The sequence below is a fragment of the Sus scrofa genome, chromosome 12, assembly GCF_000003025.6.
Source record: "Sus scrofa isolate TJ Tabasco breed Duroc chromosome 12, Sscrofa11.1, whole genome shotgun sequence".
NCBI classification, from domain to species: domain Eukaryota; kingdom Metazoa; phylum Chordata; class Mammalia; order Artiodactyla; family Suidae; genus Sus; species Sus scrofa.
In genome coordinates, this window is record NC_010454.4 from 50,580,507 (window position 1) to 50,803,389 (window position 222,883).

General features: G+C 48.8%; 8 protein-coding genes, 1 long non-coding RNA gene and 1 pseudogene across 22 annotated transcripts; 4 read left to right on the forward strand and 6 right to left on the reverse strand.

Annotated features, from left to right (window-relative positions):
- On the reverse strand, positions 2,122 to 22,224 carry SMTNL2 (smoothelin like 2). Of its 3 annotated transcripts, none has more exons than XM_003131889.5 (8): positions 21,715 to 22,224; positions 14,608 to 14,698; positions 13,893 to 14,123; positions 12,859 to 12,919; positions 11,971 to 12,150; positions 10,799 to 10,916; positions 10,257 to 10,408; positions 2,122 to 3,063 (listed from the first exon to the last, which is right to left on the reverse strand). In XM_003131889.5, exons 1-8 carry the CDS (start codon positions 22,102 to 22,104, stop codon positions 2,937 to 2,939), a joined length of 1,350 nt encoding a protein of 449 aa, XP_003131937.2. In that variant the 5' UTR covers positions 22,105 to 22,224; the 3' UTR covers positions 2,122 to 2,936. The 3 variants fall into 3 exon arrangements, with proteins under 3 accessions (XP_003131937.2, XP_013836688.1, XP_005669192.1); XM_013981234.2 differs by having other exon boundaries at positions 11,971 to 12,165; XM_005669135.3 differs by having other exon boundaries at positions 11,971 to 12,153; positions 21,715 to 22,223.
- On the reverse strand, positions 33,307 to 38,373 carry LOC110256096. Its single transcript, XR_002337329.1, has 4 exons — positions 38,331 to 38,373; positions 36,133 to 36,341; positions 34,211 to 34,322; positions 33,307 to 33,945 (listed from the first exon to the last, which is right to left on the reverse strand). It is a non-coding gene; the product is annotated as an uncharacterized LOC110256096 (long non-coding RNA).
- Positions 38,402 to 45,953, forward strand: LOC100523921 (annotated as a pseudogene).
- Positions 55,409 to 143,335, reverse strand: FBXO39 (F-box protein 39). Of its 4 annotated transcripts, XM_013981237.2 has the most exons (5): positions 143,307 to 143,335; positions 130,000 to 130,087; positions 58,602 to 59,669; positions 57,279 to 57,455; positions 55,409 to 56,915 (listed from the first exon to the last, which is right to left on the reverse strand). In XM_013981237.2, exons 3-5 carry the CDS (start codon positions 59,625 to 59,627, stop codon positions 56,787 to 56,789), a joined length of 1,332 nt encoding a protein of 443 aa, XP_013836691.1. In that variant the 5' UTR covers positions 59,628 to 59,669; positions 130,000 to 130,087; positions 143,307 to 143,335; the 3' UTR covers positions 55,409 to 56,786. The 4 variants fall into 4 exon arrangements, with proteins under 4 accessions (XP_013836691.1, XP_020923372.1, XP_005669196.1 ...); XM_021067713.1 differs by lacking the exon at positions 143,307 to 143,335 and having other exon boundaries at positions 58,602 to 59,707; positions 130,000 to 130,086; XM_005669139.3 differs by lacking the exons at positions 130,000 to 130,087; positions 143,307 to 143,335 and adding an exon at positions 63,311 to 64,133.
- Positions 64,277 to 79,301, reverse strand: XAF1 (XIAP associated factor 1). 2 transcript variants are annotated; one of them, XM_013981239.2, is made up of 8 exons: positions 79,045 to 79,144; positions 75,688 to 75,823; positions 75,077 to 75,133; positions 74,587 to 74,782; positions 73,154 to 73,239; positions 66,622 to 66,963; positions 64,588 to 64,660; positions 64,277 to 64,431 (listed from the first exon to the last, which is right to left on the reverse strand). In XM_013981239.2, the coding sequence occupies exons 1-7, from the start codon at positions 79,074 to 79,076 to the stop codon at positions 64,604 to 64,606; spliced, it is 906 nt and encodes a 301-aa protein (XP_013836693.2). In that variant the 5' UTR covers positions 79,077 to 79,144; the 3' UTR covers positions 64,277 to 64,431; positions 64,588 to 64,603. The 2 variants fall into 2 exon arrangements, with proteins under 2 accessions (XP_013836693.2, XP_013836694.1); XM_013981240.2 differs by lacking the exon at positions 75,688 to 75,823 and having other exon boundaries at positions 79,045 to 79,301.
- Positions 64,277 to 148,262, reverse strand: C12H17orf100 (chromosome 12 C17orf100 homolog). 2 transcript variants are annotated; one of them, XM_021067715.1, is made up of 10 exons: positions 147,283 to 148,262; positions 143,307 to 143,471; positions 130,000 to 130,087; positions 79,045 to 88,301; positions 75,688 to 75,823; positions 75,077 to 75,133; positions 73,154 to 74,782; positions 66,622 to 66,963; positions 64,588 to 64,660; positions 64,277 to 64,431 (listed from the first exon to the last, which is right to left on the reverse strand). In XM_021067715.1, the coding sequence occupies exon 1, from the start codon at positions 147,977 to 147,979 to the stop codon at positions 147,608 to 147,610; it is 372 nt and encodes a 123-aa protein (XP_020923374.1). In that variant the 5' UTR covers positions 147,980 to 148,262; the 3' UTR covers positions 64,277 to 64,431; positions 64,588 to 64,660; positions 66,622 to 66,963; positions 73,154 to 74,782; positions 75,077 to 75,133; positions 75,688 to 75,823; positions 79,045 to 88,301; positions 130,000 to 130,087; positions 143,307 to 143,471; positions 147,283 to 147,607. The 2 variants fall into 2 exon arrangements, with proteins under 2 accessions (XP_020923374.1, XP_013836695.2); XM_013981241.2 differs by lacking the exons at positions 64,277 to 64,431; positions 64,588 to 64,660; positions 66,622 to 66,963; ... (2 more) ...; positions 75,688 to 75,823; positions 79,045 to 88,301 and adding an exon at positions 117,545 to 118,847.
- Positions 99,394 to 130,479, forward strand: SLC13A5 (solute carrier family 13 member 5). 3 transcript variants are annotated; one of them, XR_002337330.1, is made up of 13 exons: positions 99,394 to 99,499; positions 99,962 to 100,075; positions 105,342 to 105,470; positions 105,726 to 105,862; positions 108,338 to 108,525; positions 109,544 to 109,712; positions 111,224 to 111,346; positions 116,050 to 116,265; positions 117,098 to 117,198; positions 118,076 to 118,194; positions 120,134 to 120,295; positions 121,030 to 121,267; positions 123,350 to 123,485. XR_002337330.1 is itself a non-coding variant. In XM_013981236.2 (13 exons), the coding sequence occupies exons 2-13, from the start codon at positions 99,974 to 99,976 to the stop codon at positions 124,746 to 124,748; spliced, it is 1,710 nt and encodes a 569-aa protein (XP_013836690.2). In that variant the 5' UTR covers positions 99,397 to 99,499; positions 99,962 to 99,973; the 3' UTR covers positions 124,749 to 130,479. The 3 variants fall into 3 exon arrangements, 2 of the variants coding, with proteins under 2 accessions (XP_013836690.2, XP_020923371.1); XM_013981236.2 differs by lacking the exon at positions 121,030 to 121,267 and adding an exon at positions 124,623 to 130,479 and having other exon boundaries at positions 99,397 to 99,499; positions 123,350 to 123,487; XM_021067712.1 differs by lacking the exon at positions 121,030 to 121,267 and adding an exon at positions 124,623 to 130,479 and having other exon boundaries at positions 99,423 to 99,594; positions 123,350 to 123,487.
- Positions 148,175 to 153,963, forward strand: MED31 (mediator complex subunit 31). Of its 2 annotated transcripts, XR_001299978.2 has the most exons (5): positions 148,349 to 148,478; positions 148,703 to 148,766; positions 149,335 to 149,412; positions 150,167 to 150,263; positions 152,723 to 153,085. XR_001299978.2 is itself a non-coding variant. In XM_003358216.4 (4 exons), the coding sequence occupies exons 1-4, from the start codon at positions 148,451 to 148,453 to the stop codon at positions 152,913 to 152,915; spliced, it is 396 nt and encodes a 131-aa protein (XP_003358264.1). In that variant the 5' UTR covers positions 148,175 to 148,450; the 3' UTR covers positions 152,916 to 153,963. The 2 variants fall into 2 exon arrangements, 1 of the variants encoding a protein (XP_003358264.1); XM_003358216.4 differs by lacking the exon at positions 148,703 to 148,766 and having other exon boundaries at positions 148,175 to 148,478; positions 152,723 to 153,963.
- TXNDC17 (thioredoxin domain containing 17) lies at positions 154,163 to 156,803 on the reverse strand. Its single transcript, XM_003131877.4, has 4 exons — positions 156,343 to 156,803; positions 155,700 to 155,781; positions 155,226 to 155,301; positions 154,163 to 154,344 (listed from the first exon to the last, which is right to left on the reverse strand). Exons 1-4 carry the CDS (start codon positions 156,485 to 156,487, stop codon positions 154,276 to 154,278), a joined length of 372 nt encoding a protein of 123 aa, XP_003131925.1. The 5' UTR covers positions 156,488 to 156,803; the 3' UTR covers positions 154,163 to 154,275.
- KIAA0753 (KIAA0753 ortholog) lies at positions 156,652 to 212,681 on the forward strand. 4 transcript variants are annotated; one of them, XM_003131876.4, is made up of 19 exons: positions 156,652 to 156,934; positions 162,267 to 162,426; positions 166,479 to 167,073; positions 169,701 to 169,807; positions 171,209 to 171,271; positions 172,014 to 172,229; positions 174,033 to 174,243; positions 184,365 to 184,600; positions 185,911 to 186,077; positions 187,868 to 187,987; positions 189,011 to 189,100; positions 189,543 to 189,632; positions 191,464 to 191,542; positions 192,834 to 192,917; positions 195,874 to 196,059; positions 197,191 to 197,272; positions 201,415 to 201,535; positions 202,299 to 202,523; positions 211,093 to 212,681. In XM_003131876.4, the coding sequence occupies exons 2-19, from the start codon at positions 162,331 to 162,333 to the stop codon at positions 211,208 to 211,210; spliced, it is 2,886 nt and encodes a 961-aa protein (XP_003131924.3). In that variant the 5' UTR covers positions 156,652 to 156,934; positions 162,267 to 162,330; the 3' UTR covers positions 211,211 to 212,681. The 4 variants fall into 4 exon arrangements, with proteins under 4 accessions (XP_003131924.3, XP_020923370.1, XP_005669199.1 ...); XM_005669142.2 differs by lacking the exon at positions 156,652 to 156,934 and adding an exon at positions 156,941 to 157,433; XM_005669141.3 differs by lacking the exon at positions 156,652 to 156,934 and adding an exon at positions 160,398 to 161,566.

Below are 222,883 nucleotides of genomic sequence, written 5' to 3' on the forward strand. Positions count from 1 at the left end.
TGCGATGGCAGAAAATAAAATACCCCCTCATGCTTCTTCCTCCAGTCAGAGCGCGCTGACCCCTGCAACAGGGAAAGCTGAGACGGTTTCGGCTTCGAACACATTTGCGAAATCCATTGGCCTTAACAGCCTGTTCCCCAAACACCTGGCCTGAACGTTCTCCTCTAACCAACAAGCACAAGATCATATTCGGAAAGCCCTGCCCGATACGCTCTCCCTTGCCCTGAAAAATCTCCATCAGCTGTCAGAAAAGCTTAAAAACCCTCTTGGCTCTGGTGAAATGTTCACTTTGCGGAAACGCACAAGCCAATGTGGTCAGACCTCATATGTGTTAACAAAATCCAGGTGAAGGAATCTATCTGGAAAAGCAGAAGACTCTTACAAGCAGCTCTGAGAAGTTACTCTCTGAGGCGGGGGCAGGAAACATGTGAAACTATTTGTACCATGGTCAAAGGAGACTTGAAACCCAATTTCACGAATGGGAACTTTCATGTAACCCTGAGCTCAAACGATGGCTTCCAAAGGTCTTGAGATTGTGGGGCCTGCTTGCATCCTCACCCCCCCAGCCCCCACCCCGGAACCCTTAGCTTTGTCTTAAAGGTAATCAGGCTTAACACCCCCTAAATCCCCTCCCCCCAAACCGCAGACAAGAACATCACAGAACCTACTTTAAAAATACTCAGTCTGGGAGTTCCCGCTGTGGCGCAGTGGGTTAAGAATCCAACGGCAGTGGCTCGGGTTGCTGCAGAGGCTTGAGTTCGATCTCTGGCCTAGCTAGCCCAGTGGGTTAAAGGATCCCGCGGTGCTGCAGCTGCAGCATTGATCGAAGCTGTGACTCGGATTCGAGCCCTCACCCTGGGAACGTCAATGTGCTGCAGGTGCAGCCATAAAACTTAGAAATTATTTTGAATGTGAGACCTGAAGGACATGACGTTTGAGGGGCTGTTCCTTACTCCAGCAGGATCTGCTCTGTTTTATATGCAGAGGTGCAAGGCCACGTCTGCGGTTCGGGAGAGTTCTGTTTAACATGTGCTAAGACTCAGTAACATATAGGCATGCTTTTTGTAGAGTCCCTGTGTTCCCAGACTGGCTTGAGGTTTGGAATCCTAAGCTTCAGTATGAAAACAGGCCAGGCGCTGTCTCTCTGATAATAATAAGGCTCACCTTCCCCAGCCTCAAGGAGACGAAAGAGCTGGAAAGCGGGTGGTTCTCCCTGTGGGAGAATCCCTAAGATTGAACAAGACTGCAGACAGGTCTGCTGAGACAACCGCTCACCCCCAAAGGGCCCTGTCGCGTTGCTCCTCCCGTCACCCCCACAGAGCTCTGTCCCCCAACACAAGGCACACCGAGGCGAGTGCTTAGAACCCACTGCCTGAGCGGAGAACACACATTCCTCCTTAAAAGGAAGTTTTCTAAGTTCCAGGCTGAAATCCATACCAATTAGAAAATGCTGCTTGAATAAGAACAAGGCAGTGTGGGAGTTCCCGTCGTGGCTCAGCGGAAATGAATCCAACTAGTATCCATGAGGACGAGGGTTCCATCCCTGGCTTTGCTCAGTGGATTAAGGATCCGGCATTGCCGTCAGCTGTGGTGCAGGTCACAGATGTGGCTCGGGTGCCATGTTGCTGTGGCCGTGGGTTAGGTCGGCAGCTGCACCTTCTCTCTGACCCCTAGCCTCCTTATGCTGCAGGTGCGGCCCTTAAAAAGTTAAAAAAAAAAAAAAAGCTAATGACTGTGGGTTTTATAGAATCCAAACTCATGCAAAGAAAAGAATACCATCCAACGGCTGTGGAGACAAACCAGTGCCCCTTGATGGGCTCCCCCACCTGCCCCGTGTGGGACCACCCACTGCTGATCCCTGATCTGTCAGTCAGCCTCTGAGGGACAGAACTGTGTGGGGAACTTTGCGTCCCTCACGCCTTCGATGACACGGAGATGGGGGACTGCCTGGCAAATGCAGAAACAGCAAATGGGCTTTTCAACTTTCTGGGTGGCGATTTTTGGCACAGAAACAGTTAAGGTGGGGATTTAAGTGGATTTTCATTTGGCAGGTGTGTGCAATCTTATTCCCAGCCGCCCCCCTCCCCTCCATCTCCCCAACAGAAAGAACAAATCCCAAGCGAGGTGCGACACACAGCTTTTTATGTACAAACGGTCAATGGTACATACAGATGGAATTACTTCTTATAAATATCTGTAGCAAATCCCCTAAAAAAGAGAGCTGTGAATAAAAACGACCTCGCAGCACCAAGGGCCAGTCCTTCCCTAAAAGGGTTAACTCCCGAGCGCCTATTCTTAGCCAAACCCTTGTGGGGCCCCCTGGGAAGGACAGGAACACTCTGGGACCAGGCGAGAGCCTTCCCATCTCCCCAGAGAGCCGAGGTGACTTGAAGGTCATCTGCTGCCCAGGACCTGGGAGTGATTAAAAGGTTTCTTCCCAAGACTTCGGTGTTCTTTGTCAAGCTGCTGATTAAGCGTCTCTGTTTCCTGGCAGTGGCCCAGAGGGAGGGAGGAAAGGAACCTACGATAGTGGGAGGAAGTAGAAAACGCTGGGTATTTTGATTACAAAAACCAAACCAAACCAAAACACCACTTGGTAATCAACGCAACCCTGTAAAGCCACTGGATCCAGTTCAGCAGAGGGAACCGTGTGATTCAGCCTTCTGGAATCTATCGACGAGCTTTTTTTTTTTTTTTTTTTAAAGGAATTTCTTAGCACCAATGTCTCTCTCTGGTAACATTTCCTTGCGTGGGAGCGCAGCTCAGCAGCTCAGCAGTCCTATCCATGGGTAACGGGGAGCGCAGCCACAGGGCACAGGCCAAACGCGCTCTCACACCCGAATGCAACTCTTGGGGGCAGGGGGATCATGACTCGGTTACACAGGCAGCCCCGTGGTCTCCTGGTGCGGGGGTTGGCTCTCCAGCCCCAAGGGGCTTCACTCAAAGCGACGCAGGTGGTTGTACAGAGACTGGACGTAAGTGAAGACACACATGGGGTCCGGCTTTCGGCCCATCAGCATCATGTCCTCCACCTCAATGAGGCGCTCGCAGTTGGCCAGGTTCCTGAAACACAGAAGCCCCATCAGAAGCCTGCCCTGCCCAAGGATGGCACTCCGGCCAGAGCTGGGGGCTCCCAGGGTCCCCAGCAGAGAATTCACAAAACCCCCGAAGAGCCTCTCGGGTGGCTTAGCCTCACACCGTGGTTCCCGAGATCCCACATCCAAGAACCACCCTCACGACTCGTGTTTCTCCTTAACCAGACCGACTTTAAATCTTCAGTGAAATTCAATTGCACTTTCAGGTTTCCCTAAATTAAGGGCTCCTAAAAATGTCATTTTATTCATCAGATCTGTATGCATCAAAAGACTGGTTTTATTAATAGAAACTGAGTTCCAAAATTAAATTTCACTGAAAAAAATCCAATGTATATCAGCAGGATACAGAAAATCGGCCGAGACTAAAAACAAGTATAAAATGAAGTGAAAAATAAATTCACCTGTAGGCCTAGATCACTGGATTTAATTTTTTTTTTTAAACCATGACCCACAGCGTTTTCATCCTGAGTCAGCACACAAATACATATACGTGGAAATAAAGTTTCACAAAAATGCCAACCCTTTCTACAGCTCATATTTTCTCTATATTTCATCTGTTTATCTCCCCGCTTTTTTTTTTTTTTTTCCCCAAATGCTGGTCATGAGCACTAGACTGATTTTATTATCTACTCGAGGGTCACAACTCAAATTTTAAAACTGCTTAAAAACCCATCTTGTGAGGCATGCAACCCCCCACCCCTTCCCCGCCCCCAAAGGGCCCTGGGCCTCATGCTCTGGGAAATGCTGGTTTAACTTGTGGCCTGCCAGTGGAGATGCTGTGCAAACTGGGGCCTTTCACTGGGGCTGGGAAAAAACAAAACTGTTCCCTCCTCTGTTCCCAGATGGGAGGGGGCATTGAAGGTCCGGGATTCAAGGTCTCGTGGAGGCGGGGAGATGAGCATTTGTCTTTATGGGACACAGCACTGGGCATCTTAGCGCTGCCCTGGGAAGTAAAAGCAGGGGTTCTCTGCAAAGCCCAGCAATGCTGCTCCCCCTGGGCTCAAGATGTGGCCTGTCTGACCTTATCAGGCCAAAGCAAAAGGCCCCAAATGACAGCACTTGGTCCAATCATCAGTGTCCTTCCTTCCACGGCTGTGTGGTCTCTTGTAGTTCTGGGGTCCCCCATCTCTTTGCCCCCATCTCTGTAAGTGCACGAGGGTCACGTCCACCAGCTCCATCCTTCCTAGCAGGACACTTAACTTCGGGGGGGGCCCCTCGGGTTCCCCCCCCCCCCGCCGCCCCCAGAATAACAGCCACTTCACAGGGCAGGGGTGTGGGAGGGAGGATTCATGAGCTACGCAAACCCGCTGGAAGGGTGTGTGGGACGCAGAAGGAGCTCAGTTAACATTGGCAATGACTACTGTTGCTGGTTGTTGTTTTTCCTGACCTGAGATTTTTTTAAATTAATGTATAGTTGATGTACATTGTGTCAATTGCTGCTGTACAGCAAAGTGACCCAACCATACGTATATATACATTCTTCTTCTCATATTCCATCCTGTTCTATCCCAAGAGATTGGATACAGTTCCCTGTGCTATACAGGGTGTTTTGATTTGTTTTTGCCACACTCATGGAATGCAGAATTTCCAGGGCCAGGGATTGAATCCATGCCATAGCAGTGGCAAAGCTGGATCTCTAACCCACCGAGCCACCAGGGAGCTCCGTACTATTGCTGATTTTATCATCATGCTTCGATCGAAACAGCAGAGTAGATCATCAGGGTAAGGTGGTCCAGTGGGAACTCTAAGTATGCGGGTTTGGATCTGCCCATCACTTCATTTTTCCATGCCATTTCCTTGATAGAAAATCAGCCTCCCACCTCTGCTCCCCGTGGGCCTTGTTCTTGCTGGGAGGTGGTGTGTTGACACACGCCTTGTACCCCAAGCAACTGCTACCAGTCTCCACCGGCTCCTGGCCTGCGTGTTCCAAAGGCAAGCGCCGTAACACTAGCACGGCCCCACCTGTGCTGCTGGCTTGACCCCAAGCCTCCTATCAGAAACCACAGTGAGGGTGAGACACGATCCGCCCTGAGTCCCACGGCCTCCTCCCCCCTTGGTCTGGAGCAGGCGGCCTGCAAGGGAGTCCAACAGCTTTGTGGGGTGGCGAGTGGTTCTGGCCGGATGAACAGGCACCCTGGCTCCCAGGACGGGCTGGGCAGGGCTGTGTCAGAGAAGCCAGTGCTCCGACAAGGCTGCGCACACAAAGGTGCTTTGTTGATAGTCGAGGAGGATTCAAACTCCGAGTTCCTGGGGAGGCCAGGGCCTGAGTTCACCTCCGCCAGCTTTCAGGTAGCATCTGATATCCGCAGCGCACGGGGAGCTCCCTCCCTCCCCCTTCTCTCCCAGGGCTGCCTTCAGAAGCTCCCAGCTCTGCACAAGTGCCCAGGTTTCATTCCGATAGCAGTGGCCTTGGCAATCCCCCAGAATATGAGGGCAGCATCAGAACCCTAAACCTCCACCTTGGAAGAGAACTGCAATGTCACTTTCTAAACAGCTGCTTGGGAGTTCCCCTTGTGGCTCAACAGGTTACAAACCTGACTAGCATCCACGAGGACGAAGGTTCGATCCCTGGCCTCGCCCAGTGGGTTAAGACTCCAGCGTTGCTGTGGCTGTGGTGTAGGCCGGCAGCTGTAGCTCTGATCTGACCCCTAGCCTGGGTAGTTCCATATGCTGCGGGTGCAGGCCTAAAAAGCAGAAAATAAAAAATAAACACCCTCTCGCCAGTACCAGCCATTGGGGGAAGGCCTTGCCTCTTCCTGCTCACCTCCTGGTCCAGGGCGGGGGCCCTAATTTCCTCCAGGGACAGTTCCCATCCCTCTGCACGTGGCTCTGGCCATGAGACATTTGCCCTCACCACGTCTCTTGGGCCTTCTGGCCGCTTGGTACATTCTACCTGTTGGCCCCACAAGGCTATTTCTCAACCTAATATTTTCCCCCCACTGAAGAGCCCTTTACTTGTTAGAAAGGAACCTGCACATCCATGTCTCTCCCTGAAACTGGCTATGTCTGGTTCCTGCACCCCACAGCCCCCAAAGGATACCAGGGACCCTCTCCCCCGAGCTGGTTCTGGCTTTTCTCTAGCCCTCTTCATGGAATTGCTGGCTCATTCCACATGGTGTCTAACCTGCACAGAGAGAAGAGGCTGCCTGCCCCTTTCTTCACACTAGAGGTGGCGTCACCCTCCCAGGGCCGGGATGACAGCCCTGCCCCCGCCCAGGGTGGCTGTCAGGATGGACGCTAAGGCCTGACCTTGGCATCTCCCTCCCACCCCCAGATAGGAAGCCGTGGGCCAGGTGCTGGCTTCCCCAGCAAACCACCAGGGGACCCCACCCCACTCCACCCGGCCACGGTGATAATGACAAGATTCCTAGAAGCTGTGGACACTGCTTGTGAGATGAGAAAAGGAAAATGAGGATCAACACTGACGTTTCAAAAAACAGTCTGGTCCCAAAATACGAGAGGCCCCGACGGCCTTTTCAATGAAAACAAAACTGCTTTTGTGAAAATCATACCAGCTTGTTTGAAACGATGCCAACAGCACGGAATAACTGCCCAAAGGAGAAAGTGCAAATGATTTCAAAGGTCACCGCAGGGCAAGAACCCGAGCTGGCGTTTGCCTACTACCAGTTGGAAATGAGTTTACGTCGCCCTCCCTTGTGTGCGGCTAAAGGGGGTTGGAGGGTTTTCTCCTCCTATTCCCTATGGTGACCTGCACGGCTGGCCTGGAGGTGGTTGGAGGGGGTAGCTGCAGGGTTATTTTTATTTGGTTAAGCCTTCTCTAAATGCAGCCCGGGATGCCAGGGCCCGGGGGAGTCTCCTATCTGGTTTTGGAGACACATGAGCTCTACAAATAGCCTGAAGCTCCTTCTGCTGCGTTGTAACCTGAGAGCAGGATACATTCCCCATGGGGCAGGCGGGAGCCGCAGCTGCCCGGCCACCCCCGGCCTGCCCTCGGCCTGGGGAAGTGGGGAGAAGGGTGCAGAGGGTCAGGCTCCCCGAATGCGGGCTGGTCCTCCCGCTTTCCAAGCCCTGCACACCTGTCCAACAAGGGGAGCTCCCTCTGCTGTCAACACCGCATCGCTCACACAGATTAGGCCCCCGGGGAATCTTCAGGACCATAAATTAATGGGGGGGGGGGCAGTTGGGAGGAACAGCACAAACCACTCCGACTCCACAGTTTCCCGACTCGGGCTCTGTGCTTTGAAGGCCCTTGCTCACGAAAGGGTCTGGGAACAACTCCTTTTTGATGTGAAGTGAACCTAAGGTTTGGGGCCTCTGTCTGTGTCCTCTTTCCCTTTTCAAAGGCTGTGCCTTCATCAGAGCCCAGGCTCCGGGCACCCCACGCTGCCCACTCACACCTTCGGTCTCCTTCCGTCCTGCTGTCTGGCTCTCCACGCAACAGCCCCCCCCACCCCCCCAGGGTCTGCCTGGCTTTTGCTGGCAAACCTCAGGACTGTTAAGACACGGGCGGGTAGCCTGAAGTTTCCATCCCAGCTCAGCAGTTAACGAACCCGACTAATATCCATGAGGACGCAGGTTCATTCCTGGGCCTCGCTCAGTGAGTTAAGGATCCGGCGTTGCTGTGAACTGTGGTTTAGGTTGCAGACCTGGCTTGCAGCAGGCTCACGGCTGTGGCTGTGCTGGCAACTGCAGCTCTGATTGGACCCCTAGCCTGGAAACCTCCTTATGCCGCGGGCGCGGCAATAAAAAGCCAAAAAAAAAAAAAAAAAAAAAAAAACCAACCCAACACTGGTAGCCAGTATCTTCGTATAGGTGTCCCTGTACTTTCTTTACAGCTTTTTGAACCTGCTTATTGTCCAAGAAACCAGATGAGCCACGCTGCTGAGGCCCAGGAGGCTGAGGCAGGCAGGCCCCGAGTCCCAGGCTCTCCCCCATGTACCTGTGCGCTAACCTCCTGGAGGACTCAGGCGCAAGGCACCTTCCCAGACTCAGAGCTGAGCTCCCACACGGGCCTGCTGTGGGCGCCCCTCCCTGCCCCCTGCAGTCAGTAGAAAAGCAAGAACTCATCTCAGGGGCCTGGGGACCACCCTCCCTTTCCCAGGGCTGGGAGCAAGCTCAGGCCTTGGGGCTGCAGGGCCAAATTTTCACCCTGACGTCCACGACGTCTGCTCTGGGCAGGCAGGAGGGAGGCATAACTTGAGCAGGCAGGCGGGCGCCCCCTCCTGCCCCCAGATCGGGGATAGGAGAAACATCTGTTTGGTGTCTGGAGAAATCCGTGAGCTCAAACCTCGTGCTGGGAAAGCATGGCCACGGATTGCTCCGGCTCTGGATGCCAAGAGAAGCTGTGCTCCCGGCAAGCTCGAGTGCAGGGCCACCACCCAGGGGCTCAGGGCCCCCCTCTCCCTGCCGCAGCCAGCCTGGCCCAGGGCTGAGGGTGACCAAGGCAACCAGGGACTGAGCTGGCACCACTTGGCCCAGTGGACTTGATGGAGAAAACCTCTGTCAGCCGAGCGTGGCCTCGCCCAGCCGGCTGGGGCTCAGGGTGCCCACGTCAAGCCCTGGCCCTACACTTGGTGACAGCCTGCTTTTTTGACAGTCACCCTTTCTAGGCTTCCAGGCATCTGGGCCTCCTCCTGGGGGAGGCGCCCCCTCCCCAGCATCGGGCCGTTACACTTGGCTCGACTTCACCGGCGTCTGGAACTGGTTGTATAACACACTCCATCCTAAGCTGTTTCTGCAATTAGGATGACAGCTAATCCCAAGCAGCCAAGAAAGAGAAGGCTTTTAAAGTATACAAGGAATTCTTCTGACCCCAAGGGGGCCAAGGGTCCAGCACGTCCACGGAGACAGGGGGGGATACCAGTCCTCCCACAGCTCAGGCCAAGCTGCTCTGAGCCTCGGTCCCGGTCCCCCTTCTGCCGGCAGAGCGAGACAGATGGGCGAGGCTGGCGGTACCAAGGACGGGGCGCCAACCCCTGTGAGCGCCAACCCCTTCCCGGGCCTGGCTGCGGCGTAGGACAGAATTGGGATAGGGGGCGAGGCTGCAGGGAGGCTCCTATAACTCAACCAGCACCTGAGAGCGGCTCCGCGTCTCAGGCATCGGGGCTACAAACAAGATGCGAAGGAAGTCAGGCACGCGCCGACAGGGGTGGCTCACCCCACCAGGCACAAAGACGGGAAATGCAGCTTTGGGGAGGCCTTCCTGCCTTCCCCTTAATGCCATGAAGCTCAGCCGCAGGCAGCCCTTAACACCCCCATCTCTGCCCCGTGCCCGCCCTGTGTGTATGGGGTGGGGGCGGTGACAGGCCACAGCGAGGCTCCCCTGCCCTTCAGCTTCTGTTCAGCTCACAGGAGGCCCTGGTGAGGGCAGAGCATTTACTCCCTCAGCTCCCTCCCTGCCAGGTCACTGTGAACCGGTCACACGCCCTGTCCCCAAAGCACAGCTCCCATCAGCCCGCCTTCTCCATAGAGCTATTCTCCACCCCTGGCTCACCCCTCGCTCCTACCCACACTCCTGCAAGGAATTCCTTTGTTAACCTCACCTCCCTTACTCAGTGTGAATGCTTCCCCCAGGGCCCTGAGTGATACATCCATTTCTGCCACCCTCTTGATGCCCAGGGGTAGCCCTCAGCCTATAACCAATCCCAGGAGGCTCTGAGAGCCTCCTGACCCCAGAATAACCCACGCCACCTCCCATCTTCCCCCATGAGCGGGTCTTAAGAAGGCAGGCAATTCCATACAAATACTAGAATGATATATAGAGAAGCAACATCTACCTACTGGAGAAGTTTGCCATGTCCCCCAGGAAGCTATTATTCCGTGTCCTGCTCATCAGCAGCTGGGACTCACCCAAGCAACCACATCTCTCCACCAGCCTGGAGGACAGGCACAGGGCCCTGGGGGACCCTGTTCCACTGCCCCGCACGCCCTGTCTGTGGCTGGTCTTGCCAGCCTCTGGGCAGGTGCATGAAAAGAGGAAAGCCCGGCTATACCACTGAGTGCCAGGTGGTCCAGGCAAACCCCACTCCTGGCCAGCCTCTCCATCTGCACAGGAGGCGACAGGCGGGGTGGGGTGGGGGGGCGGGGGGCAGCCCTCAAGGCTCCCAGCTCTGCGGACGGCTGCTCCCAGCCCACCCGCCTCCGTGCTCAACACCAGGGAGAACTGGGCCGGGCCGGTGGGACCACCACACGCATACTCACTCGGCCATGGTGAAGGCCAGCTCGAAGTTCTGCCGCCGCTGCGTGGGGCTCAGGGCGTTGTAGTCGAAGGCGTCAGGGAAGAAGGAGTGCACCAGGGCGCAGAAGGCCATGCCGTCACTCCAGCTGGAGGAGAAGTTCTGCAGGTCCACGTGCTGTGAGGCCAACGCAGGGAGGTGAGGGGGTACGGTGCCCGTCTCAGCTTCCCCGCCGGATACAACCCCTCACGCAGGGCCTCCCAGCCCTTTCCCACTGTCCCCCCGCCGCCCCATTCACCCAGCTCAGCAACAAGCCCTGATCGCCAGCCTCACCCCGTTGGGTGCACCAGACAGTCTGCTCAGGCCCCAGCATGGGATTCCCGGGACTCCGAGCACCAGCTGCTGGCCGCTGGAGACAGCCTGGGAGGGCAGAGTCTCTGGGGCTCCTAGCCCTCCGCCCCAGCCTAGGGTCCCTGCCTGGCCAGGGGAATGAGAATGAATGGGGAGGAAGGGAGGGTGATGCCTGCTCCAGCCTCTGGCGGGGGTCCCGGGCCGGGCCTGGCTCACCTGGTAGCCGAGCGTCTTGCTGCGGCACCACTCGAGCAGGATCTGCTTGATGCTGCTGGCACTGGCCACCCCGAAGCTCTGCGAGCGCTTCAGCTTTGCCCGGGTCTCACTCCGCCCCCTGCAGAGAGAGGGCAGGCCTGCTGGGGGCTGGGGGCTAGGGGCTGCCCCTTGGCTGCCCTCTTCTCCGAGAACACGCCCCTGCCCTGCTCCTCCAGGTAGCACACAACCTGACCCCACACCCATATCCAGGCATGAGCCCTGCATCCCAGGGCACGGCTGCCCATGATGGAGTCTGGCAGGACTCGCCCCCCTCCAGCCTCCTGTTTATTCTCGCACTGGCGAGCCTGGGGCAGTGGACCTGAGCCCGCATGGACTATGACCTTGTCCTCTGCCTGGAATGCCCTCCGCACTTCCATCTTCCCACCCCTCCTCTGGGCCTCCCTTTGGGGCTGCCCCCATGGGTCTTTCCTAGCCTGGAGAGGGGGTTCCCTTCCCTGGGCCCCAGGGAGACGCCTTAACGGCCACGATCAGGTTTTCTGGGTCAGTGGGACACTTCCTGGGTCTGTGCCTGTCACTCAAGTCAGAGCTTTGGGAGCTGGGGCTGGGGGAGGGGTCGCTACATCATAGGCCTGGGCGGCACCCTACACGCCAGAGGCATCAATACTACCCACTGACAGGAGGGCTGGATCAATGTGCAAAGGGGGGCCCCTCTCTAGCACGAGGGGGGGTTGAGCTGTGATGGGGGCCAGCGGACCCCTGGGTCTTGCTGTGTCACCTCCCAGCTCCTGCTGGGAGTCCCGGCGACTGTCCTCTGGTCTCCCCAGTCATACCCCGAAAACGACGTCTCTAGCTGGGTGGGGAAGGTGGGTGTGAGGGCGTCCGGGGCCGCTTGGGGACGAGGGGGAGGGGGCTGGGCTCTCATCAGGCTTGGCCTGGCTCCCTGCCCCACAGCCTCTCCTCCCTACCACAGGGACCACTTGTCCCTCAGCCCGCCCCGTCGTCAGCCCGATCCTGTGTCTTGTCCTGGAGGCCACCTCTGAGGGCATGGCCCTGGGGGAGCAGGACAGGGCTGGCCTTGCTGTGCCTGCCAGACCCTAGTCTGGGTTCTGATCTACTCTGGGGGCTCAGGCTGATCTGGGTTGCGGGGGCAGATGTGGTGAGAGCATCCGTACTTGCCCGCTGTATCCTGCTCCCATTTCTCAAACAACGCCTTCCGGGCCTGTGCCCCCGACGTTCGGGGCAGAGTCTGCGACCTCACCAGCTCCCGGCGACGCTCCCCCTGCCGATGGGCCTGCGTCGTGGCTGGCGGCTGCGGGGATGGGGGCGACTGGGGCGGCGTCACCAGAGGTGGGCTGCTGTGGAGGGAACTGCCAAGTCAGGAACGTAGATGGACCGTCACTAGCTCAGAGAGGCCCCGGGTCCCCGACCCTACTCTGCCGAGTGGGGCTGCAGGCCGAGAGGAAGGACCCCTTGCTCCAGTGCCCAACTGGTTCTGCAGGTCTTCTGAACAGAGCTGTTGTCCACAGCAGGCCTGGCCGGTGGTGGGCCCCCTCTCTGGCCATAATCACCCCCTGGCAGGTGTCAATGCCTGGGACAGGCAGGGGCCCCGCTCCTTGCAGGAGGTGTACCCAGAACCAGGCCCACTAGGACCGGGCCTCCTCCCCACCATTAAAAAAGATCCCCTCTGTTCCCCCATCATACAGTTCACCAGAAAGTCACAACTCTCCAAGCCAGCTCTCACCCCCAGCCCCTGCTCCGATCACAGTTCAGTGGGCCTGGTGGAGCATGGGGACAACCACAGGCCAGGAGGCAGCTTGGGACCACAGGGTGGCCCTGGCAGACCTGCCCCAGCCCAGGGGCCTCTCCAGGGACCTTCTCAGCCACGGGCAGGAAGCACTGGGCTTGGCGGCGGGGCCCCAGCCAGGACGGATGAAGGCAAGGAGGTGATCCTTGCGCCAAGGAGAGTCAGCCTGGGAGCTTCCTGCAGGGGCCTGGGCAGCCTGGGCCCAAGGAGAAGCCCAAACGCTGCCTGGGGAGTGATGACAGGGGCCCTGACTCACCTGTCGTTGTTCCTGCTGGCTGTCAGCGTGGACAAAGACCTTGAGAGGGAAGAATTCTTCTCTGTCGGACAAAGGGAGGGAGAGAAATAGGAAACCCTGGGCTCAGGGAGGGCCGCCACTGCCCCCTCCCTACCTCCCTTCGTCTGACCCGGCCCCGTTTACCCAGCATCACTCGGGGCACAGGCAGGACCCCGGGGATAAGCTGGCCCTGCCTCGGCCAACAGCTGAGGAGAACGGCTGCCAGGAACACAGAGCAATGACATAAAAGAGGTCTTTTAGGAGTTCCCTGGTGGCCTAGCAGTTAAGGATCCAGTGTTGTCACTGCTGTAGCTCCGGTTCGATCTCTGGCCTGGGAATTTTTGTATGCCGTGGGCGCAGCCAAAAATACAGCTGCACCCATGGCATATGGAAGTTCCCAGGCTGGGGATCAAACCGGAGCTGCAGTTGCCGGCCTACGCCACAGCCACAGCAACGACAGATCTGAGCTGCATCTGTGACCTATGCCACAGCTTCCTTAACCCACTGGGTGAGGTCAGGGATCGAATCCACATCCTTGCAGACACTATGTCAGGTTCTTAATCCTCTGAGCCACAACGGGAACTCCCCCCGCCCGGCCCCAAAAAGTGGTCTTTTAAAATGTTCTCACCGCCTTTTCAGAGCACAGAGCCCAGGGCCTCCTGTGCTGCATCTCCCTCAAACTCTCTGTTTCTGGACCCTCCTTCTGGAAGCCCCCACAGCCCTACCCCGGGACACACCCCTGAGTCCCGACCACAGGCCCAGGGGACCAGGCCAAGCTGTGTGGGGTAGGAGACCGCCTTCTAACCACAGCCTCGACCTGCAGTAAAATCCAGTCATGTTCCATGGGGGATGATGCTACAGCATCTGTGTGAGAGGAGTCAGGGAAGATGGGCCCCATTTGATGGAGCAGAGCCAGGGAGGGGGTCCCGGTGACAGGTTGGGGGAGGCGGTGCTGGGCTCCTGCCAACCACCCCTGCCCTCCCTCCCACTCTGAGGCCACAGCCTCCTGCTCCTACCACTGGGACTGGGAGTCCAGGGTGTGGTGGCCTCGCTGGGGCTCCCCAGTTTGGCAGCAGACGTGGCCGAGAGAGCTGTGGCCGAGGTCTCCCCAGAGAACCTCTCGGAGACGCGCGTGACGGCCGTGACTGGCTGGTGAGGCAGGCGCAAGGACAGGCTCACGGGGCGAGGCTTGGGGGGCTCTGGTGCTGGGATGGTTTGGGGAGCCTCTGGGGGTCCATCACCAAGACCTGGAACATGTGATGGGGTGGGGTGTCAGCCATGGCATCGATAGGGGCCTCAGACCTTCCCAGGAGGACTCTGGCCTCTGTGAGCCCCCTTTCCACCTCCTCCAGGAAGGCCTCCCTGACTTCCTCCTCCTACTGGGGACGCCTGGTGGCTCCAACCAGAGCTGACACTGGCGCCAACTTTCTCTCATGGACATTTGCCAATCAGTCCACTTCCTTCTCTGCTCAGGGCTTGGCTGATTCCTCAGCCCCTGCTTGCTTCCTCCAGAAACGGGGAAGCTCACGATCTGCTGAGATCGCTCATCTCCCTCTGTGTTTAGAAGTCTACTGCACACTGAATGAGGCTGCTCTCCTGGCTGTCTCTCCACTCACTGGGGTTCGGGTTCGAGTCCCCTGTCCCAGGCAAAGGATGGCCGGGCGCAGATGCATGACCGAGGCCCTGATCCCAAATCTACCCAGCTGGGCCGGCTCTGCCCTCAGCCCCTACCTGCCCCAGGCTGGTGCCCATTCTCGAAGATGCACGAGTTTGAGGTCCTTCTGGTCTCAGACCCACTGGCCTCGTCATGTTGATCCACGCTCTGTGGAGAGACAAACACCACGGAGGTCCAGTTCGCGGGGGCCAGCTGCCTGTCCCCCAAGTCACTCCCCCAGGCCCCTCCTGGTTCTGGCAGGGCAACCAACACTCAGCTTTCAGAGATACAGCCCCTGGGAGGTACAATGATGGGCCAAGGTCACTTAGGAAGCTGAGGTGGACGCAGCCCCAGCAGCTGAGCTCCTGGGAAGCAAACACCTCCACCAGGTTCATCCCAGACCCCCCAAAATACAGGGACAAAGGTCAAGACTGGGAGTTCCAAAAGAGTGTGTGAGGTGGCCCAACCCCCTGCCCTAGGCTGGACCAGATGCCTGGGGTTGGAAGAGCCTGGGCCCTGCTTGTGCGAGGGGCTGCCTGTATGAGAGCAGCCCAAATCCAGCGATAAAAGGTCCTTCTGGGCCAACAAGGGGCCCTGGAGCCCTCACGCTGAGGCCTTTTCATTGGCTGCAGGGTCGCAAGATTTGCCTGGATGTCCAGAGTTCAGGGGCCTGCCTGGCTTCACGTGGCGCCCCCATCCCCTCTGGGCTGCAGCAGTGGAGGGGGCGGGTGCACTGCACAGTGAGAGCCAAGACCAAGGGCCAGCAGGGGCACCTGGCATCCTGGCTGTGTGTGACCTGGGCCAGGTCTTGCCCTCTCTGGGTCTCAGCTTCCCTGTTTGAGATAAGGGACCAGGCTTTGCAAAGCCTCTACCATTTGAGATCAAGGGCCAAGCGTCAGGCCCTTTTTCTGAGCGTGCCACTTAACCCTACTTGCTTCTGTCTCCCCAGGTGGCTGCTGCCACACCATTGTACAGATGGGCGCTGAGGATGCAGAGAGGGGACATGTGCTGTCCAAGGTTACACAGTGACAAACGGCTGAGGTTTGTGGCCAGAAGGGATATTCTCCTCAACCTTGGCCCTGACCTTCTCACAGGGAGGGAGGCTGGAGGGCCCAGGGCATCTGTGAGGCTGGTGGGGGCTGCCTGGCAAGAAGGGGACAGAGGCGGCCCCCTATCAGGGGTTCTACAAAGAGCCCACGATGGGTGGCTTGAGAGGTTGGCTGTACCTCTCCTGAGACACCTCCAGACCAGCCCCCTGATCGACCAGCTTCCCAGGTGACAAAGGCCCTGTCCTGGCCTCCAACAGCTTAGCTTGTCACTGCAACCATTGCAAGAGGTGTCCACCTCGCCATGGGGGATCAGTCTGTAGGGGAGCCAGGACCGCGAGCAGAAGGTGCCAACCCAGCAGGAGTGCGTGCCTAAGACCAACTTCAGCCAGCCCAGCGGGTCAGGGAGGGCCTCCCGGGGGAGGGGTGGCTGAGTCAGTCTAGGGGAAGCCAGGTGGATGGGGGGTAGAAGCCATTCCCAGAAGAGTGACCAGCGTCTGCCAAAGCGGATGGACATCAAAGTACCATTCTGATCTGGTGGCTGGAGAAGCACCACACAGCCCAAGGTGCCAGCCTCAAGAACTTGGACTTGACTCCTTGGACAAGAAGGAACGGAAGGTCATCAGCTCTGCGTTTTATGAGCATCCTCCAGAAGCCAGTGAGACAGTGGCAGAGATGGGGGTGGCCAGATGGCCAGTCACCTCACAAGGCCTCACTGGGGACCCAGGGAGGAGAGATGGGGCAGTGACAGAGTGAAGGACAAAAAGGACTCTGAGGTTTAGGGGGAGTAAGTGGACGTTGGAGGGAGGGGGACGTGTACTTCTTCCAAGCCTGGCTTTGGGCCTGGGTGACATCGGGGGGTGGGGTTGATGGGAAAAAAAGACTTCAATTGGGGACAGGATGAGTTTAAGGTGCCTCTGGGGCATCAGGCAGTTGAGGTCAGGAGATAGCTGGACATTTGAGTCTCAAATTTAAGTGGAAGGATGGTCAAACCACAGACAGACGAACAAGGGGCTCGCATCCAGAGCACAGCAGAGGCAGAGCTGGGAGGGGGCTGGCGGGGCCTGGGAAGGGCACCACATTTGCAGAGGAAATAAGCAGCAGCGGCCAGAGGGGGAGGAAGAAACCCAGACGGATGCTGAGAAAGGCAGGTGGACGCGCATGGAGGAGGCAGGCGTGTCAGTGGCTCCGAAGGCGGCCTCGGGGCCAGGAAAAGAAGGTCAAGACAAAAAGGTCCATTGGATTTAGCGAAAAAAGAGGTCCTTGGTGGGGGTGGGGGCAGGAGACAGCGCGGGGAGAAGCCCAGAGAGATGGAGACAACGCAGTAACTTCAGCCCCAAGGGGCGGGCAAGGGGTTTGAGGGGCTCTTCCAGATGGAAGATGTAGAAAACGTTTACAGGCTAAGAGAACAGCTCCAGCAGAGCGAGGGGACCCTCCGTGGGGCGGGGACCCTGGCGATGTGGGAGAGGACAGGACTGGAGCCTAGGCTTGGAGAGGAGGTGACCCCTCAACGTCCCATTCAGGAGGATGGAGCAAGAGGGGCCAGGCCCACTCACAGGAACAATTGGGGCGTGTCCTGGCACCCGAGAGTCGGGGGCACCCCTAGAGCCTAACCTGAAGCCAGTGCAGCAGCAGGAGGAGAGACAGCCAGTCCATCCTGAACCCCAGTTTCTGCTTGTCTCCAGGGCCCTCAGCTGTGGGGGCTCTGTGTCTCCCCCCACCCTACTCTGGTCCAACGGGTTCTACAGGTCTAGGTAGGGGCCTGGAGGCCTCAGGTGATGGTGAAACCTTTCCCAGGAATGTGGTCTCTCTAGGGGGCCCCCTAGATGCTGCAGCCCCACGCCCCCATGATGCCCCAGAGGACAAGATGTCACACTCAGACAGGAAGTGGGTGCTGGGCCAGCTGGATTCCTGCCAAGGGGTCTCCCAGCAAAGCAGGAGGGCAAGGGGATAGGACTAATTCACTCTAGCTGGGAACCGCTGCCCAGCCAAGGAAAGGGCTCTGCCCACGCCTCAGACCAAGGGGCTATTGGGAGGCTGGCCTCCAACCCAGTCGTCACCCAAGCTTTGGGGGTGGGGTCTCCCCTAACTTCACCCCCTGACTCAAGGCAGCAGCAGGGTTAAGGCTTGGGTCTCTTACCCCAGCCCAGGGCTCTGTCCACAAAGCACTCATGCCTTCCAAAGGCAAAGGACAACTCCAGACGAATTTGTGAAGCCAGACCCCCCGTCTTAGCCAGATGAGGGGGTGGGGCAGGGGAGGGTGGGGTAATTATTCCTGCGGGACCTGAGCCCCTCAACTGCAGAGCCAGGCCAGGATGCCCAAGCCCACCCATGGGACCCCCGGCACGCACCCCCAGTGGTCTTCCTTTGGTGGGTGCTGCCTGCTTTAGCCACAGGGAAGGGAGCCGAGGGGACCTCTGTGTGCTGGGGTCAGGGCAGAAGTCACCGAGGGCCCTGGGGATGAGACTGGTCCTGGGGAGCCAGCTCTAGCACCCCCGAGATCTGGGCTTTGTTTGAAGAAGGGGAGCCCAGGCCGGGAATGCTGGGGGAGAGGTGTGGGGGGGTCTGATTTCAGGGGCCCTCTTCCTGGGGAGGTTTTTCAACACTGTTGTGAGGGCAGGAATAATAGTCCAGCCATTCTCGGTGCTTCTGACCCGACCTGGGCTGGCGTGTGGACAGGGGAGCACGCTGGCGTGCCCTGCACAGCCCATATGTGGCTAGAACCCCATCCTGAGCCCCTAAGCCAGCTGCCCTGCCCTCCTCCTCCTTGCTCACACCAAGGTTTTAAAGACTCAATCCAAACTTCTCCCCACAGCGATTAACTTTCTTATCACACAGTGTCTGGGAAAGGAAGGCAGATAAGGCCAGTCTGGTTTCTTTCACTTTGGACCTCGATGCTGCTCCTGGCAGTCACTTCTGAGGGGCTCCACTGGCTCTGACATGGGGACCCAGTGGCTCTGAATCAACTGAGGCCATTTCCAGGGACCAGCTCTGGCACAGCCTCCTGGGCCAGGCCTGGCCTCAAGCTGCTGCCATCCCCTGCAGGGCCCCAGCCAGACCACAGCCGTGGCTCTGTGGACACTCTTAGAAACGGACTGGGCTGCTGTCGCTGTTATAACTCCCCAGACCGCTCAGCGCAGGGGCCCAATGGGGCTGCACCAACCACCCTTCGATACGAGGAAAGTCCCCAAGGCTTTATAGCAAATGCACCCAAAGCAGCTCCTGCATGCTCCAGGGTCTCAGGCCTCCTACTGGGTGTCCTTTCTGATGGCACCCGGCCTACGGCTCTGCCCTCCCCCTCCTCCCAGAGCCTCCCTGGCTACTCACTACCAAGCAAGGTCAAGGTTTGTGCACTCACAAGTGGATACCAGATCAGCTCTGCATTGAGTTAGGGCCTGTGTACACACGGAATACGACCCGCCTCCGACCCTCGCAGTCCCGTTTGAAATGGCAGGAAGCAAAAGGGTTTCAACAGAGGGTCTCTAGGTCTCATGGCCTGGAGCAGAGGGGGGCAGTGTAACACCAGCTGGCCAGCTGCCTGACCACCGCCACCGCTGGCTCTCCTGCATGGATAAGAGCCTCACGCCCAGATGCCCTAGTGACGCACACGCAGGAGTATGAGAGGCAAGACAGTCCCAGTGCCCAGCTGTGACACTGTCCGGTCTTGCCCTGGGGCCCCGGTTCCTTGTCTATGACCAAGCACCTGATCGCGAGCTGCCGGTCACAGCCCACGAGCAAAGATGTGCCTCTGCACAGCACCCCTCCCTGCCAGCAACTGGCTGGGAGCCAGGGTTGGTGCTGAGAGGTGGGCTGCAGGAGAAGTGGGGACCAGTGCCTTTGGTCAGGCAGGGGGAGCCTCTGACCCCACTGGTGACCTCGACCACCCTCCACCCCCAGTGCTCAGTTACACTTACATCTCCCCCTCCCTTCAGGCTTTTCTAAAGTCCAGATCCTACCCCCAACTCCATCCTCATCCCCCATCAGGCTGCAGCATCCCGGCTGACCCCCACCTTCTTCCAGAAGGACTCCCCTCTCTCAATGTCTAAGACTGGGCCTCCCAGGGCCTCCAAGCTCCCTGGCGGCAATTCGGCCTCTGTCCCGAGCTCTGGCCTCACCTTCTCTTTCTGCACGGCCACCCCAAAGACCCCACCCACTCTAGGGCTTCAACTGCCAGCTCTGCCCTGATGTCTCCCTAACCTCCAGCCTTGGCCACTCTCAGAACACCAATCCGTGACTGCGTCAGATCTGGGACCGCTTCCCCTGGATGTCCCACAGCCCCTTACCCTCTACACAACCCAAACGGACCCGGCATCTCCAGATCCGGGAGGTCACCAGATCTGTGACCCAGGAGTCCTCCTGCAGGGCCGTGCCCTCTGCCTACCCGCTCACATCCAAAGACGACCTCACCTGGCCTCCAAGGTGGCCCCGGCCCTCCCTCCACCCCCAGCACCCCATCTACGGCCGTCCTCTCTCCGTGGACCGTCACAGTGAAGTTACTCTGTCTCCAGCCACCCTCCAGCCCTCCATCCATCCTTGAGGGAGCTTGCTGGATACCAAGAGAGCCCTTCCCTCCCCTGCCCGGTGCCTCTCACCCACCACCCCCACAACCAAGAGGACTCGCTCACCCCACATGACTAGTGGCCAATTCCCACTGAAAAAACCTGGGCGACGGGACAGACTGCTCTCACATGTGTGTACGGATTCACGTACATGTTCATATAGGAGTCTGGGACTGTTTTTTCTAAAACATGGACAGCTGCTTCCATGAGCAAACAAGGAGCAAATGCGTGTTAAGATAAAACCTCAGAAACAGCCGATGACACAGTTTATGAGGCACGTGTGAGCTCACAGTGGTGATTTTATACCATGACCAAGCAGTGGTCCTGCTCCTGGGGCAGAATTAAGTGTATCCATATTTCTAGACAGTTCACACGGAGCCGTGGGTCATGCAGGGCGCACTCTCCCACCAGCGTGTTTAAGAACTTATCCTACCCCCTGGGCAATGCCTGGCCCCCTGGCCCAGCACTGGGGGCCTGCACAGCTCCCCCCTCCACACACAGTCCTTTCAGCCTGAGACTCCAGGCACAGTCCACACACCACTTCTTGTACGAGCAGCAGCAGGTCCTAGGCTTCCAGCATAAAACCAGCCCGGGGCACCCACTAGGATGGGACAATCGTGTTTGGGGCAGAACATCCGCTCTGGCTGCCCCGACTGTTGGTACTACTGGGTCTCGGGCCTCCAGGAGCAAATCTGATCCCTCTCTTCCAGGCTCTTGGAGGTGCAGCCCAGCCCACATAAGACATCTGAATGCCTAATGGACTGAACCAAGGAGGGAGAGCAGGTGCAGACTATTCAGACCCTGGAAACCCAACCCCGCAGCACATGCCTGGGCAGGGTGGAAGATCCCACCTAAGGGCCACTGCACACCCCATGGGAACATTCTAACCTGCCACTCCAGGAGGCCCACGCTCAAGGGAGTGACTGGTCCACACCAGCATCTGCCCCACCCCCATGCGGCCGTTCATTGACCCCAGAAATTTAGACTGCTCCGGGCTGGCTCCCCATGGTTCCCCCATCCCTTCCCCTTATGGTAAGGCTTTACCCCCTGCGAGTTCCCAAATGCCCTGGTGCACCCCAACAAACCGCATCTCCCCCCCCATCCACCCCCGCCCTCCCCCCAGGGGCTGGAGTTCTCAACCTGGGTTAATCAATAACCCCACCGCCCGTCAGGCCTCAGTGAAGCGGCAACACTCGGGGCACCGCAATGGAGCCGGGGGTTTGGGGGGGAGTTGCTGACCATTTCAACACACCAGCCAGGCCCTGGTTGGTGTTGAACAGTCAAGGGGCTGCACTTCAGCACCCAAGCCCTTACTGCCAAAGGACAGTGGCAACAGGCGGGTAGAACTCGGGGCAAACAGGACCCTGATGCAAAGAAGGGAGGGGGCCCGAGACAGGTGCAGCGGGCAGGCTAAGCTGGCGCTTCTCTGGATGGTGGCTGGACCCCCACGACTGAGTCGCAGCGGCGGGTGGCGGGTAGCCCTCAGCCCCGAAGGCGCACGCACTGGGGGACCTAGGAGTGGCAGGGGACCCGGCAGGGGAGACGCCCTCCTCCCGCGCCTGCGCTTCTCAAGGCTCACCTGGCTGCGGCCGGACAGCGAGAAGGTGGCGTGGCTGGCGAAGCGCGCAGTGCCCAGGCGGGGCGCGCGGTCCGGGACACTGGGCGCGGGCGGAGGGCTGGGCGTGCCGGGCGTGGGGGCCATCCCGGTCGCCAAGCCCAAAGCTTCCACCTGGCGCGTCAAGCGCTCGAGCTGCGCCTGTAGCCGCTGGTTGTCGCGCTGCAGTTCGGCCACCGTACGCGCCAGCGGCCCGGCCAGGCGCAGCGCCTCGGCCACGCGCTGCTCCACGCCGCGCTGCAGCCCCTGCATGTCCTCGTGTAGCGCGCGCACCGCGCCCTCCAGCGCCGCCTCGTAGCGGCCCAGCGCCTCGCGCACGGTGCGCGCCTCCTCGGCGTCGGGGGCAGGCTCCATGGCCGGGCAGGGGGCACGGGTCTCCGGGAGAGCGGGTCTGGTCCGGGAAACGCAGTCGAGCTCCACAGCTCCGTGCAGCGACTGGCAGCCCGGGGCCGGTTTGGCCCGAGGGGCGCCGAGAGGGGCGGACGGGGGGCGGGGCGGGCCCCGCGAGCCCGGGGACTGGGCGCCGCTCGTGGGCGGGGCCGCGTGGGCGGGGCCAGGCGGCTCGGGAACAGCCCCAGCCCCGTTGACCCGCCGGGTGCTGTGAAATGGAGGCGGGGGGGGGAGGGAGGGGTGTCCCCGGGGGGTCCCCTGTGGCTGGAGAGAAGAACTCTACTACCTGTGCTCTCTCGCGGGGCGGAGCCGCAGGGGGAGTGCCCAGGTCGATCCCCCCCCTTGACCTTGGAGGTCTGGGGGAGGGGCTGCGGTTGACTTCAGGGACCGCGAACTTGGGTTGTGCTTTCCCTCGGCGCTCTCCCTCCAGTAGGGTAGGGACGCCCTACTGCTCAGGGAGATCTGAGAGCAGCAGGAGTAATCTCCAGAACTGTCACCCTGACCCGCAGCCTGTGCCCGTCACTGCCCCCCTACGCCACCAGCACGGCCCCCATGAGCACATACCCACCTGTGGATCTTTGCCTGGAATTTCTTGCACCTGTTACAAGACCTTAGGGAGAAGGAGACAGGTGGTGAAGTCCCGCTGTCTCGCTGCAATTAATGCTGCACTCCCCTCCCAGCCCCACTTTGTGTAGCAAGATCTCTGCCACCTTCCTGCCAGTGGTCACAGTGTTTCTGGGCTTACCAAGAGCCCTCTCTTAGGGGACCCATGAGTTGGACACAGAGGAGAAGGCGTGCTTAGGGCCCAAATCTCCAGATCCTAGGATCAGCGACCCTGGGACTAATGCCTCCTTCCCTACATTAGAGCCTCCATTCCTGGCCACCATCCACAGACCAAGGTTCCTACTCAGTTACCTCCTAACAGTCCCTTTGTGCCTGATCCCAGATATTCCTCCTTTCCACCCCCCCCAATCATCACAAGAAAGAGGAGTGAAAACAGCTGTTGCTTCAGAAGGATAGGATGATGTCAACATCAAAGATGTTGTTGTTTGTTCCCACTATATTGTAAAATTGATTTAAAATAAAAATGGGAACATCCTACCCTTTGTGCAGAAAAAAAAAAAAAAAAAAAAAGCCTTTCTTAAATAACCTTCTCCTTCCCAGGTTTGGTTCACTGGAAGGAGGCCAGGTGGCTGGGCGGGCACAGCCAGATGAGGAATGAGAGGTCTGAAAACGCTAGTTCCTGTCGCGCTAGGCTTCCAAAGGTGTGTGCAGCCACAGACCTCTCTGACTGGCCCGCCCTGCCCCAAAGGAGTGGATCAGCCTAACAGATGCTGAGCACTGATCTCCCCTTTCCCCCTCCACTGTGGGGACAGGAAGGAACGCTGGGTTACCTAATCCAAGGAGTCTTCCAGCAATTATTTCATGAGAAAGTCAAGTGCCAAAAGGCGTGCATGGTGTGTGTGTGTGTTCCAAGCAGCCGTGTGGACAGGGTGAGCCAAGCTGCTCCCTGCATTCTTTCTCTGGGTAGAATCTTTTTTTTTTTCCTTCTTTTTCTTTTTAGGGCCGCACCCAAGGCACATGGAGGCTCCCAGGCTAGGGGTCGAATCAGAGCTACAGCTGCCGGCCTACACCACAGCTCATGGCACAGATCCAAGCCATGTCTGTGACCTATACCACAGCTCACAGCAACGCAAGACCCTTAAGCCACTGAGTGAGGCCAGGGGATTGAACCTGCATCCTCACGGGTACTAGTCAGGTTCATTACCGCTGTGCCACGACAGGAAGTCCCTCTGGGTAGAATCAGATTGAGACTAGGAGAGAGGCAGCAGCTTCTGCCCCAAGTACCACTCAGAGCTCCCCGAGGACTGAGCACGGGAGCCTGGAGTTCAGAGACCCTGGTCCCAGCCAGAAAAGCCCAGCCCCTTCCTTTGCAGGACCAGAGGAAAGATCAGGCAGGAAAGACTGGGAGGGACTGGACAGCTTAGTTCCTGGCCCCACAGCCGACGTGCACCTGGGCTTGGGCCTGGAAGGACGGCATAGGTGGGAGTGGGGATGGGCATGGGTCCAGCCTTCTCTCCCAGCCTCCAGAAGGCAGGCTGGCCAGGTCTCTAGGGTGGGAATCCTAATGGGTGATGGACTCTAGAGACTGGCTGACCAGGAGCCATCCACACTCTCCCAGTTCAGGTGGGTTATCTGGTCCCTCCTGATCCGCCATGATGGCACCTGGGAGGGGCTGCCTGGGGCAGGCAGGGCTCCATCTGGGGCTGCAGTTGTCAAGGGCAGAGATGGGGCTCATGGTGAGTTCTGGGCAGACAGAACCAGAGTCAAACCATCCCCCTTGGCTCCTCTCCCTCAGCAGTTGGACCACTGACTCAGTAGCTGGAGATGAGCCTAGGAGGGGAGAGATGAACGAGGAGTGGGAGGAAGAGGGGCAGAGGGCAGAGAGGGAAGGAGGGAGGGAGGAGCGGGCCACCCTGGGGTGGGTATCCTGGGGGGCGGGCACTGAAGACCAGCGCCTCCCAAAACCTGGCTCCATACCATTGTGGGGAGGCTGCTGCTCACCCCAGGGCCTCTTCTCACCACCCCCTCAGGGCTCCTCCTCCACCCTCCCCCTGCTCAGCTCCTGCCCAGGACCAGACTGTGGGGGAGACAAGGGTTGATGGACCCGGCTGAACTCCTTACACATTCACCAGCCCTGACGTCAGCAGGCTAGCGAGGTGGACCTCCCGCTGAGTCCCGGGGGCTCTGGCACCTGCCCTTCCAGCTCCCTCCCCAGCTCCGATGGTTCCGTGATCTGCTCCGGTGCTGGGCTCGGGGGTGAGATGTGGGACAAGCCTTCCCCTGCCAGTCACCTCATGAAATCAAATCTTGCCAAGCCAAAACCATGGAGTCAGGGACCTGACATGGGGAAACTGAGGCTTCAGGAGGGAGAGGGACAGGCCTGAGGCCACATAGCCAGGTACGTGTGCAAAGACAGCACCAGAAGCCAGGGATGGCTCTAGTCCCGGCACCCCTTGGGGGCAACATCAAATCCAGCCAAGTCTGGGCAGCACCTCCTGCCCCCAGCTTGCCCGGAGGCTTGGGCCCCTGGAACTGCTCCACCCCCATGGCTCTCTGGCGGGAGCCCCGGAGGACCAGTCTCCTCCTGTCTCTCCTGACCCCCTCCCACCTCACCTGTTCCTCCCCAGTGACTTCCTGAGTGACTGCTCTTTCACTCACCTCTTATCCGTGGTCCTCAAGGCTCTGAGCTGGGCCTGACCCCCCTTCACCCACAAACCCTTTCTGGGGGGTATCACCCACCCCCATCCATACTGATGACTCCTGCTCCTCCACCTCCAGCTCAAACCCTCTCTGTTTTCCCACCTTGGCCCTAAAGGCTCTACCCATTCCCCAGACTCCACAGGTTCTGAGAAGGCACTTGGGGCTTATGGGGTGGGGAAAGGACATAAGAAGTGGGCTGGTGTCGTCCTCTGCGATCCTGGGCATGCCTGCCTGGGGCCACCCCTCCACCTTCTGCACCCTGGTCCCCACGCATGGGCGAGGTGCATACACACACTTGCAAGCCCGGGTCGGACCTCATCCTTGGAGAGCAGGGGCTGTCTCTCTGTCTCAGGTGTTCAGCCAGCCCCACACTGGAAGAGGCACCTGCCTTCAGAAAGCGCTCCCTAAACACCGTGTGATTGAATGCCTGGGCAAGGGGAACTCATTGGAGAGTCAGTGGAACCAACAGGACTTGTGGACCCAGCGCTAAGACAGGTCACGGAGAGGGTGCCTTAGAGGTCAGGGTGAGCCTTCCAGGCTCACAGGTGCTACGCAGGGCTGGCCACCAAGGTCATGGCAGGCTTTGCACTGAGTCAAGGGCAGCTGCCGACTTCATTGGTCACCTCACCCGCGTCCAAGCCCCTCTGGCAGGAAGGGCTGAGGTTGGAAGGTCATGGGCCAGGCCAGACCAGACCCATTATCTGTCAGGCCCCGATTGGCCCTGCCACGCCCTCCACCCAGCCCTCAGCTTGCTGGGGAGGCCCACAGGCTTGGCAGATCCGCTTTGTAACCTGGAAGGTGTGTGAAGGCCGTGGTACCCGACCCCTCGGGGCCCCCAGCTGTAGGCGTCCAAAGGGAGCAGGCAAACAAGGACTCAGTGGAGACGCACAGTCCGGGCTGGATGCCTCTGGCAAATGTACCATCCCCCGCCCCTCCTCCCAAATCCTGAAATCCAGACTCTGCCCTGGAAACCACTGCCTTGTTATGAGATCCATAGGGGTGTGGACGCAGGGCTGGCGTTTATCTTTTCCTGCCAGGTTGCTGGGTTCAGGAGCCAAGAGGAGTGTGAAGTAGGGAGGCAGGAGTGGGTGGAGGCTGTGCAGGAGCCTGAGGAGGGCCGGCCTGGGCACTCCGGGGCCTCATCTCCTGCCAGAGGGGGCACACGGGGCTCTGCCTGCCTGACATGGAGCCACTGGGGCCCGCCCTGGAACCTGGGGCCTTGCGGAGGGAGGACAGAAGAGAATCCTGCCCCCTGGGTCATGCCAACTGCCCTCCACCAAACCCCCCTTTAAATTCCATGCCAGGGCCAGGCTGTCGGACACATGTAAATTTGCCGTGCTCGTCTTTCTCCTGTGTATCTGAGGACGTGTCTGTGCCTGTATCATGCTTGCCTGTACCTGGGTGGGCGTGTCGGTGTGTAGGGAAGATGTGGGAAGATGTGGGAGTTCCAGTCTACAGCACCTGCACACACACCTGCACGGATATGGGGCGTGCGGGGCGTGGGCACATTTTAAAGCATCCCCGGTGACAGGAGAGATTTTTGTGCATTTGCTCATAAATGGTGAATGTAGTTCTAGATACATGTGTATGCACGCCTGCAGTCCCTGTGTCAGCACAGGGTGTGCGCATGCCTGTGTATATTCAGTGTCTACATATGCTTAGTGTATCAGTGTTTGTGTGTGTAGCATTGTGTGTGCCTGACCACGCATGTCACGCGCCCCATTTCTGACTGCCTCTGTAACCAGACCTGGACGTCTTGTCTCTAGAAGGCACAGATCCTGGTGCTCTGCAGAGACCTGAATATAAGATTCTAAGGGTGGTGAAGTGCCATTGTGACTCAGCGGGTTAAGAACCGGACTACTATTCTTGATCCCTGGCCTCACTCAGGGGGTTAAGGATCCGGCGTTGCCAAGAGCAGTGGTGTAGGTCACAAGTGCGGCTCAGATTCTGCATTGCTGTGGCTGTGGTGTAGACTGGCAGTTGCAGCTCCGATATGACCCCTAGCCTGGGCACTTCCATGTGCTAAGGGTGTGGCCCTAAAAACACCAGATTAAAAAAAAAGGGAGTTTCCTTTGTGCCTCAGTGGTAATGAACCCAACGAGTTCCATGAGGACATGGGTTTGATTCCTGGCCCCACTCAGAGGGTTAAGGATCCAGTGTTGCTGTGGCTGTGGCGTAGGCTGGCAGCCGTAGCTCCGATTTGACCCCTAGCCTGGGAACTACCATATGCCTTGGGTTGCGGCCCTAAAAAGACAAAAAAAAAAAAAAAAAAAAAAAAGGATTATATGGGTGGCCTGATCTGGGGAGGGGGCCTTAGGCCCTCTTGATCCAGTGGAGGAGGAATTTCCCACGGGGCCCACTGAGTCCTAGGCTACCCAGAGAACAAGCAGCACACATCCCCCAGGGAGGGGCCGGCCTCCTCCTCCTCGCAAAGGCAGGGGCTGCCGAGGGTGGAGTGGAGACAGCTGCTTCCAGCCCAGATAAGGCTGTGGGGCTCACATTTTCCACTTCCAGGAGCCTCCCCCTCGGGTCCCAGCCCCTAAGTGCTGGCCCCAAGGCCTGGAAAGGTCTCCGCTGACTCAGCCCAGCTCCCTGCCCCCACCTGGGGAACTGCAGAGTCAAGAGGGGAAACCGAGGTCCTGGAAGAGCCAGCACCCTACCATAGCCTGTCCTGGGCTGTGGGGACCAGGGAAGCAGTCTCTGGGGCAGGCCAGGCACAGCCTAGGGCCCTCCCAGCTAATATCCTGACCCCTGTGACTCTGAAAGCCACCTGGGAAGGAGGAGGGGCCCCTCCTGTCCTCTTAGAGCCACCGACTCCGCATGTGTACACTCTCTGCTCTGCCAGCCTGGCTGTCCCCACCTAGAGGACCCCGAGACCCAGCAGGATGAGTGTCCGTCATCAGGGACAGAACTGGGCCTCGGACCCTGGACTTATTCTCCTTCCTCCCTGCCCTTGCTGACTTCCCACCCCACGCCTGCCCCTCCAGCCCTGCATGCCTCCCCTCCCCACCCCCCAGCTATTTATAGGGCCTGGCTCAATGGCCTCCAGGACAAGAGGAGCCAGAGCTCCAGGGCTGGAGCTCACCAGGCCTTCCCCAGGGGCCCGGCAGTGTCCACTTTCAGCCCAGCAAAAGGCTGTGTCACTCAGAGGGAGCAGGGGGGTGGGGCAGCCAGGCCCAGGCAGGGGGCTGGGTTAGGGCCTGCACTCAGGACCCTCTGGAGCCTTTTGCGGCCCACAGACAAGCTGGGCTTCCCCGGAAGTGCTGTGGAGACGCCCTGGGACGGGAGCAGGTATAGGAGGTTTCCAAGGGGCCTGACCCATCCTTAAGGCCTGGAGGGTGAGATCAGCATCCAGGCCCACCAGGCTGCCACCTCTCCTGCAAGGCCCCAGGGTCTCCTTTCTCTCACAAAACTGTCCTCCTGACCCATGGATGTGCTCCACCAACACGCGAATGCCTTAGGGTGCCATTTAAGGCCCTGCCAGCAAAATGCACAAACGCTCCCATTTCTGCCATGATGGCTGCACTGGTCCTGCTGCCCGAAGCCTCCCTTCGACTTGCCATCCTGTCTGACAAACTCCTGCTCCTTCAGATCTTCAGAGCCCAGTTTAAAGGCCACCTCCTCTGGGAAGCCATCCCTGACGAGGCCTGTCAGCACTCCCCACCTCCATCTGCCGGCCATCATGCCCACTGGGATACAGCCCTTCTCTCCTGCCCAGGGGCGGGTGTGTGTGTGTGTGTGCTTTTTGGGGGCTGTGCCCACAGCATATGGAAGTTCCTAGGCTAGGGGTTGAATTGGAGCAACAGTTGCCGGCCTACACACCACAGACACAGCAATGCAGGACCCAAGCCGCGTCTGCGACCTACACCACAGCTCCTCACAGCAACACTGGATCCCCAACCCACTGAGCAAGGCCAGGGATCAAGCCCGCATCCTCATGGATACTAGTCAGACTTGTTTCTCCTGTGCCACAAGGGGAGCTCCCCTGTCTCTCTTGAGTAGTGATCTCCGTTTGGGGCTTCTGAAAGGCAGGGCCCTGCCTGACTCATCCCTCTGCCCCATTGCCCAGCCCCCAGCCCCATCAACCAATATGCCAGTTGAATGAATGAGGTAGGGAGAGAGGCGCCAGGCCAATGAGTGTGGGAACCAGTGATGGAACAGCCAACGGAGGGGGAGAGAACAGGGTGGGGGTGGCGGGGGGAGGAAAGCAGGAAAACCCCCTTCTGTGTTTCCTGAGCCCTGGAGTGACTGCCTAGTGTCCCAGTGGGCGGGAAGGTGGCAAGGGCAGCCCAGGCCAGGTCTCAGTGACACGGCAGAGCCCTGGGCAGCAGCCAGCTCGGTCACTCTCATTCTTTCCAGATCAAAGTTCCTCCAGAGAACAGCCTGGAACCTGACACTGGCTGGGATGGGGGGTTGGGCCAGCTGATGCTGTTCAGGAGGAGGGCACGGAAAGACAGGGCACCTGTCCCCAGCTCCATGGACACCAGGACCGCAGCCCAGGGAGGGGACTGAACACACTTCCGCACACCTGCTCCAGCCCAGCCCCACCGTCAGATGCAGGCCTGCACTGACAGGTCAGGAACCCCTAGCTCCGGGCCCTTCTGTCCCAGACTCCCTGAGGACCCCCATCTCTCAGGGCCTCAGGGGCTTGGCTCTCTGCACTACCACCCCCATCAGTTCTGCCTCCCCCACCCCATTTTCCAGCAGCTTCCATCTCAGACACCCTCCAGGCACGTGTTTCTCTGTCTTCCACATCTGTGTCTGTGTCTATCTTTGCACCTTCATGTCTAGACTCTCCATAATTCTGTGTGGCCCTGTGTTGTTTGTTCTTCCCTCAGTCTTTATTCCTGGCTCTTCTTCCATTTTTCTGCTTCCCTGGACATGAAGAATAACCATGGAGTGGTGTGTTCACCCTTTCTTCTAAGGAAGGAACCGTTTTCGCATCCCTCGCCCACCTCCAGCCCCCAGTCCTTACAGATTCTTCCTGATGCTGGGGCTGGGGTAGGAGAGGATGGGAGAGGACAGAACCCACTGTCACGGCTGGAGCCAGGCCAGGCCTCCCTGGTGCCTCTGGCTGCTGTGCCTGAGCCAGACCTAGGTAGCCCCCAGGCCACGTGAGCAGGCAGGGAAGAAGCGGGAAGAGCTGCTCTGAGACAGGAGGCCCATGTCAGTGGGCCAGATCCCTGTGGTCTGCCACCCCTTCCTCCTTCCACTCCCAGTTGTGGAAAGTCACTGCACAGCCAGAGTGTGACTTCACGCCCCCTATTCCCATGTGCGAGCTAGAGCCACATGTCACACACACACACACACACACACACACACACAGGGGCATGCACGGCTCAGAGCACAGGACTCTGCAGATGCATCTTAGCCATGGCTCACTCATCTTTGTACCTCAGTTTTCTTTTCTTGTCCTGTCTTTTTAGGGCCACATCTGTGGCATATGGAGGTTCCCAGGCTAGGGGTCGAATTGGAGCTGTAGTCTCTGGCCTATGCCACAGCCATAGCAATGTGGAATCTGAGCTGCATCTGTGACCTACTCCACAGCTCATGGCAATGCCAGATCCTTAACCCACTGAGTGAGGCAAGGGATCAGACCTGTGTCCTCACAGATGCCAGTTAGATTCGTCTCCCCGAGCCATGACGGAAACTCCGAACCTCAGTTTTCTTATCTGTAAAATGGGGATTATAATAATAGCATCTGTGTCCTGGGATTGTTATAAGCATTACATTAGATCATGTTTGTAAAGCCCTTACAAAGGCTCTATGTCTGGCACATAGCAAGCACCCTCTCTAGCTCTCTAGCTCCCTATCTATCATCCATCGGTTAAATAAAATTAATAAATATGCATACTTGCTTCAAACCTGACTCTGAATAAAAATTACAGGTTGCTTTCACCTTTATCCTGCTGCCTCAGGCTGCACCAGAACCTGGTCACCAGCAGGTCCAAACAAGCCAGAGGTGAGTAGTTTTAATTCAAGGCCAGGAGTGACATACGGCTCTGGGTGTGTGCATTTCTACAGTTCTGCTTGTGGAACCACATTTCATTAACTGCAGCAGATGTGTCACATGTGGAGAAGTCACATTGCTTCTGGTTGATGACGGTTGAAACCCTCTCCTCCTGCTCCAAACACACAGACGTGAGATTGTTAAAAATTAATGAGAGGGACGTGTTTGGAGACAAGAAACAGAGACTGCTTCTCAAAAGAAAGAAGACAGGAGGCTGCAGGGAGATAAGGGGCTGAGGCTGGCTGTCCCCAGGGGCTGGGAAAAGAGCAGGGCTGGACATACAGGGTGTGGGCCTGGTGTAAACGCTAAGCCAGGTCAGGACCCGAGCTTGGCTGGTGTTGGAATCTGGATGGCCAGTTGGTGATGACAGACCAGAGCAGCTATGTCCATCCTTTAAGGCTGTGGCGAAAAGCAAAGCCACATGCCTGTGGTGGGGCCCTCAGCAGAGCCGCTAGGCTCAAAGGGACTGTCCCAGAAACGTGTCACTCACATGAGCTGGAGGCCCACAGCGGACACTTCTGAGAAAGCCGTGGTCTGGAGCTCAGCCAGCTACACACCAAGTGGCGGCCACTAGCAGATGGCCTTGGGTTTTACAGAATCTCCAGATAACCTCACAACCATAAATCACAGAGCACTGAGGAGGCCAACAAACTTCGTAAATGCAAGGTCCGATAGCTGAGAAAACAAAGTTTTAGAGCAATTGGAAAAGCCTTTCTTTTCTTTCCCACCGTCTGTGGCACGTGGAAATTCCTGGGCCATGGATAAAACCTGCGCCACAGCAGGGCTCTGAGCCACTGCAGTGAAAATATTGGATCCTTAACCTGCTGTGCCACAAGGGAATTCCTGGAAACCCTTTAAAGTAGGTATCTTTGGGGTCCTCAAAGAAACCAAAGGAATGGCAACCATGAACCCCCCCCCAAAAAAAGGAGGTTGTGAAATAAGACTAGGACAAATGATAGAGTCCATTAGATATGTGGGAAATTAAAATTACAGAAAATAAAAAACTGAAAAGGTGAGCTGACTATCTTGACTGCATAGAACTGGAGAGAAGCAAAATGAACTGGAAGATTAAGTTAAGGACATCTCCAAGAATACAGCATGAAGAGATCAAGAGATGAGACGGAAAATATGAAAGAAAAAAATCAGATACAAGGAGAATATAAATGGATGTATTAGAACATAGAGTGATGGAGAGAAATTGCTCAAGAGGTCATGGGTGAGGATTTTCCAGAAATGAAAAAGAAACCATACATTCTTGGATTAGGAAAAATCTCACCCCATGGCAAGCATGGTAAACAAAAAAAACAAAAAATTATATTAGTTTCACATTTTAGTAAAACTTCAGAACATCAAGGACCAAGAAAAAAAAAATTCTAGTACTGGAAAACAAGGAAGCAGAATGACCTCAGAGCATTCATTAGCAATCCTGGAAGCCAGAAGATGATAATCTTTCCAAAGGGATAACGAAGCTGAAACCTAGAGCTGTGAACACAGTAACATTTAAGAGCAACAGCAGACCATGTACATTTTCAGACATCACTTAAAAGAAAAAAAAAGGAACCTAGAAAGAAGCAATGGGTTGAAATAAGATATAATGAGCTACATATATTGACGAGTCTAAATAAGCATGACTGGAGTGCCTGTCGTGGCACAGTGGAAACGAATCTGACTGGCATCCGTGAGGACGGGGGTTCGATCCCTGGCCTCACACAGTGGGTTAAGGATCCGGTGTTGCCATGAGCGGACGAGGCTCAGATTCCGTGTTGCTGTGGCTTTGGTGTAGGCCAGCGGCTACAGTTCTGATTCGACCCCCTAGCCTGGGCACCTCCATGTGCCGTGGGGGCAGCCCTAAAAAGCAAAATATAAATAAATAAACAAGCAAGCACCACTAATGTGATCATGTTTAGTGCCTGGTCCTACAATTTTGGGTCACAAGAATGTGGGAAAGGGCATGGGAGAGCATGCGGGCAGGGGCGGGCCGGCAAGAGTAGCCTGTACAGATGCTGCTGTGCCCTCACTCACATCCTCTTGGCCTCTCCTCCGAGTTCAGCCACAGCTGCAGCCAGCTCTTCCCGGGGGGGCTCCAGATGCCAGGCTCTCACCTCGAAGTGGGTTTCACTTTCTGTCCCGGGGTTTCTGGAGTTAACTCCTGCAGAGGCAGCCCTCAATGGGGGGAATGGGGAGCTGATGGATGAGTGCCTCTCCCACTAGCTCTTCCCATGGACAATTTTGAGAAGCCTTCTATAGGCTCCCTAGAAGGTCCCCACTGGAACTGAGCCCAAACTGCCCCCAGCAGAGACCTCAGGATACACTCACAGTGTCTTTTTCTGTATCTGTCACTCTCCTGGCCCCTCCCTCCAGCTTCTTGCCGTGACCTCCCAGATCAACCTTCCAACACACGGGTCCGATCACAAGCTTTGCTTTCACGAAGACTCCGAGCCAAGACACAAGGTTCTTATCTTCTCCAGAAGGATCGCAGAAACGAAGACAGTTTGTTTCCTGAGGTATAGTTCCCATACATTAAGAAAATGCTGAAGGTAAAAATATTGAAAGATAATATTGAAGATGAAGTTCATATCCACAAGGAAAATATTGAAATGATAAAAGTCAGTGGTTTTTAATATATCACAAGGATGTGCAACCATCACCAACTATCTAATTCCAAAACCCTTTCATCACTCCAAGCAGAAACTCTGTACCTGTTAGCAGCCGTTCCCCTATTCTACTGTCTATCTCTATGGATCTACCCATTCTGGACATTTCACATATATGATATCACATAACATGTAGTCTCACATGGCTGGCTTCTTCCATGTGGCATGCAACATGCCTGGGATCCTTCATCCCTTTTTATGGCTGAATGATACTCCATTGTCTGGCAGAGCAAAATATGGAGGGCAGGTTGAAGCTGCAAGACAGTTTAATAATGAGGAAGGAATAACACAAACATAGCATTTAGAAATACAGGAATAGGAGTTCCCTGGTGGGTCAGAGGGTTAAGGATCCAGCATTGTCACTGCTGCAGTTTGGGCCACTGCTGCGGTGCGGGTTTGATCCCTGGCCTGGGAACTTCTGCATGCCATAGGCGCGGCCATAAAAAAGAAATACAAGAATAAATATTTGAAAAAAAACAGCCACAAAGGAAATAAGAAAATGACTACCTGTGAGGAAGAGGAAACAGAAAGAAAGGAACAATATACAGCTCTTTTCTAAACAAACCTCAAAGGAAACTATCTCATTCTTTAAATTATACATATATATATATATAAACAATGTGCATGCACATTTTATGATGGACATAAAAACTAAGAAAAAAAATAATAGAAAATACAAAATATCAAAGTAAGTCCAAATATAGACATTAGAATACACTTAAATGGTTTAAATTTACCCATTAAGAAAACTAAGGCTTTTAGAATAGATAAACTCCAGTCATAGTCTGTTAACAAGGGACACACCTTAAAAGCAACTACAGTGTTGACATGTGAAGGATGGACAAAAATGTCCTTCCCAGGCAAGAACAAAACAAACAGGAAAGCTGGTGTGGCAACAGTGATGTCATATGAAATAAAATTCAGAAAAAAATGCATTAAGATGGATATTTCATACTAATAAAATGAAAAATCCATTAATAAGATCCAGCAGTCATGAATGTCAATCATGTTCTTTTTTATTGTAACACAAAACCCATAACAAAATTTACCATCTTAACCATTTCTAAGTGTACAGTTGAGCGGCGCTAAGGAAATTCATATTGTTGTGCAATCATTGGCACCTTCCATCCCCACAATCCTTGCCTCTTGCAAAACTCAAACTCTGTACCCATGAAACAATGACAATAACCGCCTCCCTAGCCCCTGGAAACAACCTTTTTTTTTTTTTTTTTTTTGCTTTTTAGGGCCACACCCATGGCATAAGGAAGTTCCCAGGCTAGGGGTCGAGTCAGACAGCTGCCGGCCTGCACCACAGCTCACAGCAACCCCAGATCCTTAACCCACTGAGTGAGGCCAGTGATGGAACCTGTGTTCTCATAGATACAAGTCAGGTTCGTTACAGCTGAGCCACAAGGGGAACTCCTAGAAATCACCATTTTATTTTCTGTCTCTGAATTGGAATTTGACGACCCTAAGTAGTATAATTGGAATCATTTGTCTTTTTGTGATTGGCTAATTTAGCACAAGTCTTCAAGGGTCTTCATGTTATACAGCATGTCAGAATTTCCTTCTTTTTTAAGGCCGAAAAATATTCTATTGTATGCATGCACCACATTTTGCTTATCCGTTCTCCACCCGTGGACACTTGGGTTGCTTCTACTCCACAGCTGGTTTTTTTGTTTGTTTGTTTGTTTTGTCTTTTTAGGGCCTCATCTGTGGCACATGGAAGTTCCCAGGGTAGGGGTCAAATTGGAGCTCCAGCTTCCGGCCTACACCACAGCCACAGCAACGCCAGATTCTGAACCCACTGAGCAAGGCCAGGGATCAACCCGCATCCTTGTGGATACTAGTCAGGTTCATTATTGCTGAGCCACAACGGGAGCTCCTACTCCATGGCTATCCCGATACTGCCGCTATGAACAGGAATGTGAATGAATGTGTCCATCAATAGCCAATCAATGGTCATGGTCATTTATCAAACCCTCCCATTTTCTAGCCCCAGCTCCAGATACAGGAAATATAGCAATGAACAAGGCGGCAGCAGCCCGCCCTGCAGAAGCTTACATTCTAGAGGAGGCAGTCAGCACGCACACCAATGGTGCAGCCACATGATGACAGTCGCTGGTCAGTGCCGTGAGGAAGATGAACTTGGGTCCTGTGGGTCACAGCGTCTGTACTGAGGTGGGGGCTGCTGTATCTGGGGTGGGTGGGTGAAGGGATCTGAGAAGGCCTGTCTGAAGGTGAAAACTGTGTCCAGACCTGAAAAGTAAGACCTGTGTAGGAAAGAACATTCTAGGTGGAAGCACCAGCAGGAGCAAAAGAGCCTGAGCTTGGGTCCAGTTTGGAGTGCTGACAGTGAGACTGGAGGGCAGCACAGGGGTGGGCAGAGGCTTGAGGACAAAGAGGAGGGCCACGGGGTGTGTGGGGTGGGCCGCTTGGGGGCGGGGGCCTGGTAGGGGCGGGGCCTGGTAGGGGCGGGGCCTGGAGGGGCGGGGCCTTGAGAGGCTGGGCGGCTCCGGAAGGTCTCAAGCCAGAGGAGGACCTGATTTGCTGTACTGCCCTGTGGAAGGTGGATTTTAACCGGGCCAGAAAGGAGGTGGGGGTTGCAGTAAGGCGTGCACCTAACGCAGCCCTGAAGCAGGAACGCCAAAACTGGCAGAACTACCAGGAGCAGTTGAGAAATCTATTAATCACAGTGGGGAGTTTTAACCTCTGGATGAAGGAGTGTCTCTCTCAGCCCCGCCTGTGTCGCTCGGAAACTCCCACTTTTCTCCCAAGCTCTCTGCGGCCATCCCTCCCACACCTCACCCCATCCTTTATATTACCTCCCCTTTTTCTTTCCTTTTTTTTTTTTTTTTTTTGTCTTTTTGCCTTTTCTAGGGCCACTCCCACGGCATATGGAGGTTCCCAGGTTAGGGGTCGGATCAGAGCTGTAGCCACTGGCCTACACCAGAGCCACAGCAACGGGGGATCTGACCCGAGTCTGCGACCTACACCACAGCTCACGGCAACGCCAGATCCTTAACCCGCTGAGCAAGGCCAGGGATCGAACCGCAACTTCATGGTTCCTGGTCGGATTCGTTACCCACTGCGCCACGAGGGGAACTCCTTAACTCCCTTTTCTTCCCAGCGCCTCCAGCTCCTCCCAGCCCCCAAATGTCACTGCCAGTTCGTCCAGGTCTACTCCAGACCCTAACGTCCTGGTGACTCGCCCAGCCGACCAACCAGGGCTCTTACAGGCTCTCCCACTTTACCTCTTCCCTCCACTTCCCCGCACGCCCCAGCTGCCGCTCTTACTCCCTCCTGTTTGGAATCTCAGCTCCTCCCATCTCCCCAGTTCTGTCCCTTCCCAGTCTCTCTCTAGCAGCTCGAATACCCAAACTGTCCCCAGTTCTATTTCATACAGCTGCCCTAGTCCCTTCCTACCCTCCCAGACACTCGGTCTTTTTACACCCTCAGCACCCAGTATTGACTAGAATCCAGGACAACGGGTGCCCATGACTCCCACACTCCAGAGTGAGGTGAGACCACCAAAGCAGGACTTGCAAAGAGGCGGCTGAGAACCAGTTTTGTGACCCTTAGCCGGCCGACCCCTTTGGGCTCACAGAAAAGGTTGGAGAGGCTATAAGCAAGTTAGAAACTTAGAGGTAGGCCTTCTTTGGAGAGACCTGTGCATGAGTCCCACACCAACCCCCACACCCAGCAATGGTGAAGGGGTGCGGTATGCTTGTCATTCACCCCACGACTCAGAAGGTTGCATATGCGTCAGTCAGTCAGTCAGTCTGCTGTAGACTGATCCAGGAACTAGGGGTACAGCTAAGGATGAAAGAGGGATCCTCAGTATCTTAAAGAACATAGGAGACTGGGCTCTGATTCGTGCCTTGAAAATCTAATAAAGGGGCTCCCACTTCCACCTATAAAAGACGAACTGCCTCGGAGTTCCCGTCGTGGCTCAGTGGTTAATGAATCCGATAGGAACCATGAGGTTGCAGGTTCAATCCCTCGCCTTGCTCAGTGGATTAAGGATCTGGCGTTGCTGTGAGCTGTGGTGTAGGTCGCAGATGCAGCTCGGAGCCCACGTTGCTATGGCTGTGGCGTAGGCGGGTGGCTAGAGCTCCGATTGGACCTCTAGCCTGGGAAACTCCATATGCCGCGGGAGCGGCCCTAGAAAAGGCAAAAAGACCGAAAAAAGAGACAAACTGCCTTGGGAATTGCCCTCTCCCACTGTAAACAGAAATCTAGAGAGAATATTTCATACGTACTTTATATCAGACATTGAACCACAGGTAGCCCAGGACTGTGGCCCCTGTGAGAAGAGAAACGGACGATGTGAATGTCCCAGCTCAAAGCCTGGAGGCGACTTCAGACCCCAGCACAGGGAGGGGGAATCCCAGAGAGAGCCCCGCACCTCACCAAGGTGAGGAAGCAAAGCCTGGCGCTCAGAGGTCAAGGCTAAGTACCAAGGAGGAAGGAGACTCCTAGAGAAAGGGCTCCAGATGTCTACAGAGGGGGCTCCTGGAGGACCGGACTAAGAATTGATGTGCTCTTGTGTGAGAGGCAACTACCCAAGGTAAGGGGAAGAACCGCCATACAAGAGAAGGCCAGACATTTCTGGGGCTCACACGGGAGTAGGAATAGTCCCTGTTTCCACCAGTCAGAATGGAGAGACCTCATAATACACCAAGCACGGGAGAGAGTCTTCAGATGGGTCATGCATTTCAACAAAATGAAAGGTCACCCAGGGGCTGGGAGAAAATATTTGCAAACCACATATCTGATAAGAGGTTAATATATTTAAAAAAGATAAGGAATAAATACAACAGCCAAAAAATCCCCCAATAATCCAGTTATAAAATGGGCAAAGGACCTGAATAGAAATTTTCCCAAAGAAGGCACACAAATGACCCATATGAAAAGATGCTTGACATCACTAATGATCAGAGAAATGCAAGTCAAATCCACAAAGAGTATCATCTCATACCTGTTAGGATGCCTTTTTTTTTTTTTTTTTTTGGTCGTTTTGCCTTTTTGCCTTTTCTAGGGCCGCTCCTGTGGCATATGGAGGTTCCCAGAGCTGTAGCCGCCGGCCAACCCGCAACCTCACAGTTTCTAGTCAGATTCGTTAACCACTGAGCCACGAAGGGAACTCCTAGGATGTCTATTATTAAAAAGACAAAACAGGCTTAATCTCTAGAATATACAAGCAACTTATACAACTCAACAGCAAAAAAGCCAATCAATCAATGGAAAAATGGGCAAAAGACCTGAATAGACATTTCTCCAAGGAAGATATACAGATGGCCAACAAACACATGAAAAAATGCTCAACATCGCTGATTATAAGAGAAATGCAAATCAAAACTACCATGAGATACCACCTCACACCAGTCAGAATGGCCATCATTAATAAATCCACAAATAACAAGTGCTGGAGGGGCTGTGGAGAAAAGGGAACCCTCCTGCACTGCTGGTGGGAATGTAAACTGGTACAGCCACTATGGAGAACAGTTTGGAGATACCTCAGAAATCTATACATAGAACTTCCATATGACCCTGCAATCCCACTCTTGGGCATCTATCCAGACAAAGCTCTACTTAAAAGAGACACATGCACCCGCATGTTCATTGCAGCCCTATTCACAATAGCCAGGACATGGAAACAATCCAAATGTCCATTGACAGATGATTGGATTCGGAAGATGTGGTATATATACACAGTGGAATACTACTCAGCCACAAAAAAGGATGACATTTGCAGCAAAATGGATGGAACTAGAGAATCTCATACTGAGTGAAATGAGCCAGAAAGACAAAGACAAATACCATATGATATCACTTATAACTGGAATCTAATATCCAGCACAAATGAACATCTCCTCAGAAAAGAAAATCATGGACTTGGAGAAGAGACTTGTGGTTGCCTGATGGGAGGGGGAGGGAGTGGGAGGGATCGGGAGCTTGGGCTTATCAGACACAACCTAGAATAGATTTATAAGGAGATCCTGCTGAATAGCATTGAGAACTATGTCTAGATACTCATGTCGCAACAGAAGAAAGGGTGGGGGAAAAAACTGTAACTGCAATGTATACATCTAAGGATGACCTGACCCCCTTGCTGTACAGTGGGAAAATAATAAAAAAAAAAAAAAGAAAAAATTTTAAATGGTATGAGAGAAAAATAAAGAGAGGAAAATACTGTTTTTCCAAAAAAATAAAAAAATAAAAAGACAAAACAGGAGTTCCCCTAGTGGCGCAGTGGAAACGAATCCGACTAGAAATCGTGAGGTTGCAGGTTTGATCCCTGACCTCGCTAAGTGGGTTAAGGATCTGGCATTGATGTGAGCTGTGGTGTAGGTCGCAGATGCGGCTCTGATCCTGCATTGCTGTGGCTCTGGTGTAGGCCGGCAGCAACAACCCTGATTAGACCCCTAGCCTGGGAACCTCCATATGTTGTGTGTACGGCCCTAAAAGGACAAAAAGACAAAAAACAAAAAAGCAAAAAAGACAAAAGAAAACTGGAGTTCGTACTGTGGTGCAGTGGAAATGAATCTGACTAGTATCCATGAGGGTGAGTTTGATCCCTGGCCTTACTCAGTGGGTTGGGAATCGGCATTGCCGTGAGCTGTAGTGGGGGTCACAGACGTGGCTCAGATTCCGTGTTGCTGTTGCTGTGGCTGAGATGTAGGCTGGCAGCTGCAGCTCCGATTTGATTCCTAGACTGGGAACTTGAGTATGCTGAAGGTACAGGCCTATATATGATCCAGCAGTTTCATTTCTGGGTATGTATCGGAAGGAAATATAGTCACTATCTCTAAGAGATAACTGTATTCCCATGTTCACTGGACCATTATTCACGATAGCAAGATATAAGAATGAACCTGGGTGTCTGTCAACAAATGAATGGATAAAGAAAATTACACACATACACACACACACACCGGAATATTATTCAGCCTTTAGAAAGCAGGAAATCCTGCCATTTGCAGACTCATGGATGAACCTGGAGGGCATTATGCTAAGTGAAATAAGCAGACAGAGGAAGAAGTACTGCATGATATCACTTACAGGTAGAAACCCCTTCCTCTCCAAAAAAAAGTCAAACTCATAGAAACAGAGAGTAGCATGGTGGCTGCCAGGGGCTAGAGATATGGGGAGAGTTGTTAAAAGGGTACAAATATTCAGCTGTAAGATGGACAAGTTCTGAGGAGCTAACATATCCCATGGTGACTGCAGTTGATAACACAGTATTGTGTCTTTATTCTCTTAGCAAGTTGCACGCTTTCTCCCACACAAACATAAAAGGCAGCTATGTGAGGTGATGGATGTGTTCATTGACTGGGAATCCTTTCTCAATGTCTCTGTATATCAGATAGTGTGGCATCCTTTAAACGTATTACAGTTAAATCCCCAACCAGTAACTGGTGGGGATGGGAATAAGGACCATGCCTTAGTAGTTGGGCTAGTTAGTCCCAGGATAAAGGTCGCCTGCAAAGCATAAAAAGAAGCCTGAGGAGTTCCCGCCATGGCAGAGGGGGTTAAGAATTTGACTGCTTGGTGGCTTGGGTCACAGGGGGGTGCGGGTTTGATGCCCAGCCCAGCCCAGTAGGTTAAAGGATCTGGTGTTGCTGCAGCTGCAGCTTGGATTCAATCCCTGGTACAGGATCTTCCATATGCTGCAGGTGTGACCATAACATTAAAGGAAGAAAAAAAAAAAAAAAAAAAAAGCAGCAGCCTGAAAGGATAATCTAAGTCACAAGTTAGTTACTTAACTGCCTGCCAGAACAAAATCCAACATTCTTTGAAGGAACACAGTGAAATACATAAAATTCAACAGCATATAATTCACAATATTCAGCCCCCCATTAGAAAATCACAAGACATGCAATGAAACAGAAAAATCTGACCCAAACCGAAGAGAAAAACCAATCACGATTAACACATGTAGAAATGACAGAGATAAGGGAATTAGTAGATAAGGTCTTTAAAACAGCTATTTGAAATCTTAAAAATATAGTCAAGGAAAATTTGGACATGATGAGGAGAAAAATAGAAAATATACAAAAGAGACCAAAATGGAACTTCTTAAGCTAATACACAATATTCAAAATGAAATATACACTGGATGGGATTATGGAGGATAAATGCAAGGAAATAAACAGAAGAAAATAATGAATACAAGAGCAGAATTTAATTGGGTAGAAAACAGAAAGAACAGTAAAGTCAATTATGCCAAAAATTAATTCAAAAGCTGATTGTTTGAAATAATCTATAAAATGGAGCAGGGCCCAGGGATGAGGGTAGGGGACTATAGGCAGATTGATTTAAAAAAAAAAAAAAAAAAAAAAGAAATGACAGACACAAACTATCAGCAATGAAAAAGAGGACATTTCTACAGATCCTACAGACATGAAATGTATAAACTTGTATAAACTCCTTAGATGAAATGTATAAACTCCTTGAAAGATACAAGGTATCAAATTTCACTCAAAAAGAATAGCTAAACCTTCCCCACAAAACCAAACAAACAAACAACCCCCGTGACACTCCAGGCACAAATAATTTCACTTATGAATACTATCAAACATTTAAGGAAGAAATGCTAAAATTTATGCACAAACTCTTCCAGAAACTAGTAGAGAAGGAAATACTTCCTAACCCATTCTATAAGGCCAATTCCTAGCCTGGTTTTTCCTGACATCAAAACCAGCTAAGAATATTATAACAAAATTATAGAACACTATCCTTTAGGCACCTATGGTTCAAAATCTGTAACAAAAATTAAGCACATCAAATTCAGTAATATATAACAAAATAAGGCATCATGGCCAGAAGGGGTTTATCCCAGGAATGCAGGCTGGTTTTAACATTTGAAAATTAATCAATATAATCTGAATTAACAATGCAAATAAGGACTACAGGATTATATATGTGTGTGCATATATATATTTTTTTTGGGGGGGGGTCTTTTGTTTTTTTTAGGGCCGCACCTGTGGCATATGGAGTTTCCCAGGCTAGGGGTCCAGTCACAGCTACTGCTGCTGGCCTGCACCACAACCACAGCAACACCAGATCCTTAGCCCAGGACTGAGGCCAGGGATTGAACCTGCATCCTCATGGATGCTAGTCAGGTTCGTTTCCACTGAGCTACGATGGGAACTACAGGATTATCTTAATAAATGCAGAAAGAGCATTTGACAAAAAATGCAGCATCCAGTAATGATTGAAAAAAAAGAAATCCTTAGCAAAATAGGAACAGAAAGGAACGTTCTCAACCTTACAAAGGGCAGCCAAGATAAACCTACAAAGAACATCATACTTTAACATAAAAGGCTGAATATTTCCTTTCTAAGATTAGGGGAGAAAACAAATTGGTTATGTTATCTCACCTCTTCTATTCACAATTGTGCTGGAAGCCTTAGCAAGTGCAATAAGGCAAGGGGTGGGGGGAAAGGCATACAGCTTGGATAAAAAAAAAGTGAAACTCGGAGCTCCCGCTGTGGCTCAGTGGTTAACGAATCCGACTAGGAACCATGAGGTTGCAGGTTTGATCCCTGGCTTTGCTCAGTAGGTTAAGGATCTCGAGTTGCCGTGAGCTGTGGTGTAGGTCACAGATGAGTCTAGGATCCAGCACTGCTGTGGCTGTGGTGTAGGCAGGCAGCTACAGCTCCAATTCGACCCCTAGCCTGGGAACCCCTGTATACTGCGGGTGTGGCCCTAAAAAGAAAAAAAAAAAAAAAAAACAACTTTGTGATCCTGGATTAGGCAAGAATTTCTTAGATAGGAAACTAAAGCAAGATGATAAATAGAACTTTATCAAAAATAAAAATTCTGGTCTTCAAAAGATGTCACTAAGAAAGTGAAAATGCAAGCCACTGACTGGGAGAAAACATTTGCAATACACGTATATTCGGTAAAAGATCTGTATCTAGAATGTACAAAAGATTCTTAAAATTCAATGAAAGATACCTTATTTTTTTTTAGTGGGTGAAAGATTTGAACAGACTAAATGTTCACTAAAGAAGATACATGACTGGATAATAAGCAAATAAAACGTTTAATATCATTAGACCTCAGTGAAATGCAAATTAAAGCCGCATGAGACAGAAGTGAGTTTGGGGCCAGCTGACTGTAAAGGAAGGTGCTGAGAGGCCGTGTGCAGAGCAAGTGGGACTTGATCTCAGCTAAAGGACAGTATTCTAGTTACTGAAATTTCAGCAAGTGGATCTTTGAAAGCCATGATCTTCTTTCAAAAGATTCTTCTTGTGTGAAAAATGAATTTTTGCCCAGTCACCCTCTTGAATTACAAAAAAAAATTTTCAGCTCAACCAAGATAAAACGAATTTTTCCACATTGAGAAACATCTAAGGCCTATTTGTCCCACTAAAATTATAAATGGAATTCAAAGCAAGGCAGCAGGTTCAGGCATATTCTATTTCTTCTGAGTTCAAACTGGATATTTTGAGGGGTAATGATGAGGTTATTGGATTTGAAGATATTTTTAATGACATCACAAAGCGAATTCATGGGAGGACCACACCTGATGGTGGAACATGAACTGGGTTTACTGTAATGCAGTGTGTTCTTCATAAAACCAGAGAGGCGGCATCTTGTTTATAGTCATCTATTCACTGTAATTTGATGTACACAACATTAAAAGTACTGCCACACTGAAAAAAAAAAAAAAAAAGCCCCACATAGGATACCACAATACCCACACCCCAGGGTGGCTAAAATTTTTTAAACTGACAATACTAAGTGTTGCCAAGGGTGTGGAGCAACTGGAAATTTCATTCACTGCTGGTGGGAATGCAAAATGGTGCAGTTGCTTTGGAAAATAATTTGATAGTTTTTTTTTTAATCAAGTTAACTATACACTTACCATATGACCCAGAGATCCCACTCTTAGGTATTTACTTAAGAAGAATCAAAGCATATATCTACACAAAGACTTGTACACAAATATTTATAGCAGCTCTATTCATAATGATTCATTGGAAACAACCCGATTCCGGCAATGAGTGAATAAATTGTAGTATTTAGATACAGTGAACACTAATCAGCAATAAAAAGAAAAAAACAGTAACGCATGCTGCAGCACGAATGTTTCTCAAAAGCTTTACGGTAAGTGAAAGAAGTCAAATATGAGTGAATAGATGCTGTATGATTCCATTTATAAGCTATAAAGCCTCAATACAGGATTCCCTCCGTGAAAGCAAACAGAAGGACAGAGCCCACACTGGTGACTGCTAAAGGCCCAAGGTAAGAGGTGAGGCAAAGGGCACAATGACCCTTTTTAGTCGAGGGAAATGTTCTTTATATCCTGATTGTGATGTTGGTAAATGGAGATATATAGTAAAATTGCTGAATTTTTACTTCATGTAAACTATACCTCGATGAACCTGACTTTTAAAATAGATGGCACGACAGAGTTTCTGCCCAGCAGTGGTTTTGATGGCAAGGGGAAGGCAATTTGCTGCACTGGAAACTGGTTCGCCTAAGATCTGTTGGGAGAAAAGATGACTGTTTCCCTGTGGACCAGACTTGAGCCACAGGAAAGGGCAAGACCAGCACAGAGCGGTAATAAAACCTGTCCAAGAGCGCCACCTGGAGGGAGGCTGAGGCTGAGCAGCAAGAAGCTGACGCCTAGTTGGAAGGTGAGCCGAGGAAAGAGGTCGGCTGCCAGTCAGACCAAGGGGAGACTTGTGGATGAGACACCTCGATCATGGCGTGCGCTAGAGGGTGGGGGAGAACTTACAGAAGAGCCCCACTAGATGAAGCGTCAGCTTTCCACACATGCCAAGCCCAGGGGGATTGTGTGACAGCTCACACAGTACTAGTCAGAGTAAGACTTTCTTGCCCCTTTCCTCTTCTCTCTCCTGCACTGCAGCTGTGGAGGAAGCAAAAGCAGCCCTTGAGCGAGCCAGGAAGAGGTCGGAAGGTGGGCGAGCAGTGGGAGTCAGGGGGAAACAGGCATTCATCACCCACACACACTCATACATACGTTTTCCCTGCTGCATGCTGTCTACCCTAGACAGATTGGGAGGTTGCAAGGGTGACGTTTTTAACCTCGGATAAACTTTAAGGGTTTTTTTTGGCCTGCACCTTTTTTGCATTTTTTATTGTGATAAAATATATATAACATAAAACTTACCATTTTAAAATGTGTGATTCAGGAGCTCCCATCGTGGCTCAGTGGTTAACAAATCCAACTAGGAACCACGAGGTTGCGGGTTCGATCCCTGGCCTTGCTCAGTGGGTTAAGGATCCGGTGTTGCCGTGAGCTGTGGTGTAGGTCACAGACGTACCTCAAATCCCGCATTGCTGTGCCTCTGGCGTAGGCCGGAGGCTACAGCTCCTATTAGACACCTAGCCTGGGAACCTCTATATGCTGAGGGAGCAGCCCTAGAAAAGGCAAAAAGACAAAAAATAAATAAATAAAATGTGTGATTCAGTGGCACCAAGTACACTTACATGGTTGTGCATCCACCCCCAGAAGCTTTTCATCACCCCCAGCTGAAACCCCATGCCTGCTAAGCAATAACTCCCCATGACCCTTGACTCCTCACCCTTGGCAAGCGCTTTTCTAACCTCCATCTCCATGAATTTGACCACTCTGTATGGTTTTCAAAATCGCAATTACCAACATGGTACTTTTATAAACTTGAAGTGACCCAGGAATTTTTGGCCAATGGAGAGTGTTCAGAAAAGACTTGGGCCTTCCCTGTATTCAATTCAGAAGACTGGCTATAACGGAAAAAATAAATCTTAAAAAAATTTAAAAATAAAGTTGCATCCAAAAAATTAAAAAAAAAAATTTTCAGAAGGGGAAATGATGAACCATCCCCACAGAACAAGTTTGAATGGAGATTAGGAGATAAAAATCAAGTTTCCTTTCGATGGCACCCTGTGTCTTCTATTTGATCAATTTCACACTACACAGATAGGGGGGTTATTTTTCTCATATGATAAGAAATTAAAAGACATACAGTCTATGGGAGAAGATATTTGCAAACAATATATCCAATGAAGGGTTGGGTCCAAGATATATAAAGAAGTCATACAACTCAATAGCAAAAAAAATATAAACAACCTGATTAAAAAATGGGCCGAGGACCGGAACAGATATTTTTCCAAGAAGACATACTGATGGCCAACCGACGCATGAAAAGATGCTCAACATCTCAGTCATCGGGGAGACATGCAAATCAAAACCACAATGAGATACCACCTCACACCTGTTAGAAAGGCTATTATAAAGACAAAAAACAAGTGTTGGTGAGGATGTGGTGGGAAGGTAACTTCTGTGCACTGTTGGTGGGAATGTAAATTGATGCAGCCACTGTGGAAAACAGATGTTCCTCAAAAAATTAAACATAGAACTACCATGTGATCCAGCAATTCCACTTTTGGGTATTTACCAGAAGAAAATGAAACACAAAGTCAAGAAGATGTACATTGTAAATCAACTATACTTCATAAGATAAATGAAAATAAAGATATATGCACCCCTACATTCGCTGCAGCATTATTTATAATAGCCAAGATATGGAGGCAACCTAAGTGTCCATCAATAGATGAATGAATGGATAAAGATTTGGTGTATATACAATGGAGTATTAGTCATAAAAAAGAATGAAATCTTGCCTCTTGCAGATACCTAGAGGGTATTATGCTAGGTGAAATAAGTCAGAGAAGGACAAATATGTTATTCCATGTATAATTTGGAAACTAAAAAACGAAACAAACAAAACAAAGCAGACTCATCGATAGAGAACAAATGGGTGATTGCCAGAGGGGAGAAGAGTAGGGAGGTGGGTGAAATAAGTGAGGAGGATTAAGAGAAAGAAATTCCCAGCCATAAAATAAATAATAGTTCATGGAGAGGTAATATAGGGAATATAGTCAATAACACTGAAACAACTCTATGTTCACATATGGTAACTAGACTTACGCGATCCTTTCATAACATAAAAAATATATCGAATCACTACGTTGTATACCTGAATGTGATATAATATTGTGTATAAATTATAAATCATTTTTTAGAGATAAAGCTATACAGGAGTTCCCATCGTGGCCCAGTGGTTAAGGAATCCAACTAGGAACCATGAGGTTTTGGGTTCAATCCCTGGCCTTGATCAGTGGGTTAAGGACCCAGTGTTGCCGTGAGCTGTGGTGTAGGTTGCAGACGCGGCCTGGATCCCGCATTACTGTGGCTCTGGCGTAGGCCAGCGGCTAGAGCTCCGATTAGACCCCTAGCCTGGGAACCTCCATATGCCACAGGAGAAGCCCTAGAAAAGGCAAAAAGACCAAAAAAAAAAAAAAGAAATAAAGCTATCCAGTTGGGCACTAATACAGCTGGTTGAAAAGTCTGCCAAGCCAAGGCTCCTCTTAGCTTCTTACCACCTCAACCTTGTGTAGCTCTTCCATTCCCATGGTCTGAGTCTAGAGTCCGAATTCCAGGTAGGAAGGAGGAGAAAGGCAAAAGTTTTTGGAAGAACGAGGGAAACTCTCAATCATTTTCTGTATTCTGTGGTTCAGGAGAGTGTCCTGGTTCACAAAACCTGCCCTAAAAGATCAAGAAGCCAGGAGCATGGCGATGTCTCTTGATAGGGTCAAATCGGTCCATGATTCTCATCTCCAAATACTGAAGTCACTCATACAGATGAAAAGACCTGAGGCCAATTATCTAACTGGCCGCGCTTAGGCCACATGTGTGCTTTGTCAAACAATCTTATGGGAGAATTGTGATTAAAAACAGGAGGGAGGAGTTCCCGTCGTGGCGCAGTGGTTAACGAATCCGACTAGGAACCATGAGGTCGCGGGTCGGTCCCTGCCTGCTCAGTGGGTTAACGATCCGGCGTGCCGTGAGCTGTGGTGTAGGTCGCAGACGCGGCTCGGATCCGCGTTGCTGTGGCTCTGGCGTAGGCTGGTGGCTACAGCTCCGATTCAACCCTAGCCTGGGAACTCCATATCGTGGAGCGCCAAAAAGCAACAACAGCAACAACAAACAAAAAAAAAAAAAAAAAAAAAAAAAAAAAAAAAAAAAAAACAGGAGGGAGGGCTCTGGCCCAAGCAGGCTGTCTGGGAACAGAGCCTCATCCACAGTCTCTCACAGCATGTCCCCCAGGGGACCCCAGGGAGCACCGTTTGAAAACCATTTATGGTATCTACCATCCTCACTGTACAGATGGGAAAACTGAGGCCTGGGAAGCAGCAGGGGTGTGCACCAGGTGATCTGGGCCAGGGGTGGCGGGGATCACAGGCTCCAACTCTTAGAAAGAGCTCTCCCATCCAGCAAGAGAGGTTTACAATTTGGAGTTCCTGCAGACAGCATGGTGAAAAGACCTTCTCCCCTAGGGCCTTCCTGGTTCTTGGGCTGTGGGCTGGTGGATGACCTGGGGGCCAGGGCCAGGCTGCCCACTGACTAGGCTCAGGCTTCTCTCTGGCCCCCACCTCCTAGCTGGATCTCACCAATTGCCTGATCTCTTGGCCCAAAGCTGGAGGCTCAGACAAAGACCCCCACCCTGACCGCTAGCTGATGAGGCCATTAGAAGCTTGTGGGCCCAAGAAGGCTGGTCTACGTGGATGACCACTCAGCTACTCCCTGGCCTAGGAGCCATGCAGATCCCAGACCTGGGGGGAGCGCTCTCTCCCAACCGGATGAGACCTCCCTTCATCCAGACACCTTAACGGGCCCAGCAGGTGAGCAGAATCCCGGTCAACGACAGGTGTTGCTTGGACCAGGCAACATCAGACAAAGGCCTTGACTGGGTAACAGAACTCCAGCCGACTCGGGGTGGAAGGGTCGTGGGCCCTCGGGCCGTTGCTCGTCGTTTCTACCAGACCTCGGTCTCAGAAATGGTAGAGTGACCACGTTCGGCCAGCAGGAAGTGCCCACCACCCTTTGGCTAGATTTATTGGCTGTTTATAGAAGGTCTGTGTATATAATATGAAAAAGCTGCTCTCAGCTTCCCAGCTTTTCAAAAGAAAACTTGCTATATCTAGGCCTTCTAGATGTAAAGAGTTTGCTACTAAGGATACTTAGAAAATCACCCATCTTGTAAAGGCCCCTTGGCTTGCTTGTTTTTTCAGAGCCACACCCGCGGCATCAGGAGGTTCCCAGGCTAGAGTCAAATAAGCTCACGGCAATGCCAGGTCCTTAACCCACGGATCGAGGCCAGGGATCGAAGCCACATTTCATGGTTACTAGTTGGGTTCGTTATTGCTGAGCCACAACGGGAACTTTCCCATTTGTTTTGGAGAAAAAAAAAAAAATAGGAAAGACATGTCTTCTGGAAATGACTTTTTGGTTTTTTTTTTGTCTTTTTGCTATTTCTTGGGCCGCCCCTGCGGCATATGGAGGTTCCCAGGCTAGGGGTCGAATCGGAGCCATAGCCACCGGCCTACGCCAGAGCCATAGCAACGCGGGATCCGAGCCGCGTCTGCAACCTACACCACAGCCCACGGCAACGCCGGATTGTTAACCCACTGAACAAGGGCAGGGACCGAACCTGCAACCTCATGGTTCCTAGTCGGATTCGTTAACCACTGCGTCACGACGGGAACTCCTGGAAATGACTTTTTGAAATGGAATCGTTAGACCATCTCTAGAGGCGACATCAGGAGTGACCCATGTCCACGTCTGTTCAGTGCGTTAGTGGACACAGAGTAGTAGACATGGAGGTGGAAGAAGCTCCTGTGCCAGACTGGTCATGTTTAGAAGACAGGTCCCTATTATAACCCCTGCTCTGTATGGGCATTTAATTCCTCACTACTGTATATATAGTTGACAGTACTAAGTACTCTTGTGAAATATCTAGTCTTTTGAGATGTTCTGAAGTGCCTGCTCTATGTCAAAAGGAGAGGTAGTAAACAAAAAGATACTTTATAAATACCTTTTAAGATTCATACAAAATAGTTTATTTGGAGGGGAATGGCCACACCACCTCACTGAACAGCACACACTGTGTCTGAGCGCTGGTTTGAGGTGGGGGGAAAAGAGTTCTGTTTGTAGGGAGGCAAGATTGGCCATTGTCTTTATGTCTGTGTGCCTTGTTTCGCTTTACTGCGTATATGTATGTATATAGAGTGGACAAACACGTCTTATGCTCTCAAGGGGCTTACACCACCTGAGCGTTTGAGATTTTCTGGGTGGGTGTAGCTGTGTCTAGATAGTGGGGTTTTTTTTCTTCTATTTTTTAAAATTAAAGTATAGCTGATTTACAATATTGTGTTAATTTCTGCTGTACAGCACTGACCCAGACACACGCACACACACACACACACACATACATATATACATTTTTTTTCTCATATTATCTTTCATCATAGTTTTTAAAATCTGCACTTTTACAAATGTAGAGCAATAGGAATCAGATTAATTTTCTAACCACAACCCAGGAAAGGCAGGCAATTTTCTCTCCCTGTGTGATATTGGCAATGAACTAAGATTCCGTGGCTTCCAGCTGCACATCAGATTTTCCGTAGGTCTTCTCTCTGGAATAGCTGTTTGGGCCAAGTATCTCTCCCAAGAAGAAGAATATTTTGTGTTTGGAAAAGATTGTTCCCATCAAGTTACCGTTGGTGATGGGGTTTTTGTTTTTCGTTTTTTTGAAATAATGACATCTGCCATCCTACAAACATCATAAAGATGGATTCATATCCATCTATTTTACTCAAAATACCTGGTTCTTAAGAGAGTTCCGTTTTACACAGCAGCACTTCTCAGCTACACTGAGTAAAGGAAATGTTTTCATTGATCCTCTCTTCTCAACAGTCTTGTGCTAAATGGAGTCCCAGGATAATTGACTCCAAATCTTCCTGCAGGGGGAGGCATCGTGTAGTAATTAAGAGAATGGCTGTGGCAATGGATTGGATTTGAGGCTTCCTTCCAGAGCTTCCTAAGTGTGTGATCGTGGGCAGGTTCCTCTTGCTAAGCCCGTTCCCTTATCTCTAAAAGAGGGATAACAGTTTCTACCTTCCGGAGAGCTACAGTGAGGATTAAATGAAACTGTAAATTAGTACCTAGCAGGTACTAAATACTCCCGCAGCGATCAGTTTATCTGTCTGGCAGACCCTGGGTGGGGAAAGGGAGGTGACCTGGATTCCTCCCATTTTATTGTCTCGGGGGTGGGGAGGGGAAGTCCTGGGTCAGTTATCAGGAAACTATTGCATTGGTTCTGCCATTAACAGGCTGTACGACTTGGGCAAGTGACCATCCCTCTTTTTGGAGTCTGTTCCCTCATTTATTAAACAAGATGAAAACCAATAGCTCTTGAACACTGGAGGGACAGGCTTCTGTATTTTTTTACATGTGTGAAGTCATTAATTCCTCACTATTAAGTATTATTTTTCCACGTACATGGAGAGCTGCTAACTCCTGGGACAGGAAATGCTTGCCCAAGGTCACACAGCAAGTGAGCGGCAGGTCAGGCCTCAGACCGGGGCAGCCTGACTCAGAAGCCCAGGCGCTTTGGGGCCCAGGAATGTGGCCATTCACACCAGGTTCAGTGTCGCACACGCCATCCCAGCACTATTTGTGTTTCAGGGACTTAGCAATACATGGTCCAGCTTCTCTCATTTGACAAACAGCAGAAATGAAGGCCTGGCCAGGACAAAGAACTCAGGGTCATACAAATGAGCGGCCTAAATGGCGGACCAGGAACCCAGGCCCCAGGGCCCTTCCAACCAGAGGGTTGGAGGTCCATCCCTGAATCTTTCCAAAAACAGAAAACTGCCCTTTCATTGTCAGTTTGCTTGGGGTAACAGCAAATCTACAACTCAGTTTGATCACAGCCCTACTTTCCTCCTGGGCTCGGAAATTTTCAGAGCTAACTTTGTGGCCAGGGCTTCGTCAGCTCCACTGACAGCTAAGAGGAGGCATCTGGGAGTCAGAACGCGTTTCCTGCTCATAAACACGAGACAGGATGAGCCAGGACGAGCCAGGTTGTCCTGGGTGCTTTTGCAAAGACCCTCATGCTCTTCGCGGACCCTCAGCCAGGCCAGCGGTATGGCAGCAGCCGCCCCCCACCCATTCCCCCGGCCCCAGACTCTTGCCCTGAGCTGGAGAACAGGCGTGCATAAGCTGTCACCCAGAGAGGACACAGGTCTGTGCTTCCACTGGCTACGGCGCTCCAAAGGCGTAATTGAAAAAGTGAATACCTGTTAACAGTCCACAGCTTCAGAAGCCTCGCATGCTCTTTCCCACTAGGACTCTCCTGGGCTTGATTCTGCTTCCATTCCTCCGGAACAGGAAAGCCTGTATGGTCGTTCTCTGGGTGGTCAGGGGAATCTTTGAGGGTTCTTGAGACCTTTTTTCGAGAGATCCACTAATAAATAGCAAGACCTTATGTGACTTTTTTTACCCTCCTTCTCTCTGGGGTTTTTCAGAGGCTCCAGGGCACGTGATGCTACAACAGCCCACAGAGGCCCGGATGAGAACCCAGCTGTCTGCTATTAGCAGACATGCTCGAGATTCGAACACCTGTAAAATGAATACACTTTTAACGAAAAAATGTTGATAAAAATATTACCTATGGGGAGTTCCCCTTGTGGCGCAGTGGAAACGAATCCGACTAGGAACCATGAGGTTGTAGGTTCAATCCCTGGCCTTGCTCAGTGGGTTAAGGATCCAACGTTGCTGCAAGCTGTGGTGTAGGTTGCAGAGGCGGCTCGGATCCCGCGTTGCTGTGGCTGTGGTATAGGCCAGCAGCTACAGCTCCATTTGGACCCCTAGCCCGGGAACCTCCCTATGCTGCAGGTGCGGTCCTAAAAAGACAAAAAACAAAAAACAACAACAAAAATATTACCTACGTAAACACGTTTTCTGTGAAAGAGTCCCCTACACTTAAGAGTCTGTGCTGGGGGACGAAAGGAAACCAACCAGAACTGGCCCACACTATGAATAAATCATTATACCAATCAATCAGTGGATCAATCTCCACATGGTCTGGGTTCCAGCTGAGGCTCCCCTTTCCCTTCGAGCAGGCAGCCTCCTCGCTGGTCCACAGGCACTAGGGGGCTCCCAAGGGCCCTTCTGGTTTCAGCAAACAAGGCACTTTGGGGTCTTCTTCCATCAGACCTGGGGAGCTCCCCGCTGACTGCAACCCAGCAGGACCCTAGGGGGCCTTCCCAGGACAGGACCCCACCCCACTCCCACCCATGTCCTCCGCCTGCCTCCTGTCTGTAGAAAAACTTGAGCCAAAGAATGAATTTAATCAGAGAAGTGAGAAAATGCAGAAACAAAGGAAAACAGTCAAAGACAAAATCGTAAGTTTAACCATTAAATAGAGTTAAGGACCGTTAGTTCTCCCTCAAGAGCGAGAGAGAATATTCTGAGCCATGTCTTTCGAGCTGTTTCACTGATACTGAAACCCCCCTCAAGGTGGAAGAAGTCACTTGCGTGATGACCAGCTGTGACATGAGTGGCTCCATCTTACACAATTCCAAGAACTGGCCCCACAGAAATGGAAACAAATCAATTGACACTGGAATTAAAGATTAACCGTATTTAAAACAATTAGGGAGTTCCCCCTGTGGTGCAAGGGAAACAAATCTGACTAGTAATCATGAGGTTTCGGGTTTGATCCCTGGCCTTGCTCAGTGGGTTAAGGATCCAGCATTGCCATGAACTGTGGTGTGGGCTGCAGACATGGCTCGGATCCTGCGTTGCTCTGGCTGTGGGGTAGGCCGGCAGCTGTAGCTCCAATTCGACCCCTAGCCTGGGAACTTCTATATGGCACAGGTGCGGCTCTAAAAAGCCAAAAAAAAGAAAAAAAAAATCAAGATGGGGCTGATCAGACCACTTCACGACCAATTTCAAGATGACTGACTGAGCGGACCATGCCGTTGTGCACACAGGGCACCCCCCCACCCGTGCACCCCTAAAAATCCCCTTTAAAAGCTCTTGCCCCTTCTTGATCGACAAGGGAGATGGTTCTTTGGGATATGAGACTACCTTCTCCCCAAGATTGCCAGCTACCTCGATAAAGCTGACTTTTCCTTTTACCCCACACTTGTCTCTCAGTATTGGGCTCTTGAGTGACAAGCAGCCAAACCTAAGTATGGTAACAAGATGGGGGGACCCTACACCCCTTGCCAATGCCAATCTTTTCTGAATGTTCATGAAACAGGATTCATACCACCCGACAGCACTGCAGGGACGTTCAGATGAGACAGCGCATGTGGAATGGCCGTGAAAATGGAAAAGGAGTGGATAAACATGAACTTTAACAAAGACCCAAAAAGCTAAGCATAAATATGGTACAAACACACTATATGGCATAAGCACACAAAAGAGGAGATAAAATCTGAAATGAGACACTTGTCAAAAGTATTCTGAGATTTTATTTATATTTATTGAAAAAAAAAACCCTATATGCAACTATATGCACAAAAATCTCAAAAGACCAGAAGCAATACATATCGATAGCCTGGGCTCAAGAATTTATCATTACTCCCCGTTTAAAACACACGAGATTTCCCCATGACTATAAAAACAACACGTGGGCACTGTAGAAAATTTGAGAAATAGAGCAAGACATAAAAAGGAAAAGAAAATCACCCATAATTCCACCACCCAGAGATAACAATTAATATTTCTGGTGTATCTCTTCTACACTTAAAAAAGCAACTGGGAATTCCCACTGAGGCTCAGCGGGTTAAGAACCTGACATAAGCGCAGGGAGGGTTCGGGTTTGAGTCCTGGTCTTGTTCAGTGGTTAAGGATCTGGCATTGCTGAAGCTTTGGCTTAGGTTGCAGATACAGCTGGGATCTGGCGTTGCTGTGGCTGTGGTGCAGGCCGGCAGCCTCAGCTCAGAATGGACCCCTAGCCCGGGAACTTCCATATGCCGCAGGTACAGCCGTAAAAAGAAAAAAAAAAAAAAGTATCTGTGGTTTTACTAAATGTAGTTTTGTGTCCTGCGTTTTTCACTTGGCACTGCCCTAGGAGCATCTCCCCAGGATGTTACAGATTCTTTGTGAATTTGAGTGTAGTGGCCACTTCTGGTTCAGCCCCACCGGAGGACTGAACGTTGGCAGGAGGCTAGACAGTACGCCGCCTAGACGGGAACAGAGGAGACACCAGGAGAGCAGATGCAGGTGATCTGAGTCCACAACATGGATTAATTATGGGCTGGTCTCCTCCAGCTCTGAGCAGGCTCCTGCTAAACATGGGGTTTTTCCTGCTTCATTTGAGGACATACTGGTGGATTTCATTCATCTGAGGTCAGGCCTGGGCCAGCGTCTGGTGTCAGGAGGCTCTGAGGTGAAGGTCAGCCAGGATAGAAAGTGTTTCTGAACTGACGCTGTCAGTGAGTGGAAAACTCAGCTCTATCTGCTCCCTGGCTAATTACACCTTTTAGCGAGCGAGGTCAGCCAGAGTCAGGGTCCCCGCGTAAGATGCTGCTGCTCCGAGCGGCTTTGGGCTTTCAGCTCTGCGGCTGAGTGAGGGTCAAAAAACAAAACTAAATGACAAAGAGAGAAACCACCCCTGGAGAGCTGGGAAAGACAGCACTTTAAAGTCAGTCGGGATCTCCACATGACCAGTGTCCCAGTAGAAGCTGGGGTGCCATGTTGGTGTGAAACTGGCAACAAGGAGAGAGAGAAGAAAAAGGGGTGAGGGTAGGGGGTGCCCCAGGGGTCGTTCTCTGAGGACTGGATTGTCACCTTCAGAGTGCTCCTGGCTCTCTTCCTCCAGAGAGCGGGAGGGCGCTTGTCACATCATGGGGTAAGCGATGACAAAATAGTTGAGCTCTGAGTCGATCATCTTTCTGTACTTCCTGTAAATTTCCCGCAGTGTTCTGTCCTCTTCATTCGTCTCATATCTGTTTGTGTAAATTCTCACCTGTGCCGATAGAGACAGACAGACAGACAGACAGACACACACACACACACACACACAGTGACCCTATCACCCAGGCACTGAAGATAATCCAGATGATGTCCACATACAACGGTTGGCAAAATTAAGAAAAGCCCAAACCCAACTGCTAAGGGTGAAAACTCCAGATTCCTGTCCATGAAGTTGTTCATTTCCAGTGAATAAACTTGTGAGATGTCCCCCCGCCCCCCGCGCCCCCGCCGATGACCTGCCTCATCCCTGACCTTCATCTCAAGCTGAAGCATGGTGGCTGCACGCCTGCCGCCCTGGGGCCCCACCGCCCTTGCCCGATCCCCGAGGAACTGCCCCCCCGGGGGGGGCTCTTACCTTGAGTGTGCGCAGGGCACACTGGCCTTCTTCCTGACTCTTCAGGATCCTCTCCACAAACTTAACATCAAGGAAGGCCCAGATTTTGAAGTAAAACAGCTTCCTGCAGGACAAGATGAGGAGGTGCAGCTCCTCGTCCAGAGACTCATGGTTGTTGTTAAACTCGAAAGTCAGTTTCTAGGAAAGCACCAGAGGGAAGACGGGTGTGGGCAAAGATGCCAGAACTGGCCGCACCTTTTCATAACACTGTCACCACCCGGCTTCAGCCTGGGGGCCGTGGTGTTTGAAGGGCTAACCGGACCCGCAATTGTTGGAGGAAAGGACTTGGGAGTGAAGGTGAGTTCCTTGCAAACGTGGAGTCTGGAGGCAGTGTATCTAGAGTCCGGAGGCCAAGGTGCTGTGGTGGACTAGCCGGGTGACCGCCGGCAGCCCCCGGAACTCCAGGTTCTCTGCAGCACCATAGGCAGTGATGACGTCTGCCTGCCCGTGTGGGTATCAATGAGCTCTGAGCACTCTGGAACCCCTCACTGTTAGCTGTGGTATTTAGACCTCTGAGCATCAATCTCACAGGTCCTCTCGAGGGACAAAATGATCCCAATTTTGGGAGTTCCCGTTGTGGCTCAGTGGTTAATGAATCCGACTAGGAACCATGAGGTTGCGGGTTCGATTCCTGGCCTTGCTCAGTGGGTTAAGGATCTGGCATTGCCATGAGCTGTGGTGTGGGTCACAGACACGGCTCGGATCCCACGTTGCTGTGGCTCTGGTGTAGGCCAGTGGCTACAGCTCCAGTTCGACCCCTAGCCTGGGAACCTCCACATGCCGCGGGAGTGGTCCAAGAAATGGCAAAAAGACAAAAAAAGAAAAAAAAAAAATCCCAATTTTATAGGTGGGGAGCTGCCAGATTATAGAACAGCCTACAGCTCTGAGCTCATCACTAACTTGGGTCAAATGTGGCTTTCTGCCTGGTTCAGAGTCATACCGAGTCCTGTGTGGGCAGACTGCTGTGACCAGGTGGGCGGGTAGAAGAGGTGCTTACCTGTAGAGGCACCTTCATGCTGGGACCTCACGGCCCTGAACCAGGGGCACGGGAGCTTTCCTTGGCTGATAGCCAGCCAGGAATTGGTTCTACACATAGGAAGTGAGCAGCAGCTTTTGTCCTCTGCTGTGGTCTTACAGGATAGGGGAGAGGCTTAGTCTGGAGACATTTCCCAAAACCTCAACTTGAGAGTGGGTGAGACTGCATGAGCCTAGCCAAGAGCAGGCGGCGGTGACCTGAGCGGCAGCCACGCATCACAAGTCCCCAGGCCCTCAGGCCACACCTACCTGCAGAGTGTGCCGGAAGGTGGGCAGGAGCTCCGTCAGGGTGGGCCTCATGGACCAATCTGGGTCGCTGAAATAGCAGCTTCTCAGACTGATGCTCCTGACCGGAATCTCCTGCAGGAGGATTCGGGCCAAGCGCTCGTACTTCATGACTCGTTCGAAGAAGAAGTTGACCTTCAGGTTGGTGGCGTGCCTGGCCAGCTTGGCCCAGGACATGCCCCAGATGACCTGCCCGTGGGGGTCATGAACGTGGCACTTGATGTTCATGGTCCAGAGGGTGCTGGCATTGTTCTCACACAAGTTCTCCAGCAGCTCGTCGGAGATGCAGTTGTAGTTGAGGGTCAAGGACGCCAGGCTGCGGAACGTGGCCATGGTCTTGTTGAACTGGGGGCTGCTGTAGACGGCGAGGTGGTGGCTGAAGTAGTCCTCGATGTTGAGCTCCGACACCACGCTCTCGTTCCTTAAGTAGCTCAGGGAGTTGAGGACGTGGCAGCCCTGCTCCACGGTGAGCCTGGCCCCTTTCAGGTTGAGATAATCCAGGTGTTTGCCCATTTTCTTCAAGAAGAAGCTCAAGCTTTTCATGAATGAGCTCCGGATGCTGTTCCTCCAGACCAGGCGGTCCAGTTCCAGGTGCTGGATGGACAGAGATCTGAGACGGTTGTTACTCTTGCCCAGACACGAGAGAAGGCCTCGCATGGTGACCTGGAACTTCTTGGTCAGGACAGCATTGTAAGGATTCAGGAATTTGATCTCCAGGTGCTCCAGATAACGACCAAATTTCTTGACATACCAAAGAGCCGACTCGAATTCAGACGCGTGTACCCTGGAAGGTCTTCCACTGAACGTGATGGTCCTGTATCGCCAGAGGTCAGCTGAATACATTATCTGGTTCCATTTTCTGCAGACGAGGGCCGCCCTGGACCTGTCCCTGTCTCCTAGCCACCAGAAAACACGACGCAGACACACATCAGGCAGAGTGGCCCAGCAGCTCTGGTCTTGAGGCTGCAGCAGTTGGCCTTCTTCGTCCATTATGGAACCGGGATGTCCACAGCAGCTGCGTGGTAGGTGGGGCTTCCAAAAATGAGGAAAGAAAAGCAATCACTTGTTTTCTGTAGGGAGTAAAAAGGAAGAACCATTACCTGCCAAACACATATTAAACCCAATGGAATGAGCTTGCTCCATGGCCCATGTGTAGGTTCTATGCTGCTGCAGGGGGTGCAACGATAAATCCACCATATGGTGCACACCTGCAAGGATTCACAGCCCAGCAGGGGTCTGTCAGGAACACAGGTCAGGACTCAGTTACAACACGGTGGGCGAAGTGGAAAGGGTCAGGCATATTCATGGCGCAGGGCGGCACAAACGGAATAATTGGTTCTGTCTGGGTAAGGAGGAAGTAGAAAGGGCTGCCTGGAAGAGGGGGCATCTGAGTTAGGTTTTGCAGGGTGAGAGGGATTTGCAAGGGAGACAGGTTGGTGATGGTGGAACTGATATGTTCTGATCAGAGAGAACAAGATGGGCAAAACCGCGGAACTTCGAGCATACGTGATACGTCACATTCAGAGAACAAAACCTTGTTTGGAGCTTAACCTGTAAGGGGCAGGGAGTGATGGAACTGGAGCTGGAGCAGTGGAAGGTGCTGGTTCAAGGGCATCATTTAAGATGCCCTGAATGTGATAAAGGCTGTGTCCTAGGGGCCAGGGATTCCCACTGTCCTCTCTCCCCAAGACTTTGGAATTCTGACACCTCTGGAGGAGAATCACCATGTTGAACCAGACTACTGATGGCTGTGTTTATGTTCAAAAGGTACAGCAGCGGAGCAGGGGTGGAGAACTTCAGTGGAGGTCAGGGCAGGTTGAAGGATCACATGTCCAGAGGTGATGTGGTCAGCCTTGAGGTAAAGAAAAGGTCCTCTGGGGGAGTGGAGGAAGGATGGTCTGGAGCAAAGTCCAGGCTTGAAGCCTGGAACCAGGGGCGCAACAGGAGGTGTGAGTTCTTTGGTGGACATGATTCGGTCACTGGTGAACACAGAACTGGGAGGACTAGAAGGTTTCTGACTTGGCTGTTGAAATGCAGGTGGAACCCACAGCCAGGCTTGGGAGTCCCAGGGGAGGGCTGGGCTAAGACCCCACTGGATACAGAGCCCTCGGTCAGACTCTTCACAGCCATCTGCGGTAATCTTCATGGCTTTGTCTTCAGTGTTTTCCCTGCCTGAGAACTCCCCTTCTTTTCTTTACCTCTCCCCAACCCCCATTTTTTAAGGTTTGAGCCCTACCTAACTAATCAAACAATATATACACAATAATAAAATAAAATAATGAAAGCCATAAAACTTTTACTGGCTTCTTTACCAAGTAACCCAAGATTATTCATCATGACTCATAAAAACTCGGCTAGAAGAGATCTGAGAATTGATCTTTAAAAAAAAAAAACCAAACCAACCAGATGGAAGCTAGGCACAGAGAGGTGGAGAGGCTTGCCTGTGGTCACACAGCAAGTTAGTACAGGGCCCAGGCTAGACGTGGGCTTTCTTTTCTTTTCTTTTTCTTTTTTTTTTTTTTTTTTTTTGCTTTTTAGGGCCACACCCTAGGCATATGGAGATTCCCAGGCTAGGGGTCGAATGAGAGCTACAGCTGCCATCCTACACCACAGCCACAGCAACGCCAGATCCAAGTTGCATCTGCAACCTACACCACAGCTCATGGCAACGCCGGATCCTTAACTCACTGAGCAAGGGCAGGGACCAAACCCGCAACCTCATAGTTCCTAGTCAGATTCGTTTCCACTGCACCACGATGGGTACTCCTGGACCTGGGCTTTCTTACTCTTTCTCTTGTACTTTTTTCCTACCTCCACTTTCCAGGCCTTGGGTGCAGAGGGACAAGTTAATCTTATTTTTCAGTTCAGGACAGACATTTGTCTGTGCAAGACCTTTGATTTTATTTACTCATTCATTCCCTTTTGACGCTATGTCCTATTCCATTGCTCCCCACCACAGGCAACTTTCCATTGTGTTTGACATGCTTCTCATTGCTGGTGTGCGTGCACTTGCCAAATGTGCGTTCACCGTCTGCAGCATCGTGTTTCTGCATATGCCTCACACTGCATCTGTCGTCTGAGTGGACCCTGCAGTGGGTCCTCACCTTCTTCCTATCCGCTCCCCCTGGGATGGACCCCCAGGCCTCTTTCGGCTCCTCTCCCTGCCTTGACACCACAGTGGCAGTTAGTGTCCTCAAGTGAGCTCCTGTAGGGACTTACTTTTGGGTCCTCCCTATGCCTTTTCCTCACTACCCTGTCCTTACCTACTGAACAGTTTGGCTCCGGCCTCCAGCTGGCTCCCCATCTTCCAACCAGACTTCCACACGGGGCTCCCACAGGGCTCTTGTGGGTTCAGCCTGCCCCCCTCTCTGTCCCCTCTCTCAGTGTCCATCTTAGTGTATAATCGGTGTCTAAGCCTTCCTCTCTGGCGAAAGCCACACACTCCTTGAGACTAGAAGCAGCCTCATTCTTTAGAGGAGGCAATTAAACATTTAACAAACAAAGATAAATAAGGCTGTGTCTTCATTCACATATACACAGGGGACTCCACAGCGCTTAGCCCGGAGCAAGGCCCCGAAGAGGTGCCCAAGAAAGGCGAAATCTGCTTGAAAGCTGACTGAAGCCCTTTGCCCCAGCAAGGTCACAGGTCAGAAGACTTATCAGACACTTTAAGCCATTGGGTGGGGTTGGAAGAACATCTTCGGTGGGCTGAGAAAGGTGTTGCAAGTCCTCCAAAGGTCACATCATTATCCGGAACCTCCCCTCTCCCCCAGGAAGCAGTGTAGTTTAGTAGGTGAGGTCCTGGTTCCATCAGCTTCCATATGTGACCTTGGACAAATTAATTAATTTCAGTGTCTCAGTTTCCACATTTGTAAATGGGAGTAATGACAGTACCTTTCTCCTAGTGTTGGGGGAATTAAGTGGGCTGATGTATGGAAAGCTCGAGAACAGTGTCCGGCACACAGTAAATTTTTTTTTTTTTTTTTATCTTTTTGCCTTTTCTAGGGCCGCACGTGCGACATATGGAGGTTCCCAGGCTAGGGGTCGAATCAGAGCTGTAGACGCCGGCCTACACCAGAGCCACAGCAACGCAGGATCTGAGCCGCGTCTGCGACCTACACCACAGCTCACGGCAACGCCAGGTCCTTAACACACTGAGCAAGGCCAGGGATCGAACCGGCAACCTCATGGTTCCTAGTCGGATTCGTTAACCACTGAGCCACGACGGGAACTCCGGCACATAGTAAATGTTATGCGAGTGTTTGGTGCCATCAGAGAGTGGTGCCAAGGTGCTTCTGTAACATCCCTGTGTGGAAGGAACAGATGCACCCATTTCACAAATGGGGGAACAGAGGTGTTGGAGGTTAGAAAAGTGGCCTCATGGGACGGCGTGGGGAGGCAGAATTCGAACCTAGCTTAAGGAAGCTCGATCCGAGGCTGGGTTCACCACGTCACACAGCTACCAACCCTGGAAGGAAACCTGGATGTCTGATCACCCGGGGAGAGGAAGCGGCGGGGAAGATGCCTAGAGGAGGCGGGTGAGGAGGGCAGTCCACCCCTTCCCGCACGGACCTCGGACCTCGGGGAGGCCCCTCTCAGGGTGGCCAACCCACGCTGCCACCCCGGCGCCCCGCACGCCCGCCCAGCGCCTCGGAGCCCTTGCCGCCGGTTACCCGCTCTTTGCGCCCCGCTGCTCCGGCTGCAGGGACCTCGAGCGCCGGCCTGCTCCCACCGCGCCGCCGCCTCTGCAACGCCGCCAACGCCGCCTGCCCCCGTCCTCGCCCGGCCCCTCCCGAGGCCAAAGACGGAGTGACCTGCCGCTTTTGTGACGCGCCGCCAGCCACGGGGCTCTGCTCATCCTCACGGCCGCGGGGCCCAAACCTGCGGGTGCCAGCTAAGGAGATCGTGCTCACAGGGGGCAAGGCAGGTCTCCGCGTAGACTACTCCGGAAGGCGCCCTGGCCTGGACCAAGAGACAGAGGATCGGCCCCACGCCCCCTGCCCGTCCCTCCTCACGCGAGGAAGAGGTTCTGCCCTGGACGCTGGGCTCTGGCCCGCTCAGTCACTGCCTATCCTGTCCTGCCCCAGACCTGGGGTCCTGCCCCAGACCTGGGGTCCTGCCCAGTCCTGGGGACCAAACATGTAGGTTTCTCTTTGGGAAACCACTGCTGAGAGCTCTGCCACGCTTCTACCACCACGACCCCTCCTTAGAGGCCCCCCACCCCCTGCAAAGGGAAAGCCTTAAGCAAACCTGACTTAGCCTAAGGGACAAAGCCTGAGAAATGACCCACCTTTCCAGTTTCAGAAGAGTGGAGCGCACTTAACCATCCATTATTCTGGGCCCTTCCCTCCCTGGTAGAGGCTGTTGCCCACAAGCCAGACAGAAAGGTAGGGGTGTGCCCTTTTGCCAAGAGGTGGGCTGCATTTCTAAGGTGTCTCCCAGCTACTCTCCCTGCCAGCAGCTTTCACTGGCACCTATCAGGGCTTCACCTGCCACCCAGCCTCTTTTTCTCTCTTCCTCCCTTGCTTCTTTTCTGCCGCTCCCCGTTCCTTGTGTACTGCCTCATGCTGCTGTCCTAGCCGCCGCCATCCCTCCCTCTGGAAAACCCGCGAACAATCTAAAGAATGTGGAGAACAAGCTTCCCAGGAGGGCCTTTTTATTCTTCAGGGACAAAGCTGGGTTCCCCTGGGTGTCCAGGCTGTGTGGGGCCTAGATGCTTGATTGGAAATCTCAGGAAGAACTGGAGCCTGTTTTTCTCCTGGTTTATCTGTAGCTCTTGGGCAAACCAACATCTCTGTTCAAAAGGAGGAAAATAGTTAAAATCTCAAACTTTTATTCTGCAAGTAAGAAACCCAGTGAATAAAACTCATCTCTTTCCACAAGCAAAGACTAGCACAGAAAGTAAGCAGGAAAACCAGTATCAAAACAAACTCCTCTAAATCTGCAGTACCTTTTCTTTTCCAAATCTAGCTGGAACTTCTCACTTGTTTTCCTTTGGATGAAGCTAGCTGCCAGCATTTCCCCTAGAAAAATGCATATATAAAAAAAGTTCAGTGTGTTTAAAGTGGGAAGTGTTAGTTCCTGAGATATCTCTGAGTTTTGGTAGCCCGTTACTGGAGCAAGAACCCTGAGCTATAGATGGTGTAGCTGGACGTAGGGCCCAGTGAGCCAGGTGGGGTCTCTAGGAGGCTTGGGATAATGTTTCATAGAGGCCTGTCCTCATCAGGGTGGTGGATGAACAGACTAGAGGACACCTACGTAGACTCTTATGGGGCCATTAAAAAAACCCGGATCATTTGACTAGGAAGGATGTTCTTGGGTATTGATGGATTATAACATTAAGATGCAAAGAAATGTGTATAATTGGACTGTGTGTGTAGAGTTGCCAGGTAAAACCCAGGGTGCCCACTTAAATTTTAATTTCAGAGAAATTAATTTTTTTTAGTGTAAGTATGCCCCATGCAATTATTTTACAGTCTTTTTTTTTTTTTTTGTCTTTTGTCTTTTTAGGGCTGTACCTGTGGCATATGGAAGTTCCCAGGCTAGGGGTCGAATCAGAGCTGTAGCTGCCAGCTTATGCCACAGCCACAGCAATGCCAAATCCGAGCTGCATTTGTGACCTACACCTCAGCTCACCGCAATACCAGATCCTCAACCCACTGGACAGGGACAGGGATGGAACCCGCGTCATCATGGATACTAGTCAGGTTTGTTACCGCTGAGACACAGTGGGAACTCCTTTGTAGTCATTTTTGTTGCGAGTAATGAATATTTATTTGCTCAGTTGGGCAACCCTGTTGTATAAGGATGGAGGGAAATATGGAAGGAAACTACAAGGTGCAGGAGACAGGGGAATATGGCACCAATAACACCCCCAACAAGGGTGAATTTCACCCTGCTTTGTAAAATTATGTGCTTATGTTCATAGAGAGATGCCTAAGGAAGTTAGAAAAAAATAAGATTTAGGTCTGCTTTTTTTGTATGGAATGTGCACCATATATTAAGTGGAAAAGGCCAATGGCAGAATGATGAGTACAGGAAGATGATATATGAGGAGAAAGAAGCAATCTAACCTCAGTAGAGGCTTGTTCAGGTTTGTGTGAGCAGAGGGAAGCTCTGGAAGGACCAGGATGTTGACACTGGTATCTCAGGGACCGGGGAGGGGCGGGGAGGGGCGGAGAGTTGCGGGGAGTGGGGGAGGATTAGCTTTATATTTGCTTGCATGGTATCATGTCAACTGGTTACAGCAAAATCTAGTATCTAGTACTTTCCTGTTTCAAAAAACATCAAATAATGGAAGTTTTTTTTTTTTGTTTTTTTTTTTTTAAGTGAGGCATCCTGTTTGGGGCTTAAGAGCATAAGCTTTGGAACTACATACACAAGTATTCTAGGAGGCTGGATTGTGCCTTATATAATCCTGGGGAGGCTACTCGACCTTTCTGTCTAGTTTTGTTATCAGTTAGAGAGGGGTGAAATACCTGCCTGTTATTTATAATGATTAACCATTTGTAAAGAACTCTGCATTGTAACTAGCACATAATGGTTAACTACCTCTAATGCTGACTCCTATTATTGGAAAATAATCTAGGGTGTAAAAATAAGGCTACTGAGGCTACACATCCTGATCTGCTGGAGGCGAGATAACATCTGACTGAGGATCTTGACCAAGGTTCTGATCTCTGAGCCTCAGCTGCCTTATCTAGACCATGGGAGATGCCCTACACGGGACGGCCTCTTCATTCGCTGACTCCTCAGTTTGGGGGCATTTGCTGTTGTCAGTCCTTGGGCTGGGAACAGAAGATAGAGAGATGAAAGCTCTGGCTCTGCCTTCAGAGGAGGGAGATGATGCACACACAGAACCAGGTGACAGGTGCTACTGGGACACACAGAGGAAGGGCAGGTAGGGATGTCTATGGACATTCTGCAGGTCTTGGATTTCTTTACGTGGCTCACAGCTGAGTAAGGAGAGGACAGAGGCTGGTACCTGATGTTGGTTTAGGGTTGGCAGGGGAAGGAGGATGCCACACTGAGAACACCCCCTCAGGATGTCATAGGCTGCATCATCTTCTGCAGGAGAGGACGCCCTGAGCTTGCCATCAGACTTCAAAGGCAGATCTGTGGTTTTGTTTGTGCCTCTTGGTGCTTGCCTTGTTGACTTTTCCGAAGGAAGGGGAAATCCATTTATATTTTTCATCTTTGGACGAACATCTTTCTCTGCTATGTAAATTTGATCTTCAGCAGCCTCACTTGAAAGGGATGAAGGAGGAATTTCTAGTTTCCCAGTTGGAAAATATTTCACAGAATCTGAGACTGGACAGCATCTACCCTGCAATTTTGAGTCATATCTCAAGTTAAAAAATGACTTCAGCTTCAATGGGTGAACAATACAATAGGCAAGATAACCTGATAATTTCCCACTGTGAACATTTAGAAATGCTGGATAAAATATGACAACATTCATGAAGCTGACTTTGCAAGGAAACAAGCTCCATGTTCTAGGAATGAAGATCTGGCCTGTTAAGTACACGTGTTGACCTCTGGGAGGAGATGCTGGGTCAGTCTCCTTACTAAGAGCTTGGATGAGAGAAAAGTCCCACCCACACAGGGTGTGGAATGGGAATAAGAAACCTTGAAGGCTAAACTATGGTGGCTAAGAGAAAAGCACTGGCTAATTGGAAAAGGAAGGGACTAGAAATTGAGCCTGGGGACACAAAACTGACAGTCTTGAAAACTCAATTTCAGAGACTCATGCCATTCTTGTATTGGGGGTTCAGATTTACATAAGCCTCATGGTCTGGGAATACCCAGGCAGAAGGCTTAACGTAAAACTGAGATGTATGACGTTCTGGTCTTGGTGCATCGGAAACGAATCCGACTAGGAACTGAGGTTGCAGGTTTGATCCCTGGCCTTGCTCAGTGGGTTAAGGATCCGGTGTTGCCGTGAGCTGTGGTGCAGGCCGGAGGCTACAGCTCTGATTGGATCCCTAGCCTGGGAACCTCCATATGGGTGCTGCCATAATAAGACAAAAGACAAAAAAGACAAAAAAAAAAAAAAAAAATTGAGATGTGTGGCAGAAACAGTCACAAAATACCTCTGGAGGGTACATAATCCCAAACTAGATCCTATAGGATTCTCACAGAGTCTCACCAAATATGAGACTCATGATTCAAATATACACACAGGACGCAGTCTACTTTGAGTAAGAGTCAGAAAGAACACAGCAGGATTAGTCTCCAAGAAGTTCAGCTCACAGAACTATACAAGCGAAACTGTAAAATAAATTAATTAAAAATGATTTCAAAAAGAGAAAAGAATATGATCCTATGGGAAAAAAGAATAGGTAAATTTGAAAAAGAGATAAACAGAACTTCTAGAAATGAAAAATACCAACACTGAACCTCAATGGATGGGCTTGAAAACAGCAGATCAGCGAGTTCCCTTTGTGGCTCAGTGGTAATGAACCTGACTAGTATTCATAAGGATGCAGGTTCGATCCCTGGCCTTACTCAGTGCACTAAGGAATCCAGCATTGCCGTGAGCTGTGGTATGGGTTGCAGATGCAGCTTGGATCCTGTGTTGCTGTGGCTGTGGTGTAGGCCAGCAGCTGTAGCTCCGATTTGATTCCTGGCCTGGGAACTTCCGTATGCCGCAGGTGTGGCCCTAAAAAGCAAAAAATAAAATAAAACAAAATAAAAAAGAAAGAATTCTAAAAAAAGGATAGATGAAGCAAATGTTGAAAACTTTTGATTACTGATATATCTAGGTGATAAATACATAGGGGTTCATTATAATGGCACCCCACTTTTGTATTTGCTTGAGAATTTTGGTAATACCATAAAAAATTAAGATGGTGGATAGACTCTATAGTCATCCAAGCTATCATCTGATGTATACGGTCTAAAAAATTAGCCTTCTGTGCTTTATTTCTCAAGAAACTACTCAAAGATATGCTCTACCAAAGAAAGAGTAAACCAAGAAAGAGAACTTCGACCCTGGAGGGAGTAGAAGAAACTCCCAGAATGACAGTTACTCATCAGGCCTGAGGAGAAAGAGACCTCCGAATGAAATGGATGGGCTACCTGATGTGTTTGTGCTTAGGGGGAAATGCTCAGACCTGGCAGAAAGTTTTAGAGATGATAGAGTGATAGGTGTCTAGAAAGGGAAACACATGAAATTTTTTTTGTCTTTTTTTTTTTTTTTTTTTTTTTTTTTTTAGGGCTGCACCCATGGCATTTGGAGGTTCCCAGGCTCGGGGTCCAATAGGAGCTACAGCTGCTGGCCTACACCACAGCCACAGCAACACAGGATCCTTAACCCACTGATCAAGACCAGGGATCAAACCCGAGACCTCATAGTTCCTAGTGGGATTCGTTTACCACTGAGCCATGACAGGAACTCCGCAAATGAAAAACTGAAGCAACTATTAACTCCAGGAAGAACAAAAAGTTGTAGAAGAAAGTGAATATAAACAGTTTGGGTGGCATAGCCATTTATAATATTTAACATTAATAACATTATCTTATTAATAACATAACATTGAATTTAACCAAATTTAACACTGATTTGACCAGAATGGGTGATCTCAATAAAGTGGAAGGATGGAAGAAAGAAACTTGGAGAGGTGTGTATGATATAGGTGGTGTAAGGGAAATCCATATCCCTAAATTCCTTGTGAATTAATAGATAATATATAAAATTGAAAAAAAGGAAGAGCAATATAAGAAGGTGCTTTAAAACATGCAACTAAATACTAGAAGAAATGGCCCAGAGAATTAAAAAGTAGAATATTTGTGTCTGGAGAGCAGTTAGCATGAAGGGGAGCAGTGGGGTTTATATTTTAACTGGGGTGGTAGAAGGTGATTAACAAAGACTATGATAAATAAGCAAATTAGATAATATGTTAGAAGTTGATAAATGTTATGGAAAAGAATAGAGACGCTAAGGAGGATAGTGAATGTGATAAAATTGGGAGACAATTTTAAACAGGTTTTTTATGAAACATTCCAGTGAAGATGCTGAGTAGGCAGTGATATTGAGTATGGAGTTTGGGAGTAAAGTTTGGAATAAGATACAAATATGGGAGTTCCCGTTGTGGCGCAGTGGTTAACGAATCCGACTAGGAACCATGAGGTTGCGGGTTTGATCCCTGCCCTTGCTCAGTGGGTTAAAGATCCTGCGTTGCCATGAGCTGTGGTGTAGGTTGCAGACGCAGCTTGGATCCTTCGTTGCTGTGGCTCTGGCGTAGGCCAGTGGCTACAGCTCCGATTCGACCCCTAGCCCGGGAACCTCCATATGCCGCGGGAGCGGCCCAAAAAAATAGCAAAAAAGACAAAAAAAAAAAAAAAAAAGATACAAATATGGGAGTGTCTGCCTATATAAGACACTTTTAAAAATCATAAGATTGGATGAAATTATTGAGGAAGTGAGGATAGGTAAAGACGAATACACAGAGAGTTCCCTTTGTGGCTCAGCAGTTAACAAGCCCGACTAGGATCCATGAGAAGGCAGGTTTGATCCCTGGCCTCGATCAGTGGTTAAGGATCCAGTGTTGCTGTGAGCTGTGGTGCAGGTTGCAGATGCGGCCTGGATCCTGTACTGCTGTGGTTGTGGTGTAGGCTGACAGCTGCAGCTCCGATTAGACCCCTAGCCTGGGAACCTCTGTATGCCGGCAAGCGCAGCCCTAAAATGCAAAAAAAAAAAAAAAAAAAAAAAGGGGGGGTGGGGGAGAATACACAGACTGAACTCTAGGACCCCCCAAAATAAGAGACTGGGGAGCAAGAAGAGGAGGGACTAGTGAGGTAATTGAACACCGGGAAAGCATGGTATTCTGGTAGTCAAGAGAGAGTGAACTGAAGGAGTGAATCGCATCATGAGGTGGAGAAGAGGAAGTGATGAATACTGGTATTAACTGCTCCTCATAAATTGAGAACTGAGAACCGACCAGGTTTTAGCAGCTGAAGGTCATTGTTGATTTTGACAAGAGCAGTTTTGTCAGGGGGAGGGGACACAAAAGCCAGGCTGGAGTAGGTTTTAGAATGAGAGAAGAAATGGATGCAATGAGTATAGACGGCTTGTTCAAACATTTTGCTACAAAGAGGAAGAAAGAAGGTGGCAGCTGGCAGAAAATGAGATTAAGAGAAGTATTTTTTTTTGCTCTTTTTCTGTCTTGGGGGGCCATGCTAATATAAAGTGAAAGACCAAGAACCCCCCAAAAAAAAACACCTGGTGTAAAAGACTTCAGTCCCTATTTGCAAATTTAAAAAGAGGGAAAGATGGGGTTCCCCTCGTGGCTCAGCGGTTAACAGAACCCAACTAGTATCCATGAGGACGCCAGTTCCATCCCTGGCCTTGCTCAGTGGGTCAAGGATCTGGCGTTGTCAGGAGCTGTGGTGTAGGTCGTAGACGAGGCTCAGATCTGGTGTTGCTGTGGCTGTGGCATAGGCCGGATTCAACCCCTAGCCTGGGAACCTCCATATACCCTAAAATATAAATAAATAAATACATAAATAAAATTAGAAGAGGGAAAGAGAACAATAGATAGAAATAGAGAGAAGAAAAACTTTCCATGCAGGGTCAAAGATGACACCATCAATATATTTGTGAAATCACCCCTTTAAAAACTTGTCATAACCAATGTTAGAACATACTGGACTGAACAGGTTGAGATTCTCTTTTTCACTTCCCCTCTCTGAGTTGTGGGAGAGACGGGGGAGAGTTGGAGCCATGGAGCAATGTCCCCTTTAGATGGGAACATAGGAAGCCTCTCCGTGGTTCACAAGTGGGAAGCAGCATGTGTGCGTATGGATGCTCGCCCAGAAGGAGGTACCTCTGGTGTGAGTGGTTATGGACGTTCTCCTCTCATGAAGAACAGACAGATCATTATCCCTCTCTTCCTCAAAGGAAGAAAAGAGGCTCAGGGAAGTTACACAGCCAGTGATTGGCAAAGCAGAACTAAAATGCAGGGTTTCTGACCACAAATCCAGTTCCATGTCTAGGAGTGTCCTAGGTAAGAGCGTAGGCGTCCTTGGTTGCCAGTCTGGACATTTTGAGGGGAATAATCAGCTTCACTCTTGTTTTGTTGCTCACTGAGCATCTTCTGATTCAAACAAAAGTCATGGACCATTCACTGATGGTCCGTTCAGGGATGGTCCATTCACTGATGCGTACCAGAACAAGCATCAGTAAGGAAAGCAAATGCATAGGTGATTTCAATGCGCAGCTAAGACTGAGAATCACTTGGCTGGGGGCTCTGCTTCTCAAACCTGAAACTCAAGGGATCTTGTGAAGCTGCACATTCTGATTTAGCCTTTCTAGGGGGTGGGCCTGAAATTCTGCATTTCTAAGGAGCCCCAGGGCGATGTTTATGCCACTGGTCCACAGACCACACTTCAAAAAGCAGGGAGCTGAAAGGTGGAAAGGCCCAAAATGTCTATCTACAGATGAACAGGTAAACAAAGCATCATACGACCAAAAAAATCCATAAGAGGAATAAAATAGTGACACATGCTACAACATAGATTCACCTTGAAAACATTATGCTAAGAGAAAGGAGCCAATCACATAAGACCACGTATTATATGATTCATCCATATAGTGTCCAGGAGAAGCAAATCTACAGAGACAGAGAGCATCAGAGGTTGCCCTGAGCTGCAAAGAGGGAGGAGTAGGGAGTGACTGCTTACTGAGTAGGGGGCTTCTTTTTGGGGTGGTGAAAATGTTCTGGAACTGGTGATGTTTTGGAGTGTTCTGGAATGTTCTGGAAGTGGTGATGGTGGCACAACACGGTGAATGTACCAAATGTCACTAGTGGTAAATTTCACAATAAGCAAAAAGGGCTAGATCATCTCTCCGGTCTCTTTAGTTCTGATAGTCATAGTTCTCTGAATTGAAGGGTAAAGAAAGGATAAACACAGAGAAGGAGGCAAGTTTTTTGGAAAGAAGCTTTGGTGGGTTTCCCTAGAAAGAAAATGCTCCACCTTGTGAAAGAGGGGAGCAACCTGGCAAGGCTAAGACCCTAAAAGGTGCTTAGGGCAGTGGAGGGAGGAGTCTGGAATATTCCCAGGCAAAGTTTATCAATCCATCAATCACATCACATCACAACATCTCTACAGAGGTATCTTTTGGTACCCAGCCCTAATATCAGCTTCACTGTGGGAGGATAGAGCAAGTCCTCCACTTTTGCAAGGGAGCTCACAGTCTAATAGAGACAGAAAATAATAAGGCAGGTCCCACCGAGGAACAAAAGGCCTGAAGGCTGCAGACATTCGGAGCTGGTCAGGGATAGGTGGACCGGTCAGGGAGGCTCCCTGAAGGGCTGCAACAACTGGACACCAATCACATATACTACTTCAGCCTAAAGCAATTCTCAACATCGCTTACTGAACAAAGCAAAACTAGGAGAACCTCTAATTTCCATGCTGTGTAAAACGGAACCCAGGATCTACCTTTGATATCACAGTTTTTTGAATACAGACTAGCTATTGGCACCATTAGAAAATGACTAATTTCTACTCACCAGGTGGTGGAAATACTTATTTCCTGGGATCATGTGTTTGCAATAATGACAGCAGATGTTGCTTTCAGGAGCTGGAATTTTCTTCCCTGAAAAAGCACAACACCACCACCACAAATGATCGCCCTTGACAATGGCTAGCCCAACTGTCTCACAACTGCCCACATGACCTGCAGTCCTGAGGATAAACTGTCCTCGGCCTGCCGTGAGTGTCCTGCACTGCCAGCATCCTTGGCCACATGAGCAGCCCTTGGTGGAATCACCCCATCGTTTCCTTCAAGCTGCAAAAGTGCACTCGGGGCAGCACACAGCCCTGACGAAGAGACGTTTTCCTGGAGCGGGACCGTGTCTCGGGAGGCGGAGGGATCCGTTACTGCAACGCCAGTCCTGTCCAATCTGATTGCGCTTGCATTTCACCGTCTCTGAGTTCTGTGCTCAGCCAAACAGTTGTTGCACATTATCTGTGTAGCCTCGTTGAAGCTGTGCGGTGTTGATGCAGTTGTGTTTGTTGGCTGTGTTGAAGCCCCATTGTACTGGAAATGATCACGAATCTCAAGCATTCCGTTTCTTCATTTGCCAATTTTGATGACATTGTTTACCAGGAGAGACTTAACAGTCCAAGGGATTTTAGGTTCTTTCCACGTGTTACTGTGTGACTAAAACAAGCGGTGAAGAGATCTGTCACACAGCTGGCTCGTGTTCTGTGTAAACACACCATGTGAAGAGCGTCCAGAGAACTGGGTGGATAACTCTTAGGCCCAAGGGTCAGGAGTTACAGCTAGTTCCCTTCAGTCTGCTGCTCATGGTGGAAAAAGCTCAGGGAACTTGAGTGTCCTGTCTGGTTTCTGCTCTAGCGAGCTCCGTCCATTCTATATGCAAGTTTCTCACCTGGAAGAGGATGCAGGTGGGTCTCTGCCAGGCTGGAACTGTGCTGGAGGAGCACACAGGACGTCTCCCATTTTGTAGGGCCCCATTGCCTCTGCGCTCATGTGTATGGGTCCCAGGTTCCCATGTCCTGGCCTCTTGGTCTCCCTGGACTAGTCACTTGAAGACCACAGAACACATACAAGAAGGCTGCCCTAGGAGTTCCCGTCATGGCTCAGCAGAAACGAATCCAACTAGTATCCATGAGGATGCAGCTTTGATCCCTGGCCTCGCTCAGTGGGTTAAGGATCCAGCGTTGCTGCGAGCTGCGGTGTAGGTCACAGACCCGGCTCAGATCTGGTTCCTGTGGCTGTGGTATAGGCTAGCGGCTACAGCTCTGATTCGACCCCCAGCCTGGGAACCTCCATATGCCCTGAGTGAGCCCCCCCCCAAAAAAAGAAGCCACTCTAGCGCCTGGAACTAGAACAGCCAGACGGATGTGAAACTGTGAATCTATCATCACACACTCATCCGTCCTGCTGAGAGCTGACAATCCTTGCCTTCCAGCTCACCTCTCCAGAGCAGGGTCTGCTCAGCCCAACACACATCTCGGTGCTGGGCCAGCACGCGGAGCATGATGTGCTGGCCGCAGTCTGCGCAGAGCTCTGTCTGCCTGCCACAGTGGTGCTCATGGATCTCCAGCTTGTTGAGGCGCACGGCCAGCTCACAGAACTGGCACTTGACCGGGCGCTCTGGGCATTCCTTGGTCTGTGGAGAGACAGGCAGGACGGCACGGTCACTGGCCTGCAGCCACGGCAGTCGTGTTGGAGACATGGGGTTATTTCTCTGGGGGACTAAAACCAGCTTTCTCGGGCTCATCGAACTCAGCAAGGCCTTCTGACCAGCATCTGGGGGTGGGAGGCCCCGTGTCTCTGGGATGGGCTGGTTCCCTTTTATTTCCCTGGCCTGCTTGGGCAAGAAGGGAGAGCTGGAGGGATCTTCATCACTGGCCCCTCTCCTCCTTCTCTGGGGCCTGGTGGTAAAGATGCAATCACAACTTACCTCGTGAATCTCCAGCAAGTGCCTCGGCAGGCTCTGCTGACACATCGCGCACCCCACCTGAACACAGAGGGAGAAGCTGAGTACCGCCCAGCACGGGGCCTTGGCTCCGAGTGGCAGGCGTGAGTCTGTGAGCACCTGGGCACAGCAATCAGCTTCCCTGTCTCCTTGCAGCACCAGTCCTGGGTTCAAGGAGTGCTGGGGGACCCTCTGGGTTGAAACAGATGCCTGAGCTTGAGGATCTCCAGAAACAGCAGGAGAGAAAGGTCAGCCTTTGGTTGACCTTGGCCATGACTGCCTTCTAGAGCTCTCCTTTCCTGCTTCCCCTCTTGACACATCTCAAAAGAACATTCTACCTTTCCTGAAACAGGGACCTCTGGCCTCGCCTGAACCCATACACCTGGAGGGAAAGGATCAGGAATGGGAAGACCCAGGTAGACTCTGTTCAGTAGGAGAAAGGCAGAATTAACTACCCTTTTCACTTTGCAGCGAGGGCTGAGCACAGGGGCCAAGTGATGTGCCCCGGAAGCCACAGCCAAGAGATATGCTGCAGTGAGGACTGGGCTCTGACTCTGCCCTGTGCCCCCACCTGTTCCTGGCTCCTGCCTTCTCACCTGCTTGTGCCCACCCTGGCAGTGCTCTTCCATCTCTGTCTGAAGGACTGGCCCCTTGCACTCCTGGCAGAGGACCAGGAACAGCTGGCAGTGGGCCTCATGGAGGGCCAAATGGCCAGAGGCCACACTTCTTTTGCTACAGGACCAAGAGAGAAGAAAAACAGATTTATTCCATGGAATTAAGCATGGAGCCTTATTTCATACCCAGGGCTGCTGAATTAAGTCTTTTGAGGCCCCAAGCACTGAAAATATGATGATGATATCACCTTCCCCCTTCCCCATTTGGTCCCAAATCAGAAGAATGCAAAATCCTAAGATAAGTATAACGATGCTCTTACTACTGCGCAGGGCGAGAGGGGGTGGGCAACGAGGGGCAGGAGACAGAGATCAAAAAGGGGCCTGAGGAAACTTTGGGAGTAACGAATAGCTTCATTATCTTGATTGTGATTGATGAATTAAAATTTCTATTTTAACTACTCAGCCATAAAAAAGAATGACATAATGCCATTTGCAGCAACATGGATGGAACTAGAGAATCTCATACTGAGTGAAATGAGCCAGAAAGACAGAGACAAATACCATATGATATCACTTATAACTGGAATCTAATATCCACCACAAATGAACATCTCCTCAGAAAAGAAAATCATGGACTTGGAGAAGAGACTTGTAGCTGCCTGATGGGAGGGGGAGGGAGTGGGAGGGGTCGGGAGCTTGGGCTTATCAGACACAACTTAGAATAGATTTACAAGGAGATCCTGCTGAATAGCATTGAGAACTTTGTCTAGATACTCATGTTGCAACAGAAGAAAGAGTGGGGGAAAAAATGTAGTGTATACATGTAAGGATAACCTGACCCCCTTGCTGTACAGTGGGAAAATAAAAAAAATTATAAAAAAAAATTTCTATTTTAAAGCAGGACGGGAACAAAAGGAAACATAAAATTCCGTGTGTGTGTGTTGGGGCCTCCTCCCTGCCCGATGTGCAGCGTGCATCTGTATCCCACATTAACCAGAACGCCTTGAAGAGGGGAGGGCCTGCTCAGCCATGAAATCAAGTTTTCTTCTTTCTTCTAATGCTAGCAATGTAACTTCTCAAAACAACGGTGTTCTGTCCCAGCTCTGTAGGGGGTCATCACTGCTCATACAAACTGAGCTTTGTTCCCGGCTTACCGGGACATATCCTTGGTGAACTTCATGTAAAATATCAGTATGTCATCTTGATGTGCGATCCTTTGTCTCAAATATATACATAGGACTGTGCCTTCAACTCCTAACAGGCAGAACTGTTTTCAGAGCTTTCTGAGAATCTGCTTCCTGGGCTTGAATAAAATGCCTCTTTTTTCTTCTTGAAAGTTAATTGCATTCCTGAACAGATACTGACTCACAGACTTTGAAAAACTTCTGGTTACCAAAGGAGACAGTTTGGGGGGTGGGGGGATGCACTGGGGTTGTGGGATGGAAATCCTATATAATTGGAGTGTAATGATCATTGTACAACTATAAATGTAATAAATTCATTGAGTAATAAAAAAATTAAAAAAAATAAATTGCATTCCTGTCGACAGGGTGATGGTTTGATGGGTGTATATGTATGTCAAACATGTCAAATGGTACACTTTAAAAATGTACCATAAATACAGTTTATGTCAATTATACCTTTAAAAATGAAATAATATCATATTCTTTCAAATATTTTGTCTGTTTTCCAAGGTTCTCCTGCTTGGCCCACTGCTGGTTGGAAATACAGGCCTGCCATGCCCATACTCCCTGCCAAGGCAAGGCCAACTTTCAGAATCCCCATAGGGAGAGCTTCCCACGTCCCCGAGAGCGAGAGGCTGTCCACCTGTCCCTCGCCTCCAGGCTTGATTCTGAGACCCTTCTTGGAGAAACCAAAGAATGCAAGCTTCTGAGCCTCCCAGTTTCTGGGCAGAGTGTTTCTTAATACTCCTCATCACCAAGAAATGCCTCCCTGCATTTCAACCAGCTGTTGCTTGTGGCAGCTTGGGAGAAAGGACACAGCCCCAAAGGCCCAAAGGATGATGGGAGTTGCCCACCCATGCCCCAGACACGTGGGATGTGGCCGGAGGGGAGGAGCCAGGGCCTCACCCCTCTTGGTAAAGGCAAGCTCTTGGCTTCTGCACAGGCCCAGGCAGGCAGCACAAAGGCTGCTTCCATTCCTCTATTCTTGCCCCTTGGCTGGGCCTGGCCCCTTTGCCCCTTGGCTCTCCCTGCCTTGGGCCTCAGCTCATCTTCCTGAGCTGGTTCAGACATCAAGAGCCAGGAGGATCTGCTGGAGAAAGCTCCCTGGAAGGGACCCCTCCACCCCAGTTCCCACTCCAAGTAGGGAGCTTGGAGTCAGATGCTTCAAGGGGCTGGGTCCCCCCTGAGTTAGAGGTATGGTCCAGGACCCCTGCTCTGTCCCCTCACCTTGCCCCATAGTTCCCTTTTTTTAAAAAAATTATTATAGTTGATTTACAATGTTCTATCAATTTCTGCTGTACAGCAAAGTGACCCAGTTATACATATATACATTCTTTTTCTCATATTATCACGTTGTGTCACTAGTGATTGGATATAGTTCCCTGTGCTATACCGCAGGACCTCTTTGCTGATCCATTCTAAATGTAATAGATTCCATCTACTAACCCCAAACCCCAGTCCGTCCCAGTCCATCCCCCTCCCCCTTGGTGACCACAAGACTGATCTCCATGTTCCCACAGTTTCCTCAAGGTGAGGCTGGGAATGGTCTCAGACAATCTCTGTGAGTCCCTTTCTTTCAAAGACTGAGGAGCATATGACCAGAACCCCAAATTAGCACTGAAGGTCTGACAAGCAGGAGTAGCCCAGCAGAGACAGTTAGCTTGGCTGTTGGCCAAGAAGTCTAAAATATCTGAGGATGGGGGAGTTCCCGTTGTGACTCAGTGGAAACGAATCTGACTAGCATCCATGAGGATGCAGGTTCAATCCCTGGCCTTGCTCAGCGGGTTAAGTATCTGGCCCTGCCGGGCGCTGTGGTGTATGTAGGCTGGCAGCTACAGCTCCAATTTGACCCCTAGCCTGGGAAGCTCCATACACTGCTGGTGCAGCCCTAAAAAGACAAAAAATAATAATAGTAATAATAAAGTAAAATAAAACATCTGAGGATCCGGGTGGGGCAGGGTTCAGGGATGTTAGCCAAGCTGAACCATCTCTCATCATCTAACATCTATTGGGTTTAATCCTTCCCACCCCAGGGCCCACCCCGTCCCTCCTGAGCACACGGACCCTTCTCTCCTTACTTCAGAAACAGCCTTATCCTGTCTGCCCCTCTCATCAGCTAGCCTCAGGTTGTCCGCTAGGGAAAGCAACTTCTTACCAGTTCCTGCACGCCCGGAAGACTTCTTCCATGTTCTGGTCTCTGGAGTCTCTCTCTTGGGTTTCAGTTCTCGCAGACAGAGAAATAAAACTGAAAGTGTTCCGGCCATCTGGCCCACAGCCCAGGAAGGGAGGGGCTTCAGAATTCTCAGCCCAGGGCTGCTCCAAGGTACTCGTTGGCTGAACACTCCCAGGAAGCCCCTCTGTAGCACGGCCAGCCCAGCCAGCCCAGCCAGCCCCTGCTACCCTCCTTGGCCTGTGCTGCTGCTACCAGCTGTTTCTGTGACCCCTTGGGTGGTGCCCAGAGGCCAGGCCTCCCCTGGGCAGCCGCTCCTCCCCTCGCCCAGGCTGGTCTCACTGCATCCAGGTCTCTCCATCACCTTCCAACAAAGCTGACCTCTCCCTCCCTCCTGGTCCTCTCGCTGGTCCTTCCTCTGCAGGAGAGAGTTGGCTCGCCGTGTTGAACTTGAAGGCTGCTTTCTGAGAGCAGCTCCTGGACTTCCCTGCATGCTATCCTTGTGCCGGTCAGATCAGGGAGGAACTGGGAATGCAGGAAGGTGGCGCCAGGACAGCAGCTTTGGAGCCACATCATGTAGCAGCTTGGAGACCAAAGACAACTGCCTGTCCCTGAGTGCTACTTTCCCCCCTTGCAAATAACTACAGCAAACATGACTATAATGCCAACAAGGGGACAGGCCAGTGGGGAAGTCTTCAGACCCAGAAACCGATGCACTGAGGGGTGATGTGAACACACGCACATCGCCAGCCAACAGGCAGCAGGTTCAGACTTTGAACACGGGTAAAGAGGCCCTAGGCTTCTCCCTCCCAGAATGGCCAGAGGATTGGACATGGGAGTTTGAATCCTGAGAGTGTAGCTGGCAGCTCGAATCACTTTAGCCTTCTGGGCTTCTGTTTCCTCATTTTTTGTTTGTTTGTTTTATGGACTGAACTGGGGACCTGGGGGATTTGGGGGGGTCCAGGTGCCCCCAGAAACTGTGCAAAACTGCTTTCATCTCAGTATATGCTTTTTCCCGAGGAAGAACCAATACTTTCAGCGGACACTTGAAAGAAGTCAACAACCCACGTATAAATGACTGGACTAACCCCCAAATTTGAGATTCAAAGAAATTAAGTTCTGCAAAAATTATGTATGCATAATTGAATCAAATTAATATACAACAGTTGTTTGTCTACTTGTATTCTTTTCACAGGAAGAAGCAGGGTGCAACTGCTAGATAAATAAAAACGATAAAACGGTGTATCTAAATGCTCAGTGGGAATAGAAAAAAATGGAAAACTGGAGTTCCCTTGTGGCTCAGCAGGTTACGATCTGGTGTTGCCACTTCTGTTTTGGGAGGCTACTGTGGCGCAGGTTCAGTCCCTGGTCCAGGAACTTCTTCATGCCACCAAAAAATTTCTGGAAACAATTGTAGCTCCATAAGAAACATTTTGTTTTGTATATTTCATGTTACATTTTAAGGGGATTTAATGTATATTTCTGTTTTCCAGAATTTTATTCATAAAAAACCCTGCTGTGGCAAAATGGGATTGGCAGCGTCTCCATAGCACCAGGATGCAGGTTCGATCCCCGATCCAGCACAGTGGGTTAAAGCATCTGGCATTGCTGCAAGACTTGGATCTGATCCCTATCTTGGGAACTCCATATGCCTTGGGGAGGCCAAAAGAGGGGAAAAAAATCAAACCCATCTTTAATTAGTTTCAATACTCATCTTTATTGTTTATAAGCACAACTAAGATATTAGTGTGTTATTGGAGAATTTTGATTGTGGTTTTGCATATTTGTCTAAGAATATTAATTTATTGAAACTTTAGGGATCTGTCTACATAACTTCACAATAGCTGAACAATATGTGGCAGTTTTTCACTAATACTTGAGTAAGTCCCTCCTGATGTTTAGAAGGTCAGAAATCCAGAGAGGACTACTGAGGTATGATGGGTAATCCTTAGTCAAGGCACTTAGCCTGGGTGGGGCCGTTTATCAGGGTTCTTGGGGATGTGAAGACTTCAGTTTCCAAACCTGTTTACACATTGGAATCACTTGAGGAACTGAGCAAAAACCACTGAAGCCTGCCCAGTATGACTTCCCTGGTGTGGCACGTGGCTGGGGCTTGGGAGTTTTTGAAAAGTCTCAGGCGACTCTAGCATGGAAAGAAGCTGGAAGTCACCAGTGGAGGAGGAAAAGGCTGGTTCTGAGTTCCAGGCCCAGTGCTGTGACTCGAGCCCTGGCCCCTGGCCTTCCCTCCCATCTGAGCAGTAAGAGGACGGGGCAAATGTGTTTCACGTAAGACTCCAGAAGAGTGGGGACTGACCCCTGGCGCTCATGGAAGAAAGATGGGGCTGGGATGCTGCAGAGGCAAGAGCCAGGATCTGTGAGTGGAAGTACCGGGAGGCTCTGAGCTTCCTCCTGGTCATTACCCTGTCCTGGGATGAACCTGTCAGGGTTAGAAGGGACCGGATCCCGGGAGCGAGGCCAAGAAGGTCTAGGATGCAGTGAGCACTCAGCTCTCATGTCCCTCTGTGGGTGAGCTTGAAAGAAAGCCCATCCAAGCCAAGATGCAAACAAGCTCTTGAACTGGGCCAGCCCAGGCTAGCACACAGGAAGAGAAGGGGGATGCCCTGCCAGACAGGATATTCTTCAAGGATACGGGGACACGCTGTGGAGGCTGCTTACATACCCTCCCACCCCCTCAATAGTCCTACTCTAGTCTGCATCCCCTGGGGTCGGCAGAGCTCTCCCAGACCCCAGAAAGAGTCAAAGCACCCTACTGAGCGATGGCACAGCATTCTTGTGAAGTCTGCAAATGGAGTGAGGGCAGCTTTTCTGAGGAGGACAATGGGATTAAGGAAAACAGTCTCCAGCCAACTGCCAGACTCTAAAATTCTGGTACCAAATGAGAGACAGTGAGTGGTAATAAAAATCAGTGATAGAGGGTAACCCAGCGAATGAATGCTTAAACATTTTCTGTGTTCCAGGCATTATGCTAAGCATTTTATAGGTAAGATCTTTTTTTTTTTTTTTTTTTTTTTTCCTTTTTGGCCATGCCTGCAGCATGTGGAAGTTCCGGGGCCAGGGACTGAACTCAAGCCACAGCATGACAATGCCAGGTCCTTAACCCACTGAACCATCAGGGAACTCCCACGTCAGATCATTTTTAATCTGTCTAACGGCTCTGGTGTAAGAATTATTAACCCCATTTTGCACCTATAGAAATGGAGGCACAGAGAGGTTAAGTACTTTGCTCAGGGTCACACAGTGAATGTCAGAGCTGGGATTTAAACCAGGTCGATCTCACTCTGGGGTCTATGTACCTACTACGCCAGACACCATTTGCCTTATTTGACAGCTGGTGGTGATGGGCTGGGGGTGTGGGACCTGAGTTAGGTTCCTGATTCCCTTCAAATTCTATAATCCTTCTGACCTTTGCTTCCTACTCCTGTCTATCATTGGACAGTTTTGAGAATCTCAACAATACTGGAAAAAAACCTGAGCCTTCACGCACATTGCCTCCTGCTGATATTCCCCCAGGATGGAGGGGAGCCAGTCAAAGAGGGCTGCACAGGTGAGATGTCTTAGAGGACAGGAATCAGGGCCAGGGGGCCGTGGCAGTGGAATTGGAAATGACCATGAATTTTTCCATCTACATTTTAATTGTCTTCCAAGAGGTTTCCTCTTTCCGGACAGCACAACCCCTGCACCCTACCTTCCTCACATAGCAAAATTCCACCAGTTCTTCAAGGCCAACTCTGATGTTATCACTGATACAGGACCTACCTCCTCTGCCTCTGATTCTCGTTCTGTCTCTGCTTGTCTGTCATCCCAATTCGTCCTCACCCAACCAGGGGTATAGGTGATTTGAGACTGATCATCTCTTTTGTCAGGCTCCTTCTGCCAGAGGGACCACATGCGTGTGCTTTGAAAGCCATGAAGCATTGGGCTGATCACCAGTGGGCTGTCAAAAGCTGGCTGAGCTGAACCAGTGTGAAGGATGCGGGCGTGAGCTAATTAGGGCAGAAGAAATCTCTTCTGACCCTCACTCCACTCCACCCCACTCCAGAAACCCAGGGCTCTCCAAGCAGCAGCAGAGGCCATTTCCTTTTGAATTTTAAAGATAACTTATAATTCTACAACTAATGTAGAAATATATTTTCTTTAAAAACAGAGTATCACAGATGAAAGAAAATTTCTTTTTGACCACCATGCCTGCTCCTGAGCCATTACTATTTTTAGCTGGAGTGTGTAACCAGGCACATTCTCGTTGGCACAAAAGCTGTCCCCATTCCCACGTGACATGAATCAGTGCTGTGGGCTTGCATGATTTCATCATGCTGCCACCCGTCTTTGGCTGGTCACCAACCCCTCCCCAACCCCAACCCCATTAAAAAAAAAAAAAAAGCTAGATGTGAAATGCTCTGTTGTGAGCTCAGGATTCCTCTCCAGGACACTGTGGCTACCCGCTTGGCAGCTGTCAGGCGTTTCCGGCAACCCCTTTTGTGTCAGGCCTGTGGGTCAGGGGAGGGGGGTAAGGGTTGTCACTGGGAACCAATCCCTCAGACGTGATTTGGCTGCGCTGCCCAATGTTACCTTTCACTGGGAGGAGGGGGAAGGGGAAGCAGAAACTCTGGGCTGGTCCAGGAAGCAGGAATAATAATACATATCTCCAGGCACTGTTTTGAGGATAAAATGAGAAATTGTGTGTGAAAGCTGTGCAAGGTCATGGACGACAGGAGAGAATATTAAAAGGTGATTTCCAGAGCTGGCTTTGAGAAGGGATCTCAGTCAGGCTATATTCTTTCAAGGGATCGCAAAGCTAAGGAAAGTGATGTAAGGACAGAGGTATTTCACTTCCCAGACAAAAATTACATGGTGGAATTGCGCACACTTCGTGGGCCATGCCTGCAGAAGATCCTGTGGTCAGAGTGGGCCTGAGTCCCTGGAGACATGATCACTGAGATTGCAGTCTCCCCAAGTACAATATGTTTGGGTGGGAGTTTGTTTTTCAGACCACAGGCAATTGCATCAAATGACTAGTCTCTGGACGAAATTCAAGCCTGGGAATATCTATGATTGCGCTTGGGGCAGACTCCAAGCCTGGCTGGGCTGCAAAGTCCGGGGATGCCCTGCCGCCTCCTGCTTAGTTGGCATCCAGAGGAGAGGAACCTCGTCATTAAACTCATGGGCAAGAAACAGCAGCTCCATGGCATTCTGCAACTGTGGTCCCAAGAGCTTTCCCTCCCCTTCCTTCAGGGGTCTGTTTCCACATTTTCAGCTCTTTTCCTGCTCAAAGCGTCTCCTCACCTTCTTCCCCCACCCCATCCCCATTCAATCAGCAATCCCAGCACCGCTCTTTGACCCCAATGGTCACTGCTCCAGTGCTCCAAAGGGACATTTCAGGGTCAGTGTTCTGGTCTTCCTCCCTCTCACAGGTGATTTCCCAGACCTCGGTCATGGCCATCTTAGGTGCTGCCAAATCTCATGTGACACAGGACAAACGACCATGTACATTAAATCTTTCATTGTCACTTTTTGGGTGGGAAAAATGAAAGAGAAAAAATTTAGACCCTGAGCATGTTTTACTCTCAGAAAAGGCTGACTGCGCACATGTCATGAAGAGGCACAGCATGAGTGATGAACAGCCACTCATTTTATTTTATTTTATTTTATTTTATTTTTTGTCTTTTGTCTTTTGTTGTTGTTGTTGCTATTTCTTGGGCCGCTCCCGCGGCATATGGAGGTTCCCAGGCTAGGGGTCTAATCGGAGCTGTAGCCACCGGCCTACGCCAGAGCCACAGCAACGCGGGATCCGAGCCGCGTCTGCGACCTACACCACAGCTCACGGCAACGCCGGATCGTTAACCCACTGAGCAAGGGCAGGGACCGAACCCGCAACCTCATGGTTCCTAGTCGGATTCGTTAACCACTGCGCCACGACGGGAACTCCAGCAGCCACTCATTTTAAAGAAGGATTAGCAGCTTTCTTTCTTTCTTGTCTTTTTAGGGCTGCACCAGCGGTACATGGAGGTTCCTAGGCTAGGGGTCCAATCGGAGCTGTAGCCGCCAGCGTATACCACAGCCACAGCAACCCCAGATCCAAGCCTCATCTGTGACCTACCCCATAGCTCATGGCAACACCGGATCCTTAACCTACTGAACGAGGCCAGGGATCGAACCTGAAACCTCATGGTTCCTAGTAGGATTCATTTCCGCTGCACCATGATGGGAACCCCTTGTCTCAATTCTTCAAAGATCTTTTCTTTCTTTTCTTTGCTTCTTCTTCTTTTTTTTTTTTTTGTCTTTTTGCCTTTTCTTGAGCTGCTCCCATGACATATGGAGGTTCCCAGGCAAGGGGTCGAATTGGAGCTGTAGCCGCCAGCCTATACCGGAGCCACAGCAATGCAGGATCTGAGCAGAGTCTGCAACCTACACCACAGCTCATGGCAATGCCAGATCCTTAACCCACTGAGCAAGGCCAGGGATTGAACCCGCAACCTCATGGTCTAGTCGGATTTGTTAACCACTGCGCCACGACGGGAACTCCTTCTTCTTCTTTGTTTAACAGCTACACCTGCAGCATATCAAAGTTCCCAGGTTAGGGGTCGAATCAGAGCTGCAGCTGCACACCTACACCACAGTCATGGCAATACTGGATCTGAGCCACATCTGCAACCTATACGGTGACTTGCAGCAACGCCACATCCTTCACCCACTGAGCAAGGCTGGGAATCAAACCCACATCCTCACAGAGACTGCATTGCATCCTTAATCCACTGAGCCACAATGGGAACTCCTTGAAGGAGCTTTTCATTGCATATAGAATTCTGGGTTGACAGATTCTTTTTTCTTTCACTACATTAAAAACGTTGCCGGCTCTCCAGAGTATCTGATGAAAAGTCCATGGCCATTTGAATTGTTGCTTCCCTGTAATCTGCCATTTTTCTCAGCTGATGTCAAGAGCTTCTCTTTATTTTTGGTTTTCAGCCATGATTTGCCTAGGTAGAGTTTTCTTGAGATTTGCTAAGCTTCTTGTATCTTTTTTTTTTTTTTTTTTTTTTTTTTTTTTGCCTTTTCTGGGGCCGCTCCCGCGGCATATGGAAGTTCCCAGGCTAGGGGTCGAATCAGACCTGTAGCCGCTGGCCTATGCCAGAGCCACAGCAATGCGGGACCCAAGCTGCATCTGCAACCTACACCACAGCTCACGGACGGCAACACCAGATCCTTAACCCACTGAGCAAGGCCAGGGATTGAACCAGCAACCTCATGGTTCTAGTCGGATTTGTTAACCACTGCGCCATGACGGGAACTCCAGCATCTTGTATCTTTAAATTTATGCCTTTTGCCAAATCTTGGAAATTTTCAGTTATTTTTGGCAAATAGTTTTTCTGCCCTGCCATTTCTCTCTTCTTCTATAACTCTAAGTGTATGTTAGACAGCTTGACATTTCTCCACAAGTACTCGAGGTTCTGTTCTTTTTGAAAATTTTTTTTCTCTGTTCTTCAGATTGGTTAATTTCTAGTGATCTAGCCTCAAGTTCACAGACTCTTCTATCATCTTCTATCTGCTGTTAATTTGCAATTTCAGATACTGTATTTTTTAATTTTAGAATTTCTATTTATTTTTACAGTTTTATCTGCTGAGATTTCCTATTTACTTATCAGAAACATATTTTTCTTCATGATTTTGAGCATGATTACAATAGCTATTTTAAAATCCTTTCCTACATATGGGTCATTTTGGAATTGGGTTCTATTGATTGTATTTTTCGAGAATGAGTCCCTCTTTATCTGTTTCTTTGCTTGTCAGGCTATTTGGGATTGAGTCTTGGAATTGTGACTACTATGCTATAGAGATTCTGGGTTCTGTTAAAGTCCTCTGAAAAGCACTGAGTTATTTTGTAAGCAGGCAATTAACTGATTGGATGCAAATGAAGACTTTTTTTGTCTTTTATCTTTTCAGGGCCACACCTGCAGCAAGTGGAGGGTCCCAGGCTAGGGGTCGAATAGGAGCTGTAGCTGATGGCTTAAGCCACAGCCACAGCAATGCGGGATCTGAGCCTCGTCTGCGACGTGCACCACAGCTCATGGCAACGCCAGATCCTTACCCCACTGAGTGGGGCCGGGGATCTAAGCCACATCCTTATGGATCCTAGTCGGTTTGGTTAACCACTGAGCCATGACAGGAACTCCCAAATGAAGACTCTGAATATCAAATCTCTGTTCGAATTTTTATATGTAGCTAGATTGTCTAAATGTGCCTCATTATGTGTGATTTAGGGTCATCCAGGGATTTGAGAAGAGTTTATGTGCAGAACTAACTCATCTCCCTGACACTGTTCTTTCTGCAATACCCCCAACACTTTCCAGCTGCTGTGGTTGTTCTCTGTTCCTTCAGGCCAGAAAGAATGAGGATTTTCTAGGAAGCTTTAGGTGGCCTGCCCTTAGACTAAAAGCTGTAAAAATAGAAACTTGCTTAGTGCCCTTGTCCCAAATGGTAACTAATGTCAGCATTCTTCCAAGTGTTGGGCAGTATATTTTTTCTCTTCAGTGCCTTCAGTTAGGTGTTTTCCTTAATTAAAAAAAATTTTTTTTATTCCTCAGAATATAGAATTCTCTGCTGAAAAGCACTTTCCCTCAGAAAGGTAAGGGCATTTCTCCATTGTCTTCTAACTTCCAGTGTTGTTGTTGAGTTTAAATCCATTCTGGCTCTTGATTTTTTATGAAATATGCTGTATTTTTCCTCTTTGGAAATCCACAGGCTCTTCTTCTTGTTTCCAATGCTCTAAAACTTCACATTAAATGCCACTTTTGTCAGTATTTTGACTTTTCTTGCACTTGGAAGGCTCAGAAAACTAATGACCTTTAGTTCTGGAAATTTTTATTAAATTATTTCTTTGCTTATTTCTTCCCCTCTCACTTTATCTAGCTTCTCTTTCTAGAACTCCTGTTATTTAATGTTGGATCTCCTGAACCAGTAGTCTACTTTTGTTATACTTTCTTTCCTACTTTTCCCTTCTGTTTTTCTTTTTGCTTTATTGTTCAAGAGGTTTTCTCACCTTTACCTTCCAAGATTTCTATTGAATTTTTTTAAAATTTCTGCTACTACATTTTAATTTCCAAAAGTGCTTCTTTGTTCTTTGAATAGTCTGTTTTCATATTTTCTTCTTCCAGAAAGTTTCTTTCAAAAAATCTTTCTGAGCATATTAATGTCAGTTCTTTTGAAGACTTTTCATTATGATACTGTTTCTAATGACAAAAAAAAAAAAAAAAAAGAAAGAAAGAAAGAAAGAAAGAAAAGGAAAATAAAGAAAAAAAATCCTAAATCCTAATTCACAAAAGAACAAATTAACAACTCAGAGCAGGTCCTTCCTTTCATCAAAGGCAATTCAACTCTCAATAGCTTTTCTCCATAGCATTTCTATTTCTTCTTCTTTTTTTTTTCATTTTTCACTCTCTATTGCCTCTTGAAGCCTCCCACCTAGCTTATAAAAGCATGCATTTCTCTTTCATTATAAAAGCAAAATAAACAAATTAAAAACTCCTTAGAGGAGTTCCCATCGTGGCTCCGCAGAAACGAATTTGACTGGCATCCATGACGACACAAGTTTGATCCCTGGCCTAGCTCAGCGGGTTAAGGATCTGGCATTGCCCATGAGCTGTGGTGTAGGTTGCAGACATGGCTCAGGTCTAGCGTTGCTGTGGCTGTGGTGTAGACGAGCAGCTACAGCTCAGATTCAACCCCTAGCCTGGGACCCTCCATACACCACAGGTGAGGCCCTAAAAAGACAAAAAGCAAAAACAAAAAACAAAAAACAAAAACCAAAAAACCTCTTGGGAAACTCTAGATTTTCAAGTATGCCTCACTTTTTAAGAACACAAACTTCTGTGAAGAGAAGTCTCATCTTGCTTGCTTCCATGCATCACTCACTCCCATTCTCTCTTTACGCTACCGCAGTCTAGCTTTTTCCTCCACTGACCTTCTTTTCCAGTCCTCATTCACCTGACAGTCAGCAATGTAGGGATTCTGAACAACTTTACTTTATTTATTTATTTTTTTACTTTAAAAAGTATCTAAACTCAAAGGAAAAGAACTCTATATGGCATCTTTAACAATGAAATGCAACATGCCATAAAAATGTACATATTTTACTAATGGGAAGACACTCCTGCCAACAAATATCTTCATCTTTTCTATTGATAGAAGTATCTGAAAAAGAAGAAGGGGGAAAAAAAAAGGACTTGCCATCCAGCAAGAAGGGAACTGAATAATTAGAGCAAAGTGGAAATTTTGAATCCTCACTCAGGGAATCTGTGTTTTCAGATTTGCCAGTCGAGGTCACTATTACTATTTCGTGGCACAAAACTTTGGACCCAGCATCAATTTGGAAAAGGGATCAAAGTTCCTGTTTTCACTGAGACATCGTTTACATACATAGTGATAAGAAGATGCCAAACTTAAAAACACCCAGTCCTTTCTCATCCCTGTGCTGCTCTAAATATCCCACTACTACCCACGCCAGAAAAAAAGATGTCCTTTGGGCACCACATTTCCATTAAGTTGGACATTAGTTATCCTTATTTTGTCTGAAAAATTTTTTTCATTTATCTTATACCTGGAGCCTCAGGAATGCCTTTCTAGTGTTAAATGTACATAGGCTTCTTTAAGATTGTTATAAACATTTATTCTGCCATATTTGGAATATGTTAAAAACTCTAAAGGAAAAAATGATAAACGTCTCTGTATCCATACTCAGTTCAAATGATACAGTTGGATTTTCCTCTGTAGTCGCAGGCACCCTTCCCATCAGGTTAAAACCAGATGGAATTTGGCGTTTATCTACCCCTCTGTCTTTATACTTTCACTATTTCTGTTTGTATTCTTGAGCAAAATATAGTATTATATCAAACATATAAAACTTTATAAGCATTATCACTCTGTGTTCTTCTGTAACTTACTTCTTTCACCAAATACTTACAAGCTTCATTCATATTTATGTGTATATCTCTAATTCCTTCATTTTTCCTGCTATATAAAAAAGTGGCATGAAAATACCCTAGTTTATTTATTCATTCTCTTGTTATTGGATTTTTCTATTTTTTTTGCTCTTGCCAACACTACTATCATAACTTTCTTTTATATACAAGAGATTTTTTTCCTCCCTAGGCAATGGTCTTGAAAATCCTTGGCTCATGTGCTCCCTAAGGTAATTTTGGAATAATTATGTACCTCTTTCCACATTTTTAAGTTTTTCTTTAAAATTTTTTATCATAAGTTTAAATATTAGCTTGAGCCATATGAATCTGTCATATTTGTAGATTGATAATGGTTGACTATTAACAATTTCATACAGTTCGAGCTGATATTTGCAAAGATTATCATGTCTGGTTATTATAAACACCAGTAAAAATAAAATTGTTACCTCACCTCTCAACATGTATCCAATGGAATCTAAAATATCACAGCAATTTGATACATGCCACTATCCACTTTAAAAATAGTCAAATAAAATTTTCCTTCACAGACCACAATTTTATGTAGCCATTTTTTCTCATTTATCTTATATTTCCATTCCTTTTAGTTTATAAGGTCTCTCTTAACATACGTTTTATTTGAAGTCCTCTATTACTCTCCCAATCATATTTTTCCACAATAAAAATGTGTGTAAATTGAAATACTCATGTTTTAAAGTTTCTTATGAAAGTAAGGCTGTAAGAGTGAAATTTTTCTTGTGCTTTCAGTTATGACAATTATAGCATACACTTGACCAAAGCAACATAAAATATAACAGATTTTTATAAATAATTACTACCTATAAAAAGCGAAACTGGATTACAAAGGCAGTTCAGTAAGGTTGAATTGTTGTCAGTTAGCCATGGATAAACGTTACTTATTACTTGGTAGGGACAAGATTCAGCATTAACTCTACCCTTATTTTCTAGTATAGATGTGAGCACTGAGCAACTCTGCTCATGTAAATAGCAATAGAAGATTTTTAAAGAGCAGAGTTTCTTAGTTCTATGAACATCCCCAAATTTCACCAAATTCACCAAAAATCACATAATGATCCGCCATAGAAAATTGTTTTGGATGTTGTATGGCAGCTTAATTTGCCTCTCTCTCAATCTTGTTGACAGCAAAGAACTGGAAATCACCTGGCTTAGAAAAGCTTTGCTGCTCTAGACTTTTAGGGTCATTTGTTCAACTTTCAAGAATTAACACCAAAAAGTCTTTATTAGGACTGTGAACTGAAGTTTGGCACTTGCCATCAGCCTCTACATGGAGTAAACCATGAGCCACTGCAGCTGCCGTCCCGCAGCCCCCGCTGAGTGTAGTTCAGGGTGGACTGGCACTCTGGGCTCTGGGAAAACTGGAAGAACGGGCCTTCAGAGAGTTAGATATTTTAAGATTTTATGAGCCCGATTCTTGCATCTCCTCATATCTAGAAAAACCCTAAAATCCGTCAATGATGACTAATGTCTGTGACTAGCAGTAACCTTCACAAGACCAGCAAAAAACTTCTGTAAAATATGTGCCTGGATGCATGCGCCTCCCCTTCCCCTTTATGACTTAAGTCTTGATATTCCCCCTTGCAGATAGTTCTGAAAGGCTGCCTCCTGGGCTGTAGTTAGTGGGCAAAACAAAAGATGTCAAGGTCACCTGTGAGAACAGCCACTCCCAAGGGTAGGCCAATGAGCCCTGGGGGAACTCAGGAGAGCATATCAAAGGAGTGATTCCAGTAAGCCCAGACCTTTATGTCTTCCCACAGAAATGGTTTTCTGTAAATCTTCTATAAATCTGGTTATCTGTAAATCTTTTGTTCCTATTACCTCCCCATTGTTGCAAAAACTGTGTATCCTGGCTTCCGCCCCTCACCTCCCTGGAGCTGTTTCTCAGAGCTACCTGAGGTGCTATCTCCCGGGCTTAAGTACCGATTTCACCCCAAATAAAACTCAACTCTCAACTTTCAGGTTGTATTTTTTTAGTCGACAGGATTTTCAAATGGTAAGTATCTTTCACTTAGAAGCAGCTTTTGAGACTGTGTACTCAAAAGGACTTGGGAAAATAAGAATATTAATTTCAATACACTTTACAATTTCAGTACATCTGTTACAATGTTATCATGTGATTTAACTATACATGTGTCAAAATACTGAAGCTACAAATTTAGCTCAGTTGGCTTATGGGACGCATTCTCTGTATAACCTAACTGGCGAAGTAAGTATTTATTATCAAAGTAATCATCCAAATCAGACTTACTTTCTGGGAAAAAAGTCAGATATCATTTTTCCAATTTGAATAGCTATGTTAACTTACACCCCTGTAACAACTGTTTCACTTCTGAATTCTTGTCACTCAAGAAACTGAGCTTATATAATTCATGTAAGATCCTGTTTACACACACATCACATTTTTTTTTTAATGAACACACTCACAATATATGGAAGTGTCTGGGTCAGGGACTGAATCGGAACCACAGCTGTGACCTATGCCACAGCTGTGGCAATGCTGGATCCTTTAACCTACTGGCCGAGGCCGGGGATCAAACCCGTGTTTCTGCAACGATGTCAGCTGCTGCAGTTGGATTCTCAGCCCACTGCACCACCGCAGGAACTCCCACACACACCACTTCTAAAAGATGTAAGTGTAATGCCACCTGGACTTAATACCATTTATCGTGTGTACTTGGTTGTATTATTTGTGCACAAATATTAATTCCCTTTCCACCTCTGCAATCCTTCCCCACAGAGTACAATTCCCCACCCCACTGACTTTATTTATTTTTCTTTTATAGTTGTACAACTGAGGCAGAATATTAACCCAGGTAGTCAGTGTAGGAGCATGGGCTTCGATGCATTCTTTGATATGGCCACTGATTAACATTTGCGGCTTAAGGGCTCCAGGGAGTAACATCTCCACAGGCCTTGTTTTATTCTAAGAAATGTGCATTCCCCACAGACTTTGTTTACTATAGAAAATGCGAATCTCTAGCCCACTCCTCAACTGATAAAAGAGGAATGAGAGGAACGTAAAAGAAAAGGACCAAAAACAAAAACCACAGAGCTATCAGGACATTTCCAACCCCAAAAGCCCAACTGGACAAGGACTGACACAGGTAACTGAATAAGGCCAATGGGAGAAAAACACATCTTTCTGGACCCCAATTTGGTGCCTCTCCCCACATTAAAGAGGTAAAAACGCCTATAGGACAATAGAGAAAGGGGGCTCTTCTCCCCACTTCCAACAGTCCTGGGAGCTATCTGCTTTCCTTCGATAAAAACTTTTGCTTGCTTGCTGCCTGTGTGTTTGGGGAGTTCATTCTCCGACTGCCGTGAATAAGAACCCGAATTCCGGTATCATCTTTCTGGTATCTCAACCATCATCGCAGACTAATTTTAGAACACTCCCATCCCCATTGACTTCATTTGTTTTTTACTTTTTTAATTTTTTTGTCTTTTTGCCATTTCTTGGGCCACTACTTCGGCATATGGGGGTTCCCAGGCTAGGGGTCAAATTGGAGCTGTAGCTGCTGGCCTACACCAGAGTCACAGCAACTCAGGATCCGAGCCATGTCTGCGACCTACACCACAGCTCACGGCAACACGCTGAGCAAGGCCAGGGATCAGGGATCGAACCCTCAACCTTATGGTTCCTAGTCGGATATGTTAACCACTGAGCCACGATGGGAACTCCCCATCCCCATTGACTTTCGACTTGGCCATGGGACTTGCTTTGGCAAATGGAAGAGGGAGATGTATGCTGTACCTGAGCAGAAGCTTTAGAGGTGCTGCAAAGTCCCACCAGCCCTCTTGCTTCTGCTCTCCGCCTCGAGAACAGCATGTTCTGAGTGTCTGCTTCCTCGATGTGAGTCTTGGAAGGAGAGAGCCAAGGGATGCAGACCCACAGTCCAGAATGAGAAGAGCGTGGGACTGCCCACAGTCTACCCACAGCCTGGGGCAGAGCTGGAAAACCACAGACTCTTCGCCAGCTTGCAGCACTGGAGTAAATATTTGTTGTTGCAAGCTGAACCTAGCAAAAGCTGACCAAAGTTCTCTTTTAATGGCAACATCCTATACTCCAAGCAAATCAGGCCCTGAATTTTTAGCAACCAAAACTTGTGTACAAATAAAACCAGGTTCCCAAGTTAAAATATGGAAACAAGCTTTGCCTACTTTTAGTAGCAGTGACCAGTCCTTGCAGCAGTCCTACCCATAGAAATACTTACACACCCTGCCCAAACACATGCAAACAGACTCAAATAAAAGTACCTAAAGTCTAAGGACGTCTATTCACTGGCTGCATTCCCTGGCATGTCTTATGTAGTCACAATGTCATCAGTAATACCATTTTCTTTGCTACAATATCAACTGTAAAAATATGAAGTGGGAGGGACTGGGTTCATTAGTTTAAAGTTTATTTTTTTAATTTACTACAACTTAAAAAGTATTTTTAAATTTTAGCATAGTTTGACTTACAAGGAATTGCAAAAATAATACAGAGATTTCCCATATACCATTCTCCAGATTGCCCCAATTCAGCATTCCACATAGCCACAGTGTGTTATTAAAAGCAGGAAATTGACATTGGTGCAGTCCTAACAACTCAAATACAGACCTTATTTGGATTTAATGATTTTTACATGCACTGTGTTTGTGTATGTGTGTGTATGCACGCATGTGTGTAGTTCTATGAAATGTTATCATATGGATAGATTAGTGTGTCCATTACCACAATTAGAATAAAAAACTACTCAGTTACTTTTATAGACACCTCCTCCCCTCACCCTAACCCTTGGTGATGGGTGGTCTGTTCCACCACCTTCTAATTTTTCTCATTTTTTTGTGACTGGCTTTTTTTTACTCAGTGTAATGCCCTTGAGATCCATCCAAGTATGTTCTTTTTTCTCCCCTGAGTAGTATTCCACCGTGTGGGTGGAGCACAGCCTCTATACCACTTACTCGCTGAAGGGCATGTGGATTGTTTTTAGCTTGGGGCTATTATAAAATTGCTCTGAATATTCACCTGTGGATTTTTTGTGTGAACATGAGTTTTTATTTCCCTAGCATAAATACCCAGGAGAATATGGTAAATAGATGTTTAACTCTATAAGAAACTGCCAAACTGTTTTTCAGAGTGTCAGTACTAGTAATTTCACATTCCCACCAGCAAGGAATGAGGGATCCAGTTGCTACACATCCTCATCAGTACTTTGTCAGTATTTTTGGGGCAAATTTGCACATATCATTTGAATCCCCACTTCTTTCTTTTCTTTTTTCTTTTGCCTTTTTTGGGCTATGCCTGCAGAATATGGAAGTTCTCTGGCTAGGGGTCGAATCAGAGCTCAAGCTGCCAACCTATACCACAGCCACAGCAATGCCAGATCCAGGCCGTGTCTGTAACCTATACCACAGCTCATGGCGATGCCAAATCCTTAGCCAACTGAGCAAGGCCAGGGAATGAAACAGCATCCTCATGGATAATAGTTGGGTTTGCTACTGCTGAGCCACATCAGGAACTCCCTAAATCCCCATTTCAATTGATGAGACTTGGGAATAATTAAATGACTTGTAGATTAAATAATCAGAAATTATTTATTATATATTATGGTCGAATTTTCTTATGTGCTTAACATATTTAGTGAGAGAAAAATGTCTCTACTGCTGAAAACTAATTAGTTTAGCAGCTGCCAGTAGGCATTGGCTAGTCCATTTCCCTTTTATATCAAGTTTCCATGTAAATGTGGGTCTATTTCTAGGCTCTTTATTATATGCTACTGATCTATTTTTCTATCTTAATGCCAATAGCTAATGATTACACCAATAACTTATCACTTTCTGAATCTCAAATTCTGAGGCAATCCCCCCCACCCCAAGAAATGTCTTAACTCTCGGCTTCTTGCAAAAATTAGAACTTTAGATTTAGCTTGTCAAATAAAAATTCTATGGAGATTTTAACTGGAATTTAAATGAATTTTACAGATCAATTTGAGAGGAATGAATACCTTTACAATGTTTAATTTTCCTATCCATGAAGTTGGTTTAGTCTTTCCACTTGTTATCTCTTTTTTTTTTTGTCTTTTTAGGGCTGCACTTGTGGGACATGGAGGTTCCCAGGCTAGGGGTCTGATCGGAGCTGTAGTCGCTGGCTAAGCCACAGCCACAGCAACACAGGATCCGAGCTGTGTCTGAGACCTACACCACAGCTCACAGCAATGCCAGATCCTTAACCCACTGAGCAAAGCCAGAGATCGAACCTGCATCCTTGTGGATGCTAGTCAGATTCATCAATCACTGAGCCACGACGGGAACTCTTATCTTTTTTGTTGAAATTGCACTTTATTCTCTAGTATTCCTGAAATATCTTGGGATTTTTCTCAACAATTTGAACACTTTCTCATTCAATGGTGATTTTGACTAGCCTGCACTGCTGCCTGGTAAATTTTTACCTGGCCTTGAAGTCTCAGCTCAAATGCCACCTCCTTGGTTAAACCTTCGCCATTGTTCCCGCCACTCAGAGTTTTTTGCATATAATTGCAAGAGTAAATATTTACTGATTGCTTACTATATATCAGAGGAGTTAAGCATTCTCTGAGTATTAACTCAAACAATCTCTCTCTCTCTCTCTCTCTTTTTTTTTTTTTTTTTTTTTGTCTTCTTTGGGCCATACCTGTGGTATATGGAAGTTCCCAGGCTAGGGGTCAAATAGGAGCTGTAGCTGTCGGCCGACACCACAGCCACACCAACGCTGGATCCTCAACCCACTGAGTGGGGCCAGGGATCAAATCCTTGTCCTCAGGGATACTAATTGAATTTGTTTCCACTGAGCCACAATGGGAATTCCAACTCAAACAATCTTCAAAGCAACCTTCTGAAATCACAGTCAATGCTATTTGTGAAACTATAAGCTGGGAGAGGGCAACTGGATAAGGCATACAGCCAGAATCAGGTAGGACCAGAATATGCATCGAGCTCCAGAGCCCATGCTCTCACTGTGTACATCCCCCTTAGAGTGAAATCGAATCCCCCTAAAAACCGAGCTCCCCTGCCAAGTTTATGACTAACCTTTCTGTCCAAAACTTTATTCTCTTTCTTGTCCCACCCCTGTTCCTCTCAAGATTGAGAAGGAGCAAAGAAAAGAGGGCCTGAAACAGAGCAGGACCCTCCCAGGTGAAAAGGCCCCTCGGTGACCGTGACCGCTTCTGGTTTGTAGAAATAAAGACTTTGGTCTCTAAGGCCTTTCCTGAATTCCAAAGAGCAAACTCAAATCGTTACTAATTAGGGAAGTGAGGGAATAAAGAAACAAAGGAAAAGCAGTCAAGAAACAGTAGTAATACAACCAAGTACTAGTTCCTCCTCAAGCGATATCCTTACAATATGACACTTATCTTTGAGTTGTTCTGCAAGAACTAAGACCCCCACACTAGTGGAGGATGGTGAGACATGCTGACCACAAGCACACAGACCCCAGACTGCTCGGAACCTGAAGGTTGATGATTAAGAGTCTCTAAACACCACCTGTTTACCTCACCCACAAACCAATCAGAACAAAGTCTTGGCTCCTGCAACCTACACTCCAAATATTGCCTTTAAAACTCTTCCCTGGAGAGTTTGGGTCTTTTGAGCATGAGCTGCCTGTTCTCCTTGCTTGGTGCCTGCAATAAACGCCATCCTTCACCACAACCCAGTGTCAGTAGATTGACTTTGCTGAGCGTTGGGTGGGTGAATGGTTGGGTTGTTCAGCTGGATAACAAAAGCAGTTGCATTATTGTAGGGGAATGGTTTACTTTGATGCAATAAATTTATTTTTAATGCAGGACAAGACAAATTCTAAACATAAAATTCTCTCTCTGTCGATTTGAGCCACTACATCCTCCCCTTTAGTGTGCACCGTGTATCTGCATTATACATTAACTAGATCTCCTTAGAAGACGCAGAGCGCCTACTGGCCAGAGAGAAGGGAAAGAAAGAGAGAGGGGGAATTTTCTCCTAGTGCCAGCAAGGTGACGCCTCAGGAGATTAACATTCCTTTTCCAATCCTATGAAAAAGTAACCCACTACTTGCCTTGTTGGACTATGTAAACCATCAACAGGTTACTTTGATGTATAATCCTTTGTCTCAAAACTCGTATGCCTTGACCTCTAAAAGGCAAAACAGTCCTCAGCGTTTTCTGAAAGACTGTTTCCTGGGTGATAATCCTCAGGTTGACTTGAATAAAAATTTCCATTTCTTTCCTAGATTGACTACTGATTGACTTTTTCACTGACCACTTATTCATTCACATGCTCCAGAGATGAAGTTCTGAGTGCACACATTGGATCAGGCACTGTAAAAGGTACTGGTTGAGCCTACGGTGATAAAGAAAACAGACATCAGATAAAAATCACGCCAATGAATAAACTAGGTACAAACAGTGCTAAGTGCCCTGGGATGGGGAGAGGGGAAGGAAGCCTAGGGTTAGATGAATGAGAATTACAGAGCGGGAGGACAGAGGGAAGGCAGATGCAGGAGGGCCTGGGGGAATACGTGTCCTTAGGTAGAGGTCATAGGAAGAGACTTGGGAACTTTTTTTTTTTTTTTTTTTGGCAGCACCCACAGCATGCAGAAGTTCCCCAGCAGGGGATCAAACTCCTGCTACAGCAGTGATCAGAGCCACTGCAGTGACACTGCAGGCTCCTTAAAGCGCTGAGTCTCAGAGACTTGGGAACTTGATTTAGGATGTGTTGAGTTTTAGGGCCTCAGGCACATTCAGCCTGGAAAACGTTGGAAATATGGAGACCGGGGACCCTGACACCAGAGCTGGATTGAAGACAGAAGGTGGTAATCACTAAGGAGCAGACTGTGGTTAAACCACAAACAGGGGTAGGAGTCCCCCAAAGAAAGCTGCAGAACGAGAAGACAGGCAGAGGAGGAGAAGGGAGGAAAGAAGAAAGTGACGAGGTGATGTGTGCACCTTTGTATCTTCAGCACACAAAACAAGGCTTAGAACAGAAGAGCTCAGGACTTTGGGCAGGCGTTGGGCTAAATGAATGAGCGCCCCTCTCAAGGTAGCCTTGGTTAGGTCCCCTCCTCTGGACCCGCGCTTCCCCTGCAGAACGGCTGCAGCTGCTTCGGTCAGCGGCGGCTGGGGCTCAGTTCACCCTTCAAGCAGAGCACGAAGTGCAACCCGGACGTCGGCGGGCTGCGCGGGTGTCCGCTGGAGGACGAAAGCCGCCAGGACTGAGGAGGACAGTGGCCTCGCCTCCTCCTCGATCGTCGGAGAGTGCCCTGGATGCGCTGGGTGGGAGAAGGCGCGCTGGGGGACAAGTCCGGTGCCCAGAGCAGCGCAGACGCCGCGAGGAAGCCGAGGGTGACAAGGAAAGCAGAGGTCCGGGGAGCCGAGAGCGCTGCGCACGGGGCGGGTCAGAGATCCCTCCGTGATGGGGGTGCGAGGAGCAGAAGTAACCAGGTGAAAAAGAGGGAGAGGCTGGGAGACGGATCTGAAAGACCCATCAGCTTGTGGGGACTTTCACCTGGGACGCCGGCAGGGCCCAGGAAGAGCAGGTGCGGGTGCAGAAGGGGGTCGCACGCCCAAGCCGGTAGACTGAATGACCGATCGCTCCTGCTTGGCCGTCCCCCGGCGCGCCTGTCTAGGGCACCGCAGGAAAGCAAGGGGGTGCCAGGGACCAAGCCACCCCTGGAGATCCCGCCCGAACCGCTGGAGTCCGCAGGCACCGCCCACCGCCACCCGGAGACAGAGCTGGGGGTGGCAGGCTTGTCCCACCGACCCCGCGGGATGGCCCCGCCCCTGGGCCGCGGGGAGGCCCCACTGTGGGAGGCGGAGTTGCCGCCGCCCCCTCCAACCCCCTGGACTGCGGCCCCTTCTTAAGCGCGAGAAGAAACTGGCTGCCCCTCTCGCCTCTCCCGCCAGGTTCCCTCCGCGATGGCCTCGGCACTGAGCTATGTCTCCAAGTTTAAGTCCTTCGTGATCTTGTTCGTCACCCCGATACTGCTGCTGCCACTCATCATTCTGATGCCCGCCAAGGTCAGTTGCGTCTCTGGACAGCCGCGTGGATTCCGGGTGCCAGGTGCTCAGCAGCGGGCATGGAACCTGGGAACATTAGGTGGCGCAAACGGATTCTCGGGGGGCACGGCTCCCTTGAGGCACGCACCCTCGGGAGCTCCGGGTGCGATGGGAGGTGCCCTGCAAAGAGTTCTGAAGGGCATGCACCTTGGGGTTCACAGATCCCAGAGGGGTAAGAACTGTCCTGGCAAGCACAGAAACCTAGAAATTAGCCACACAACCCATCCACAGGCTCAGAATCTCCCCTTAGTGCATAAGCTGGTTCCCAGGCACCCCTCAGATGCCACCTGTATCGACAGGAAGCCTGGGTGCTTATTTCCCTTCTTTCTCCCGCCTCTTAGACAATGAGGACTTTCCCGCAGTAGTGACTTCCGAGGTCAATTGGGGACCTACAGAAAAAGATCACCACCTAAGGGGATCCTGAGTGCTGTTTTTGCCACTCTCTGGCCTTTGAGCCTCAGTTTCCTAATCTATGATCCACATTTCTTTCCAGCTCTGAAACTTGGGGAGCCACAGCTGAGTCAGAATCCTGCTCCCAGCTGAAAGGGAGGTCAGGTTGGCCTGCTTTTGCTCACTGCCTGCTGTGGCTGTGGCAGGAGGCAGGACATGTTCCCAGCACTCACGCCTTGGGTGGCACGGCCCAGGGTTGCAGGGAAGCAGCGTCCCGAGCCCTGGCCTCCTAGTGCTCGGGAGGGAGGCAGAGAATGAATGGCCTTGGCCACAGAGTGGGGGCGGTGCTGGGAGCCCTGGCCCGGGCCCTGCTGGGCTGTGCCAGGCCTGTTTGGCAGAGGCCCGAGCCCTTTGAAGCCTTTTGTGGCTGCTGGCTGCTCCTTCCTCATTCCCTCTTTCAGCCTTTCACTCTCAGCCCAGACAGAAAACCTCTGCTCCCCCAACCCAGGCAGTTTTGGGAAACAGAGGAGCTATTTAGGGGATGCTCTGAGGGTAGCCCTGGAGGAGTGGGGCTGAATTGGGCTATCAGGAAGCCAGTCTTCAAGAGAACCAGACTTCCACCTTTTCACTCAGCCTTGCGTGTGTTCAGAGCCAAACCCCTGCGTTCTCTGGGCCTTGGTGCTCTCCTCCGTACAATGGAACAAGGCGGCTTGATTTTGACTTGGTTTTTTGGCTTTAGGTAACAACAACAAAAAAATCATGCCAGTTCCTAGGGTGGGGAAGGGGAGGCTGGGAGGAGCCCTTGGGTGGGCTACACACAGACCCTGGATGGGCCAAGGACAGCAGCCAACTATGGTGGCTCTTTAGTAGCCATACCAACTGTGAGGGGCCATATTTTCTCTGCAGAAAGAGATTTAGGGCTGTTATCGTCTGAGGAGGGAGCTAGGTGGGGGGGGGGTGGGGGTTGATTTTAGTTCTGCTGATGGGGAGTGATGTTCCCTAGACTAATTATAGTAACTTGGCTGACCTTCCTGCTCCAGGAGAGTCTGGCCAAGACCCCAAACTTCTCCTGCCCCACCCCCTCAACATATGCAGGTGGCCCTGAGATGGGACCCCAACTTGGGCTGTGCGTGGGTGTCATTATCCTGCCCTGGGAGTGAGGATCAGGCAAGGGAGGAGGAGACATCAGTGAAACCTGTTCTGAAGGCTGCCTTCATGTGCTTTCCCTCCTAGTGGGGCAGGTGCCTGGGAGCCTGGAACCCTGTCTTCTTTAAACTCCCTTTGTGCTTCTGTTTTGGTCACCACTGAAGAGGCCCGCACCCCCACCCCATGGCCACAAAGTTGTGCAAGGAAACCCAGGGCATGGGGTAGAGAAGTAGGGAAGCCGTGGGGACTTGGCAGTCTGGGCAGCTCCATCCCAGAGGGACGGTGATGCCCAGGGGATGTCACCCTCTGCCAGTGCCCCGGGCCCTCTCCTGCAGGAGTTCTTTTATTCTTATCCTGCACCTTGCTCCCCCCTGTCTTCATCTCTGCCCTGCTTTTCTGCCCATTCTCTGGGTTCTTTCTTTTTTTAAAAATAGCTTTTTATTGAATAAACAATGCATTCATTGTGTTATTAAAATGTAAAAAAAAAAATTCTGGAAGTCTGTAAAGTATAAAGAAAAAATGAAATATTTTCAAATCCCGTAAGACACGCGCACACAGCGTATTCTCTTAGCTACATTTCCTCATTAGGCAGTGGGTTAACAGACAGATAATGGGCCATGGTTTTCTTCAGCTGTGCATTTAACATATTTATTGAGCCCCACTATGTGCTTGGCACTGTGCTGCGTGCTGACTTTTAAGTCCCAGTGTCCGCTGCGAGCTCAGCTTTAAGTGCTCTTCCGGCCACATGCTCAGCTGCAGGGAAGGCTCTGAACTGACGCAGAGGGAACCAGGCTCTTCTCTGCAGGTAGAGTCCGTCTCATTCTGCACAGTCACCCTCCTCTCCTCGGGCTTCTCTAAGATTACCTGTCCTTTCTGCTCTCTCCACAACACTCTGGCAGCATTTTAGACGCGGGAGGGTTGAGTTTGCTGGCTGGTATCATTCAGGGACGGGGCATCTCCTGGGCCTCCTGACGGTGGCATAGAGGTGAGGGGGCAGATAGCCTATGTCTTCTGGGTTGGTTACATTTGGCACCTCCAGGCCATGTGCCGGGAAAACTGGTTATTGGTGTCACCTGCCGCTTCTAAGTTTAAATAATAAAAAACCACTTTCTGTGTGCTGTTCTGCTAAGAATGGGTACTTTTAAACCCAATATTTACAAGGAGGCCCTGAAACAAGCAGGGAAGAGGGATCAGGGTTGAGACTGAGAGGAGTATTTTATCAACTTTGTTGAGGGGTTCCCGTCGTGGCTCAGCAGTTAATGAATCCGACTAGGAACCATGAGGTTGCGGGTTCGATCCCTGGCCTCTCTCATTGGGTTAAGGATCTGGCATTGCTGTGAGCTGTGGTATAGGTCACAGACGTGGCTCAGATCTGGCGTGGCTGTGGCTGTGGCGTAGGCAGGTGGCTACAGCTCAGATTCAACCCCTAGCGTGGGAACCTCCATATGCTGAGGGAGTGGCCCTAGAAAAGGCAAAGACCAAAAAAAAAAAAAAAAAAAAAAAAAGGTATTACTGTTTTTTTCATTTTCTACAGCGCACCCCTTATTGCCCCTGCCTCAGCCCCACAGCAGGTCATTCCTACCTCTTCCCTGTTCCCTTGACACTGAGGCCCAGATAAGTGGTGACTGCTGAAGGTCAGACGATGGCAGACAGCAGACACTGATCAGGCCTGTCCTCTATCAAAGCCTGGTCTTCCAACCATGTTGCTGTTCTGCCTTGAGCCCAGGGGCTTCAACCAGCATTGATTTCCCCCCTCCTTCCCAACCAAGGGACATGGAGCAAAGTTTGGAAACATTTTGTTGTTGTTGTTGCCACAGCTGGAGAGAGTACCACTGGCATCTAGAGGGGTGGAGGTCAGGGATGCTCCTAAACATCCTACAATGCGCAGGACAGGACATCCCCCTTCCCCCCAGTAGAGAACCATCCAATCCAAAATGTCAGCAGTGCTGAGGCTGAGAAACCCAGAATTAGACAGCACGGAGGTATCCTGGGGTGATCACTGGCTGCTGAAGAAAGATGTATTTTTTTGTCACTACAAATCCAGAGAATTTCTCAGTCTTTGGGTGATATTTCATGCATATAATGTGTTCTCTCGGGTGATGGTAAACCGTGGCTGCATGCAGGTATGGTTTTCCCAGCGGTATTGTCACAGCCTGTGCTGTGCTGGTCTTTTCCTTACTCAGCATTTGCTGAGTGTCCCCTGAGTGTCAAGCCTGTGCTGGACGCTGAGGATGGGGAGATGGGCAGGCATGGGTTCTGCCCGCCACTGCCCACTGCTCAGTGTGTGTGTGTGGGGGGGTGCTAATTTCTGGCGCAGGGGGGCGGTGGTGCAGAGGAAGGGTACAGACCCAGATTGGGGGCAGGGAGGGGCTGTGAGCTGAGCCCCGAGCACTCACTCCAGGCCAAGGGAGTGGTGTGTGTGAGAGCAGTTGTGGGAGATGGAACATCTGCCTCAGTTCCCACCAGAGCTTTGGAGTCCTGAGAGCTCAGGGTGTAAGTAGTTGAGGAGATGAGGCTGGAGGGGTCTACAGGGCCCGCTCCATCGCAGAGGGTCTCCTAAGACATGCTGAGGCACTTCACATCTGAAGGCAAAGGGAGGCTTTTAAATAAGGGAGTGATCCTATTGGATTTACAAAAAGAGAAAGAGGGAGCAGGGGTGTGGAGTGACACAGGGACAGAGACGGAATTAGAAGACAGCCCTAGGGCTGCCATGGGAGAGGTGGCCTGGGCAAAGGCAGCACCTTGGGTGAAGGTGGGAGGGGAGTGACCGAGAAGAAAGGGGTAGAGACTATAGGTCCTGGTGGCTGATTTAACAGGAGGGGGTGAATGAGGGAGAGGGCAGAGTCCGGGTGGTTAATAATGATTATAGCAAAAATGCTGATGAAACAAAAAACCCTCAGGGAGGTGAAAGTTACTCTTCACATTTTAATAAGTGATGAGACCAAGGGCTACAGCCGAGCAAGGGGCCAGGACTGCAAGCACTTTCACCTGAACCGGAGTCTGTCTGACTCCAGAGCCAAGATCCCAGAGGCTGAGTAGCTAAAGAGTGTGACTCCATAGTTCACACAGGATTTAATATGAACAGTAAAGCTTGAGACTTTTGTCACTAGAGAGAGGCTAATGAACACCAAGTACCATGTTCTCAATTATAATGAAAACACTCAGTTCTGGCCATTTTCTGAATGAGCTGGCTCACAACATGCACTTCTGGGGGCTGGGCAAGTTGGAGTGGAGCAGTCTCTTGAGAAGAAAATTAGGAACAGATCCCAGGAGTTTGAGGATGTGCTTTGGGAAGACTTTCCTAAAAATTGCACCTACTTTGAAAAAAATGATTTAATTTTTAGAGTGGGTCATTAAAAACAGTGTTTTCTTCCACTTTTCCCCTTCTTCCCCCCTCTTCCTCCCCGTCTTCCTCCTCTTCACTGCCCTGTGGAGAGGTGTGGCTGCCAAGCTTGGAGAGGTGAGATGTCCAGGATTGCGCAGCTGAGGGGCAGTGGGACAGCTGTCTCTCGATGACAGGTCCTGTGCCCCCCCTCACTGTCCTGAACCCAGAAAGCTGTGCTGAGAGGAGCAGGGGGTTCCCACTGACGAGCCACCCTCTTCTGACCGTCAGGGCCACTGCTGACCTGAGTGTTCTGGGGTGGCAGATGGGGCTGTGGCAGCACACTGGGCCTCAGGGCTGTCTCTACAGTTTGTCAGGTGTGCCTACGTCATCACTGTCATGGCCGTTTACTGGTGCACAGAAGTCATCCCTCTGGCTGTCACCGCTCTCATGCCTGCCTTGCTCTTCCCACTCTTCAAGATTATGGACTCGAAGCAGGTGAGCAGCCCAGAGCATCTGGGGGCTTCCAGTTTCTCTCCTGGAAGCTCATTCTCTGACCCCTCTGAGCTGCCTAGGCCCCGGGGGACCAGATGATACCCTGGCATAGACATCCCCTTGTCCCTCCATCCCCACTCCAAGCTGCCCTGGAGTCGGCGTCTGGTCTGCTTGCCTGTCTCTGGGGACGTGGGTGGTCCTGAGCCCAAGCAGCGTGTGGGCGGGGCCGGGGCTGACGGGGCCTCCACCATCCTCCAGGTGTGCCTCCAGTACATGAAGGACACCAACATGCTGTTCCTGGGCGGCCTCATCGTGGCCGTGGCTGTGGAGCACTGGAACCTGCACAAGAGGATTGCCCTGCGCACGCTTCTCTGGGTGGGGGCCAAGCCTGCACAGTAATTACGCCTTCTCTCTCTACGCCGCAGGACTCTGCAGTGCACCAAGCCCAGACCAGATCACCCACAGGCAGGGGCTGGCCATGGCCTTACCTGGGCTTGACAGCATGTGACAATCTTAGCTGGAGAGGCCAGATGCATGGGTAGTTGTGGGGGGTGGAGAAAATGGTAAGCAACAGGGGGTAAGGGTTCTCTGAGTCTGGAGGAGACTGGTCAGCGAGAGTCCCTTTGTGTTCAGAAGACTTCCTGGGGGAGGGGCTGCAGGGTTCCACAGGGAACAAGGTAGACGGAGGCTGGGATCAAGCCATGCCTGATACCCCAAGGGGTTGTGTGGGAAAAACAGGAAAAAGACGGCTCAACTAACTACCCAGGGCAGGGGGAAGCAGAAAGGTCATCCCCCCAAAGCTGGCACATCTGCTCCCTCTGCAAAGGGGCTGTTTAGTTCCTTGTCCCCACATCACTCAGTAGTCTCACCCCACTCCAGAATCTAAGGGAGATTTTAGACTCTCTTAGATCTAGATCTTAGACCTTAGACTGCTAAGGGAGCAGTCAGAGGCCATTCCAGCCCAGCCATGGAGTTGATACAGCACAATCACCTGGGTATACTGGATGCATGATACTGGGGGCTTGCTGACCAGCTCATCTAACTCTTACCACATCTCTGAGAGTTGAGGATTATTCCCACCGCCCAAGTTCTTTTCCACGGATGAGGAATCTGAGCAGAGAGGGGTTAAATGGTTTGCCGATGGTCACACAGGGATTGGGCCTGGCTGGGTGACGAGGCTTTGCCCCCTCAACTGGGAACTCAGGATGCAACTTTATTCTGAGACAGCATGCTCCCTAAATGATGGGGTGTCCCCAGCCCAGCCCTGGGAAGGCAGGCTGGTCAGTCCATGGTAAATCCCTTCTGCTATGTCCTTGTGTCAAGGGCCATGCTGGGCCCTGAGCACACACAGACCCTGGCCTACCCTCCAGGAGGCTGATGCCCAAGCACATGCTGTGCCTCAGCGCCCTTGAGTGGAGGGAGGGCTTTGTGATTGTTACCCTTCATGGCATCGAGCCCCTTCAGGGATTGAATTTTAGGGTCAAATCAAAAACCAGTGCATTTTCTAGAAATGTGAGGCCTCAGAATTCCTGTTCTTAGGATCCTTTGAGTGGTTGGCTTTTCTCCATCAGTGGGTGGGCCTCATTCTGGAATGTGCTGGAGCACTTTTGCCCCCAAATCCAGGATTTCACACATGCTTCTCTGCTCCTTCCTGCCGTCTGGCTCTTCCTTCAAGCCTGGTTTCCAGCTGCTGGGGTGCTGTCTGTCCTGGGGGTGACCTGTATGTTGAGGCCCCCTGGTTGCCTTAGAGCGTCACGTCAAAGCCTCATTCACGTTAACTCTGATCCTGCACCTAGCCTGGATTGCAGTCTTTGTACTTAGGGGTCCATGAGGTCATACTGCTCCGACACCAGCTAAACCCCAGTACAGTGCAGCCCCCAGACTCTTCTTCAGGCGAGTTAGTAGCCCTAGGGATGAGCCTGACCACAGAGGGGCATGGGGACCAAGAGAGGTGGGTCTCATTCAGCCAGTCCTCCCCGAGTGCCTTCTGCTCCTGGTCTTGTGCCCGGTGTCCGAGACCCACGGAGAAGAATCAGATCTTCCCTGCTCAGGGTCTAAGAGCAGACGTGGGAACAGTTTCTCCAAATCCAGCCAGTGATGCGCATCCCAGAGAAGACAGAGGAGGGTGTGGTCAGCCCCAACTGTGTGAACTGGGAGGGAGGCCACAAGGAAGGGATGCTGTCTGGCAGGCTTTGAGGGACCATGAGGCGTTTTCCAGGCACAGGTGGGACAGAAGGGGAGGGTGGGGCATTACATGGAAAGAGAACATGTTTTCTGAGTATTCTTTGGTGATCTGGTCCACTGCAGAGGGGAGGGCAGCAAGCGGTGTGAATGGAGAGGGGTGTGGCAGGGTGTCAGCCATGAGGGAGGTCCCACTTCCCCAGGCCCCTCCCCGGCTCCTGCTACTCCTGAAGTCTGACTGCATGCAGCCCTTCTCCACTCAGGAGAAGCAGGGTCAGGGTGGGTGGGAATCTTCCAGACAGAAGTGGGAGGTTGAGGCTATCTACACATAGGGCTGCTCCAGGGCACCCAAGGTCAGGTCAGGGTCCACACTGGGTCGGCACCATCCGGATGCTGGTGCTTCCTTTGCTAGACGGTAGGCTCCTTAGAACAATGACTGGGGTGACCCAGTAGCCAGCAGAGGAGACATCAGTTGTGTTGGTGGGCAAGAGGCAGAAGGAAGGGATGGAGGCGGGGAAGGCACTGAAACTCAGCCCCTCCTGGACTACCCAGCCTTGAACTGGCCTCAGCGCCTTGGCCCTGGCCCCTGGCACCCCTGCGGGGCGGGACCTAAACCCTGGCTCCCTAAGTGTTTCGGGGGGAGTCGGGGTAGGGGATTCTCTGGCTTCCTCCCTGCCCCTCCTCTGCAGGCTGATGCTGGGCTTTATGGGCGTCACGGCCTTTCTCTCCATGTGGATCAGCAACACGGCCACCACGGCCATGATGGTGCCCATTGTGGAGGCCGTGCTGCAGCAGATGGAGGCCACGAGCACAGCCACCGAGGCCAGCCTTGGGGCCCTGGAGCTGGCAGACAAGGGCAAGGCTGGCGAGCTGCCAGGTGAGCCCCTGGCCAGGGTGCTGCAGGGTTTGCCTTCCTCCCTGTCACCAAAATCTTTGGCCACCTCCCTGGTTCCTGGAGCCCTCCTTTAAAAAGGCTTATAGAGAAATACTTAGAAAATGCTGCTTTCCTAAGTTTTGGGAATGTGATTAGTGCATAAGAGTTAGCTGCTTTAGTAGAGCTTAGAGCATGCTCCCACCCTCTGTCTTCCCACCATCACAGAAATCAATACATGTTGGTTTGGTTATTCATTTGCACTTCTTTTGAGCACCTTCTGGATGCCCCTTCCTCCTTTCTACCTCTGCTCATCTTCAGAAGGTCTCTTCAAACAGGCCAAATCCCTCCACGCTCCACTCACACAGGCACTGGGGTTGGTTGTCCCTCCTTTGCTTTCCCTCCAGGCTCCGAGCTCAGGGAAGTCAGTCAGTGCCTGCTTTTCCTCTGCCTGGTCCACCACCTGCTCCCTAGGGCCCAGCTTGGGGCCACTTGGGGCCTGTGCTGATGGCAACTGCTAGACCCTGGGCCAGTCCTGGGCATACAGAGATGAAGCAGACACACTCATAGTGTGGACTCACAGAGCCTGGTGGGACAGGGTCAAGAGGCCCCTTGAACAGTGCATCTGTCTTGGGGGAGGCCACAGGATGTCATAAGCCAGACACCGAGGGAAAGGGAGAGGCCTTGCTAGGAGAGGACATCTGAGATGGGTTTGGAGCCCCCCACCCCCTCCACCAGATGAAGGGAATGGCTTGAGCAGGAGCATGAAGGCAGGAAAGAAGGGAGTGTGAAGTTGCCGGATATGCACAGAGCACTGAAGAGACTGAGGTTGCCGCGAGAAGTGCCTGGGAGGCAGATGGGGCCAGACTACAGTTTGGGGCTGGAGTCTTAGGAGAGAAAACCTAGGGCTGGAGCTGGCAGAGTTGGCATGCCCAGATCCTCAGGTCAGCAGCAGGGTCAGGAGCTGGCGCTGGGCAGGTGGCCCCCAGGACTGGCTCAGCTCACAGCAGTGTGCCTGCCGCAGGGAACCAAGCAAATTTCGAAGGCCCTGCCATGAGGAAGCAGGAGGTTCATGAGAGGAAGAACGTATGCAAGGCCATGACCCTGTGCGTGTGCTACGCAGCCAGCATTGGAGGCACTGCCACCCTGACCGGGACAGGACCCAACGTGGTACTCTTGGGCCAGATGCAAGAGTGAGTCACTGGCCATGCCTTTTGGGGACAATGTTGGCGGGGCGGTGACAGGGTTGGAGGGACCTATCCACTTGCCTCCTCAGCTGGGCCCTGGAGGTGGGGCCCCACAGGGGTGGGAGGATGGGCTGCCAGCAGCCTCTGTGTCCCAGGTCCCTGCCCATGTTCAGGACCCCACAGGGCACAGGAGCAGATGTCTACAGACTTGGTTGCTTTCTGCTCTTTTCTTCTCTGGGCTCAGGATTCTTGCACAGACAGGGAATGTGGATTGAATGCAGGGCTAGTCATGGGAAATGACAACACAGTCCAAGAAGAGGGGTCCTTGATTAAAACCTATAGAAAACAGATGCCCCTAAAGACGCTTCCCTCAAAGCTGCTTCATGACCTTGGTCGTTAACGGCTATGGTCCTATGACACTGGGAAAGGTGAGGGGTTAGGTCACTCAGCTAATTCACTATAGCCCCTCTAATTGCCCTTGAGGGGATGTGTGCCCTTGGGAGGCTCCAGGTGGACCATGGGGTGGTTTGGAACCTTCCAGCCTTGGCCACAGAGGAACCCAGGCTTTGAGGACCCAGTTCTGTGCCTGGTCTTGTGCCAGGTGAGGCGGGGGTCACAGAAGTGTGAGGAACCTGGGCCCTGCCTATGAGATGCTCACAGGGGGCAAAGAATAGCAGACGCCTGGAGAGTTCCAGCGGTGACATGAATGCATTAGAGAAGGAAGGTAAGCACAAATTGCAGTGGGCAGAGAGGGAAGGAAGAGAAGTATAAAGGTGCCCCTCCTCTGCAGACAAGCACCCTGGACCAGGGTTGGGAGGGCAGCTGGGAGGTGGGAAGGCAGGCCTGCAGCCTGACCGGGCAGACACCTGAGATCCGAGCAAGACTTCTTTGCTCCTGCGAGTGTTCTCTGTGATAACCTTATGGTTCTTCCCGAAGTTCCTTTGGGCAAAGCAGCCTGTCTGGGCTGAGTGGGAAAAGCTCTGTGGCTACTCCGACACCACTGAGCTAAAGGGAGCAGGGCCTGGGGGTGGGGGCGGAAGGGACCCTCCTCCTGCTCCAGGAAACGTGTTCTGTTCCCACTTAGGGAAGCTTTGGAGATTTGGCTTCCTAAGGGGGCCCTTCCCTAGCAGAAGCCCACTGGGGAGGCTCTGAGGTACCCATGGACGCCCTGGAGCTATTGGCCAAATGATGTGTGTACAAAGGTGTATTTCTCTGGATCGACAGGCCATGACTTTTGCGAGAGTCTCATGACCTTCTCAGTGGGGTCTGGACCCATAGGAGGGTCACTTGGTCATTCCTCAGGCTCATCTTGGGTGTGGCCACGTTCTGGGGCCCCTGCTTGACTGGGGTAAGGCCGAGTGATGGATGTGGGTGGCTGGACCTCAGGAGGATGAGGCCCCTGCTCCAGACCACCTCTCAGCCCTGCGGCTGCTCATCTTCCGCCCGCAGGGTCCAGCCTGCCCACTCTCCACAGCTCAGCATCCGGGAGAGATGTGGACCCGTGTTTCTCCCTTTAGATTGTTTCCTGACAGCAAAGACATCGTGAACTTCGCCTCTTGGTTTGGATTTGCCTTCCCTAACATGCTGATCATGCTGCTGCTCTCCTGGCTGTGGCTACGGTTTATTTATATGAGATTCAAGTAAGTCTGAGCTTCTTACAGAATAGAGCGTCTAACTGTGCCCTGCAGAAAACCTCTCAGGCTCAGCAGGCCAGCCTAGAGTTCCTCCCGTCTGGCCCTGACTACTTCCCCAGCCCCATCTCCTGCTAGTCTGCCCTCCACTTCCTGCCACCCCTGCTGCTCACTGTGCCTTTGCACCTGCTGTTGCCTCTTCCTGAAATGCCATTCCCTGTCTTCCTACCCTCCAACCTCCTGAGTCTTCAAGGTCAGTTCAGAAACTGCTTCCTCAGCCACACTTCCCCCTGCCCTAACCCCCGTTCCAATTCCGACGGAGTGCCTGCCTGCTGCTCTGGGCTTCCCCAGGCACTCCATGCCTTGCCCCTTGGTGCCTTGGTGCCATGCTCCAGGGCCACCCCTCCCAACCTGAGCTCCTCTGTGGCCGGTAGTAAGTCCTCTCTGACCCCTGCACCCAGCCCAGCACTTGGCCTGGGGAGAAAGAGCAGGTGTGCCACTGACGTGAGTCAAAGCAGTTAACGAGAAGCTTGTTCTTGGTGCCAGTGACACTGCTGGACAGACTTCCACTTGGCTGCAAATGTCCATTAGGCCAGGTCACAGCACTGCTTGATAATATCCCAATCAGTCCAATCCCAGATTCACTGAATGCTTACTAATGTTCCCAGCCGCACGCAGCTTCTGCAAAGTTTACCCTCCTCTTCCCAGCACACAAGAAAATTTCCCAAGAGTCAACCTTGACAGCAAACAGACTGTACAGAAACCATGACGAGGGATTGACAAATACCTCAAAATGTTGTCATTTTTATTGATTTATTTATTATTAATATTTGCTTTTTAGGGCTGCACCTGTGGCATAGGGAGGTTCCCAGGCTAGGGGTCAAATTGGAGCTGTGGCTGCTGACCTACACCACAGCCACAGCAACACATGATCTGAGCTACGTCTGTGACCTACACCACAGCTCATGGCAACACCGGATTCTTAACCCACTGAGCAAGGCCAGGGATCAAACCCATGTCTTCATGGATGCTAGTAAGATAAATTAACTGCTGAGCCATGACAGAAACTCTCAAAATGTTGTCATTTTTAAAAGCACAAATTTATCTACAGCTCGAAGGTGACCCTCTTACACTGGAATAGAAAGTACTCAGTTGTGAGCTGTGTACGCTGTGCCTTAATTCAAAAGGAGCTTGAGCCCAGTGAAACCAAGAGGCCTATGTGGCCAGAGAGAGGAGATCTCAGAGCTGAGAGGCAAAAGTGCCCAGGAACACCTGTGAGTTACTGGGCAAAGGGGACATTTTGATAAGTTTCCTTCTGAAGGAGGAACTGTTTTGAAAACTGCTATTAAAAAGTCTCTTTCCATAATCAAAGCAGCTATAGTGCTGCCACACGACTGCAGAAGACATCTGTCACACACCAACCCTGCCCCGTGTCCGGGCCCCACGGGAAAGGGAAGACGCTCTCACTGGTGCTTGGCTGCATAGTTTAGTTTTGATTGCAGTTCTTGGCCCTGCTTCTCACACCTGCCCCAGACCTGTCACAGGCTGCAGGAGGGCACCGGTGTCTCCTCATGGGCCAGTGGTAATAACAACAGCCAACATTTATTGAGTGTCAGACATGACCTTCAGCACCCCACCTATGTTAATCAATCTTCCCATCAACCCGAGAGGTAGGTACCCTTATTGGTCCCAATTTACAGATAAGATAACCAAGGCAGGGAGAGGTTAGGTGGCCAATGAAGGCTGTACAGCTTGGAAGTCATGGGACTGAGAATCTGAATCCAGGCAGTTTGGGTCTGGAGCCCTGGCCCACTACCCTCCATCCCTGTCTCAGTCAGCCTAGCAGCCAACTGAGGGGGTCCTAGACCACAGGCGTTGACTTTTCTGGGTTCTGGAGGCTGGAAGCCCAAGATCAGAGTGTCAGAGTGTCAGAGTTTCCTAGTGAGAGCTCCCTCTGTGCTTGCCTTGGCACTGTGTCCTCGCATGGAGGGCCTGGTGTGGGAGTGCTCTGGAGATTTCCTCCTCTTATACAGGCACCGACCCACCGTGGGGTCCCACCCTCAAGACCTCATCTAAAGGCCCTCCTCCTAACACCATCACGTTAGGGGGTAGGCCTTCAACATGTGTATCTGGGGGGGGGAAATCCAGTCTATAACGATCTCCTCTTGGGATGGCTGAAGGTTGCTGCCTTTGACTGCCTCAAGGCCAAGGCACCACTGGGTGTCAGGGGGACCAGCTGTGGACTCCTCTCAGCCTGGCGGAGCAAGCAGAAGGGAGCTGGCCTGGCCCCAAGACCACAGGGCACTACCTGCCTCTAGAGGTAGACATCAGGCTCCCAGGAACTCACAACCAAGAACTAGAGCTATGGTTCACCCAGCCTGGCACAGCCTCCATTAGCTCTTCTTGGCCGGCAGGGAGCCTGGAGACTTCTGGAGTCTGCCTCTGGCTGGGTTCAGGGCTCCCGCCTGTCCTACACCTTCCTCACAGGCCACTCTAGCTCAGGGGCCGTTTTGCCAAACAGATGTGGAGTGTGGTGGCTGGGGTGGGGTAGGCAGCTTTCTGTACTCAGCCTGAAGATGGGAATAGCAGGGATGTCCTCCAGCCCAGGCCACGTCCTGCCCTGTGTCCTGCTCTGTACCGAGACCTGGTGATCCCCACCTCCATGCCTCCCAGCACCAGTCTCAGCTGCTGGAGATGCTGCTACTGTCGCCCTCATTTGAATCCCTCATCTGCTTACTCATGGAGAGCAATGCCAAGGTTACTCCTTCCAGCCTAATTCAGATTATCTTTCTGAGTTTATGGGCAGCTTTCTAGGCCACATCCAGCCAAGGACCCTCCCAGGACCACCTAGGACTCATGGGATATTACTGCTGGCTTAGATCCAACTTTGCTCACAAGGCTAAGCCCTGAGAGAGGGATGAGGGTTCTTCTGGACCCCTGCCAGGGCCGAGGCACTCAGGGTCCCTTTACCTCTCCAGCAACATGTTCACCTAGTTCTCAGCATCTCACTGAAGGCCATTCTACTGAGGAATCACACTTTGCACCCACTCACCCCTGGGGCTCCCATAGGAAAGCTGGATCCATTTGCCTGCACCTCTTGCCAGCCTGGCGGTCACCTGAGAGATTAATTCAAAGATGAGAGTAAAACCGCTTAGCGTAAGAGTCCTGAAGACCTGGTGGCACCACTGTGGGGGCCAGCACTGGACAATTGCACTTACAACATAAACGGTGCAGCCCCCAGTCTGCCACCGGTGTGGTGTTGGGATGCATTGCCAGCATCATACATGGGCTGGGCAGCAGATTGGTGGTGGGTAGAACACAAACTTTCACTTCCCCTGCCTACAGAGGCATCCCCATGCTGGACTTGGGGGGTGTCCCCAGGGCGTGACGCTTGGGACAAATAGCCTTGCCCCTTATCCAGCACGGAGATCCTGGTAGGCTGTGCACACCTGAGTCCCCACCACTGCCAATTCTTTCCTAACCCCTGAACATCCCTGGAGGCTGTATCTGGACATCCCCGTGACCCTGATCCAGCCACGCTCCATCCCCAGCATGACCCTCACCCTTTCCAAGCTGGTTCACGGCCAGCCCTGGCTTTGGGATTCGGTGCCTCAGCATGTATTCCACCAACCCCGGCACTCCTATGGGCCCCTGGAGGGACTGGAAAGGCTCTCTAGGACAATCCCCTTGGCCTTACCCACTACCTTCAGGCTGACAAGGGTTGGAACGTGTGACTGGAATCCTCAGAGGAACTCTTGGGGTTGGCATCCTGTGCCAGTGGCCCTGGTCAGGCCCTCCCCATGGCTGAGGTACCCCCTATTCCTCCAAGAATCCCTCCCCCTCCCTGCCCCCCATACTAGCACTCCTCTGGGGAGGTCCTGCAGGGCAGGCTTGCTGGCCAATGGGCACTGGTCCCTAGTCAGCCCATCCAAGACAGGACCTGGCTGGCTTCCCTCCTGCCGTAGCCACACCCTCTGAGCCCCAGAGTCTCAGAGTAGGTGAGACTAATCCTACACCTGGGCTCCTCAGAACGCAAGCACTCACCCTACCCTGTTACTGCCTGACCCTGTCTGCCGGGACCTGTCCTTGTTCCTTTCATCCTCTTGAGCCACCTGATGATGGGGGCTGGCATCCTATTACCCTCAAAGGCACTCCGGGCCAATGGAGGAGGAAGACAGGGAGCATGTGAGTGAGCCTTGGCCCCACATTAGGCTGGCTTCAGAACTTTTCACTGCCTCCCCCAGATGGCGGGAGCAGCTGGACTCTAGGCAACTGGGTGCCTGTCAGGACCCCTGAGCCAGTGACAGTTCTGCCTATTTCTGCCTCCTGTGCTCCTGTCCATCCCCTGCTCCCCACTTGCTCAGCCTCCCACCCTCCTGGACATCCTCTCTTCCCACCTCCACTGTCCCCGAGACCTGGGAGATTGGCCACCTCACCTGTGCCATCTCAGGTCTCCTCTGGGGGCACCCTCCAGTTCTGGGAGAGCCTTGGGGCATAGCTGGACACATGAAACAGACTTTGCCCCACTGCCTCCTGTGAAGTAAGGTAGGCAGATGACAAACAGGGAGCAGGATGGGACTTGCTCCTGCCCCTGGGGGACAGGCAGACCTATGCAGCTTTCCACCAGGTTCTGCTACGATGTTTAGGATTCCATTCAGCCAGCCCTGAGCCAACCAATACAGACCACCGTCCTCTTTCTTTGCATTCTCCAGTATTAAAGAGTCCTGGGGCTGCGGGCTGGAGAGGAAGAGTGAAGAAAAGGCTGCGCGAGAGGTGCTATGGGTGGAGTACAGGAAGCTGGGACCTCTCTCCTTCGCTGAGGTCAACGTCCTGCTCTGCTTCTTCCTGCTGGTCGGCCTGTGGTTCTCCCGGGACCCCGGCTTCATGCCTGGCTGGCAGTCGATCACCTGGGTGGAGGGCAAGACAAGGTAAGTGACCAGTCTGCAGTGCCCTCTGTGGCTCTCCTCCTTTTCTGCCATCCAGTTCTGGAGTGCTCTGTTGGTTTTAGGACTCATTTTCGTCTCACCAGGCTTTCTGACCAGCCCGCAGATGTGCTCCTGTGGTGTCTCTGCTCCAACAGGCTGGCAGGGCAGCCAGGGGTGTGACAGAAAGAAGTTTACTGGGCTGGGACCAACCAATGCTCTGGTTTCCAAATCTCTGTTCTTCTGTCTTCCTTTTCTCGTCTCTCTTCAGATTCGGACAAGTCCCTCTGAAGACACATCCTGGGGTCCAGAATCTTCTCTAGACAGAGACTTGGCAAAAGGGGGAATGTGGAGCTTCTCCCCTGGCTAAGGTGTTATGTGTTTGAAATGGAAGAAAGGTTGAGGAACATGCATATCCTAGAAAGGGCAGGAGGCGTGGATAGGGAGATAGCTGTCTTTTACTGCTTATTCCATTTAAAAGGTCTGCTCGGGGGAGCTCCAAAGTCCTTGTGGTCATCACGGTGAACCCAGAACCCCAGAGACTCTGGCTGAGAAGTCATCAAGTTCACCTATGAAGGCACACGGGCTGAGAGGGGGAAGTGAACCTCTCAGGGTCACCCAAAGTTGGTGGCAGAGCCGGGGCAAGAATGTGGGTGTCTTGGTTTCCAGCCAGGATTCAGGCCACCTCACCCCTTCTGATCTTGACCTTTGGGGATCCAGCTTCCTTCCTCAGAACATCCAGTGTCCTCACCTAGGAGCACTCAGACACCAAGTAGGTTTGCTGAATAACTGTCACTGCAGCCAGCTGGGCTAATCCTATGTGCTCTTCCCTACCCAGTTACACCTCTGATGCCACTGTGGCCATCTTCGTGGCCTGCTTGCTCTTCATCATGCCTTCTGAGAAGCCTAAGTTCAACTTCTGCAGCCAGACTGAGGAAGGTAAGGCTCCTGTGCTGGCCCGGCCTTCTTCAGGGTTGGTGCCCTGGCAGCCAAGGGTCTCCATGGGGTTCCTCGGGCCCCGGAGGGAGAATCTCACCCTGTTGTAAAGGACTGGCTACATTACAAAATCTGGGCACAGCGTGCTTTCCAAGCCTTCCGTTGTATTGTTTGGAATAGAATCTCCTCTCTTGCTTTTTACACATTTGAAATCTTATTTATTTTACTACAGGAACAGAAAGAGGTTTCACATTTCCCACAATGCCATCAATATTTTGGGGGTTTCTCTCTTCCTTCCAGTCTTTGTTAGTTTATATGTATTACGTGTCCATAATCAACACATACACAATTTCAATCCTCTTTGTTGACCTTTATTTTCATATTTTTGCTTAGGATTATGGTAGAAATATTTCCTGCTATTGCCACAATCTTCACATTTATTTTCTCTAAGAACAGCATTATATCGTACCGGGGGGCTGTAGCCATTCCCCTGTCAGGGAACACTCTGGCTATTTTTCATTATTATAAATTAATGTTTTCATGTATATAGCTTTTTCTTTGAGGGTGTATCTTTAGGATAAATCTAGGAGTGATGGTGCTGGGGCTAAAAGAGTATATGTCTTAAAGGTTTTAACATATATTGGCAAGTTGCTTTTCAAAAAGACACCAATTTATAATGCTGCCAGGAGTATATAATAGCTTTACCATACCGTATCTTCACCAGCAATGGATGTAGTGATTATTGTAAATTTTAGCTAATTTATAGATATGAGAGGGTACTCATTGTCCTTGTAGGCATTTATTCCCCTTGATTAGGTCTCTTTTGCTTGCTAATGCTACTCTGGGTTGTGTATGTGTGTATTTTGTTGTCTCTTCTTAGAAAGGAAAACTCCATTTTATCCCCCTCCGCTGCTGAATTGGAAGGTGGTCCAGGAGAAAGTACCCTGGGGCATCGTGCTGCTCCTGGGGGGCGGCTTTGCTCTGGCTAAAGGATGCGAGGTAACTGCTCCAGCTGGGGGCTGCTCAGGGCCCATTCCTTCACCAGGAGAGCTGCACCCCTCCCTTCTAGCACCCCCCGGGCTGCACCTCTGTGTTTCTGTGTCTGTCTCCTCCATGTACCTACATTTCTTGAAGACAGGGCCTCTGCCTTGTTATCGTGGAGCCCTGCACCATGAACAATGCCTGGCATAGAGAAAGTGCTCTTCGAGTGATTTCAGAAATGAGTGAGGGACCCTGGTTAGGCAAGAGAGGCGGGGAATGCTGTGAGGTCTGCTGTGGGGTTTGGTAATAATGACCTCTGCTTTGACTTATTCCAGGTAAACCTTTCTTTCAGGTCTTTGTAAATATTTTCAACCATTACCTTTGTTTCTTCTACCTGCTGAACTCTTTGTTGATATGGTTGTCATTTAAAACATTTCTCTAGCTAGCTACATAGTGCCATAGAAGGAGAGGAATAGCTTTGGGGGGAAAACGCCCCCAAATGCAGCTTTCTTACCTCTCCCCATCCCTGATAAGGAAGAAATAAGCCAGAGGGAGGGAGGAGCCCCCTTGGTGCTGCTGTCCTCCATCCATCCCTTCATCCAGAAATAGAATGTAACTGACAGACTTGGTCTATCTTGCTTTTGCTGCTTCCTCAGCACCTAGGACAGAGCCTGACACACAGAGGGTACATAATTTTTTTTTTTTGATTAACAAATCCATCCATTTAGTCTCCTGTCTAGTCATCCCTCCATCTACTCATCTCAGATTCATTCATTCACTCTTCATCAAACCTTCCATTACGTCTATGTTATGTCAGGGACAGGAATATAGAGGAGACTGACATATGGCCCCTGTTCTTGAGGACTTCACAATTCTAGAGAGGGAGACATACCTGGAAGAGCATTTCAGAAAGAAGTGAAGCAGAGCAAAGAAAAAATCATGTTGTATCTAGCTGAGGAATAGCCGGAGATAAGCCTGGTGGGACCTGAAGAAGTCACTTTGCTGAGGTGAAGATAGGGATTGTGGACTTTATTCTGAAGGCAGTGGGCAGCTACTGAAGGGTTGAGGCCAGAGAGTAATGTGGTCAGATGTGCACTTGGGAAAAAGCTCTCTGGTGTTTGGAGTGGAGGTCTAGGCAGAGCAGGGGTTAGAGGAGACCCAGCAGATGTTCTATGACCTTCACCTAACACAGGCTCAGAACACTGGGATCCATGGACCACTCTTTCTTCTTCTTAACCACCCCCACCCCCCGCCTCCGTCGGTCCCCAAATCCTCACTCTCCTGTTTCCTTCTAACTCTATTCCTGCTTTGCCTCCTTTGCTGACTTCTCCTTCTCCTCTCTTCTTCCTTAAATATGAGTGTTCCTGAGGGTTCTGCCCTTAGTCTCTTCTCTGTTTACTTTTCTTTCTCTCCCTGGACAATCTATTCTCAGCCCAAAGCCCCAAATATAAATTCCCAACTTCTGGCTCAAATCACTGCCTTGAGCTTTAAGAACTGTGGGAGACTGAGAAGAGATGATGGACATGAGATATTCTGGGTGACATGGTGACCGACAGGGCATAAGGAATAAGGGGGACAGAGACCCCATGATGACCCCAGCTCTTGGAGAGCAGGTGAGTCTAGTCACCAAGATGGGAAGCCCAGGGGGAGCAGATTCTGCTGCTAGTGAGGATGAATTCAGGTTGGGGCATGTGAGTCTGACATGTTAATGGGACATCTGAGTGGAAATCCAGACAGCAGACTAGCCGGGCTGGAAACACAGATTTAGGTGACAGCAGAGTGAGAATGGAGACCAGTATTGTGGGCATGGATGAGATCATCTATGGTGTGTATGCAGAGAGAAAGAATCAGAAGTGAAGGACGGGCTGAGCTCCTTGGAGAAAGATGAAGGTCCCTGTGGGCCCTGGAGGAACTGTAAGCCAGGAGTCCTGCGGTGACAGCTCTCTGTGTTTCCCAGGACTCGGGGCTGTCAGAATGGATGGGAAAGCAGATGGAGCCCTTGCATGCTGTGGCCCCAGCAGCCATCACCTTGATCTTGTCCTCGCTCATCGCTGTGCTCACTGAGTGCACAAGCAACGTGGCCACCACTACCCTGTTCCTGCCCATCTTTGCCTCCATGGTGAGTAACCCTGCTGGGAGAGATGACCATTAGCCATCATTTCATAGGAAGTTGCCAACCTGTGACTATATCCTGGGTTCCTAGAGACACAGTGACATCAGGGGCCCAAACCTGGCCAGGGTTTGGAAACCCCGGTCTCTGAGCCCTGCTCTGGCATGGACTGTGTGCCCTTGATGGGCCCTGGGCCTGCCTTCAATGCTGTGCTGCTGCTTTTTTGTATCCTCCATGCTGACCAAAGTGCTAGGCAAGAACAAGGTGCTCTGAATTTATTTATAAATGTAACTGATTACTTTTCAAGCTGGGGAGACAGGGCTTGCACCAAGGAGAAGTGGGCCAATGCCATGGGGGGATGATAGAGGGTGTCTCAGAACGCAGCACGGGTGAGCAGGAGGCCTGCAGTGCACAGGGATACCACTTGCTAGACTCCATCAGGAACTGTGGCCTGGGAATGGTGAGAGGGGAGAAAATGTTCTGGGAAGACAAAGTTGACTCCACAAAGGAAGCAGGGTGCGTGACTGAAGACTCCCAGAAGCCTTGGTTGGCAGGCTCAGGGATGGGTGGGGGCTGAGCCCAGAGAAGTTGTGGTGGTGATGGATGGGGGTGCTGAGTGAAGGCTAAAGACTTCTGCTCTGTGGGCAAGCAGATTTTTGAGTTGGGATTGAGAAGAAAGCAGAGTTTACAGGAAGATCTACTGTGATCTTTTCTTGCATTTCCTTCTGTCACTCATCACACAGCAGTACTGACCTCAAGGTGGTACAGAAAAAGCCCGGGGTCTGTAGTCAAGACCTGCGTTCAAGTTGTGGGATCCTCAAACATGTCACACAAGTTCTTTTCCCTTACTCTTGGGCTGAGGGTCGAGCAGGATGAGGGCTATGACAACCCTTTGTAGATGCGAAACAAGCTTGCGAGAGGCTGCAGCTGTTATTCTGGAGATGGGAGACAGACTTCCAAAGGCCTCGACACTGGACTGAGGTTGGTAAATTTTCACTCAGCTGCCAGGGTGTTCATGTGTATAAAAAGCAAAGCCAAGTGATTTTCTTCTTCCATTCCAAGTGAAGATGAAAGTGTTAGAAAGAGCAAGGCAGCCCGTCTCCCCCTCCCCAAAGCAGGGTACTCAGAATGAAAAGATGCCAAGGAGCGTCTTCTGATGCTGGTCATGCGCTAGTGAGGGCTTCCTCCCCGAGCAGAGGCCTGGCTTTTTCACCTCCAGCCCCAAGTCAGATCAATGGAGGTCTTCACCTGAGGTGGTGGCCAGGGCCTTCGAAAACAAACTTTTCTAGAATCAGTAGCCCCAAGTTAGATTCCCTGCAGGCCTCACACTCCTGCCTCAGCATCCACTTGTGGGCAAGGGGAAGGTGGTGACCCCTCAGCTGGCTCACAGAGGCGTGCTCGGGGTGCACACCATGGGGGAACCAAGAAGCAGACAGATACCACTCAGTTACTCTGAGAGTAATGAGCAGCCTTTTCAGAGACCCACAGGAACCATAATCTGAAACTTGCTCATACCCCTTGACTTCAAGAATTTTATGTCTGACCAGCTATATTGGAAAAGTTAAAAATCATTATAAAAAAAATTTGTAATTGTAAAAAAAAAAAGAATTTTATGTCTGGGAATATATCTTAGGAAAGATTATAAAGATGCACATCACAGAACTATTTGTTATACAAATACATCCATAATAGTAGGGGGCTGAGGAAATAAATTATCATATATTCATACAACGTAATACTATGAAGCCATTTAAAAAAACAGTTTGGAAGGGTATTTCATAAAATGGGAACACATATAATTTTTCAAAGCTGAAAATGTGATATATATATATACATGGCTTAAAAATGTCTCATAATACCAAAGAGTATACAGGCCTTTACCCTTTAGCCTCTTCCCTAGAGACAACTCCTGTTAACTTCTTAGGTATCTTTCTGGATGTATTACACAGATACATACACTCTCTTTTTAAACAAACAGTACCATTCTATGGTCCTGTTCTGCACCTCCATTTTAAAATCTAATCATATATCTTGGAGATCTTTCCAGTGTTAGCACATAAAACCTACTCAATTTTTCTTTCTTTTTTTTTTTTGTCTTTTTTTGTTGTTGCTATTTCTTGGGCCGCTCCCGCGGCATATGGAGGTTCCCAGGCTAGGGGTCGAATCGGAGCTGTAGCTGCCACCCTACACCAGAGCCACAGCAACGCGGGATCCGAGCCGTGTCTGCGACCTACACCACAGCTCACGGCAACGCCGGATCATTAACCCACTGAGCAAGGGCAGGGACCGAACCCGCAACCTCATGATTCCCAGTCGGATTTGTTAACCACTGCACCACGACGGGAACTCCTCAATTTTTCTTTATAGCTTCAAACTATTCCCTTTTTTGCGTATTTGTATTTTATTTAACCATTCTGCTATGGATGACCATTGAGTCTGTTTGCTGTTACATGCTGTGTTGAACATCTTTGCATACGTGCCTGCCCTTATGTGCATGTAGATCTGCGTGACAATTTTGATAGTTATTGGCAGATATTACAAATTATGGTGTCATTCATTCTTCCAACAAATATTTATGAGCATCTGTCCATTCTAAGCCAAGCACTGTTAGATGTGGCTGAATTTTAAAAAAGATGGATACTAAATTCCAATATGCAAAATTACCCCAAAATATGCAGAAACATACATTCAGTACAGAGGCCCACACACAGATGGGAGACCTGGTCCCTGCCCTCTAGGCTCTCTCTGTGGCAGAACAGACAGACACATGTGCAAATGTGGGCTGCAGGAGTGCCCAGCAGCCTTTGGCATATGGTAGGTGCCCAGGAAAGATACGTTGAATGAATTGAGGGGGTTCAGAAAGGTTTCCTAGGGGTTTATCCTTCAGGGTCCTGCAGAGTTGTCATCCAGATGTGGCAAAGCGTAAAGGACACCCCGCAGGACAAAGGCACAGAGGGGGGAATGCACATAGCACTTTACGGAAATGCTTTTCAGAGTGATGGTCCCCGGGAGCTTTTGTTTTCTGCATCTGTGACGTTGCTGTGCTGCTGTGTTTTTCCCCAGTCACGTTCCATTGGCCTCAACCCGCTGTACGTCATGATCCCCTGTACCCTGAGCTCATCCTTTGCCTTCATGCTGCCCGTGGCCACCCCACCTAATGCCATTGTGTTTTCCTACGGACACCTCAAGGTTTCCGACATGGTAACTCAGCTGCTTTTATTCAATCCTATCAGCTCTCTTGCTTTTGTCATGAGGGATGCCCCATTTGTTAATGACCTGTGATTCAAACAGTTTGGGAATACCACCAAACGTCCAGACCTAACTCATTATTTGAATTTATATGCAGCTTTTCTTTTTTGACATGATCTCGTATTTCACAGACTGTTTTGTTTCCCCAAACTGGGAGGTGGGATACAGGATCTCCCACCAGGGGAGTGGCTGAACACTTGGAAAGGGTGAGGGTGGGGGTCCCACACGGCCAAGATGGACCTCACAAACTAGCAAGAACCCATGAGGGCAGTCAGGAGGGGCAAGGCTGGGCGGGGGGAGTGCTAATGATAGCCAAAGAGATGGGTAGAGGTGTCTGCAGACATGGTAGCAGGGAGGGGCAGAGACACCACTGCCTGGGAACAGATGCTGCCTTGGGAACAAATGCAGCCAAAGGAGGAAGTCTTCAGTTCTGCTTTGACTTCTGTGTGGGGAGAAGGCAGGCAGCTCTGCAGCTCAGGGAGGGGGAGGCAACTGTGTGAGAGCAGGGGAGGCCAGAAAAGAGGGTCCCTCCCTTGGCCCAATCAGGTGTTAGTTATCTCGGAGCCTCTGCTGGGTACCTTTGGGACTCCATGGAGCGTTCTCACACAGAGGTGGGTCTTAGAAACCAGGGACTGTAAACTTAATTCCAATCCCTGGTGGAAAATCTACCACAGGGTTTGAAAGCAATGGTTAGTGAGCATACAAAGAACTCAGAGCAGGCACTGGAAAGGCTGTAGGAGGTTCTGGGAAAGCCAGCATGTGCCTATGGGAGGCTGAAAGCACTGGGGTGAGTGCTGGACCTGGAGTCAGACCTGGGCTCCTCTAATAACTTCCTCGCCTCCCTGAGGCCCAGTTTTCCAAAGGCCCCAGGGAGCCTGGAGAGCCCACCTGTCCAGGCTGATTCTTACTGGACATGAACTGTTCTGCCTGGGAGTGGGGTGAGCACAGAGCAAGGACAGGGGACAGGAGGCCCAGCAAATAGCCTTTGTCTCCTCCTCTCAGAGCACTCATTCCTGCGTCTTATTCACCTTTGTTCTGACAGCCCAGCAGATCCAAGGGTGCTGACTCTAACCTTGTTTTTCTCCAGATGAAAACAGGAGTAGTGATGAACATAATTGGAATTGCCTGTGTATTTCTGGCTGTCAACACCTGGGGACGGGTCATGTTTGACTTGGGCAATTTCCCGGACTGGGCTAATGTGACCTCACACTGAGACTTTGAAAGAACTGCACAACCACGACCACGGCCCCTGCCCTTCTGAGGACTTCCCGACCTTCCAGTATACCTCCAAGCAGAGCTTTGGGGTTCGTGACCCAAGGTGACCCCATGATGTCCACAGCACACAGAGACCCAACCAATGGGCCACATCTTCCTCCATGCCCAGTGTCACAGCTGGAGACAGGCACCTGGAAGGCAGGCTTGGAAGCAAAGGGAGCCTCCCACAAGGCTGCTGGCGCTCATCTTTCCTGGGGGCCTGCCGTCATCTCTGGGATGAGCAGGGTCCTGCCCCCACTCAGCCTTGAGCTAGCCCCACGGCTGGGCTCTGGTGTCCACTCATCATCTAAATGGGAATCAGATCCCAGCTTGGGAGCTGAGAGAAAAACAACCTTCCAGACTCCCAGCTTACCTCGGGCTGCCTCAGATCATGCCTGTCACTCGGAAGGGACAATCCAGCCCAGGATGAGAACACCTAGTCCTGGGCAGCTTCCCACTGCTGGAGTGAGGTTGGGAATCAGAGCCTCCTGGGACCCAGGAGTAGGATGCCACCACCAAAGGACGAGGAATTTGAGCCAATAACTTTCAAATGACACCACCCACAGCACCCCACTGGTAACCTGCTCCATTTTAACTGACAATTTGGACCCCTTCCCAGCTCCGTGGGGGCACCCCCTTCTGCTCCTACGGCCCTTTGTTGTGTGGCTGACATTTGCTGGAATCCGCCCTTTTCTCCCAGGAGGTCAGTTTGGCTCTTCCGGGAGATGCTTTTCCTGCCCCCAAACAGCTGGGGTCACATTCCAAGTATGGGCAGTGATGGCTCCTCTGGGGTGGGGACTCTAGTTCCTCCCTCAGCTGCAGGTCCAGAGAAGATGCTTGTTAACTGCCAAGAGCAGGGCTCCTTCAGAGTTTGTTCGCCATGCAGAGTGTGGGCTCCTCTGGGGAAAGCCTTCCTCTGCTAATACAGCATTGCTGAGAGCATCTAGTGCTGGGTGGGCCCTGAAGATGGCCCTTGCTCATGAATCAGTCTACCTGACATTGATGGGCAAAGACTCCAGAGCAGCCTAAGAGCCTTTAGAACTCCTGTGAGAGACAAACGAGGGACTCCTACTCTGCTACCCGCCGCCAACCCAACTTTCTTTCCTTCTTGCGCTGCTCCACTGAGGGTATTTTTCAGAGCAGAAGAAAGCATGGGAACCCAAGGAACCCCCAACCTCAACCCTAGGACCACACATGTACCACCTGGTTCCCTGGGTGGGATGATTCCTGACCGCCCCATCGGTCTCCCACGGAAGGTGCAGGGCTCCGGCTCGGGCTTTCTGCTGGGTGGGGGGCGGGGGCAGGGGGATGAGCGAACACTTACTCACTGCCCACCTCCACTGAGCTGGGCCTCCCTGCCTCTGGTGTACCTGCTAGTTATCTCATTCGTTGTCTGCAGCAGCCTGTGAGATAGGCGGGCGTTATTAACCTCCTCTGTCTTTCATTAATTCTGGGGCTCAGAGAGGCCACACTGTGTCCAAAGTCAAACATCCAGTTAGTGGCAGCTGAGGTTCCAGTCCAGATCTTCCACTGCCGTGTCCACTGCTGCTTCCTAGCCATTAAGGGCCTTGGCCTTATAGGGCCTGTAGGGAAAAGTGGCTGGCCAGCTGCATATCCACCCCAAGGCCCTGCCTGCTCAGGGATCATCAACAAGAGTGTCTTTCTGCAGCTTCCTCTGAGATGGGCTCAGGTCAGTCTTTGGACAGACAGGGCTGGTCTTTGCCTAAAGAAGCAAAGCCTTTGTTTGGAGACAGCAGTATGGAAATGGCTACCTGCTCCCCCACCAAGGCAGAACTGACCCACTGCTATATCAAGCCCCTACACTGCTGCTGCTGACTGCCTCATCAGTGAGGACTCCCAAGGACTTGCACTGCCCGCTGGGTCCAGTGCTGGCCCTATGGCGGATCCACAGCAGGCCACCACAAGTGTGGTTGGTAAATAAATGACTGGTCAGTGTGGTCAATTAGATCCACGCCTGCTGGCAATGGCAAGGTCAGTGAAGGTCATCCAAAGTGGGCAGTGAAGGATGAGTAGAACTGGCCAGCTGATGGGGGAGGATGTGGTGGGGTGGGGGTAAGGGTGAGGGGATTCTATCTGATTGGGGGATGAAAAGAAAGCTGGGTGGGGTTTCAGGAGAGCAGACCCCAGGTTGAGGAGGCTGACCAAAGGCTGTTTCTAAACTTCTCTGGACGTTGGCTGGAGCGGCACTAACATTTATGGTCAGTGCCAATCAGGATTACATTTGGCTGCAAATGAGAGAAAAACCTAGCTAACAGTGGCTTAAACCATAAAGGTATTTAATGTTTACTTAACAAGAAGTCTGGAGGAAGACAGTTGCTGGCACTGGTCCAGCAGCTCACTTGGGCCACCTATGGTCCACTCTGCCATCTTAAGGGCATCAAGCCTTTACTGTCATGCTTGACCCTCATGCTATACACATCTGCACTGAAGGCAGCAAGGAAGAAAGGTGTGAGGGACGGGGGCACGATGGCACCTAATGCATCTCTCCTGTTTATTAGGAAAGCAAAATCTTTCTCAGAAACCTCTGCATGCTTCCCTTTGTGTCTTAGTGACCAGAACTAAATCACATGCCCACCCTCAGGCCAATCATTGACAAAGGGGAACTGGAATATTATGAGACAAATTAGGACTCATCTCTCTTTTTCCATGCAGTTCAGCAGAAACACGTTTCTAGGAAGGAAGAGAGGATGAGTTTCTCTGGTCAAGGGCTTCACCTCTGCCTTCCTCCCAGAGAACCGCTGGATTGGGAGGCTGGAGTCTGCGTCATGGACCATGCTCAGTCCTGACGTCTGATACAGAGCAAGTCAGTCTACTCCCTGGGCCTCAGTTTCCATCAGGAAGAGGCTGGGCTAGGGCACCTGTAAGGGCCTTTCTCCAGAGTCACCTGCCTGGGCCAGGTGCAGCCCCTGCCCCATCCCCATGTGTCTCAGCTTAAAGTCTCTTCCATGGCCCACTCCCTGCCCCCATCTGGGTCCTAGCCGTTTGCTGAAAGCCCCCAGCCCTTTTTCCCATTGATATTTTGTCTCTTGCACCTTTTGAAGACATAAGACCCTGATTTCTCTCTTAGCCTGAATCAGACATTTGGGCCCAAGGTTAGCTGAACACATAATCCTGCCTAAGATCACTCCCTGAACTGTTTTCCCAGGCACTTATGACTCCACAAGGATCTTATGCACTCCAGGTTCCTTATCCTTTGATCCCAGAATTGGGATCCTTCCCCAACCCTCTGTCCTGAGAACTTCCTTAGGGACAGACCTGGGCCTCCTCCTCTGGCAAAGCCAGTGAGCAGGGCACTTCCCTGGGACAGGTAAAGTCTTCTCCCCACCATCCCTCACACACAAAAGAATGGGTAGTGAGACTTCTGCTCAGGACTCCAACCAAGGAGTCAGATCACTAGCACAGAGTCCAATTCTCAAAATGAATATGGACATTCTCAGGTAGGATCCTTGATGGCATGTTCTTGTTTGTGGAAATAAAGACCAAATGCTGGACTGTCTGGCTAAAAACTACATATGGCAGTCCTATTCTTAGCGCAGAACTCCCACTTCTCGGTACTCTCTCCCTTGGTCCCACATCCTCTTAAAAGGCTTGTCTCCCAACCTACTAAGGAAATTTTTTTTTTTTTTTTGTCTTTTTGTCTTTTTTTTGTTGTTGTTGTTGTTGCTATTTCTTGGGCCGCTCCCGCGGCATATGAAGGTTCCCAGGCTAGGGGTTGAATCGGAGCTGTAGCCACCGGCCTACACCAGAGCCACAGTAACACGGGATCTGAGCCGCGTCTGCGACCTACACCACAGCTCACGGCAACGCCGGATCGTTAACCCACTGAGCAAGGGCAGGGACCGAACCCGCAACCTCATGGTTCCTAGTCGGATTCGTTAACCACTGCGCCACGATGGGAACTCCTTTTTTTTTTTTTTTGTCTTTTCTAAGGAAATTTTTTACACGTTAATATATATTATAGATATATAGCCCATCAATATAAATCTTCCACACCATGGGATGGGTTTTTTCATTCTTCAACAGAAAGCTTATCATTTTTGGCTGAAATCCTTGCAATGAGATAGATATCTGGTTTATCTCCCTTGGTGTTCTAAGCCAGGATTCAGGTTCTCACTTCCCTGCCCCAGGAAGGCCTTCCAGCTGCTTCCTGGATATGCTTGTGCAAATGCCCACTTCCACCCTCAGAGACACTGGCTGCTCCTGGCAGTCTTAGAGCAGCATTTATGTCCCTGCGTCCAGCCACCAGGGGTTGAGAAATAGGACAATTCAATCTCAGAATGCTCTGTTACTCAAGACATTTTAACTATTTTTATATCTAAAAAGTTGAAAGAAATTCCAATAGCACAAAAAAGTATGGAGACCTGTCCCTCCAGGATCAGATTTCGACATTTGTCTTTTTTTTTTTTTTTTAAGGCTATACCTGCAGCATATGGAGGTTCCCAGGCTAAGGGGTGAATCAGAGCTGTAGCTGCTGTCCCACACCACAGCCACAGCAACATGTTATCCGAGCTGCAAGCTGCGTCTGCGACCTACACCATAGTTCACGGCAATGCTGCATCTTTAACCCAGTGAGCAGTGCCATGGATCGAACCCACATCTTCATGGATACTAGTCGGGTTCGTTAACCACTGAGCCACAACAGGAACTCCCAGGATCAGCCTTTGAGACCTCCATGCCCCTCCAGAAGGGCAACCACTGTCCAATAGTTTCTTACATGTGCTTGCAGAAATGCTACATATACATTCGGCCTTTGGGAATTGGTTTCAGGACCCCCATGGGTACCAAAATTTTTGGATGCTCAAGTTCCCTATGTAAAATGGCCTCGCATAGTTGACCCTCCCTAATCCGTGGTCCTGTATGGTGACTGGTTGAATCCATAGATGCAGAACTCACAGATTCGGAGGGCAGACCGTCTGCAAGTTTAGGTGCTAGAATCATGTCCTCTTTGTCAAACCGGGAGTAAACTACATACATTTCCTGCCCTTGTTTCCACTCCTCCTCCTTAATTTAGTTGGAGAGTATTCCACTTCAGGACATATTAAGTTCGACCTTTTCCCCTCATTCAATAGTTAAAATTTAAATTGAGATACGATTAAATTCAGCAAAATGCACAGACCTTAAGTGTAAAATTCAATGATTTAGACAACTGTATACAACATGTAAGCAACACCCCACTTCCATCTCCTTACCTTAAGAAGCTTCTCTTGTCCCTTCCAGGAGTCTGTACCTTCTTCAAGCAACCACTATCTGATTTCTGTCACCAGGGGTTGGTTTTGCCTGTTGAAATTCATGTCAGTGGAATCATACAGTACATACTCGTGTCTGATTTATTTTGCCTAACAAAATGCTTTAGAAATTCACTCCCGTTGTGTGTATCTATTCATTACTTTTGTCACTGTTGCTAAGTGGTGTTCCAGGGTATGAACACGTCACGATTTGTTTATTCTCCTTTGATGGACATTTGGTTTGCTCCAGGTGAGGGCTATCTGAATAAAGCTGTTTTAAAATTCTCTGCACAAGTCTTTTTGTGGACCTATGCTTTCATTTGTCTTGGTTGTGTGCCGAGGAGAAAGCCTCAGTCTTTTTAAAAAGCTGCATAGTGTTCCATTGTAAGTGTATACCATATAATAAACAAGGCCCCTGTTGATGGGCATTTGGGTCATTTCCAATCTTTTGTGTGTACTGTGATAAACATGTCTGTACCTCTATCTTTATAAACCTATGTGAGCAGAATACTCTCCTAGAGTGGCATATTGGATGAAATATGGGACAGATATTGCCAGCCTGTTTCCCAAAAAGGCTGGACTGCGCATGAGACCACATTCTCACACGGCCCGAGTAACTCCGTGTATAATCAAACTTCTCAGTCTTTGCTACTCTGACAGCTGCAAAATGCTATCTCATGATTTTTATTTTCGTTTCTTTAAATTGCAAGTAAGGTTGAGCATTTTTTCACATGTTTATAATCCACTTGTGTATCTTTTATTGTAAACTCCCCTTTTCCTACTTTTCGAGAGTTTCTTAAAAAGCCCTTTTCTTAGTCACTTATAAGAACTTTTTTTTTTTTCCTTTTTTGATTTTTAGGGCCGTACCTGTGGCACATGGAGATTCCCAGGCTAGAATTGGAGCTGCAGCTGCTGGCCTACGCCACAGCCACAGCAATGCCAGATCCGAGCCGCGTCTGCGACCTACACCACAGTTTGAAGCAATGCCAGACCCTTGACCCACTGATTGAGGCCAGGAATCGAACCCACATCCTCATGGATACTAGTCGGGTTCGTTTCTGCTGTGCCACAATGGGAACTCCCCAAGAACTCTTTCAGTCATTTGTCATAAAAATATAGTGTGTGTTACAATCTGATGAAATTCTGTGTTTATTCTTCTTTTTAATCCTCCCTGCCTCCTGCTCCCAGCTATTCTCACATATTTTTCCATAAGAATTTCTGAATCAGCTTCTCTAGTTCCAATAAAAACCTGGCTGGCAGTTACCTCTCTGGCTATCTCTCCTACCACTCTGCCTCACTCTCTAGGGTTTCTTGACCTCAGCATAATTGGCATTTCAGACTAAGTAAATCTTTGTTGTAGGAAGCTGTCTGTACACTGTGGGATGTCCAGCAGATCCTGGCTTCTATTCATTAGATGCCAAGAGCAACCCTGCACCCCCCCCACCCCCAGTTGTGACAATGAAAAATATCTCCAGGCATCACCAAATGTCTGAGAACCACTGACTCGCTCTGATTTAGCTACACAGGCCTCCTCGCTGCTCTAATAGTATCCAAAGTACACTCCTGCCCCATCACCTCCTTTAAATCTCTGCTCAGATGTTACTACTCCTCGGCCCATTATAAACTGTAACTCCCCACCCGCTTCCCACTCTCTATACTGTCTTTGATTTTTTTTCTCTATTGCATTTTTTATCTAATGTACTATATAATTTACTTATATTGTCTCTCTCCCCTCTTTAAGAATTTAAGCCCATGAGGGCAAGGATTTTTGGTCTCTTCTGTTCTCTCCTATATTCCCTGTGCCTAAAAACGTGCCTGCTACATAGTAGGTGCTCCATAAACACTGAATGAATGAATGAATCATAACAGATCTATAGATGAGGTTAGATGAGAAATGATATCTTTATAATATTGACCCATCTTATACAACAAAATGGTGTTTTTCCATACATTAAGCCTTTCCTTTATATCCTCCTGTAAAGTTTAAAAGTTTCTTACAAATAAGAAATACTAAATGTTTTTTGCAGTAAGCATCTGTCCAGCCTGTCTTTTCCCATCAGTGGCCTTGGAAAGCTGAACTATCTGACTCACAAGGTAGTGAGCCAGACTGCCAGCACAGAGCCAGGCCCCACGGACTTGCCTGGTTGGTCACCCTTGGGCCTGTGGTCATGTCCAGAGGACCCTCACTGTCTCTCTTCCCCACCACCCAGCCCTGAGCACTTCCTCACAGACTGCTGGGAGGGCCTCTGTCTTGGCTGATGGTACTTCCTAGGCATCCATTTCTGTCCACCTCCCTGAAAGGGTTCCAGCGAAGGGACATTGAAGAGATATTGCTCAGCACAATCCCAGAGACCCAATGGCTCATTCTGAGCTCTCCTGGGGGGCTGAGGGTGACCTTACCTTTCCTGGTCAGCTCCCTAGCCTAATGAGAGGGACTCGTGCTAAGGGATGGACTGTCCAGCTGAGCAGGGATGTTGGAGGAGAGGCTGATTTTGGCGGCTCTGAGAGGACAGAGAAAGAGGGGACCGCCTTCCCTTTCTCTGTTTCCCTGCACCCTTCCAGATGGGCCTCTGCTTCCCCTCCCATGGCACTTCCACCCAGGCCCGATGTGTGTGGGGCGGGGAGGGATGGGGAGACCTGAGGCACAGCTGAGCTCCAAACCTTCTCTCTAGCTATGGACTCTTGCCTATGAGACAATAACCCTTCCATGGTCTGAGAGCTCTGGGCTGGGCATGCGGTGGGCACTTGGTAAAGGGGGTTGCTCTTACATCATCAGCCATTGCTGCCACTCCTAGGGTCTCACTTCTGGTAGAGCCAATGAGGATGCCCATTGGGACCACATGAGCCCCAAGGCCACAATGACTGTACCCACGGCAGCCTGTAAATGGATCTGAAGCCGTGACCTGCTACCACCCCAGGGAAGGAGTAAGACCTTTAGAAGCAGTAAGCTCCAGAAGTTACCAGTCCCCCTTCTCTTGTGTGAGTCAAAATAGAGCACGATGGTGCTTGTGAGGTGAGACCAGGGGCACTGGTCTACAAAGTGATGTGTGGTGTCCTGCCTGCCCTGCCCCTGGCTGGGCCTTCCACTGTTCTGGGGATGGAGATGGCGCAGCTACCCTACTCAGAGCCCAGAGCGGGAGCTGGAGCTGGAGCTGGTGGGCAGTCCTGGGCTGTCTCAGAGGCTTGGCAGGGGGGCCCTGTAGCTCGCAGGGAGGCGGGGAGGGAGGCAGGCTCCTGCCCACTGTAGGGCTGCGGCAGTGTCCTGTGGTTCACCACTTCACATTTATAGCTCCAGTGCCTCTCAGTTTACTGTCCCTGCGGTGGGAGGCCTGGCTCTCTGGAAACTGCAGTTGTGGCTAGTTGGGTGCCTGCCTGAGTGCTGAGCTGTGAGGGAGGCTCAGAAGCTTCCCAGGACGGTGAGCCTCAGCCCCAGCTCCCACCTCAGGCTTGCCCTGGTCTCTTCCTAGAATCAGGCTGGAGACTGGAGGGAGCTGCCAGGATACTGAGGGTCACCTGGTACCCCTCACCCAACTGGCCCTGTGTGAGGAGCAGGAACTTTGCCAGAGAGTGGGGTGCTCCCTAAGGCCATGGGACTCTAGGGCGAGAGAGCTGATGGAGGAGGTGAGGTGAGCAGGGAGACTACAGACGGAGGCTCACAAATCCAGGGCTGAGATGCCCGAAGCTTGAGCCTTGAGAGCACACAGGAAGCATGGAGCTGCTGCTCTCCGATCTGAATTTCTCACCCTGCCAGCTTTCACACATGGCCCCAGTGCCAGAATGGCCGGCCCTGGGCTTTCTCTGCCTCTGGTGTGGCCCCCAGCTGACCCAAGCAGGTGTAGCTGTCTGGCCAGGGACAGGTCTGAGGCTGAGAGGATGGGAGGTAGGAGAGCTGTCTAGGTGCTGGCAGGGCCAGGACCAGGACAGGGACCGTGAGCCTCACTCCAAAGACCATTCTCCTCACTGTGCCATGTAGGAGTTTTGTCTGAACTAGGGAGTGTGGTCCTGCTGGCCTCAGAGACCTGGGAGGAACAGGGCCTGGCTCCTGTGCCCCAGCCGTCAATCTGCCCTTCTCTGGCTCAGTGAGGGCCACCCAGTCACCTGGCAAGATGGACGTGCCCTTGCTCTTCCCCTCCCCCACACCACAGGCCATCAGCCCTGACTCTGGCCTGCTTCTCTGGACTCAGGGATTAGAAGGGCAGTTCAGAGAGGGAGGGAGGGAGTCTGGGGCCAGGCATGAGACAGGCCTCTGGGCTGTCTGGAAGCTCTCACCCTGCAATCGAGGGAAACCCCAAAGAGCAAACAGGGGTGGGGATAGGGGCAGGTAGGGCCATGATTACCGGGTAGGGTGTAGAAGGGCCTTGTGGGAGGGTAGGGCCCACCTTGGGGAGGTGAGGTAGGAGGGCAGTCACTGAAAAACAGAGCTGATTGTCATATAAATAGAACACCTATGGGGTGTGTTTCTTTTTTAAAGTTAGGATTTATTTCAGTGTTCCCTTCCTCAGCAAACATCCCCGGCCTGCCAGCCCTCAGTGGTTTAAGCCTGGCAACTTGGACAGCTGGCTGGTTCAGGTCATGGTGCCCTGGGTCTGTGAAGGGAAGAGCAATTCAGTGCTACATTTACTGACCCCTGTGCTGAGAGATGGGGTCACAGGGAAGAATCAGGTTCTGTCCCTGCCCCCAAGGGTATACCCAAGTAAACAACCCTACTGACTGTACAGGACCCGACGGGGTTAACTGTGTGAGTCAGGAAAGCCTTCCCGGGCCCTATCCTAGGTGTAGTTTTGAAGAATGAACAGTTTTTCAGACTCTCCTTTTTTCTTGCAACGAACAGTAAGCAGCCACTATGTGCCAGGTGTCAAACTAGTAACAAAGAGATAGGACACAGGCCCTGCTCTGAGAAGTCTATTTGGAAAGTCATGTGAATGGTGACAAGAAGATTAAATGTTAAAAAAGAAGTGCAGGAGTTCCCGTTGTGGCGCAGTGGAAACGAATCTGACAGGGAACCATGAGGTTGCGAGTTCGATCCTCGGCCTCACTCAGGAAGTTAAGGATTTGGTATTGCTGTGGCTCTGGTGTAGGCCGGCAGCTGTAGCTCTGATTCGACCCCTAGCCTGGGAACCTCCATATGCCGTGGGTGCAGCACTAAAAAGCAAAAAAAAAAAAAAAGAAAAGTGCAGGAGTGTGTGCTCAAAGGGCAGAGGAAGGAACTGTCCGTCCTACGTGAGGACACGAGAGCAGGGGTCTGTGCAGGGAGCTGGCTGAGGCAAAGCCAAGCCATGTGTAGCAGGAGAGCTGTGCGAAGACAGGTACTGGGATTGGGATTTCTTAGGCCCAAGTGCTTAGAGAGTTGCTGGGTTGTGAAGCTGCCAAGGCCCAGATGGCAGCAGGCCTGGTGGTTTCAGGCCAGCTGCCTATGGATGAGCCATGTGATCTGTGGGAGTTTGGACAATTGGGTTCCAGCTCCCACTCCTTCACACATGAGCTGGGTGGCCTGGAGCCCCACACTTCACCTTTCTGAGCTCCTTTTCCTCACGTCTAAGGTGGAAATTGTAACACTAGTAGGCCACACCTACTTGGCAGGTGATACATGTGAAGGGCTTCTGACACAGCCCGGTTCTGCAGTTTATGGATGAATGGGAGCTAGTCCATCTCCCCCACAGGGCTACCTGGAGGCAGGAACGGGTGTGTGGGGCCACGTGGAGGAGGGGGAAGTGGGGCTCCAGGTCTGTGGGCAGGGATCCACCCCCTGTCCTGCTCTGTCAGAGGCACCTTTGTGGGGCTGAGAGGTGGTGTTCTTTGGTGGAGCTCAAGGCTGGGAGGGGGCCTTAATTAGCCCAGGCCTGGTTAGTCACAGGGCCCATCTGTGTAAGCCTGGCTGGCTCATGCTCCTTCGATTCTCCTTTCCCCCCTTTTCCTCTAGGCAATGCCAGCCTATCTGTGACAACCGTGCCCAATAGCCAGGGCTTGGCCTATCTGACCCTGGGACCCTGGTCAGGGTCTAGGGGAGAGCAGAGCTCAGAAATCCAGAGTGCAAAGGCCTGACCAAGCACGGCCGACCTGCTCCAAGGATGGCTCTCCCTCAGCTCTCCAGGCCCCCGGTTTAGGCCTGAGGCTCCAGTTGGCAAAGCCTCACAAGCATTGGTGGTCTTTCTGAGAGCCCAGTGCTGACCTGGCCTTCGTGCCTGCTGCCCTGGGAGGGGCTCCACCAGGATGGGTCTTGTGAAAGGCCAGCTACCTGCCAGTGCTTGGCATCCAAAATAGAATCTGGAGGGGCAGCAAAACCTTTAATTCAATGTGTCTCAACAGCAGGTCGGTGTGGGGATAGCTATGATCTGACTGGTCTTGAGCTATAATTATGGAGTCAGAATGAAAAATTACAGGCATTGTGTGGGCTTGTTTTAAATATAATGTAATCCATACCGTCCTCTCTCTTATTTGCTAGATTTGAGGTGGAGTCTTTGGTAGTTGGCACAGGTTCTGTCTGACGTGTGGCAGATAAAAATGGCCCTTGCCCAGCAAGGAGGGCATGGCAGGAGGCCTCCCCAGACCCTTAATGTTCCCGATGGCTCAGGGCCCTAACCCACAAGCACACGTGTGCAGGGGTCCGTGCAGGTCTCTGTGCTGTTCCCATTATCTGTAGGCTGCATCTCCCAACTGGGCTTTGTCTCCAGCCTCCCCCAGCTAGGCCGCCAGAAACATATCCGTAAAACAACAGTCTTGAGGCTTAAGAACCCATTAATGGCACCCCTCTGTCTACAGGGCAAACCCGAACTCTTGAGATTTTTCAGGTCTTGGCCCCAAACCACCTTTCAGCCTCAAGTCTAGGAACAAAGAGCAGCTATAGAATAGAGATGAAGTACAGAACAGAGATGAAGCACCCTAGGTTCCAAGAACGTGGGATTAAACTCAGGCTCCACATCACATGAGCTGAGTGTGAATCTGGGCGGGTTATATCATCTGTGGGCCTTGGCTCCCACACTACCATAGACTGTTGTAAGGATGGAATGAGATAACACACTCCTGGGGGGACCCCAGGCACACCCCCTTTCCTTACTGAGTCTCAGTTTACCTGTTAAAAGGAATTAATAGGCTGTATTTCAAATCAGTACATGTTTTTAAAAATATTTGTGGGAGTTACCTTCTGGAGCAGTGGGTTAAGGATCTGGCATTGTCACTGCAGCAGCTAGGGTCACTGCTGTGGCATGGTTCGATCCCTGGCCTGGGAACTTCCACATACCACAGGCACAGCCAAAAATAAATAAATAAACAAACAAATAAATAAATAAGTTATTTCTTCATGCAGTTGTGTGGTGAGATTGGCATGTGTTATCAGTTCAAGCTTTCAGCAAAGCAAAATAGAAAGACTAAAGGTATGTTTATACCTTATGAATATGAATTTAATCTATGGGAAAATTCAAATTGTGGACAAAGATTTGTATTTAAAAGATGTCTACTTCAGTGTATTTTTATATTCTTGAAAAACTAAAAATATAAATGCCCAACATTTGGATAATGACAGCATTTACGGTGTATCCACTTAAAACTCTTCTGCAGTAAGTAAAGGTGTTTATGGAGAATATTTCATTATATTGAAATGCTTATAATCTAACTTAAAGTGAATAAAGCAGATACAAAATTGTACATACTATATGACCTCAGAAATAATAAAAATATATGTGACCACAGGAAAAAACGTTGAGATGGAAATGTAACAGCAGTTATTTTTTGTGAATCTACAATATTACACTTCCTTCTTTATTATTTTCTACATTTTCAGAATATTTAAGAATGGCCAGGAGTTCCTGTCCTGAGGATGGAGAGCCTAGAACACATAACTGGAGGGGGTTGCTGAGGGACGGCCTGGTCATTCCCAGCCATTTCTCTGGAGGTCAGCCCAGCTGAGGCCACCTGGGGAGATGGAGGAGGCTCCTGATGAGCCCCCACTGGAAGGAAGGACCTCATCTGAGTTTACCGGGGAGGGAGGCCTTAGAGGCCAGTGGCTAGTGTCTGGGTCCAGCCAGCAGCTTGTCAGGGCTCATCCAGGACCTCCATGAATCAGCCATGCATCTGCCCAGTTAGAAACCAGAGAAAGACAGGATTCAGAAGCTGAAAGATAGACAGACAGCCTGAAAGAGCGAGGACGACATGCAGTCAGTGAGAGGCAGAGAGGTGGAGAGAGGCAGGCACACAGAGCCTGCGACACAGCAGGAAGGCCGTCGCCAGCACCTAGAGCTTGCTCATCTTCACTGTAATCAGGGAAATGCACATTCTTGGGTAGCCGGGTGTGACGCTCCACACCTACTAAATTAGCACACATTAACGTAAGGATAGCATCTCCTGCTCTTGAGGCAGTAGTAAAACCAGCTTAAATACACTGCCTGAGGCCTGGTAAATTAGCATAGTTTTTTAGGGAAAGGATTGGGCAATATGGCTCTAGAGCTATTAAAATGTTCATCCTTTTTCACATGGTAATTCCACCCCTGGGAATGGGTTGCAAGGAAATAATTCAACAGAAAAACAACAAGTTTGTACATAAAAGATGCTGAGTACAGTGCTATCCATTATGTCCAACATGCTACAGTGTGGCTGCTGTCAATCTTTTTACAAATAGGGAATACCAAGGCTATGGTATATGAAAATAAGCAGAAAATAAACTATCTGTATATAAAATGCAGTAATTACATAAAACAGCCACCTGGATACTGGGTGGCTCCATCCTTGCTGACGGTAGTCCTTCACTCTCAGCTGGCCATACACGCCCATGCTTTCCCAAAGCACCTGCCCTTCCACTCGTCTGGAGCTCTCCACCCATGAAGCCTAATCCGCAGACCTCAGACTGTTGGGAGGCAGGCTCAGCTTAGCCTGCCCACCTGGCCAGCTCACTCTGGTGGCCCCAAGGAATCTGGGTGATGTCTGCTGAGTCACTCCAAGGTCATACCCCAAGGAACCACACCAGAACAGATATGGTGGAGTTGGATTCTCATTTAAGAGAAGGGATAAAGTGATTTTGTAGGATCTGAAGGGTCTTGCTATTTGCAAGCACAGCAATTCATTTAAGCCAGCTGAAGTATGGATTCCCAGCTGAAGCACCATGGGGTGAAGGCAAACTATAAATGACGCAGGGCAAAAGGAGGAGGGGTCGTGGGGTCACCCTGCCTGGCCTGCCCTGACAGTAGTCAGATCTGATTCTGAACTTGAATCACCTAGCTTACAACTTCCCCTAGCTCCTAGTGGCCATCACAGAAACTGGCTCTGAGTGGGAACACAGTAAATCATGGGTGAATAAAAAAGGAGAAGGGGGAAAGGCCACGTAGTAGATGAGTGAGCATATGTCACTAAACAATTTTGTCTTTATTTAAAGCCTCTCTGGCTTTCCAAATATGCCCGTAATTGTGCTCTGGAGAAGCTACACCCCATGTATGTACCCTGCTTCTGCCAGGGGATGCCCTGCCTCACAGGGGCTGAGAACATTCAGTGACCATGCCTGTGTCCAGACAAACCTAACATTGTTTGTTCAGTCCATGCATAGTTACCAAACACAAAGAGGTTTTGTGACAGCCCCTGCCCTTGATGTGCTTTCAGTCTCATGGGGGAGACAGGAGGGAACAATGAGAATATTCCAAGGACAATTACGTGGGTGCTGTAAAAAGAGGGAGCAGCAGTCGGGGAGTGAGAACCCCCGGGGTTGGGGCTCAGGTGGAGGACTAGGCAAGGCTCCTTGGGGAGGGGGAAATGGAGCAGGGCCTTGAGGAAAGGCAGGATTTTACCTGGCAGAAGGGAACATCAGAGGGCCAAGAGCAAGCGTGAGAGGCCGTCCAGGCCTCCCCCAGTTCCTCATGCCTAAGCCTGCCAAAGACCTTGGCTCAGCAGCAGCCAATCCTGCCCAGACTGACAGAGGCCAGTGGAAGTCTCAGTTTGAGCCAACTGCTGGGGGTTCTGAAATTTTTCCTAACCATTCAGTCATTTATCTGTACCACAAACACTTAATTGCATGCCTGCTCTGTGCTAGGCTTCTGGGGATATAGTGACAAGTCAGGGTCCTTGCCCTTTCAGTGGAGAACACAGACAGTAAATGAGCGGTGAATAAAGTAAGTTCACATGGTGGTAAGTGCTACGGAAAAATGTGAAATAAGGGTTGGAGGCAAGAGTGACGGAGGATTGGGGAGGAAGAGGAGGTATTTAATCAGTAGAATCAATATTTTGATACTTAAATGATATGAAGAGACAAATCACTTAAAAAATCTGGGGAATGGAGTTCCTGTCATGGCTCAGCAGTAACGAACCCGACTAGGATCCATGAAGATGTAGGTTCGATCCCTGGCTTTGCACAGTGCTTTAACCCACTGGGTTAAGGATCCAACATTGCCGTTAGCTGTGGTGTAGGTCGCAGATGAGGCTTGGATCTGGTGTTGCTGTGGCTGTGGCAAAGGTCAGTAGTTGAAGCTCCGATTCGATCCATAGCCTGGGAACTGCCATATGCCACACCTGTGGCCCTAAAGCCCCCCCACCCCCAAAAACCAAAAAAAAACAAACCAAAAAACCCACAACAAACAACTGGGGAAGAGCATTCTAGGCAGCACATGTGGAAAGTACAAAGGCCCTGGGGCAGGAATAAATCTGGCATATTTTCGCATTAGCATGGTGGAAAGGAATTGGAGGTGTTGGGGTGTGGTAGGAGGTGAGACAGGAGACGCGGTGGGGAGCCTGGCCTGGTTGTGATGCTGGCTCCTGGGCTCCAGGGAATTACAGCATCTCCTGCATCACAGCCAGGCTCCTGCCTTCAGTCAAAAGCCTCAGGACTGGATACAGGCCCTGCACACTAATGTGTTTGACGGTGCTGGTACGTGCCACACCCTCATTCAAATGTATCCACTCAGTCAGACAAGGACAAGGGACAAACCACATCTGGTGTGTCGCCCTCACACCATTTTTCCATTCTGCTTCCTGTTCCTCCAGGGAGTGGTGCTGGAGTCCCAGAGGGACCTGGAATCAGGTCACAGAAAGTGTGCTTTCAGGAGGACAAGCACTAAGCAGCTGCAGCACAGCGTGCTTAGAGGGACCTGGTGGCAGAGATGCCAGAGAACTGTAGGCCAGGCCAGGCATAACATAGGAGGTGCAGAAGCACTGAAAGTGTTTGAGGAAGCGGGGAAAGAAAGAGTGAGATGTGTTTCAGAAAAATAATTTTGGTAGCATGTTGGAAATGGATCAGAAGAGAGGAAAGGAAGCCAGGTGGAGAGATGACAAAACTCTGAATCAGGGCAATGGTTGGTTTTAAGAGACAAAGCACATATATCCACTGGGCTGACTTGTGTGTGGGTGTAATGGCAAGAAGTCAGAGGTAACAGATGTCTGCCAGGCAGCTGGTGTCAGTCACTGAGGAAACACAGGTGAGGCATGTTGGGAATATGGCCATAGGTATGGGTGGAGTCAGGACAGAAGGCAGATGGGTCAGTTCTGGACATTTTGAGTAGAAGAATCTAGGTCATCAAGGGCACGAAGTCCAGGCTAGGTCCTCAGGAAAGAGGCCTGGGTGGGGGTCACTGGCATTCAGACAGCAGTTGGCACCGTGGGTGGGGTATGCCCAGTGGGAAAAGAAGGCTGAGTGAAGAACTCTGGGGACCACCGACATTTGCAGGTTTAGGGGTGGGGAGAGGACTCAGTGAAAGAAGACTGGGCCACAGTGCAGCTCATGGAAACCAATGGAGGAGAAAATTTTGAGGAGGGGATTGTCCTCAGGGTGAAATGCTACAGGAGGGTCGGGGAAGATGTGGACCCAAGAGGCCCCTAGATATGACAATGGGAACAGCAAGAGGAGACTCGGGCAGGATCTCTTGCCCTCTCCCGCCAGCAGAAGCTAGTGGTTAAGAGAAAAACGAGCCAGGCAGGGTTTGAATCTTGGCTCTGCTTCTTCCTAGTTGGTAACCAGGGGCAAGCCATTTAACCCCTCTGTGCCCCAGTGTCCTGATCCACCTCAGGCAGACGTGAGGAAGGCACGAGTGCTCTGACAGTGCCTGGGGAGAGCCGTGCTGAATGTGGATTCACTGCTCTGCAAGATCAAGGCTCCGTTTGGAAGGGAGTGTGAAATGTGCACCTTCCCTTAAATCAGTGTGGGCACACATCACATGAAGATGCTTTGATTTTCCAAGATGAACATGGCAAAGGCCCAATCCTGAGTCACAGGGCCTTAGTCTGAGAAACACTAGACACCTAAGCATCCTCAGGCACCTGGAGTGCCCTGCTGCAGGGGAGTCAGGCTGCTTGTGCAACTCTCATCTCTCTCAAAAGTGGTCACCCCTGAAGGCAAATGAGCTGGATTTTCTCTTAATAGCTGTCACCTCCAGCCTGGCCTCAGGCCTCAGTGCTGCTAGGCATTCCTGAGCTTTCTGCTCTGGCTGAGATCAGTTTTGCTGCCGTGTGGGGATTGGCTGACCTCTGCTGTCCACTGACTGCCATGGCACAAACGCAAAGATGGTCACGCACTGAGAGGGTGCACGTTTCTCCAATTTTCTGGACAGTGACTCCCGATATGAACATGTTTTACACTGTGACAACAAACAAAAGTTTCACAAAGCAATTCTTACCTCTACGATGTGTGAATGCTCTGATATATTCTATACATTTCTATTTTTATTTCATTGATAAGAAAAATGCTGATTATATTGGAGTTCCCGTCGTGGCTCAGTGGTTAACAAATCCGACTAGAACCATGAGGTTGCGGGTTCGATCCCTGGCCTTGCTCAGTGGGTTAAGGATCCAGTGTTGCCATGAGTTGTGGTGTAGGTTGCAGACGCAGCTTGGATCCCATGTTGCTGTGGCTCTGGTGTAGGCCAGCGGCTACAGCTCCGATTAGACCCCTAGCCTGGAAACCTCCATATGCCTCAGAAGCGGCCCTAGAAACAGCAAAAAGACCAAAAAAATAAATAAATAAAAGAAAAAAGAAAAATGCTGATTATAATCCAATAAATTGACATCATAGCCCCAGACTCTCTCCTGAAGTTCAAAAAACACTCATTTAGGGAACTAAATTAGTACCTAGTTTCCCAAATGCCAGTGTGTTCCACATCACCTTCAAAGTGTGGGCCATACCCAAGGCCGATTGTTTATGGAATCTGATTTTTTTTTTAAATCAATTCATTTAAACATCTTATACCATTTCACCATAGCTGAAGTAAAATACTGGTGAAATAACAACTTTAAGGGTAGTTGTATTTCTTTTTATCTAATATAAATAACATTGAAATAAATTATTAAAATAAAAAATGTTTTCATACCTCCTGAAGTAATCTTGCACATCAGCAGTGTCTGCAATTTCTCACTCTGGGAGTCACAGATCTAAAGATTAGTCCAAAGATGTCATTTTCAGTGGGGGCGGTGAGGCCCAGAGAGGTGAATTCACTTATCCGAGGTCTGGTTTCTCAGTCAATGGGAAGGTCAGTCTGATCAGAGAAGGCAAAAAAGAAAATACAAGAAACTTATCTCCAGGCTGCCCCTGACCAAAGTCTATCACTTCTGGAGAGAGTCGTACCCGTCTTCTCACCAGAGCCCAGCTACAGCTCCGACTGGACCCCTAGCCTGGGAACCTTCATATGCCCTAAAGAGTGCGGGCCTAAAGAGACAAAAAGACTAAATAAATAAATAAATAAAAATATATACCATGTCACAGATATGAAAGCATTTATGCTCCTTTGGAGCTTTCAAGAGCAGATAAAGCAAGAAGGATGATGACACACAGTATGCGCAGCACACACTCATCATAGGCACCAGGTACCTCAAAACTATGGCTGATCTAAGCCTCTTTAACATACAGGATTGGAGTTCACTCATGGTTCAGAGGGTTAAGGATCTGGTGTTGTCACTCCTGTGGCTCTGGTTACAGCTATTACGTGGGTTTATCCCTGGCCAGGGAACTTCTGCATGCCGTGGGTGCAGCCAAAACACAAATAACAACCCCCCTCCCCAAAATAAACCAATCCAAAACAAAATATATAGGATCATTTTAAGCTGTGGAATCTCATGTGTAAAACAGTATATATGATAAGTACCTTGTCAGGTCCTTTTTCTTCATGTCTCCTGTCTCTTTTAACATTTTCTTGCCTGTGTATCTATCTCTTTGGACTTCAGCTTTGAAACATGGATAAATGAAACTGGGATAAAGAAATCTAGGTAAGGAGTTTCTGTTGTGTCTCATGAGGTTAAGAACCCAACAAGGTATCCGTGAGGATGAGAGTTCCATCCTTTTTTCTTTTTATTTATTTATTTTTCCGATGTACAGCATGAGGGCCAAGATACACTTACATGTATACATTTTTTCCCACCCTTTTTCTGTTGCAATATAAGTATCTAGACATAGTTCTCAATGCTACTCAGCAGGATCTCATTGTAAATCTATTCCAAGTTGTATCCAATAACCCCAAGCTCCCAATCCCTCCCACTCCTCCCACCCCCCGCCCCACCCGGGCCACAAGAGAGTTCCATCCTTATCCTTGCTCATTGGGTTAAGGAACTGGCTTTGCCACAAAGTGTGGTGTAGCTCACAGATGGGCTCAGCTCCTGTGTTACTGTGGCTGTAGCAGAGGCCTGCAGCTGCAGCTCTGATTTGATCCCTAACCCTGGAACTTCTACATGCTGCAGGTGTGACTGTAAAAACAAACAAAAAAATCTAGGTAAAGTCCTTAACAAAAAGAAAGAAGCTAAAAGAATCCTATATCCTTCCAAGAGAATCAATCTAGAAATCAATTCTTTGCCTTTTTCATAGTAAACTTCCAACAATTTTTCCAGGTACTACTAAGATGGGAGATTGGAGCATTTAATGCAGAAGGACCTGGAAGGATATGCACCAGATTGCAGATATGAATTATTTCCAGAGCATGGAAATGGAAAGCAGTAATGACAAATTATTAGATTTTTCTTTATACATCTTGAATCATTTCATTTTGTTATATTTAGTACATATCACTTTTCTAATGAATACATTAATAAAGGAACAGTTAAAGAAAAGCAACTATTTTCTTCATATAAAAACCACTATTTTATGGGTATATACACATGTCAAACATGTCAAGCGGTACACTTTAAAAATGTACCATAAATGCTGTAGTTCCTGTTGTGGCTCAGTGGATTATGAACCCGACTAGTATCCATGAGGATGCAGGTTCAATCCCTGGCCTCACTCAGTGGGTTAAGGATTTGGTGTTGCAGTGAGCTGTGCTGTAGGTCACAGATGCGGCTATGATCTGGCATTGCTATGGCTGTGGTGCAGGTCGGGAGCTGCAGTTCGGATTCGACCCCTAACCCAGGAACCTTCACATGCCACAGGTATGGCCATAAAAAATATAAAAAACACTGAGTATATACATACAATGCACATGATCCATCATATTAAGAAGAATGAGTAAGCTCACCAAAGACTAAAATTCCAAGTCTAATTATTATTCTACAGCAGAGGTTTTATGAGGCAGAAGCATTAGAGTAGCCTCTGAGGCGTTTTTTTTTTTTTTTTTGCCTTTTCAAGGGCCGCTTCCTCGGCATATGGAGGTTCCCAGGGTAGGGGTCTAATCAGAGCCGTAGCCACTGGCCTACACCACAGCTACAGTAACCCCGGATCTGAGCCGAGCCGAGTCTGCAACCTACACCACAGCTCACGGCAACGCCAGATCCTTAACCCACTGATCGAGGCCAGGGATCGAACCCAAAACCTCATGGTTCCTAGTCGGATTCGTTAACCACTGAGCCACGATGGGAACTCCAGCCTCTGAGGTTTTATAACATTCCCCTGGGCAGTCCATGTACTCCCCTGTAATTAAATGTAGGAACGTGGCTAACAGCAAGTATTCCATCTCACGATGAAGTCCCACTGCTAGATGGGACCACCTTTCCTCCTGGGATAAATATCACATATTGCTGAAAGCATGGATATAAGGTCTCCTCCTCTCTGAAAGCTCCTGCCCTGACACTTGCCAGAGGCCACTACCTCTAACCCTTTCCCACAACAAATCTGCTATGAAGTGGGGTGCTTTCCCCAATGGACCAAGCTCTGGCCTTCCAGGCTACTAGAATCTTCAGGGTTTTTCAACATTGATACTATTGACAGTTGGGGCCTAGTGATTCTCTGTTGTTTGGGATGGAGTGGGGGGGGCCCTGGGCATTGTAGGATGTTTAGTGACATCCCTAGACTCCACCCACTCGATGTCAAGAGCATCTAACCCCCATAGTTGTGACAAAAATATTTCCAGTACCCTGTGAGGCAAAACTGCTTCCAGCTGAGAACCACTGTTACAGATCAATTAAGCTGTTCCTCAGCCATCCCATGAGAACCTGGGACCAGGCTGCTACACATGGATATCCATGCAACAGCACACCCCCAACGAAAAAAACCCACAAAAATCCTGAAAAATGAGGGTTTTTTTTTGTCTTTTTAGGGCCACATCTGTGGCATATGGAGGGTCCCAGGCTAGGGGTCTAATTGGAGCTGTGGCCACTGGCCTACACCACAGCCACAGCCATGCCAGATCTCAGCTGCATCCGCAATCTATACCATAGCTCACCGCAACGCCGGATCCTTAACCCACTGAGCGAGGCCAAGGTTCGCACCCGCAACTTCATGGTTCCTAGTCGGATTCCAGATTCCCTGCCACTGCGCCACGATGGGAACTCCTGTTGTTTGCCTTTTCACTAGAATATGAACTCCCCCCAAGCCAGGGCCCTGTTTACCTTGTTCACTGCTATAGCTTAAATGCCAGGATAATACCTAGCACAGAGTCGGTGCTCAATATGCAGGCTCCCTCCCCTGCATCTCCTCAAATCACAGGTCAGGTTTGCCTTCTAGAATTATTCTTTTTTTTTTTTTTTTTTTAATTTTCCCACTGTACAGCAAGGGGGTCAGGATATCCTTACATGTATACATTGCAATTACAGTTTTTTCCCCCATAAAATTATTCTTGATTGTTGATGGTTGACCTTCATTTTCCATTTTGAACTGCACTTGACCTATGTTAAAACATGTGTGGCTGGGGGGCGGGGGGGGGTACCATGCACAAGGGCTCAGCATAAAGAAAAGAACTGCGTGCTTTGAAATATAAACATAGGCCAACTAATTAAGGAATTAACTAATTAAGGAAAGTCTGATCCCTGCCCCCCAGGTTTTCAGCGGGCACATAATCAATCCACTGGTCATGATTTCTGCTTGCTCCCTGTCCTTAAATTTGAAGCAGCAAAGGTCATTCAGGGCTTAAGGACCCCCACACTCACCTGTCTGAGAGGTTCAAAGAGCCTCTTTGTCCATCGACTCAATTCATACAGTATCCGGGGCCCGGAACTTTTTGTGCTGGTTTCAAGTTAAAACAGTTCACAGGGTCAAAGGCAGGATAGTCCAAGGTGCAGCTGGGTCAGTGAATGTTGGCTGAGTCCTGAAACCACAGCTTGGCTCTTTCTTACATTGATTTGTGGATTGTGGACTGTTTCCAGGAAACCAAAGGGAATCGGTCCACCTGGCAGCAGGCCGGCTGCGAACTGGAGGCAGATCTGCACTGGCCACGGGCCATGGCCCTGTCGTGGCCCTGGAGAAGGAAGCATCTCATGGGGCCTTTTGGACATTCTGGCGGCCTGCCGGCTGCTCCTGCCGCGGCGGGCTCTCTACGCGGTGCAGAGTCGTCTCCACCCGCAGGCACGAGGCCCTGACGCGGCGGGAGGCTGTTTCCGTGCGCTGCCAGGTTTCCACGTGCTGGGACACCTCGACGACGCGAGGGAGCCGTTTCCCAGAGGGGGAGACGGAGGGCCCCTCGCTGCAGTGCTGGGTGGTCTCCACCCGCCGGGAGGACGTCTGCACCTGGCGGGAGGATGTCTCCACGCGGTGGGACGAGGTCTCTACGCGTACCGTCGACGTCTCCTCGTAGCGGGCGGCCGCCGCCCGGGGCCGCGAGGGCTTTCCCCGAAGGGGTGAGGCCATTCCACGGGGGTAACGGACCGAGCGGGCCTCGGGAGGCCTTACCGCCTCACGCTCCCCGACGGGTTACGTCACAGGGTGACGAGTGACGTCACATGCCTGTGTGACGCAGGTACAGCGCTAGACGAGGGTGCCACGACACAGGGACTTGGGGACAAGGTTTCCTTGAGGGGTGGGGAGGGACGTGAAAACTCCTTGGCAACTCTGGGCCGGGCCCCTCAGGCGCTCGGTCAGCGGGCGCACCGCCCCCTCGTCTGTCAGGAGCTCCCGCGAGCGGAGGAGGGGCTGGGCTGGGCTGGGCCGGGGCGGGCGGGCGGATGGGCGGAGCCACCCGCCCCCGCGCGAGGCTGATCCCGCCCTCGCGTCCCACACTGCCCCGCGGCAGGAAGAGGGAGCGGCGGCTTCCGGCACGTCCCCCGCGGCTCCGGGCGTTTGCTGTGCTGGGCTGCTTGTGGGTTAGCGTCTTTGCTCGTGATGGCCGCCGCCGTCGCTATGGAGACAGGTGAGTCGCGCTCGGAGCCACGCGTCTTCGCAAGTAGAACTATCCTGGGCCCAAACCCCCGCTCCTGCTCCCCCGCGTTCTCCTTTCAGGCCTGACTTCTTTCAGGCAGAGTGAGTTCGGACCGGGAGGGCCGCGGACTTTTCTAGTGTCGGAAGGGTGAAGGTAGTTTGGCCTTTTCAGAGTTTAATTTGTTGGCCAACACTTTTTCTTTCATTGCTCTTCAGACACCGGCACCACTGGCTTCCGGCGAGAACGAGAAAGAGAATTTCAATTTTAAACCAATCTTCGGTTTGTTTTCTGCGTCTCAAACGAGCTTGCATAAGTTAAAACATCGTCGACACATTTGTGTTATTATACTACCAACGACGCTTCTCACCTAAGCACACGCTTCTTGATCTTGTGTACTCGCCGTAGCCTCTGTCAGCTTGCATTCTGAACTTTTTCTTGGTGGCTTTAGCATTCACTTTGTTTTTGTTTACTAACTTTATCACCTAGCTACTTGTAATGCATTATTAAAATTAAGGCACAGTTACCCTAATCTATCCCAGTGATCACTGTTAAATTTCTTACATGGTAGCTCACGGGTCATAAACATTCTGACCTGTGTGTTCTTGCTTTCTTTGATGACTTGTCTTTAAGTTTAGAGAAACGTCTTACTCCTTTTAATCAGGGCTTTGCTTTCCTTAGACTTCTAAGAAAGGTTTTTCTCCTCCCACGCCCAGTTTAGGAAAATATCACATGCCCTTCTTTATGAAGAAGTGTATTTCAGCATTAGGTTTATTACTGATGTTTTCTTTCTACAAATCAGTATTCAGTGACGTTTATTTTGGATGATTTTTGATATCTTCTCTCCTAGATGATGCTGGGAATCGACTTCGGTTTCAATTGGAGTTGGAATTTGTGCAGTGTTTAGCCAACCCAAATTACCTTAATTGTAAGTTGAGCAGTACCCCGTTGAATTGAGTAAATATTGATGATTTCTGACCGAAGAGTTGCAATTCATAGTACTGTTGGCCCTTGGTATCCACAGTTCAACTGCAGTTGGTTGAATCCTCAGATACAGAAGGTGACAGTACTGTCACTGTCATCGCACTATACCATTTTATATAAGGGACTTGAGCATCTGTGGATTTTGGTAATCTGTGGAGTCTCCTGGAACCAATCCCCTGCAGAGTCCCTGGGATGACTTTATCTACTTTTATACATTCTCAAGTGAATGGAATTATTGCTACACTTTTACTGCTATATATTATCATTGAGCAGACTGGGACTTGTGTTTTGAATTCAGTGTCTTTTTTTTTTTGTTTTTTGGTCTTTTTGCCATTTTCTTGGGCCGCTCACATGGCATATGGAGGTTCTCAGGCTAGGGGTCGAATCGGAGCTGTAGCCGCCTGGCCTACGCCACAGCCAATGCAACTCGGGATCCGAGCCGTGTCTGCGACCCACACCACAGGTCTCGGCAACGCCAAATCCTTAACCCACTGTGCGAGGCCAGGGATCGGACCGGAAACCTCATGGTTCTTAGTCGGATTCGTTAACCACTGAGCCATGATGGGAACTCCCTGAATTCAGTGTTTTTTAGTGGTGGGGATGTTATGTTAAGTTTACTTTATGTATGTCAGGAGTCAGAAATAAGTAGTCCAAGGATGGTTTGCTCTACAGATTTTTTTTTTTTTTGTGCCTTTCAGTTCTTGCCCAAAGAGGTTACTTCAAAGACAAAGCTTTTGTTAATTATCTTAAGTACTTGCTTTACTGGAAAGAGCCAGAATATGCCAAGTATCTAAAGTAAGTTTAATTTTCATAGTCCTAAATATATGTGTACTTTATTACAAAGACTGATATTTAATTAGATGTCTTAGTTTCACATTTGAAAAAAAATTTTTTTGCCTCTTTGTGCTCCTTTTAGTTTCCACCAGTTTAATATGAAACACTTGTTTCTAAATTAACTTGGATTATTGCAGTAATCTCACTGGTATCCCTACCCCACCCCCACCCCCACCCCCACCCCCACCCCCACCCTTCCACTTGAAATAATTTCACCTAAAAACAACTGGAAATAATAGAATTTCTGTATATTCTAACCAACAGACCTCATTCACATTTTGCCAGCTGTCTCACCAATATCCTGTGTCTGGTGTAGTATCCAGTCTAGGCTCAGATGCTGCATTTTGTTGTCATGTCTTCTTAGTCTCCATTAATATGAGTTTTAAGTCTTCTTTTTTTTTTCCCCTCCATAAGTGACACAGAAATGATGTTATATCCTTCTTGGTATGTCAGGAGTCACAGGCAGTCACTTCATTCTATGACTGGTGATATTAATTTTGATCACTTGGTTGAGGTGGTGGCTGTTATTTTTATCCATATCAAGTACTATTTTTCCTTTTGTATTTAATATGTATCTTGTGAGGAAATACTTTGAGTCTGTAGGAATTTCTTGTTTCATATTTCATTCTTTTACCCACTAACTTTAGCATTTACTGAAGATACTTACTTGCTTGAGACAGTTTTTACTGTGGTGACATGCTTTGTTTTTTGTCTTTTTAGGGCCGCACCCACGGCATATGGAGGTTCCCAGGCTCAGGGTCAAATTGGAGTTATAGCCACCAGCCCACACCACAGCCACAGCAACATGGGATCCAAGCTGTGTCTACAACCTACACTACAGCTCATGGCAACACTGGATCCTTAACCCATTGAGTGAGGCCGGGGGTCGAATCTGAGTCCTCATGGATGCTAGTTGGGTTCGTTAACCATTGAGCCACGATGGGAACTCCTCTGTGGTGATGCCTTTTTTTTTTCTTTTTTTGTCTTTTCACACCCATACCTGCAGCATATGGAGGTTCCCAGGCTAGGGGTCTAATTGGAGCTGTAGCCTCGACCTACACCACAGCCACAGCAACGCGGGATCCGAGCTGTGTCTGCGACCTACACTACAGCTCACCCCCCTGGCAACACCGGATCCTTAACCCACTGAGCGAGGCCAGGGATCAAACCCGCAACCTCATGGTTCCTAGTCGGATTTGTTAGCCACTGTGCCACAACGGGACCTCCTGTGGTGATATTCTTGATTCCATCATTCTCTGTTCATTTATTAGTTGGAATTCACTTGAAGGAACGTTTCCTTGTTTCTGATTTCTTTCTTCATTTTAAAAGGTTAAATCAATATGGATTCTTTATCTTGTGGATTGTAATTTTTTATTTTCTTATGCTAGTGATCCCAGATGTAGCCAGTGGGAACCCCTTCAAATTGGCTCTTGAGGACTTTTGACATAGCCGCCTAATCTTTAGAGCATTTTCCTTTCTGGCACTACATATATTCCAGGCTCATCTTGTTCTTTCCCTGTGTTAGCTATGCCAACAAACCCTGGATAATGCTATTTAAAACCCACGACCTGGATACTCAGTGTACTCTTGGTACTGGAGTGCCATTGCTTCTAGGCCTTCTCTGCACGTAAAGCAAGGAACAGTGTGTGTGTGTGTGTGTGTGTGTGTGTGTGTGTGTGTGTGTGTGTGTGTGTCTATGTGTCTATTTCTGTATCTGTCTCTATATGTTAAAAGCCACTCAGTTCATACTGATGTTTTCAATTCCAGCTCAACAACAGGATTCTTTCTAGCCTCCCCCCTTCCTTATCTGAGATTCCTTTCCTGAGAGCTGGATATTTGGCTATTTACAGTGTACATACTTATGTATTTGCTCAATCTTAGCATATATGTACATAATTTCAAAATTGTTATATCCCTATGGAAAACTAGGATACAATATTTGTGCATAGTTCTTTCTGAAACTGACTCACTTTTAAAATAAAAGCTGTCTTTTTATCATTATTTATGGAAAACCAATAGGTGTTAATTAAACCCACAATTACTAAAATAAATAGTGTTCATGTTTATCACCTTGAAAACCACTGGAATAGAATAGCATGATTTGCCCCCAAATGTTGACTGTTTACCAGTTATTGTGTAGTCTTAGGCAAGTTATTTAATCTTTCTAAATTTAAGTTTGCTCACTTTTGAAAATTTTGCTGGCTTTTGATGATAAGCTTTTCTGTATAAGCAAAAAAAAAAAAAAAAGAACTGTACTATCAAGATAGACTAAGTTAATGTTAGGTTGCAGGATCATCTGGTATGGTAACACAAATGATACCGTAGAAATGGTAGGCTGCAGGATCGTTTTTGAATAACAACTAGAGCATGGTGTTATTGACTTAATTATGTTGATAATTAACTTATAAACTTAACCCCAGGTACCCTCAGTGTTTACACATGTTAGAACTGCTCCAATATGAACACTTCCGCAAGGAGCTGGTGAATGCTCAATGTGCAAAATTCATTGATGAGCAGCAAATTCTGCATTGGCAGCACTATTCCCGGAAGCGGATGCGCCTTCAGCAAGCCCTGGCAGAGCAGCAACAGCAAAATAACACATCAGGAAAGTGAAAAGCTGATCCAGACCAGGCTCTTACGACATGTATATATTGCTTTTGTACATGAAGACAGAAAAAGACTCTTGCTCCGAACCTTTATTGTGACAGCACCCAGAACCGATAGTGTGCTATTTAATTGAACTAATTTTTTATTCTCAATAGATTATTTCTTTTAAACTAGAATTGTTCTTTCTCTGTGGATCTGTAAGCTTTCATTAGTATTTAATAGTCAACTGACTAAGAGTAGAAATGTTAGGTGCTTCAGACCAATTTTAGAGTTGGGGAGCTGGGGCAAGGGGAGAGCCACCAAATATCCCAAAGTTTAAGCAAAACTGTTCATGATGAACAGTGGGACCAGGGGCAAATCTGTCTCTAGGAACCTTGCTGTCCCCTCAGATCAGCTACGGCACCCTTCTAAGGAGTGAGAGAAGTGGAATCAGTGACCTCTACACATCAAAGCAGGAACTGCATAAATTTCCTACATTCTGCAGGGCAGGAGGCATACCTGGAGCACCAGCTACTTTGCAGGAGAGCCTTAAGGGAGAATTGAGGTCAGGGAGTGTTTGTGGTTAATTACTAATAGGACTCTCGACCTTAGACTATAACAAAGGTGAGGTGCCTCAGATACTTGTGCTCATTTGGGAAAGCTAACTTTTTTTTTTTGGCAGATACCACAAACCAGGCACTATGTTAAGTGCTTAGTTGCATTCTCATTTTATCCTTAGAACAGTCCTTGTTCATAAAGGAGAACACTTAGGTGTAGACAAGTTAGGAACCTTGCCTGTGGTTACACAGCTAGTAGGTGATAGTCAGTGAGACTGGCTAAAAGGCTAGGTTATATGGCCTCCCACCACTAGGTTGTATGGCTTCTGACCTCTCCGCCACCTGCCTCATCCCGCACAATCAGACAGCTGTAAAACAAAAGCAGGGGCTGGATTAGATGTGCCTTGCTATCCTTCAGTGGTTAGATTAAGTTCTACATTCTAAAGCCAAAGATGTTTTAGGATAACAGTTCTTTTGTAAGTTCATGGAATTTAAAGTAAAAGATCCTAACTTCTTTAGAAGTCTGGAAACTATCTTCTTCACTATCAGCGGCTTTTAGATATTTCTGCCCATCTCCAATAATATCCTCCCCTTTGGGCTACTACTGCTACTCCTGAAGACTTAGTTTATCCTTAGTTCAAACATATCCATATATTAAAGCAGACTAAGGGTTCATGAGCATTTTAATTGTACTCTCTATTATTTAGACATACACAGTTTTTCTTTTAATCATCATTTATTTATTGCTAACATGAATTCAAAGCAAGTGTGCAGTTTCTTTTATACTAGAGCAAATCAGGAAATCAAGACACAATTGCCATCATCAAATCTTACTCTTCAGAGAACAACATCTCCACGAGGTTGGTCTGAAGACACTCAGATTCTACCAGTTTTTGAGGCTGTAAAAGAAGAACAGTCTTATTTTAACCCATCACTACAAAAATGTTATTAGGAGGGGAATGAGTTCTGCCTTGAATGACACAGATCTTGGAACAGAAATTATCAACTAGTTGTAACACATTTTATGAAATAGTTAAGGTATTTGCTTTAAGGTAAATCATTAAAATTCTTGGCTCCCTGGACTAAAACAGGAGACAGCAAGCCCAGTGTCCCCCCTTTCCCTTAATTCTTCAATTCAGAATTCCAGGGTCATGACTTAACTAGAGGTGCCCTTTCATCAAGAATTATGGATTAAAGAGAAAGCAACATTGATGGCACTCTTTTAAGGGATTATATGTTAACCAACTTTGTTCAGCAGTGCCTACCGAATTTAAAAATAAGAATGGCTTGGGAGTTCCCTTCGTGGCTCAGCGGTTAACAAACCTGACTAGGATCCATGAGGATGTAGGTTCGATCCCTGGCCTCATTCAGTTGGTTAAGGATCTGGCATTGCTGTGAGCTGTGGTGTAGAAATCCAATGTGACTTGGATCTGGCATGGCTGTGGCTGGCAGCTGTAGCTCCGTTTCGATCCCCAGCCTGGGAGCTTCCCATATGCCACAGGTGCAGCACTAAAATGCAAAAACAAAAACAAAACCCCAGCCAAACAAACAAAAAAGAATGGCTTTTAAGAAAGCACTGAAAGAGCTAATATTTGCATTATTAATAATTTATTGGGACTGGCCATAGGGATAGACAGCTTTTGTGCTATGAATCCATGCTAAAGAGCAATATGATATTTGGGATGAAATGTCAAGGTCTTTTCAAATTTGAATCCAGAACAAGTTAAAAGAGTTGATAGGGTGAATTGTATCCCCAGCACAGTTAAAGAAAGATACTCACTGTTCCATATTTAAGTAGTGTAGGCACTGCGGTTAATTTCAACTTTTTCCTGAAGTCATTATTTGGATCTTTCCAACTATTTCAAAAAAAGAAAAGTGATCATGAAAAATTTACTTGGTTTCTTACAGTCTGCTAAATATTTGATGTATTCTTACATTTAGTCTTCTAGTAATCATTGTTTTTGTTGTGAACATTTTAAAGACCTTGACTCTATGATTTACTCCCCTGTGCAAAGTTTTCACGTGAGTATATACTAAAATATAAATGTAAAGACAATTAAGTTCCAAAGGAACATCACGGCAAATTCATTGAATTACCCCTACCTAATACAACTGGATGATCACTCAGATTTTTAATTTGTATTTTATATATTCTGATTGCTTGACTTATCCGACTATACCTTAGAACTCAGAGTCTGAGTCCCAAAGCCGTTCCTACCTAGGTCTGGGAAATAGAGTACATGTGGCCACTTACTAAAGTCTTTCTCCTACTTGGCAGTAGATGAACACACATCCTTCAACAGTATGCTTCAGCCCCTCTCGTACAACTGGTTCAGCTTTAAAAGAAAAAAAAAAGTTGGTAAAAATTAAAATAATTACACACCAACAGTACAATCAGCACTGATAAACAGTGCCCCTCTCGCCTCTCCCCTCAGGCTTGGTAAGTACTCAGACTTTAACCTGCAGTTAACTGAGGAGGTTAACAGAAGTCAGGTGCTGTTTTCTGATTTGAGAGCCACTTTAAAAGAGCAAGGACCAACTCTTAAGTCCTGATTTGTCCCCACACCACGGAGCCCAGAAAAACGAAAGACATATTTGTTGACATCCAAAAGAAACCACCTCGTGTCTCCTGTAAGACACTAATCAAGGAAGTTAAAAGTTCCAAAGGACTAGATTCTAAGATTACCTGAGTGGAATGGTAGAAGAGCACTCTTGGCGGGGTGGGAAAGGACTTAATAGGAGAGTCGGGTACAGGGTTGGAAAAGACAAAAGACAGCTCAGATCGCTCTGCGGGACTCGGGAGCAAGACTCCCTCCGCTTCTCCACCCTGCTCAATGGCCACAGCCTCAGCTTTCCTGCCAGGTCCTCTAGGCAGGAGACCCGAATCCCGGCCTCACCCTGCACGCAGTCGGGGCACCAGCTTTTCCCTTCGGCGTCCTTAGAACCGGAAAAGTAGGCGAAAATGGTCTTGCCATTGTGCTGCTTCACAGCCTGTATGAACTCTTCGTAGCCGGACACGCTCACCTCCTCGTAGCGGGCCATCGGGAAAGCGGGCCTGGGACCGCGGGAGGTGTCTTGGGCCGCACGCCGCAGCTGGGACCGATCCCCTGCGGGGCGGAGCGAAGCTGTTTCCGGGTGGGCGGGGACTTGAGGGAGCCAGCCAGGCTCTGAGGTGCTACGGGTGCCTCCGATGGCCCTAACTCGTCACCATCTTTCTGCTCTCACGTCTCAGGTCTTTCCGTGCTGGCTGCGCCCACAGCCCCCGGATTCTGCCCCAGTATGGTCCCAGTCCCGGCCCTAGCCCCATGTGCGGTGGCTGCAAAACCTGCCGCCGCGCTGCCCCTGGACCCTTAGGTGGCTCCGGAGCCTTAACGGCTCCCAAGCCACCCTGCGCCTGTTGCCATGGCGACTGGGCGAGCGGCCGGAAGCTAGGCCTAATAGCGGCCCCCCCTGCCCGCTTCCCGGTAGCCGCGCCGAGCCCCAGGCCAGGTGGGCTCGGGCCAGAGCTGGGGGGATTCTGGGAAGCTGCGTTAGGAGTCAGAGACGTAGGGAAGAGGAGACCTGGGCCCGGGGCAGATCCTGCCGCTCGTCGGCTCTAATTTTCGTTTCTTCTACTGAGGCTTTAGTCGGGCGTCCGGGACAGGGCGGGGGCAGGGGGCTGTGAGGGAGGAAGGCTGCGAGGGTTAGAGCTGAGTGTGAGTGCGTGTGGGGAGCCGCCTTGGGAGCTGGTGCCAAGACAGGAAGTGCCCCAGAGCTGCCTTGGGAAGGCGTGAGTCGTCCTGGAGCTATGAGCGGGATGGCTGGCCAGGGGGCCCTGCGGGGGCTGCGCGGGGGCGAGCCAGCCGCAGAAACGCCGGGCCGCTGCGTGGGGCCCAGCAGGTCTGGGCGTGGAGTCCGGAGGCCGTGGGGGAAGAGATGGGGTTCAAGGACCACTGGAGGCCGTGGAGCGAAGCGCTGGGCGAGGTCCTCCGTGCGGCAAACGCGCTGTGTGAGTGCAGAAAGGCTGCAGGACTGCCGGGGACAGTGGGGGAGAAGACAAGCAGCGGGGACAGCCCAGGCCGCCGGGGCGAACGAGGTTGCGGGGACACCTGGCACTGCAGGCTCTATGGAGGCTGCAAGGGACCCTGGGACTGTATGGGTGAACGGGGCTGTAGGGATACCCCAGGTGGTGGGGCCTGTCGGCTCTGTGTGGGTGACTGGCAGTGGGGAGGAGGAAGAGTCGGTTTATAGGAGCCCTCGGGGCTGTGAGAGAAAAGGTCGCCCGGGATCTATGGGGCACGAGAGCATTCTGGAGCTATGGTTGAAGGTGCAGGCCATGAGGGCAGCTTCGGGATGTGGGGAAGGAAGCAGAGTCGAACTCCATCCTGTGCCTGCAGGAGAGGGGTTGCTTGAAAGGGGGATTCCTGGCCGGGCTTCCTGGGTGGAAACCAGCCGTGGTGGTCTCACAGGACCCTGGGTGAAAGGGCAGGGTAGGGCAGCCCCCGGGGACTCAGGAATAGCTATAGCTCTGGGCCTGGGGGCAGGCTGTGAGAGGGCTGCAGTCGTGTGTGGGCAGGGCCAGCCTGTGAGGATACCCTCTGTGGCTTTGCCTGGCGCTATGGAGGCCAGTTCTGGGATTGCCCCAAACCTGCCAGGGAGGGGACAAGCTGTGGGGGTACCTGGGGCCAAAGAAGGGATAGACTATGGGGTTGCCCCAGGCTCTCGGGGAAAAGGACTGACTGTGGGAGTGCCTGGGGCCATGGGGTGGCCCAAGGCTGTGGAGGTACCCAGGTCTGTGGAAGGAGAGCTAGGCTATGGGGGCGCTCTGGGTCTGTGGGGGAGAGAGCAGTCAGTGCAGGTGCCTGGGGCTCTGGCACAGGAGGCAGTCTGCGGGGATACCCCAGGCTTATGGAGAAGGGTGCAGGCTGCCGCGGTGCCCGAGGCCATGGGGGTCCTCAGGGCTGCACCGGAGGAAACTATCTCTGTGGGTGCCCCAGCCCTATGGTGGAGGAGACAAGCGGTAGAGGAGACAGGCCCTGGGGGTCTCCCTGGCCTGTGGGGCGCTGGACAGCCTGTAGGGGTACCTTGTGTTATTGAAGAGGGAGCGAGATATGGGGGTGATCCAGGATTCAAGGAAAGGGGACAGGCTCTGTGGGTAGAGACAGGCTCTGGAGGCAACTCAGGGTCATGGGAAGCTACACAGACTGCAGAGGTATCTGGTCCTGATGAGCAGGAGGCAGGTTCCGGGGGTGCTCCAATGAATATAGGACAGGTGATGGGAGTACCTAGGGCCTGGGGAACCGAACAGCCTGTGGGGGTGTCCCAGGCTGCGGGGCTTCCGGGAGCTGTGGAAGAACCAACCAGCTTCGGTGGTGTCCCAGGCCTGTGGGCTAGGCAGCGGGCTCGGGGGGTGCCTGTGGCTGATGCAGTGCCAGGGGTTGTCCGGGATGAGATGTGCGGTGGGAATGTCCTGAGTCTGTGGGAAAGGAGTCAGGTGATGGGGGAGCAAGCGGCTCTGGTGCCTGCAGCTTTAGGGAGACCTGGGTCTGTGGATCAAGAGCCCGGCTGTGGGGACGCCTCATGTCTGAGCAGGAGGAGACAGGCTGAGGGGTCACCTGAGACAGTGGGGATGCCAGAGGCAGCAGGTGTGTCCAAGCACAGGTGTGCGCCGGCAGGGGTGCCCACAGCTGTGGGTGCGCCTAGGTCTGGAAGCATACCTGCCAGGGTGCCTGCTGCTGTGTGGGTGTCTGGCTCTGTGTGTCAGGAAAGCAGCTCCAGGGATGACATGAACCTGTGGGGCAGGGCTCATCCTGCCAGGATACCCGTGGCTTCAGGGGTACCTGTGGCTCCGGAGGAGGTGTGGCCTGTGGGAGAGGACCCTGGTTCTGAGCCTTTCCGAGGATCATGGGGAAGGAGACAGGCCGTGGGGGTTCCCGGTTCTGTGGCTCCTGAGTTACCTGGACTTGTGGGAGAGGAGACTGGCTCTGAGTGTATCCCAACATCTTGGGGACGGAGACAGAGTGCCAGGGTTCCTGCAGCTGCTGAGGTGCCCGCCGTGGCTCCTAGGGTGCCTGGTCCTCTAGGGGTGGAGACTGGCTCTGGGGGTTTCGCCCACCTGCCAGGAAGGAAGAAGATGGCAGGAGTACCTGTGACCGCAGGGGTGTCCACAGCTGCCTGGGCGCCTAGGCCTGCACAAGAAGATGCTGGTTCCGAAGGTGTTGCAGGCCTGTGGGGAGGGAGAGAGACAGTGTGGAGACCTACAGATGCCAAGGATCCCACCAGGATGGGGATGCCTGCCACTGCCAGGGTGCCTGGGCCCATGAGGGAAAATCTGGGCCTCGGGGGCATCTCAGGCTTGGTGGGAGGGAAACAGACTGTAGGAACATCCATGGCTGTGGGCCTGCGCACAGCCCTGGGGGTGCCTGGGCCTGAGCAAGGAGAGACACTCTCTGGGGGTCTCTTGAGCTTATTGGGAAAAAGACAGATTGCTGAGATGCCGGCAGCTGCTAGCGTTTCCCTGGCGGTGGGAGTGCCCGCTGCTCCTGGGGCCCCTGGGCCGCTGGTGGGTGCTGCTGGCTCTGGGGATAGCTCAGGTATATGGGGAAGGAGAGAGGTTTCTGAGATGCCCGCTCCTGCCAGGGCTCCAGGACCTCTGGATGGGGAGACAGCCTCTGAAGGTGTCGCAGGTCTGTGGAGAAGGAGACCCAGTGGAGCCATGTCTGAGGCTGTGTCTTTGGGGATGCTTGCAACTGTCGGTGTTCCCATGTCAGGGCGTGGGGCTGCCGCAGTGTGGGTGACTGGGTGTGCAGAAGAAGGATCGAATGCTGCCGTCTCGGGCCTCAGAATGCCGAGGAGACAGTCCATAGAGGGCCCCGGGGCTTCAGCGGGGGAGGCGGGAGGTGGAAGTGTCCTGGGGCTGGTGGGGCGGAGCCAGATGGAGGGGGTGTCTTACACCTGTGGCCGTGGGACCAGGTCATGGAGCTGCCCAAGGTGCGAAGGGGAGGAACCGGACTATGAGAATGTGCCAGGAGTGTCCAGGGCAGGCACGGCCGTGGGGGTGAATGAAGCTGAGGAAGTGCCCCTGGTGTCAAGGGAGGGAACAGGCATTGGCTGGTCCGGGGATCTTGCCCAACAGGGTGGGAGGAGACAGGCTGGAGGAGGGTCTGGAATCAGGGTCAGGGGGAACAATTTGGGAGAAACTTATGAGGGGGAGGACAGATTGAGGGGGGCATTCCAGTAGTATATATAGGGGACAACTTGAGGGGGTCCTGGGGCTCTTTGGGAGGGAACAGTTTGGGGGGGATTCGTCCTGGGTTGTGGATGAAGGCACAGGCTCTTAGGGGTGTCTCAGGATGAGGAGATAGTTCATGGAGATGCCTCACCATATACGGGGTGACAAATAGGTTTCCTGGTGCAATGGGAAAGGGACAGGTTGCAAGGAGAGGGGTGTCCCAGGACTTTGCAATAGGGGAACAGTTAGGGGTGGGTGTCCCTGGACTTCATGTGTGCTTGTGTCTGTGTGCGTGTGTAGCATCACTCGGGGTATCCTAGAACTGTGGGGGTCACTTGGCTTTTTCCTGTTGGAGAATGGACCATTAGGCCTTAGGCATCCAGGGGGAAGGTACTGACCTCCACATAAAAGTCAGAGATGTCCTAGCCCCAGTTCTGCAGGCTCCTTCATTCTGCGGCTCCAGCCCCTGAACTGTGATGACGTCAAGCCAGTTGGGATCGCCTCCCTCGTGTGCTCCTTCCATCTTCGCTTTTGATCATGTCTCTGCAGCCTTAGAAATAGGAGTCTTTATATGCCTACGGATGTAGCAGTCTTTAAGCAAGTCCAGTCTGCAATCCGTGGGTTTATTCAGAAGCTTAAATTAGGGATTTTTTTTTTTTTCTTTTCTTTTCAAACCTGAATTTCCCAGTTGAGTTCCTGTGGGATTCTTTGAGAGGACAGACTCCCCCTACATTTAACATTTAACTAGTCAGTTTATGGAAAATCTGCTTAATTCAGCAAATGTTGAGTTAAATTGTCTACTGTGCTCAAAGCACTGTGTTGTGGGAAATCTCAGAGAAGAGCAAGACAAGGCCCTTACCCTCGAGGAACCTTGTCTAGCTGGGAAGATGAGACAGATACCTGTGAAATAGGTAAATGACAACACAAGCAACTGTGTGATAAGCACCTGAGTGCAGGGACAGTAGTGTCTATACGGAGGCACTCAGAATAGGGAGAGGCAATGATGTGTGTGTCGTTTACAAGACACTTTCCTGTCTGTTAAACCCTGTGTGTGAATATCGGGTGGGGGGAGTTGGGGGGAAATTGAAGGTGTGCAGAGATTAGTCAGCTGGGTAACGGCAGTTCCTGGCATCAGTCTAGGTATTCTGTTGACACAGGTTTACTTAGAGTCCTGCAGAGTTAGGTCCTTTTGGGCTCCCTCGAGGAGTAAAGCATGCTGCTTTTTGACTAGTAGTTAGGACTTATTAATGTAGGCTGTATATCCATAAACCTCCCCTGCTGGAAAGTGCTTGTTTATCAGAGCAGAGCTCTGGGCTTGCAATAATGTCTCACTGGCGACCCTTGAGATTTGAAATTTGGAATGAAAAGGGCTCAAGAGATAGTCATTAAGGTGGTGTGTCCCCCTCTTCTCTTGGAAGGTAAAGTTTCAAAAGCGTAGCTGCTTTTGTCCGTGGAAGAAACTGTCCTCTACCTGTCCTTCAGCTTTGGCTCTGCAGCGCGAGGTCGCTCGGCACTGCCAGAACATCGTTCCATGAGCACAGCCTTGTGTTTTCCTTATTCTTTCCCTTTGTTTGAATACTGCTGGTCTGAAAGCACTTTCTTTTCTCTTAGGCAATGATTTTAGGGGGGAGCTGTTGGCCGATGACTAAGCTTTCACTATTCTACGCCCTCTGACATGATGGGGCCAGGCAGACCCGCCTCAACCTGTGATCATCTAGCATCTAGTGTCCAGCTGGATGAGAGGAACGACCCCAGGAAACTTCAGACCCAGGTAGATTCGTTTTGTTTCTCTTTTCAGATTTCTGTTAGGAAACATTTCCAACAAAGAAAAGGACGAACACGTTTTAAATCACCTCTTAGATTTAGCCATTGTCACATCTTGGAAAACAGATAAAAAATAATTCTCTAGTAGTATCGTATAACCAGCCTTTATTCAGCTTCACGCAGTTGTCCCCAAAACGTCTTTTCCTCCAACACTGTATTTATGAGATTCTTCAAACATAGGGCAGACAGAATTTTACAGTGACCACGTAGATTCCATCACTGTTTCACCGTAGTTGTTTCATTGCATATTTATCCGTCAATCCATCCCTCTAGAATCCATTCTTCAATCCACCTTTTGGACTCATATCAAATAAATGGCCGATGGGAGTACGCTAAGTATTTGAGCATGTGTATCATACACTAGAATTCATTCTTTGTTTGCCAGTTTTTTCTTTTGATGTAAATTTTACATCTGCAGTGAATACATTTACATGTATACATCTTGGTGCATTTGCTGAGTTTGGACAAGTGTATACACAGGTATAACTGATGGCCTCTGTCAAGATACGGAGCATTTCCATTACTCTAGAAATCCCTCTGGTGTCCTTCCCAGTCAGTCTCACCCACAGGCCACCACTATTCTGATTTGTATCACCGTAGATTAGTTTTCTGTGTCCTAGAACGTCATATAAATGGAATCATATACTATGTACTCTTGTCTGGGGGCTTCTTGCAGTGGGTGTGGTGTTTCTGAGATTCATCCCCATTGTCACATGTGTCAGTAGTTTGTTACTTTCTTTTTTTTTGTCTTTTTGCCATTTCTTGGGCCACTGTCATGGCATATGGAGGTTCCCAGGCTAGGGGTCGAATCCGAGCTGTAGCTTCCAGCCTACGCCAGAGCCACAGCAACGCAGGATCCAAGCCGCGTCTGTGACCTACACCACAGCTCATGGCAACGCTGGATCCCTAACCCACTGAGCAAGGGCAGGGATTGAACCCGCAACCTCATGGTTCCTAGTCGGATTCGTGAACCACTGCGCCACAACGGGAACTCCAGTTTGTTACTTTCTAATACTGAGTAATGCCCGATGGAGAGCTTTCTAGAGTAATGGAAATATAGTCCAAATCCTGTGTTCAAAAGTTAATTGGGTTCATTTTTTTTTAACCCTCACTTTTGTTGAAAATTCTCTTTGGTTTGTTAGCGTTCATTTTTAGGGTTTTCCTTCATCCTTAGGAATTGTATTTATTCATCTCCCTCCCTTCTTCTCTCCCTTCCCGTCTCTGTGTGAAGCATGAATGTGGTTCCAAACAAACCTGTAAAAAAGGAACATCCAGTGGAGTGTTATCCCCTCCCCCATTCCCTCCAGCCTTTCCACCCAATTCTTAGCACACCCTGGAGACACCCAGTCTTATTAGCCTTTGATTTTTCTTTCCTGTGTTTCTTTTTGCACAAATAATCAGACGCATGTGTATTTTCCCATGAAGTATTTCTCTCCTTTTTTTTTTCTTTTTTTTTCCCCTTGGCCGTGCCCATGGCACATGGAAATTCTGGGGCCAGGGATCAAACCTGCGCCACTGCAGCAACCTGAGCCATAGCAGTGACAATGCTAAATCCTTAACCTGCTGAGCCACCAGGGAACTCCATTTCTCCCTTTTTTCCAAGGGTGGTATATTACAGGTACTCCTTTTGCACTTTGCTCTTTTCACTGAACAGCATATCTGAGAATGAGTTCACACGGATCTTCCTCGTCCTTTACAGCCTCATCTTCTCCTCTGTGTGGATAGAGCATGGTTTGCAGCGTGCTCCTACATGGGCATTTTGGTTGATTCCAGTGCTTTGCAGTTACAAACACTGCAGTGGTGTGTGACCCTGTGCATATGTATTGTTGGGGTATATCTTTTTTTTTTCTTTCTTTTTATGGCTGCGCCCATGGCATATGAAAGTTCCCAGGCCAGGAGTTGAATCAGAGCTGCAGCTGCTGGCCTGTGCCACAGCCATGGCAGTACTGGATCCCAGCCGTATCTGTGACCCTACACCGCAGCTCACGGCAACGCTGGATCTCAGCCCACTGAGAGGCCAGGGATTGAACGCACATCCTCATGGATAACATTTGGGTTTTAACCCGCTGACCCACAATGGGAACTCCTGTTGGGATGTATCTTCAGGATCAATTCCTAGATGTGAGACTGCTGGGTCAAGAGGAAATCGTGTGCATGGCGTGTTGGGTGTTGCCCACGTCCGCTCTCGGAGGTGAGCCTCCATCAGCACCCCACAGAGGCCTGTTTCCCACAGCCTCCCGGCAGCTTGTGCTCTGGTACCTCTTAACTTTTGCTGACCTCTTGCTGCCTCGGTATTTTTTAAATTTGTGTTTTTATGAGCTTGACTAACTTTTCATATATTTAAGGGCCATATTTATATCTTTTTCTGTTGTGGTTAATTGTGTTTCATCCTGTTTTTACCATTTTCTACTGACTTTTGATCTTTTTTCATCTCCGTTTTTAATATTTCTTTATACACAGGGAACTCTTTGTATTTACAAATATTTTTCTTCCAGTTTTTCAGTTCTTCGACTTTGTTTATGGTGGGTTTTTTGGTTTGGTTTTGTTTTGTTTTTGGCCACATCTGTGGCATAGGGAAGTTCCAGGGCTAGGGATAGAACCCTTGACACAGCAGTGTCAATGCCAGATCCTTAACCTACTGCACCACCTGGGAACTCCTGTTTATGGTGTCTTTTAACCATAAATTTTAGAATTTTTTATTTTAATGTAGTGAGATTTATCACTCTCTTCTTTGATTGTATATAGATTTTGAGACCTAATGAGAAAGCCTTTCACTACACCCAGATTAGAGAATTCAGTCATATTTTTTCCCTAGAGCTTCCATCAAATCCCCTAGGTGTTTTAGGTTATTTTACTTTGGGGGGAAGATTTCTCCAGCAAAGCTGTAAGTTCCAAGTACTATGCCTCATTCTCTGGACCCTTCAGATGGTAACCATGGCTTTTCTCTCTTACAACTTCTACTTTTTTCATCTAAAATACTTTCTTTAAGTTTTATCACAATGGGTTTATTTTGCACTGACTCTTCATCCGCGTGATTATATCAGCACCTTTACTGTGTGAGCTGGGAGGCCATCTCCAAGGACAGGCACCTCAGCACAGGCCTCACTGAATCTGTAGGCATGGACTCTTCTAGAACTGGTTACCTGCCATTGACAGGTCCAGAGCCACAGGATTGCCTGCTCCCTCTGACACAGTAATCCCAGAACAGGATGTTTATCCTAGGGAAATAATTTAAAGAAAGGAAAAAACCTGAATGCTTGGAAATAGTCATTGAAGTAATACTTGTATTAGTGGAAAACCTGGAACAATCTAAATGTTTCATAGTAAGGTTGTGGTTTGGTTAAGCGTGACAAAGCCATTCATTGGATTTTGGAAAATGCATTTGTGAAAAATAATGAAAACTGGGAATATGAAACACGCCCCTATTTGTGAAGTGAAAAACAAAACCTATGTCTATCATGATTATAACCGACAAAAACTTAAACCTGCATGAGAAGGTGTAAGTGGCTCTTGTGGACAGCAAGATGTGCTTAGGTGCAGGTTAAAAGATTTTCACCTACCAGGTGAAAAATCTCGGGAAGACCTGAAGAAGGAGGGTCAGTGGCTTAGGTTCCGTGTGGCGCCTCTGTGGAGCAATTTTTAGGAGCTCTTGTAGTGACTTGTTTGGGCGCTTGCAGGAACCGGACGTTTTGACACAGGGCCGACGTCCGGAACTGAGAAGCTGAGGAACGTGGTGGTTTTGTTTGCAGATTTCTGGTGGCGTTTGTGAGGAGGACCCCAGTGTGCTCTTGGTCACACCAGCGACCGGGTGATTGGAGGGGAGACCCACGCGTGTGTGATTAATTCAGGGGGGTGTGGAGTGGCTGATTCTTTCAGCCCGACAGAAAAGTACCTCCTAGCGCTAATAGCCGTGTGGGTGAAGCTTGGTGATAGCCGTATACCAACTATGCAATATGTTGTTTTTCTAATGTGTGCTTACTTTTATTTATTTTTTTAAAGAACCAGCTGCAGTTTAATAGGAATGTTCCTACACATTCGAGCAACTTGGCAATCCGCTACTCTTGCCCACATGGAATTAGAATTGAAAAACTGAAGCACTCATGCAATGAGTCAGATCAGTGTAGAGACGGTCCTGACCTAAGCAGTTCTGTTTCGTTTTCTGTCATATCAGAAGAGAGACTTAGCTATGCCGTCCACCTAGCCAAGAGGGATGTAAAGCGGAGACAGCTTGAAGAACACATAAAAGAACGTCATCTCGGGAGCCAGCCCCGAGTTGCCCAGCAGTGTGGACGCGCCAAGCATGACGTGTCTGCCCAGAGGCTGGAAAGGAAGGAATCCAAGAGGCAGGGCCGCCGCCAGCCGTCCAAAGTCGAAATCTCCAGCTCGGGAGCCACGGTCTACCTGTGCACGTCTCCTCCAGGGCAGTCGGAGCTCCCCAAGCCAAATTCGCCCCCCACTCGTGACCCAGGACTTCAGCCCCCCACCGCAGGGGACCACAAAAGCCTGTGCGAGCACAAAACCCTGTTGGAAGTTCAGCGACTCCAGAAAGAACTGAGCAGTTGCATCCAGAAAATTGAAGAGGTAACTAAAAAAGGTGAGAAAAATCGGACTCATGACTTTGAAAAGATGCCATGCGAAGGTATAGTTCAAGCACCCCCGCCCCCATCACATGCCATTTTCTCTTTCTGTCACTAGAATGAGCACTTGTGACAAGACAGAGGGACTTTGAGTTTGACTAGTGTCTTTTTCTGAAGAGTTGGCCCTGCCCTAGCCCCTCTCTCCAGCAGAAGCACCAGAAACAGCCCCCTTTCTGTAGGCTGCATATGGTAAATCGACTGACTGAGGGCCCCGCTTGGTCATTGCCGTGCCTGCTGTCTGAACCTTAGGTCTCCTGGCACCAGAGTCCAAATTATCCTGGAATGTTTTGCTTCTTTATCCAGAAGTCCTTCTGGCAAAATTATTTTTTAATTGTTTTTAATTTGTTCAGAAAAGAGCATAGTACATGTACATTATAGATAAAACGGGTTCTAACTTAGGTAGTGTTTAGGTGAGTACACAGTAAGTGACAAGGGGAGTTATATATACAAATAAAATATGCGACTGCAGGGTAGAAAGGAAGGTGTATGATAATCATATACTGTTCTCAACAATTCTTCAGTGGTCTCTACCCCCTTGCATTTCCCTGGGGAGTAGAAGATGTATTCCACCTGAAAAATTTGGGGTTACCAGAGCTAACAAGTAGGGGAGTCAAGTCCTGCTTTCAAACTGCAAGGAATAGGGAGTTAGCATCAAAAGGAGACACTGTTCTAGGATAATACATAGTCTATAATCATCTTTTGCTTTTTTTTTTTTTTTTGGCCACACCAACAGTATGTGGAATTTCCTGGGCGAGGGATCAAACCCAAGCCACATCAGTGACAACCGAATCCTTAACCACCAGGCCACCAGGGAACTCCATCTTTCCATTTTAAAGTTAGGTCGTATATGCGTACATTCATGTGTGCACACTACATAAGGAATTTAAGGTGCCTTACAAGAACAAATTGAACAAAATAGAACAGAAATATGTAAATGAAGATGTTTTGGCACAGGGAAAAATCAGATTTATTAGGAATGGATTAGGCATTTGTTTCTGAGCTTCCTCACAGTCAGCTAAAGAGGAAAATGTGATCAGTTGCAGACTTTACAAACAAAAAATAATTCCATAAGGAAAAACTTATTCCATGAGTTGAGGCTGGAAAGAAATTTCTCTGGTGGATCTTCATCAAGAGTATGTTGTGTAATATATCATGAGCAATTTGAAAACATCCCTACATCAGACTAACAGAAGTATTGTGGCTCATTTCTCCTGGCATCTCTCGGCTGTGGTCTGTGGCGTGGCTCCATGGCACAGTTTGGTAGAAGCCAGGCTCCCAGGGGAGCAGAGCCACGAGGCCCGCTGCTCGGTGATGGAGCCTCAGCCAGGGGACCTTTAGGGCGGAGCTGCTAAGACTCAGTGGGGAAGGTCTGGGTTGGGTGGCTTTTTGTTCTTGTTGGTGTTTTAGTTTACATTTTCAGTCTATCACAAATCAGTAGTTTGTAAGCTATGATGAAAATGTCCTGACAATGGTAAATTGGCAGGAAACCTGTCAATGCCTACTTTGAATTTCTGCACATACCTCATTGTAGACTGGTAGTGCTGACAGTGGCCCCGATGGGAGCTGCCCTCCCAGTAGCCCTAAGGTGCCCCCCGCGCTGCCCAGGGCAGCTCTGGAGACTCGAGGCACCTGCACGGTGAGTGATTAGAAGCCCCACTGGAGCCAGTTGGCACGTACAGTCATCTAGGTACGTGGACCCAGGATTCCTCCGTGCCGTGCAGCCCAAGCAAGAGAGAGAAACAGTTGGGCTTACAGGCTTCTAGGACACTGCATCTGTATCGGCAGCTCCTAATTTCAGATTTTTGCTTTCTTCAAAGCAGCCTTACTGTTTTTACTGTTTTTTAGTGAGTAAATATTTAAAATCGGAATTTATCTAATACAGTTTTACTGTTAAAATACCGCTTTCATCTGACTTGCATGTTGGAATTTTGCAGAAGAATTTGTTTCGTATGAATGTATTTAAAAACCACTGACGAGAAGGAATGAATAGACTCCATATCCCTTAGGCAGTGTTCCAGAAGCAGTTTCTTTGAATGAATCATTTGAAAATGCGGAGCCGCAGTGTGTGTGAGGGTCTGCTTCCCAACAAATAGTCGAAGACTTTGGACACTCAAATAATTTTAGCCCTTGATCTTGATACATTTGAGCAAGGCTTTCTCTTCTGGGTTCAAGATAAGAGCGTGTGAAAGAAATCTTGCTAGGCATAAAAATAGACCAGTAATTTTTTTAATTGAAAGCACTATAAATGTGGGCTCAATAGAAGGAATTTTAAGTTAGTAAGAGATGCCTGACAGCAGACCAGGCTGTCCAGTGGGATTTGGTTCAGGAAAGTCCTGCCTGGAGGGTAGCTCTGTCTAGTCAGCGTCTTCACACCCCTTCCATCTCTGAGTCAGTACACACGCCCACTTGCTGATCCCTAGACGTTTGGCTGATGAAAACTGAAATTTTTTGCTGTGACAGCCTCATGCTTTTTCTTGAAACTAGAAATCTTCAACCTTATTATCCTTTTGAGTAACTGGAGTTTTTCTAAGTTTTGGTATATGATTTATAATCCATTTGGGGTTGGGGGGGATGATATTTTCAGATCGCATGGAGGAAGCTTTGGATCCTGATGAAGAGCGGAGGGTCCGTGTCAGGAGGCAGGAGCAGGCTGTCCGTTCTGCCCGAGTGCTCTACGTCCTCCAGCAGCAGGTGCGGGATTCAGGGAGGGCCCCCCCACCTTGTTTTTGTCTTCTCAGGGAATTCCTGTTTTCTTTCTGTCTCAGGGATGCCAGCACCAGAGTATTGCACGTGAATTCTAATGTGTTCGTGAGGCTAAATTTCCTGAACATGCAGACAAATAATTCTTCTTTTCATCCTCTGCCTTATGTGTTTGTGCACTATGTGTTTATGGCCAAGCTCTTAATATATTGATTTTTTTTTTTAACTTTTTGGGGTCATAGACTCTTGAGACTCTATTAAAAGCTATGTGTCTTTTTCTTAAAAAAAAAAAAATACTACAGCATTTATTTTTTGCACACAGATTTAAGTGAATCAGTTGCCCAGAAACTCTTGGTCCCCAGTAATTGCAGCCTTAGAGGAAAGGGACCTTGTTAGTTTCCCACCTGTCTCATGTTTATTGTGTACTAGAAGCTTAGTAGATAGTTAATAGTTTGTCTTTAAGAATAAAGAATGTGTTAAGTGTCTTTCAGAACACATTTAGTGGCTGGTAAACAGATATTTACATTCTTTACATTGTGGGTATATACATATATATGTTTTTAATATTATACATAAACACACACAAATATATGTGTGTGTGTGTGTGTGTGTGTGTATATATATATATATATATATATTGCTTTTTGGGGCTGTACCTACAGCATATGGAGGTTCCCAGGCTAGGGGTCCAATTGGAGCTATAGCAGCCGGCCTACACCACAACCACAGCAACATCAGATCCCTAACCCACTGAGCGAGGCCAGGGAACAAACCCTCAACTTCATAGTTCCTAGTTGGGTTCTTCAACCACTGAGCCATGACGGGAACTCTGTGGGTAGATTTTTTAAAAAATGTTTGTTTGAACTTTAATGCCTTACTCATTAGTAAGCCTTGAACGTGTTTCTGAGTCACATGTTAGCCTTATTGCTGAGCCCAAAGCTAGACTCTTTCATTTAAAAAGTAATGCCTGAGTTAGATTTTGTTCTGTATTATTTTAGTCCTTACTCTGCACTGCTGCCTTAGAGATTGTACTTAAAAGGTTTCGTGGTGCTCTGTAATGTAGAGGGTGAAAGCTGAATTCTTGAGCATGACACTGAAAACTTCCTGGTCTGGCCCTCCTACCTTTCCAGAGTCACCTCCACCTCTGCTCTTTCATGTTAAATTCCTCTTACATTGGGGACCGAGGGATGAAGGTGAACCCTGGGCTCTAGTCACCATCTTGAATTGGAAACCAATAACTATTTTGAGGGTGCGTGAATGAACAGCCTGTCTCATTTTCAAGTGACTTGAATTAATAATGATTGTATTTGGGCAAGACAAGATGTATCCTCTTCTACAAAAAAGATCAATGGAAAGGTACGAAGTTTTCATTTTTCCCCCTTTACAAAACAGGTGAAAGAAATCCAGGAAGAATTGGATAAATTGAGTCCACATAAAATTAAACACACTAAGAAGGTATGATGCAATTTAATTATGATTAATACTTATTATTTATAAACTACTTTTCCAGTGTTTTGTTAGTATTATGTGTGGGTTCTCTGCACTAATGTTGCTTTCAGTGCTTGTAGAAACCTCTTAGGGAGTAAGTACCTTAAATATTCAGAGTTTGGGGTCACCTTCTAAGAAACTGAGCATAATAGGGAAAAGACTTTGCCTTTAGAAAACCTTTAAACCTGGAGTTCCCATCGTGGCGCAGTGGTTAACGAATCCAACTGGGAACCATGAGGTTGCGGGTTCGGTCCCTGCCCTTGCTCAGTGGGTTAACGATCTGGCATTGCCATGAGCTGTGGTGTAGGTTGCAGACGCAGCTCGGATCCCGCGTTGTTGTGGCTCTGGCATAGGCCAGTGGCTACAGCTCGGATTCGACCCCTAGCCTGGGAACCTCCATATGCCATGGGAGCGGCCCAAAGAAATAGCAAAAAGACCAAAAAAAGAAAAAAAAGAAAACCTTTAAACTTTACGATTCTCTTTACTATGAAAAAGTTTTCATAGTAGAAATAGTTCTTTTTTTAATTTTTTATTACTCAAATGAATTTATCACATCTGTAGTTGTATAATGACCATAACAATCTGATTTCACAGGATAGAAATAGTTCTTATATAGAAAGAAGATTGGCTGTAAATGTTCTTGAGGGTTGGGTTACTTGTTTAGAAGTTCTGAATATTGAAATAACTCTCATATCTCATTTATTGCCAGTCCTGGGCAGTGTCCAGGCTGGCAGCTGCCCATCGAGGAGCCATTCGGGCCTTACAGATGTTTGTTACTCAGTTTACCGACCGAGGGGAGCACCCACTTCCTGCTCGGTGCAGGGAGCTGGGCAGCCTCATTCGCCAGCTTTCACTCTGTTCTGCCAAGTTGGAGGCCGATTCTTCTGTTCCTGATGTGGTTATAGATATCCTGCAACAAATCGAGGTATGAACTTGACTCCAATTTTCATATAAAGTCAGTCCTTCCTCCTTCCCTCCCTCCCTCCATTCCTCCCTTTCCTTTCTTTTCTGTACCCACGGCATCTGGAAGTTCCCTGGCCAGGGATTGAATCCGAGCTGCAGCTGTGACCTACACTGCAGCTGCTGCATCACTGGATCCTTCAGCCACCACCCCAGGCCCAGGAATGAACCCACTCCTAACTGCATTGCTGTGATTTGCAATAGGTTTTATTACTACTATTTTTCAGATTAAAAAAAAAGTCAGAGACATGACATAATTCAAGAGCTGGGGACCAACTCGTGTCTCCCAAGTCCCTTGCCACTGTTATTTCCTGTGCACCACCCGTTCTCATTCACAAATAAAATGATGCCCTTTATGTTCCTGTGACGTAGTAGGTAAGCTGTGAGCTGCGGAGGAAGGGGTGCTGTGGTGGGGAGAATCCTGGACTCAGTGACAGGCCGGTTCTACCAGTAACCAGCCTTTGGTGATCCTTAAGGCCCCTTCTGCCTTTGCAGTTTCATTACCCAGCAAGTATGTTTGTGATTCGCATTGGTTACAGTCGGGTATGTTACTGTCAACTGGAGACCTTTAGATGGCATATCCAGGCACATAGTGCTTTATAAACTTATCTGTAAGAAACACTTGTTGGGGAGTTCCCGTCGTGGCGCAGTGGTTAACGAATCCGACTAGGAACCATGAGGTTGCGGGTTCGGTCCCTGCCCTTGCTCAGTGGGTTAATGATCCGGCGTTGCCGTGAGCTGTGGTGTAGGTTGCAGACGCGGCTCGGATCCTGCGTTGCTGTGGCTCTGGCGTAGGCCGGTGGCTACAGCTCCGATTCAACCCCTAGCCTGGGAACCTCCATATTCTGTGACAGTGGCCCAAGAAATAGCAACAACAACAACAACAACAACAACAACAACAACAAAAAAAAAAAGAAACACTTGTTGGCCAGATGATTTCATTTACAGGACATATCTTGATAATCCTAGAAAGGATCTCTGGAGATAGAATCCCTTTCCCAGATTTTGAGCAAGAGTACCTTAACATGATATATTTTTTTAAGCATAATGTTTATCTCCTTTACATTTCAAAATATCCAGTAGTGCAAGAAATGTATTCTTTCTGGTCGATGTATACTACACTGTCTGACAGCTTATTGTTTTCCTATTGCCTTGTTGCCATTTAAGGTAAATGTCCCTGGCTATGTTCAGTTGTCCTTAGCATACACTGACCAGAGGGAGACTGGGCCTTGCATCCTGGTGATGAGCGAGTGGTACCTGTTAGAGGTCATGCCTCTCCTAGAAAGAGGAATGCACATCTCCCCCCTTGTGGTGGGTGAGTGACCAAAGCCACTGGACAGCCCTTTTCCTTTAGTTTATGAAAATGTATATTAAATATAGTCTGTGTGCCCACTTAAAAGACTGCATTTATGGGGTTTTCATTGAGATTTAAAATGCTTATATAGCATATAGGATTATATTCTGAAGACTGTAGTTGGTTTTTAAAATGGTGAGTCTTAATTTTAGAATTTGAATGCTTTTAAAAGTAGTCATATTCTTTTTTTTGCTGTTGGTTTTGGTGAGCTAAACATGTAAAAGAACAGCAGCATTCCTTTTATGAATTGGCTGTCCTAAATAACCAAGTTATAAAATTAAGTGACATTTCATTAACAATGAGAGATGAGCCATTTAATAACACATTTCTCTGGGGTCCCCATTTTCAGTTTAGTGATTGAAACTCCGACTTCTATGGAATAAACTAAGAGAATGATTGACTCTTTCATGACAGGCTTTGGAATCCCTCCTGGAAAAGAAACTGTCACCGAAAAAGGCGAAGCAATGTTTCAGTGAAATTCGGAGCAGGTTTCCCGTTGGTACCCAGAGGGCCTTAGACAGATGGCGAAGCACATCCCCAAAGAGTGAGAGGAGGCCCCTTGTAGCGAAGGAGGTATTTCTACAGGAAACAAGACGACCTCCAGTAGCAAAGAAGCTTCTTACTGGTATGTGTCCTAAAGCGTTTTTTGCAGGATACTTTATTCTTTGAAATTGTGTGGACTGTAACAGTTGCTACACTGGGGAAAAGGTTCAGATTTAAAACCTAGTCCACATCCTAGGTGCACTTGAACTAGGATCAGTGAACAGCAACCAAAGTGCTTCCTTAGGATGGAGGCAGGAGTATTTTTCCACAGAGGAGGGTGGATAAAGTAAAATTCCTTTTTCCTGCATCATAGTGGGCTAACCAAAGTAAATTCTTGCAGAGTTGCAAGTTAGAACCCAACTTTTTTTTAAAAAGTTTTTTTTGTTTACCTTTTAATAATATGTATATATATATATATATATGTGTGTGTGTGTATATATGTATATCTTTATACGCATATATACACACACATTTGATTGATATCTATGTATTTTTTATATAGGTAATAAATACTTATTACTCCAATAAGTGGAATCGCAAATTTCTGTGGTGTGCACACTTAAACAGATACTGTCCACTTGCCCTTGAAAATTATCATTGACCAGCAGTGACCATCAGTATATATTTCCCCATGTCCTTGCCAAGTACTTTATATAATGAAATAAAAAAAAATTTCGGTCTCTTGTTGGAAAATTGTATCTTAACCGTTTTATATTGCATTTCCCTGATTCCTGGTGGGAAGATTATTCTTTCGTGTGTTCCTTAGCTGTATTTACTCCCTCGGCTGTGATTTATCTGTTCGTATCCTTTGCCATCTCCCTACTGGGTTCTATCTTTTGCTGATGGATGTTTAGAAGTTCTTTATATATTTTGGATCTTAATTCTTTTCTGGTTTACATATGTTGCAAATATTTTCTTTTAGACACTTAATTTTGAATTTTGTTTATGGTATCTTTTCTGGCACGGAAGATTGTAATTTTGTAGGCAAAATCATCATTCTTTCCAACATATTTTAATATTTTATGAGGCAATTCTTCCCTCTTTGTTCTCCTTTTCAAAATTTTGCTGATGATAATTGCTTATCTTCAGAGGAATTTAGAATGAGCTTGTCAAGTTCCATAAAAGATGCTGCTGGAAGATTCATTGGTATTACATTGAGTTCAGAAATTAATTAGGGGAGAAATGACATCTTTACAATATGAAATAATCAATTTATTCATACCCCTTTACTATCCTTTTAGTTGAATTTTATAATTTTCTACTTAAAGGAATTCCCAACATAGGAATTCCAAAATTCTTGCCATGTTTTTTTCCGGTTTTTGTATTTTATCATTTTTATTGCTGTTGTGAATGGGATCTCTTTTTTAAATTACATTTTGAAATTGGTTATTGCTACTTATATGGGAGCTGTTGGATTTGTACATTGCTCTTATATCTGACACCTTGCTGAAATCTTTGTTATGGGACTATATTTCATTGGTTCTGAGGTATGCATTTGACTGTTTCTGAAATTAGGATGCATTCTTAAATTGACGATATCTTAAAATTATAATATTTAAAAATTTCCTATTGACAACATAAAATAATATATCTTATACCTGATATTTCACATTTAACAAAATAAGAGATTATATTCATTTTTATGTATTTTTCCAGATAAACAAGCTCACCTATAAATAAGTTGTTTTGCCTCTCTTTGCAATTTTTATACCTTTCTTTTTATCTCTTTCTGCTTTACTGAATGGATTTTAATTCAGGATAATATTGAATAATAGCTGTAATTGTAGACAACTCCCTCTGTACACACACCCCCTTTCCCAATTTAAAGGGAATACTTTTTTATAGATGATGCTGACTATGGATTTTTGGCAAATCTGCATGTGAAGTTAAAGAAATTTTCTTCTGTTTCTGTTTTGCTAAGAGATTTTCTTTTCCTCCTTTTTTTCCTCTTAAACTGACATATACATTGACAGCGTTTTGAAATAGCTTTAAGATTTTAATATTGAATTTTTAATGTACCACTTATATTTGAGTGTGGACAAATCTAGTAAAGTAGTTTTCCTTTTTTTTTTTTTTTTTTTTTTTTGTCTTTTTGCCATTTCTTGGGCCACTGTCACAGAATATGGAGTTTCCCAGGCTAGGGGTCTAATCAGAGCTGTAGCTGCCAGCCTACGCCAGAGCCACAGCAACGCGGGATCCGAGCCGCGTCTGCAACCTACACCACAGCTCACGGCAACGCCGGATCGTTAACCCACTGAGCAAGGCCAGGGATCAAACCAGCAACCTCATGGTTCCTAGTCGGATTCGTTAACCACTGCGCCATGATGGGAACTCCAGTTTTCCTTTTTTTGATTGAAGTGGAATGTATAGACCAAAAGAGTGCAAAATACAGATTTACAGCTCAGTTATCAGCAAACATTTGTGTCTGACCATCAGCCAAGTCAAGAAATGGAACATTGCAAGCACTTAGAAATCCCTCTCTGCTCTCCTCTTCCAACTCTGTCCCCTCTCATTCCCTCTGTTAACTATCATTCTGATTTTTAAATATTCTCCTTTGATTTTGCCTGATTTGGTACTTTATAAAGACAGAATCACACAATAGGTATTTTCTTGTGACTGACTTCTTCCACTTAACATTTTGTGAGATTCATCTGTTCTGTTTGTGTAGCTGGGATTTGTTTGTGTTCATTGCTGTATTCAGTTGTTTGAATATATGGCCATTCATTTATCTATTCTGTGTTTGTTTTTGTAAGTGTCTCTTGTGTGTGTGTTTCTGTTGGATTTATGACCAGGAGTATAATTGTTAGGTCATCAGAGTGCATATTTGTTCAATTGTAATAAAGGTTTTTTTGGGCAAGTTCCCATCACGGCTCAGTGGTAACAAATCCGATTAGTATCCTTGAGGATGTGGGTTTGATCCCTGACCTCGCTCAGTGGGTTAAGGATCTGGCATTGCTGTGAGCTGTGTTGCAGGTCACCGACAGGGCTTGGATCCCATGTCGCTGTGGCTGTGGCCACAGCTCTGATTTGACCCCTAGCCTGGGAACTTCCATATGCTGCAGATGCAGCCCTAAAAAGCTAAAAAAAAAAAAAAAAAAAGGACTTTTTTCAAAGTAGTTTTATCCTTTTATATTCCAATAAATCATATATGAGGACAGTTGCTACACATCCTTGCCAACACTTGTTATTAAGTTTAAAAATTTTAGCCACCTGGTTGATGTGTAAGGCTGTCATTGTGGATTTAGTTAACATCTTCTGGGTGATTAGTGGCAAGCACTTTTTCATGTATTTATTGACTGTTTACAGGTTGTCTTTTGTGAAGTGTCACTTCTGGTCTCCGGTCTGCTCCTCCCTCCCACCCCTTCACTTTCTTGGTTTATGTTCCTTTTTTCCTTTCTCTCTCTCTCTCGCTTTTCTTTTCTTTTTTAAAATTGATATGTAGTTCTTTGTAGGATCACTCTGTTTATGGACCCTTTCTCAGTCACCTGTAAGTATCCTTTTCGACATAAGATGTGACTTTTAAATGTTGCCGTGGTCTCTTTCGATGGATAGAATTCTTAATTTCACTGTAACCCAGTGAGGTAGTCTCTTCCTTTATAGGTGTTTTTGTATTGTTTTGTTTTGTTTTTGTACCCTAATTGAGAAACGTTTCCCTTTGCCAAAGTTAAGATATTTTCCTATGTTATTTCCTAGAAAACTTTCGTTTTCTTCCAGATGGAGATCCACTCTTTGTTAAAATTTTTCTTTTTTTCCCACAGTGGTGTACAGTGCCACTTTTGTCATGAATTAAGTGTCCACATGTGTGTGAGTCAGTTTCTGGGTCCTCTGTTCTCCACTGAACTAATTGGTGGTTCTTATGCTAGTGTACGCTGTCATATGTAATTATTCCAAAGCTTGAGATCTAGTAAAACAGCTTTTGCCGTCTGTCCTTCTTCCAGACTATCTCAGCTAATCTTGACCCTTGGTATTTCCATAGAAATTTTAGGATCAGAATTTATTGATTTTTCCCCAATTCCCCCACTGCGAACAACAACAAACAACCTTTTGGAATTTTGGTGAGGAATTGGTATCTTGATAGTATTGAATTTCCCAATCTACAAGCAGGGTATATCCCTTCATTCATTTAGGTTGTCTTTAAATACACTCAGTAATTTGTGTGTGTGTGGTTTTGTTCATCTTTAATTAGATTTATTCTTTGGTATTGCTATTTTCAGTACTCTTATAAATGATGCCTTTTTAAAACTTTAATTTCTAGTGTATATTTGGGTATATGTATTGGTCTTGTATCTAGCAACCTTGCCACGCTAATTTATTTCTAATAATTTATCTGTAGATTATTTGTGTTTTGTAATGGATATAGTCATGTCATCTGTGAATATAATCATTGGTTTGTTTCCTCCTTTCCAATCTTTATTCCTTTTGTTTTCTTTTTCTTCTATAGTTTTCTGGTTTTATTTACTTGATCTATAGATGACTGATATAAAGGTATGTTAAAGTTTCTTGTGATACTTGAGACATCTAAAATTTCTCACTGTGTTTCTTTTCATTTTTGTCCTGTACAATTTGAAGTTGTGCTGTTAGATGCGTAAAAGTTCCTGACTGGTAAATCTTTTTTGGTGGATTTTATGTATTATTATTATTAAATAACTCTTTTTAATGTCATTTACTTTGGATTCTGTTTTGTTTGATACTAATATTGCTTCATCTACCTAATTTGTTTGGCATTTATCTAGAATAACGTGTTCCACCCCTTTATGTGCAGTCTTTCTTTGCTGTTTTATTTTAAGAATGTCTCTTGTAAATAGTTGATTGTTGGTGTTTTTAACTCTGCTGTAGAGTTTCATATGTAACCTATTGAGATTAATAACGCATTTGAACTTCATTCTACCTTACTTTATGTTTTCCATTTGCCGCTTTTTTCTCTGTTGTAACTTACCAAGTTGTTCTTGTATCATTTTATTTCCTCTACTGATCTGGAAGTTGTAGATCAGTCTGGTTGTCATTGATTTATTTCTCAACCTGCCGCTAATCCTGTGGAAGCTCTGTAACTTAATGCACTGCCCTTATCATGAATGTCACGAAACCTGGCTTCCCCAGTTACTGTTAGAGATTTACTCGCTGTGGTGTGGCATTCTCACCCCTTCATGGGTAGGCAGGGAGAGCTAATAGAGCCCCTTCTTTTTTTTTTTTTTTTTTTTTGTCTTTTTGCTATTTCTTTGGGCCGCTCCCATAGCATATGGATGTTCCCAGGCTAGGGGTCGAATCGGAGCTGTAGCCACCAGCCTACGCCAAAGTCACAGCAACTCAGGATCCGAGCCATGTCTGCAACCTACACCACAGCTCACGGCAACGCCGGATCGTTAACCCACTGAGCAAGGGCAGGGACCGAACCCGCAATCTCATGGTTCCTAGTTGGATTCGTTAACCACTGCGCTACGACGGGAACTCCTAGAGCCCCTTCTTTCCAAGCGAAAGGCTGCCCTTTGCCAGCCTTTTCCTCAGGACAGGTATGACGTCTCTCTGCCGTCACATCCTCTGCGGTAGCCCGGGGGCTGGCATGGTTGGGCACGTCAGTGAGAGACTCTGGGAGGAAGTGTGATAAACCAAGAAAAGGCTTCTGAGCAGGAAATCACAGCCACTTGAGTTCTGGGTGTTGGGGACTCAGTCGTGTTACTCTGGAGAAAAAGTGGAGAACTTTCCAGGCCTGCACACAGAGATGTGTTTCCTAAATGAGCTAAAAGATGAGGGGTGCCCATAACTGAGTAGCCAAAGATGCGGAAGCAGCTTCAGAGAGAGAAGCTGGGAAGTGTGCTAATCTGAAACTCATTGTGGGCACCGGCGCGGGAAAGCAGGAAAACGGACCACCTGGGAAGGCAGGGACCCGGAAGACCTGGCTGTGGTCCCACCTCTGCCAAGTTTGTGATCCTGGCTTGATGACGTAGTCTCTCTGAACCTGTACTTTTTCATCTGTGAATGGGGGTGTCACAGGCAGATTATCTTTATTGTGCTTCACAGACACTGCGGTTTTTCCAGATTGAAGGTTTGTGGTAACCCGTGTGTTAGCATTTTTTAGCGATAAAGTATTTTTTAATTAAGGTATGTGCATTTTTTTTTTCTTTCTGTTGCCATACCTGTGGCATATGGAAGTTTCCAGGCCAGGGATTGAATCAGAGCTGCACGTGGGCCCTACACCACAACCACAGCAACCCTGGGACCAAACCATATCTGCAACCTAAGCTGCAGCTTGCAGCAACACCAGATCCTTAACACACTGACCGAGGCCAGGGGTCAAACCCACATCCTCCCAGAGACAATGTTGGGTCCTTGACCCACTGAGTCACAAGCGGAACTCCTGTATGTGGTTTTTTAAGACGTAATGCTGTTGCTCACTTAATAGATTACGTATTGTGTAGTGTAAACATAACTTTTATGTGCACTGGGAAACCAAAAAAATTTGTGTCCCTCCCTTTATTGTGACGTTTGCTTTATTGTGGTAGCCTGGAACCGACCTGCAGTGTCTCTCAGGTACGTCTGTGCTCCTAATCCTGCGTGACTGACTTAATTGTTGTAAGTAAAAAATTAGATAATTCTTAGGAATTAGCTGAAGTGAGCAAGCTTCAGTTATCTGGACAAATGTGTTTATCTGAACAGCCCCGTGATTCCTGACAGGGCAGAATGAATGGCCTCAGCCCTGGACTGAGAGTCAGAAGGTGTGACTCTGCTGCTTGTTCTCCTTGTGACCTTGAGTAAAACACTCACCTGTCATTTCCTCATCCGAAAAATTGCAGTCATCTTTGCCCCTCCTGCTGTGTGTGTCATGCTGAGTCCCAAATGTGAATGTGAATTACGTTAGAAACTGAAAATGGGCTGTTGTATGAAAGGGGAGAAGGTTGGAAACTGGAAATGGGTACAGATGTAAGAGGTGATGGTACAGTCAGTGTGATTATCATCATTGAAACTGAGGTGTGATTATAGTTACAGCCACTTGGCAAGTTTAATGCGGTTGCTCATGGGGAAGGATGTGGTAGCCCTCCTATTTTTATTTATTTTATTTGTATTCTTGTCTTTATGATCTGGATTTCAGAAGGTTGCAGTTTCTGTTTTAGAGCTCGCTGTACTTAAGTCCTCCATTCTGACTTCCTCAGGTCTCCTCTTCCTCACCCCAACCCCGAAAAGTCATAGGGAGCCATTTGGGTTTCACCCCTCTTTGCCCTTATCAGTTGGGACACATGCGTGAGTCTGATTTGATCTTGTGATTTATGTAATGGTTTGCTGGCGCATTTCTTTAGCAGCTTCTGAAATGGTCTTGCCATGGTTGATTGCATTAAGTGTAACTTGTCAGATGTAAGGATGATGGTTCCTCCCCACTAGCAGTAGGGCCCTCGAACTCAGCTGCCCCTGGAACTTCTGCTGCATTTGCATGTTGATTTATGCAAATCATAACCAAAAAGGCATCAGGATCTAGAGGTCAGTTGCCTTGCCGTATGTAAACTTGGGGGTTAATAAATAGATTATAGACTGAGGATTTAGTCTAAACATTCTTTTCTTCCAATTTATTTATTCTTTCCTTCCTTGCTGTGTAACTACCATGGCTTTGGAAAGTATCAGATTAAAAACATGATGCAAGGGGAATCCAGCCCCTGGCCTGTTGCTGTTAAAGTAGTCTAAATAAATGTAGTTTTCCTTTTATAATGAACTATTTTTTTTTGTCTTTTTTTTTTTTTTTTTTTGCCATTTCTAGGGCCATACTCGCAGCATATGGAGGTTCCCAGGCTAGAGGTCCAATTGGAGCTGTATCTGCTGGCCTACACCACAGCCACAGCAACACGGGATCTGAGCTGCATCTGCAACCTATACCGCAGGTCATGGCAACACCAGCTCTCCAATCCACTGAGCGAGGCCAGGGATCAAACTGCAACCTCATGGTTCCTAGTCGGATTCGTTAACCACTGAGCCACGATGAGAACTCCCTATAATGAACTATGTAAAACGTGTAGAAAAAGAATGAAAGTAGTTATGTGTCTGCATATCCATTACCCAGATTATACAAATTTTAGTATTTTTGCTTTGTTTGCTTCAGAATTTTTTTTAGAAACATGACAGCTACAAGCTGAAGTCACTTTTTTACTTCTCTCCCCATTCTACTCCCCTCCCCCAGCAGAGGTTACTGTTGTTATTAAGATATAGACCTGCCCTGTTTTTATGCTTATGCTGCTTATGTATCTATCCTTAAACAATGTAAGATATTATTTCATATGCTCTGCATTTCACATTCATGAGATCTTATAGATGGATTAATCTGCTGTTCGCTTCCCCCTCCTTTGGGTTTGTAAGACTTGTTCATATTGATACATTAATTCTAATTTATGAATTTAACTGCTGTATAGGTTTCCCTTGTATGAATGTACCATAGTTTGTTCTCAGATCTTAGAGATGGACATTTGGGTTGTTTCCACTTTTGGAATGTCTGTGCTCGTGTCTTCCCGGGTGCACGTGTAGGTTCCTCTAGGCTCGGAGTGAAACTCTTGGATGGAACTGTGGGCAAATCTTCAAGGAGCTGGGCCTGTTTACTCCTGCACCAGTAGCTCAGATTGTTTTTCTCCATCCTTGTTTATACTTAGTATTGTCACATTAAAAATTTCCCCCTAATCTCATGGGTGTGAAATGGTACCTCATAGTTTTAATTTAGATTTTTCTGACTACTAGTGATACCTTTTCATCTCCTACAGATTCGTAGGCGTTCTTTATATAGTCCAGAAATTAAGCCTATGTTAATTATATGTATTACAAAGATCTTGTCTGTGACTTGATGGTGTTTTTTTGTCAAAAGAAAGTTGTAGTTTAGTGTAATTAAATATGTTCATAATTACATTCAACTTGAAGAAAGCCTTTTCTGTCCTGATATCATAATCATATTCTCCTCTGTTTTCTGCTAAAAGCTTTACAGTTTTCCTTTCACATTTAGGTCTTCATTCCGTTTAGAATTTAAGTGTTCAGTGTGAAGCAAGGATCCTGTTTTTTTTTGTTACCTATGGATACTAATGATTTCAGCACTATTTATTGAACAATCCAGTTCATGCTCACTGATTTGTCATGCTGCCTTTGTCACAGCCAGACTGCCTCATTGGTTTCTGCCTGTTCCTGCCTCACTCCCACACTGCCTTAATTATTTCAGCTTTATCATGAACACTTTATCTCTGGGAGAATGACTCCCACCCCCGCCCTACTCCTCACTTTGTTGCTGTTCTTCGGAATTATTTGGGCTGTCTTGGGAGTTTACCCTTCCTAAGAGTTTTAGAATCAGCCTGTTTAGATCCACACACAAAAAAAATTGGGATTTTAGTTGAATATGCATTTGAAATTATAGATCACTTTGGAGAGAATTGATATCTTAACAGCATTTTTTTCATTCATGAAAATGGTCAATTCAGATTTTCTTTCATGTCCTTTAAAAATACCTTTGAATTTTTTTGGAAAAGTCTTGTACATCTTTCATTAGATTTCTTCCTAAGTGCCTTATGACCAATGTTAATGGGATATTTTTCTTTTACATTTTCTCTAATTAGTTTTTTTGATATATGGGAATGATATTAATTTTTGTCTGTTCTTCTTTTATCCAAAAAACCTTGCTGAACCCCCTTCTCAGTTGTAATTTCTTATCCGTAGATTCTCTTGAATTTTTTTCTTTGTAGAGAACGTCTCATCTTTAAAGAGAGATGGTTTTATTTTCTTTCCCATTGCAGACTGAATGTCTTGTGTGGAATTTAGACTTTATTCTCTATCACACTGAAGGTTTTGAGAAGTGACATTTGAATTGTATAGGAAATAATGATGGTAGCCAGGAGAAGGTGGGATTAAAGATAAAGAAGGGATCTGTTAGAAGATGCTGTCACCATGGTCAGAGGATATTGCACACCCAACCTCGGGCTAGTGCAGAATGAAGGGGGGAGCAGCAATATTTTAGAATTAGGATCCGAGGGACTGGCTGAACAAGTTGATGCGGGAGGTGAGATCCAGGGAGTCAGCCATGGCAAGTAGGTTTCTGCTTGTAGAACTGCAGCAGGAGTCCTAGGATCGGGAGCAACTTTGGCAGCAAAACACCTCAATTTTTAACAGGGTATCGAGAGCTTATCTGTCTCTAGATAATCATTCTCACTTGATTTGAAAGGTTTGCCTGTGTGTCCTTCTGAAATCTCCTTGTAGATAAGCATCACCCCGATGATGTAGAGCTTCCGGTGACCCCGAGGTTGGAGAAGGAGCTTGATGTATTAGATGCGGAAATCCTTCCGGAAGAAGCCCCATCCATTCTAGACCCAAACACAAGCTTCAAAGAGGCACTAGCCCTGCCAAAAGCAAGAGCAGTGAAAAAGAAGCTTGTGACTGAGAACGTGCCACCATTTAGGAAGAAAGATACTCTGGCAGCGGCAAGACTACAACAAGTATGAAATCTCTCCTCTTTTTTTTTGGCCCATTTGTATTAACCTGACATCATCCAAGGTCACACAGACCAGTAAGCGGCGAAGCCAGGATTTGAGTGCCGGGGCTCTTGAGTCCAGCTACCTAACTAACATAAGCTGATTTAGCTTAGTTGCAGGTCGTTTTTATTTTTTAATTAAAAAATAGCAAGTTTTAATGTTGCTAGGACAAGGCATTCTCTCTTTTCTTGATTCGGTAAGAGCCTAGCTAATTTGATACCAAGGACTCGATTGGGCAGGCTATTTTATTTTATTTTTTATTAATTAATTAATTATTTATTTATTTCTTTGTGTGTGTGTCTTTTGTCTTTTGAGGGCCACACCTGCAGCACATGGAGGTTCCCAGGCTAGGGTCTAATTGGAGCTGTTGCTGCCGGCCGACGCCAGAACCACAGCAACGCCAGATCCAAGCCATGTCTGCGACTCTACACCACAACTCACAGCAATGCCAGATCCTTAACCCACTGAGCGAGGCCAGGGATTGAACCCGCAACCTCATGGTTCCTAGTCAGATTCATTTCCGCTGCGCCACAACAGGAACTTCGGCAGGCTATTTTAAAATTCAGGGTTTTTTTCTGCTTCTGATTTGGAAATGTGAAATTTGAGGGGATTAAGATTTGGTTTCTGCTTAAGATAAATATTGATAAATAACAAGCACTGGATAGCATAAGGCATCTTAGGTCAGTACTTTTCCAATATGGCTTTAGGAGCCAGCGGGCTTGAAAGGACATTACGTGTTCAGCTTCTGTTTAAAATTTAAGCTAAGGCCCTACCAGTGGAGAATGGGCCACAAGACCACCTCCTAGTCTAGATACCTTTAATGTAGTCACTCACATTGATGACGCTGCCCAGAGGCTTCTGTAGCAGACCCACATACTGTCAGGTGATCCCACAAAAAGGATCCTGGCAGTTACTTTCCAGTTACAGATAGATTATGCATTAAGACCAAATCTTTAGTCTTTTCCGAACAAACTCTTAAGGGGGGCAGGGTCATGGGGACGTCAGGATTGGGCCTTGTGCCCCTGTGTGAGACAGCTTGTTCTCTGCAGCATTTGGCAGAGGTCATTCTGCTTAGCTGGCATGTGCCTTTCTGCTTTCATCCGAGCCGCGTCTGCAACCTACACCACAGCTCACGGCAACGCCGGATCATTAACCCACTGAGCAAGGGCAGGGACCGAACCCGCAACCTCATGGTTCCTAGTCGGATTCGTTAACCACTGCACCATGATGGGAACTCCCCGTTTGGCTTTCTAATTCATATTTATCTCTTACAGGGACTCCACAAAGCTGAAAAAAGTAGACCCACCCAATCTTACAGCAAAAGCAGATTGCAGCGGACAACGGTCTCATCCAGATTAAAGATGAACCAACAGCCTGTGAAAAACCACAGGGCTCCCTGGATACCTCCAAATCCCACATCCCCACCGGCCTCTCCTAAATGGTAGGTGAAAATTCCATTTGGAATGTGTTTTTATTTTTCCTCCACAGATCAAAGGTGACCTATTCCTTAGAGCAAATAAAGCAGCAGCCTTAGTTCCCATTAAGTAGAAAAGCTTATTTGGATGCATGATATATGAGACGTTTCTGCTAGAAGCCTGCTGGCTCCTTTCCCTCCCTGACTATGAACAGAGTGACCTGCCAAGGGTCACCCCAGCACCCTGGTGACATGTTCACCATGTGGTGGATGGATCAGGGGCTTCCTTTCACTTGTCTCTTCACTCAGTAGATTCCAGTTGCTTGAGGCCAGAAACTGTGCCTTCCTTAAATCTGAATGTACAGTGCCTGATGCTTAGTAAATCTTTGCTGAGTAAATAAATATTTAAAAGTAATCCTAATTCCAAGTCAAGAGACTATGAATTATAAAATCTCATAGGTGAGTGTCAAATGCCCTGACCACAGGGGACAGTTAAGCTGATGTTACAGCCTTGTCACCTTGCTCATAGCAGGTGGAGAATGAGGGCCTGCAAGTCCATGGGACCAGGGAGAAGGCATTGTCCTACGGGGGCAGCCAGTCCGGGTAGGAGGAAGTAGTCTTTGGGGAATTGACTAAAAGTAAAGGGGAGCTTGTGTGCCATGGGACAGGGTTCTCAAAAGCACAGAGGAAAGGACCAGGAGGTCGGACAGTAAAAGGAAAGCAGCAGAAAGCAGTAATGTGAAGAGGAGAACGAGCGAGAAGATAGGTGACTTGAAGTGTCCAGCTTTCCAGAGGCGACCAGGAGACAGGGTGATAAGCCTGGTGGGATGGAGTTCCCAGAGGACTCTGAATGGTTCTGAACGGATGGTTGTGCTTATCCATCAACTCCCGCTTTAAAGTTGAGGACAGTGTCTAGAGAATCTAACGTCTTCCTTACATAGCAGCGCTGGGCCCTAAAATCAGCTTTTTTTTTTTTTTTTGGCTTTTTGCCTTTTTGCCTTTTCTAGGGCTGCACCTGCGGCATATGGAGGTTCCCAGGCTAGGGGTCTAATTGGAGCTGTAGCTGCCAAGCCTACACCAGAGCCATAGCAATGCGGGATCCAAGCTGAGTCTGCAACCTACACCACAGTTCACGGCAACGCTGGATCCTTAACCCACTGAGTGAGGTCAGGGATCGAATCTGCAACCTCGTGGTTCTTCGTCGGATTTGTTAACCACTGAGCCACAGTGGGAACTCCTAAAATCAGCTCTTCTCCTCTCATAATGTAGCACTTTTTTTGCTTTATTTCTCTGTTCTCAATTCTGTACTTTTTTATATATGTGCTAGTATAGAGATATGAATTCAGCTGGTAAGCTCATAAAAACAGCAGTCGGGTAGAGTTTATATTGCAGATCAAATATGGACTGTTTTCTAGAATGTACATGTGGTGGGGTGGGAGGAGGCTTCTGGGTTCAAAGTGCTGTATGAGGTCTGGTAAAGGCACAAAGTTGCTATGTTATCTGGGATAGAATTAGTGACCCAAATCTATATATTATAGCAGAGTTGTGTTGACGTTCACCCATTATTCTGTAATTGACAATTGTTTTTTTCACTTAAAATAGTGACTGGTTTTATGAGGCAAAAGAGGACGTCTCTCCTTTGACACTGAGGCTGAAGTGTGGAGGACCTCACTGCTTTGCGTTCAGCTTCCAGTGTGGGGCCCTGTCTCGCAGATCACCATTAATTTAATGCTCTTCTCTTCTCTGAGCTGGCATTCTGGTGACTCATAGGATGTGAAGTGAATGATTACAAAGGTATAGCTTTCCATTTTTTGCAGTGCTGCCTGGCTAAAGGTGAAATCTAGCCCCACAGATGCCACAAAAGAACAGTCTCTCCAGCCAGAAGATGCTCCAGAGGAAAGCCAGCTGAGAGGTGCTATCGCGCATGAAGCAGCGAGGTTCGTGCTGGTGTTTGTCAAATCTTTGAAAAGTAAAGGGCCCCTTTCACTGGATTCTAAAGTGAATTCTTTTCTTTCCTGTGTTATAAAGTTGGTTATTTAAAATGGAAATTACCGTCAACTTATGCAGCTTAGACAGTGAATCCCTCTTTTATTCTTTATTTAATTCATTCAAAATGGATGTACATGTCTGTTATCTAGCAGTTGCTTGTTTTGTATACGGAACAGTTGTGAGCCGTACGGCGACCTTTGGGTGGGGGGTGGGCAGAAAAGATACAACTCCAGCCCCTGCTTATTTACAGTCAGTGGGGAGGACATGCCACCAAGTATAATTTAAGGTGGAACCTGGTGTGTCCCCCGAGACCTGAAGGGGTAAGAGCTGAGAGAGTTCAGAAGGGGCACAGGATACCTCTGCATAGATTTAGGCTTCATGGAGGGAGGTGGAAAATCAATTAGGGCTTGAGGAGTGGGCTTTAAATAGGGGGTGATGAGGTGAGGCCGTTCCATGACAAGAGAGCAGTGAAAACGCTCTGCATTCATTTGGCTAGAGTTGTTCTAGGAGTTATGGGAAGGCCAGGGTGGAGGTGGCCCATTGACAGCTATTCACATATCCTAAGCTGAAAGCCTCAAGCCCTTCCAATGCAGTCAGGTTGCTCTGAGTTAGCTTTTTCTTTCTGTTTCGATTTGACTTCACTCTGCCTTTAGGGCCCTCCTGGGAGCCCATTGCTTTTTTGAGCTGGAAGATACAGCAGCAGCTTTGTCTTACAGCTAAGCAAGGAGTCATAATTGCCAAGATGGCTAGTTTTCTGGACAATATTCGTGGGTAGTTTTTTGTCGCTCTGCACACCACGTAGGAGTGTGCTTGCGGGTAAATGTCTTTATACATGGAACCAGCTTTACTGGTCCAGAGGCTGTGTTACCTCCTGAGTCTTTAATGGAGCCAAGATCAACACTCTGGGGGATCCTGACTCCTGGTGGGTTTCTATGGTAATGACACCCTGACTCTTTTGTGCTATCTGCTAGACTCGCTTGGCTTGATGTGGAAACTTCCAAGAGATTGAAGGCATTAGAAGAATTAAAAGATGAAGAAATGGACAGAATGCAAAAACAGAGGTAACATCTGGAAGAGAGAAAGACAAAGCAGGCCTATAATACATCACCTAGCTTTTTTTTTTTTTTTTCCGCTTCTTAGGGCTGCACCTTCAGCATATGGAGGTTCCTAGGCTAGGGTCATGGCAACGCTGGATCCTTAACCCACTGATCGAGGCCAGGGACTGAGCGAGGCCAGGGATTGAACCCATATCCTCATGGATACTAGTCGGATTTGTTTCCACTGAGCCACAACAGGAACTCCTACACCACCTAGCTGTTTTCATAATACACTGAGATTGTTCAGTGGTGTTGTCACACTTCTCGTGTTTATTGGCCGTCTCCTTGTCTGAAGTACTTTGAAGTCACTTAAGCAGCCAGCAGCGGAACCCAGACCGGAGCCCCAGGGAGGGAGTCCTGGCTGGTTTGAGAGGAGTTGGGGTGACTCTTTGGTACTATCCTCTAGGCTCGATTGGCTGGACGCTGAAACTTCCAAAAGAACAAAGGAATTGAATGAACTCAAAAGTGAAGAAGTAGATAGGCTTCACAAACTGAGGTATGTCTTTGCTTCTGAGGAAGACGTCCGTGAACGCTCGCCTGTTCTAGTTGGTCTCCATTGTTTCACCACCAACCCGGACCGTTTGGGCCTAACCTCTCTAAAGTGCCTGTTGCAATGTGTCTCTTCAAGTCTTTTGCCCATTATTATTATTTTTTTTTAATTGTTGATTTTTAGGAGTTTTAAAAAATACTTTCTGGACTTTAGACCCTTGTCAGAATATGTACAGCAAGTATTTTCCCCCAGTGCTATGGCTTGCCTGTGTATTCTCTTAATGGTATCTTTTGATGACTAGAAAGAAGATTTAATTTTTTTTTTTTGTCTTTTTGCCTTTTTCTAGGGCCGCTCCTGCAGCATATGGAGGTTCCCAGGCTAGGGGTCTAATCAGAGCTGTAGCTGCTGGCCTACACCACAGCCACAGCAATGTGGGATCGGAGCCGTGTCTGCTACCTACACTGCAGCTCACGGCAACACCAGATCCTTAACCCACCGAGCAAGGCCAGGGATCGAACCCACAACCTCGTGGTTCCTAGTCAGATTCGTTAACCACTGTGCAACGACGGGAACTTCAAGAAGATTTAAATTTTGATTAAGGTCAACTTACCAGTTTTTCCATTTTACAGTTAGTCTTTTTTTGTGAACTAAGTAATCATTGCCAGTGCTAAAGTCTCAAAGCTAGTCTCTGTTCTCTTCTAAATGCTTAACAGTTTTAGTTTTCTCAGTCTGTGGTCCATTTTGAATTAATTTCTCTTTATGAGATGCTGATCAAGATTCATTGTTTTCCTAACGGGTATCTGGCTCTTCTGGCTCCTCTGATGAAAGGATGCTGGACCTTGAGCTTTACCCTAGGGTCACCTGGGTGGACTGTTTGCTAGGGACCCTCCCAGGGGTCTTTAGGTCTTTCCTTTGGGATGGGTCAAACCACCCAGAGATCCCAGAGAAGAGTCTTACCTTCTGCCCGGAAAGTAAGGACCTAGGTGCTGGTGTCCTAGGAGCTGGGTTGGGCTGAAAGGCTGTGAGGCTTTCCACTCAGCATTCATCATGCATGCGCAAGTCCCTTCTTCTCAGTGGGGCACCTGTGGTCTCTGGTCCAGAGGCCCCTCCAGAGAATGAGCAGGCCGACTTCTCTCAGAGCTGGAGGGAGGCAGGGTCCAGATGTGGAAGGAGGGAGCGGGACCCAGGGATCTAACTTCTCGAACACCATGTGACCCTTGTCCTCTGTATTTAAGCCCCTCCTCCCAGCTCACCCCAGGCCTAGGTGTACCTGGCGCTGCAGTCCTGTGCCTCTTTGGGCAGCAGCACAAATTGTGTAGCTCTCAGGCTTTCCTGTTACCAGCCAGTTCAGCTTTCTCTGATCCCTAAGTTACTTACCACTTTTGTCCTTCTTTACAGCACCATTTTCCCCCCTTGATTTGTGAGTTTAAATCTAATTCTATTATTGTGGGGTTTCAGAGAGAATAAAATTAGTTTTATTCGTTCAGTCTTTTGCCCTCTTAAGTTGTTTAAAGCCCATTATTCTTTCAAAATGGGCTCAGAGCCTAATACACGTATTCAGATGTTATCTCAGCGCTTGTCCTCAGAGTAGGGTTCAGGACTAATGGTGTTGCATCACCTGGAGCGTGCTGGAAATGCAGAATCTCAGGCCCCCTCAAACCAGCCGAACCAGAATCTGCTTTTATCGTGATCCCCAGGGATTGTATGGCCATGAAAACGAGAGAGGCCCCGTGATGTGGGTAGTCATGGATTTCCCTGCACATGGGTGGTAAGTAAATGTGCATGAGAGGGTATTTTCTTGCTTTGGATTTTACTTTTCAATCTCATTTCCCAATAGTGTTTCTGCCACCCAGTTAGCGGACAAAGTGGAGAAGGCAGTCCTGGAGCGTTTGAAGCCTCTCTTGGTCAAGGCCCAGGTAATGAGTTCATCCCACGTGCTTGCCTTTTGGAAGTTCTCGAATAGGAGCTGCTCCAGAGGTCACGCTGACCCTTTGTGAGGCTGAGCAACTGTCCAGCAGTTGCCCTGTGCTCTGTGGTGTGGGCACAGAGGGGCAGGGAGCCCTTTTGGGCACCCACACCACTGATGTGTCTACCATTGCGGGTGAGGGGTAAAGGTGGGGGGAGACAGGGAGTGTGCCACTTTTGGGAAAGGTGAGATTTTTAGTTCGAGGAATGAGTTTCAATTGCAATTTCTGTTTTTTTTTTTTCTTTTTCTAGGGCCACACCCACGGCATGTGGAGGTTCCCAGGCTAGGGGTCGAATTGGTGCTATAGCCGCCGGCCTACACCAGGGCCATAGAAACTCAGGATCCGAGCTGTGTCTGTTACCTACACCACAGCTCACAGCAATGCCGGATCCTTAACCCACTGAGCAAGGCCAGGAATCAAACCCACAACCTCATGGTTCCTAGTCGGATTCATTAACCACTGAGCCACGACGGGAACTCCCAATTTCCATTCTTAATCAAATGGATCTCTCAGTGATGTTAGTGTTCTGTTCGTTGCTTCCACACTAATCCTGTGCTCGCTCACTTCAGTGATTTGGAATGATTAGCTCAATTTTTCCAGAGGAGAGAGATGTTAGAACAACTTCTGCGCACAAGCCAGTACTTTCTTTGAGATGATATTTAGGGCGTCACCAGTAGGTGTGCCATTCTCCTCTAAGCAGCGAGCTGGATTCTATGGCCAGATCTTATAGAGCTGCCCTGTAAATGGAAGCATTTGTTTGTGTGGCAAGACGAGGCCACAGATGAGGACTGTAATCTTATGTGGAGTGAACGACATTTTGGGTCCCTAAAGAGGCCACTGAACTTCTGTATCTCTTGGTCTTAGAAATGTTAGGTTATCGTTAGAGTCCATGGATATCTCAGGACTGTAGAACTGAGAGGGCTCTCGGAGGCCCCATTGTCTAACTCCTTATTTTATCATTGAGGAAACTGGAACAGAGAGGTTGAGTAATTGCCTAAAAACACACAGCTACTCCGACTATGTTTACAAAGTTGAAGGAAGAACAGGGGCAGAGAGCCAAGATCAACACATGGTATTTATTTTCATGAAGACAAAGTGCTTTGAATTGCCCCAAAAAGCCTAATATAGCCAAAGCTGATGAACAGTTCCACACAGAAGTTATTCTGGGAGCAGAATTCATTTGGACTAACATGGGTTGTAAATTTTCATAATTCATGAGTGTGCTTGTCTCTTTTAATAGAGAGTCAATTCTTCTCTGGAAGCAGATTCTCATTTGAAGAATCAGCCATCAGTAAACGCAGCGACAGCCCGGCCTGCCGAGGAGGTGCGTGTTGTGAGGGGCTGGCATTCAGGGCTGACGCTGGTATTATTGCACGATAATGTTTTCCGTTATAAGGAAAAGCGATAGGCAGATTACTCTGCAAACGCTAGACTGTCCTACTCCAGAGTGGAGGTTATTTTTCATATTTGGCATGTTAATTTTTGTGGCACGTGTTTAATGTTATGACTTAGATGAGCCTTGCAAACAGCTCACAGACATTTTTTGTCAGCAGCTTTTCTCTTTCTTCCTGATGACCGAATGCGGGTACACTGCGTGACCCTGAATGTTGACGGCCTGCAGCTGAAGAATGGCTGCCCTCATTTCCTCTCATTCAGCCTCCTTTTGCTCATTACTGGCCTAATTTCCTTTATACTAAGGGCCGTCAGTTTATTGTTAGGCAAGCATATTTGAGTGCCTAATAAGGACCAGTATCTGGCCTGGCAGAGAGAAAAGGTGGCCCGGGAAGAAAAGATAACATTTGAGAAAAGTGAAAACACAGCATGTGGTGCCCCCCCCACCGCCCCCTGCGCTTCCTCCAGAGGACTTGCGTTCAGCGTCAGCGGGAATGTTCCTGCCCCGCGTGGGCTTGGGGCTGTGGAGGGAGGCGCAGCCTGCATCCAGTGGATCTTGAGGAGCTGGAGAGAAGTTAGCCCTGTCCATGCTCAGAGCCAGTAACGGGCAGAGCAGGTGAGATTTCAGAGTCAGAAGGAAGTTGGAGTGAAGCTCCACCAGCCCAACAACCTCAGGAACAGGAAGAAAGTCGATTTTGAGAGTGTATACCTATTCTGACTATTAAACAATTGTTTGGCTTTGGCATATTTCCGTAATTTTTGCGATTGTAATTTTATTGTACCAGTGTTTTGTGACTGAATTTCATGTGAGATAAGGCCTCTGAGACTGGAAGCTGAAAGCCTACGTGTAGCTCTGCAGACCAGGCGTGCTATGGCTTAGTGTTTTACATAAGCATAGCCACCAAATGATGCTTTTTTCCCCTGGTCAGTTAATGCGATTAATGTCTAATCTAGGGAGGCAACTCCATATGGCATTTCAGTGTGAAAGAAAAATGAAGTGATAAATGCTGTCAGTGAAGTATATATGTTTGAATATTACTAGGAATGATCAGCCTTGTATATAAGAATCATTCTGTAGGCATTAATTGGTCTTTAATACAAATTATTGAAAAAGCAAAGTAGCTGTATCCCATATTTAGTATTTTGGGCTGCTGTTAAATATCAGCATCATTGCAAAGAGATTCCCAGGCAGTATCATCAAGAGTCAGTATTTGTAGAAGTTCCCTCATGGCCTCAGCAGATTAAAGATCCGGCATTTTCACTGCTATGGCTCTGGTTACAGCTATGGCACAGGTTTGATCCCTGGCCCAGGAACTTGAGCATGTCAGGGAACTTGAGCGGCCAAAAAAAGAGACAGTGTTTATAAATAACTGAATAAAAACGAACCCAGTGATGTTGGCATGATGAAGTAAAGAGAGTTATTTTGCTGTGTTAACAGCCGTGGGACCTTGAACACAAATTCTCAGAATTCTCACCTCTAAAATGGAGACATTTGCTGCTCTGTACAAGTAAAATACAGCTCTCAGTACATTTACTTACAGAGGAAATGATCTCTGATACCAGAAAAACGTTCTTAGAAGGCATATAGATTTCTCTTGCTGCTATTGTCATTAATTGAACTTGCATTTCAAATAATTTTTCCAAAGTATATGAGGTTTTTTTTAATTAAAAGTTATACATGCACAAGGCTAAAAATTCACAAAATTCAGAGAGTATAATATAAACACCTAAACCTCTCCCTCCTTCCCCCTGCATAAATGGAAACTGTACGCTCTTCTGTACCCAGCTTCTTTCTTTATAGTATATTTTGGTAGTCTTTCCATATCAGCACACTGGGGACCTTCCTTATCTTATAGTATTCTTGATATTCCAGTCTTTATTAAAAATGAAAAATATTATACATACAAATACACACACATCTTTCTTAACTAGACCTTTATTATTGGTTTGTCGAGTATTTTTGGTAATTGTATTGGTTATTAACTGACTTTTATTTCTTTAATTTTGATTAAGCTTGGGCATTTCTTCATATATTGACTGGGCATTGATATATTTTCTTCTGTGAACCTTTAAAAGGTTTTTAAAGTTACTATGGTAGACATCGTTCATTTGTCTAACTTTGTGCCACATTCTAAGTTTCTGACATGCAAGTGCTCATGTAATCCTTACAACTCGGAAATGTAAGATTATTATTTCCATGTTGCACACCAGAGAACTGAGGCCCAGAGAGGCTGAGTAAACTTGCCCACGCTTGCAGCCGTGTGTCAGTGGGCAGAACCAGGATTTAGTTCCAGAAATGTCTCATTCCAGAGCCTGAGAAGATCTTGTCCCCAGCAGACATTCTTTGTAAAAGCTTCTTTTGGAGCAGACTCTAGACACATATTACAATCAAAAGAAGTACATACAATGCATGTGAAAATGCCTTTCGCAAGCTCTAAATGCGAGTGTAAAGAACACAAGGTCAAGAAAGGCCAGTAAAGCTCTTCCAGGTTAAAGGTAGGAAGTTTCAAGCAAAGATAAGAATCGTGAACTTCGTGATGTCATGAACAGATGTTTCTACAAAGCCCTGAACAGAAAGAGAACACAGTAGATACACCCTCTGGAGTACATGACGTGCACATTGGACGTTCTAAGCGTAGCGCAAGGAAGGTATTTGCTTTACCGACTGGTAAAGCAGGTGGGAATGATAATTTCCATGGGCAATAGTGGTATATAACTTAATTGATGCTGTGTTTAAATAGCTGGTAGAAATTCTTGCTGTTTACCGACTTAGGGGAGGTTAGATTTAGCGTCGAGGTTCTGCCCGTTGGATCACTACGTTTACTGTGATCAACCTTCATTTTAAGCTGTTTTTGTGTTGCCTTTGCATCCCTTCCCTTGTTTTGTAGGCTCCAGCTATTGACTGTGGACCCAGTAACATTCGTCAGCTGGATGACTTTTTGGACGATACTGCTCATGAGCTCTGGGCTGTGACTCACTCCAAGATCTTGGAGTCTGACACCTTGGCCACCTTGGGGGACAGCAGGGACAGCCCGTATCTGGAGACCATGATGCTCCGAATGGAGGAAATGGAAGTAAGGTCGGGGCTGCCAGCTCTGCTCGGCCCGTGGGGGCTGCCTTCTGCTGAGCACACCTCCCTCTCGTGCTTCTGAGGCTTAGAACTTTAGAGCCACCTGGTCCGGGGTTTAAATCCCAACTGGACCACCAGCCAAGGGAATGGCTTTGGTAAAGTCGCTTACCCTCTCTAATAAGTAGGGTGTATTTAAGGATCAAAGGAGATATGAAGCATCAACATACTACGTGACATGTGACTCATCATTGACGTGAGAGACGAAAACCCCTGGACCAGAGCCCAGTCCCACAAATGGGACCATCAGCTTCTGAATCCCTCAGCTTCTAAATGCTGCTCCATTGTCTCCTCTGTCCTGCTAGCTCCTGATCCCGGCACATCACAGATAACTCTACCTTCTTTAATTCCCATGATACTGTGTTAGAATGCTTTTCTCAGAAAATTTTAGACTTCAGACATTACCCACACCAACTCCTGGATTGTTCTGAGCAGGAAATTGAGCCACAATAAGGGAGTAAGTGATACGGCCAAGGTCATAAAAAAAATTCCCGCCGGAGCTGGGATGAGAATCCAGGTCTCCTGACTCCTGCTTCAGCATTTTTTTTTTTTTTTTTTTTTTTTTTGTTAACTCCACTGTGATTAAATCTCATTTTGGCTTAGCTGCTAGATAGAAACACTGTAGGTTTAGTTGGTTTGTGAAAATTTTAAAATGTGTAGTGTATCCTAGTCTTGTAACTGATTCCCCCCTTCGTGGGGATAACTGTCTAGACCCAAAGTGTCCACATTGGTAGTCTCTAGCCACCGGTGGCCATTTAAATATAAATTAATTAAGATTAAATATGTTACATTTCAGGTGGTCAATAGCTAGTGGCTAGTGTATTGGAAACGGCAAAAATAGAACATTTCCGTCATCATAGCAAGTTCTAGTGGGCAGTGCTGGTCTAGATTACATTAATTAGATTAATTGCTTCATTTTATTTTAACCTTCACCTCATGAACTGATCATTTCCTGGCCTGGGAGATGCTTGTTTCTGGCAATGCATCTATAGCAAAGGTCTGCTGTGCTGGCTCAGGTTTGTAATGAAACTTTTTTTTGCCACATTAAAATTAAACTTTTTTTTTTTTTTTTTTAAAGAAATACCAGGAGACAGTTCGCCAAAGATACAGTAAAATTGTATATACCGATCCTCATCTTTGGATGCAGGAAGAAAAAAAAGGTGAGTGTTCCCCCCACTTTCCCCCCCAACATTATCTTTTGAAAAATTTCAAACAGAAAAGTTTTAAAAAATTCTGCAGTAGACACCCATGTACCCATCTTCTAGATTCAATAATTAACATGTTGTATTTGCTTTATCATATGTCTGCTTGTCTTCTGTCCATCTGTCAATTCATCTTATTTTGGGATGCATTTCAAAGTAAGTTGCAGGCATCAGTACAGAGCATCATAAAATATCCCAATCTGTATATCAGCAACTAGCGTTTGATATGTATTTATGGCTCTTTTTCCTTTTGAGATAAAATTTACATATAATAAAATGCACAAATCTTCACTGTGTTATTCGATAGGTTTTAACAAATGGGCTTTCTTACCCAAACTCCTTTCAAAAGGGAGATTACCATCATGGCAGGAAGTTCCCTAGGGTCCTTCCCAATGAGCTTCCCGCCACCCAGGCAATCACTGTTTTTTGTTTTCTGTTTTAACCATGTATTAGTTTTGCCTGTTCTAGAATTTCATGTAAGCGGAATCATATGCCTATTTACTCTTTTGTCTAAGGCTTGTTTCATTTATCATGGTGTTTTGTAGGTCTATCTGTGGCCTGTTTCTTATTGCTGCTGTAACAGACTGTTTTTAGCATGTTAAAGCACAAATTTAGTCATTTAAAGCACGTTTATTCTCTTACAGTTCCCAGAGGTCAGAGGTCTGAAGCGAGTCTTAAAGGGCTAAAATCAAGATGTTGGTAGGGCTGGTTCCTTCTTCCAGCTTCTAAGGCTGCCTGCAATCCTTGGCTGGTGGCCGTGTTACTCCAGGCCACTTGTGTTATCCCACTGCCTCTTCCTCTTCTGTCATCAAGTCTTCCTCTGCCCGCCCACGAGGACATGTTGATCACATTTAGGGCCAGCCCAGTGACTCAGGTTACCCTCCCCATCTCTAGATCCTTAACTTAAAGTCCCTCTTGCCACAGAGGGCATAGTCACCGGTTCCAGGGATTGGAATGCGGACATCCTGGGGAGCCGTTGTTCATCCTGCCACACTTTGAATCAGTGTTCATCCCTTTTCATTGCTGAGTAGTACTCCATTGTACACATGTACCACATCTCATTTCTCCATTTGCCTGTGGTTATTTCTAGTTTTGATCTCTTAGAAATAAATCCACTGTGAGCATATTCATATACGGTCTTTCTATGGACCTAAGTTTTCATTTCTCTTGGATAAATACCTGAGTCGACTTGCCACGTTATGGGGTAGGTGTAAAAAAACCTGCCAAACCTTTCCCCAGAGTGGCCGTACCATTTTACACTCCCATCTGCACTGAGTTCCTCTTGCTGAAGATCCTTGCCAGCATTCGCGTTGTCAGTCTTTTTCACTGTAACCATTCCGGTGGGCATGTAGCGATATTGCTTTGTGGCTTTAATTTCATTTCCTTGGTGGATGATGTTTAGAACATTTTCAGTATTATTAGTCATTTGTCTATATTCCTTTGTGAAGTGTCTAAATCTTTTGTGTACTTAAAAAAACTGGGTTGTCTTTTTATTTTTGAGTTGTAGGAATTCTTTATGCATTCTGGGTACAAGTTCTTTGTCATATATGTACATATGTTATAGCTTTCCTGAGATATAATTCCCATACCATAAAACTCATGAAGCATTCAGTAGTTTTAGTACATTTGTAGAACTGTGCAGACGTCATTGCTGTCTAATTCCAGAGCATTGTCATCACCCTGTAAAGAAGCCCTGCATCCATCAGCAGTCACTCCCCGTTCCTCCCCTCGCCCCAGCAGCCGCTCATCTACTCAGATGCATGTTTGCAAATATTTTTCCCCCATCTGTAGCTCATGGATTTATTTCCTCAAATGTGTTTTATTATGAGCATACATTTAAAATTTTGATAAAATCTAACCTACATATTTTTCCTTGTATAGTCTTTGCTTTGTTTGATCTAATAAACCTTTGCCTGCCCGCAAGTCGAGAAGAGAGGCCTTTGTTTTCTTCTAGAAGCTCTGTGGTTTTAGCTTTTATGTGTAGGCCTATGAGCCATCTCGAATAAGGTTGGCCTGTGGTTTGAGGTAAGGTCGAGGTTCATCTTCCGCCAATGGATATGCATCTGTTCTTGCACCATTTGTTGAGGAGACTTTCACTTTTCTCTCCCACTTTTAAAAATTCCTACATGCGCATTTTGGCTGCAGTTGCTAGGCTACTATCACAATTGGGGCTGGGAAGTGTTACTCAAATTCTCTTTGACTCATGCTTATCAGCTACTACTTTACTCAAGAAAGGAGGAAAATAGAACATGGTTAAACATTACCTCTGAGGACATTTCTGTGCTCTGAGTATTAAGAGGAGTAAAGGAAATGGCGGGTCTGGAAGGTCTGCCCAGCAGCTTGGGTGTATGTACTGTTTGTAGAGTAGGAGTTTGGGGGATTGTTTTAGGGAAAGTATTCTCCGTGTCAAATTTTGGTAGCAAGGTGGGCCATCTGAGCACTAGGAGAATTCGTGCCGTTTGTTTTCTGTAATTTTTCAAGCTCTGTTCTTTGTTCGTGTTGTTCTCTCGTTCCTCCAGCCTTACTCCAGCTTCCGTTTTCATCCTCACTTGACGGTTGACCCATTCTTCAAGGGCCAGTGCACGTGATACTCCTTGTACAGTGCTTTTCCGGCTTTCTTGGACCAGAACTTGCTCCCTTCCCATGAACTCCATAGACTTCTGGCATCTCCTACCCCGTTAGAGCTCTTTGGGTGGCGGGGTGGGGGGGGCGCTTATCTCTTCCAACTGAGCCACAGGGTCTTTGAGGCCAGAGAGTTTTTTGTCTTATTCAGTTGTGTCCCAACTGCACCCACCAGGGACCTGGCACAAGGAGGTCCCTTCTCATCCTTGCTTAGTGGATCAGTGGGCGTTTCAGCATCTTTCCATGTGGAAGCAGAGGAAAGGGAAGTGTTGAAGGGCAACTGTTTCACTGATGGTTTGGCCATTGGCCACAGTTAGGTTGCATCATGCAGAAGACAGCCTTACCAAGGACTCACTGTTCTCTTTTTCAAGGACAATTTAAATTATTAGTCACTACCTCTGACTCTGCTAGAGTCTAAGTATGCATTTAAAGGGAGCTCTGTAGAGCACCAAGGAATGAAATGAATTTTTGGATTTTCCAGAATCATGAAATCGTCATAAGCACCCTCTGCTTCTGGTCATTGGGATTGTATGTTCAGATGCATCACAAAACCAAATTTAAAGTGATTTTTTAATTGGTCAGTGTCGAATCTGTATCTCTTATCCTCTCTTTTCTGAAATCAATTGAAAATTGATTGTACTCTGGGTAATATTTATAAAAACTGACTTAGGCAGTATTTCTGTTTGACAGTGAAAAATCACAAACATATAAACGTGAGTCAGAGAAAGTTGTTTGACTTACACTTGCTCCTTACCTAAGAGAAAGACAATTTTCTTTCTACATTTGAAATGCATTTCAAATGATAAATAATCCAAAACTCAAAAGAGCTGTCAAGCCTGCAAGGTATAGTTAATAAGGTAATGTTTTGACTGTCATCATGCAGATTTTTCCAGCAAAGCCCACAGACAAATTGAATCAGCTAATTAAGCATTCAGGTGTGAGTGGTTTTTTCCTTTTCCAGTAATCAAACCACTTAAAGGTTAAAAAACAAACCCAACTGCTTAAGACTCCTTGGGTGAAGGGCCGGAGCCTAATGGAACCTGGCTTTGCCTGGACCTCTTCAGGAAGTCTTCCTCAGAGCTGGCAGAAGCTTCTAGAGGACTTCCTTATTTCTTAACACTGACTCCTCATTGGTTTGTTTCTTGGTAACTTTCAAGTTGCCCTTTTCATTTTTCATTTGTTTGTTTTCTGGAATGCAAAAGTTTCCCGGGTCAGGGATCAGACCCACTCCACAGCAGCAACCCCAGCACAGCAGTGACATTGCTGGGTCCTTAATCTGCTGAGCCAACTGGGGAACTCCAAATTCACCCTTTTGTTTAAAACAAGGGCATTTCTCCCCCATTGCACTGCTAGCTAAACCCATCATGCTTAAGAGATGTGCCTGTGTCTTCCTCATAGGCCGCTGGCTGCTAGGACAGCTCTGAAAGGTACTCCAGCTTTTCTTTATATACCATCATTTTGTGCCTCTCTTTTTCTAGACCAAAACATCCCAGCAGTAAGTGAAAGGCCTCTTTCTCCTCATCCAATCAGGATCACAAAGACAGCAGCTCGCAAAGACCCCGACGTGAACATTGTATTGGAGAGGCCCTGCAACAGCACGTAAGTAGTCACAAGCCTGTGTGGTTTCGTTGGGTTTCATCGTAGTTGGTTGCCTTTGATGTTGTTAGATTCAACTTCAGTTACCATGAGGGAGATTCTTCTTTTGACCAAAGCCTTGCCTAGCTCCAAGGCGGCTCAGAAAACTAGTGTGTTTATAAGACGGGCTTTGAGTGTCTTGCATCCTAAGGAGCCTTTCAGTCACTTATGGTGGGTTATTACAATCAAAAAGCATCATATTTGGAGTTCCCATCTTGGCTCAGCAGAAACAAATCTGACTAGCATCCATGAGGACCCAGGTTCGATCCCCGGCCTCACTCAGTGGGTTGAGGATCCGGTATTGCCGAGAGTTGTGTTGTAGCTCACAGACGTGGCTCAGTTCTGGTGTTGCTGTGGCTCTGGCATAGGCCGGTGGCTACAGCTCCGATTTGACCCCTAGCCTGGGAACCTTCATATGGTGCGGGTGCTGCCCTACAAAGACCAAAAAAAAAAAAAAAAGAAAGAAAAAAAGAACACATTGAATTGGCAGAGGTGGGTTATGCAGATGATCACTGCAAGATTTGCAGGACAGAAGTTCCTCCTGTGTGGAGGGTTAGTCTGGTGTAAAGGGAAAATGGTGACAGGTGACAGGACATTGAGTTTTGTTCCCCGTGAAGAAGGAAGACAGAGGGAAACCTTATCAGACTGTCGGGGTGAGTTTATAGTGGACTCCCCCCCCCACTTGCAGATGCTTTTGAATGCTCTCATCATTTTTGTTTGCTCTCAGTTCCCTGGATGAAAGTGTGGGAACAGAAGAGAGATCGGAGAAAAGAGAGGCTCCCCTTCTCTCCCTTTCAGAAGACTCTCTGCAGAGGGAGGGCCGGGTGGCCCTCTCTGTCCCGCCGGGCATGTGGCGCAGCATCGGTGACTACTGCAGCCGCTTTGAGCACTACCTCCGGGTGGTGGCACACGAGGCCGTGGGCGCCTTCAACCCCTGGCTGATAGCTGAAAGGTCAGTAGAAGGTCATGCACCTCTGGTCAGGACCAGGGGCCCCCTGTTAACTTAGCGAGGCTGCAGACGGGACTGGCCAAGGTCCCAGGCCAGGCTTTTGCCCTGGGCTTCCAGTGGGTGCTTTGGGGCTAGCGAATGGGCTTTCTCTGCCACCTGCCTTGCTTCAGGGGGAGGAGATGGTGAAGCAGCACCGGCGATGCCGCCTGAAGGAGCAGCCTCCTCTCCTTAGGCTGGTGGGCTCCGGCATCAGAGAACACGAATTAGGACCAGGCAGGAGAAGGTTAGGACTAGAGATCTTCGGTCACACAAGATCGGTTGCACGGTCAGGGGGCTTCACCTTCTGGGGCTGCCTCCCTGGGGAAGGGGAGTTTGTGGAGTCAGGAAGCAGTCCCACTGCTGCTAAACATTTGAAGAGTGGCTAGCCTTCTTTTATGTGAATAATTAATTGAAAGATACAGGTAAATCCATTTTTAAAAAATAGCACCCAGGAGTTCCCACTGTGGCACAGAGGGTTAAGAGTTTGACTGTGGTGGCTTAGGTCACTCCAGGCACGCGGGTTTGATCCTGGCTTGGAACAAGGGGGTTAAAAGACCTGGTGTTGCCGCAGCTGCAACCTAGGTCACAGCTGTGGCTCAGATTCAATCCCTAGCTTGGAAACTTCCATATGCCGTGAGTGCAGCCATAAAGTTATTAGAAAATAAAATAAAATAAGGCCCCAATTTAAATTCCTCATGAGTATCACTTTGTTATAAACATTCAGATAAGTTTCACCATTGAGCCAAGCTCAGTGATAACTCTGATTACATTTCTTTCTTGAACAAGTTTCAGACCTATTCCAGAAGCACATAATTGAAGTTTGATTTGCTTATTCTTTTGCATGTTTATTAACGCTCACCTTGTACTAGCCAACTCCTCTCAGCGTAGTTTTCCTTGTGACCAGTTATGTTGGTTAATCTCTGTTTCTTGCCTCCACCCGCACTTTTTCTCCTGAGACGCTCTTTCCTTCCACCCCGGTCTGGCGCAGCCGCCTTCTCCATCTGCAGTGTGGCTCCTGTCCTGGGACTTTGCCGTCATCCCCTCCCTCGGGGGAGCATCTCCCTCCTCGGTTAGGGTCCTCGTTTTCTTTTTTTTTTTTTTTTTTTTTGTCTTTTTGCTATTTCTTTGGGCCGCTTCCGCGGCATATGGAGGTTCCCAGGCTAGGGGTCGAATCGGAGCTGTAGCCGCCGGCCTACGCCAGAGCCACAGCAACGCGGGATCCGAGCCGCGTCTGCAACCTACACTACAGCTCACGGCAACGCCAGATCCTCGACCCACTGAGCAAGGGCAGGGATCGAACCCGCAACCTCATGGTTCCTAGTCGGATTCGTTAACCACTGCGCCACAACGGGAACTCCCTCGTTTTCTATATGTACGTATTTTCCTTTTTCTCGATTTACTCTTGCTTTGACGGAGCCTGTCTTGCTTTGTGTAGTAGAGGACATTTCTTGAGACTTGCATGCTTAAAAGTGTCTTTATCTTCATACTTTTCCGCAGACTGTATCTTCCCTCTCTTGTGGGGGCGAGGGAGGGATCGGCTTGTCACTTAGCTGTCCGGAGCCACGGTGGGGACTTAGCAGTCTAACTCCTCACTCCGTGTCCTCATCGCCTCCCCAGGACCTCGTTCCCTCCATGGTTCCCAGTCCTCTTACTTCCAGAGCCTTGATGCTGGTTTTGTTTTTCCTTGGCATCTCCCTCTGCACATCTTATGCGTGCAGCTTCCTTTGTATTTCCTCGGTACTGTTCAGTCAGTTTTGATTTTTTCATGTGCTATTTATCTTCCGAAAACATTGGGCCTTTTAAAATCTGCTTTTGTCTTTTTCTCCTTGTAGATTCATGTACTTACTCATCTGTTTCCTTTTATTTTGGTGTGCTTAGGGGTAGGACCAGAGCTCTCAGGTATGCTCAGTCCCTCATGTTTAGCCCAAAGTCTTGAGACTTCCCTTCAAAGCATGAGATGCATTGTGCTGGTTGAGGTGCACATTTGTTTTCTGGGGAGGAGGGTAGGTAAACTTGAGTTTACACACATGCTCGTATTTGCCCAGAATGTGTCTAGATTGGTTTGACTAACTGGCCTACTGGGAATCCAAAAAAAGCCAAGGAAGGGAGGCTGTTCTTGTGTGTTCTTACCATCTGATTAGCAATACATTTTGTTCATGGTTGCTTTGTAGCTGTAGGGAAAAGCTCTCTAGCCTACAAGGAATAATAGGCTAAGACGTAGAGGATGTAGCTGTTAAAGTATGCCTGGACCTCACGAATGTTCTCGCCTGTCCTTGACCCTCGAATAATAGCACATCTGAACATTCTAGCTCTGTTTTGGATCTCTCCTGTTTTGCTTCTTCTTTGAGTGTTCCAAAAATGAGAATTATGCTGATCAGGTCTTGAAAAAGCATCCAAAAAACAGTTGACTTCATCTGATAGTCTCTTGGGTGAGGGAGAAATAAGCTGAATTTTCCTTTCTTCTAATGTCTCCATTCCTCCTTCTACCTGAAGAGAAGTACTGTCCTGGTGATCCAGAGGGGTAGATGGTACAAACTGGATATAAATAAAAGGATGATTGTGAAAGGAGAGACCTAGGTACTGCTTTTAAAGAAAGCAAACTCTTGAGAATTTCTAGCGTGAAGAACAAATGAGGAGCCGTCTGGTCGCGAAGGAGCGTGTGAAGGCCTGGCGATCACCTCTGCTCCCTGCATCTCCGTCCCGCTGTGTGTCCCCCAGAGACCAAATAAAAGGCACGAAACCATAAACGACAGCAAACACGAAACAGCGAGGAGACTTTGGAAGCCAGGAAGCAGTTAGACAAATGGCAAATGACTTAGCAGAACAGAGAGAGCCAAGTGCCTAATGAGAGCGGAGCCAAGAGCCAAGGTGCTTTGTGCAGAAGAGCCTTAGAAGACTGAGGAATGAGAAGCACTGGGTGCTTGCAAAGAGGCATGGGTGCAGGGGAGTCCGAAAGCAAGAGGCTGATTTGAAATTCTCTTTCTTGAATGTAGCCCGCATTTGCCAGCAACACTGAAGGCTATAAAACAGAGAAAACATCTGAATAATAGGAGTTGCAGAATGTGAGGGGGAAGGAGGAGTGGAACGTTATTGAAGAAATATGTGAGAAAAATTCCCAGAGGGCTGTTAGTCTCTAGAATGAAAGGGTTCACCAGTTGTCCCCTGCAAATGAGTGAGTGAATAAATGAATAAATAAATAGAACAGAACACATCATGGCACGTCATTGTGCACAGGAACTGTGGGCATCCCAGTGTAAGGAGGAGATGACAGAAGGTTCCAGAGAGTTAAAACTGAGCACCTTCAAAAAATTAGAAAAGAGAAGGGCGTGTTGTTGTTAGCAACAGCCCTGCTGGAAGACATTAAATGAACAAATTTCCAAAATTTATCCCAAAACTCCGCACGCGCAGCTAAATTAGTGATTAAATAAGAGTAGCATAAAGACAGTTTAAGGCATGCAATGTGTCCAAAAATGCAGTTGCATGGGAAGGCGCTCTTTCTTAGTAAGCTACCGGAGGGCGTGTGCCACCAGTACGAGGGTGCTGGAAAGAGGAAGGCAGGATTTAGGAAACTTAAGACTCCAACATGGAACTTCCAGAAGGATGGCAAAAGCTATTCTAAGAGAATGTTTCAGTGAGCATGGGCAGCAGCCGGTCTAGTTGGGAGTAGAACAGAGGGCTCCAGAAGGAACGGTTTCCAGCTTGGAGGCCGGGTGGGGAATGTTAAAGAGGGCAGGTATGTTAGCCAGTGTGTCTGGATGTGTTGGTAGCACCTTTGTATTTCTCTCATGGTTTGGGGGTGAATTCGTGATAAGAATATGGAAAGTAAAGCAAGCAGGAAAACAGGGGAATCACTTCTGCTGCTGGTAATGAGGCACTTGGTAATTTGGACCACATCTCCCACTGAGAATAACTGAGATTTAAAATAAAACATATAGGAATTCCTGTGGTGGCTCAGCAGGTTAGGAACTCAACTAGTGTCCATGAGGACACAGGTTCCATTCCTGGCCTTGCTCAGTGGGTTAAGGATCTGGCGTTGCCATGTGGTGTACATCACAGACGTGGCTCGGATCTCAAGTTGCTGTGGCTGTGGTGTAGGCTACAGCTCCGATTCAGCCTCTAACCTAGGAACTTCCACATGCCGCAGATGCAGCCCTAAAAAGCAAAAATAAATAAGAAAGAACATGTGCTTGAAGGCACCAGGAAGTTAACTAGATAATGAAGAATAACTAGGCTAGGATCCTGGAAAAGACAGAGACCCAGAGAAGTTAGCCCTTGTCTGGCACTGGATTTTCAGTTCTGGAGGCAAAATGAGTGGCATTTTCCATGGCCTCTTCAGGTCAGAGGACAGAGGTGGGAATTCAGCGCTTGCCAAGGGTAGGGAGCTGGTCCGGTGAACTTTGCTCACTTCTGATTGGGACCCCGAAATACGGATGACAGGGATGCCCTCTCAGGACTCCACTCAGCTCCACGTCATCTCACTTCCTGAGATTGCATTGAAGCGATTCTAAATTGTTGCTCCAGGCACCAGGAAGAAGCAAACTTAACTTTCTTCTGAAGTTATAGAACATCATCTTAAGATTTAAATTATTTCGGAGTTCCCGTCGTGGCGCAGTGGTTAACGAATCCGACTGGGAACCATGAAGTTTCGGGTTCGGTCCCTGCTCTTGCTCAGTGGGTTAACGATCCAGCGTTGCCGTGAGCTGTGGTGTAGGTTGCAGACGCGGCTCGGATCCTGCGTTGCTGTGGCTCTGGCTGTAGGCTGGTGGCTACAGCTCCGATTCGACCCCTAGCCTGGGAACCTCCATATGCCGCGGGAGCGGCCCAAGAAATAGCAACAACAACAAAAGACAAAAAAAAAAAAGAAAGAAAGATTTAAATTATTTCTACAGTTTTCAAAGTCAGTGTCTGGTATATGGTAAAAAAGCAAGGCAACAGAGAGAGATGGCAATAGCAAGATGCAGCCCACAACAGCTCACATATTAGAGTCATCAGAATGGACACTAGAATAACTGCCTACCATGTACATAGAGAGAAAAGACACAATTTAGAATTTTGGTAGAGAACTGGGAAGTAAACCAAATCCACGTGAACATTCTAGAACTGAAAAATATAATTTCTGAAATGAGCAATTCATTGGATGGGCATAATAGTAAATTAGACTCATCAAAAGAAAAATTAGAGACTTGGGACAGAAGAAAATGTCCAGGGTGGTGCTTGGAGACACACAAAAAAGGATGAAAGTAAGAGGGGATGAGGGGCACGGAGGATAAAGGGACACGGTCTAATGTACATGTGGCTAGAGTCCCAGAGGGCGAGGGAGCGAGAGAACGGGTCAGAAACAATACCCACAGAGATAAAGGCTGGCTTCCAAGTGACAGAAGGTATCCAGACATAGATTCAAGAAGCTCTAAAGGCTCCAAGCAGGAAAAATAAAAGAAATCCATACACAGCATATCGTAGTATTGTTGGAAAATGAAAGACAAAGAGAACGTCTTAAAACCAGCCAGAGGAAGAAAAAAGAAACACAAACAGTGGAAGCTGGATGACCTGGCGTCTCTTTTAAAGTTCTACAAGAGGAAGTTAGCAATCTGGATCTAAGCCCAGTGAAATGTATTTCAGGAAGGAAGGCAATGAAGATTCCAGACAAAGCTGAGAAAATTTATTACCAATAGACCTTCACGATAGATACTATTAAAAGGGTATATTTTTCAGGCAGCGCAAAAACAGTCACAGATGAAAGGTCGGAAGTACATAGGAAGGCATGAATTAAGAAATAGAGTATGGAGTGCCCATCACGGCTCAGTGGTTAACAAATCCGACTAGAACCATGAGGTTGTGGGTTCGATCCCTGGCCTTACTCAGTGGGTTAAGGATCCGGTGTTGCCGTGAGCTGTAGTGTAGGTTGCAGATGCCGCTCAGATCCCGAGTTGCTGTGGCTGTGATGTAGACCGGCGGCTACAGCTCCAATTAGACCCCTAGCCTGGGCACCTCCATGTGCTGTGGGAGCAGCCCTAGGAAAGGCAAAAAGACAAAAAAGAAAGAAAGAAAGAAAAAGACAGTATGAAGGTAAATGAATGTTGACTATACAAAACAAGGAACTGATGTCTTATGGGTGTGTGTGGATATATATATATATATATGTGTGTGTGTATCTGAAATACACGATAACAATAGCATATGTGAGAAGAGGATAAAATAGTGTTCTAAGGTCCTTTCATTGTCTGGGAAAATGGTAAGAATATCATTGTTATACTTGAAGTATCCTAAGTAGTATGTAACATCCAAGTTAATAGTGAGGACAGAGTGTAATTTTTTTAAAAAGTCCCAAAATCCTAAAAAAGGCAGAAAAGAAGAACAAATAGGAAATAGAACATACCTCGTATTGTAGTAGTAGAAGCTCAAATATATCAGAAATACATTAAATGAAAAAGAACAATACACACCCATTAAAAGGCAAGCGATTGTCAGATTAGCCACAGAAGGACAGCTGGGACAGGAGTGGCGGAGAAGGAGTAGAGGGGGCGGGACGCTTCTCTTCATTTACTTCTTTGGTATAATTCTGACTTTTTAGAATCATGTTGATGTTGCCTATACCTCCCTCCCAACCACCAAGGATCCGAGGGCGGGGGAGTGTGACCCTAAATTGAAATACAAAAAGAAACAGGAAACTAACTGTATTTCTAAGAAATAACCACACTACAGGGATACATACAGAGAAGAACTAGTCCAAGTCGCCTTTGAATGCAGTATTTTGACCCTGTACCCTCTGGCTAAAGACAGAAAGACTGTAAACACGTATGAGCTTTAGTAGGTAGATTTCTTTCACCCAGCAGCTTGGGTTAACAATTCTAAGATGATTTTCTCTATGTTTTAGGATTGATTGAATATACGTAAGTATATTGTGAATAATGAGAGCCAGGTTTCTGGGGTGAGGCTAGAATGAGTCTCCTGTTTTGAAGTAGGATGGGGGGTATTATGAAGTTGTGGTTTTTGATACAGACATGAGGGTCTCATGTGTCTGTCTCTCTGTCTGAGTCTTTTCTGCTGAGAGCATTTAGAAGCAGGGGCACACTTAGTACCCAGGGTTTGGTTTCTAAATACTCTTCTTCATGAAGAGGTACCAGGACTCCTTGGAGAAATGGCTGACTCCAGGACCCGGGCTGGGAAAATGTAAGATGAGCCTGAAACATCATCTTGCCAGAAAGGAAGTGTTCAGAGAATGATGGGGACGTGTCAAGAGGACCTGGGAGCTGGTGTGAAGGGGCTCCTGCTGGCCAGTCTGTGGTACTTTGAGTATCAAACTCAGTAATAGTAGAAACAGATTAAAAAGAATTGAATAAAATAAGACTCTATAAGGCCAAGCAATAGAATGAATGAACGAATGAAATACATAAATAAGTACAGTCAAGGAGAAGGGAAAGCTCCTCCGTGTGGGCTGGCCAGGAAAGGACAGGGAACGATGGGATTACAAAATCAGTGTCGGCAGCCCTGTGATAATTGATGCAGCAAGTTCGATGAGACCAGGATATGTACATAGTCTCAAAGTATCTCCCCGCCATGTATGTATGACTTACAAAGAGGCAGTCTCACCCGGACCAGGGAGAAGCCTGGCAGATGTCGCCGTAACCAAGGGGTCACAGTTAGCACTCATCATGGTGAGATCAATGGATGCACGGAGGGGACGCAGTATCCCTTCTGGACGTTTGATCCTAAAATGCAGAACCTGAACCTGACCATGCGGAAACATTGGATAAACCCAAAGTGAGGGACCTCTTAAAAAAAAAAAAAGACCTTAACTCGTCGAAAAATATTACAGTCATGAAAGACGAAGACTGAAGAACGACTCCAGGTGAAAAATAGACTAAAGAGATGTGACCACCGACTGCAGCGTGGGATCCTGCGCGGGATCCTGGTGCAGAGAAGGTTTACTCTTAAAGGACACTTTTTGGACAGTTAGCCAAAATTTGGGAAAGGCCTGTAGGTAAGACTAGATCAGTGTAGTATATCGGTGTTTTATAACTGCGTCAGGGACATTGATGAGAACGCCCTTGTTCTTAGGACGTGGACACTGACGTGCGCCTGAGGGACATCAAGTCTGCGACTTACTTGGTTTGGGGAAGATGCGTTGGGTGTGCGTGTGGAGAGGGAAACGTGGAGTTTCCTGCCCCGTCCCTTAGAGAAAGGACACGACCCAGCCTCGCTTGTCGGGCAAGTGGACAGCTGTGGGAGGTGGATCTGCAGCGGGGCTGGGTTGCAGCTGGTTGGTGTCCGGTCACCTCTGGTTTCAGCCGTCCCACGGGTGAGGGCCCCTCCCTCTAGCCCGACTTTGGGGCCTGTGAGCCCCGCCATCTTGTTATCCAGGAAAGCAAGGCCTCTCACCTCGCTGGTCTTGTGTCAAAGTATCTTGGCTCTTCTTGGCCTTTGCAGTTTCCATTTAAATCTCAGGAGGCGCTTGGTAAGTTCTTCAGCTGAGTGACAGAGTGGCTCCCATACTTGGCCGTGCGTACCTTTAGCTGTGTTGTTTGTCTTCCAGCTTTTCAGACGAGCTGGTAGATGAAGCCCTGGGGGCCGTGGCTGCTGAACTTCAGGATGTGTGTGAAGATTATGCAGAAGCCGTGTTCACCTCAGAATTCTTGGAGGCGGCTACATAAAGGCTGTCCCAGGCGGGGCCCCTCTTGCCACACTGACTGGAGAAGGGACGGCCCCACCCTTCATTTTAGCCCCAGGCCATCGTTGTCCTCAGCTGCCCATCCAGGCCCAGAAAGCGCTGCTCACTCAAAGGAAGGACATGCCAGTGAGGTCGTCTCCTCACTGTCAGAGCCCTGGTTCTGGTGGTTTATGGTGGAATGTGTTATACTCATCAGTGCCCAGGAAATGTGAATCGGTTATGACAATGTAATACCTTCTGAATGTATGATTTTCCTACTGAGATACCCTGTCCACTCCACTGGCTCTGTTTGGTGGCCAGAATATGTTGAAAGGTAATGCATAGTCTGTTCTACACAGGGAGTCCAGTTGCCGTTGCCCCGCAGGTGGCACGGATGCCCGCCCAGGCGCAGCTGCTCCCCGGTCCTGTCACCTGGCCCGCGTTTCCCTCTTTGTCAGTTTCCTCTCAGGATGCCCATCATCCTGGGCTGCAGGCGCGTGTCCAGCACGGGGCTTCGTTATGTTGCCAACCTCTGCTCTGACGTTAAACCTGGAAGCCACCAGTTAATAGTGCACAACAATAAACACACTTCTCTAATTCTCAGTTCCTAGGTGCTTCTTCATAGTCTCAGCTCCTCAGGGCTTTTATTGCTGTGGGTTGACCTAGTCTGAAAAATTCAGTCTGGATTCAGAGGAGGTTGGAGGACATCAGGAGAGGGCCAGCCTTCTCCAGGGCCCGTTTGGAGGTTCAGGGCTCACTTTCCTCTCGGCTGAGGTCAGAAGCTTCACCAAAAAGGAGCCTGTGTGGGAGGAGAGAACAGACCTGGCCGGTGTGAAGACCGCGGGGAGGGAGGAAGAAGGAACCTGAATTCAGAAGAAGAGGGTATAAAACAAGACCACTACCCGGAAGAAGTTTCCCTGGCGTTTTTGCCTGAGGCTTTGGCGGAGGACGTGTGGAGAGCGAGTGACGTGTGAGGTGCCCCACGGAATAATGTGAAGCTTTTTATAGCACCTACAGTCTTGTCATCTGGGGTTTTTCTCTGAAGTGCAAGTATTTCAGGTGATAACTTAAGATGCTTGATCACGCTTTCTTGTGCAAAATTGATTTTTGTTTAATGTTAATGCTTTCCTGCTTAATTTTATACAACCTCAGAATTTAAAAGACTTCAAGGGAAATTAAAGGTCTTTAATTTAAGGAGTTACGTATGTACACTTGAATTGTCAGGAGTGTCTGTCATTGATAACAATTTGTGTGGCAGTTTTTACTGTGCTGATTTTTTTTTTTTGTAATAAACTCAATATTTTAAAGTATGTACATGTCTGTTGGAAATAATTTGCATCTCCTTTTCATTTTCCAGGCAGAGTGAAATGTGATTTACAGAAACCACTAAGAATGCGTTTATATTTGATACGAGTGTAGTGGATTATTTGCCACCCCTCACCCCACAGAAGGAAATAAATGATAATAAAAGCTAACTGTTACTGAGCACATGCTATGTCCCAGGCTTAGCTTTGAACGCTTTCCCTGTATTAATTTATTTAATCCTCATATCTGTGTGAGGTGGATACTATGATTATTCCCATTTTACAGATGACTCAAATGAGGCACAGAAAGGGGAGGTAGCTTGACCAAACAAGCCTATATTCAGCAGCGCCGTGGCCATGGAGTCACTTGCTCCCATAGAGGTGGCTGTCGAAGTTCTGTGAGTTCCCCCACTCGCATCCTCCTGCCTCTTGCTGTCCCCGCACAGCATGTCCTGGACACCGCTGTCCAGAGCAGGCCTTTCCTCAGCACCTCGTATCTGCTGAAGAGTCAAATCCAGACTCCTTTGCTTTGTTCGTGGATCTTTGCAGTTTCTCTCCTGTTCCTCCTTCCGGCTGGGGCTCCTCCCCATCTCGGAGTTCTTGGGTGAGGCTTACACCTGCCCCCGTGTCTGCTGTCTGCTTTATAGCCCTGGCCCACGGTGAACCGCCTCAGCCAAAGCATTCTTCAGAGATGCAAAAATAAACTACAGGAGATAAGAACTTCCTTTCGAACAGGGAAGTTGAATCCTTAAAATATAAAGTTTCCTATTGATAGCCTTGCAGCTATGCCGGGCCTCTAGAATTTTTGTTTTTCATGAGCACAGGCTGATCTTGCATAGATCATTCTCTGATCCGCTCCAGTTTTCTCCTCACTTTTCAGGTGTTATTTTCAAATGCAGAGAAATGCACAAGTGTAGTATTTCTGTGTTACACAGGCTGTTCCGATGGATAGACGTGCTGAAATTCCCAAGTATTTCCCACCCTGCTGTCCAGCTTCACAGACTGGACCATAGGGGTTTAACCAGTTTACATGCTTGCCTCTGAGTCCTTGAGGGCAAGGCCACTGCCTAGCACGTAGTTGGTGTTCAGTAAATTCTTTTGAGTTAATGAGAGAAGGAAGGCTCCCTTTTTCCTGGGATCAGCTCTGGTTTGGGATGGGGGCTCTATCTGCTCTGCAGAGTGGGCTGGTGGAGGCGTGAACTCTGCATGGTAGGTCCAGAAGGCAGGAGTGGGGGTCTGAGTGAAGCCCCCAGGGCTTAGGGGAGAGGAGGGGGCTCTAAGCCCTGTTGGAAAGCTTCCAGTTTTCTTTTTGGTGCCATGTAGTTTCTGAGAGGAGCTCTTTGTTTTACAACCTTGAGGGAGAATTCATTGTAAACCCTGTACACTGGGTGTCTGCTCACATGCAAAGGTCACTGAAGAAGCGCCCTTTGGCGGGGGGGGGGGGGTCTGGGGGCCAGAGGGCTCCTAGCTCCTGGCGCTCTTGAGAAGCAGAAGGAAGGCGGTGGCGGGATCACCATCTTCCTGAATAGTGGCTTCTCCCATTGAGCTCTGTTGGTTCAAGAGATCTTGCATCCATTGATTGATTAGGTTGAGCCTAACGGTTCAGGCTGGCTCTGAAGGGCTTCTTTCCATCCTGCGTGCTGCCTGTGGTCTTCAGTAAAGGCCCCAGGAAGTCCCAGGTGGGCCCCAGGCCAGCCCTCAGGCCCAGATGACCTCAGTCCACTGGTCCGCTGGTGCAGGGGCAGCTCTGACAATGACTGTGGGCTGGCTGCGGCCGAGCCTCACCCTCATGCTGGGGCTCTGGTCCAAGGTCCCTCCTGCCAGCCTGCCCAGGGCCCTGTTCCTGTGCCACCAGGCCTGCTCTGCTCTCTCAGTCTTCCCAGGGCCTGTAGCATGGCCTCTGAGCCTCGGCCTGGGGCAAGGAGCCCCGAGACTGCCCCCCGCCCTCGGGGATGAACCCCCTTTATCCTAGAGTTTAGCTCTGTCTGTGCTCCATCTGTTTGGTAGTCCTGAAGGGTTTTTCTTAAACCAAACCTGCTACCTCTCACCATTTTTTCTGGCTGACTTTCCATCCACCCGCCTGGACTCCTTCCTGTGGCTGAGTCCATCCATTCCTGCCCTGGAATCTGTCCCCTCCCCCTCCATCCCCTGCCCAGTGCCCCAGTGGGGGTGTCCGCCTCCTCCAGCCCCACTGCTACAAAATGCGTGAGACCCCTGAGTCTCCTGCTCTTTGTTCCCGGAGCTCTGGCTCTCCTGACAAGGATGCTGCTGCTGTGGGGCTCCTCCCCTCCTCTTCCACCTTGGATCCAGAAGAGGCCATTCCTCCTCTCCCAAAGCCCTTCTGTCGCAGCCTTGGCTTCTCAGGCGCTATCCCCTTTTGCTTTCAGGGCAACCCTCCCCTGCCCCCTCTGCCCCGCTCTGGGGATGGCTTCCCACCCTGCATCACTCATCTCCTGCCCATCCCCTCCCCTCCCAGCTTTCTCACTGCCCCCTCCCCAGACCTCCTAGTGCATGTGCATTTTCCTCCTGCTCCATTTGGCTGCCCGGAATCTCCCACCTACACACTGTTCCTCCGTCTTCCCTTCAGTGTGGGTGAGGTCAGCCTAAGGCTTCCGACTCGTGGGCTGCAGAGCCCTGCAGGTGGTCACTGTGCCTGTGCCAAGCCCATTGAACATCCCTGCCATTCTCTGGGTGGCCCCTTAGGACCCCAGTCTCTTTCTTTCCATGCCCAGCAACCCACTTGGAAGTGGGAGGATTCCAGGCAGCCTTCCATCTCTGACACACTGTGTGTGGTCAAGGCGGGCAGAAGGGAGTTCCCTTGTGGCACAGTGGGTTAAGGATCTAGTGTTGTAATTGCAGTGGCTTGGGTCCCTGGCCTGGGAACTTCCACATGCCGTGGGCACAGCCAAAAATAGAGGTTGGGGGCAGGGGGGCAGAAGCTCTCAGATCCTGGACACGTGGGCTCTACCATCTACCACGGCCCAGGGTTCCCTAAGCCTGAATGACGTAGGAGGCCCCCCCGCAGATAGGATTCCAAGATGGCATAGGAAGCTGGGGAGATGAGGCTGGCCACCAGAACCAGGGTAGCCATCTGCCTTTGTGGTCCCTAAAGAGCAATCCCCAGGGCCAGGCTCAGGAGGAAACGTGGTTCTCCTTAAGCACGATCAGCCAGTGCATCATTCTCAGAGAGTGACTGAGGGGCAGGAGAGGCTAGGTGAATACGTGGGGTCTAACCCCATCCCACATCTACACAGCACTTCACAATGCACAAAATGCCTTTAAACACTCTTCTCTCACTATGGCCACCCTGCCTTGTGTACCAGTGGTAACACGGACCCGTTAAGGATGTGAGTTAAAATCTCCTGGGACCTCCATGCCTCAGTTTCCCGATCTGTGAAATGGGGATAACAGAAGTAGCCACCCAGTGTTACTGTGTGGATTAAGGGAAATAATCCATGCAAACACTGAGAATGGCACTTGGCACATAGTAGGTGCTCAATAAATATTCACTCTTAGGTTTATCTCTGAGGACCTTGAAGGGGGAACCTTGTGGCTTTCTCAGAGGCTTTGTTCTAAAGTGCTTTCCTTGCCTCCTTCCTCCTGTTGAGTCATTCCTGCTTACGATGGGCACCAGCAGCCCCAGCCTGACGTTTTTCCACTTGGCAACCTCAGCAGAGAACAGCCCCTCCCTCCCAGGAGTGCCAGCCAATGCCCCTGGGTCACTGCTCATTGGTCTGATTGGCCCATCTCAGGTACCAAACTTAATCCCCATGCTCTGATTGGTCATATCTGAGTCACATGCCTACCTGGAAAAGAGGATGGATCAACAGCATCCCAACCAAATGGACAGAACAGGGAGAAGGGGCAGCTAGCTTCCCAGAAGAAAACCGAGGTGATGTTACCCAAAGCTGGAGGGGGGTGTACTACAAAAAGGAGCATTTCTTCTTCTTAAGACTAGCTTTTTCTTTTCTTTTCTTTTCTTTTTTTTTTTTTTTTAGGGCCACACTTGTGGCATATGGAAGTTTCCAGGCTAGAGGTCCAATTGGAGCTGTAGCCACCAGCCTATGCTACAGCCACAGCAATCACAGCAATGAGGGATCTGAACCGCATCTACAACCTATACCACAGCTCACGGCAACACCAAATGCTTAATCCACTGAGCAAGGCCAGAGATCGTACCCGCATTCCTCGTGGAATACTTTTTGGGTTCTTAACCTACTGAGCCACAACAGGAACTACCCCAAGACATCTCAATTTGCATTTACAGTCACTCATAGTCTACTGCATGCTACAGAAATTCAGACAGAGTTAGCGTGTGGACCTTCGTAAGGCAGAATGAAAACACAGGTGGAACAGAGGAAAGCAATGGAAAGTGTGGCTGTGTATTAAAAGGAGTGATTCACTTGTGTCAAGTGAGGGTTGCAATTTTGGGGGTCTTCGTGGAGGAGGTGGCCTTTGAATGAGCCTTTGAAAGATAATTGAGACTCTAGCAATTATAGAGGCAGGGGACAGATGCTCCAGGCAAGGGGAACTGCAGGGCAAGAATCGAGCTCTTGAGAAGGGAGGGCATTTGTGGATATAATGCGATTAGGCTAAGGTGCTGGAGGGGTTTATCCGGAACTGAGATGCCCGCACTGGGAGTGAGTGTGCGTGAGACTGAGTGCATCTGAGGCAGCGAGGAGTGGCCTCGGCAGCTTGTGCCTCCTCCCCAGCAAAGAATTTTTGTCCGGCTTGGAGAAGATGCCCTTGAACAGAAATAAGCAGTTTCCGTCCCCCCTCCTTTCCCTTGAAAGCAGGATTTGCCCCAGATTGGCCTTGCTCTAGCTTCCTAATCTTTATTCCGTGTCTAAATGGGGGAGTCTACTGGGAGCCCCAAGCCCCTGCCAAGCGCTCCATCTGTATTTAATCAATCCCTCCTCTGAACTGCAATCCGTCATACATTCCAGCCTCGCAATAAATGTGCCGAGAGGTCTGCGGGGACAGACTTTTATAGTGAATGAGAAACAGAGTCGCTGCCCAAACTATTCAAGTGAGAACACTGCGGGTCCTGCGGAGGTGCGGGCCCGAGCGGCAGATACCGAAGGCAGAGCGGCCGCGGGGGGAGCCGAGGAGCCCCAGCCCCGGGCCGCTGCACCCTCGCTTGTCCTCGGCCCGGCCTCCTCACCTTTCTTAGCTCTCCATAATGGATTTTATATCTGCTCCGTGTGACGGGGGAGTCTTGGCGATCCTCAAGGACCTGCAGAGTCTCCTCCCAGCCCGCCAATGAGAAGCAGCCAGCCTCCGTCAGCCACGAAGGCAGCTCTCCAGCCAACATTTACTTTAGTGTCAAAAAGAAATCCCAGGCATGTTTGGAACAGATGCGGGGCCAACCGAGCCCTGGGGTCTTTGCAGGGACAGTCAGGGCCAGGCCTTGGGGGTGGCAGCCTTTCTGTCAGTGTTGATACTGCCGTCTTGCCTGGGGAGGGAAGCGAGGCCTGGTGGCCCGGCTCCTCACTCCGGGCTGGGGCCTGAGACCCCTGTGACCTGTGGCAGCCATGGCAGAAGGCCACCTTGCTGTGGGAGGGCACAGGGACGCAGGCGGAGCTCTGCCAAAGCTTTTAATTAGCTCAGCTACTAGCTCACAGCCTTTAGACACAAACATACCCTGGACTCCCCACACTAACTCAGGGGGCCTCATTCCCATCATATAAACTAAAATAAGAGCCCTTGCTCTTTTGAAGGGTCAAGATCCCTTTAAAAATCTGGAGGCATTCCCACTGTGGCTCAGCAGGTTAAGAACCTGATTAGTATCCACAAGGATGCAGGTTGTATCCCTGGCCTCAATCAGTGGGTTAAGGATCACTGTGAATGTGAGTCAGATCTGGTGTTGCTGCAGCTGTGGCGTAAGTCAGAAGCTGCAGCTCAGATTTGACCCCTAGCCTGGGAACTTCCATATGCCACAGGTATGGCCCTAAAAAGAAAACTAAATAAATAATTTTTTAAAAAACTGGAAAAAACACTAAAATCTGGAAAAAGCTCTGGACCCTTTCTTAGAAAACACGTGCACAAGTATACATACACATATACATACATACACATGTGTGCACTTACACATAGGCGCATATACATATGCCCAGACACAGACTTGCAGTGTCGTGGAAGGGGGCTGACAATCCTTAGGTCCAGGCAGGCCTGGAGGCCTGGTTAAGGAAGTCTGCCCTGAATGATTCTGAGGTCTGGCCTCTTCCCCTCTAATTCTCCGTGAAACTGTCTATACCAGCACTGTCCCCGTTACACAGCATTATCTTTCTTTCCTGTTTTTTTTTTTTTTTTTGTGTGTGTGTGTGTGTGTGCTTTTTAGGGCTGCACAAGTGGCATATGGAGCTTCCCAGGCTAGGGGTCGAATTAGAGCTACACTGCCAGCCTACACCACAGCCACAGCAACGTGGCATCCTTAACCCACTGAGCGAGGCCAGGGATCAACCCTGCACCCTTGTGGATACTAGTCAGACTTGTTTCTGCTGAGCCACAAAAGGAACTCCCCACACAGCATTTTCTAATCTCTTACCCCGAGGTGGACATAGGAGAGTTTTACCCCTTTTTCTGCAGAGCAGGGACAGGTCTCCCAGGAAATCAACAGCAAAACTGTGGCTCATTGGCTCCATCACAGTTTCCTCTAATATTTTTAGGCCATGCTCCCTCTGATGCATGAAAAAAAGCCTCATTTCCCCACCCCAGGAATTTCTAATAACTCACCCGTGGGGAGGAGGGCAGAAATCTACCTCCCAAGTTGAGGTTCACTGCATCTTCGGCCAAGCTGTTGAATTTTACCTTCGACAGCTTGAGATACAATTTGAACTCTGAAAAATCAGAGCTCTTCTTGTTTCCCAAGTATGAAATATTGTAATGTTGGAACATTTAAAACCATACCGTTGGAGTTCCCATGGTGGCTCAGCGGCAACAAACCCGACTACTATCCATGAGGATGCGGGTTCAGTCCTTGGCCCCACTCAGCGGGTTAATGATCTGGTGTTGCTGTGGCTGTGGCTGTGGCGTAGGCTGGCAGCTGCAGCTCCAATTCAACCCCTAGCTTGGGAACTTGATATGCCACTAAAAAGACAAAAATAAATAAATAAATAAATACAACCATACTGCTTACAGGTGGCCAGGACTAAAAAGCATGGTGGGCAGACTGAGCTTCTTCAAGTACTGGTGCGGTTAACCTAACCCTCCTCCTGAAGTTTCCTGCAGGGGACCCACCAGGACCCTCGCGCTTGGAGGCCAGTCCCAGACAGCTCTAAACAGCAGCACTCTCCTGAGAGGTTTCTGGAACCCTTAACTTTGGCTGGTTTTTAGGATTGAGCTTCTGGGGCTTGCAGGGGCTATGTCATCCATGACTTGACACAGCCCCCAACATCTAAGTAATGTGGGACCCATGATGCCGTTTCTCATATGTGACACTCCTGGCCCTTTGTGACAGAGTCCTGGGGACGCAGGAGCCCACCTCCCACAGAAAGACTGTCTGAGCTCCCTGTCCCACCACTGGGCAAAGGTGAGGTTCCTCTGGAACCCACGGGGGGTGTCCAAGGTTCAGGGAGTGGCCCTGGGGCCAAACTGTTCTGGCTCCCAGATGGCTGTGCACCTTCAAGCTCTCCATCCTCTGCTCTCCATGCCGGTCCTGGAAGCCCCCCTGCAAGTCTCTGAGACCCCAGTGGCCTGCCAGTAAATTCCCTTTTGCTGAGGAGAGCCTGAGGCTGTGCCTGCCCCAGTAGGAATCATCCAGGAGTTCCCTGGTGGTGCAGCAGCTAAGGATCTGGTGTTGTCACTGCTGTGGCTCAGGTCGCTGCTGTGATATGGGTTCGATCCCTGGTCCAGAAACTTCTTTGGCATGGTTGCAGGCGCATCCAAAAAAAAAAAAAAAAAAAAAGGAAAAGAAGCATCTTTGTTGCGGCACACTGTCTGGACCTTGTATTACTTCTGCCGGCAAATGCTGCCTGGGCACCAGCGACACCCCCGCCTCTCCTGGCTGGCAGGGAGGGGTGGAGGTGTCAAAGAGAGAAGAGGACACAGGAGGGTGTGAGGAAAGAGCCCTGAGCCAGGAGCCTGGAGACTCTTTGCCCCCGTGCCCTGTTTTTGAGCCCCCTATCCACCCACTCTGGGACTCCCATCTGTACAGTGAGGTGCTGGGTCTGCTGAGCTGGAGTTGGATCTGGTGAGTTGGAGGACCTTCCAACGCCAGCAGGCCCTGAATCCAGATACCTTACCAATTGTTCAAGGTCCTCATTGGCTTAGAGGAAGTCCCCCCACCAGCCCACTTAGGACTCACTCCCCATGGACTCCGAGTGTGGAAACCAAGAGCAGCGTCTGCCCTGCCCATCGCTGACTAGACACGCCTCACAGCTCTCTCTCCTTCAGACATTTCAAGACCAAAAAATCAAGGCTTCCCGTGAATTCCTGCCTGCCTGCCTTTAGAAATGAATTTACATAAAATAACCAGCGAGAATTTCTACCACCCCCTCTTTATTTACCCGCAGCCCTTCCGGGCCGGAATGTTTCCCTGATGGACTGCGATCTTTCCGGCAGTAATTTAATTGGCACCTGCCCTGTGCAAGGTCTCTCCCTGTGGTTTACCGGGAGCGGCTCGGCTCTGAAAGGGATGTTTCTGTCTTCGAGAAAGGCCTGCTATCCCCCGAGTATCCTTTCACTCAGCAAGTAATCTAGTATATCTTTAATAAGTGGAGTCAATTCACTTTCAAAACCCTTGTAAAATTCAGCCTTTTAGTCATTCTGACCAGAAGCATTCAGAGTCCAATAGGAATAGATCCCCTGGCAGCATCCGCCCAGAGAGCCGTTCGAGGATGGGGGCACCGAAAACCCCAGGAGGCCTCTGCCTGAGCCAAGTCCCCAAGGCTGCAGAATCTGTGCCCTGAAGATTCCAGCTGACTCAGCCTCTCCACCTGCCAGAGCACCTTGCACATGGGCTTTGGAAAACCACGGGGTCATAGCCCAGCGGCAAAGGCCCTGGGAAGCATGTGAATCTATTGTAGACGGGGCGGGGGACGGTCTGAGGCTGCACTTGGAGTCAGTTGCAGGGCCGCAGCCTCTCAGTGTCCTGTGTCTTTGCTTTTGTCTTAGGTATTTCTTATCCTCTTTCCTCTAGAAGTTAGGCTGGGGTCGTGGGCGTCAGAAAGCTTGGATTGGAATACTTGGTCCACTGCTAACCAGCTGTGTGACCTAAGGAAAGATACCTAACCTCTCTGAGATTCGATTTCCTTACCTGCGAAATAGGAATGGTTATAATCCCTTCCTTTATGTTGCTATAAGGGTTAAAAGAGGTAATGCATAGGAAGTGCTTAAAACCTCCAGGCTCATGGTCGTCACCCAGCAAACATCTATTACTGTTACTGTTATTGTTATCGTGTTGTTGTTACAGTTGGAGAGAAATGGAGCAGACGTGAGAGGAGCTTCCGAGCTAGCCGAACAGAGAGGTCTGAGGTTTTAGCCAAGTCTGGAGGCAGAAGGACGGACAGAATGACCTCTTCTTAGGGGTTCCCTCCCCACCAGTGACTCTGCTTGGCTTTCATTGGGCAGCTGCCTGAGCCCCGAGCAGTGTGGGGTCCTCTCTGGGGAGTTAAGACTAATACACTTTGAGATCTGTATCAACAAGTACTGATGAGGCCTCTGCAGAGAGAGCAGGGCAGGGCAGGTCCGAGGCGGGAGTTCCCATCACATGTGGGCTGCAGGGCTGCCAGGGTTTATTTCTTCTGAGCAGGAGGCCTAACTGTGCTGACTTCAGCCCAGACTGCCCACCTCCTTCTCCATCACCTTCGGGGGAGCTGTGCGGTGGGTACCACTGTGCTCAGACCTGGAGGAGAGAGATGAAATCTGTATCACAGGCTGAGCTTCCTGCTCAGTGAGGCTGCTGCTGCCTTGCTGGCTCCTTGCTGCCAGGAGCCCTGGGACAGGGAATGTGGAGCATTCTGAACTGATGGAGCCTGGGCTGGAAGTCAGGATACTTGGGTTCGAAACTAGAGCAAGTCCCTTTCCTGCTCTGGCCCTTGGTCTTACTCTCCAGCAAATGAAGGCACTGGCAGGTCATTTTCTCTCCAGAGCAGCTTGCAGATGTGGTAGTTAGAGAAATCTGCGTGTTGCTGATGGCCCCACAGTTCCACTGCTGTGTATGTGCCCTGGAGAACCTCCGACATGGAAACCCACGAAGTGCAGGGGAACGTTTGTTGTGGCAGCCTTGGTAAGTAGCCAGGGGATGTGAAGACGAAATGCCCATCAAGAGGGGATACGGAAATACAAGGTCTTATCACACCACAAAATATCATGGTCGAAAGGAACCTGCCAAACCTACAAATATCAGTGTGAACCGATCTGAAAACAGTATT

Coding starts and splice junctions, on each gene's coding strand:
- SMTNL2 (XM_013981234.2), bottom strand. CDS start 22,104: ATGGAGCCTGCCCCCGACGCCGAGGAGGCGCGCACCGTGCGCGAGGCG. Junction 14,124..14,607: donor TGGGCACCAGCCTGGGGCAG/GTAGGGGCTGAG, acceptor CACATGTTCCAG/GTCTTGGTGATGGACCCCCA. Junction 3,064..10,256: donor CTGGCCTTCACCATGGCCGA/GTGAGTATGCGT, acceptor TCTGTGTTTCAG/GAACCTGGCCAACTGCGAGC.
- FBXO39 (XM_013981237.2), bottom strand. CDS start 59,627: ATGGACGAAGAAGGCCAACTGCTGCAGCCTCAAGACCAGAGCTGCTGG. Junction 57,456..58,601: donor CCTTCCGGCACACTCTGCAG/GTAGGTGTGGCC, acceptor GTGCTTTCCTAG/AAACTGACTTTCGAGTTTAA. Junction 56,916..57,278: donor GTGCCCTGCGCACACTCAAG/GTAAGAGCCCCC, acceptor CTATCGGCACAG/GTGAGAATTTACACAAACAG.
- XAF1 (XM_013981239.2), bottom strand. CDS start 79,076: ATGGAAGAAGTCTTCCGGGCGTGCAGGAACTG. Junction 75,824..79,044: donor TTCCGGGCGTGCAGGAACTG/GTAAGAAGTTGC, acceptor TTGGTCCTGTAG/CAAAAGAAGTGTGGCCTCTG. Junction 66,964..73,153: donor ATAAGTATTTCCACCACCTG/GTGAGTAGAAAT, acceptor TCAAAATTGCAG/GGTAGATGCTGTCCAGTCTC.
- SLC13A5 (XM_013981236.2), top strand. CDS start 99,974: ATGGCCTCGGCACTGAGCTATGTCTCCAAGTTTAAGTCCTTCGTGATC. Junction 116,266..117,097: donor TGGGTGGAGGGCAAGACAAG/GTAAGTGACCAG, acceptor TTCCCTACCCAG/TTACACCTCTGATGCCACTG. Junction 123,488..124,622: donor ACCTCAAGGTTTCCGACATG/GTAACTCAGCTG, acceptor GTTTTTCTCCAG/ATGAAAACAGGAGTAGTGAT.
- C12H17orf100 (XM_021067715.1), bottom strand. CDS start 147,979: ATGGCCTCACCCCTTCGGGGAAAGCCCTCGCGGCCCCGGGCGGCGGCC.
- MED31 (XM_003358216.4), top strand. CDS start 148,451: ATGGCCGCCGCCGTCGCTATGGAGACAG. Junction 148,479..149,334: donor CGCCGTCGCTATGGAGACAG/GTGAGTCGCGCT, acceptor CTTCTCTCCTAG/ATGATGCTGGGAATCGACTT. Junction 149,413..150,166: donor CAACCCAAATTACCTTAATT/GTAAGTTGAGCA, acceptor TGTGCCTTTCAG/TTCTTGCCCAAAGAGGTTAC.
- TXNDC17 (XM_003131877.4), bottom strand. CDS start 156,487: ATGGCCCGCTACGAGGAGGTGAGCGTGTCCGGCTACGAAGAGTTCATA. Junction 155,782..156,342: donor GTGCCCCGACTGCGTGCAGG/GTGAGGCCGGGA, acceptor TTTCTTTTAAAG/CTGAACCAGTTGTACGAGAG. Junction 154,345..155,225: donor CACTACTTAAATATGGAACA/GTGAGTATCTTT, acceptor CTTCTTTTACAG/CCTCAAAAACTGGTAGAATC.
- KIAA0753 (XM_003131876.4), top strand. CDS start 162,331: ATGATGGGGCCAGGCAGACCCGCCTCAACCTGTGATCATCTAGCATCT. Junction 196,060..197,190: donor TCCGAATGGAGGAAATGGAA/GTAAGGTCGGGG, acceptor TTTTTTTTAAAG/AAATACCAGGAGACAGTTCG. Junction 201,536..202,298: donor GAGAGGCCCTGCAACAGCAC/GTAAGTAGTCAC, acceptor GTTTGCTCTCAG/TTCCCTGGATGAAAGTGTGG.